Raw genomic sequence first — 217,241 nt, 5'->3', positions numbered from 1 at the left:
ACATACATACAGACAAACAGATAGTTAAAATACAGACAGACAAATGTTTACTTCTGTAAAGCTTATTGCCTTCCTAGTTTGGTTCATGTAACAAAATGGAGGAGAAAAATATATGCATTAAATCAAGGAGATAAACATAGTGAGCAAGAAGCAAAAGAAGATGGAAAAACAAGGTTGGGAAATTTTCATTTTACTCAGCACTGGTTTCAAATTTTACCTTGCTTTTAAAACAGAAATTTATCTTAAAATAATATAGATACAATACATATTTTTGTTTGAAGTTTAAATCTTTCTAGCATTTGTGATAATCATTTTACTTAATTTTATTACCACAGGTCTTCTTATAAATGTCTATTGAGTGAATATTCATTTTAACAACAACAAAAGACAGAAATTATAAATAAAGTTTTGAAAAATGTATTTTATAACTAAGTTAACGATACTCGTTGCCTTGGGTTCTTTACAAAAATAACAATAAAGGTAAAAAAATATTTTTAAAAAATATTGAAAAAGATAGGACAGATATATAGTGACCTTTATATAAGCTAGTTTTAATTCTTCAGAAGTCAAACAATCACAAAACCTAGTTGAGTTTCTCTCTTACAACAACAAGATAATACTGAAGAAAATCTATTCTCCTTCCATCTGTAGCATCAAGGAAAAAGACCCAACTCAGAGAAAGCGGATCTGAAACATATTTGAAAGAATATGATACTGAAGCAAGGAGAAGAAGGAAAATTGGATTTTTCCAAGAACTGTAAATAAACCAGAATGTTATGCAAACTTTAGAACAAAACCCAACAAGTAGATACATTACGTATTAACATACAACTATTCTTGTCAAACAAGAACCATGCTTTTAGGGCCCTATAAATTCCATAATATTATAAATTCTAATATACCAGTAACTGAGACTATAAACCACCAGCAGAATTCCATCAACTATAGAACTCTATGCAAGATGCTTGAAAATACACAATCTTTATATTAGTTAGTTGACTCTACATCAAATACCCCATATTAAAGATTCTTAAAATGTTACTATCAACTCTTCATATTTTGTATTTTTTCTTGCTCAAAAGAATAATTGAAAATACGAAATTACTTTGCTCATTGTTTCACATAGTTTCACAATTTAGAAATGTTTACTATCATGATAAGTACATATTTCTCCTTAATAGTATCCAGACTCACTTAATCTTGAAGATTCTTTTTTTTCATCCAGTTAAGTCTTTTCAAATGACAAATACTCTGCTTTATCAGATAAAATAACAGTGATATTCCTCTCTTATTGTTTCCTGCTCTGGAAAGGGTTGGTTCTGTGGGCTTCTGGTAGAATGGGGATGTGAAGAGGAAAAAACGCATGTTTTAAGGCTGAAAGAAACAAATGAGATTTCAAGAGATATCCCAGGAAATAAATTAATGTGAGGAAATAAATGGAGATGGTAATTATCAACTTTTAAGTAGAAATGAGTTATTTCACTACAGTAGAAGCATTGTGAAGCTAATAACACAAAAAGGTTTTGCTCATCAAAATTGAGGGAAAAGGGCAATTAGACAATATTACTTCTTTCCAGACTCTTAAATTGAAGCACAGAGTGAGCCAGCAAGTCTATTTCATGTGCTTTATTTTCATGGTGACTCCTTTGATAGTAATTAAAGAAAGTTCTGTATGTAATTCTGCCCACTGAAATTTCCTTTCCAGTATAGACAAGCAATTGGTTTGAATGCTGTCTGTAGTACATTATGGCCAGCTTTTAAATTATTACTATTTCCTCTGATTCTAATACTGATTAGAATCTGTATAATATTGAAATAATACTGAATAATACTGATTAGGCAGTATTGAATGTAGAGAGCCGGTAGACTTATGATCACAATTGAGTCCAAAATTTCTGTTGTTAATGGACAGTTGTGACTTTTGCCCCATTTTATAACCTTTCTTTAAAGGTTGTTAAGTAAATCAATATAGTTGTTAAGTTAAGAACATGTTTGTTAAGTGAATATGGCTTCTCCATTGACTTTGCTTGTCAGTAGGTCACAAAGGGGTTAGGGTTAGGAATCATATGACCTCAGCACACTACATCCCTTATAAATATGAATCAGTTGCCAAGCATCCAAATTTTGATTACGTACAGTAACTATAGGGATGTTGCAATGGTCATAAGTGAGTCAGTTTTTTAAGTGCTGTTGTAATTTTGAACGGTCACTAAACAAAGAGTTTTGTTTTGTCTAGAATTACCTATATAAAAATATATCCAATATATCCTGTACAGCTTTTCTTATTACAGTATTGAGATGGAGCTGAATATACTTTAATACAGACTTCCACACCCTGAGAACCTCCAGATTTTTGGACTTCGATTCCCATAATTCTCTAGCTAGATAGTCCTTTGCTGAGAATTCTGATAAATGAAGTATACAGGTTTTGATGGTACATAAGACATTAACAAACATGTAGATTAGACATATTATTCTAAGTTATATGTATATATTCAATGCATAGGTATTTAATGGATATCAATTCAGGGATACCCCCCCCCCGTATTGAAAGCCTTGGGGACATAGAATAAGGGCTCAGATGTCCATTTTTATAAAGGGTACCATTGCATTCACTGCCAGGGCTGATGTAATATATAGGGTGATTTAACAAACACTAAATGTCCAGAAATCTAGCTGACAACAGATTTTCAAGCACTTTAATGTTAATTAGGTCATGCTGCAGTTTTGAATAAAACTATTCCTGTTAAAAGGTCTTGTTGCTGATTTAGAAGTATCACATATAAGTACTAGTCTTCAGGTGACATTTAAGAGGATTCTAGAATTGTTATTGTCTATAACACACAGGTAAAATATTTTCTGAGGCAAGTTTCACCCTGAGAAACTTCAGGAACACTTCCATGAGGTTTTCCTGGCAGTGGGATAAAAATAGATCTTCTACTATTTTGATAGATAGGTAGGTAGGTAGGTAGATAGGTAGGTAGATGATAGATAGACAGACAGAGAGAGAGACATAGAGACAGAACAGAGACAGACAGAATTAGGGAACTGTATTTTTTACCTCCAATTCTGGTGATTTCTCACCCAAGTACTAATAAGCCTGGTCTTGCTTATCTTCAAAGTCCAACCAAGGTTAGCCACTGACTGCCACTTGCTTACTGTCATTGACTATGGCCATCAAGTGGCTGTTGACTCTTAGTGACCACATGGACTGATCTTCTCCAGGAGCTTCTGTTCCCAACCTGGTCTTCAGATCTTCCAACAGTGGACATATCACCACTGTAATCGACTCTATTCCTCCTGTTGGTGATCACCCTCTTGCCTTTTCCTGGGCCTCTGCATTATACAGGCAGTGCTCGATTTATGGCCAGAGTTGAATCCAAAATTTATGTTGCTAAGCAAAACATTTGCTAAGTGAGTTTTGTCTCATTTTATGACTTTCCTTGCCACAGTTATTAAATGAAATCACTGCAGTTGTTAAATTAGTAATACGGTTGTAAGGTGAATCTGGCTCCCCAATTAATTTTGCTTTTCAAAAGATCGCAAAAGATAATCACATGACCCCAAGACACTGCATCATCACAAATATAAACCCATTGCAAGCATCTGAATTTTGATCATATGACCATAGGGATGCTGCAACGGCTGTAAATATGGAAAATATAAATCACTTTTTTCAGTGCTGTTGTAAATTTGAACAGTCACTAAATAAAAGGTCGTAAGTCAAGGACCCCTTGTGTGATAAATTGAGCCTAATCATTTAGACCTTCCCCCTGTTGGGAAATTTGCTCTCTCCTTTGTTGATCTCATTCCTGTTTTTATTGCTTTTCTTTCAACTCATTGCAGGTGTCCTGGCTTTCCTTCAAAGAAATTAATAAACTTTCTTTGACATAGTTTTCCCTTTGACATTCAAACTAAGATTTAGAAAAAGTACAATAAAAAGAGTGTTGACGCTTTTGAACTTGGATGCTATCAAAACCATCAATAAAACAATTAATTAATTAATTAATCAATCAATCAATCAATCAAGAAGTCTAACTTGAGATACAATGACCGGGCTGAAATAACCATACTGTGGATCCTTTATGCAAATATGCAGTTCCCTTGAGAAGTCCATAATTCTGGGAAAGATAGATGGAAAGAGAAAACAAAAACAAGCAACAAAGTGACCTACTTAATTACAGCAATATTGTTCGAAGAATTGAAAGGCAGATGAGGGGGAATCCAGGTAGTCCTCAATTTGCAATCACAATTAGTCCAAAATTTCTCTTGTTGAGCGAGACAATTTGTCCCATTTTACAACCGTTCTTGCCACAGTTGTTAATTGAATCACTTCAGTTCTTACGTTAGTCACATAGTTGTTAAGTGAATCTGGCTTCCCCCTATTGACTTTGCTTGTCTGAAGGTCACAAAAGGAGATTATATGACCTGGGACACTGCAACAGTCATAAATAGGAGTCAGTGGCCAAGCATCTGAAATTTGATCACATGGTTATGGAGATGCTGCAAAGATTTTAAGTCATAAGTCACTTACTGAACAAAAATGAACAAGATGTTGGAAGTATTTTAAAGACAGTTATAATTGCATAAGCTTTTATGGATCTTAGACAATTTAATTAGATGCTGAGAATGTGCATTCCTCCTTAGCTATCATGAAGATTGCAGCTATGAGCTCAGACTTCATCAGGAATCTTGGATTCCCCCCCCCCCTTGCAAGTTGCACCATTCATATAAACTGGAATCATGAAAACAAGCAGCAAAGATTTTTCAGACTATGCTTAATTCTGATTTATAGAACAATATATACACGGCTAGAACAATGCAGAAGCTGTACCATAAAATGCCTAACAGGATATGAACAACTATTCATTTACAGTAATTACACATGAAAGCCTTTGCTGCTCAGATAATTTCTTGGGTCTTTTATGTGGTTTAAAAAGCAGTGAATAGATGGACCTTTTTTACAATATTTATAAGTTAGAAATGCATCTACTCTAACACTATTTTATGTCCACTGAGAACAAAGCATTTGATGTTCTTCTGAATATTTAATTCAAATGTTTCCAATTAAGTTAGTGATAATATTCCAGACTAATAGAATTAGTGGGATTTTTATATTCTTTCTGTAGGATAGGCTATTACCCCTTAATACTTCCAGTCATCTTGGTAAGAGTGGGTGTGAACCAAGAGTATAACGCATGGTTATGTATAGAGGTAGTTGGCTGACTGGGACAACGGATTGCTGAACTACTCTGAAGTAATCTAGAGAATCAAATCAACCAACTGGTTAGATAGTAATGTCCTGAGTTTGACCCTCTGATATGGGAGAAATGGCAAATTGGTGGGAGCTGGTTTAGGCAGAGGGAAAAAGGAAGCAATAACTTCAGGGTAATTATGAACAGAGGTAACAGAATAAGGGAAGGGACTTTGGAGGTGTTCTAGTCTAACCCCCTGCTGAAGCAGGAGACCCTATCCCCGTGATGGTGAACCTATGGCAGGTGTGCCAGGGGTGTCACACAAAGCACTCTCTGTGGGCACGCACACTGCTGCCAGCTGCTCTTCCGGGTTCTGTCACCCGCATGCACACTGCAGATGGTATTCAGCAGGTTCTGACCAGTTCTGGAGAACCAGTAGTGGAAATTTTGAGTAGTTGAGAGAACAAGTAAATACCACTTCTGACTGGCCCCACCCCCATCTATTCTCTGCCTCCCGAGTCCCAGCTGATCGGGAAGGAATGGGGATTTTGCAGTATCCTTCCCCTGCCATGCCCACCAAGCCATGCCATGCCCACCAAGCCACACCCACAAAACCGGTAGTAAAAATGTTTTGAATACCACCACTGGCACACTAGCCAGCTGCTCTCTTCCGGGTTCCATCGCACATATGTGCGCCAGCTAGCTGGTCTTCAAGACTACTTGTATAGGTGAGTAGCAATAATCATACTACTCTGTACACCTCGTGTCATTTCTGGTTCTTTGTACCTGACATTTGTCACAATAAATCTGATCCAGATCACTGAGGGCCCAACATACAGTGAAGGTCATATATTAGATATGGGATTTGTCTGGGCCACTTTAATACGACCTGGATGTAGAGTCCCTTGTCATGGTCAGATCACGCTCTGATTGCTTTGAATTTTTCACAGCTACTCTCCATGGGAGGAAAATTGGACCTGATTGGCTGGCCAGCCCACGTGTCTGATTTCGTTGTGTTCAGAGATTCTTTGGGTGTTCCTGAGACACTGGTGCATGTTTTATTTATATCTTGTCTTATTATTTTTATTTTCTCTCTCTCTCTCCCCCCCCCCCCCCATAGAGAATGAACTCTACTGAAAATATCCAATAGATAAAGCTAATAAAATTTGAGATGCTATCTGGCTGTGCAGAGCCTGCATAGTTGACCTCTGTAATCAAGTATTTCTTCTTCTTGTGCCATATCCATCATCGGACATTAGCGATCATGTTGGCAATCCTATTTTTGTCAACAGCCGCATGAAAAAGTGCTGCTGAGTTTTGTCCAAACCAGTCCCTTAGGTTTTGAAACCATGATGTTCTTCTTCTGCCTGGACCTTCTTTGCCTTCAAGCTTTCCTTGGAGGATTAAGTGAAGTACGCTGTATTTTCCCAGGTATTGCATTGCATGCCCAAATAAATTGAAGTAATCAAGTATTACTTCATGACAAACTAAGCCAAAGCTGTACTAATCAACCTCAATTTTGAGGTATGATTTGACTTTTTGTGGAATTCTCTTCAGCTGATGAGTACCACTTATTTCCTCATTTCAGAATACATTTTTTAAAAATATTTTGACTATTAATTTTCCTGAAATTATTCTTACATAATCTGAGGGCTGGGAAGAGGACAATATTTATTGGATATTTAAAACAAAATCTCCACAGCTTCACACAACCAAAATCATAAAAAGGCTTCAAAAGGGCGGGAAATCAGGCCCGAGATGTCACCCAGCCGAGGGCCCCGGCCACAAGGCGGAGCTTATCTCAATCGCGATGACGGGGTGCTGTGGACCTGAAGCAACCGCGCCCTCTTGCTGCAGCCTCCTCCAGGTCTCGCGAGATGAAAAGCAGTCTCGAGCGCGGCTTCACAATAACCGCTGCTACAGCAACCGCGCAAAAAACACACCTCGCACGTAACGGCCGTTTTTCTACTCATACCCGCCCCAGTGCCTGAGTTAAAAAGAAGGGGAAACAGCCGTTCCCGCCTCTAGAGGCGGGACTTCCGGGCGTGTTTTTTTTTTAAATCTTCCCTCGGATATGACGACAGAGTGTCAACATGTAAGATGGCGGCTCATCACCGACAGAATACAGCGGGGCGGCGGAAAGTGCAGGTGAAGGAGGCGAAAGGGGAGCCCGGCCGGGAAGGGAGGGCGTGGGCGGCGCGGGAGGCCCGTCGTGGCCAAGCTAAGCTGCTCGAAGCCACGAATGGTCGAGCGGCGTGGTGGCTCGGCGGGCAGAGCTAGGGGCGGGGTGGGCGGGCAGCTTTCTCCCTCTCGCCTCCCTCCTGTGTGGGGATTCACCTCGTATTGCCTCTCGGCACCGCGGCCGGGGATTATGGGGCTTGCCAGCTCTAGAATCTGTCGGGTATCACGTTGGGGGAGGAGGTGAAAGGGTTGCTCGGAGGCCGCTGTGTCGTGTTGCCGGGCTGTGAGAGGAAGCGTGGGGCTTCCCCTCCCCCTCTCCGACACATCACTCACTCTCTCTCGACCTAAGCTGTAAAGAACAACCACAACAATAACTCCAAAATCCTATCTACCTCTGAATTGGCTGTCGTCCTTCGCCTGCCCAGAGTCCGTTGGAATTGGGCGGCTAAAAATTTCAGAACAGATTAACAGAGTTGGAAGGATTCTTAGAAGAGAGAAATAACAGTGTTGGAAGGGACCTTGGAGGTCTTCTAGTCCAACCCCCTGCTCAGGCAGGAATCCCTATGCCATTGCAGGACAAATGGTTGTCCAGTCTCCCTTTGGAAGCCTCCAGTGATGGAGCACCCACAGCTTCTTGTGACAAAGCTGCTCCACTGACAGTTCTGTCAGGAAGTTTCTCCTTAATTCCAGGTTGCTTCTTTCCTTGATTAAATCTCCATCTGTTGCTTCTACTCCTGCCTTCTGGTGCTTTGGAGAATGGGTGGACCCCCTCTTCTTTGGGGCAGCCCCTCAAATACTGGAACACTGCTGTTGTGTCATCTAGTCCAACCCGTCCCGGCCCAAGTAGGAGACTCTACACTATGAACCGAGGTGGCACAGTGGTTAGAGTGCAGTTCTGCAGTCTACTTCAGCTGACTGTTAGCTGCAGTTGGCAGTTCAAAAAACTCACCGGCTCATGGTTGACTCATCCTTCCATCCTTCTGAGGTGGGTAAAATGAGGACCCAGATTGTTGGGCGCAATAGGCTGACTCTATAAAACAACTTAGAGAGGGCTGTAAAAGCCCTATGAAGCGGTATATAAGTGCTATTGCTATTTCTGACAGATGGCAGTCCAGTCTCTTATTGAAAGCTTCCAGTGATGAATTTTCTACAACTCCTGAAGACAACTTCTGTTCCATGGGTTGATTGTTCTTGCTGTCAGAAAATTTCTCCTTATTTCTAGCTTGAATTTCTCCTTGATCAGTTTCCATCCATTGCTCCTTGTCTGGCCTTCAGGTGCTTTGGAAAATAAGTTGACCCCCTCCTCTTCAAATAATAATTTCACAGATCTAATATAACATGAGAATTGGGGTGGGCCAGGAAAAAAAAGTTATTTGGATAAGGACTGGGGGAGGCTCCCCATTTCACCTTGAAACTTGGTAAGGTTTGAACTGGTGTTCTGGTTTTGAATTGAACCTACCTTACAGAAGACAAAAAGTCTGGACTCTTGCAGATTCAATATATTACTTTATTTTTTATAATGAATAAACTTTCTTCCACTAAAATATATCCAAAAAATAATAATCCTATTGAAATCTGAAACTGAGTATATTTAACCTGGAATCGACTTCTCTCTATCTTTGATCTCATTTTATTACATCCATTAGTGACATTCCCTGCTGGAGCCACTATCCTAAGCCATTCCCAATGCTTTTAAATGATTATGTGCTAGAGCTTTAAAAGTACCAGTTGTCACCTTTTCCAGTTCTCCATCCTTTTCCTATTCTCTCAAAATCATTTTCTATGTGAAAATATATAGTTTTGCTTTTGCCGCATCAGTGTGCTTTTCATGTCAGTTTTGAATACAGGTAGTCCTCAACTTACGATCACAACTCCAAAATTTCTGTTTCTTAGTGAAACATTTCTTAAGTGAATTTTGACCCCATTTTATGACCTTTGTGGCCAGTTGTTAAGTGAATCATGACAGTTGTTAATAACATGGTTATAAAATGAATTTGGCTTCTCCATTGACTTTGCTTGTCAGAAGGTCTCAAAAGGGGATCATATGACCTCAGCACACTGCAACCATCATAAAGATAAGTTATTTGTCAAGCATCTGGATTTTGATCTCACATGAACATGGTGACCATGAAGACGCTGCAATGTTCATAAGTGTGAAATACAGCCCATAACTCACTTTTTTCAGTGCCTTTGAAGGTCAATGAATGAACTGTTGTAAGTTGAGGACTAATTGTATAACTGTTTCTTGAAAAGTGGAGTACATTTGGATAAGTATTGTTTATCTTGATCTTCTAACAAATGGATATTAAAAACCAGCAGATTGCAGGTATATAATAGTAGTTTGCACTGGATTAGAGTTTCCACAGGTGTGCATATAATTGTAATTCTCATATTTTTGGAGTTTAAATTTTTTGATATTTTACAATTTATGTCACTGCCTAGAAGATCAGGTGAATGAATGCAAATAGAAATATTGCCAAAAATATTTTATTAATCAGCGGAATAACTTCATTGGATAGGGCAGATTAGGCATTCAGGTTTCACTTAATGATCATTGTGGAAATTAAGGTGTTCCTGATGAAGAATCGGAGTTATCAGGAGGTATCAGCATGTTTCAGGAAACGGCTAAGTTTGCAGACATTATTTTTAAAAGATTTAGTCCTCTCCCCAAACATCCTAGTAAAGAAGTTTAGAATACAGGTAAAACTCGAAAAATTAGAATATCGTGAAAAAGTTCATTTATTTCAGTAATGCAACTTAAAAGATGAAACTAATACATGAGATAAGACTCATGGGGTTTTCATGAGTTGTATGCCAAAATCATCACAATTATGACAAATCATGGCTTGAACTATCTTGCTTTGCCTGTAATGAGTCTTACCGCATATATTAGTTTCACCTTTTAAGTTGCATTACTGAAATAAATGAACTTTTGCACGATAGTCTAATTTTTCGAGTTTCACCTGTATGTTGAGGAAAAACTTGGTCTGAGTAGAAGACAAAATGAATGCCTCTTATTTTTTGATGAAAATATATTGCAGGAATAATAACGGCCATTGTGTTATGTCCTATTTGGGAGTGCCGTCATAGTTTCTAATTTCTTTGGTTCAGCAAGATAGTTCAAGCCGTGATTTGTCATAATTGTGATGATTATGGTGTACAGCTCATGAAAACCCCAAATCCACATCTCAGAAAATTAGAATATTACGTGCAATCAATAAAACAATGATTGTACATAGAACAATATTGGACCTCTGAAAAGTATAAGCTTGCATATGTACTCAGTACTTGGTTTGGGCCCCTTTTGCAGCAATTACTGCCTCAATGCGGCATGGCATTGAAGCTATCAGCCTGTGGCACTGCTGAGGTGTTATGGAAGACCAGGATGCTTCAATAGCAGCCTTCAGCTCTTCTGCATTGTTCGGTCTCATGTCTCTCATTTTTCTCTTGGCAATGCCCCATAGATTCTCTATGAGGTTCAAGTCAGACAAGTTTGCTGGCCAATCAAGCACAGTAATCCCACAGTCATTGAACCAGGTTTTGGTGCTTTTGGCAGTGTGGGCAGCTGGAAAATGAAGTCAGCATCCCCATAAAGCTTGTCTGTGGAAGGAAGCATGAAGTGCTCAAAAATCTCCTGGTAGACGGCTGCATTGACCCTGGTCTTAATGAAGCACGGTGGTCCAAAGTCCTGTTGCTCAGTGGTCCAAAGTTCTCTTTTCTGATGAGAGCAACTTTTGCATCTCATTTGGAAACCAAGGATCCAGAGTATGGAGGAAGAATGGAGAGGCCAATCAAGCACAGTAATCCCACGGTCATTGAACCAGTTTTTGGTGCTTTTGACAAAAGTTGCACTCGTCAGAAAAGAGGACTTTGGACCACTGAGCAACAGGATTTTGGACCACTGTGCTTCATTAAGACCAGGGTCAACACAGCCGTCTACCAGGAGATTTTGGATCACTTCATGCTTCCTTCCACAGACAAGCTTTATGGGGATGCTGACTTCATTTTCCAGCTGCCCACACTGCCAAAAGCAACAAAAACTGGTTCAATGACTGTGGGATTACTGTGCTTGATTGGCCAGCAAACATGTCTGACCTGAACCCCATAGAGAATCTATGGAGCATTGCCAAGAGAAAGGTGAAAGACATGAGACCGAACAATGCAGAAGAGCTGAAGGTCGCTATTGAAGCATCTTGGTCTTCCATAACCCCTCAGCAGTGCCACAGGCTGGTAGCTTCCATGCCATGCCGCATTGAGGCAGTAATTGCTACAAAAGAGGCCCAAACCAAGTACTGAGTACATATGCATGCTTATACTTTTCAGAGGTCCAATATTGTTCTATGCACAATCCTTGTTTTATTGATTGCATGTAATATTCTACTTTTCTGCGATGGTGGATTTGGGGTTTTCATGAGTTGTATGCCAAAATCATCACAATTATGACAAATCATGGCTTGAACTATCTTGCTTTGCCTGTAATGAGTCTTACCGCATATATTAGTTTCATCTTTTAAGTTGCATTACTGAAATAAATGAACTTTTGCACGATAGTCTAATTTTTCGAGTTTCACCTGTATGTTGAGAAAAATTTGGTCTGAGTAAAAGACAAAATGAATGCGTCTTATTTTTTGATGAAAATATATTGCATGAATAATAACTGGGCCATTGTGTTATGTCCTATTTGGGAGAGCCGTCATAGTTTCTAATTTCTTTGGTTCACTACTTAAAACTAGTTCCTTGGACAAAGCGTGTTATGCCAGTTCTTTTACATATCCATTAGTTTTCTGTCATCATGAGGACTCTTTGACATACTAGTTCTTTTAAATTATTCAAAGGCCTATGTTTCTGAAGTGTGCCAAATTGTGGAGGTGGATGAGCTAAGCAGGGGATGCTCTGGTTAGTATTTGGGTAGAAATAGGCATTTGGGAGGGACTTTAGCCTAAAAAGTGAAATGGAAGAAGGTAAGAGTTCTTTGATATTGTACTAAGACATCTGCTGTAGAAGCACATCTCCATTTAAATTTAGGAATGTGACTGACAAACACTTCTTAACCTTACTTATTTTGATAGGACAATGCAAGATAAATATATAAGCGTTCACAGTCCTATTTTCTAGCATTTAAAAGGAGGATTCCCAATGCCATCAACTAGATTTTGCAGAGGGGACAGTAGGGAGGAGAAAAGGCAAGAAGAATTTCTTTTCATTTCCAAATTGTACCCCATATGAAAATAAATTTAAAGTAGAAAATGATTTTCCTATAAATTTTCCTTAAAGTTTACAGTAGAGAATAAACTTCTCTAGACTTTTGGGTGTCTTTTCTATCTTTTCTTTGAAGCTGCCTCTCAATGAGAGGAATTTTTTCTACATGTGGAGGCTGATTAAACAAAGACAACTGGACTGTTGGGGGGGGAAACTTGTTCAGTTGCCTTTAAAAAAATACTTTTGAGACAACGTTGACCCGGCTAATTGAGAATCTCCACAGACATTAAAACAAAGAGTTACAGGAATCTTTTCTTCTAGAGTTCTTTGCTACCTACTGTACTTAGTAAATAAAACTTACTTACAGTAACAATAATAAAATACTCAGATTTGTACAATACATGGCTAGTGAATTTAAAATGAAAGTAATCTAAACTAACATTCTAGTTAAGCCCAGAGTTTTCTCATGGCCATCAGAAAGGAACCATCAGAAATTTTCCAATGCATTTGGACATTTTGTCCTGTAATACTATATGCTCTTCCAAAAAAGCAACCCAGGTAATTAACAAATGCTGAGTACTGATGTATTGTATTGTAAAGTTTCCGCTACACTCATTGTACAAGAGCAGAAGGGGTAGCTGTTACTCCAGCATGGTTGATGATAGGCTTAATGAAAGTGTAATTGTCAAGCCCCAAGATACACAAAAAAACAAATGGTGTTGTGACAAGCCCCCTCCCCCTCAGAAAAATGTAATATTTTGGGAAATATTTTGAAAAGGCAGAATATTATAGAGAGAAATGCAGAAAGACAGAAAGCAGACTTTCTTAATACCCCCCAGCAGATACTTTGTGCCTATTAAGAAAGGTTGAGTCAGCCCATTCATGATTAAAAAAAAAAACTTCAGCTCCAAAGTGATGGGATGTGGAAACAATACCTATCCATTAAGAAAGGCAGGCTAGAGGCAATAGATAACAAGGTAAAATCAATTACACATGCCTGACAGGATTAGGACCAAGGAAGTGATAATTAAGACACATCATAAGCCTTTGTGAAACAAGTAAAACCAATCAAATAGTAAAAACACACAAGGCAAGCTTCCAGATTACAAAATGCTGTAAAAACTATATAAAAGCTCACATAAAACCAAACCAGCTGACCCAAAACTGCACACTGTCTTTGTGGTTCTGTTCAATAAACCTTTCCTTCCAATCACTTCCATGTTGTTTCCAGCGTCTTTCTCCCTGCTTGGAACTGAACCAGATGGATTTTTCTTCCAACAGTATATTATTCCCTTCCTATGAATAAAAAAAAATCAGGACGTGGTGGCTCAGTGGCTAAGACGCTGAGCTTGTCGATCAAAAAGGTCCCTAGCACTGCGTAACGGAGGGAGCTCCCGTTACTTGTCCCAGCTGCTGCCAACTTAGCAGTTCGAAAGCATGTAAAAAATGCAAGTAGAAAAATAGGAACCATGTTTGGTGGGAAGGTAGCAGGGTTCCGTGCCCCTTCGGCATTTAGTGATACCCTCCACATGACCACGGAGATGTCTTTGGACAGTGCTGGCTCTTCAGCTTTGAAACGGAGATGAGCACCACCCCCTAGAACAACTAGTACATATGTGCGAGGGGAAACTTTACCTTTATGAGTAAAAGTCTTCTCAAATTAAACAGTTTGCATCATTAAAGATGTTCTCTGAGAATTGCTAAGGAGGAAGCTGTTTTAATTGTTTTTCTCCCAACCAAACTTTCTAAATTTCACTATCTCTTTGCCGTGTGGAATGTAGCTGCTCCTTTTTGGAAATGCAGGCAGCATTTCATCATAGTAAACGCCCTGCAGGGAACATGAATTTATGCATGTGCCCCCTTTTTGCACCTGCTGGAGGAAAAAGAGTATTGACAATATAGCAAGACAGAATCCATTGCTCATCAAGCTGTAGATAATGCAGAATGCATTTAAAACACTCCTAATAACCCTAAAGTGGTCATGTGACTCTGAGAACTCTCTTTAGTAGCAACAATATTTCATATTGCTGATTATTTTTCTCATCAAAAATCTATTTTGTTCTCAGAATACTGGGAAGAAATAGGATTAATAGCTTCTTGCCATACAAAAGAATACAATATGTTATATTCATAATTATATTTACAAAGCAAAATAGCTGCATCTGTATCATGTCTCAGATTTAGGAAATTGGGTGAAATTGTGAAATATCTCATATTTCTTTTGATTATTACAGATATTAATGAACTCAGTGCTGTCATTCTGTAATAATAAGACCATATTGTCTTACATAAGGGGACTGTGTCTGTAAATTGGGCATGGGGAATTAGCATGAAAACTTGGATTAAAAGAGAAGAATTTGCAGAAATAAGATTGGCCCCTACTTAGACACTTCATGAGGCTTTGAAGATATGATTTAGCCAATAGGTTTGGAGAGTCCCATAATATTGAGCCCACCACGCTGTTTGTTTGATTGTTGTCGCCAGGGTGTATGGGACATTATTTGGGATTTCTTCCTTGTTAGCCGCCCAGAGTCACTGTGAATGAGTTGGACAGCTATATAAATTTTCTTAATAAATAAAATAAATATCTAGGAACAGATCCTCTATGTTGTAGGTTCTTTTTCCTTCAGAGATCATAGGACTGTAATGAAATGAGACATTAAGAGCAGAAAAATGCACCTGAGCAGGGAAAGCTCTTAAGAGGTCTTGTTAGAAACAGATGAATGTTGAATGATGAATTAAAGTATTTGCAGGTCATGTGAGTTTGATAAAACAATATGGGCCTTTTTGTTTAGAATAAATCAACATGTCCATTTATCTAAAAATGCATAACCTGGATGGTGCATCTTAATTATTGTTTCTGTTGGCTTATCTAGATTTTTTTAAAAATAAATAAACAAGCCCAAATTACAAAACTGCAGTTTCAGTGATTGGAACAATCTGGAACACTTGAAACAATGCAGCTTCAGGTGGCCAAATTTCAATTTTGTTGCTTTGTTTCCCTGCTAGATTATGCTGAAACAATTCAGCATAATCAAAAAGGAATAGTATATTCCCAAATTATCTGGAATGCTCCATTCCTGAATTTGTGAATTAAAATTTGGCCACCTCAAGCTGCATTTTTTCATCCCTGATGTGAGACATCAGTTGTTTAGGAATTCATTTTTTTAAAATGAAAATGAGATATTTTTGAGCATGCTTGAACAGAATGATGTTTCTGCTTTATTGTTTCTTAATGCTTCTGTTGGATTTATATCAAATGTTTTAGGTCTCTTATGTAATTAGAGATGAGGTGGAGAAGTATAATCGCAATGGGGTAAATGCACTACAACTGGATCCAGCGTTGAACAGACTTTTTACTGCAGGTCGAGATTCAATCATCAGGATATGGAGTGTAAACCAACACAAGGTAAACTAAGCACGGAATGTACTTTACGAAGATATGTTTCCACTTTTAGACATATGGTCAAATTATCTAGCAAAAACAGTTTATATCATTAAAGAATAGGTTTGGTTGTATTTGCTAGCATCACATTTCCATTATTTTTGCTTACTGTTTGAATATTTTTTCTTAATTTGAAAGCTACTCAGATTTTTCAGATATCTGATCTACAAAAAGTGGCAAATTTTAATCTGGGATTTGAAGTAACCATGATTTAATCATATCTTAGCCTGAACCCATTCAGTAAGGCCAACCTAATTTGCACTGAAACAAAATTATTGTCTCTATTCTTCTTTTCAGCCAGATTTGGCTCCTAACATGACTCCCAATGATTAATCTTCTTACATGGAAATACGATCTATCCCAAAAACAAGCCCTAACCTGATTTTCATGCTTGGGCCTAATATAAGCCCTACTCCAAAAATAGGCCCTAATTAAGCCCCTCCCACTATCTGGTTATACGAGGTGCATAAAAACCACATGCATAAAAAACAGCTGGGGGTGGAGGTGGCGCTAGCAATAGCAATAGCAGTTAGACTTATATACCGCTTCATAGGGCTTTCAGCCCTCTCTAAGCGGTTTACAGAGTCAGCATATCGCCCCCAACAACAATCCGGGTCCTCATTTCACCCACCTCGGAAGGATGGAAGGCTGAGTCAACCCTGAGCCGGTGAGATTTGAACAGCCGAACTGCAGAACTGCAGTCAGTTGAAGTAGCCTGCAGTGCTGCATTTAACCACTGCGCCACCTCGGCTCTACCCCATGTGCCCCACACCTACTTACTTTAGGACTGCCGTAGCCACACCCCATCACGTGTCGCACCTCTGCCTGATTGGTTCTGCGGTTGTTTGTGGCTGGACGCCATGTAGCACATCATGCCAGTGCAACAGGCCACACGGTGTCTGGCTGCAAGCGGCTGCAGAAGAAGTTGGACAATAGCGTGACAGGTGTCAGAGTGTGGGAATCCTGGCTGAGGTGACCCTAAGATAAGCGGGGAAGACATTCCCCAAAAATAAGACCCGGAGCTTACTTTGGGGCCCAAAAGAAAATAAGACCAGATCTTAGTTTCAGGGAAACAAGGTATGTGGTCATCTCTTCTGATATTTTGCACTTAGCCAGCCCATTCACTGAGGGTGGGGCTAGAAAATGTGACAGTGAATCTTAGGACTGACTTACAGTAAAGATACCACACCATGTTCTTCAAATAAATGTTCTTCAAATAATTGCAATCCTATAGCTAAACCTTGGCTTAATATATAGCTGAAATAAATAAATAGATCCTAAAATTGTTGGCAATTGATGCACTGATTGCTAACATGGTAATTCTGAAATATAGATGAAGCTGCCTCTTGTCATAATAACAGCCTCGAGAGAATTCTTATGACACAGAACTCAAAATATTGTTTTTAATTCCAGCAAGATCCCTATATAGCATCAATGGAACATCATACAGACTGGGTGAATGATATTGTACTTTGCTGCAATGGTAAAACCTGTAAGTAACTTTTTGAATATTTTATGATGAAATAGAACAATGTGTGTCGGTTATCTCTGTTATTTGCATATTTTTCCATTCTGTGTTCATAGGCTCTGCTTCAATATAGAGCTGTCATTTAAAATTCCAATTTATATAGTGATGTAGAGATAAACAGCGGAAGCCATTATCAACTAATGTGAAAAATAACTGAAAAATAAAGCTTTAAAAAAATTAAAATAATGTTGCCAAGTAGCATAAAGCATCAGAAAATAAAATACTTGTTTAATTAGGAATTTCTGAAACAATAGAAATGTTTCCCTGATATTGGCAAGATTGAGCAAAAACAAACAGCTGCTGAATTTCTCCAGAGATAAAGAGTTCCAAAGTCATCCTCCTGTTAATTAACTCCGGCATTTGCTTCTGAACAGTTATCAGTCCTAATGATTGTGTGTTTCAATTGTAAACAGATTTCTCTTGTTACTTGTCGTCAAGACAAACAGTTCATTTTATTTTTACAGTGATTTCGGCTTCATCAGATACTACTGTCAAAGTATGGAACGCACATAAAGGGTTTTGTATGTCAACCCTAAGAACCCACAAGGTAAAATACAAAAAATGCAGTTAGCAGTACTTGTGGTGCCATAACAGTATTCTGGTTATTTTGTTCTATTTGCCACATGTCTCTGTTTGTTTTAGGATTATGTGAAAGCTTTGGCTTATGCAAAAGACAAAGAATTGGTAGCATCTGCTGGGTTGGACAGACAAATATTCCTCTGGGATGTAAATACACTAACTGCACTGACTGCCTCAAATAATACTGTCACGAGTAAGTATCCAGAAATGAACCCATGCTGGTTTGTGTAAGATAGGGGATTCCAAACTTAGCAACTTTCTTATGCTGCCTGGGAATTTCTGGGAGTTGAAGTACACAAGTCTTAAAGTTGCAAGCTTGGAGACGTGCTTTGATGATCAAATAATTCAATCTAAAATGCAGGGGGCTTTAAGGATTGACCATGTGTCCTTCAGAAAATAAACATCAGGATGGCCTTTGTAGTGAATCTCTGAAAATTGATACAATCTTGAAATAACATCTTTATATGTTATATTCCCCTTGCATTTATCTTGAGTGATAGCAATGTTATCTATTGGAGTTTCTAGGAAAAAACTGCTGTTCCTTCAAAAATTTCGCCATTCTCTTTGAAGACAGTACAATATACTATTGGATAGGGATCTTAATCAGTCACTCAGAATAGAGCTGGAAAAGACCTTGGAAGTGATCCATTCCAGCTCAGGCAGGAGACTCTATACCATTTCAGACAAGTTACTGTCTAGTCTCTTCTTAAAAACCTCCAGTAATGAAGCACCCATAACTTCTGAAGGCAAGTTGTTCCACTGGTTAATTGTCCTCACTGTTAGGAGATTTCTCTTTAATCCCAGGTTGCTTTTTTACTTGATTAGTTTCCATCCATTGTTTCTTGTCCTACTGTCTGGTGATTTGGAAAATAAACTGACCCCCTCATCTTTGTGGTAGCCTCTCAAATGTCACAATACTGCTGTCTTGTGCCCCCTATTTCTTTTTTTTCTCTAGACGAACCAAACCCAAATCCTGCAGCCATTCTTCATATGTTTTAGTCTCCAGGCCTTTAATCATCTTAGTTGCTCTTCTTTGCACTTTTTCCAAAGTCTCAACATCTTTTTTGTAATGTGATGACTAAAATTGCATGTAAATATAATACCATTAAGGACTACTCATTGTGTATGGTTTGTCAGCCACTTAGAAATCCATCTGGTGATGATGCTGTCCCACACTTTTCTAGTTTACCAAGAAATAGATTGTGGTCTTTTTTGTCGAATGCCTTGTTGAAGTCTTAATATAGTCTGTCCACATAATTTTGCTGGTCTACTAATTTAGTCACTTTGTCAAAGAATGAAATAAAATTGGTTTGGCATGATTGATTTTTAACTTACTTTTGCTGGCTACTACTTACAACTTTATTTGTTTTTAGATGTTCACAGATCTGTATTTTGATTATTTTTTCCAATATCTTCCCATGTATTGATGTATTTGGTCTGTAGTTTCCTGGGTTTGTTTTTTTTCCTTTTTTTTTTGAAGATAAGATATAAGACTGGAATTTTGCAGATTCAAGTAATTATATAAATTCAACACTACCACATTGTGACATAAAATTCATTTTTTCTATCTTAAAGCATCTCTCGCAATTGAAATACAATGAACAGTTTTATTAAAGAGTTCTTTCTGTGGGTAGTTTTTAAAATCCTTAATGTTTGAACATTTGTATATAGTTGCAAACTGCTGTATTCATTTTTTTGCTATTAGAATTGTTATTTCAAGTTGCTTTTTGTTTTTGTTTTTTGTTTGCTCCCTCCAACTTCCTGGAGTGCTTTCCCTTAAATAATATTGTGTTTTCTATCCAATAGCTTCCTCCCTTAGCGGGAACAAAGACTCAATCTACAGTCTTGCTATGAATCAGATGGGAACAGTAATTGTGTCCGGGTCCACTGAAAAGGTAATCACAATTTAGGCAGCTTATCCCCACAGGATGAAATGAATTGCTGAAAGGATTACTTAAAAAGTTTGTGTACAGTTATGAAATAAATTCAGGCGCCCTATTCTGCAGTAGAAAAGGGAAAAAAAATATCCATCTGCATGTGTAGAGGTAGTATAGGATCTCCCATTCTAATTCAATAATCCTCGATTTTACAGTAGTAAACCTTGGTGGCACAGTGGTTAGAGTGCAGTACTGCAGGCTACTTCTGCTGACTGCCGGCTGACTGCAATTTGGCAGGTTGAATCTCACCAGGCTCAAGGTTGACTCATCCTCACATCCTTCTGAGGTGGGTAAATTGAGGACTCAGATTGTGTGTGTGTGGGTGGGGAGGCTCACTCTGTAAATGCTTAGAGAAGGCTGTAAAGCACTGTGAAGTGGTATATAAGTCTTAAGTGCTATTGCTCTTTACCGACTGTTTGAACTTACAAAGACACTGGAAAAAATGGTTTATGACCATTTTTGGCACTTGTGACTGTTGCAGCATCCCCATGGTCACATAACCAAATAGCAATAGCACTTAGCAGTAGCACTTAGTCATATATATCATTTCAGACTGCTTTATGGCCCTCTAAGCGGTTTACAGAGTCAGCCTATTGCCCCCAACAATCTGGGTCCTCATTTTACCCACCTTGGAAACCCGTCAGGATTGAACTTCTGGAGTGAGCAATGAGTTAGACCTGCAGTACTGCATTCTAAGCACTGTGCCGCCTTCTCCAAATTCAGATGCTTGCCAGTTGACTTGTGCTTATGACAATTACAGTGTCCTGAGGTCATGTGATCATCTTTTGTGGACTTCTGACAAGTCAGGTTCACTTAACAACCATTTTACTAACTTAACAATTGTAGTAATTCATTTAGCAACTGTGGCAAGAAAGGTTGTAAAATGGGACAAAATATCTCACTTAGCAACAGAAATTTTCGGCTCAATTGAAATAGCAAGTTGAGGACTGCCTGTAGTTTTGAGTTGCTGCTTTTCCTTTGGATTTCCTTGTATACGTTCCCTTTCCATATTGACCAGCAGCTAATGCAATGTGCTAATGAGGCAAACCATAGGGAGTTCTCTTCAGATACGTATGACTAAGTTTCTGCCTTATCAGGAAGAAAAACCATTAAAGGAGCAGATAATTTTAATACCTTGGATTCCAAGTTTACAGTTTTTGAGCAGTGGCATCTACTTTCCTTAAATAAACTTAAATGTAAGCAATTTCCTGGGCTTGCTATAACCATGCTGTGCAAGGATTGCATTTGACTCCGTCAAATAGACTATTGATCTGGTCCATCTTTGGAACAAAATACATTGTAATTGAAAGAGGATATCCTATTTCCCAGTGTTGCTGTTTTGGTCTGCATGTCTTCAGTGTAATGTGTTGTGAGGAGAGACAATTTACAGTAGAACAGTATTTTGTAAGCTGCGGACATCAGCTCAGTTTTTAGAATTTAAAGGTAGAGCAGAGAGAGAGAAAAGTTTGAGATGTTCACAGACTGCAATACATAGTTTAGCATAAGAGTCTTCCAACCTCAGCAACTTTTAAAGATGAGTGGACTTCCAGAATTCCCTGGCTGGTTAGGAAACTCCTGGTACAGTTTTATAACTCAACTAGCTGATAACCCGGCATTGCCTGGGTATTTATTTATAGGGGGAAAATGTCCGGACCAAACGTAATTTCTAATGTTGAATTTTCCTTCTTACCAGAGGGAGCCCCCTGGTGGAGTACTGTAAAGCCATTACCATCACAACTCCACCTGGCTGCACAGTAGAATCCATTTTATGGCAGTACAGTAGAAACCATTAACAGGCTGTATCTTAACAAAACACACACCACGAGGGATTTTAGGAGTGTCTTATTCCCACAATATTTGTTTCCAGAGTGTAGGCCATTTGTGAACCAAGTTTGGTTGAAATTGCTCAAAGTGTTCCAGTATTATGATGGAGAACACACACATACACGCACACAGCCCTTTATTTATATACATATAGGTTTGTGTGTGTGTGGTGTGTGTGTGTGTGTGTGTGTATATTAGGAACAAAGCTTATTCTAGAATTTTTGTTGTTCATAAGGTCTTGTTTTCTCCATCCCACCACCAAACCAAGCGGTGTTATACTGACATATACGTGGCTGATTTGGTGGGTGAGGATGATGAGTAGATAAATAAAAACTATAACAAAGAAGCATTTACTTTAAAAAAAAACAGCCTGACTGCTCTCCAGAGTAAATATTATTTTTCTAAAAGATCTAAGCCTTAAAGATTTTGAAATAAGTAACATCTTATAGTACTAATATTAATGTGAATGGTTTTTGCAAACCTAATTTCAAGCAGTGTACGGATATATAAATTTAATACCGTTACAAAAGTGGTACCAATTTTGTGTTTCTAATAGGTTTTAAGGGTATGGGACCCAAGAACCTGTGCAAAACTTATGAAACTCAAGGGACACACGGACAACGTTAAAGCTTTGCTACTGAACAGAGATGGTACACAGGTATGTTTTTAATATACTTCCATCAGTTCTTTGGCTTCCATCTTGTAATATATTTCTCCATCCAATTAGACCTACTTCAGTAACATAGTTCCAATTTCTTAAGCAAAAATTACATTTAAATCCACTACTATATCCTTATTGAGTATCCTGAACTGAATTGCATATTTAACACCTATACATTATGAGTATTTTTTTACAGAGCCAATGAACAAGACTGGCATTTTAAGTCAAGTGTCAAACATGAATGGGTCAAACTATGGATGAGTATTTCATTTTAATGACAAAAGTAGTACAGTAAATGTAGCTTTTAATCATTTAGTTTTATGTTTCACAGCCTTGGCAGTTTTAAGACTTGTGGATTTCAACTCCCAGAATTCCCCTACAAGCCATACTAGCTGAGGAATTCTGGGTGTTGAAGTTCACGCTTCTTAAACTCACCAAAGTTGAGAAACCGTTGAAATAACACCAAGCACCTCCATTGCATTCCATTGGTCAAAATATTGCTTTTGTCTGTGGCTTTGTGCTTAAAATTGGGTATTGCAGCATTTTTTTAAAACTCTCATTCTTACAGTGTCTTTCTGGAAGTTCTGATGGAACTATCCGACTCTGGTCACTTGGTCAGCAGAGATGTATAGCTACGTACAGAGTCCATGACGAAGGCGTATGGGCACTTCAAGTCAATGAAGCTTTCACTCATGTTTATTCGGGTGGAAGAGACAGAAAGATATACTGTACAGATTTACGGAACCCTGATATCCGTGTGCTTATTTGTGAAGAAAAGGCACCAGTTCTTAAGGTAATATTTTTCTAAGATTGGAGAAATGATCTTTTCATTCTTTGGCATGCTTTTGACTGTCCCGATGATTGTTGGAGAAATACATAATATAATTTACCCTTCTTACTGTTGTATCTTATATCTGTATTAACTTAATGAAATGATTGCCTTTCCCTAGAACAGTGATGGTAAACCTTTTTTGTGCCGAAAAGGGAGCACTTCGTTCATTTGGGCCATGACCAGGAATGCGCCTGCAACCATCAGCTGGCCTTTGTATATGTGGCAATGCTGGTCTTCGATTTCCCGCACACATATGCACACCAGCTAGCAAGTCTTCCGGTTACTGCCGCGCATGCGCACGCCGGAAAACAGAAGACCAGCTCTTCTAGTTTCTGGCGCTGCCGCATGTACAAAGGCCAGCTGATCGGTGCATGCATTCTCAAAACCCGGAAGAGGAACGTGCCAGGCAACATGGCACACATACCAGAGGTTCTCCATCACGGCCCTAGAGGTTCTGCAGAAGCAACTCCAGAGGCAATTTCCTGGATAACTGAATCAGGCATCCAGTTATGAGGTCACTGTGGTACCTCGATAAAAGTTTTATCTGTAATTATATACATTGAGTATATATGTTTATTTCTCTTCTGTAATGTTCTTATCATATGCTCCATAATAATATTAATGAAACGAATCACAAAACATTTAAATTGGATTACCATACAGACATGTGATCGCTTTCCCTTTCATACTTTAAATCATGTGTCGCCTGTTAACTTTCCCTATTTGCCATGAAAGCCCTGTCTTCTGTCTCACCCGAGAGAGAATAAAATATAAATCTCTTTCAGTATAGTTCAATGCTGTGAACTTTCCTAACATTCTGCTGACCCTTTTTATGCAGAATTGCTAGGGAAGGACAATAGCAGGTTTCTGTACCATGGGTTGTGTAGTTGGCTAAGTTGATGAGAACCTTCCATGATGCAGAGAGGTCACAGCTCACTTTTTGTAGCATTTGGCAGAAATTGTAAAATAACAGGACAGATTTCATAATGTAATTGGATGAAAGGAGTCCAGGGAATGCCATGGCTTTAGGCCAGAGGTAAGGAATGGCTCCTTTATGACTTGTGGATTTCAACTCCCAGAATTCCTCTGGGAGTTAAAATCCACAAGCCATAAAAGGGCCATAGTTCCCCACCCCTGCTTTAGACCAGAAGTGGTATTCAGCAGGTTCTGACCAGTTCTGGAGAACCGGTAGCGGAAATTTTGAGTAGTTCAGAGAACCAGTAAATACCACCTCTGACTGGCCCCTCCCCCATCTATTCTCTGCCTCCCGAGTCCCAGCTGATTGGGAGGGAATGGGGATTTTGCAATAACCTTCCCCTGGAGTGGCGAGGAAATTGATTTTACTGTACTCTTCCCCTGCCATGCCCACCAAGTCACACCTACCAAGCCATGCCACACCCGCCAAGCTACGTCCACAGAACTGGTAGTAAATTTTTTTTGAATCCCACCAATTCTTTGGACTAAGAAGAAAAGTTCTACAGGAAGAAAATAATATGTCCATATCCTTGCCAAGAATACTACATGGATATACTCAAGTTGGCATCATGTCAGGTTCATCTTGAATAATCTTTCCCTCTTGGTGCATTGTTTCCTTGTGGTTCCTAAAGGGGAAGAACTTCCTGTGAAAAGAACATAAAGCTAAACCACAGACCTCTCTATCTTCTGAAGGAATCTTAAATCTGCATTGGGTTTTTGGGTGCATTCTAAGAAAATGCCCTTGAGAAGCGCTCCATTCTAAGATACAGATTTTCCTTTCTCATTTAGATGGAACTTGATCGATCCGCTGATCCTCCCCCAGCACTGTGGGTTGCAACGACAAAGTCTTCTGTGAATAAATGGGTATGAAGGGTATCACAGTCATGTTTTAATCTACGCGTTTTTAAAATTTACATCTTCATTTGTCACTCACTCCTGGGGCAAAATGCTGTTTGACTATTTATTTGCTCTAAGGGAAAAAATATTAATCGGGATTGAGAATAATTGGGTTCCCTCTGATACATTATTTATTTTGAATAAATTATAGGCTTTTATAAAGTTCATTAAATGGGAAGATTGGTTTGTGAGTCTCGGGTAAATTATAGGTGGCCTCGACTTAGGACCACGTTGAGCCCAACATTTCCATTGCTAAACAAGACAGTTATTTAGTTAGTTTTGCCCCATTTTATGACCTTTCTTGCCATAGTTCAGTGAATTAGTTTAGTTAGTTTTTTTAGTTTTAGTTTTATTTTATTTATATGCCGCCCTATTCCCTAAAAGGGACTCAGGGCGGCGAACAACTTAAACAGGAAAGGGAAACATACAAGTACAAAATAGACATTTAAAATGACCAACAACCACACCTGTCAAGAGGGGAAGGGAGCTCATCAACCCCAGGCCTGCCGACACAGCCAGGTTTAACGGCTTTTCGGAAAGCAGGGAGAGAGGTGAGGGTCCGAATCTCCGCGGGGAGTTCGTTCCAAAGGGCCGGAGCTGCAACAGAGAAGGCCCTCCCCCGGGTCGTAGCCAGATGGCATTGGCTGGTGGATGGAACCCGGAGGAGGCCGACCCTGTGCGATCTAATGGGTCTTTGGGAGGTAATTGACAGCAGGCGGTCTCTCAAGTACCCAGGTCCAGTTGTAAAGTTGTAAGAAGTTAAGGGAATTTGCCTTCTCCATTGATTTTCCTTGTCTAAAAGTCACAAAAGGGGATCAGATCCTGTCATAAATATGAGTCAGTTGCTAAGCATCTGAATTTTGATCATGTGACTATGGAGACGGCTGCAATGGTTGTAATTGTGAGAAACAATCATGAAGTCCCTTTTTCAGTGCTGGTGTACTTCAGACTGTCACTAAATGAAGTGTTGTAAATTGATATCTCTGCCAATTCCTTGTAGGAATGGAAAAATATATAAATATATGCTCCTACTGGATCATTTACTTAAAGGATACTGCCTTGGCTTATCCTCTCTTTTCACTTTCTTTTTCAGAATTTGAAAGGAATTCATAACTTTAGAGCATCAGGTGATTATGACAATGACTGTTCTAACCCAATCACACCCCTATGTACACAACCGGATCAAGTTATCAAAGGTGAGGCTATATGTATGTTCCAGCATAACTCTGGAGCATCTCAAGCAATTTCAACCACACTTGGTACACAGATGACTTACCCTCTGGAAACAAATACTGGGGGGGATAAGACACTCCTGGGCAGTGGTGGGTTCTGGATCCTGTTGCAACCGATGTGCTGCGACGGGGCCGGGTGTCCACGTGCATGTGCGCTGCGCTCACATGCGCACCCATCTCATGTAATGCTCCAGCTGCTCGGCGGAGCGTTGCGCAGGCGCCGTACGCTGTGTGTGCAAATGGCCTGGGTGGGTCAAATCCAGGTAAGGAACGCAGGTGGGCCCTCTGAAGTACTGTACCGGAACGGTGCCTGCTACTCCCAGCAGACACCGGTACGCCCGTGCCGGGGCATACCGGCCAGAACCCACCACTGACCCTAGGGTGTGTGTCTGTGTGTTCCAGCAGGGAGAGGGAAGGGAGAGGGCAGGGATATGGGCACTGTTCCCTCTAAGGTGCGCGGCTGCGCGGCCGCGCACATGGCAAGAAAAAACCACGCAGCACTTTTCAACTGCCACGCAGTGATTTCTATTTCCACAGGCTCAGGAAGCTGGGGAGGAGGTCCTTTGCAGGCGGCTAGAACTGGCCAACTGGCCCTGGACTTGTTTTGATGAGCACGGGGTGACTGACGGTAGTTGTGAAGCCCCAAAGCCCCCGCCACCACTGGACTAACTGCTGCTGCCTCCTCCTCCTCTAACAGCACCGCCGGATTTGCTGCCCGGCGCTGCAGCTGAGGTGAAGCCGCCAAAGCTCCCGCCGGTGCCCCCGCGGTGCTTTTGAGGAGCCTTGAGGCCACGGGAGCCAGTAGGAAGGCGGCGGAGGGGCGGGAGCAGGGAAAAAAGGCCTGATGACTCCTCAAAAACACGGTGGAGGAGGAGGGGGCAGGGGTAACGCAGTGCCCAGCTCAGGTGCTCCAAGCAGAGGGGGAGCCGCCGCCGCTGCCACGGGCGGGGGCGCCAGCGGGAGCTTTGGCAGCTTCACCTGAGCCGCAGCGCTGGGCAGCAAATGTGATGGTGCTGTTGGAGGAGGAGGAGATGGCAGCAGTTATTCTAGTTATTGCAATGAGCAATACTCATTGCTTCCATTATTGTAATCTTCATGCCTGAAAGATGACCTTTCCATTTTAAAAGTACATTATTTATGGAAAAAAGCCCAGTATCCATTTCAGGTTATGTAAGTAAAGTTAGATAGCTATAGAAAGTACAGACTAATACCTGTTTATATTTTGGGCTGTCTAAGGTCTTATTGCAGAATATTCCTAAAAAAATGACAAGAGCTTCCCTTATGTCTCGTATCATTATTATTATAATTTCCAAAATGCCAGAAGAGTAGTTGAGTGCAAGGAATTGCAGAGAAAGTCATCCAGCCTTGATTGAAAGGAAAAACTGAACATAACTATACAATGAAATGCCAGTAGTGCTTAAGCTTGTTCATGTTCCAGCAGAGTGACTTGCTAAAGTGACTGTTTCATGTAAATTGAACTGAAGTTGTCCATTTAAAGTTGCATGTGGCAATCTAAGCATAGTGTCTTACATTCTCTTACAGCCCATACCAAATATTTATCCCCATCCAAGATGGATGATGGTCCTCTAGGAATAATGTATAAAATCTGGAGGAGTTGAGAGTATTATCTTAAGATGCCATCCTTTGTTTGATCTATATTGGGACTTTTAGGGTTGATAGGTTTCTACTTGATGATTAGACCCATCATTCCAACTTTGTAAGAGATCCTGGTGTTTATTATGAATGGCTTTAGGAGGTTGTTCTTGTTTTGTGGAATTTGTACCCTAACCTGCAGATCTTTAGCAATTCAAACTATTTTCTAAAATCATCCTTACTTAATCATATTTGTACATTTTGTTGGCTGGTTTCAAAGAAAATACAGGAAATCATCAATTAGATGTTATTTGGTTGAATACAAGGATTCCTAATTAGAGAGTTAAGATGAGGCAATATTGGGGTACTTTCTTAGTCCTTCTTTCCCTTTGGGCTAAGCTGTTTACTTAACAATTGCTGAACTCCAGGACATTACAGTATCCAAAATGATACATAAACTTTTTTTAAAAAAATTTATATACTGCTAGCTGATAACCCAGCATTGCCTGGGCATTTATAGATGTTGAAGCATTTGTCTGACAGGGAGCCATTGAAGGGCCTTTCTTCCCTCTATTCCATGCCCATATCCAATGTTCCCTCTAATTTTTTTTTCAGTGTGAGCAGAAAAGTATAGTGTTTGAGCGGCACATTTTCATGCCTGAGCACCTGAATTTTTTTCACAGATGTCACCTAAGACAACAATGAAATCAGTATTATTTGAAACTCAAATAATTTTTATTTGTCTCTTCAAAATCTTGGTGCATCTTATATGAAAAATACGGTAAATAAATATACTATTTTCCTTTTTAAATGGAAAAAGTCATGTTACGTAGAGTCAAATGTTACATAGAGTCAAAGGTCTTGACTCTGTAGCAATATCAATAGCACTTATATACCGCTTCACAGTGCTTTACGGTCCTCTCTAAGCGGTTTACAGAGTCAGCCTATTGCCCCCAACAATCTGGGTCCCCATTTTACCTATCTTGGAAGGATGGAAGGTTGAGTCAACCTTGAGCCTGATGAGACTCAAACTGCCAAATTGCAAGCAGTCGGCAGTCAGCAGAAGTTGCCTGCAGTACTGCGCTCTAACCACTGTGACACTTCAGCTCATGTAACATACCAAATGTTGAAAACCAAAACTTTTGAAGCAACCCCACTATTCCTTCTTTCTGTGGTATCAGAACATTACAGGGAGAGTAAGATGGAAAAAAATGTAATTTAGGCTCTTGAGTTTTTCTTACTGGAAAAATGCCATATTTTATGTATTTTTTCTGAATGTAAAATTGGCATGGATTACATGATTTACTTTTGCGGCCCCTTTCCTAGGGGGTGCGAGTATCATTCAGTGCCACATTCTCAACGACAAGCGACATATACTAACCAAAGACACAAACAACAATGTGGCATATTGGGATGTATTGAAGGTAAGTGGAACTAGTTGTTTAAAAGTATGTGATTTGGGCATTTAAAAACCTCCTTCTTTCCTTGTTCCTTGCCCTTTTAATCCTTTAGAACAGGGGTGGGGAACTATGGCCGCTTTATGACTTGTGGAATTCAACTCCTGAGCATGCTGACTCAAGAATTCTGGTAGTTGAAATGTACAGGTCATAAAGGGGCCCATAGTTCACCACCTCTTCTTTAAAACATAAACCAGTTGGCAGTATCTGTCTAAAGGAGGCTTGAATTCCTATAGCACTCATATATTTTAAATTACCAAACTTGCTGCTTGTCATTTCTGACTGTTTCTTAAGAGCCATTTCCAGATCTAAACATTATTCCTTTGCCTAAAAGGTATTTGTTGTTAGTTGCTAAGTCATGTCCAACCCATCGTGAACCCATGGACAGTGTTCCTCCAGGCCTTCCTGTCCTCTACCATCCTCTGGAGTCTATTTAAGCTCATGCCTACTGCTTCGGAGACTCCATCCAGCCACCTCGTTTTCTCTCATCCCCTTCTTCTTTTGCCCTCAGTCTTTCTTAGCATAAGGCTCTTCTCCAGGGATTCCTTCCTCCTTATTAGGTGGCCAAAGTATTTGAGTTTCACCTTCAGAATCTGGCCTTCTAAAGAGCAGTCAGGGTTGATTTCCTCTAGGACTGACCGGTTGGATGGCCTTGCAGTCTAAGGCAGGAGTCTTCTCCAGCACCAGAGTTCAAAGGCCTCCATTCTTTGGCGCTCAGCCTTCCTTATGCTCCAACTTCTACAGCCATCCATTGCAACTGGGAAAACCATCGCCTTGACTGTACGCACTTTGGTTGGCAGGGTGATGTCTCTGCTTTTTAGTATCCTGTCTAGATTTGCCATAGCTTTCTTCCCTAGGAGCAAGAGTCTTTTAATTTATTGGCTGCAGTCCCCATCTGCAGTGATCTTGGACCCCAGGAAAATATCTGTCACTAAAAGGTATTGTTATATGTTTATTCTAAAAAATGTAACTTTGCAGTTGCTTTTGTGGCCAATACTTATAACAACTTATCCAGCCATTGACTATAACATTTTTTTTGAGAAAGACCCCCGGTAAGGCATTTTTTTTATTTACATCATACTGGTTGGAGAATTTTGGAAGTTTACGCTTCAAGATGGATGAAGTCCACCCATCTTAAAGTTGCTAAAGTTGAACACCTCTGATTTACAGTGAGCTGTCCTAAGAGCGCCTTTCAGTTTTGTGAAACATTTTGGTGGATTAAATAGAAAATTAGCCAACCAAGTCAACTGCTCCGATGGGAGGAAATTAATTTTTATATTAGTATATAAATTACTATAGTATATATATTGTACTATATATTTATACTATGCTAGATAACATGTATATGGTAGCCTGCAAGGTTTCTTTGGCTTTCTCATATTTAGGCATGTAAAGTAGAAGATCTTGGAAAAAACGGATTTTGAAGAAGAAATTAAGAAAAGATTCAAAATGGTGTATGTACCAAACTGGTTTTCAGTGGACTTAAAAACTGGGGTAAGGCACATTTTTAACAATAGTAACCATTTCAGATGAGATGATTTATGCTGACTTGCTGTTCAATTATACTATTCAGTTTCTATAGAGCTCGGTGGGAGCTCATGGCTCCCCTTCCCCTTTTTTGTTCAGACAATGTGCCAAGAGATTGAAAATAATGTTTGGTAACCCAACAAGTGGCCTGAATAAGAATGAGTATAGGTCAGTGATGGCTAACCTTTTTGTTGCCAAGTGCCGAAAGTGTGTGCGCATGCACACACACACCCATAATGCAACGCCCTGCCCCCGCGCACCCCTACCCCCTGTGCAAGCACGCGCGACTCCCTGCATGTGCCCCCCCATGCATGTGCACATGACTGCCCCCTGTGCATGCATTTGCATCTCCTGCATGAGCCCTGCCGCCCGCACATGTGCGGCAGAGACCTGAAAACCAGCTGACCGGCAAGAGACGTGCACACATGTGTGATGGAGCTGAGCTGGTGCAACGGCTCACGTGCCCAGAGAAAGGACTCTGTGTGCCACAGGTTCCCCATCACGGGTATAGCATCATCTCTTTGTTTCAGACCCCTGATATCTGCATTGGTAATTTTTTAAACTCAAAACATACGACGGAGCATTATATGGAACATGAAGTAAAACAGATTTTTAAAAACCCTTCATTTCCTAGATCTAAAAAACCCTGTTGTTGTTTTTACAATGTCATGTGTTATCAGAACAAGAAAAGCCACTTATATATACTTCGATTTTGTAGCCAGTATAGTAATTTTAATTCAAGAAATACTTTTCCCTCTTTGGTGTATTAATTTGTGCACATTTTTTTCAACTTTAATGAAAACTAAAAAGGAAATATAGCAATGAACACAATTTTATTCTGTATCCTATTCAGGCTAAAATAGATCTATAATGTAATGAATAAATTACATTGTTTTTTGCTTATAATTGCTGTCAAATCAGATGTCTTTATCAGGGTTTTCTGTGTTGGAATGCCGATAAAACAGTCCCACTTAATGGCCTTTTCTTTCTTCCTTCCTTTCCTTCCTTCCTTCCTTCCTTCCCTCCTTCTCTTTCTTTCTTTCTTTTTTTCCCCTTCCTTCCTTCCTTCAGATGTTAACAATCACCTTAGATGAAAGTGACTGCTTTGCAGCTTGGGTCTCAGCCAAAGATGCTGGGTTTAGCAGTCCAGATGGATCTGATCCAAAACGTGAGTGCGTTGTCTTAATATCAATTTTTTGAATTTTAACTTCTTGTTTGTGTTGGCTGATTAGACTGGAATTGGTCAAGTGGTATACAACTCATTCAATTTTCAGGACTCTGTCACTGAAATGGAACAAACCTGATGGACATTTTTTTGAAATAATTGGGAAACAATATTCCAAACTTTTAAACAGTTCAGTTTTGTAGACTTAGGGTTTCAGCCATTGTTGAAAGCCTCTTCTAAACTTTTTACCTTTGTAATAAGGATAGAATTAAGGCTTAGGTGATAAAACTACTTCAGATGCCAGCGAAGGCTTGGAGATGTCAAGGAACTGAATGTTGTAGTTTTCAATTTACAATAGTTCACTTAGTGACCGTTCAAACTTACAAACGCACTGAAAAAAGTACAAGACCGTTTTTCACAATTACATCCATTACAGCATCCCCATGATCACGTGATCAGAATTCAGGCATTTGTCAACTGGTTCATATTTTTGACGGTCACAGTGCCCTGGGATCATGTGATCTCCTTTTGCGATCTTCTGACAAGCGAAATCTATGGGGAAGCTAGATTCACTTAACAACCCTGTGACTAACTGAACAACTGGAGTGATTCACTTAAGAACATTGGCAAGAAATGTCGTAAAACAGGGCAAAGCTCACTTAACCAATGCCTCGGCAAGAGAAATGTTGCACTCAGTTGTGGTCGTAAGTCAAGGACTACCCGTATTCTGTGGGACAGCAAGTCTGCTTTTGAAAAATCCCAGAAGTTGATATAACTGGGGCGGATTGCGCCCTTCAACAAACACTGCACACTGTTATTCAAGCATCTGTGACTAATAGCAGTACCACCCTGAATTGTTTATAATTAGTCATGCTTTTTTATTTCCTTTGTATTGCAATACACAGTGAACCTTGGGGGGCTTCTGCTGCAGGCTCTGTTAGAATACTGGCCTAGGACCCACATCAATCCTATGGATGAAGAAGAAAATGAGATGAATCATGGTGAGCATCCCTTTCTTTCCCTCTGAGGGACTGACACATTTCTGGTCTGTATTTCAAGTTGGTATTTGGTAACTCCCTCTTGTGTTTACAGAAAGCATTTTATAGAATAACCCATGCAGATCAGTGCCTTTACTTCCCAAAGTGATGGCAAGATGGACGGTATATAAATTTCATACATACATACCCTGTTTTCTCGAATATAAACCCTCCCCGGATAATAAACCCAATCGGGCTTTTGAGCACATGCGCTAAAATAAGCCCTCCCCTGAAAATAATCCCTCCACATAAATATTGCAACACACCAGCAGCCATGAGGTGACCATGCTCACTGCCTCCTGCACCTCAAAAATAATAAGATCTCCCTGAAAATAAGGCCAAGCACTTATTTCAGGGGTCAAAAGAAAATAAGACCCTGTCTTATTTTGGGGAAAACACGGGACATACCTAAAAACATGGATATATACATACATACATATATACATATTCCTGAGATAGGTAAAATGTTTTTTTAATTTGAACAAATATGGGACAGCGTCATCTTAAGGCAGCAATCCCCAATCTTTTGGGCACTAGGGACCAGTTTAAGCCACTCCATTGTGGGGTTCACCATCTCTACTGTTTGTGGGAGAGGCAGATATGGTGGGGGCCGAGGGCCAAATTATGTTGGGGGGATGCAGGTTCGCTGTTTAAGAGCAATCGCATGTTCCGACCATCATTGCCCTTCTCACACCCCCGGGTGCTCGGGATTACAGGACCCTGGTCTCCAACTGATGTCGCTTAACGCCAGGTCCATGGTATATAAGACGCTCCTCATTTACGATCACATACAAGAGGGTAGAGCAGACCTGGCGTGCATTACGGAGACCTGGTTGGACCATGAGAGGGGTGTTCCCCTTAGTGAATTATGCCCACCAGGCTTCCGGGCGTTTTACCTGCTGAGAGCACAGGGTGGGGGCGGAGGGGTGGCGGTGGTTATTAGGGAAAGTCTCAGACCTCAGGAGGTCACTGTGCCTCATATAGGCGAGTGTGAGTCACTTTTTGCGAAATGAGGCCTTGGAGTTCAGGTGGGCCTTTTTGTTACATACCTGTCTCCCTGCTATGTTTCATTGGCACTGCTGGATATGTTAGCCAGATTGGCGGTTGATTTCCCCAGGCTTATGATCCTGGGGGATTTTAATCTACCTTCCATCCGAGTCAGCTTGGGAGTTCATGGCTTCCATGACAGCTATGGACCTAATTCAGTTAATTCAAGACCCCACCCATAACGGGGATACACGCTCGACCCGATTTTGGTCTCTGGGCAGTGGATGAATGATCTAGATTTAGGGGATATTTCTATCCAACCCTTGTCATGGTCTGATCATTTCCTCATCAGGCTTGACTTCCATACTGCTACCCCTTGCTGCAGGGAGGCGGAACCGACTAGATGGTTCCGCCCCAAACGCCTGATGGACCCTGAAAGGTTCCTGATGAAGCTTGGGACTTTTCCTGAATCCCTTGCTCACAGCTCGACTGAAGCCCTAGTGGAAGCCTGGGATAGGCTACTGGGGCCTTGGATCACGGTGTGTTGTTGCCGCCTCTGACCCGGTGTCGATCCCGGGTAGCTCCCTGGTTTACCGAGGAGCTCTGGGAGTTGAAACACTGGAAAATACGCCTAGAGAGTAGTTGGAGGGCCAGCCGGTCCGAATCTGATCGAACACTAGCAAGAATTCATATTAAATCCTACTTAGTGGCAATAAAAGCGGCAAAACGGCAACATTTTTCCACTCTTATCGTGTCCGCAGATAATTGCCCAGCCACCCTGTTTAGGGTGATCCGCTCCTTACTTAACCAAGGAACTGGGAAAGACCCCTTGCAGGGTAGGGCTGAAGAATTTGTTCCGTATCTGCAGGATAAAATTGCTCAGATCCAGACAGGCTTGGACTCTGACTGGATAGATTCGGGCGAGTCGACGGGGATAAATCTTGTGGAGACTATCTGGGATGAGTTTGACCCTGTGACTCTCCAGGGCATGGACAGGATTATGGGAAGACTCAGTGCTGCCACTGGTGTGCTGGACCCGTGTCCCTCTTGATTAGTTACGGCTTCCCGGGCGGTGACACGAGACTGGCTCCAGGCGATTACCCACACTTCATTGAGAGAGAGAGGTTCTTTCCCACCACCTTGAAGGAGGCGGTGGTGAGGCCCCTCCTTAAGAAGCCTTCCCTGGACCCAGCTTCTTTAGCCAACTATTGTCCGGTCTCCAAACTTCGCTTTGTAGCGAAGGTTGTCGAGAGTGCGATAGCACGTCAGCTTCCCCAGTACCTGGATGAAGCTGCCTACCTGGATCCGTTTCAGTTGGGTTTCAGGCCTGGGTACAGCACAGAGACGGCATTAGTCACGTTGGTTGATGATCTCTGGCAGGCCCAGGATGGGCTGCTCCTCTGTCCTGGTCATATTAGACCTCTTGGCGGCTTTTGATACCATCAACCATGGTATCCTACTCGACGACTCGGGGGGTGGGTGGGAGTGGGGGGCACAGTTTTACGGTGGTTCTCCTCCTACCTGTCGGATCGGTCACAGTTCGTGTTGACTGGAGGACAGAGATCCCCCTGAGGTGCATCACTTGTGGGTTCCCCTGGGGTCAATTCTCTCACCCCTCCTGTTCAACATATATATGAAACTACTGGGCTAGATCATCCGTGGTTTTGGGGTACGGTATCATCAATATGCTGATAATACCCAACTTTTCATCTCTACCCCAAACCACCCAAACAATGCCCTTGATGTGATGTCCCAATGCCTGGAGGCTGTGCAGATCTGGATGGGAAGGAACAGGCTCAAACTCAATCCCTCCAAGACTGAGTGGCTGTGGTTCCCGTAATCCCGATTTGTGTATCTTGTTCCATCTTTGATGATAGAGGGAGAAATTTTAGCCCCCTCAGAGAGGGCCCGCAATCTGGGAGTCCTCCTGGATACGCGGCTTATTTTAGAAGAACACCTGATGGCCGTGACCAGGGGGGCCTTCTACCAGGTTCGCCTCATACGTCAGTTGCGCCCCTTTCTGGATCGGGATGCTCTGTACACAGTCACTCATGCCCTCGTCCTTTCTCGCCTGGACTACTGCAACGCTCTCTACATGGGGCTGCCCTTGAAGAGCACCCGGAGGCTTCAGCTGGTCCAGAATGCGGCTGCGCAGGTTATCATGGGGGTACCTAGGTGTTCCCATGTTACACCCCTTTTAGGCGGCCTGCACTGGTTGCTGGTTGTCTTCCGGGTGCGATTCAAGGTACTAATTATGACCTTTAAAGCGCTCCATGGCTTAGGCCCCAGGGTACCTGCGAGACCACCTACTGCCACCAGTAGCCTCCCACCTTCCAGTGTGATCCCACAGAGTTGGCCTCCTCAGGGTGCCGTCGGCCAGACAGTGTCGGCTAGCGACCCCCAGGGGGAGAGCCTTCCCTCAGGAATGAGCTGCCCCCGGAGCTTCGCATAATCCCCAACCTCCAGTCCTTCCAACGTGCCCTAAAAAGTTGGCTTTTCCAGCAAGCCAGCCTGGCCTTAACAGAATAAAATAAATGATTAATTTAATTGTTAATTTTAATCTAATTTTTAAATTTTTATTGTTAATATTAATTGGGGATTTTTTTGGGATACTTTATTTAATTTCCCTTTTAATTTTTGTAATATGTGTTTTTTTTATGTTGTACGCTGCCCTGAGTCCTTTGGGAGAAGGGCGGCATATAAATGCAACAAACAAACAACAAAACAAACCGGTCCCTGATTGGGGACCTGACGGACTGAGGGAGGGGCATGGTTTTGCATGCTATCTAGATCCCGTACATGTGCAGGTAAAGCTTTGCTCACTTACGTGGACAAGTTCATAATGGGATGAGGACTGGTTACAGATTCGGGGACCCCTGATCTAAAGTAGTGTTCTTCAACTTGTTGTTCTCTGGACCCGTTCCTGCTTTTATTCGTGGAGGATCCTCAAAGAGCTTTTGTTTGGGTAGGGGATGATGATGATGTTCTCCATTCGGTCATGTCCGACTCTTGGTGATTCTATGGACCAAGAGTCAGATGTGACTGAATGGAGAAGTTGGATATGGATAAGCATAGGTTATATTTATCTATAATTATCCTACTAATTTTTAGTAGGCTAGGATATCTCCTATTCTACTAAAAATCGGAATGGTGCATTCCTATAGTATTTACCAATTTAAATGAAATGGAAAGTAGTCTCAAGTCCTAGAAGGGAGGATCTCCTTCCCAGAAAGCAAAAAGACATTGGTGCTCGGAATGACGCATGCTACATTTATTTCCATAAAATAAGAAGCCTGAGACAGACCCAACACCTTAAGGCACGGGTGTCAAATGCGTGGCATCACATTGCTGTAACGTGACTTTTTCATGATGTTTTTTCCATTCATAGAGGTAGGGTGGGTGTGGCCTGTACATGACGCATCCGCCCCATAGGCTGCCAGTTTGACGCTCCTGGCTACTGAGGAATGTGAGGTAGACAGACAGTTCCCAAAACAAAGAGGGTGCAAATGATTGGTGGACGATGGACAATGGGGGTTCCAGGGGGAGAAAGGGTAAATTTTCCTATGCTGTTTTCGTGCAAAATTGTTAGAACTGGCTTTTCTACTTCTGTACCCACAGGAATCTTCAGTAAAGCTCTTGGTAAAACAAAATGTCCTAGGAGTCTGATGCAGTGGGATGGTTGACACTGCCATCATCACCACTACTTTTCATCAAAGTAGACCTGTCCAATTCCTGCATCCGTTCTTCATACATTTGAGCCTTCGATCCCCTAATCGTCTTTAGATTTAATATTTTAATTATACATATAAACTAGATTTCGTTGCTATAACCGGTCATGCTTTTGTCTTGAATTCAGTTATTGTCTTAATAACAACGTGTCTTTTTCCTTATTTACCCATCTGGTGACAGTGAATGGTGAACAGGAGAACAGGCTGCAAAAAGGAAACGGCTACTTCCAAGTGCCACCACACACGCCAGTTATTTTTGGGGAGGCTGGAGGACGCACTTTGTTTAGGTACTGAAACTCCGTCAAGAAAGCTGGAGGGGGTCGGTGGTCATGTTGGGATGAACTTTTTCATCAAACCAGTAGAGTTAAAGCTATTGAAGAGGGCCTGTCTTCAGTAGATAACATACAGGTAGTCCTTGACTTAAGCAAAATTCATTTAGTGACCATTCAAAGGTATAACCAGACTGAAAAAAGTGACTTATGACCGTTGTTCACAGCATCCCCATGGAGATGTGATCAATATTCAGATGCTCAATACCCCAATTGGTAATCGGATCATGACGGTTGCCTGACCCTGTTTTTGCAACCTTCTGACAAGCAGAGTCAATGGGGAAGCCAGATTCACTTCACCAACTGGGTTACTAATTTAACCACTGCAGAGATTCACTTAACAACTGTGGCAGGAAAGGTCACTAAATAGGGCAAAGCTCACTTAATAGATGCCTCATTCGGCAACATAAATTCTGGGCTCAATTGTGGTCGCAAATCAAGAACTACCTGTAGTCATGTGACAAAGTGAGCTTTACCAAAAAGTGTCATGTGACCCTAAGCAATCCCTAGAAATAATATTGGCATCCCTCTCTTCCTCTCTCTCCCTCTTCCTCTCTCTCCCTCTTCCCCTCTCTCCCTCTTCCCCTCCCTCTCTCTCTCTCCGTCTCTCTCCCTCTCCTCCCCCTTCTCTCCCTGTCTCCTCTGTTCACAACACACACATACACGTGTTGGACTTACATCCCACTTTTCCTCACACAGTGATTGTGTCAATGGTGGGTTTCAAAAATTGTTCGAACCTACTCTGTGGGTGTGGCCTCCTTTGTGGGAGTGGCTTTCCGCCCATGTGACCGGATATGAAGATGCCGACGACACTTGTCAGAACCTCCTTAAATTACCTCACACACAGCACTGGCATGCATAAGAATATGATGTAAACTTGTTTCTTAAAAGGCATCTTTGGTTTGCGTTAAAACAACTTCAACACACGCAATGTTCTGATTGCACCACAAACGCAGTAGTCATCCTTACCTTTCACAGAGGCACTGAGTTCTATAAATAGGAGCATTATAGTGTAGAATAATCATATCCAAGGACCAGTGGTGAGTTTCAAAAAATTTTGGAACCTCTTCGGTAGGTGTGGCCTGCTTTCCGGGTCCACTGGTGGAACCTCTTCTAACCGGTTCGGTAGATTTGACGAACCGGTTCTACCGAATAGGTGCGAACTGGTAGGAACCCACCTCTGGATTGTGTGGGTTAGCTGGGGTAAAAGGTAACAATATAGTTACCTGTTTTCTTATATATTTACATTTTTAACATTTTTCCCTTTGATCCTTCAGTGTGGCAACTCATACCGCTTTTCCAAACTCTTTCTATACAGGTTGCTATGCCGAGATTCTGGTGGTGAAACTGAATCCATGCTCCTTAATGAAACTGTACCACAATGGGTAATTGACATCACCGTGGACGTAAGTGTGCCGAGAAACCAGGAAGGTCTGGAATAACTTTATTTTCTTTCTGAAAATGTTACTTGCTGAGGACTTTAATCACCATGTGTGTCAGGAGCCACTATAATGAAGCTGGAAAAAATATTTTGATCTCTCTGCGGCTATATTTTTTTTACAAATCCTTGCTGTTAGCATAATTATTAACGTTTTTTATTGAGTTATAAAGTATTTTAGAATACAAAGTAAATAGAAAAGTAGTGGGGAGGAAAAGAGGAAAGAGAAGTGAGGAAAGATAAGGGGGAAAAAAGAAAAAAAATCATCTCAGACTGAGTCTGTTACAGTAAAATAAGGCAGTAACATAAAACCACAACTTTTTGCTTTTTCATCATAATATGAATAAGCCATTTCTATAAAGATCTATCAGTCTAATCGGTAAAACCCAAAGAGTTTCATTCTTTTCCACCTCAAGCACGAAAAGCAGTCTTTGCATGGAAACAAAAGTACTTGTGTTCTTTTCTTTAATCTAAGTGGTCAATTTTGCCATTTCAGCCAACAAATTTTTGCCATTCGCCCTGGAGTTAAAATTACTGAGGAGTATTAAAACTGCTTCACTCTGTTATAAATGGATACTGAGATAATCACATCCAAGTTAGAAGTTATAATTATTGTAAATTAATAATTATTAAGCATTATTTTAACTTTTTCTCATGCCCACTCAAGAGAAATGCTTGAAAATCCTGAGAGAATATTTTGATGTTGCTGGAATTTGAGGGAGATATTATGACCTGAAAAGAAAAAAGAGCCTAATTCTTGTGCCTAAGCTGAAATTTAGTTGCTAGCTAAACACAGATAAATCTGTATCAGATGTAGATAGTCCTTAACTTACAACTATAATGGAGCCTGCTCGTTAGTCATAAGCCGTGACAGTCATAAAACAGCTTGGTCATGTGATCAGTCTGATTTTGCAAAACTCTGGTAGAGTGAACCTAAGGTTTGCTGTGGGCCAGAAGTGCCAGGTTTCAGCAAAATCCTCATAAAATGAAGTCACGTGCCTGTGGGATGCTGCACAGGGCTATAAACTTTTTGTGGTGTAAAGCTCGATTGTGTGACCATGAGATTGGGGTCACAAGCATTGGAACTTTGAATCCAGGTTGCAAGTAGTCCAAAAGTAGGCCCATCATCACTTTGAATGGTCACTTAAGCATTCAGTCGCAAGTCAAGGATTGTATGTATCAGATTTGTTCTAAATCCCATTATACAGGTAGTGCTCGACTTACGACCACAATTGAGCCCAAATGTTTTCCATTGTTAAGTGAGACATTTGTTAAGTGCGTTTTGCCCCATTTTAAGACCTTTCTTGCCACAGTTTTGTTAAGTGAATCGCTGCAACTGATAAGTTAGTAACCTGATTGTTAAGTGAATCTGGCTTCCTTCCTGACTTCAATTGTCAGAAGGACGTAAAAGGGGATCACGTCACCTCAGGACACTGCAAATGTCATAAATATGAGCCAAGCATCTGAGTTTTGATCACATGATCATGGGGATACTGCAAAGGTCGTAACTGAAAAACAGTCATCCTATGTCACATTTTTCAGGGCCATTTAACTTTAACCAGCCACTAAATGAACTATTGTAAGTTGAGGACTACCTATATAAGAACTACACAAGTCTACTTCTTATAAGATTGAAAGAACATGGACTGATTCCTGCTTTTGTTTTTATTTTACAGAAGAACATGCCAAAATTTAATAAAATTCCTTTCTACCTCCAACCTCATTCCTCTTCCGGAGCAAAAACATTAAAGAAGTAAGTATTCAGAGGAGTATTCATAAAAATGTTTCCTAGAGTAAGAAAACCAGCTTGTCAGCTCAGCACCAATTTCCACTTTGTCCCTAGGGATCGGCTCTCAGCCAGTGACATGTTGCAAGTTAGGAAGGTGATGGAGCACGTTTACGAAAAAATAATAAACCTCGACAATGAGTCCCAAACAACAAGCTCTTCCAATAACGACAAGACTGGGGAACAAGAGAAAGAGGAAGACATCGCTGTCTTAGCAGAGGAGAAGATTGAACTCTTGTGTCAAGACCAGGTAGGCAGCTCGGAGCTCCTCATAGAAAGAGAAGGGGTAGGATCAGGGATGAGTTGATGCCAGATTTGTTGCCAGTTCGCTTGGAACATGCAATGCGCCAGTTGCGCATTGTGAACTCATGCACAGTTGACTAAATTGTTTTGCACATGCGCAGAACATGAAAAATGTCTAAAAAACAAGCTGGCAATGGCAGTAGCAACCGGGGAACCAGTTCGGGGGCGTGGCCAGCCTGCTGTCCCTATCGGTTCGGTGATCCAGTCCCAATTTCCACTACTGGTTCGCCCGAACTGGTGCGAACCGGTAGCAACCCACCTCTGAATGGGATGTGTTACAGGTGTTATGTCTGCCTTGTATGCAGCTTTATTCCTCTCCAGCATTCATCTCAATTGTTCTGTGATGCATTTCCTGCCTCTCTAGGATTTACCTCTATTTGCTCCTGTGAGGCACTTCCTGTTCCTGTTGGATGTATATTGTATATTCTCGATGGCTGGTATAGCATTTTAATTGCATTTTGATTAGGCAACATGAAACAGGATGCAAGTAGGGAAATTCTAAATCAGTGCTTCCCAGCTGTGAACAGTTGAAGATGTATGGATCTCAATTCCCAGAATCGGGAAACACTGATGTAAATGTTAAAAAATTATCCCATACATCTGGGGTTCTGTCAATTACATACATGACAAAAGTATGATTATATTCATAAGGTTTGAGTGCTGATTCAACAGCTGCCTCCAAAGGGTTCACCCCAGAGAATGAAAAAAATACTCCATTAAATCAGTTCATCTAGTTTTTAGCCATTTTAAGATGAATTGGAGCTGACATCCACACATCTTTAACTGGCCACAGTTGAGAAACTGCGTTTAATAACAAGGCTCCTCCTCAGACCTGTTGCTCAATCCTTAGTGTCTCAACCACTAAGTGGGAGAATATCAGAGGTGATATTCAGCTGGTTTTCCCCTGGTTTGGGCAAACCGGTAGCAGCGGTTGCGAGAGACTCCGCCCACCCACCCCGACGTAATGTGCAAGCACTGTGCATGCGCAGAAGATGGTGCACTGACATAGCGCACACTCACATTTGCGAACTGGTAGGATAGGTAAGTGAATCCCACTACTGGTGAAAATGACTTTGAATGTCTAGTATCTTCTGGAAAGCTTATTTTTTTATAGAATCTGTGGATAAGGAGAAAGTCCTCTCTAAAGGGCAAAATTTTCTTGGGCAATAGGCAAGCCTTGAAATGGCACTGCTTTCTTCTCAAAGGGGTTTCATTGCGAAGGGAACAAATCCAGCCATCTGATATAACTGATCTGGATAAGGTTTCAGATGTATGCTTCTAGTCCACAAGATAAACTGAGCTACCGGTAGTCCTCGACTTACAACAGTTCATTTAGTGACCATTCAAAGTTAGTGCTACTGAAAAAAGTGGCTTATGGCCAATTTTCATACTTATGACCATTGCAGCATCCACACGGTCACACGATCAAAATTCAGTCACTTGGCAACTGACTCCTGGGGTCATGTAACCTTCTGACAAGCAAAGTCAGTGGAGAAACAAAATTCACTTATCCACCGTGTCATTAACTTAACCGATGATTCACCTAGCGACTGTAGCCAAGAAAAGTTGTAAAATGGGACAAATGTTTTACTTAGCAACATAAATTTTGGGCTCAATTGTGATCATAAATCAAGGACTATCTGTACTTATTTTGAGCGTGGCTCTGGTGCTTGCAAATTAGCTCTTGGAAGAGATTTGCAAGAGTGTACTTCTTCACCTGGGATATGTTTCAATCTGAATTCTTATTTTATGTGACAGGTTTTGGATCCCAATATGGACCTTCGAACCGTCAAGCATTTCATATGGAAAAGTGGGGGTGATTTGACCCTTCACTACCGGCAGAAGTCAACGTGAGCTACCTGGTGGAATCCAACTGGTTATTAACTAATTTGAGCTTCCCGTGCTGAATCCAGCTTAGTACTCTAGAAGCCCACTTAAATGCTAAGACCTGACACTTTTAATGACTCAGCGCAGACAGAATCTACTTGAATTGAAGTGACTAATAAATCTGTAACATAGAGGAAATTGGTATAACGAAACTCAAAAGTTGTCTGTAGTAAAGTGTCAAGCAAGAGTGATAGAAGAAGCCCTTGACAGGTTCATGTTAAGGTGCCTACAGCGACCAGGTGACCCAGTACAGGTACCTGTGCCCTTTCTCCCTTTATTTCCAAGATGATCATCCTTTATTCACTCACGCTTGCTATGAAAAATTTTTCAGTCCTGCTGCTAACTCATTTTTAGATTATTATTTTTTTTAGGAAAAAAAAACCAACCCTGCATGTACTGTATTTTGCTAATACATTCCACGTAGTGAATTTTGACCACTATGCCAGATAAGTTCTACTTAACCACGCAACAGATTACTCTTCTTGAACAGTTTCTGTAGTCTAGACTGGAGAGGCTAATAATGTCCTTGCTGATTGTTATCTTTCATCTGTGATTTTTCTAGGCAAACATTTTGATAGCTGACTCAAGAATCAGTAGGCTGTGTTATTACAGGGTCAGTTCAATGTGTGAGCATTGCAATGAATTCATTCAGCACCTTTAACTTTAGAGTTCAAAATGCATATTTTCCATTGTGCTAGAAGGCAGCATCCTGGTTCAGTTCCATAGGATCACATTTGACATTTGGCAGAAAAATTGACCTGTGTGATAGCAAAAAAAAGTTTCCCTTGAATTGTTTTGTATGTATTTTTTTGATGTTGTAAGCTGTATCACAAGCTCTGCCCATCTTGGCTTTTTATTTTGCACTGTCTCTTTAAAAAAAACACCATGTGACAGTTCTTTCATATTTGATTTGTAAGAGTCTAATTTATTACAGAAAGTGGGAGGAAACATCCCAGTGGCTAAACAAGAAAAACTGAATTTTGTTTTAATTGAAACAGGAGCATTAGCATAGCAGTTCTGATTTGAAACAGAAGCACAAATGCCTTTTTAAGAAAGTCTGATGAATCTGGATCCTTTCTTTCCTTTTCCTTCTGAAATTAACATTTTTTATTTTTTGCTTCCTGATGAGTGTTGGATTTAGACTACACCCATTAGTGAAGATTTATTCCAACTGTAGGTGCATAAGGAATAAAACTTTGTTCTGGCTTTGTTTTTGCAGTCTAAGAGGTGCTTGTACACTTCCCATGTAAGTAGAGAGGAGCAAGGATTGCACATTTGACCTAAAAGTCCTGTTGGGGCTGGACATGAATTATACGAAACAGTAAAAATGATATAGGATGTTGTTTTATTGACTAATACTAGGATATCTTTTGAGCTATTCTGAGTGTTTTTCAGAAGAGAATAATTTTTCTACTGACTCTTGCAGGGGAAATCACAGCTGTTTTCAGGTATTTTTTTCCCCGTTTGTATTGTGTGGTGTAACCACATATTTATTTACAGACATTGCAAGGTTGTCAGTGTGACTGTGGCGCTGGAGTTAAGACATGTTTGGGTTGGCCACGTGTGCTCCAGCTAACTCAAGTTGTTAAATGAAGATCTGGTTCAAAAGGACGCCTGCACAGGTCTTTCATACCTTGAGCCTCTTACTTTGTGTAAATTTCATCTTTTATGTACAGAAGTGTAGTTTGCCATATCTGTGCAACATTGCAGTTGAGTGAAGTAGGTTAATTCATTGATTAAAGGTAACTGTTAACTTGTCCGGGAGTATAATCCTTAAAAATCTGTAATTCAAATTTTATACCCTCCGTATCGCCACCAAAAGTAATTTTAACTCTGTTCTGTTTTATTTTTAAAATCAGCCAAGATTTCAATTTTATTTTCTACATCCAGAAGGAACCATTTCCGAAAGATTTGCAGATGGCCTGCCAATGGCAAAAGAACAAATATGTACTTCAAAATTGTATAGAAGTAATAATAATAAAAACCTTTAGCTAAAATTTTAAGCTGTGTGGGTGTTTCCTTTTAAAAGAGTTGGTTTCACTGTTCAAAAAGCAGACTGTGTAAGACCTGCTGTATGAAAATGTTTTCAACTTTCAGCATAACTAAAAGTATTCACTGGGCATAGGACAGTGTTTCTCAACCTTGGCGACTTTTAAGTCCTGTGGACTTCAACTCCCAGAATCCTTCAGCCAGCACAGCAGGGTGCTTGTAATTGTCCAGATGGTTTGCTGGCATGGACTTCACAGCGTTCAACCTATTCACACGGAACACTGTTATGGCTGCCAGTTGGTTTCTGGCCAATAATTGCTCCTTTATTTAAAAAGCCATAAATGGTAGGAGGCCGGGAGAGTTGAAGAACCAACTCCCGTAAATCTTCACATAGATTAAGACATTTTTTTAACTCCCCCAAATCCCCAGCTAACGTGCCTATCCTAAAGCTCCTTCATCTTTTCAAGCGATCTGTGGTGTTAATCAGTTGATGGGATTTTGAAGTAGGAATTTAATGTCAAGAGTCCCTGCTGGGACACGGTGTAAGCGAATGGTACTTTATTTTGTTCAGTTGGCCTTTATATGGGCCTGCTATTGTCGAACTTCCGATTTAGGACTGATTTCACAAGATAAGACAATACACATTCCACTGTAAATCATTGCAAGACTTTAGTAGCTGACAGTGTACCAAGTTAAAAGAACAACAATAAAATGGCTTCAGGTTAGAATAAATCTCTCTTAAAGATGGGAAACTTTTGCAATCTTTAAAAATAACTAAATCAATTTCAGAACCAAAAGAAAATGATCCTTGAAAGCCCATTCCTGCGTGTAGGTCAATGATTCTCAACCTCAACCACTTTTAAGATACGAGACTTCCAACTCCCAGAATACTCCACCCGGTCTATGCTGGCTACGGAATTCTGGGAATTAGAAGTCCATGCTTCTTAAAAGTGCCTGAGGTTGAGAAACACTTGATTTAGTGTTACCAATTTGCTCCATTATTCATATTAGAAGCAATCTTGCTCACTTTCCACATTAGCAGAAAATAATGCTTCCACTTTTAAGCACCACTGATTGCAAGATGGCCTGGTATAGCATGCACCTCAAATTATGTATTATTGATTTAGTGCCATTGGACTAACACCTCTCACCAAGACATACGGTAGCTTGACAGTAATAGACCAAGCCTCTGGCACAGCGTGAAGCAACAACTCATAATTTAAAACAGAAATTAAAAACCCTACATAGTGTCCTTTGATTCTTCAGCTACCATTCCAAAAGAGTTTTCATGGGGTTGCATATAAACTTTCTGCAGCAGCAAATAATGATTATAGCTTTCTGGGGCGAAACATAAAACGGAGGCTAGGGGAAATTCCAAGTCCAATGTACCTACATAATGAGATTGCATTCTTTTACGTGCGGAAACATCTCTTCCTGAAACCCAAACCATCCCATTCGTGGAATCTGCTGGGTTCATGGAAAGATGACGACTTCTTTGGGAGTCTTGCATTGGGGTCTTCATTCTGCTCACACATTTCAGAAAGCCTTGGGTGCAAGGCAGAGGCTCAAATGGGTCAAAGAAGGTTAAGTGGGTTGATTTTTATTAAGGGTGAGGTGTGATTTTAAGAGTAAAAGATCGTATTCTTCCTATTAAAATTCTAAGTTATGACTTTTCAAATAAAATAATCTCAAGTCAATGGGATAGGACACAGGTAACAGAAACAATTAAATTTGCAAAAAAGAAAGAAAGAAAGAAAGAAAAAACCTCCCCTAAGCCTAAAAGCCTTACCTTAAGGGAGGGATGATTGACTATGGCAATCATACAGCATGTGCAACTCCCAGAATTCCTGAGCCAACTGGCTCACGGTTTCCAGGAGCTGGAAAGCCACACCTACTATAAGGAGTTTCCCTGCATTCCTTATCAGCTGCACTTGGCTAAAAGCCTTACCGTAAGGCAGGAGTGGACAACTAATGGCAACTTTACAACATGTGGACTTCAACTCCCAAAATTGCTGAGCCAGATGGCTCAGGAATTCTGGGAGCTGAAGTACAAGTTTTCTTGGGGGAGGGGGGGATTTGGGAAGCAAATATAGAGCAAAACAGGTACACTAAGCCAGAGAGGCTTAAGGCACCTCTTTTAAAAAATTCAAAAAAAAAAAAAGTCAAAAGTCCCCCACAAATTCCTACATTCCCCCTCTGGTAATGCGCAGCTGATATTGTTCACAGAGCCCTTCCTTTTTTCAAATGTATCAGCAACTAGAGAGCTCTTTAAAAAAAAAAAAAAGGATTCTGTTTCTGAACTCCGATCATTAGTGTTACCACTAAGCAGAACTAACATGGGTATACAGGCCCCAGAGTCCATAGTGTGATTGAAGGAAGCTGAATTCTACCGCGATTCAGAAACCAATCAAATGTTTCCGCAGCACATTAAAAACTAGGGCTTTCGGGTGCCAATAGCCGCTTTAAAGCCCAAAGGTGAAACATGTCCTCTGAAAAGCTAGGCCTCTTTGGTTTCATCCATCAATTCCTGGGCACTTTTGTCACTGCTGCTGTCTGTTTTGGGTGGCATGGGGGTCTCAACCCCACTTAGGGGTTGGACAGTTCCCTGAGCGTCAGCATCCAGTCCAGATGGTGCCTCCGGAGTCACGTCCATAGGGAGGGCTGGCGGAGGAGACACGGGAGGCCTTCCCTCCAGGAATTCGGGATGACGGCTCTCGTCTGCTTGAAGACATATCGATTCTTCTGAGAATGGAAGAGAGGCCTGATCTAAAAAACACACACACAAAAATGTTTGTGGCACAGGTAGTCCTCTACTTACAATGAACGACTAGTCTATTTAGTCACCATTTGAAGTTACAATGGCACTGAAAAAAGATGACATTTTTCACAGAATCGCACAAACGTTTTAGCATCCCCATGGGTGTCCCTCTAATAATCAGCAAGGGCCTTCTTCCTCTCCCACTCACCATCTTTCAACTTATAAAAACAAAAGTGTGGCAAATGGTTCTCTCTCTTCTCCCCCCCCCTCTCTTCTCAATAACGTTTATAAAGCTGTTCATACGCAGTGCTTGTTTACATAATGTCTGCTCTACGAGGTGGGGAAGGGGGAGAAACAAGCAAGCTTAGTTAAATCTATCCAATATTGCCTTTTGTTAATTATGGTGAGAAGAATTCAAGTCTTTTAAGATGCTACAAAAAAAAAACATTTTTTTAAATAAAATTATCTTGAAATACTAAAATTTGGCAGACAGCGGCGAACTTTGGCTAGTCTAAAAAAACTAGCAGTAGTATGTGTAGCTTCTATTTAGATAGGAGAGCACCAAGAAATCCTACAGCAGCAAGGTAAGGTAGACTAGGGATTTGAAAGAAAATACGAGGAAAAAGTAATGACAAACCACTTCTATATTGCTAAGAAATGCACAAAAGTCCTAGGAGTTGAGCTTGAAGGAGATGGGTTTTGTTTTTTTTAGGTAGTCAACTCTTACAACCATCTTTTTAAAGTTCCCAAGTTTGGACACCCCTGCCTTAAACAATAGAAATTCTGGTCCCAACTTTGATTGTAAGGACTAGCTGTATTTTGGACATGCCAGAAATCCTAATTTTATCTTTTCAGGCCCAACGGCTTCCAACTCTGCTTACCAAAATATGAAGGAGTTTCACTATATGTGGATAAGCTGCCAGAAGCTTCCAAAACATCTGATAAGGTGAAAGAAGGAGAGGAAGGCACTTGGGCTGTTTTTACTAAATCAATTAATTCAGGAAAAGGAGCTCCAGACATATCTATAAAATCTGCAGGGAAAAGAAAAAAATGAAAGAGGGGAAAATGCGCCTGACAAAACCCTCAGATAAGCTAAACAGAACCAAAACCATTTTAACAGCACAGACAACATTCCAGCTTCCTCTTGGATACAACTGCACTGAACATCAGGGAGATGCACTGCTAGCACCTTCATTCCTTTTGGCTTGTATAAATGAGCGTGGGCCATCCTGGTTTAATGTACTCAGTAAGTGTGTATGAGTGACTTAAGAGTCTACTGGAACAATGCTGTACCAAAATAAGAGCGAGAAGGATTGATTTCATACAGTCAGCCGTGGTTGGAAGATGCTAGAAAATTCTCAGTTGTTAAAGGGGACATGGGTGTGAAGATGTAGAGGAAAGGATTCTGCAAGGAAAAGAAATCCGAAAGCTGACCAAATGAGCCTTTGGGGTGGTAATGTTCCCGCTGCATCCTGCACACTTATTCGTTCTCTGCAGGAAAAATATCTTGCACGTTTGTCTAGTCCATAGATGTCAAAACTGGATTTCTTCGACAGCATTGTAGTTCCCCTCCGCGGGCCAGCAGGGGGTGGGGGGGGAAGAGACAGGACGAACACAATGTGCAGCTCCCTGCTGGCACAAATGACCATTGGCTTACCTGAAGGATCCTTTTCCGTGTGCTGCAGGAGAGTCCAAGCAAGGGTTAAATTCTGTCCTTCCGCCCAATGGACTGGATTGAAATTCTTGACCACGCCTCCTAGTCTCCCGGTATCTTCAGTTTTTTAATGAAGGCATGGTCCCGAAAGGTAAGTCAATGTCGAGTCAATGTCAATGTTCCATCCTTCCAAACAACGTCCAGACGAAAAGAACAACTCCGATGGAAAGAAGATAACTTCAGGACGGGATTGGACTCTCCTGCAGCCCACGGAAAAGGACACTTTAGGTAAGCCAATGGTTATTTTCCCATGCGCTGCTTGGAGAGTCCAAACAAGGGACAAACCCAAGCAAAGAAATGTCCAAGGGCGGGAACAACAGAGTAACAACCCAACCCTAATGAGTCTCAGAAACAACAGCCTGCAGCACTCTCCTGCCAAAGGCCACATCTGCGGATGCAAATTTGTCCAGTTTGTAGTGTCTGAGAAATAACGATGGGGACACCACATCGCCGCTTTGCAGATCTCCTCGACCGACGCCTGAGTGGCTGCGTTGCGTGTGGAATGTGCCGTCACTCGATAAGGAACGGGCCTGCCCTACTGTTCGTAGGTCAGGGAGATGCAAGCCTTGATCCATCTCCCAATGGTGGACAAGGTGACCTTTCGACCCAACGAGGTCGGTTTGAAAAGTGACAAACAAGGCCTCCAACCAACGAAGGGGAGCCGTGTGTCTGATGTACCTCTTGACTGCCCTTCGAACATTGAGAGTGTGCCAACGATGCTCCCTCGAGTGATTTGGGTGTGGACAAAAATCTGGAAAGACAACCTCCTGGGCATGGTGAAAATATGAATTAATTTTTGGTACAAACGATGGATCGAGACGGAGGACAACTCTGTCTGGGTGGATAGTACACAAATGGTCCCGGACCGATAGTGCTGCAATTTCCAAAATCCTGCGAGCTGAAATAATGGCAACAAGGAAGGCAGTTTTAAGAGAGAGGTGTCATAAGGACACATGACATAATGGCTCAAAGGAGAGGGGGATTGAGCGCCCTGAACACAGGGCAAGATTCCAGGAAGGATAATGATGGACAACCTGGGGACTCAGGTTGGAGGCGCCACGTAGGAAGCTGCGTACTTCCGGGTGCCTGCTGAGTAGTTGATGGTTGCCATAGGAGAGCACAATGGACAGGGCTGCTACTTGGCATCATAAGGTGTTAGCGGCTAGACCCCTATCAAGGCCCTCCTAGTAGAAAATCTAGGAGTTGAGGGGGGGAAGCGGCTGTTGGTTGAAGATGGCGTGCCGTGCACCAGCTAGCAAAGGTGGTCCAGGTGACATCATTGATCCGCGAGGTGGAGGCTCATCTGGAGGCTTGGATGGTGTTGATCGCCTTGGTAGAATAGTTGGCTCTCTTCAGGAGGTCCCTCTCAAGTTCCATATGGTTAGCTTGAGCCACTGGGGCTCCGGATGCGTAACTGCTCCCTGGCTGAGACCGACTCCTGAGGAATCCTCCAGGGATGTGTGATGGACAGGCATGTCAGATCGGCAAACCTAGTCCGTTGGGGCCAGTATGGAGTCACCACAAGAACCTCTGCCTGCTCCTCCAGAATATTACTGATCAGTCTGGGAATGAGCACCAGTGGAGGGAAGGCATAGAGCAGCCCCGGAGGCCAGGGGGATCAGAGGGCATCGACCCCTTCCACCAGGGACATTGGAGTCTGGTGAAAAATCAGGGGAGCTGAGCGTTCTCTGGAGTGGTGAACAGGTCGACCAGGGGATGACCGAACCTCTGAGATAATTGGTGAAAGAGGCGCGGATGGAGGCGCCACTCCGAGTTGTCTAGTCTGGTATAGCTCAGCCAGTCCCCCTGGACATTGTTCACTCCAGAGATGTGCTCCGCCCGAATGGATTGTAGGTGACGTTCTGCCCACCAACCAATCACTTCCGCCTCCATCATGAGAGACCGGGACCTGGCATCCCCTTGGCGATTTATGTGCACCTTTGTTGCCACATTGTCAGTGAGGACAAGGTGATGTTAGATGCAGTGTTAGAACTTACGAAGCGCTAGCCTGACCGCCCTCAGCTCCAACCAATTGATGTTGTGCAAGAGATTGTGAGTTAACCATTGTTCTTGAGCCACTAGGGTGTGCAAGTAAGCTCCCAGCCGAAGAGGCTGGCATCGGTTGTGACAGTCAGTCTGGGCAGTTCCTTGAAGTAAGTCTCTTTCAGGAGGGCTGGTGAAAGCCATCACCAGAGAGAACAAATGACTTTGGTGGGTAGACATACTTTAACCGGTGAATAGCTGGTCTTTGCTCTCTGCATTGGCAGGAGAAACCATTGCAGATCTCTCACATGGAATCTCGCCCAAGAACAATTGAGAGACACGAGATCATCTTCCCCAGCAATGGTGACAGGGTGACAATGTGAGTGCTGGGGGAGAGGCTAACCTTTTGGACCAGTTCTCTGAGGCTTTTGACGCGGTCCGGTGACAAGACTTCGCAAGATGAAGTGTCTATCACGGTCCCCAGATGCCGAATCCTGGTGACTGGAGTCAGGTGGCTGTTTGAAGGTAAAACCGTGATTCTGCAACATATGCATGGTGATGCGTAGATCTCGTGTTGCTGACGACAACTGAATCAAGATGTCGTCTAGGTAACACTGTAGGCGGATTGATCGCGATCTTAGATGGGCAGCGACCGCAGACAGGATCTTCGTAAATGTCCTTGGGGCTGATGACAGGCCAAATGGAAAAGCCCTGTACTGAAATTTGGTCCCAGCATAGAAGAATCTTAGGTAGCGCCTGTGCTTGGGCCTGATGGGGACGTGGAGGTATGCCTCCTTCAAGTCTATTGATGTTAGGAAGTCCCCTTGATGAATGCAGCCCAAGATGGATTGGAGGGACTGCAAGCTTTTGGGCACTAGAAAAAGAATGGAATAGAACCCCCTGCGTTCTTGCTCCAGGAGAACCGTTTCTGTGGCCCTGATCTTTTTGAGGTGATGGATCTTGGCCTCCATGCTCTTGATGGGGCAACGAATGAAGTGGTGCGGAGGGGGGAAGGAATTCCAGAGTGAGGCCTATTTGAATCGTTTGGAGCACCCACGCATCCGAGGTAATTTCCTCCCACTGGGTGGCAAAGAGTTGGAGCCACGCCCCTATGGGAGGATTGGGATGGTGGTCACTTGTTCCGACTGAAGGACTTGTTTCTAAACCACCACCACCCCGAAAGGGACGCCGGGAGTAGGGCTGCTGACGGGCCCTGTCCCAAAATGGTTGTCGATCCTGATTGCGATCTGTCCCTTAAGCATAGGAACGCTGAAAGGAGGAGTTGTTGTTTGGAGGATCAGCTGGCGAGAAGCCTGCCTGCAGGAGAAGGAGGCCGACCTGCGGTCCGGTTTCCTGGAAACCGTGGGCATCACCTTCTGCTTATCCTTGTTCTCAACTAAAACCGAGTCAAGGGCCTCCCCAAATAACTTGCCCCCTTTAAAGGGAGAGGAAACAATCTTCCACTTCGAATGCATATCCACATTCCAGTGGCGTAGCCATAAGAGTCTACGAGAGGTGACATTAGAGGCCATGGCGCGTAAAGCAAACTTCGCTGCATTAAGGTGGCATCTGCAGAATATTCCACCACGGCTACAATTTTGTTTACGTCATGATGCAGTCTGGCGTCCCCTGCCAGGAGCCTAGTGAATAACTGGTGAAGACAGGCAATCGTGGCCCTATTGAAGAATGAGGCGGAGGTGGCCGCTTTAATGGCCCAAGCTGCAGCTTGATGAATTTTGTGACAAGCCCATTCAGCTCTTTTGCCTTAAGTCCCTCTATAAGGTCCGGTGGGAGCACTGAAGAGGAATTGAGAGCCTGAACTGGAGGATCAACGGAAGGGAGCTTAAGAAGCTCTTCCATGGTACGATCCACTGAGTAAAGGCGTTTTCCACTACCGCCAGGGGTGGCGAGGGTCCCAGGTTGGACCCACTGGGGTTGGACTACATCTTTAAAGATTTTGGGAGAAGGGATGATTTCCTGAGCGGGGACCTTCTCATCGAACAGGAACTGTGATCCGTAGGAGCCACAGTTGCCTCATCTGGAGGCACCGCCACCTCCATATGGGCGGACACCTTGGCCTTGAACAGGATTGATTTGAACAGGGATGGTTGAAACAATCCAGCAAAGGGTGGTTTATCTGGAATAGGGTTCTCATCATACGATAAGTGATGACCCCCCACATCCTCATTGTCCCAAAACGATTCAGCACTGGCCACCGATAGGGGCAGAGATGAAGGCCTGTTGGGGCACTGTCGCTCTCCAGGGCCCTGAAGGGGCTGCAGAGCTAGAGGGGTCTGAGGTGCTGGAGCGGGTTCCACCACAAAACCGCGCTCGACTAAACCGCGTCGCTGACATCATCAACAGGGCGACAACAGCGCGGAGACAGAAGCACGCTGTAAACCCTAAACCTAAAATTAACCCCTAAACCTAAACCTAACCCCCCTAAACCTAATCCTAAACCTAACCCTAAACCTAACCCTTAACCTAACCCTAAACCTAACCCTAAACCTAATCCTAACCCTTAACCTAACCCTAAACCTAACCCTTAACCTAACCCTAACCCTTAACCTAACCCTAAAGCTAACCCTAAAGCTAACCCTTACCTTAAGTTGAATCGGCTTGCTTTCAAAGCGCTATTTAAAGTGCCCTTCTTTCTCCGCGCTGGCTATTGTCGCCCTGTTGATGATGTCAGCGACGCGGTTTAATCGGGCGCCGCTTAGCCGAGCACGGTTTTGACGGGTCACGGCTGGAGTGGCCTGAGCAATGGGAGGAGCTGGCTGTGGAACCTGTGGTTGTGCCTTGCGCCTTTGGAGGCCCTCAGCTATTCCCTGGGAGATTGCTGTAGCAATCACCTGCCTCATTTCTGCTGAGAGGCCTGGGCCCACGTCTTCTACTGGGTGGGTCCCTGCCACAGTAGGCCTGAGAGTGGGATCCTTTTCCTATCAGAAAGTAGGTCGCACTCAAATGGGTCCGCCCTCCCCCCCGAGGGAGGGAAGGGGACCTGGGCCCCCCAGAGAGAGAAACCGCTCTGAAAAAAACACCACGCTCAGAGATAGCGGGAGGAGGAGAGGGGATCCAACTGGATCCTGACCAATAGGGCTTCCTGGCTCAACTGGCTGGTGGACTTGTGCCACTATCTGCCTTTGGGCTTTTGCGGATTCTTTCTCCAGGGCTTTCTGGCTTCTGGAAGCATCCTTTTCCTGCGTTTTAGATGGCTGCCTGGAATAAGGCTTGCTGGTCCTGGTCCCCCCAATGGCTTGCCTAGCAGCCCTGCCCGCCTTCCTGAGATAGGGCCCCGTCGGATAGGGAGACTGGCCTGTTGGAAAGGAGTCAACGAAGTTCTCATCTGCCATGGTGGTAGACTGCTTCTGCGGTGGTCAGGCAGAGATCTGGCTGGCAATTCGCTGGGAAGCAGGGCAAGCGTGCGCCAACATGACACAATTTAACACTGCTGGGGGAAGAGAACTTTGAAGAAGTGCACCAGAGATCGAAAGGATAGACGTGGAGGGTGGCTTCGGCCAGAGAAACCTCCGAAATAGCCCAAAATTCCCGCCACTTCAAGAGAACGCTCCAATTACTGTCCTCTCTCCAGCCGCCACTGAGAAAACGCGGCAATTGCACAAATGGCAGGAAATTTTGCTGCTCGAAAATGGCCATCGTAAGGGGGCAGCACAAGATGGCGGTGTCCAGGGAAGCACCACGCTGCCTCCGCTGTGGAGGGAAAAGCCGGCTGTTGGTCCGCTCTGAAAGCTCACCTCTGCTGAAGACTTCAGTGGCTTGCCGCGCGGGTTGCCTGACGGACAAACCCCAGCGGTAGATAGCCAGCCGACTAGCAGCTCCCAGTGTCCAGATTACCCCGGGACGCCTGGAGAGCTGAGCCTTTCTGTCCCGATGCAGAGTGGCGAAGGAACTTAATGCTGCTAGAAGGAAAAAATGGTCTAGGCAAGGAACAAATAAGGAATAAAAGGGAACCGAATGCTGTAAAGGATACAGGTAAAAAAAAGAAGAGAGACTAAAAAGATGTCCTAATGAGCAATGGACTGAATTGAAAAACTGAAGATACCGGGAGAACAGGAGGCGTGGTCAAGAATTTCAATCCAGTCCATTGGGCAGAAGGACAGAATTTAACCCTTGCTTGAACTCTCCAAGCAGCTCATGGGAAAACACCCTGTTTTTGGCCCGTTTTCAGCCAAAAGTGCTGTAGGAGGCCATGGAGGGGAAAAACAAAGGGCGTGTGGGGCGCACATGGCTTGTTTTAGCCAGCAGAGGCACCGTGGGCTGCTCTATGGAGATTTCCAGGCCGACCCCGCCAACTGGATTTAAGCACCTCATGGGCCGTATCCGGCTCACGGGCTTTGACGTTGACACCTCTGGTCTAGTCAGAGGCCAACAAATTCAATTTGTATATCTGCAGATGTTGCCCTGATGTTACTTCTCAAGTGCTTTGCCCAACCAGATATCCCTTTGAGGTGCTGGGCTATTTACCCTCCATAAATGTTAGCACGGATAGGAATTTTTTTTTAAAACAGGAGAGATATTGAATTACCTGGATCCATGACTCTCTGGACAGGAGGAGGAGGAGGAGGAAGGTGCAGAGAATTTTCTAATGAATAGGGAGTCACACTTTGACTGGAGATGTAACCCAAGCTCTCGGTTTCTTCAGGTTTGGGGTGAGGTGCCATCAAGGAAGCCTAAAATAAACGAATCCATTTTGACCGCCTGTGACCTTACCCCACTGCCATTTGGTTGCCCTCTAGAAAGCTTCTTTCTCTGCTGAACAACACAGGAGGATGGCTGAGTTCACAGATTATTCTAAACCAGGGGTCCCCAAACCTGGCAACTTTAAGACTTGTGGACTTCAACTCCGTGAATTCTCCAGCCAGCTGGAGTTGAAGTCCACAAGTCTTAAAATTGCCAAGTTTGAAGACCTCTGTTCTAAACTATAACATGGTTTATTCGGGTTCAGTTTGGCCAATCAAATGCATTGTTGATTAGATTTTACATCCTGCCTTTCGCTCAGGAACTCCTCACCACGTTGGATGGAGCACTCCTGTTGGCTGGGCTGAGGGCAGAGAGCAACAGGCCCAGAATTCCATCATTGTCCAGAGAACTGAATTTATGTCTCCTAGTCCAACATCTTAACCTTCATACTGGACTAACCTATGTTTAAGAAATTACTGGGTTAAGATGACAGTGCAGGTGGTTCTCTATTTATGACCATAATTCAGCCCAGACTTTCTGTTACTTTGAGACATTTGTTAAATGAGCTTTGCCCCATTTTACAATCTTTCTTGCCAAGTTGTCAAGCGAATCCCTGCAGTTGTAAAGTCAGCAACACGGTTGTTAAATGAATCTGGCTTCCCCGTTGACTTTGCTCGTCAGAAGGTTGCAAAAGGGGATCACATGTCTTTGGGACACTGCAACCGTCATAAATACATAAACGAAGCAACCAAATGTTGATCATGTAACCATGGAGATGGTACAACAGTATGGAAGTATGAAAGATGGTCATAAGTAACTTTTTTTAATGCTATTGTAACCTGAAACGGTCACTATATATACTGTTGTAAGTTGAGGATTATCTGTAATTGGGACAGGGAATTCCTTAGGTCCTAAAATGCAGGGTCCTAAAATACAAATCTTCTCTACTTTACATTAAGTGAAGACTCCTCTAGTGTGGCAGGGTGAGGTATTATTTACCAGAAATAGAAAAGAGATGGGAATTACATCGACTCTCTTCTTTTTCAGAAGCTGTCAAGAAATTTCTCCTTAGTTCCAGGTTGCTCCTCTCCTTGACGAGTTTCCATCTGTTGCTTCTTGTTTTGCCTTCAGGTGCTTTACAGAATAGCTTGACTTCCTCTTCTTTGGGGCAGCCCTTCAGATATTGGAAGACTGCTATTGTGTCACCCCTAGTTTTCCTTTCGTTAAATACACCCAGTTCCTGCACTGTATGCTTTAGCTTCCGGACTCCTAATCTTTTTGCTCTTTTCTGCACCCTTCATAGTCTCAGTATCTTCTTTTGTATCACGTGATCAAAATTGGATGTAGTATTCCACGTATGGTCTTAGCAAAGCAGCATAAACGTTCACCAGAATATTTAGGCTTCCTAAAATAACTCAGGCAAAGCAGAGAAGGTGGTGAATGAAATATCAGAAATTTAACGCATCCATTTTATGCCACAGTTCTTGGGCTACCAACCTCCGCATTTCAGCAGAAAGAACCCGGAGGGGTTAAAAAACTGCTAAAAAAACTGGAGGAAGGGGCTGCGGCAGGGCTGAGATACCCACTCCAGCTATAAATTTGCACCCAAGGTACACAGGAGTTACCATATTTTTCAGAGTATAAGACGTACCTCCCCCCCCCCCCCAAAAAAAGAGTATGGAAATGTTGGCGCATCTTATACACCGACTTCAGCCATTTTTGGCCTCCCAAAGCCCTGCCCCTGCATCCCATTTTGCAAAAAATGGGTCATTTTTTGCAAAAACTGAGGGATTTTTTTTGCCTTTCCTCAGGCCCCAGCAACCCTCTGCAGGCTTCAGCAGGGCTGGTAAAAGACAAAAATTGGGGTGTTTTTGTCTTGCCCCAGCCCTGCTGAAGCCTACAGAGTGCTGCTGGGGGCTGAGGGAAGGCAAACACTTTTTTTTCTTACTTACCTCTTCGAAATTTGATGTGTCTTATACACCGGTGCGTCTTGTAGTCCTAAAAATACGGTAACTAAGCCATGTCCAGAATGAAATCTCCTTACCTCCATGTAGCCATTAGCTGGGGATTCTGGCGGTGCGTCTCTGGAGGGCGAAGACGAAGAGATCTCTGCTGCTCTCTTTGGGGTACCAGCCTGTGTGGGAATTCGGTGCAGGTAGCCGTATCCAATGCCACATCCTAAGCTGCAGAAGAAAGCAAATGTTGTAGGAAATAGGGTGCACACTTTGATTTTTAAAACCAGGAGAACTGCAAACAGAAACCCCAATATTAAGAGAAACTCTACTTTCTGCATCTTCAAATGTTTTATTAGTTTATCCGACTATAAAATACAAAGGAAAATGAAAATAATGGGAAACAAAAGGAAAAAGAGGAGAAAAGGAAAAGTGTGGGGTAGAAGGGGAAAAGGGGGAAAAAGGGCTTTTTAGCACAAGAGAAAATAATATTAAAGGCTCAACTTTTTGCTTTTACACAATAATATGTGCAGGTAGTCCTCAACTTACAACAGTTTGTTTAATGACCATTCAAAGTTACAACGGCACCGAAAAAAGTAACAAGAGTGTTTTTCGCACTTACGACCATTGCAACATTCCCAAGGTCACATGCTCAAAATCCAGATGCTTGGCAACTGATTCATATTTATGAAGGTTGCAGTGTCCTGGGGCTATGTGATCCCCTTTTGTGACTTTCTGACAAGCAAAATCACTGGGGGAAGCCAGATTCACTTAACTGTCGTGTTACTGCAGTGATTCACTTAACAACTGTGGCAAGAAAGATCATAAAATGGGGCAAACTCACTTAAAAAATGTTTCACTCAGCAACAGAAATTTGGGGCTCTGTTCTGGTCGTAAGTCAAGGACTATCTGTATTAGCCATTTCTACAACAACAACAAATCTATCTAATCCGCAAAATCAAAATTTCACTTTTTTTTTGCAATCACAAGTACAAAATCCAGAAGCAGTTTCCAAATGAAAACATAATTAGGTATGTTCTTTTCTTTGAATAAAGCAATCAATTTAACCATCTCTACTCCCCCCCCCTTGCTACGGGAAATAATGGTATAGGAAAACTCAACTTTTCAGTGATCGCAAAGCGCTACTAAGTCTTTGCCCCACAGACTCTATAGACACGTGATGGCGAACCTATGGCATGCGTGCCAGAAGTGGCATGCGGAGTCATGTTGCCTGGCACGTGCGGCGTCACCCATTCCTCTTCTGGGTTTCTGTCACATATTCGCCCGTGATGATCCGATGGCTTTCGTGCGTGTGGCAGAAACTGGAAGAGCTGGCATTCCGTTTTCTGGTGTGAGCATGCATGCCGGCCAGCTGATCATCGCACCTCCATGCCACCAGTAACTGGAAGACTAGCTGGTGCCCCAAGGGCTATATTACAGTAATCTAGTGTGGACATTATTATACCATTCCAGACAAATGATTGTCCAATCGCTTCCCAAAAGTCTCCAGCGTTGGCGCACCCACAACTTCTAGAGACAAGATGTTCCACTGATTAATTGTTCTCACTGTTAGGAAATTTCTCCTTAGTTCTAGGTTGGTTCTCTCCTTGATTAGTTTCCACCCATTGCTTCTTGTTCTACCCTCAGGTGCCTTGTAGAATAGTTGGACTCCTTCTTCTTTGTGACAGACTCCCAAATACTGGAAGTCTGCTATCATGTCACCCCTGGTCCTTCTTTTCTCTAAACTGGCCCTACTCAGTTCCTGCAACTGCTCCTTCATATGTTTTAGTCTCCAGGTCTTTAATCATCTTAGTTGCTCTTCTCTGCACTTTTTCCAAAGTCTCCACATCTTTTTTGTAATGTGGTGACCAAAACTGTATAGCAATAGCAATAGTTACTTATATACCGCTTCATAGGGCTTTCAGCCCTCTCTAAGCGGTTTACAGAGTCAGCATATTGCCCCCAACAACAATCCGGGTCCTCATTTTACCCACCTCGGAAGGATGGAAGGCTGAGTCAACCTTGAGCCTAGTGGGATTTGAACAGCCGAACTGCTGAACTGCAGTCAGCTGAAGTAGCCTGCAGTGCTGCATTTAACCACTGCGCCACCTCGGCTATAGTATGACAGGTGTGGGCCTACTAAGGCTTTATAAAGCAGGGTGGGCCTACTAAGGCTTTATAATATTTCACGTGACCAAAACTGTATAGTATGACAGGTGTGGGCCTACTAAGGCTTTATAAAGCAGTGTGGGCCTACTAAGGCTTTATAATATTTCACGTGATTTTGATTCTATGTTACCTTTCTACATGAGAGTAAAAAAAGGTGGTTTTCTAATATGCCATAATGAAACCCAGCTGCCAGCCGGAGAGAAAGATTCTGCCTATGCATGGCACACCTATTGAAACATTCTACTGATGTCAAAGAAGGAAGAATGGAACAGAAGGGAGTCATGGTGGTTTTTCTATGCACTTAATGCAGACTGTAAGGGGAAAATCCCAGCTCAACCAGCCCCCACCCCAAAGAAAACTTCACAGACTATTCCCAAAATGTATTATGCCGCCCAGCACCTCATGGTTGTGTGATCAAAATTCCGACCCTTGGCAACTGACTTACGGTTTTTATCACGGTTGCAGTGTTCCCTGGGATCACATGACCCCCTTTTGCAACCTTCTGACAAGCAAAGTCAGTGGGGAAGCCCAATTCACTTAACAGCCGTGTTACTAACTTAACAACTGCAGCAATTCCCTTAACTACTTCACTACAATTGCAGTGATTCAATGGACGAGAATTGTGGCAAGAAAGGTCGTAAAACACAACTCTCTTAACAACTTCCTGGCTTAGCAACAGAAATCTGTTACCACCAGCTATCCGGTTCCTGGAATTCTGGGAGTTGAGGTCCGCCAGGCTTAAAGTTGTCAAAGTTGGAGACTCCTGCCGCTAGGAGGCCAAGCATCTGCCTGATCTTGCCCACATCTCATAACTCACTCACATAACTCTAAAGTCCTACCTTCCTTCTCCACCCCAGGCTCCGTTGGGGGTTACAAAAACCTCTCGGCAGGAATCCGTTTCTGTGTTATAGACCACTAGCTTCAGAGGCTTCCCCTCATGGGAATCAATCAAGGAGAAGAAATCCTCAGACTGAACAAAAGAGAGATCCACCATTCAGAGTCCGCAGCAACATGCCCCCCCCCCACTTCTTCCCCTTTATACCACCACCAGCCATAAACTGTTAGGGGAGAGAATGTACAGCCTGTTCTTTGATCAGGGAGACTGCCCTCGTCAATGGGTAGATAAATGGGTTTTCCAGGACAATGAAGGAACCAGTCAAGATCTTTGGGGGCCCTTTCAATTCCATTTCTTAAAAGGTTAACTGGACCACAGTTTATTAAAACTGAGGCCTTTAGAAGTGACTTGGATGAGTAACGAAATGTCTCTGTTTTAATAAAGTTTGATCCCGTTGCCATGATTTAACCTTTTAAGATACTTTTGGCCTGGATGACTGAGTCTTCAATTGCATGTTTCAATTCTAGTTTTAGGATGCTGTGCTCTCCATGCCATCCTTAAAAAAAATGCCTCAAAATGCCATAACGCCATGTTTTTCAACCCTGCAACTTTAAGATGTCTGGACTTCAATTCCCAGAATTCCCTAGCTTAGCATGCTGGTTGGAGAATTCTGGGAGTTGAAGTCCACCCATGCTGGCTAGGAGATGCTGGGGGTTGAAGTCCACTCATCCAGGCTGAGGGATTCTGGGGGTGAAGTCCAGACATCTTAAATCAATATGTAGCTCAGGGTTGAACTTGGTAGCCTTTGGTGTTTTCTTGCAGAAATTTCATTGGCGAAGTAGGTAACTTCAGAAGTTGCTTCAGCACCAAGGACTCCACAGATGTCTTAAAGCAGCCAAGTTTGAAAAGCACTGCCATAATAGGAGAGGATTTTTTTTTTTAGGGTGAAGACTTCATGACTTGTGGACATGGAGAAAAGAGAGTGGAGATGTCCACAGGGGATGGGGAGGGAAGAACGGGGAGGGGGGGGCTATTACATCTTAAATTCTGTCCCTCCTGTACATCCATCGTGGTATCAAATGTATATATGAAGCAAGCGGAGCTTGCATCATGATGGGACAGTACTATTTTCATGTTTGACAGCCAGTTTTAAAAACTTTTAAAGAGATTCAGTTAATTAAAAAAAAATCCCTGAAATCCTGATCAAGAGGCAAAGTTCTAGCAGAAAATTAATTGCATTCAAGTCAACGTTTCCCCTCTCAACAGAACTGGAAGGGACCATGGGGGTCTTCTAGTCCAACTCACTGCTCAAGCAGGAGACCCTATACATTTTGAGAAGATGGCTGTCCAGTCTCTTTTTAAAAACCTCCAGTGAAAAACTTCTTACTCTTAAGTTCATGGGGACCCTTAAAAAGATCTGTGAACCAGTTTGACAAAACCTAGCCTAAAGTATTAGGGCCCATAAGAACGTCTGTCTGGGAAAGCAAGAAAAAGCAGGAAAAAGGGGTATCCAATCTTTAAGACTTGTGGACTTCATGCTGGCTGGGGAATTCTGGGAGTTGAAGTCTACAAGTTTTAAAATTGTCAAGTTTGGACATGGTTGGTTTAGAGCAGGGGTGTCAAACTTGATTTCATTGAGGGTCGCATAGGGGTTGTGTTTGACCTTGAAGGACAGGAATATGGGGGGGGGCATGCTCTGAGTGAGCATAACCATAGTGGGTGTTTGACACAGGTACAAGATACGTTTTTCCCTTTCTTTTCTTTCTTTTTACAGTTCTTTACTATAACCATTTTCCTATCTCTTCTACCAGGTATTACAGGCAAATTATTACTTATTCCTCATACTCCGCTAAACTTCGTATTTCTAAATTTATTCCCCATAGTTTAATAGTAAATTGCTTTTTCATTTTTTTATTAAACTAATAATAAAAGTACAATAGCATAAATAACATGATAATATAAGATCTAAAAGCAGAGGTAATTTTCCAGGATAGTCAATAGAAATGACTGCCAATTATAGATTGTTCATTGTAGATTAAATGGAACTACAGTAGGTAAAATCTGGCATTAAAGTGTAGTATTAAAATAGGATATTGCTTGTTTTCTATCCAGATCAGGCACTTACTTGAGGCCACATAATTGTAATCCAGTCCAATCCATTCCTCCTGCAGCACTCTGCTGGCCAAAAACGGGCCGCATGGAGGCCGCACACCACCTGTTTACAGCTGGCAGTGTGCTCTGGCGGCCAGGAAGGCCAAAAACAGGCCACACAGCGGCCTCGTGGGGCCTCCATGTGGCTTGTTTATCAGCTGGCAGAATGCTTCTGGAGACTCCAGAAGCACTCTGCCAGCTGATAACAAGCCACACGGAGGCCCCTGGGCCCATTTTGGCTGGCAGAGACACCGCATGTCGGTCCTTTGATATTTCCATGCCGGTCCCGCAGGCCAGATTTAAGCACCCCATGGGCCAGATCCAGCCTGTAGTCCTTGAGTTTGACACTCCTGGTTTAGAGACCCAGGAAAGGGAAGCCTGAAAATGGCAGTCCCATGTGCAATGATCTCTCTTCCCCACTACGTTGTGGTTAGTTTTGCCTTTTGCATGAAACTCTTGGCAGCCAAGAGATGGACCCTGAAACCAAAGGAGAGTTTTATGCACAAAAATGCTTCTACAATAAGAAATCAAGCACAAGAGAAGATGGAGGGAACCAAGTGCAGAGCAATGCAGAAGCCTAAGAAATATTCACAGCCATCGTCACCAAAATCCAATCTCTCCTGACTTTATAACTCTTCTGAATCTTTTACCTCATGAAGTATCTGATCCGATCCAATTATATAGTCAGAATGGGGTTTCAGGCCAGCTAAGGCTGCTGGAGAAGCTGGCTCCACATCCTAGACAAGAGAGAAAGACCATAGTTATGGCTACGGACCATGTTACTCAAGCATAAAGGTAAAGGTTCCCCTCACACATATGTGCTAGTCGTTCTGACTCTAGGGGGCAGTGCTCATCTGTTTCACAGCCAAAGAGCCAATGATGTCCGAAGACGTCTCCGTGGTCATGTGGCCGGCATGACTCAATGCCGAAGATGCATAGAACGCTCTTACCTTCCCACCAAGGGTGGTCCCTATTTTTCTACTTGCACTTTTTGTGTCTTTTCAAATTGCTAGGTTGGCAGAAGCTGGGACAAGTAAAAAATAAGCATATTCAATGCTTAATGTTATTATTACATTTTTATTAGAAAATACATTGAGGGGAAAACGAACAGGTCCACTATATTCAACTTTTTAATATACTATAATTCTAAGATTAGAGGATTAATATCGATGTGAATGATGTTGCAAATTTTGATGGTTATTGCAGAGGTATCTGTACCCAGATGACACAGTTTAATGAGAGATTAAACCTCCCATCTTTTCCCCCCAAAACCATGTAAGTCAGTTGGGCTAAGATGAGTGACTCACCCCAGCAGTGCTTCTTAGCAGCTAAAATCTGATCATCCAGCTGTGACTCCAGATAACAACCAATCAGGACCAGCAATCACAGAAAGCCCAATGCAACATGGAGATTCGCTTTCCTGCTTACCAGCACGTGCCAGACTTGTTCATTGGCGCCTTGGAAACTGCAGAATCGCACACTGGACCCTAGCAGTCCCTGCCCTCCCCACATATTGCTAGGGATGACCTCCACTTCGCGCACTTTCATCGTTTTTATGTTGTAGACTTCCAGTTTCACAGCTTTCTCGACGTTGGCTTTTAGTAGATCTTTCAGAGTATCGCCTTCTTTATTCTATATGCAGGGGAGAGGGAGGGGGGAAATTAAGGTCTTGTATCTGGACATGGCAGCAAACACAGGGAAAAAAAACCTGGCATCTGTGGCCAGTAAAGGCAGGAAACAATCTTTCTTTCTTTCTTTCTTTCTTTCTTTCATTCATTCATTCATTCATCCATCCAAGAAGAGAGCAGCCAAGGAGGTAGAGAATCATGATCCTCCTTCACTGGGGGAACATATCATTCAGACCACTTGCGTTGCGTAACCTGACAGGGGTTGTGTTCTTTGAGATGTCTAGGGATGGTTATCTTACCAAGGGACTTTAAAAGTGCACAGGTTTAACAGTACAGATTCATTAGACGTTGCATTAGGAAAATTGCTTTGGTTTTTAAAGTTGCACTTATAAAGTATCCAGGTGTTATGATGCTCTACCAACATTTCCATGGAAACACCATGGAGAGCTTGTTCGTTCTTTCTTTCTTTTCCTTCCTTCCTTTCTCTTTCTTTCTTTCATTCATCCATTCACTCACTCACTCATTCTAGAAGGCCAGCTATCCTTCCAGCTCAGTTCTTTCCAAACCTGGAAATTAAATTTAAACTTTAATTTTGCAGTTATTGATGGAAAGTCCCACTCAACCCACTTCCAGATTAAATACAGACTTATCACTCATTTGGTGACAGTTCAAAGTTACAGTGCCATTGAAAAAAGTGGCATGATTGCCTTTCGCAGTTACAACCATTGCAGCACCCCCCAAAATTCAGATGCTTAGCAATTGGCTCATGTTTATGACAGCTGCCCTAAGCTGGGGGTCGTGGGATCATCATTGGTAACCTTTCTAGCAGACTTCCAACAAGCAAAGTCAATGGGGGAAGCCAGATTCACTTAAGGAGCGCAAGACATTCACTCAACCATTGCAGTGATTTGCTTAACAACTGTGACAAAAAGGTTGTTAAAGTGGGCACAACTCACTTAACAACTATCTTCCTTAGCAACAGAAAGTCTGGGCTTCATTGTGGTCATGTTGAGGATTAGCTATACTGTAAATTGGTGTAAATTTACTGACCAATTTTATTTGGGGTTAGTTAAAGTTAGGATGAAGTGTAGCAACATTAGTATTTATTTTGGTTTGGGAGGTTGATTTTGTCAACAGATGTTTAAAAAAAAATTGGGGGGGGGGATTTGTGTTGGCAAATTCAGATGTTTATACATACAAAGTTGCTGCCTTAGAACAGGATCTGCATAAGAAAAGTCCAATATTTCTGTCCTGTCCTGGTATTTTGTTTTTTAGAATGCAGTGCTTGAACCTAAGTCATTTTGTCAACAACACTATAATCACAGGCGAAATGTGAAGAAAGCATCTTTTAGCCCAAATATAAAAACATGACTTCTAAGCAAATAGGTCTGGGATAACAAAGGTAACACAGGTCAGCAGTTCATTTGGGGACCATTCAGTTACAACGGCACTGAAAAAAAGTGACTTATGATCGTTTTTCACTTTGTGGCATCCCCATGATCATGTGATCAAAATTCAGACAGTTGGCAACTGACTCATATTTATGACAGTTGCAATGTCCTGTGTGTTTGTGCGTGTGTGTGTGTGTGTGTGCGTGTCCGTGCGCGCGTGTGATGTGATCTCCTTTTGCAACCTTCTGACAAGCAAAGTCAATGGAGAGAGCCGAGGTGGCACAGTGGTTAGGGTGCAGTACTGCAGACCACTTCAGTTGACGGTTATCTGAAGTTCAGCGGTTCTAATCTCACCGGCTCAAGGTTGACTCAGCCTTCCATCCTTCCGAAGTGGGTAAAATGAGGACCTGGATTGTTGTTGGGGGCAATATGCTGACTCTGTAAACCGCTTAGAGAGGGCTGAAAGCCCTATGAAGCGGTATATAAGTCTAACTGCTATTGCTATTGCTAATGGGGAAGCCTGATTCGCTTAATAACCGTGCTACTAATTTAACAACTGCAGAGATTCACTTAACAACTGTGGCAAAGAAAAATTGTAAAATGGGGCAAAGCTCACTTAATAAACATCTCAACTTAACAACAGAACTGTTGGGCTCAGTTGTGGTCATAAGTCAAGGACTGCCTGCACTCAAGATGACAGATTGCCACGTTGACTAAATGAAATAACAGCTGGAATCTACCAGCTAGCCTTCTTTCTCATCTCCGCACGCCTTTGTCAAGCAGCTTTTAATCTGTTAATTATTACCAATAAGGATTACAGTTGGTCAAATATTGCGAACTGATTTTGGTGATTCAGCAAAGAAGTCAATGCCCTCCCTTCTCCTCCCTCCAAAGCTTTGCCAAAAGGGGCACCTTGATTATACCAAACAGGTTTCAATACTCAAAAATTCAAAGATGCCCTTAAGCAAAGATGCCGAGAAAATGAGGAACGAGCCCTCACCCACATAATAAGGTTGTCATTTCAGTAACCGTTACAGATGATCCTCGACTTACAACTGTTCATTTATTGACCATTCAAAGTTGCAACAGTACTGGGGGAAAAATGACTTTTTCCATAACAACATGTTATGGCCATAAGTTTTTCCTACTTATGACAATTGCCGCATCAGTCATACTTTGGGTGCTTGGCCGCTGGAGTGTATTGAGGGTGGTTGAAGAGGTCCTGGGAGTATCACTTGCCACATCCCTAGGGAGCTTCTGACAAGCCAAGTCAGAAAAAGCCAGATTCACTTAATGACTAAGATTCACTTAATCACTGTTGTGGTTCACCTAACAACTGTGGTGGGAAAAAATTGTAAATGAGGCATGACTCATTTAAGAACTGTCTTACTTAGCAATGGAAATTTTGGGGTCAATTGTGGTCATAAGTTGAGGACTACCTGTATTGGAAACTGCTAAAACTATAGCTTATCCAAAGAACTCTTGAAAAGTGTTTATTACCACTGTATTAATTGTAATTATACATTTATTATTGCTTTTGATTTAAAATTGTTTTTATTGGGGGAGGGGGGGTTGCCTTGGAAGTGTTAATTTCTACATCATATTTTTTAATTCTCTAAGCCAGAGAGAGTTGGTGAGAAAGAAAACAAGTAAATAAAATTAATGAAACATATAACGAAAAGAAAGTTACGTTAATGGTGGGAGAATTTCACTTCAGCATCTGGTCCAGAGCTATTTCTCATGCCACGATTAAGTCTTCAAAGACAGGTAGCCATAAAAATTGGATTTTGCTTTCTAAGAATACATTTTAAAGAAGAAGAAGAAGTTCTCACCCAATTCAGCTGCATCTCAATTCGCATTACAAGTAGTCTTCAGCTTACAACTATAATTGAGCCCAAAATTTCTGTTGCTAAGTGAGACCTTTTGTTAAGTGAATTTTGCTCATTTTTACAAACTTTCTTACCACCGTTGTTGTTAAATGAATCACTGCAGAAGTTAAGTTAGTAACACAGTGGTTAAGTGAATCCGGCTTCCCCACTGGCTTTGCTTGTCAGAAAGTCACTAAAGTGGATCGATCATAAGACCCCTGGACACCGTAACAGTCATAAATAGGAGACGGTTGCCAAAGTCATTTGAATTCTGATCACGTGATCATGGGGATGCTGCAATAGTTGTGTGAAAAAAATGGTCTTAGGTCACTTTTTCCGTTGCAACACTGAAAAGTCACTAAACGAACTGTTGCAAATCGAGGACAACCTGTATCTGCTATGAAGACAAGCACTGCACTGCCCGCATCAAACTCTTAGCACCTGCATGGGGAAGGGACCGAAGGGCTGCAAGCCCAGCTTTTGCCTCCGCAAGCTGCACCTGATGGCACGAATGCTTTTCAGTCTCAAAGCTACCAAAAGGAAGGAAGAAAAAATGAATCCAGACCTTCCTAAAACCGGGCCACCAATGGCTGCTTATACAGCAAATTCTACAGACAATTTCCCAGCAGGTCAGTTTAGAACAACAAGAGTTCTGCCCATCATTTCCAGTTCTGGAAAGCTGATCTAAGAAGGGGACGTGTTTGGTAGATCAGATCTTCTTGTCATATCCTAAAGCAGGGGTGGAGAACTATGGCCCTTTTATGACCTGTGGCTCAGGAATTCTGGGTGCCTACCAGTCATAAAGGGGCCATACATAATTTCCCACACCTCCCTAAAGCAACTAGCTGAATTCCCGAGGTTTCTAAGATGCAATTGAGTTGGTGATAGGGAGCAAGAGGCAGGCTGCATCTACCAAGGCTGAAATTTGGTCTAAGGACTTCAAGCTGCAAACTCCTGCTTTGTATTATTTATATATCAATTCATTCCATATTTGATTTACTTTTTGTATTCATGATGTGCTTTACACAATCACGTATCAATACATCTAGAATGGAATAACAGAATAACAGAGTTGGGAGGGACCTTAGAGGTCTTCTAGTCCAATCCCCTGCTAAGGCAGGAAACCCTATACCATTTCAGAGAAATGGCTATCCAACATCTTCTTATGATGTTATGGCTATCTTAAAGACTTCAAGTGTTGGAGCATTCACAACTTCTGGAGGCAAGTTGTTCCACTGATTAATTGTTCTGTCAGGAAATTCCTGCTTAGTTCCAAATTGTTTCTCTCCTTGATTAGTTTCCATCCATTGCATCTTGTCCAGTCTTCAAGTACTTTGGAGAAGAGGATGACCCCCTCTTCTTTGTGGCAGCCCGTCAAATATTGGCATATTTCTGTCATGTCATTCTTAGTCCTTTTTTTTCATTAAACTAGACATACCCGGTTCCTACAACCATGCTCTTCATGTTTTAGTCTCCATGTTCTTCATGTTTTAGTCTCCAGCTCCCTAATCATTTTAGTTGCTCTTCTCTGTACAATTTCCAAAGTCTCAACATCTTTTTTATATCATGGCGACCAAAACTGGATGCAATATTCCAAGGATGGCCAAGACATTATAAAGTGGTATTAACACTTCATGTGATCTTGATTCTATCCCTGTTATTGTAGGATTGTGTTGGCTTTTTTGGTAGCTGCAGCCAACTGCTGGCTTATATTTAAATGACTGACAACTAGGACTCCAAGATCCCTCACAATTACTATATTAAGGCAGGCACCACCTATCCTGTGCAATTGATTCTTCTTGCCTAAATGTGGAACCTTAATTTTTTCATACTTCTTGCTTTTTTTTACAGTAATTGTATATGGTGATCCTTATTCAGTCATTTGCTTATTGGCTGAATTTTCTACTAAAATTTCCAAAAACAGCAAAGTTCTGCTTGATTGCAAATGCTATCAGAAGCCTCCCAGGTTTGATTGTTAAGCTGATTAAGGATACTGAAATGACATATCTATCATCTTTACAGGTAATCCTCAACTCATAGTTGAGCCCCAGATTTGTGTTGCTAATCAAGACAGCTTTTGAGTTTTGTTCCATGTTACAATCTTTATTGCCAAATAAATATAGTTAAGCAAATTACTGGGGTTATTAAATGAATCACATGGTCATCAGGCAAATCCAGATACACACAGACACAGACACACACAGAGAGACACACACACACAGATTTTATTTGTCAGAAGCTGCTGGGAAGTTTATAAATGGTGATCACATAACTCTGAGACACTGCAGCTGTCATAAATATGAGTCAGTTACCAACTACCCAAATTTTGATCATGTGACTATGGTCAGAAGGATGAAAAATCGTCATGTCACTTTTTTTCAGTAATCAAATGAATGGTTGTAAGTCTACCTGTATTTTTTAACCTACAGATTCACATGTCACTATTAATAATTGTTCTCTGTAATCTGCTTCTTCTTGTACCGTTTTTTGGTCTCTGACCATAACCTGTTAAAACTAAAAGAATCTCACATGTAATCCAAAGAAACAGAGAATGTTTGTTGAAGATCTCTATCTATTAAGAGATTTAAGAGGAAGAAGCCCAATAGTGGACATTATCTGGGAGTGAAAATTGACTGGAGCAATTTACAATTTCAAAAATAAAGTCAGTTGAACCACCAAGCGATATTTGCAAGAACACCAACACAGGCAAGTACACACATGCACACACACACACACGCATACTGATACAGAAAACACTGGCTTTTCTTAGCTATTTACCAGTCTGGTATGTCCTATGGTAAGTATGAAATCAAAGAATGGCTCCAATCCAGCCTGCTGAGCAGGGGAATTTTCTTGAATCTGCAAAAATGGCAAAATTGACATATTGCATAAAACTGAACATCAGCATAAGAATGCACTTCCTAAAGAAAGTTGGATGCTTAATGCAAAAAGTGCCTGAAATAAGCCTATGTACAGATTAACTATAAACATCTGTTATTAATAACTGGAGGAGTTTCTTATAATCTGGAGCCCCAAGACCAAAGCTGCCCAGCCCACAATTTGGAGAAGAGTTGTGGTGGCGCAGTGGTTAGAATGTAGTACTGCAGGTCTAACTCACTGCTCACTGCCAGGAGTTCGATTCTGACCAGTTCAAGACTGATTCAGCATTCCATCCTCCAAACCTTTTAGAGAGGGCTGTGAAGCCCTAGGAAGAGGCATATATGTCTAAGTGCTAGTTCCCTGTCCAAGAGAACAAGATCCAAGGCAATTAAAAAGGAGGCCAGGCCAGGCATTATCTCCTTTCATAGCAAGCTTCTTGGGGAGTTCACAATTTTGAGATTTTAATTCTTTTGCAAAAGGATCTCAATTTCTCAGACTTTGGGTTAAACATTCTCCACAGAACCTCACCTTAGTCTCAACATACACCCAGAGAATGCATTTCTGAATATTTCCTTTAAGTCAAGCTTGACGTCTGATGTATTTGTGTGCACACCCAGCAATACGGAAGGGCTTTGACTTTGCAGAAGCTTAACTTCTGAAAGCCACCAAGGAAAGGCAACATTACTGCCCGCACTCCCCACAAGTTAAACATCTCATACCAAGACCTCGCCTAACACCCTCCCTTTTTTAAAAAAAAAAGAACAATTAGTCATGACTCATAACTTCTGCACACAATATTAAAAAGGCACAGCACTAATCTTGCAAAGGCAAGACTTAATCATTCTGATCCACCCAAGCTACAGGATTCCAATCATCCCCAACCAATTTGACCACTGGGATAGAGATTGCAGAATGATAAATGTATTCAGAGATACATTCAGTGAGGAAGCAAGGAGACAGCACATCCATACCATATCGATGAATATTTACCCTAAATATCCATGCTTAAAGATATTTTACCCATGTAGTTGCCTCTATTGCCATTATCCACGTCATTTTCTCATCTTTCTCACCTCATAGTTTCTACTAGATTCTCCTACTGGTATATTATGATTATCAATTATTTGCATCTTATGATTTATGATTGTGTCTTACGATTCATGATCTATGACTTATCTCTATGATGTTTGTATGTACCCTAAGAGCTTATAAACCAGAGACAAATTCCTTGTGTGTCCAATCACATTTAGCCAATAAAGAATTCTATTCTACTCCATTTTATTTCATTTTTATTCCACTTTCATAAGTAACTCAAGGTGGCAAATATACATAATATGTCTTCCTCTTTTCTGCACAACAACCATCCTGAAAGAGAGGGATTGGCACAAAGTCACCCAGCTGGCTTTATGGGACTCACTTTAACCACTACACCAAACTGGATATGGTATGATGCTTGCAAGATATTAACAAATTTAGTCATTTCACCAATGCAAAATTCACCCTTGAAGCTGAGATGTACTTTTTAACAAAAAGGGCAAAATAGCCAAAAAATTAATAATTAGATTCTACACACAGAAGATAAACAGGCATATGGCAACAGCTGTTTTAGAATATAGTTAAGTTCTTTTTATACAATTTTGGTGGGTTACTTTTTAATGCTATTGCCTTTTGCAAACTGCCTGAACATTCAACAAAAATCAACTATGTTCTAGAAATAGGCAACATTCCTCTTTACAAAGAAAATAAATAGTTAATAATCGGAAGAGCAACAAATTGAGGTATCAGGTGGCAGGGCAGGTTTTCTGTAATTATGAGCAAAGCTAAATGGCCCTGATGAGGGCTTGCATAGAAAACCAGCAAGGGAATTTCAGCTAGCGGGTCAGGCTGGAGAGACAGGAAAATACCCTAGAGGGTGACAATTCTCAAACTCTTCCATAGAGCTGTCAAGGAAATTACCCAAGTGGCCTTAGGGAAAGCCATTTAGGGGGTTCTGATCTTTTTCATTTCTCCAGCTTTCTTCCTGGATGAGGACTCTACGGGACTGGAATCTCCCATTGAGGCTGTGTGATGGCTGCTCTTCTGGAACGTTTTTCAGACGCAGAACAGGATGAAAAGACTTGAAATAAGGACATCACCCAGCAGTTTGGTCTAGTGTGGGTATCAGCAACCTGTGGCTCTGGAGCCACATATGGCTCTTTCGTACCTCTGCTGCAGCTCCGTGTCGGGTTATTCTACTACGTTTCCCACAGAAAACACCGGGAGTCACAAAACCTGGGTAGGCGTGACTGGGTGGGATCATGTGACTGGGTGGAAATGAGTGGCGTTGATCTGGCCACACCCACCCATTTTGTGGCTCCCAGTGTTTTCTTTTCTGTAGGAAATAGGAGCAAATGGCTCTTTTGAGTGTTGCAGACCCCACTGGTCTAGTGGTTAAGTCACCAAGCTAGAAAGTGGCTGGAAAACAGGACCTGAGTTCAAGTCCTACCTTAGCCATGAAAGCCAGATGGGGACACCTTGGGCCAGTCGCTCACTCTCTCAGCCCAACTCACCCCTCAGGGTTGTTGTTGTTATTGTGGAGGAAATAAGAGGAGGACGCCTTGTTGGATATGTCCGCTGCCTTGAAAAACATATATATATATAATAGAGAGGGGATTATAAAATAAATAAAATTACACACAGCCTCACAGAAGGCGCTTCCCAAGATCCTTTTCCCAGCTGGTCACTTGTCACATCAAGAGGTATGAGATGAATGCCCATCATCCCCAGCCACTGGGTGAGAACAATGGGTACTGGGGTCCATCAACGTCTGGGGGGGGGAGAAAAGCTTCAGGGGGGCCAGCAGCGGCTAATCTTCTGTGGAAGCCAATGCCCTCCTCCCCAGAGGGATTGGATTCATGCCCGTCCTTTCCACCCACTGGCTGGGGATGATGGGCGCTTCGATTTCGGACCGCCTACGCCCCAGTTTGGCTCCCTCCAGGGAAACGCTGCTTACCCCGTGCACATGGTAGCCCTCGGAGCCCCCATCGGGAACCTCGGAGCTGGAGCTCAGCCCCATGGCTGCCCGGTGAGAGGCACCGACTCAAGCGCTAGGAAGAAGAGGAAGAGACCCCGCCGGCTTCAATGGCTCCATTGCCACCGGTCGCCAAAACCACACAACTCGACAGCGTCCAATGCTGCAAGCCCTGACGCGCATGCGCCGAGAGCGGAGGCCGCCGGGAAAAGGACAACCAGCGAAGCAAGCCGAGCGACGCCACGCGCGCCTCATAGGCTGCAGCGCCCGTCAGTCACTCGCCTTAACGTCCCCAACGGGGCTTAGCAACGAAGGGGAGGGGCGGGGAAAGGTAGCGTTCCGGATGCCGGAGAGGAGGAGGAGGAGGGAGAAGGCGAAATCCGCCGCTCTCCAGGAAAGAAAGGGCATGGCGGCGAGGAGGAGGAGCAACAGCAGCTCCTCCGCGATTGGTTGCTGAAGCCGTTCGTCTCGAGGCGGGAGCGGGGGCGGTTTGTTGGCGCGCGCTTTGTCGGTTAGGTCGGGCCTTGCGGTTTCGCTTCTCCTCAGAGAAGGCGCGATGGCTGTCGCGGACCCCCAGTCGATGGTAGTCTCCTCCACACGCTCCCAAAACACACGTGTTTCTGACATAAAAAAAAAACACAGCTATTGAAAAACGGCTGGGAACACTGGCCGTATTAACCGAGCGATGGCTTCATATACCTTAAGGGCAATGCTTCTCAACTTCAGCAATTTCAAGAAATGTGGAAAGAAAAGATGCTGGCAGCTGAAATCCACATTTCATAGGTTACTAATAAGCAGTCAAAACATACTAGGAAACAAAACAATATAAATTGTAATGATACAAGCAACATGGTTATAGTCGTAAATGGGAGGAGATAGGTACTAGGAAGAATGAGAAGAGTAATATAGTCTTAGTAAATAGTTTGACAGTGTTGTGGGAATTAGTTTGGCAGAGTGAGGGCAAGAACTTGTGTCTAGTTCTAGTGTGCAGTGATGTAGTAACCTAGTGAGCAGAACCAAAATAACTTTTCAACTCTTTTTTTCATCTCAAGGCTAGAATTCTATACTATGCTCAGGAAAAATACTTCAACCATGTTATTCAAGCAACAAATGTTGAACTGTCCAAACATGCCCATGATCCAGTGCTGCTATTTTTCAAGGGTCTTGGAACTTTGCTTCTGGGTAATTAGTGAAAATGATTGTTTAAAATGAATTAGTTGTACTGAGTAGATACTGTAGGATTACAATTAACGTTCCTGGAACAGAAATTGGAAATAAATGTGGAAGGAGTGTTGAAAACTTGGCGTAGGTTAGAAATATTAATTTGCATTCACAATCTGACATTCTCTATGCAAATTAGTGTAAAGAATCAAGAGATCTGTGAACTAAAACTGGAAATTGAAAAACTAAAACAAAATCTGCTTGGTTTAGAAAACAGATGGGTAGTATAATTTGATAAGAGCAACCCAGCAAGTCAAAATTAATTTGAGCAAGTAAGTAGTTTAAAAGATATTATGAAATCAAATGATACTGAAATATCCCAAAGCAATAAGAATAAACTTATACATTAAAAGTATACAATTCCAAAAAACTAAAAGCCAAATTAGCAATATGAATGTATCATCTATACATTGATAAGTCATGAGAAAAATAACAAAAACAAAATATACAATACCAAGGATTGCAAAACAATATTAGATCATTTCCACCCAAGTGTAACAATTAAACCTATTTGCAGAGCTGATGTATGAATTGTACTGAATCCAGGATTAGCTTTGCTCTCCAAAATAATTATGTTTATAGACTTTAAAGAATAATAGAGTTGGAAGGAACCTTGGAGGTCTTCTAGTCCAATTCTCTGCTCAAGACTTATACCATTTCAGACAAGTTGCTGTCCAGTCTCTTAAAAACTTCAAGTGATGGAGCACCCACTACATATGGATGCAAACTGTTTCACTGGTTAATTGTTCTCACTGTCAGAAAATTTCTGCTTGGGTTCAGGTTGCTTCTCTTCTTGATTAGTTTCCATCCATTAATTGTATTGGTTACAGGTTTAACTTTGCCCTTCAAAGTAACTATGTTTATGATAGTTTCCAAGTGAAATCTATTAAAAATTAAAGTCATTGCTTTGGACCTTTACAGGCCGAATCCAAGAAGGTATCTCACTGCTTGAAAATGCCCAGAAACGACATGCTGATGTTTCCTTATGCTGCCTTCTAGGTCTCATTTATGCTCACAAAAGATGTGAAAATATTGGTGAGTTATTATGTCATAAATTGTTTTAAATGAAAGATGTAGCATATTTTCAGGAGCTGTCTTGCAGTCAGTCAGATGAAAACCTGGTGAGGAAAACTTCTTTCTTCTTTTCTTTCTTTTCTTCCATTTTGATCCCTCTATTATAATGCTAAACTATGCAGAGGGAAAATAGGTTAGAAGACCTGAGAAAGACTGAGAAAAACCTGGCCAAATAAATATTGAGTTTCAGAGAAAAAATAAGATGGAACAAGAAGTTAGTTTTAAATAATAAGTACAACAAATTGAAAATAAAGGTAAAATCGAAGACTTATTTAAGAACATTACAAACATGGAAATGTTTTATGTCAAAAAGCTAAGGAAAACATAAAGAAGAGTTAGTGCAAGAATATTACCCAAAATATCTGCAAATCAATTAATTGTACATGGCTTGATAAATCAAAGACAAGTGAAAAGCTGGCCAAGAGAAGAAAATAACTAGATATTGTCACTAATGATATGAGAATGAATTTATAGGAAGATGTCAAAGATATTATTGAAAGACAATCCTAATGAAACAATACCCACAGTCACAAACAACTGGACAACAATAATCCAGAATGAGATGAAGGCATTCACTTCAAGAAAATCCTCTATTGAGAAACCATGTTAATACCTACAATACTATTTAATTCTAACTTACACTCTGTTGCCAGTGTCTCCAGGGTGACATCTATGGCTGTCAATATACCTGCAGATACTTATTTTGATTCCTGCCAGGCTTCCTGTCATGTCTGACCTTTCATATTTTTCCAATATTTTAAATTTTAAATGATTGAAGGAAATGAAAGCAATAATGTTCACAATGATTTTGTTTCCTGAAATAGATATGCTGCATAGTGATTTGTTTTTGAGAGAGAGAGAGATCTATGGATATGAAATGTCCAACAATGTTGGCTTCTGTTCTCAGAATATATGATATCCACAAATATTTGAGCATGTCAATTGCAATATAATAACTGTCTCAGTTTTTAACAACTTCATTAGGGTTTGGCTTATATAGCATGGAATACTGTTGATGTGGACAGTATTCATTTGGATTTACTTGACTTGAGTACATATAATATAGAAAACAAAACACATAAATTATATAGCCTTTTTCATTGTTTAAAAATAATATGATTTCCACAATAGAGTGCTACGTGAAAGAAGATATGTTGCAGTAATTCTAAGTATTCCAAGATTGTAAGATTTCTCATTCTGTTACTTGTTTGAACCAGGATTGGATACATATTTTTCTTCCTTTTGGAACTCTATGTTGGTGCTATTTCCAAATAATCTTTTGATGAATATGCAAGATTTACATAAATTAATTTTGAAATGTTTTCAAAAAAATATTGATTAGTAAATAAGTTTTCTTTACTATTTTGAGATAGTTGAATAATGTAAGGTCTTTTTTTTCATTTTTACTGGTTCCTTTACTGCCATTTTTTACTTGAAAGAAAATATCCTAGGAGCTTCCTTTTGAATTACTTATAATACATGAAAATAAAAACGTGGCTGTCTGAGGGACCATCTCTTGTCAGTCACATCTACCCCACCCACCAGCACGAAAGCAAGGAATGTTGTGGGTCCCATCCCCTAGGGAGATAAAACTGGTGGGACCCAGAACAAGGGCTTTCTCCATGGTGTTTCCCTACTCTCTGGAACATCATCCCCCCGCCCAGAGATTAGAATGGCCCCCACTCTGCCACTCTTCCTGAAGGCGCTGACGACCTGGTTCTTCGGGGGGGGGCTGGGGAACCCGGAGCGGGGTGGAGCCCATTAAGTGGCTTGTTTGATATATTGTTGCAGGGGGTATGGGAGTTATATTATATTATATGATTCTCTCTTTTATTAGTTATGTTTTTATATGATGTTTTTATATTCTTGTAAGCCGCCTTGAGTCACCATGTGCGAATAGGCAGCAATATAAATCTCCTAAATAAATAAATAAAGTGGAAAACAGATTGTCATCTGTTCTGTTTATTTTCAGATTCCTCTGCTCTTTTGGACTTAGAAACCAAGTTGAAGGAAGCACGGAAAACTGCTGGAAGCAATGCACTGTATTATGCAGGGATGTTTCTGTGGCTAATGAACAAGAATGATAAAGCAAAGGAGTATATTGACAAAATGTTGAAAGTATCTAATGGAGCGAAAGAGGTACAATGGATTAGAGTGCTCTTTTACCTTTGATCTTTGCTCCTGGCATATACTTTTTATACAGCTTTTGAATTCTTCTCCGGGATTTATTTCTGAGCTGTGAAATATTGGCAATCTCTAAGACAATCTCTTTTGGCCTTGATGAAAACCTTGAGCTAGCTAGTCCAGAAGTCTTGACTATTCACTCATTACAATCTTTGTTCCCACTGGATATTGGAAATATTGCCCAAATCCAGGAAATTTTGAAAAGTCATAAATTAGATCTTGGGAACAAAAGAAAGCACAAGTGATGGGTGGATAGAAGCTCTAGATATGGCTTAGCCATAGAAAATACCACAGAGCAATATTTCCCATTTGTTCTTGAAATAATTCTGGAATACATTTCCCCAAATTTGGGTTCTAATGGTTTCCTCAGGCTTCAGAGCTTTATGTTATTTCAATCTGAATGAAAATCATATACGTACGTACGTAAGTACATACATACATATATGCATACATATATACATACATGAATAAAATATTACCTTAACAGAAACCTGAACTTCAAAGATACAAAGTTACTAACATAAAATATTTATCTCTACTTAACTGAACTATACTGAACATACTGAACCAAAACTAATTTCAAAGGCTGGATTCACCAAACAAGCAGAGTTGTACTGTAATTGAATTGTTTGTGGCTCAGTGTACCATATGAACAGAGATACATTTACTCCCTTGTTTTAGTGTTGGGAATCATAAATAGAACACAACTCTAGGAATGTGGCAGAAGGATGCTATTTTTTCCTTGGTTAAATTCAACAGCATTTCCAGGATGGTCAAAATCTGCATGTTAGTGGGAATGGCATTATGATGCACGACTTAATATTGTCATATGTATGTTTGAGGGACATTCATACCCCCTCGTCAAACACCACCAGTCATATTGAAATAAGGGGTTGAAATAAGTAAAACATACACATATGTATAAAATAAGACATTTTCATCCTTTAGTGCTGTAGTAATATTTTTATTATTTGTATTTTTATAAGTAACACGTAAATAAGCATGTAATGTACAGAAGACACCCTCTGCTGTTCATGCTGTTCTGTTGCACATGAAATGTTAATGAAATATTTAATCTTCATTAAATTTCTTAGAAGTTCCATCACTTTTTAAAATTGCTGCAGGGGCAGGTTTTGAAAGGATGGATCTATGTTACATCCGATAAACAACATTCTGTTAAGAAATCTATTAAATATTTGGAGGAAGGAATTCAAGACAATACAGATATATTTGGGATGATGGGAAAAGTAAGTTATGGTTTTGTATCTTCAAGTTATTAGGGATGTACCAATATAATGACATTGTCAGTTGAAAAGTCTAATATAGGCTGCATGTTTTTGATTGAGTTTAAAAAACTGAACAGCTAAGTTAATATTACTGGATCCAAGCCTCTCCTGAACCTTAAAAGCTGCTAGGAAGGTGATTCATGGTTGTCCCCAGGCCATGGTGTTGGCATCTCTGAAGGGGTGGTTCATCTTGCCTCAAAGGAGCAACTGGTACTCTCTCTTCTCAAATGACCATCAAACCCAACAGTTTTCAATAATTACCAACTAATCTCCAACATTCCCTTTCTGGGGAAGGTTTTCGAGAAAATGGTCAGCCTGCAGCTGATGAAAATCCTGGACGAAAAAGATTACCTGAATCTATTGCAGTCAGGTTTTAGGCCAGGATTTGGTACTGAGAGAGCCTTGGTCATCCTTGTCAAAGACCTGTGGCAGAGCTGGGATGTGAGTGGCACATCCATTCTTGTGCTTGATTTCTCAGCAGATTTTAATATCATTGACAATTGTATCTTTCTGAACTAGTTCAGTGGGTTGGAGGTGGGGGCTCTCTTCTCAATCCTGGCTTTATATCCATCTGTTTTTAAGGCTTGTGCAACTAAAACTAGTCCCTCAGTCTCTTTCTTCAATTTTCCTGCTCTTAGCCATTGTCAGATCTTTTTAGTGTCCCTTTTAATTTTTTTTTCATGTGCTGGCTATGTAACACTTTATCTTGTCATATCTCTTTTCTATTCTTCGTTTTATTATGGTTGGTCACACAATCAAAATGTTTAGATTCATTTTTATCTATTGAGTCCTTTCCATGGACCTGGGATAGGCAGATGTTGATAACAACGCATAATGTAAGCATTTGGCAGCGGCAGCAGTAGGGTGGCATTTTTAAATTTACTACTTGTTAAAAACTGTTGGTGAGTCATACAGTGCTGCTTCACCGGTTGCATATTGTTAAGCCCCAATAAATTTTATTGCTGAGTTACAAGATCCTAAGTAGCATCTTAATGCATACAAAAATCGTAATTTGTTTGTTTTCAAGAAATAGATGTGATTGAAATAATCATACTGGAATGACACAAATTATTTCATAAATATATAAATATAAATTTATTTATTTAATTGAGTAGTTGGAATGTAGTATTGCAGTCTGACTTTGCTAAAATTGCCATGAGTTCGATTCTGACGGGTTCAAGGTTGACTCAGCCTTCATAGTCCTTTCAAGGGCAGTAAAATGAGGATCCAGATTGTTGAGGGCAGTATGCTGACTCTGTAAACCGTTTAGAGAGGGCTGTAAAAACACTGTAAAGTGGTGTGTAAATCTAAGTGCTGTTACTATTGCTGTTTATTTAAAACATTTATATTGCTGCCCGTCTTAGAACCAACTGGGCAGCTCCCAATCAAATGCCAAATCTATATTGAATTTAGACAATTTAATTATCGAATATAGATGGTTAGGACAACACAAAGTTACTTAAATGTCTTTTACAAATAATGCACTTTTCCCCTCCCCCTTATCCCACCTGATTTTTCTGTCTTTATAGGCCACATATTTCATGGTGCATCAGAATTATTCAGGGGCTCTGGAAATAATTAGCCAGTTAGTGGTCACTTTTCCTTTCTTCGTGCCAGCCCTTGTCACTAAGATGAAACTACATTTAGCAATGCAAGACTGGGAGCAAAGTGTGGAAGAAAGTAAACGGTAGGAGTTTATTGCCAAAAAAAGAGAAGATTGAGGGAAATTCCCTCAATTTTAAAATATTTGGTCTGCTTTATGAAGTCGCTTTCCTGTACCTGCTATATACTTATAAAGAATATGTTTCTCTGCTTCAGAAATGCTTTTCTGCTTTTAAATCTTCAAATTGGTTCCTACTGAAATATCTGCCTCCAAAAAGCAGATATTCTACTTTGCTTCATGTCCGTTTATCATACTGAAAAAATCCTCAGACAGAAGCTGCCTTAGTCCAATCAATAGACAGTGATAAGATTCTATTGTTTGGCTTCTATTGATGCTCCTGTCTCTGTTATGATTGTATGATATTTAATTACGTTACATGGGATAGTCTAAAGGTTCTTGCTTAGTTGCCTGTGCAATAAGAACGGAATGGAAAGACAATTTCATACATTTTTCAAGTTAGAGCACAGTTAGGTTCCCATCTAACTTTTAATTAATCCAATGGAGCTAATTTTTCTGTGCTTTAGAGCGCATAGGAGTACAAGCATAGCACTAGTTAACCATTCTATAAATAAACTGTTTTTATTTTAAAGATTGCTAGGTTTTATGTTTCATCTTCCTGATAATCTGAAGAACCATTTTGCCCAGTTATCTAAAGCTCTATCAGCTCTATTTAGCTCTGCAAAAAAATAAATCAATAAACTAATAACCCATTCCAGCATAACTTTTAACCAGATAGAATTAGAATAGATTCACATAGATACAGTAGATGAACTCATAACCACACTTATTCCCCTTCTTTGCTTGGAGGGAAATTTGTCCTCTTTAACACTGTTAACAATATTAGTTACATTGTTTATGTAACCACACAAAAAGTAGGATTTACATTTAATATAAACATTGTTACAAATCTAATACTTGAGGGGAAAGGCACAAACTACCACCCAAGAAGAAGGCATGAGGCAATGTCTCAAACATGAACTTGTTTCTAGAGCAACCAAAAAAACTCCTGGCAATGTTATGTGGATTCAGTAGATGCTTTTTCTTTGTTTTTTGAAAATGGAAATTTCTATAGTTTCCCAAAATTATTGAATTTGCCCCATTCTCTGTATATTTTAAAAATGATGCAATCCCTTTCTAATTTATTTTCTTAGTCATTCTTTACTAGAGTATGACCTTGTATCAACCTGTCACTTTTGACTAAAATTAATCTCTTAATATTAATAATTTATTTGGAATTGCTTTCTCATTCCCTGGAAACAATTCTTGTTTTAGAATCTTAAGCAAAGAGCCAAATGATATAGATGGACTCCAATACATGGTGATAAATCATCTTGCTGTCACTGGCAATAAAACCATGGTAAGTATTATGTTAGTAATGTAAGACTGGGGGCTCTGATTTCGTAGTTCCTTTAGTTCGATCAGCATCATACTCTTTACCCACAGTCAAGTTTGCTATGTTTTGCACTGTTAACAACTTGGAAATATACTTTACTACCTAGATAGAAACCTGTCATAAATAGTTTGCAATATATCTAAGAATGTAGGGAATGGGACAACTTGCCACAACAACTTGCTATGTTCAATTCACCGCAGCTAACTCAGCAGAGACAACTTGCTGGAGGACAACTTGCTGCAGGACAATTTAAAAATTCAACTTAATTATTGAAAATAAAATATGATTCTATTCCACCAATAGAATAAATATTATTTAATATTAGTGCAGCTCTTGTCCGCAGCAAGTTGTCCCATGGAGAATTGGCTGCGGCAAGTTGGCTGTGGTGAATTGTCATAGACCCTTCAGAATGTATCCTTTGGTATCTGAACTTCATTAATAAAAACAAATTTCTGATCCATAGAAAGGAACATGTGAATATCACTGTAGTATAGTATTTAGGACTTAATGTTAGGAAATTGGACTAGAAGATCTGGTGTTCAAGTCTACACGGCCTTGGAAACTCACAAAATGATTTGAAACTAATCATTGTCACTCATGATGAATATATATCTTAGATCTATGCATGTGATTAAACTGGAGGAAGGCATATTATCTTGAGATTCTAGAAGAGATATCAATACAATTAAATAAATAAAGGTTACAATCATAGATAGTGATCTTGGTCACGAGAGTTTTCCTATGTCATTCAATGTAACAAATAATCTGTGTCTGATCATAAAATAATATTGATATTTTGAATGTAGGCATTGCATCTGTTTAGAGAATATATTGTTGCTTTGGACATGAAAGAGCCTCAAAGACCAGAATTTCACTTTCAAAAAATGCTGGTGATCACTAGACTGGTAAAACTCTATTCCTCTTAATATTTAGTTTTTCATATCTTCCTAAATTTAATTTGTTCTGTTTCTCACCTTGTTTCTAATGAAAATATTAGTGATGCAAAGAAAAATCTGAGTTACAACTACTTTATGCATTAAATATGTTCTAAAAAAGATAGCTCATAATCCTTGCTTCTATTTATAAACTGTGTGTGTGTGCATGTGTGTGTTTGTGTGTGTGTGGACTAACTTTCTTGGAACTCATGTTTAGTCTGGGAAGAATCAAGATATCCTTCAGGAAGTGTATGACTTCAATAAAACCGCTTGTAGTAAGCTCATATCTACCGATGCACGTTTTGCAAATGAATTAGGATATCAGCTAATCCTTCAAGGAAAGTGGAAAGACGCTTCTATGTGGTACAGAAAAGCCATAGATTTGGATGAAAATACCGTAGATTCATTGACAGGTGGGCTACTACTATATAGCTATTTGCCCTTCACATTTGAACCATATATGTAATGCCATCCCTGGGGCATATTTTAAGAAGTAGTACTGAACATTTGGATATGACTCATATTTCTTTAGCTGTTGTTTGGAGCAGAGAAAGCTGAGACATATTAGAGAGTGTGAAACTGCTGTTCATACACAGAAATGCTGGATATTCCTGGATAGTGAAAGACAGATTCATTCAAAGAGCAAAATTAGAAGATTTCCAGAGAGAAATGAAGCTGCTTGGTATCCTTTGGTTGAAAAGGGGGGGGGGGGGAATCAGCAGATGAAAGAGTAACTGTCAAGTCTTTGTCTAAAGATAGCTGAGCCAAAAAAAAAAACTTATGGAGAAAGGGAACAAACAGCCCCAAACCTGTTTAATAAATTCACTATAAATAATAACTTGCATAATTTCATTTGTAAATATTTTGTTAATAAAAGTGGTTACTCTACCATTTTATTTGTATGGATAGTTTATTGCCATCCTGAATATAGATCCAAAGAGAGAAGAGATTGCAATTAAATTGAAATATGATGATAAGCAACTTCCACAGCTTCTCTCTTACAATGTCTTTGCATTAACAGTGTGATCAATTGCTTATCTGCTTTTTACAGTAACAAGTCCGTGACAGTTATTAAAAGTATATTTTATCACATATGTTCATTACAGGAATTATATGGTGCCAAGTTCTCGGAGGAAAGCTAGAAGAAGCTGAACAACAGTTAGAGTTCCTGAAAGAAGTTCAACAATCAATTGGAAAATCTTCAGTCAGAATACTCTTTATTTTCTTTGATTACTTATTTTACTTGTTTTCTTGGTAGGATCCCCATTAGTCACTCCTAGATTCACTTCCATTTGACACCAGACTGAAAAAATGATCCTGAGAACAATTGGATGCCAATTAGTAATGGCTGGGTGATGCTACAGGATGCTTTCATCATTACCAAGGAATCTGTTGTAGAGACTATGAAACAGCAATTAGTGCCCCTTCATGCACATAAATGATCCAAGTCCCAGGTTAGAGGATTCACACTAGGCTTAAATCGCCTAATTTGATCTTGTAAATTCTGAAGACATAGGCTGTGAGATGAGTCTTCTTTTTTAAAGCTACTGGACCCTTTATCAACTCCCTCTTAATCCAGACCATCTCTCCATGTGGAAGGTAGCAGCTCCTGCTTATGTGGTGATGTTTCAGCTTTTTCCATGTGTCTAAAATCTTACATGGAAAAGATCACATGTACAGTTACAGAATAGTTCCATGTAACTCCATGTTATTGGTAAAATATCTGCTTGCCATGGCAGTTTAGGCTGCTGAAATGGGTTATGATGAAATGGAGTACTGGAATGCCTTAAACGGCAGTGCCCAAAATGGTCTGATTACTACCAATGCCTATTCTGATTTTTTCATTGGAAATTGTGCATATTTTCTCTCTGATCATCTCTTTGCAACCTCTGGAGACACTCTTCAAAGAAACCAGGGCTACTTCAGTGTGTCTCAAGAATCAATTGGCCTTGTTGGTATTTAGTTTAAGGATTATGATTAAAATCGGCTATTTAATGTATTTATTCATTAGAGTAAATTCTACATCAAAAATACATGGAATTGCTTAGTACAGGTAGCCCTCAACTTTCAACAGTTCATTTAGTGATCATTTGAAATTACCAACAGCACTGGAAAAAGTGACATGACTGTTTTTCACAGTTACAGCCTTTGCAGCATGCCCATGATCATGTGATCAAAATTCAGATGCTTGATAAGTGATTCATATTTATGACAGTTGCAGTCTCCCAGGGGTCATATGATCCCCTTTTGTGATCTTCTGACGAGCAAAGACAATAGGGAATCCAGATTAATTTAACAACCAGGTTACTAACTTAATAACTGCCATGATTCACTTTCTTTAAAAAAAAAAAACACAAATATGTCATCATTTGTCAATCATTAAGACATTGAGGTACAATTTTTTTTTTGTTGTGTGTACCCCTCCCTCCCTCCACCCCCCCCACCCCCCCTCCTCCTTCCCCCCCCCCGACTTCCCAGAACCCGTACACGGTATGGATTTTTAACTAACACAGTCTAAAATCTATTGAGAAAAAAGAAATAAAGAAATTAATAACATTCTAGATTGACCTTAGCTTCTTCTTACTGAACTGACTTTTAACAGTTTAAATCATTTCTGATCTTAAGCATAGGCTAACTGGAATTTCTTAGTCCCGTATTTATTTTGTATATAGTCAATCCATTTTTTCCAGTCTCGTTTATATCTCTCATTTGAATGATCTTTGAGATATGCCGATATTTTAGCCATTTCAGCTAAGTTTGTTACTTTCAATGTCCATTCTTGGATTGTAGGCAAGTCTTCCTTCTTCCAATATTGCGCCACCAACAGTCTTGCTGCAGTTATCAGGTGCAGAGTCAAATTGGTCTCTACCACTGTAAAGTCAGTACATATACCTAGTAAAAATAACTGAGGACTAAACTTTATCCTTCTTTTAAAAACATTTTGCATGACCCACCATATTTTTATCCAAAATGCCTTAACCTTTTGGCAGGTCCACCATATATGATAATATGTAGCATCGAGAGAACCACACCTCCAACATTTAGGCTGTACATTCGGATACATAGAAGCCAACTTTTTAGGATCTAAATGCCATCTATAGAACATCTTGTAAAAATTTTCTCTCAGATTTTGAGCTTGTGTAAATTTCACATTTCTTACCCAGATTCTTTCCCATGTATCCAACATTATGGTTCCTCAATATTTTGAGCCCATTTTATCATACAATCTTTAACTAATTCTGTTTCCAAATCCATCTGTATTAATACATTATATATCCTCTTTATATGCATTAAGCTTTGATCTCTTATTTGTTTAAACAGATTATCCTCAACTTGAATAAAACCAATTTTTTGATCTATTTTCCACCTAGCCTGTAATTGCCCATACTGGAACCATGTTTGAACTACCTTCTCCTCTTTTAATACCTCTAAAGATTTTAATTGTAATACCCCCCTTTCCGAGGTAAGAAGCTGTCTGTAGGTAATTCTGTCCTGTTTTTGTGCTGTATTCATATTTTCAATTGCGTGTCTAGGAATTGCCCACATGGGTAACTTGTCATTTAATTTATATTGGTATTTCTTCCAGACCCGCAATAAAGCATTTCTTAAAATATGACTTTTAAAGTTCTTATCCAATTTTTGTTGAATAACAGGTAAGCATGCCACCCAAATACCAGATCGTGTCCCTCAATGTTCAATATTCTATCATTGGTTAAGTGAATCCAATCACTAATTACAGATAATGCCACTGCATCATAATATAGTTTTAAATTAGGTAGCTTCAATCCTCCTCTCTCACGTACATCTTGCATTATTTTCATCTTTACCCTCGGCTTCTTTCCTGCCCACACAAATTTATTGATACCCTTCTGCCATTCTAAAAGGTTCGCATCTTTTTTAAGTATAGGTAACATTTGGAAGAGAAATAAAAATTTTGGTAAAATGTTCATTTTCACTGCCGCTATCCTACCCAGCAAAGATAAGTGCAATTTCTCCCATTTTTTCATCTCTGTCTGTATGCTATGCCAAAGTGGTTCATAATTATGCTTATATAATTTCCCATTTGAAGTTAAAATGTTAACTCCAAGATATTTGACTTTTTTAACTACCTCACATCCTAGCATCAATCCTAATTCTTCCTTTTGTTTAATATTCATATTTATAGCTAATATTTTGGTTTTTCCTAAGTTTATTTTAAAGCCCGACACTTGACCATATTGATTAATCATATTCATTAAAACCATACTGGATTCCTGCGGTTGTTCCAATATTATGACCAAATCATCCGCAAAAGCGCGGACTCTATATTCTTGCTGCCTAATCTTGATCCCTTTTAAACCATCCAAGCCCCGTATTTTATTCAACAATACTTCCAAAGTTATAATAAACAATAATGGGGACAAAGGACAGCCCTGTCTTGTACCTTTTCCAATTTGAAAAGAGTCTGTTAAACTTCCATTGACTATGATTTGTGCTGTTTGCTGTTGGTATATTGCTTTAATTGACTGTAAAAAATTATCTCCTATCTGCATTTTTTGCAATATCTTCAACAGAAATTGCCAGTTAACTCGATCAAAGGCCTTCTCAGCATCCAAAAATATAAACGCAGCAGGGATCTGGTTGTTCTTTCCCAAATATTCTAATGCATTAATAATTAATCTAACATTACTTTTCATCTGCCTCCCTTGTATAAAACCTGTTTGGTCCGTATGTATCAATTGTTGAGTGACCAACATTAACCTATTTGCTAATATTTTAGTAAAAATTTTATAATCTACATTCAGTAATGAAATAGGTCTATAATTTTTGGGTTGAGTAGTATCTTGATCTTCTTTGGGTATCAAAGATATAAACGCTGTCTTCCAAGATGGAGGGACTTTACCTTCCGTTTGAATCATATTAAATAATTCTCTAAGAGGTTCTACCATTTCTAACTGTAAGTTTTTATAGTAAACCGCTGTCAAGCCATCTGTACCTGGTGCTTTCCCTGACTTTAATTGCTTAATTACCTGCAGGATTTCCCCCGAGGTTATTGGTTGATTCAGTTTTTGCCTGTGTTCTTCTCTAACTGAAGGTATTTTCTCTTTGTCTAAATATTTGTCTATGTCTAAACCATTAATTTTATCCCCTTTATACAGTTCTGTAAAAAATTCCCCGAAAGCCTTTTGAATCTCTTCCTGTTGAAACACCTCCTTCCCTCTGTAAATCAGTTTAGATATATTTCGAGTTTTCCTTTTTTTCCTAATCTGATAAGCTAACCATCTGCCAGGTTTGTTTGCATTACAAAAAGTATTGTGTTTTGCATATAATAGATTAGTAGCCACCTGGTCAGAGATCAACATGTCAAATTGAGATTTTAATATGTTAATAGCTTCCTTAACCTTTGTATCGTCTGGGTTCATTATTAACTCGAGCTCTTTTCTCTTAATTTCCTCTTCCAGTTCTGTTCGTTTTAACCCTTGCTTATTTCTATGTGTTTTATTTATATTCATCAAAACTCCTCTCATATACGCTTTGCTTGCGTCCCATACAAATTCCATAGATGTACCCTTATTCATATTCAAAACAAAATATTCAGATAGTAATTTTTTACAATCATTAATATACTTTTCATATCTAAATAAGTTTTCATTCAATCTCCAAGACCTTCTTGCCTGCACTACCCTTCCCAACTCCATCCAAACTGGGTTATGGTCCGAAAGGATCCTAGCTGCAATCTTTGTTTTCTTGACCCTAGAAAGCAAATCATTAGTGGTTAGAATAAAATCAATCCTTGAGAGGGATTGATGCCTGTCCGAGAAGAAAGTGAAGTCACATTCCTCTGCATTTCTTTCTCGCCAAATATCTCTCAATTCAAAATCATCCATAATGTCAAAGAAAGATTTGGGTAACTTTGCTCGCATCTTGGTATTTAGGCGGGAAATCTTCTTATCTCTCTTAGTGTCTATCACTCCATTCCAGTCACCCAATAGTATACAGGAACTATAGTCCCACTGTACTAATTTAGCATGAAGATTTCTATAGAATCTATCTTGCTGTTGATTGGGAGCATAAATTCCCAAAAGTAATGTCTTTTTCCCTTCTAAGATTAAGTTTAAAGCAATATATCTTCCGAAGGGATCTGCTTCTATTAATTCAGCTTTCATATCTTTTCTTAAGTATACAACTATACCATTCTTCTTTTCCATAGCAGAAGCTGCAAAATGTTGACCAAGTTTTGAGTTGATCAAATATTTTTGATCAGTTGACTTGATATGAGTTTCTTGCAAACAAATTACATCGTTCTTAAACTGTTTGAGATAATGAAATATTTTCTTCCTCTTCTGTGGAGAGTTCAGTCCGTTGACATTCCATGTTAAAATCTTAGTTGTCATCTTTGGTTGGTTGAAGCATTTTTAGAGCTTCCTGCATGGCCTGTTTAACCTTAGGTCTAGCTCCTCCCATTGCTTCCAGATTTGTTGTTGTAGATCCTTGATCGATGGCCGATGATTGTTGATGCTGTTGCTTTTTAGCTTGTTTCTCCATACGTCTAGTAGTCATGCGGCTTGGTCTTGGTTCCATAGCACCTTGCACTTCTAGAGAAGAGAGATGCTCCATCTTATCTGGTGGTTGTGTAGTTTGCTGTCTATCCTGTCCTTCTTGTGGTCTTTCTCTAGGTCCAGATGGTGCAGGGTGTCCGGCCTTCAATATATTATAATAAAAATCTTGGGCTTTCCATACAGAGTTGAGGCGGTACCTTTGCTTATCAAATGTAAATATGATGCCAAATGGTGCATCCCATCTATACTGTATCTGACGATTTCTGAGTTCTTCGACCAAAAAAGCGTAGTCTCTCCTGGCTCTTAACATTTGAGGTGGTATCTCTTTCAAAACAACCAGGTCTTGACCGCCAATTTGAAGCTTAGTGTTATAAGATGCTTGCAGTACCATATTTCTAAACTCTCTTGTAGTAAAGTATATAACGATGTCTCGAGGAAGCTGCTTCTGCTTTGCCAGCCAGGAGTTAACGCGGTAAGCTTTGTCAATTTGCCAGTCTTGATTGGTCCCTGGTCTTCCCATCAGGCGGTCAAAAGCTTCCGATAGGATCTGTTTCAGGTTCTCCTGTTTCTCCTCACGCAGCCCCCTTACTCTTAATGCGAACTCCATTTGTTGGTACTGTATCATAATAATTTCTTTTTCAGCATTTTCCACTTTTTGTTCCACCACCTCTGTTTTCACTGTTAAGTTAGCATTGGCATCATTAAGAACCTCTAGAGTATCTTCCACTCCAGAAATATGTTCTGTTAATACAGTTACAAGACTCAGCATGTCGTCTCTAATTTTATCAACCTTAGCATCAAATTTCTCATACAGCTCCTGTTTAAGTCCTTTTATTTCACTTTTAATTTCTTCTTTCATTTCTTTTATTTCCTCTTTTCTCTCCTGCTTTACCACCTCTTTATTATCTCTAAACTTATCTTCCATTTTAATTGTCTGTGCATTAAGAGCCTCGCTTAGATTACTCAGGAAAAATTCTTTCGTTAACACATCCCCAGCAGGGGGTGTAGGAAGCGGAGGCTGCAGCTTTGTGCCAGGCACTGAAGATGTGCCCCTGGAAGTAGAGGGTGACGACTTCAAGTTAATATTTGGTTTTGAGGCCATTTCAAAATTTATCTGCCTGCAGTTAATGAAACTCTATTGCCTGAATATGCAGCTTTAAGTAAAGAGGCTTTTATTTTGAAGTTTAAGGCTTGGCAAAACTTTCAGTGAGTAAACATTGTAACAAGACCATTCAGCAGATTCATCACCATTTAACTTCCAAATAAGCAAGGTTAATGAAGGAGTAAAATTCTTCTATTGTGAAACCAAAACAAATGATAAGCAATCTCTTTTGTTTTGAATTCTTGTGAGGATTTAGCAAAAAGTGTTCGTTATTACCGGAGAAACCAGCCTGCTCGGCGCCATTTTAGAAGCCTCTGAGTAAATAATTTTTCGGAGGGGAAAAAGAAAAGAAGCTAAAATGTTGATAAGCAATTATTGTCCACAGTAAACGGATCCAGCTCGTGATAAGAATAAATCAAACAAAACTTTGAGCAGAGTGGGAGAGACCTACTTTGTCCTGCACAAGGCAGTTTGAAGTTCCCAGCACGGACAGCCGTTCTGCCTTGGGCTAGCCCCCCTTTCCTTGCAAGCACAAAAGCTGCAAAAATCGAAGAGCATTTGCCAGCAAAACAGTTTCTTCTTTCCTTCTTGCCTGAAGGATAAGAAAACCTGATAAGACGTCAGATGGAAGATCCTCTAAACAGGTACGTAGCCAGGAATTCGGAGGCAGCTGATTTTTTGCTGCCTCCACCAGCAAGCTCCTCCCAGGAAGCCCTGCCATGATTCACTTAACAACTGTGGCAAGAAAGGTCATAAAATGAGGCAAAACTCAATTTAAAAATTATCACTTAACGTACATTTTGGGCTCAATTGTAGTCATAAGGTGAGGACTACCTGTATTCACATGCAACATTCAACGTCCAACCAGCTAGAGAAAGATAAGTAGAATTAACACATGAAAGAGAAGGAAACAAATAATCCCGCACTCCTCCCTATTTACACTCTAGTTCATGTACAATTTGCACTGAATTTCACGGATATTAAATTCATTTTAAAATATTCTCTCTCTTCCAGGTTCTAGCTTATCTGCAGGCAGTTATTGCTTCAAGGAAAAATAAGACTGAACAGATTGCTTGTGCCTTTCTCAACGAAGCTGCAGAACTTCATTTTTCTGCTTTGCATGGTCTTTCTTTGAGTATTGAATATTACGAAAAGCTCAACCCCATGTTTTTGATTGAAATTGTAAAAGAATATTTGACCTTTTGTCCCAAACAGGTAGAAAACTGCCTTTCTTACTTGTCCTTTCCTAAGCAGAACATTCTCAATTTCCTAAACAGTATATTCTCAATTACAGTAGTATTCAATTTACAACAGTTCATTTAGGACTGCTCAAAAGTTACAACATCACTGAAAAAAGTGACATGACTATTTTTTACACTTACAATCATGGTAGCATCCTCATGATCCAAATTCGGATGCTTGGCAACTGGCTCATATTTCTGATGGTTGCAGTGTCCCAGGGTAACGTGATCCCCTTTTGCGACCTTCTGACCGGCAAACTCAATGGAGAAGCCAGATTCACTTAACAACCATTTTACTAACTCAACAATTGCAATGATTCATTTAATAATTGTGGCAAGAAAAGTCGCAAAATGGGGCAAAACTCACTTAAATGTCTCAGCAACATAAATTTTGGGCTCAATTGTAATTGTAAGTCAAGGACTACCTGTACCGGCACTAAGATCTAATGAGAAAACTCTGGGTCCCATATGTCAAATAGTTTCTCAAAAATGAATGAAGGTTTAGAACATAACTGGAGACCATGCCAAAGGTAGTCCTTCTTATGACCACTTGTTTAGGAGTCAAATTCACAGTGGCACTGAATAAGCAAGGCTTAGTCTGGTCTGCAAAGTTGTGGCTATTGCATCATCCTCGCAGTCATGTGATTGTGATTTCTAATATTGCTTGCCACACAAGCAAAATCATTGAGGAAGCTGGCAAGAATTTGAAGCCATTCCCCCTGCTTTGCTGCTTGCCTACTTTGCACTGCTTTGTTAATGCCAACCTGCAGCACACCTGGGACTCCGTCCCCAACCTGCTCAACAAGTTCTCAGGTTACAATAGTAATAGGAACTACATAATTTCTTTACAACTGTATTGATTAGAGATGGAAGTTCCAGTCTTGATTGCCGTCATAACCAAAAACTAGCTCAGTGGTTTTTTTGTTGTTGTTGTTTTTGGCCTTGGCAACTGTAAGATGGTTGGCAAGCACAAACCTTGAATAAAATGCTTTTAAGTTCTTTAAAATTGTAGATCTAGTTTGTCACTCAACATAATACAATAATGTTTTTTACTCTAGAAGATATCATCTTTGTCTTAATTCCTGTAAATAGTACTGTACTCTTATCAGTTATAAAGCCTATCCACATACTTTTGGGAATAGCCAACAAATACATTATTTCCCCTTATATGTTACAGTTCTGGAAATTTGTATTTTCACTTTTTACCCTTTTAGCCTCGATTACCTGGCCAAGTTCTATCTCCCCTTCTAAAGCAAGTGACAATAATTTTGAATCCACTCGTAAAATCAGCTCCTGGGATAATAGAGCCTCTTTTCCTCATGGCTCAAGTTAAATATTTATCAGGTAAGTTTTGATCTAATGGCTTACCCAAATAAAAATAATATTCACAGATTTTACATTATAATTTTTTTATGTTGGTTATTTTGATAAATTCAATGTAGTTTAGTCACTAAAAAGTTTGAAGGAGCTTGTTTTCTTTTCCCACTTTTTATGATTAGTTGATCCTGAATTTTTTCTGTCTTCATGCTTTCAACAAATTTTAAAATAGGTTATTTCCAACATATACATCTATGGCCCCAAGACTTTCAGGTTTCCCATAATGAACTTTGCATCTGATCCTATGTGCCCTAGTGTCTCACAATTTAGCTATTTTCAGACATGTCCTTAGATTATGGGAACTGAAGTTGGAGTTATCTAAAAAATAGCACTGGAAAATATTGGTATATATATTAAATAGAAGTGAGATCAGGCATTTGTGTAGTAATGCCTGCTATTGAGATAATTCCTATAGTTCAAATATATTTTATAAACAGAGCTACATTTTCAATAAACCTTTTAAGGCCCTAGCTTAATTTTGCCTTCCAAATTAGGAATAAATCTTACAATTGTAGACAAGGTTATGCACAGGTGGCAAATATCTGTAGCCTGGGTGGAGGATGAAGTCGTTCCACAAGCTCAGAGAATGGGCGTTGGTTACTCATCTGATACGCCCCTTCTCCAAATGGTAGAGACATCATCCAGACATGGGTATTCCAGCCAGTGTCCAATAGGACTGAGTCTACCAAATTGACAAGTCCCACTCTCTGTGCTAGCCTCTCTAGCTTAGATGAAGAAAGAATAAAGTTAGACTGCTGTGTCAACTTGAGATAAAATATGTGATCTCTCCTTGTCAAGGCAAAAAACAAAGATTAGTCCGAACAAAACTCCCAGGGTGGGCCTGGATGATGTCGCCACCATTTGGAGAAAGGGCGTATCAGGTGAGTAACCAACGCCCATTCTCCCAGTAGGTAGAGATCTCATCCAGGCATGGGACATACCAAAGCCTAATCTATCCCATGGGAGGGAACAGAGTGAGGACTTAAGAATCTTGTTGGGCCACCACCCGCTGCAATACTCTCTGGCTGAAGGCTGCATCTTCCAGTGCATATCTATCTAGCCTGTAGTGGTGGATGAATGGTGATGGGATCCATGTGGCCGCTCTGCACATCTCCAAGAGAGCCTGAGATGACCAGGCAGCTGAAGTGGCAGCGCTGTGTGTGGAGTGTGCCGTGATTTGTTGTGGAACCGGAATAAATAGAGCGATGTAGGTCTCTGGAAATGGCTGCACGAACCCAATGTCCAATATCTGTAGAAGAAGTCTTGGACCTCTTCTTACCTCCAGGTTGGAAACGTACAAAGAGGGCCTCTGAATGTCGGAATTCTGCAGTGTGTTTGATGTATACACGCAAGGCCTGACGCACATCGAAGCAGTGCCATTTGCGTTCTAGACAATGTAATGGTTTGGGACAAAAGTCAGGAAGCATCAATTATTGTGCTCTATGAAATACTGTTTACCTTAGATATGAAAGTAGGATCCAGGCGGAGGACAACTCTGTCAGGATGAAATATGCATAAATCCTGTCTGGTAGACAATGCTGCTAGTTCAGAGACCTGCCTGGCTGTAGTGACTGCAACAAGAAACACAATCTTTATTGTTAGATAGTACAAAGATGCCGAATGTAGAGGTTCAAACGGAGGCCCTGTCAAGGCATCCAAGACCTTGGCAATGTCCCAAGAAGGAAACTTATGTATATAGGAGGAGGCATGAGATTGGTAGTGCCTCTAAGAAATCAATGAATAAGAGGCTGATGTGAGAGTGGCCTGGAAGCCTCAATGGACAGAACTAAGGACAATGCTGCCTCTTGACGACGTAGCGCATTTGAGTACAGTCCCTTGTCAAGTTCCAGCTGAAGGAACTGAAGAACATTAGGTATGGAGGCCTGCAAAGGTGAAATTCGTTGTAGCTGACACCAGGAAGAGAATTGAATCCAAGTGGCATCATAAATGCTATTAGTGGATGCACGTCTGGCAGCCTGGATTGTTCGTATAACCTCACGTGATAGATTAGCTGCTGTCAAGGCCTCCTGCTTAATCTCCAAGCGGTGAGACAAAGCCAGGCTAGATTGGGGTGACGGAGGGAGCCTTGTAGAGGAAGAGAGTGGAATTGAGGAAGCTGCCACTGAGGGCCCACTGACAGATTAATCAAGTCCGTGAACCAAGGCCTGTGAGGCCAGTGGGGTGCTATAAGAATCAGATCTGCTTCCTCAATCAGCATCTTTTGGATGACGTGCTGAATCAATGGAATTGGAGGGAACGCATAAAGAAAATCTTGAGGCCAGCTGCACCTGAGAGCGTCGGTTCCCTCTGCCCCTATAGTCGCATAGCGCATGAAGTACCTGGGGAGTTTATGGTTGTTCTGCATCTCAAACATCCAGAATTGGGAGACCATACCTCTCTGAGTTGTCAGAAGATCCTGTGATGCAGGCTTCACTCCGCCGGGTTGATGTTCATGCGGCTGAGACTGTCCGCTTGCCGATTGTGAATGCCCGAGATATGTTCTGAGTGAAGGGATAGTAGATGTCCCTCCATCCATGCCAGTAACTGGAATGATTAAGTCATTAGAGTCTTTGACCGCATTCCCCCTTGCCTGTTTATATGCGCCTTGGTGGTAGTATTGTCCATGAGGATAAGTACATGTGCATTGGTGACTATGTCCCTGAAATGGAGTAGCGCGAGATACATTGCCCACAGCTCTAACTAGTTTATACTATTCTTTAGATCAGATTGGGACCAGAGCCCCGGAGCTACTTGATCTTGAATGTGAGCACCCCAGCCCAAGAGACTTGTGTCGGTGGCGAGAACTACAAATTGGGGATCCCTGAACAGAATGCCCTGAGACAATGCTGGAAACAGCCACCATTGCAGAGACGTTCTTACCTCTGGAGTGAGATGTACCAGAATTGTCGAACAGCTGCTGTCGGACCGCTGATAGAGAAGCAGAAACTACTGCAGATGACGACTGTGGAAGTGAGCCCATGGCACAATGTGGAAGCTCGATACCATCTTCCTTAGTAGCTGCGATAATTGGAGTGGCAGGATCTTGTGTTGCCGCCAGGTGGCTGAGATTAATTTGCATATGTTCACTCTTCGCTCTGGAGAGAGGAAGACCCTCCCTATGCTGGTATCTATCACTGCCCCTAGATGTAGGAGGCGAGTGGCAGGGGTTAAATGACTCTTTTTGGCATTGACCAGGAACCCATGGTCCTGGAGGACTTGAGGAGTGGTCTGAATGTCGCTGTGGGCCTGGTGTGATGACCTGGACAGCAACAAGATGTTGTTCAGGTAACAGAGAATGCGAATAGGCAGAGAGTGAAGATGTGCTGCAATCACAGGTAGGACCTTTGTGAAGACCCTTGGAGCCGATGAGAGGCCGAATGGGAAAGTCCGATATTGGAAATGCAGTCCGGCATAGGAAAACTGGAGAAACTGCCTGTGGTCCTGCAAAATGAGGATGTGGAGGTATGCTTCCGTGAGATCACAGAAGAGAGGAGATCGTTTGGACGAACACTCTCCAATATGGATTGCAGGGAATTCATCTTGAACCTCTGGTAAACTACAAATTTGTTTAGAAATTTGAGGTCAAGAATTGCTCTTCATTCCCCCGAAGACTTTGGCACTATGAACAGACGGGAGTAAAACCCTTGTCCCTGTTGGTTGGGAGGCACCTCCTCTACGGCCTGAATCTGAAGGAGATGCTAGATAGCTGTTTCCACCAACCATCTTTTAATGGTGTCCCTGAAGACTAGACACATGACTAGAAGTACTGCAGGGGGTGGGGGTGAAGAGAAACTCTAGAGCCAATCCCAATCTGATTATGCATCAAATCCACACTTCGTTGGTGATGAGATCCCAACGATCGGCAAAGGCCGCCAAGCGACCTCCAATGGGAAGGAAACTCACAGAGTCACTTCTGCTTTCTGAATGGGTGGTTGGAACTTCCTTTGTAAGACTTCCTGTAGGAGAAACGTTGATTGCTCTTGCCAGATCTATCGTAAGAAGCTTATCCCTGTCTAGGGGATGCCTGACATTGCCGACGGGAGTAATTGAAACCCCTGTCCAGGTTCCGAAAGGGCTACCTGAGGAAGAAAGAAGATTTGTTATCAGTTTTTCGAATAGCAGAAGGCAGAACCTTTCTTTTATCTTTGGACTCGATAAGAGGTTCAAGTGGAGGCCCAAAAAGGCAGTCAGCAGAAAAAGGTGAAGATGCAAGCCTCCACTTTGCTCTGGCTTCCACCTGCCATTATTTGAGCCATAAGAGCCTTCGAATGGACACTGAAGAAGCTATGGCCTTGGAGGCGAAACGTGCTGCATCCAAAGAGGCATCCGCAGAATATTCCATCGCGGCCTTAAGCTTGTTTAGATCCTTGTGGGATCTTGTGTCAGCAGGAGGAAGCCTCTCTTGAAGTTGCTTCAGCCAATGCAAAGCTGCCCTGTTAAAGAAAGAAGCAGAAGAAGCAGCCAGCACCGCCCATTGAACAAGGTCTGATCAAACCTTTTGTTCTCCGGCCGGAGGGCATCTTCAGGCAGCATTGGGAGCAGACAGTGCCACTACTGGAGGGTCGATGGAAGGTACCTCCAGCAACTTAGACAACTCGGGACTCACGTTGTAAAGTTGTTTCTCCAAGGCTGAAGGAAGAGGCCCAGACCCTGGCGTAGCCCATTGATTCTGGACTATCTCCAGAAAAAGCTTAGCTGAAGGAGCCACATCCTTTTCTACCATAGGTGTAGAAAAAAGAGGATCGGCTGTGTCAGTCTTGTCCTGCTCCGTCGTGGCAGATGGCTTGGCTGCAAGAATGCCAGATACCTTCTTCGCCTTAAAAAGAAGGGAGCGAAATAACACCGGTTTAAGCAGTCCTACCAAGGAGAAAGGGGCAGGTGTAAGAGCCTCATCATCAGAGAGGTCAGAATCCCTGGAAACCGTATTCCTCAACTTCTGAAATGGAGGCCTGAGAGAGAGAATCAGTAGGTACCCCCTGTGCGCTGGAAGGTTTTGCCTTCTTGGAGGATTGAGGCACTTTGGAGGTAGAAGCCCCATCAGCATGATGCTGAAGGCCAGCAGCAATGCCTCTCTATATGGCAGCTGTTATAATATCTGCCATGTCAGGAGGATAGCAGGGAAACTTCCTTGGACTAGGTGAACCAACATCTGGGTCAGGGGTTAAACTCCTTTCCCCTTCAGAACCATCCTCCTCAGGGCCAACCCCGTCCTCAGGCTGTAAAAGAGATGCAGGAGGGGAATGTTCCCCATCTGTGCCAGTGGACAGTTCTTCAGGAGGACTCTGAGGCCTGGGTGCAGGAATCAATCTAGCCTGAACAGGCCTCTCACAATGATGTGACTTGGCCTTGGCTTTATGAGATCCTGAGGTCAGAGGATCTCCTTGCCCTTTGGAGGGAACCTTCTCCTGAGCCAGAACTTTGGTGGGCTTGGGGGTAACATCTCTTACAGAATCTGCCCTTTTCCTGGATGCTGACTCCCCAGACCCCGTAGGTGCTATAGAGGAAGGAGGGGAATCCCAAGTGGGATCAGCAAGTACAGTATTTGAGGCAAAGGAAGCCATTCTCATGACCGCGCGGTGCTGTCAAAATGGTGGATGGATCTTTTTGATGCTTCAAAATGGCCACCGGAACTTCTTCCTGCTGAAAATCTCAGAGATGGCCGCCTGGAATCTTTGAGTCCTCTGAGGGACTGGAAAGGCGAACCAGCAATGCCGGCTACTTCGCCATGGCCTCCTGGTCGTTTTGAGGCTACAAATCGCTAACGTGACAAACCAGCAGCCCTAGCCCCGAGAAGGGAAGCCGTGGCTCCAATAGCGATTCTGGCGCAACTTGGCGGCAACGAGGCAGCGGCGGCTAGTGGCTGCAGATGGAGGCTGATGATAGGCAATCTTTCCGCTAATAGTCCAGAAGCCGAAACGATCCAGGGAGGTGACGAACTGCAATGAAACGCCCGTGGAACAAAGCGAGGCACAAAAGTGGTAAGGAACTGCCGAGGGAGGAATCCGTGGGCAGAATCCTCCCAGAAAGCTGCTAGGGCCAGGAAATAAATCCCGCCCTACAAACCTCCACACCAAACAGTAAATTTAACAATTTAGAATTTAGGATAGCCAATATATTGAATTAAAATGAATTTATCAATTTAACCACTTGCAAGAAACAAAATTGTCAGAGAGATCACCAGACACAGCCAGTCCAATGGAACGGACTGAGTCTAAGCTGGAGAGGTTAGCACGGAGGGCGGGACTTGTCAATTTGATAGACCCAGTCCTATACTGGCTGGAATACCCATGTCTGGATGATGTCTCCACCTACTGGGAGAATGAACCTCCATCCTCAGACAAGGATATATTTTGAGAATACAATGCTGGTTGTAAGAAATTGATTATATTATCCGGAAACTATTGTCTCCTCTTTAGTTTAACTGTTTTATTTGGACAGGAAATAAAAAGTGAGCGAGATTTGTTGGCCTAATTGTTAACAGTAAAATGTTAACAGTAGCCACTGTTGTAGAGTATAAGTATACAGTAACCAGTACACTAATCTAAAGCTGATTTTTTTCCACTTCAAATTGGAAATTCAAAATTATCAGTTTTTAATGGTAAAAAATACAATGCATGGTTTAAATTAATACTGTTATTTATTTCAATGCTTAAAAAACCAATATTATTACTTCCTTGTAATATAACCAATAAGATGCGTAGGTTCGATTTAGCAAACCACTTTGTGAGTTCAAAACAGTCAGAACTCTAAGAATAAGAAGCAGATGATATAGAACAGCTGTTTTGCAGGAGAACTTGAAACTGCCCAGGGTACACTGCAACGTTGTCTAGAACTGGACCCAACTTTAACAGATGCCAATCTTCTCATGGCCCAGATTCACCTTTCCCAAGGAAACATCAAAGAATGTACCCATTCACTTGAAATAGGGGTTAGTTACAATTTTCAGGTGAGTCTGAAGCACAAGAAAATAATTTAAATATGTGTGAAAACTGACTCTTTTATGCTATACTGCCTATTGATCTATTTAAGAATTTTTAAAAAATTCAAAATAATTTTATTTTGAAACTTTCACACATTCAAAGAAAAGGACAGGAAATTAGTAAAAAGTTTGTTTCTCCAGTGTAAACTAATATTGCCATTTTAATCATTTCATGTTTATGGAGAACCCTGACATACGTTTGTTTGTTTGTTTGTTTGTTTGTTTATTAATTAATATAGCTGCCCAACTCACACATAGGTAAGAAATTATATAATAAAAACCCATTAGACGAAAAACAACCCATTCTCCAAAGTTGGTAGAAATAGCAGCCATGCATGGATTAACTCATCCAGTAACCAATAGGACTGAGTCTACTGATTTGATGTCATAGCCCCTGAGGAGAGTCCTCCCGCTTTTTTGAGACTCAGTTCGATTGGGACTGGCTGTGCTAATTGCTCTCTCCTCAACTTAATACTTAGAATTGCTGAATTGACTATCTAAAACAGTATTAATTGGCTCATCTAAAAATTTCAATAGGGAAAAACTCTAAATTACCTGGTAGAAGGCAGGATCGTCGAAATCAGTTCCTCCAGGAGCCAGGGCTTTCGGATAGCCGCAGCTTCCGCTGTGAAGTGCAGCCAAGAGAGTTTTTTTTCCTTTCGAGTCTTTTAGCCTCCCGACTCTCTTCTGCGGCTTGAAGAGGCTTTTTCATCTTCTGCGCTGCTCGGCATTGGCCGTTGGAGGCCATGCTTAGCCCTCGGGTTCTTGCCGGCTCTCCCTCGTTGCACGCCGACGCCACCGCCAAAGAACTGCCACCACCACAAAATGCCACCGCAGCCGCTAAACAACAACAACGACAGCCTCCATTCAGGGCCCTCATCACCCTACTTGTATCCACGGCCTATTCAGCCTCGTGGTGCCTGGCCCATAGGCTTTTTAGCCTCAGTGGCCATTTTGTTTTGGTGCAAAGATCCCCAGTGGCCATTTTGAATCTCCTCACCAGATCAGCAAGTTTGTGAGTGTTTTTAAATTGTTTGTAGTAGTTGTCTGTTGTTTTTTCCCCCTGTTTGTATTCCCCCCCCCCCGTTTTGGTTTGTGAGCCGCCCTGAGTCCCTCCGGGAATAGGGCAGCATAGAAATGCAAATAAATCAAATCAAATCAAGAGGCAGAATTGACTGCCTGGAGGATCTCCCGATCAGGGGATAAAACGTACTGAGCATCTGAGGTAAGAAGCAGACTCAGAATTAATGCAACTGATTTATTACACAACTAAGCAACAAGAACGTTTTGTGATCTGAAAGCTCTTTTATACTGCCAGCTGTCAGAGCGTTAAGGAATGACAACCCTCTAATTTCCCGCCTCAATGCTAACACGACGAGTCCAATCACATTGCAGCACGCTTGATTGACAGGCTTGACTGGGACACGCAGGGACGTAACGGGACATCTAGCAGCCTTCGTGGATCGTTGGGGACGACATCAGATTCGGCCTATTCTTGGACCTGCGCTCTAGCCCTCCGAACCACTTTGTCACGTGTCTGATCTCCAGGAATCCTCACAAGAGGCTCCTTGTGGAACAAACTATTCTTCCTCTGCTCCACATTTGGGCATTTCAACCTGTGCCTCCAGGCCAGGTGGGACTGGGTTTTTACTCTAGTCTCTTTATCGTGCCAAAGCGTTGATTCAAAAAATGCACTCTCTCCTGCCCATTCTGGAGAGTGTGCGCAAAAATGATCTCCTCACCTCAGTGGACCTCACAGAGGCCTATCTTCATGTGCCCATTCACAAACAACACATATGGTTCCTGAGGTTTGTTTATGTCCTCAGCCCGAAGGGTGTTCAACAAACTGCTTACTGTCGTAGCAGCCCACCTACGAGCCAGACCTATACGGATATTGTTCTACCTGGAAGACATCCTTTTGTTGTCCAGGTCGTACAGTCAGGCTCTCCGGGATCTCTAGGCCACTATGCGGGTGCTGCGGGAACAGGGTTTCTCCATAAACCGGGAGAAGAGCCACCTTGTTCCCATCCCCCGGCTGATCCACCTGGAAGCCCTCATAGATTCCTCTCTGGGGAAGGTCTTCCTGTCTCTGGAGCGTCAAGTCAGCCTCAGGGACTTAGCCAACGAGGTGAGCAGGAAACATCTAGTTCAACTGTCCCAACTGTTGGGGGAAATGGTCTCATGCTTCTCCAACGTCCCGTGGGCACGGCTTCACAGCCGTTGCCTCCAGTGGTTTCTATGGCGGTACCAGACCAACAGCAGCTGTTCCCTAGTGAAAGTCAGGCTGACGCCAGACGTGATCCAATCTCTGAACTGGTGGGTCTCCCCGGCCATCTTTCAGAGATCACTCTTCAAGGAACCTCCACGACTCGTAGTCACGACAGACGTGTCACGGGATGGGGTGCTTACCTGGAGGATCAGGTGGCTCAAGGACTCTGGTCGGACGTTGACCTTGTATGAATTGGCTGGAGTTGAGCGCTATTCATCTGGTCCTCCTCCACTTCCAATCATCGATTCGCAACTCCCACGTGCTGATTCGAACAGACAACATGATGGCCAAGGCGCATGTCAATCACCGGTGGGGGGGACCGTATCGTTCATGGAATCTGCCTTTCGCCTAGGGATCTGGGTGGAAGCCAATCTTCTATCTCTACACACCAAACACATGTATCGACAACGCCCGGGCAGATTGGCTGAGCCGCACAATGATCCATCCTGCAGAATGGAGCCTGAATCGACGCATCTTCAGGCAATTGTCCACGAGGTACAGGACTGCAGTGCTGGATCTATTCACAACGGCCTCCAACAAACAGCTGCCCAGGTACCTTTCCCGTTATACAACATCAGGTGCGAAAGGGACGGAAGCCTTAAGGTGCAGGTGGCCTCACGGCCTCCTGTACGCCTTCCTTCCCTTCCCCCTGCTACAGAGGGTGATTCACAAAATGCTGGAGGAGGAGGCGGAACTCATCCTAATCACTCCTCATTTGCCGTGCCAACCCTGGTGTGCGGACCTGGTCAATCTATCGGTGATCCCTCCATGGAGGCTTCCCATGATCAACTCCCTCCTTCATCAGGGGTCCATTCACCATCCCGACCTCCACTGGCTCCACCTAACTGCCTGGAGGCTGAACAGGCAACCTTGAAGGTGGCTAACCTTTCCGACAAAGTAATCCAGACTATTCAGGCGTCACACTGTCCATCCACCAATAGAATCTATGAATCAACATGGCAAAGATTCACAATGTGGTACAGTTCTCGAGATGTCGTCACTCTCCAAGCCTTGGTAGCTCAGGTTTTATAGTTCTTACAGCAGGGCCTTGACAGGGGACTTTCTCCTAATACCCTACAGTGGCAGGTGGCGGCTCTCTATTCGGTTCTTTCTCTGCATCGTGAGGAGCCTCTTTCCTTGCACCCTCATATCCGTCACTTCATCAGGGGCGCTTCTAACCTGAACCCTCCGGTCACCCATTGCTTTCCCTGGGATCTTGCCAAGGTCTTTGATTTCCTCACAGAACCGCCTTTTGAGCCTCTCAAATTGGCCTCATTACAACATCTTACGCTGAAAACAATCTTCCTGATTGCCGTCACATTGATGCGGTGGGTTTCAGAATTAGCGACCCTTTCTGTCAGATCTGATCCATGTGTGTTTCATCCAGACCGAGTGCGCCTCGATCCCACTTTTATTCCTAAGGTAAATTCAGCTTTCCATCGGTCTCAAAGCTTGACTCTTCCAAATTTCTGTCCTAACCCTACTCATAGGCTCGTACGCAAGTGGCATACGCTGGATGTCCGTCAGGCCCTCAAGATCTATATTACCAGGACGACCGACTTTAGATGCACTGAGGCTCTTTTCGTCTCTTTCCATCCCACCAATAAGGGGCTCAAAGCCTCTTCATCAATGGTTGGGCATTGGATCAGATCTGCCATCTCTAGGGCTTACCTAATTCATCACCTCACTCCGCCGACCAACATCATGGCATATTCAATGCGCAGTGTGGCTACTTCAGCGGCATGGACTACACTAGCCACGGTAGAGGAAAACTGCAGAGCGACCACTTGGACTACTCCGACTCCATTTATCCGCCACTACTGGGTGGATAGATACCCATCAGCAGATGCAGTTTTTGTAAGGCGGGTGCTTCAACAAGTTCTTACCTCCTCTGTCTCCTAGGCCAGTTACATACCAACCTGGGGACAATCTTAGCTTTGGTACGTCCCATGCATGGCTGCTGTCTCCACCAACTTTGGAGAATCGGCCGTTGGTTCTTGCCTGATACGCCCCTTCTCTGGGCAGGTGGAGACAGCAGCCATCGCCATCCCTTTTTTCTCTGTCTGGCACTAGTTCGCAGAGAGGCAGTAGCGTGGTAATCTGGGGAGGTGAATCTTGAGAGCAGTCTGTTAGAGCACAGCAGTCTACTTATCTCCTTCATCAAAGAAGCAGGAGTGCTCTCCTCAGAGGCTATGACATCAAATCAATAGACTCAGTCCTATTGGTTACTGGCTGAGTTAACCCATGCATGACTGCTGTCTCCACCTGCCCAGAGAAGGGGCATATCAGGTAAGAATCAACTCCCCATTTGCCAATGAAATTTGACATTGTCATTAAATCCCAGTTTCAGTTTCCCACCCACCCCTTTTTAAAAATGTTTGATTCATAGTCATTTAAAATGCTATTTCAGTCCTTCCCTATTCAATGTGTGCTGTTGAAACATCACTTAAGTATACAGGGCTTCCATGCTGAGAATTCTTCCTCCAGTGTTTTTATTAGAGCAGCATTCATTATAGATTGTCCTTTACCCTATGCATGATATAATTAATTAGTTTATTTTTACATATATAAAATTGCAAAATAAAACTGGATATTTTAAAGAACCTAATAAAGCTAGTGTTTATACAGCATCACCATGGGGTCCTGAGAGTTGAAATCACAAATCATAAAGGGGCCTTAGTTCTTCACCCTTATTCTAAAGCATTTTAAATTTAGTATTTTATTTGTATCAACTTTTAATATTTTTTTCTAGCTTCGTGATTCTCCACTGTACCACTTCATCAAGGCTAGAGCACTGAATAAAGCTGGGGAGTATCCTGAAGCCATTAAAGTCTTGAAAATGCTTATCAATATACCACAAATGAAAAGGGATGCTAAGAAAGGCCAGGGGCCCTTTGTCACAATGAGTGAGCAGGTCTCCATTTACCTGGAACTTGCTGAAGCTCTTCGACTCAATGGGGAGTTGGTAAGAAATCAAAATTATTTGCCAGATATTGAAGATATTTGAAAAATTGTAAAAGAGTATCACTCTTCTAATTATTATTATTTATTTGTAAAAAAAGGTTTAATTAAAAAACTGTTGATATTTAATGGCTTTATTTTATTATTTTAAGTGGTTCAATAAATAAATAATCTATGAATGCATCAATTTTAATGTTCAATGTGAGAAATATCAGTAAATATAACCCATATTTTTTTAAAGGTTTTTGGGAGGTCCTCCATAATTATTAAAAGTGGGAAGGAGTCCTGAAAGAAAAACCATTTAAGAAGCGCCAATCTAGACAACCAAAAATAATTAAACCAGGTCAAAAATTAACTGGCTAATATTGATATTAATATTCAGATGTTTTTATAATGCCTCTGGGAGGTGTTTTTTTAGTAAACCTGTTCCAAGCATTAGAGATTATAACATGTTTCTCATGTTCCTCCCAGTTAAAAACCACCACTAACTAATTTGATGTGTCATTCAAACAATAACCTTCATCTTTATGCTCTTCTATTCAGTTAGAAGTAGCTAATATTTGATGAGAACAAAGCAGGATCTTCTCAGTACTAGCTCTCAAGCTTTGCCAAGATGAGACTACTATTTACCTGAATGCATGTTATGAATGGTCCAGTGAAGTCATAATTATCAATTAATCATTTAAGACCATTTGCTGGCTTTTCCAAAGAAATCAGGAACAGTTTCAAATAGTTTATGATTCAGGCAACTGTTACAAATAGTCCTTTAAAGTGATCAAATTCTTGTGAGATTATCAAATCTTGCAAGATTTTGGTAGATTCATAATGAGATCTCCTACGCTAACTTTAGATTAATATGTTGTGCTCACTGCTTTTTGTACAATTGTTTATCGGTTGTGAGTTATTGTTCCGTACAATTATATTTTAACTGCTTTCTCGTATCACCAAGTACAATGAAATTAGAGAAATATATAACTAGTGAATTTCATGCCTTCGTGAATAATTAGTAATATCTTTTAATTTCTGTGCTGTCAAAAATGACCTTCTTGAAACCTTGAATAGTGATGCATCTGCAGCTATAAATCAAAATGTCTGTGAGTAGCTGACCCTCTGCCCAGAAATTTAGGGTAGAGAAAGACAGGTAGTCCTCAATTAACAAAAGTAACCAGAATTTCCATCACTAATACAGTCATATAGCGTTGTCATGTGACCATGCTGCTCAGTGATGGCTGCTCAACAGGCCTCAGTGTTAAGTATAGCCCGCATAGGTTATTAAACAAGGGTCTCATGTGATCATGACTTCTGATATCCTGTCAGCTTCCCCATTGACTTTGCTTATGGGAAACTGGCAGGGAAGATGACAAATTATTATCATGTGACCACAGGAACACTGCACCAGTTGGAACTTCAAAAACTGGTCGTAACTGCCACTCATTCGATGCCATTACAAGTTTGAATGGTTGCTTAGAGAGTGGTTGTTAAACAAGGATTATCTATATGCAAGAACTATTACTTAGCTTGTTGATAATTTTTTAGGTCCAAAAATTAATATTTGGGAGCAGCTCAAGCAGATGCTTCCCTGATTAACTGCATTATATGTAAGGAGTGGGAGGAGGTACAGCACAATCAGACTTTTAAGACTTTGTTATTGCAATCTCAATAGAAATAGTTATAGCCTTTCTATAAAGTTTATATCCTGATCTGGTCAGGTGAGGCTGACAATTTGTTTTCTGCTTTGTATTGTGATAAAGAAAAAGGGTAGCTGTAAAAAAAAAAAAAGGTAATAATAAAAAGGAATAAAATCTCTTCAATTCAATTCTTCAATTTGATTTTTGGTATCAACCATTTTTTAGCCTCAGCCTCTATCTGCATTATGGTTTCCCTGTCACACATATATGCTACTAATTCCCAACTCTAGGGGGCGATCATCTCATCTCAGTTTCACAGCCAAAGAGCCAGTGCTGTCCAAAAACGTCTCCGTGGTCATGTGGCCAACCTAACTAATATAGCAATAGCAATAGCAATAGCAGTAGACTTATATACCGCTTCATAGGCCTTTCAGGCCTCTCTAAGCGGTTTACAGAGAGTCAGCATATTGCCCCCAACAATCTGGGTCCTCATTTTACCCACCTCGGAAGGATGGAAGGCTGAGTCAACCCTGAGCCAGTGAGATTTGAACCGCTGACCTGCTGATCTAGCAGTAGCCTGCAGTGCTGCATTTAACCACTGCGCCACCTTGGCTCCCTGGCTTGGCTTCAGCGTTCAACTAAACGCTGAAAGCGCATGGGACACTGCTACCTTCCCACCAAAGATAGTTCCTTTTTTTCTACTTGCATTTTTACATGCTTTTGAACTGCTAGGTTGGCAGAAGCTGGGATAAGTAATGAGAGCTCACTCCGTTATGCGGTGCTAGGGATTCGAACTGCTGACCTTTCTGATCAACAAGCTCAGTGTCTTAATCACTGAGCCACTGCATCCCTTCTGTGTTATGGAAATATACTGGTATTCTTTTTAGGTGTTATATAAAATTACTGGAGTACATATACAAAATTTGTTAAACTTTCCAAAAAGGCTAAATAAATGTTAATAATTTTACCGCTAATAATTACATAATCATTAAGATTTGCAGTTTTGTTTTCACATGCATTATTACATTCCAGCATGAAGCTACCAAGATAATGCAAGATGCCATCAATGAATTTAGTGGGACCTCTGAAGAAATCCGCGTCACTGTTGCTAATGTGGATTTGGCTCTCAGTAAAGGAGAAGTTGATTTAGCTTTAACAATGCTGAGGAATATCACTCCCAACCAGCCATATTACACTGAAGTTAAGGAAAAGATGGCTCAGATATACCTTCTGATCCGAAAAGATAAGAGATTATATATTGGATGCTATTGGTAATTTTTTTTACTTCAAATTAATATTGTCTTTTATTTTCTGCAACCATTCACTTTCATATTTTGCTTTAGGGATAGAGAAGAATATGAAAAATTAGAGCAAACATGAAAATTATGACCAGTTCTGAATAATACAGTCTGAAAATATAATACTAATTTTAGCCTGAAGGCTGAGAAGTATTGTATTTCCAGATTCTTGTTATGCCCTAACTCAGATGACACCCCTTCTTTAAGAAACAGCAACATAATTACTTATGAAATTAATTGAACTTTTGGATGCAAAGGTCCTAAGTCACTATTTGAATGAAATTCTTATCAGAGAGTGGTACTTCAACTTTCCTTCTCTCAGCAAGTGAGCAAGATTTTCTGGTGTGTGCCTGTATGGATCTGAATACATATCCATGATGGTCAGATCAACTTTCCCAACCCTTAGCTCTCTAGAGATATGTTAGACAACATAGTTAATGCAACATGGACATTTTTAAGGATAGAATTATATTCTAAAAAACAAGGTTCAGTGAGAAGAACAAAGTTCGCCAGGGAAAGGTAGACTCCTTTTTAAAATGAGAAGACTTGGGCTTCACTTTCTCCCCATGTTTACAATAAAAGTGCTATCTCAGATATGACAGAATCTTCATGTCTCTCTATGAATGTCTGAGTGCATTCTCATTCCCTAATATGATTGGTTATACAAGTATTTATTGTATTTTTGCATTACAGTTATCATTTGCGGGACATTAATAATGTGCTCATATTGCAGTGCAGCTAGGCAGATGTCTATGGAGATTCTCAATCATACAGGTCAAGGGTGTCAAACTCAATTTTATTGAGGGCTGACCAGGGGAGCATGGTCAGCTTGATGCCACTCACTGGATGTGGTTGACTGGGTGGGCGTGGCCTGCTTGATGCCACTCCCCAAACTGCTGGCATGTTTCCTCTTTGAATTGGGTAGACTGGCCCGAAGCTCAGCCAAAGTGACATGGGTCAGCCCTTTACATTTTCCAGGCCAGCCTCCTGGGCAGGATCTAACCACATCATGGGCCAGATCCGGCACCTGGGCCTTGAGTTTGATATCCCTGATCCAAGTCATAGTTATCCTAAGGGTGCTTTTTCCAAAAAGCAATTGGACTGCTTATTTTTGGGGTGAGAAGTGAAACAGTTACAAAGAAAAACAAAGTTCAGTTGCCTTTTGGAAAAAGCAACTTTGGGAGATAGACAAATGAGCTGCGCCAATTTAAAAGTTATCTTTTATTTTTGGCTTGTGAAAACTTAAAATTATGCCCTATATTTTTAATTTTTTCTTGTAATTTAAATACCATCCTTTTACCTAGTGAATTGTGTGAAAATTTGCCAAGTCCTCATACTAGTCTTCTCTTGGGTGATGCCTACATGAATATTCAAGAGGTTAGTTCAAAAATATTATTTATTATTGATTCTCCCACCCCCACCCCCGCTTTCCTCCCTCCCTCCATCGATCTTGTGTATGCATAAAAATAAATATATAAATATTAATCCTTTGACTACTCCAAGCAGCTTGACAGATCAGGAGTTCGAAGGCAGATAACCCCTATAAATTGGCTGCCTAAAAATTGATGAAGCGATCTGAAAGGGTTTGCACAGGCATAATCATTTCTCCTGTCATTTAAGATATCAAAACCATATGTGAGGCATTTGAGCATTATCAAACTTCACAATGTTTTTCTTCTTAAATTTTTGTCACTTCACAATGCTTCTTCACCCCTATGGAGGCAATGCTTTTCTGGTTTTTTCTGTGGTAGGGATTCCTTCAAATCCTCCCCCCATTTCCCTTAAGGTTTCTCCACAGGTCCTCAGAATATCATTTCTGCTCTTTTTAGACTCCATCTATCTGCTCAACAGCTCCTTCAATCATCCAGCTAGCTAGCTTCCAGAGAGAACTGCTGTGATGTTTATAGTAGAAACATGGTTAATGTACATGGGGGATGGAGGCAAAATTAAGTTCCCATTCTTGTTTGTTTGTTTGTTTGTTTGGAAAGGGGAGGGAAGGGAAGCTAGTAGCAAGGGAATGTTTTGTTGGTTCTTGGATTCCTGTTCTGACTTGTGCAATGGGGTTAAGTGTGGGGACAATAATTTGACAACTAACCAGAGAATAGCACAATATTCCTTGATCATTGAAATAGTGATAGCATGGTGCTATATTAATCAAGATAGAGCTAGGTTTCCACTATCCGTATATTAATAGAAGGCATTAAACCCTGTATCAGAGTTTGGAAAACGAACAAGTGGGACAATGAAAAATTATATTTAAAATGATAGGTTTCAAAGCTATCATGATTAATGTTACATATAAAAATAACTGCAATGTTACTTTCATTGTTTTAGCCTGAAAAAGCTTTAGAAGTCTTTGAAACAGCTCAGAAGAAGAATCCCCTGGATGCAACAGTAGCACGGAAAATTGGGCAGGCTTATGTGTACACTCACCAATATAACAAGGTGCAGAAATAGATTTATTCATTTTTATTCAACATCATTCAAAACCAAGCCAAGGAAATATACAGCCTCCTATTATTCTTTAATCTGACCAATGAACTGAATTTGTACTTGCGTGCATAGTCAAAATCAGGATATGGGATTAGTCTGCTTAGTTCATAAACTACTGGGTAAAAGTGGAATTAGATACAAAAGGCTATGTAGCCCAGGACATTTTTTTAAAAAAAAAACCTTATTAGTTTTATAGGACTCACTGATGTGGCAAATTTTGAGGTGCAGGAGTTTTCATAATAGCCCTGTCTGCAAGAAAAATGTGTAGGTACATCCCCTGTTTTATTATGTTAATTGGAATGTTCACATAAACCTGTACATTCTAATTAAAAACCCCATAATAAAACTCACACAATCCCATGTGCATTTATCAGGGAAGTTCTACTACACTTAGCAGATACATAAACTCACAGTTATTTTTAATCCAAAGCCTTCACTTAGCTAAAACATAATCTTTTCACTCATTATTGGAAATGCAGACAATATTGCAAAGATGCATTGTTATTTAAAATGCTAGCACAAGGTAGACAGGGCCTTCAAAACCAAAAATAAGTATCCAGCTTTTGCTTTATAGCTTCTCTTGTATTTCCTACTATTCTTTCATAAATAAATAAAAAAGCTTTGGTTCCAAGTCAATGGCCTTTTAAGACCATTCAGTTTCCAAAGCAAATTTTGTGCTGGAAAAAAAACCAGCCTTATTGTTTGGTTTCCTTCCTTTTCTAGCTCATTAAATTGACAGATACAGCTCATTATTTGGATTGCCTTCCTAATCCAAATAAATTTGGAGACATGACTTGCTCAACATTAGTGAGATTTAGGAAGACTAGCAAAACCTGATTATTTCAGCTGATCTTAGAAGGAAATATGAATATTTTATTATCTTCGGCATAAGAATATTTGATTTTGCTATTTATTCATGGGGGTGGTGTTCTGCATTGGATTGGGGATTATTTTCCTGTTGGTTACGTTTTTAATACATTTGGTAGGATTGTAAAACAAGCAGAATCAGTTGATGATTGCAACTGTATAAGCCTGTTATAATTAATTATAATTTAATTAATTAAATGGATGGGGTAAAAACAACAAATATATGAACCAGATTTTGTTACCATTCTATATGGGATTTAATTCATCTGTGAAGTCATACAGTCTATTGAGAGCGGCAGATTTGATGATGATATGACTTGTCAGTCTCATAGAAGCATGTTTTTTATTCATAGCCAATAGCTGAGGCTCTATTATCAATATATATCAAATTGTTTCAGGCTATTAATTACTATGAAGTTGCTCTCAAGATGAGTGAACAGGACTTTTTGTGTCATGATCTTGCTGATCTCCTATTAAAACTCAAAAAATTTGGCAAAGCTGAAAAAGTTCTGAGCCAAGCACTAGATCATGATCCAGGTAACATTTTTCTTTTCTTTTCTTGGAATCTTCAGCTGCATTTTTATCTTGATATAAGGCAGAAACATGCTCTTGTCATCTACATTTGTATATAATACCTCATTTCTCCATTGAGGATTTTTTTAAATGACTAGTTATCTTATCACACCATCCCTGCCTTATCTATAGTTAAAACTTATATATAATTGAGACTAGAAACAGAGTAGAGAAGAGCAACAAAGATGATTAGGGAGCTGGAGGCTAAAACATGCTGAAATTGGGTATTTCTAGTTTAGTGAAAATAAGGACTATGACACGATAGCAGTGTTCCAATATTTGAGCGGCTGCCAAAAAAGAGGAAGGGATTAACCTATTCTCCAAAGCACCAGAAGGCAGGACAAGAAACAATGGGTGGAAAGTAATCAAGGAGAGAAGCAACCTATAAATAAGGAGAAATTTCTTGATACTGGGAACAATTACCCAGTGGAATGACTTACTTTCAGAAATTATGGGTGTTCTAACACTGGGAGGTTTTTAAAAATAAATTGGACAAGCATTTGTTTGAAGTGGTATAGGGTTTCCTGCCAGAGCAAAGGGTTGGATAAGAAGACCTCTAAGGTCCTAGCAACTCTTAATCTGAGAAAATTTCTGAGGAAAACTGCATGGCAGAATTTTATATCTAATTGTTTAAAATATATATACAAATCAACAATTATTTTTCTGTTTGACTTACAGTTGATGATGTACCTTCAATGATGAAGGATGTGAAAAATTTAATATTACTAGCAAAGATTTATGAGACGACTAAAAGAGGCGAGGTTATTCTGGAAACTCTGACAAAGGTAAAATGTCAACATTACATAAACCACAAATCAGAAGAATTATTTCAAAGGAAATTCTAGTATACAAGACAAAATACATACTTGTGTTTTTCAAATAAGCCACAGTTTGAAATCAAGTAGCAACCTAACTTTTGTATCACAATAAGCTTGTAATATTTATAACCTACTCTTTCAGACAGAGAAGATAACCAGTTGAGAGCAATGTTTTCAATATTCAACTTTCTTAATTTGTTCTCAACCATCAGAAGGGTTGACAGTTATCAAAACAGGAAACAGATGTAAACTGCCATGCCTTTACAAAATAATCCTTAACATTAAAACAGTGGAAGGAAACAATAGTTTTGCCATAATAAGCACTATATTTCATGTCTCCTTTGAAAGTAGTGGATTTATTTAAATTCTTATATTGTCACCTTAGCGTTTTTCTAAGAAATATCACTGATCAGAGCATTTAAGGTTTTTATCTTCTGTTCTAGACTTCAAAGAGAGAAGTCTGATCTCTAAAGCAAAGCCAAAATACATGCAGAATTAAGAGACATAATGAGAAATGGTTTGTTCAAAATGTATAGATAGAAAAAAAATCCCTAACATCTTGATTGGACCTTCTTCCTTCTGAGATTGGCCAGCCATTTGTTTGGAATGTTATAGGGTCTTCTGCCTGGGCAGGGGGTTAGACTAGAAGATCGCCAAGATCCCTTCCAATTCTGTTATTCTGTTATACTCATTTGACTTGTATCTTAGGAAATCAAGACTATGTACATTGTACTATCATTTGACTTGTAATTTTATCTCTCCACAATGAGCATATGTGGTGTTTATTTATTTGTTTGTTTTATTCATGTGGCCTTGTATCTCACCACAGTGACTCTAAATTGTTAACACAGTTAAAAATCAGAACCAACAATAAAAATAACATATAACCTCAGTGCCTCTCAAGAGGGCCCCCAGGGATTCAGAGCCAATCTGATATGTAAGAGAGGCTTTTAAGATAGAAAAGGTAGTTACTAACTACGGGTCTTTAATGTAACATCTTTTTCTATCACAAATAGAAACAATTGATGAGAGCTGGTGCCACAAATAATCCAGGCCTATGGCATGAAGGGACATGGTGGCTCAGTGACTAAGACGTTGAGCTTGTCAATCAGAAAGGTTGGCAGCTTGGTGGTTCAAATCCCTAGCTCCGCGTAACCGAGTGAGTTCCCACTACTTGTCCCAGCTTTTGTCTACCTAGCAGTTCAAAAGCATGTAAAAATGCAAGTAGAAAAATAGGAACCACCTTTGGTGGGAAGATAACAGTGTTCCATGCACCTTTGGTATTCATGCTGGCCACATGACCATGGAGACGTCTTCGGACAGCGCTGGTTCTTCAGCTTTGAAATGGAGCTGTGCCCCCTAGAGTCGGGGACGACTAGCACATATGTGCGAGGGGAACCTTGTCTTTGCCTTCATGGCATGAAGGGCTTTATAGATGACTGCTAGCTTCTTGAACTCCACCACAAGCATACCGGCAGTTAATGCAGCTCAGAGCAGAAATGAGTGCACATTAAGAGTCACTCATAAATGTGTATGTCATCTCATTTTTGCACCAGCTGCAACTTCTTCAAGGGCAGCCAGGCCTGAGAGCGGAGCCTTCTGGTCCAGCAAAGGGCATAACTGGCATACAATACAGAACAGGGTTAAAGCCTCCCCGGCAGGGCTGTCACCTGATCTTTGAAATAAATTCTATTAAAGTGACTGGCTCAACTTGTCCCTTGATTTCAGTCCAATAACCAAACTACAATAGCAGACTTTAAAGCAATTGCTAATTTTCAGCCTAACCTTATGATAAAACAGTACGGGGAGAAAACAATATGCTGCTTTAAGATCCTCAAAGAAAAATAGGAAGATAAATCTAAAGAACGTCACTAATTAAGTGTTCATCAGGTACTAGTTTATATGTAAGCCCAATTGCCCTAATTTTATATATTTGTCCTATTGAAGGCTTATGACACCCAACAAAGGATATTAAAGAGAGTTCGTGTGGAGCAGCCTGAGTTGATCCCTCCTCAAAAACAAATGCTACTAACAATTTGTGTGCAGTTTGCCAAGTTCCATCAATCTGAAAAGGAATATGAAAAAGCTGTGAAGTACTACTCAGAGGCCCTGGCCTCCGTGCCAACTGATAATAAGGTAACCAACTCCCCACTTCAAAGGCAAAACATCTAAACTGTCCAGTTCTGGGACTTCTTGCAAAAAATGCTGGGTCAGATTCAATAAAGCATTTTTACATTCTTAAGCAGCAATATGTATTTCAGATCATTTAATATAAATTTGTTTTGCTTTGTTGTGGGGATAAAAAATTACCCATTTGAAATAAGTAGCAAATAGCTTGACTACAGTACTATTATTAGAAAAGAGGCAAACCATGTGAGTGAATATAGTGTATTTTATATTAACGATGCCAAGACAGATTGAACTGGATGGTAACAAAACACTGTTCCAAGTATGAATTACGAGGAGCCAAAGCACCATTACAGCAATGCAGGTCAAATTGCTGGCCTACCTCAGGCAAAGCTTAGAAATGAACTTTTGCTTTTAGATTTGAATATTTCTTTTTTTTAGCACAAAATGTGGGGTCCAGGATAGAATTGAAAAGTGACTCAACCTAAAAGTATAGTTAACTATAGTCTCTTTAGTCCAACCATAGAGGGAAGGTTAGAGATATCTGATATAGAGATAGCTCTCTATATGACCACAATTGAGTCCAAAATTTCGGTTGCTAAATGAAAGATTTAGCAAAATGAGTTTTGTCTCATTTTAAGACTTTTTTTGCCACAGTTATTAAGTGAATCACTGTAGTTGTTAAGTTGGTAACACAGTTGTTAAGTGAACTGGCTTCCTCGTTGATTCTGCTTGTCAAATTCAGAAGATCACAAAATGTGTTTGCATGACCCAGAATATTGTAATCGTCATAAATATGAGTCAGTTGCCAAGCATTTGAATTTTGATCGCATGACCATGGAGATACTATGAAAAATGGCCATAAGTCACTTTTTCAGTGCAATTGTAACTGTGATTGGTCATTAAATGAACTAAATAACTCGAGAACTATCTATGATTATCATTCCCTTCTTCTGTATCAATTTATTGCTGAATAAATGTTATTTCCATTTTATTTGCAGATAATATTGGAATTAGCTGAACTATATTTGATACTAGGAGACACAGACCAGTGTGAACATTATTGTTCTCTCCTGCTTCAAGACAATGAGTGCAGTGAAACTGGAACAATGGTATGCAGTTTGGTTGCCTTCTCATATACTCAGCTGTAAAAAAAATAAAGCTTTGTTGTGGTTTTCTTTATCTCAATAGCCCACCACAGCTCTTCACTGGGTGACTCTTCTGAAAAAAGGTTTGAAAAGCTTTCAAATGAAAATTCAGTTGAATCTGAATCTTTATCAAATATTAAATGACATTACTTTAAAAAAATCAGTTGTTTGGAAGCAATTCTGTTGCTCACATGAAGAGATGTGATAAAGGGAGCCTCAAAGATCCTTTTTTTTCTTCAAAAGGCAATTAGACTTTTTCTTTGAGGAAGAAGAAGAAAACATTTCGCTTCTCATCCAAGAAGCTTCACATCAGTTCTGATGTTGGGAGAAGACAACTTCCATCCCCCTGCCGTCACAACTGATGAAGCTTTTTGGATGAGAAGTGAAATGTTTTCTTCTTCCTCCTCAAAGGGAAAAAAAACAGTCCAGTTGCCCTTTGAAGGGGAAAAAAGCACTTTTGAGACAACTATGACCTGAATGACTGAGAATCTTCACAGATATGATAAAGGGAGCATTTGCTTCAGCTCAGAACAACATTGTCTTAATGATGTATGACACCGAATAAAGTTCACACAAATTTAATATTTACTATCTCAGACTAGAAGAATCTCATTCATTTTGCTCATTTTTGCTTATAAATCTATAAGAGTCTCAAAGATACTTGATTTTGTGTTGACATTTGCTACTTAATATAAACATTCCCCGGAGAGTCAGAAGAGGCTTACGAATGGGTTGCCAAGCTGCCAGAAACTGAAGCAGTAGACCAGTGGTTGGCCATGCCCCACCTAAGCATCTTTAAAATCCTGATGCTCCACTTGTGACATATAGTTCTTACTTTACTCAAAAAGTGAACTCTACTCACACGGAAGAAGCCTAAAAGGCCATTAACTGGGTTTAAACAAGGTTCAAATTGCTCCCATTAAAAATCAAATTGGCCCACTATGGGACATGTTGGGAGCCACTGCAGTATACAGAGTTCCCAGAATCTGCTTGCAGATCAGAAACTGGCTTAGGATAGAAACAGGAGTCTATAATTACTTCAAACAAACAAACAAAAAGAAAAATATTCATAGTGGAACAGTCTGCAAACTTTCCCATATGGAAGTTTATTTATTTTATTTATTTATTTGGTTTGTCCAACATGAACAAGATAACAGGTATGTATAATCATGGACATGAACAACGGGAATGAATACAAATAAATGGGGACAGTAGGATAGGGACAGAAGGCATACTGGTGCGCTTATGCACGCTCCCTTACGGACCTCTTAGGAATGAGGTTTGGTCCACGGACAGTTTAAGTTGAAGCTGTGGGGGTTTGAGGATGTAACAACTGAGTCAGGTAGTAGTTCTTCGCATGTTCTAGCTATCTAGCTATCTATCTGAAGTTCAATTTATGCAAAAAATATCTACTTGAAATTTATTTTTATGGTTTCACTGTTCTACAATCAAAACCTCATTTGTATTTGTTCAGTCTGTCTGGAAAACAGTATAACTTGCTTGCAGACCTCCAAAGTCCCTTCCAAGTCTGTTATTTTGTTATTTAAATGAACTGTTGTAAGTCGAGAACTATCTGTACATGTGTGTATGAAGGCACATCTAACTATCCACAGACACACAATCACAAAAGGAAATGAGGTACCCACAACTTAGTACATCTCTAGAAATCATCTTTTCAAATTGCTAAGGTTCTATGAATCTATTTGAGTTGAACAAGAGTTTAAGATAAAAAGTCCTTAACCTTCAGCTCTTCACTGGTAGATTTAATTTCATTTATTTTGATCTTTATGAGCTTTTATAAAAGAATGAATTTTAAAAATGCTGTGGTCTTGCTTTCTGTTGAAATATTTAAATATTTTTTTCTTTTGTTAGATGTTGGCAAGCCTTATGTTTAGAAAAGAAAAATATGAGCAAGCCATAAGTCTTTACCGGAATGTTTTGGAGAAAAATGCTGGTATGTATTTATAATTTAGTCAAAGCACTTATATGTTTCTTTTAGACCTTAAATGGGATTACTGAAGTAGGTTACAAAACAAATTAAAAAATTATCAAACTAAATAATTCCTTTGCAGTGTATCTATGTTACCAAGAATTTAACTGTGAAAAGTATTGAAAAAAAATATTTTTGCTAAAAGTATAAACTTGTGATTTAGATAACTTTCCAGTTATGGAGAACTTGATTGATTTGCTGAGAAGAAGCGGTAAACTTGATGAAGCAACACCCTTTTTCGAACTAGCCAAAACAAAATCAATTCGAACACCTTTGGAACCTGGCTATAATTATTGCATGGGGCTCTATTATTGGTAAGTCATACAGAATGATATTTATGAAAATCAAAGATTTGGTACACCTAAATATGATGTTCATTACTCAAAATGATAAAATCCCTTGTGTATAAGAAAGAAATAATTGAAGATGGAGTTGTAATTCATTCTAATGCTACAGAAGAAAAGGAATTGGTGTTCCTCCAACTTTTGCAAAGATCCTGTTTGTATAAAAATACAACAACATACACATGTCATAGGTAAAGGTAAAGGTTCCCCTTGCACGTATATGCCAGTTGTTCCCAACTCTAGGGGGGGTAGTACTCATCTCCGTTTCAAAGCTGAAGAGCCAGCACTGTCCAAAGACATCTCTGTGGTCATGTGGCTGGCATGACTAAACTCCGAAGGCGCATGGAACGCTGTTACCTTTCCACCAAAGGTGGTGCCTATTTTTCTACTTGCATTTTTACATGCTTTCGAACTGCTAGGTTGGCAGAAGCTGAGATAAGTAACAGGAGCTCACTCCGTTACACAGTGCTAGGGATTCGAACTGCCGACCTTTCTGGTTGACAAGCTCAGCATCTTAGCCACTAAGATAATGCAATGGAGATAATGCAAGGTGGTGTGTGTGTGTGTGTCCGTCCGTCACCGTTAGAGGGCAACTCTCATCATGTATCCCATTTATAGCAGTAGCAATAGCAGTAGACTTATATACCGCTTCATAGGGCTTTCAGCCCTCTCTAAGCGGTTTACAGAGAGTCAGCATATTGCCCCCAACAATCCGGGTCCTCATTTTACCCACCTCGGAAGGATGAAAGGCTGAGTCAACCCTGAGCCGGTGAGATTTGAACCGCTGAACTGCTGATCTAGCAGTAGCCTGCAGTGCTGCATTTAACCACTGCGCCACCTCGGCTCTTAGTATTATAGTATTATAATGCCTTATTTCTCTCCTTATGTCCGTAGCTGAGTGGCAAGGGATTTTATCTACCATGTGTATGTCTGTATATATAAACCACTATTAATTGTCTAAAGACTCTGTGTCCTATGTGCTCTGTTTTGCTCCTGGGTTTATTTCATAATAATAATCACGCTGCCAAAATTGACAATATTGATACCTATAAATAGCAGTAGAGCCAAGGTGGCGCAGTGGTTAAATGCAGCACTGCAGGCTACTGCTAGATCAGCAGGTCAGCGGTTCAAATCTCACCGGCTCAGGGTTGACTCAGCCTTCCATCCTTCCGAGGTGGGTAAAATGAGGACCCAGATTGTTGGGGGCAATATGCTGACTCTCTGTAAACCGCTTAGAGAGGCCTGAAAGGCCTATGAAGCGGTATATAAGTCTACTGCTATTGCTATTGCTATAAACCCTCCCGCTTCCATCTAGTTTCATAATGAAAATAACATAGACTATGATCCTAGTTTGATATGTTCCTCAAGCCATTTCTTTAAAATATTAAAAATCTTAAAATGAATTCTTGTTCCTTATCAAGTGTGACTGTTAGACCTGCTCTATAACTATGGGTCAAACAGTGAAGGAAGCTGTCAGGGGATGGCGCAGAAGGTTTCCAAATGGAATCAGAGACACTGACGCAAACTTGTAGTTTTATATACATACATACATATGTATATCTATATTTACAGCAAACTAAACAGTGGGGCAAATAGGAGGATTATCTAGTAAATCATTTCACGGCAGGAACATCATGAGATAAATCACAAGGCACATATAGAAGAAAAAAGGCGGGACAAAAGGGAAACTCCCCCTCCACATCCATAGCAACCAATCACAGCGCAGTTTGCCTCGTGCAGGAGCCAGCTCTCTCCCATCAGTCAACCACAAGCATGTGTTCTGGCTCACAACCCCACTGCTCCAGCTGTTAAATTTAAATCTCTTAACAGAAGCACATCTGAGTATCTTTAATAACATTTGGACTCATCTAGGTAGCTGAGTTAAAATGCTTCCCAGCAGTCCGTGAATCACTAGAAAACTGCTGGCATAAAATGTGCAGTTAGGATTGCCATTACCAGGCACCAAAGGGGAGGAGGGGGATTCCTGATGCTCTTGCTCACAAGGCATTCTTCATGCCTGTGACATGGCAGCAAAGCTAGTCTTGAATGCAAGTTTAGCATTCTTTCCAAAGAGCATTCTACCCAGGTTAAAAAAATCAGTTTAACTGATAGGTCACAGATGCAGAGGAAAATATGAGGGAACAATTAATAATGAACAAATTGAAACAATTGGCTGAGTGACTGAGGAGTTCAGTGCAATCCAATTACTATGTGGCTGGCAGCACCTGGGAATAGCCAATGGAAGACCATGGAAAAATAAATTATACATGATTGCCCCCATGTATAATAAGAGTCGCCACAATGGTAGTTAGTACAGAATGTCCTGGGTTTATGACCACAATTGAGCTCCAAATTTATATTGCTAAGTGAGACAATAAATTGAATTTAACCCACTTTTTGCCACAGTTGTTATATGAATCACTCCAGTTAGTAGCACAGTTGTTAAGTGAATCTGTCTTCCACATCGACTTTGCTTATCAGAAAGTCATAAAAGGGAATTACATGACTCCGGGACAAAGCAACTGTCATAAATACACACTTAATGCCTGAATTTTGATCATGAGACCATGAGGATGTTTTTCAATGGTGAAAAACAGTCATCGGTCCCTTTTTTCAGTGCCATTCTAACTTCGAACAGTCACTAAACAAACTGGCAAGTCAAGGATTTCCTTTAGTAACAAAATTGGAACAGAGTGGAAAAAACTAATATACTAATTAAAGAATTGGGCCAGTCACTCACAGCTCAGTCTAATTCTGAGGGCTACTTTTGAAGGGGGCGGGAATAATACAATATATTACTTGAACTCATCAATGAAAGGCAGAATGTAAATCTCATTAATCAATAATAAAACTATGGCACCCAACTCTCAAAGGCAGACATAGACAACTGCTGTCTGTAAAACAACTATAGAAACTGCAGCTGCATTAGATTGGTCGGGGCTGTGGTAATAGTTATAAATGCCTTTTCAGACAGAATAAAAATAAAAACAGTAAAACTAATGGCCAGACAAAGCCACCTATTGCAACAACAACAAAAAAAAGCAACAGAAAACCTGCACTCAGTGATGCAGAACTAGCCCCATATAACTGGCAAAATCCTAGTCTCTTTCTGGTTTAAATCAACCTCCTATATCTTCAAAGGAAAAAAAAATACTAAATCTAATTTAAGAAGAAGTTTAATAAGAACAGACAAGTGCCATGAAAAGCTTCAAGTTATAATGTGGACAGATGTCTCTCTTGATCTCTTGGTAACTTTAGAGGAAGAAACATCGCCACAGCAGCTTAAAGGGCTGATACCTGCGAACAACACCCCCCCCCCCCCCCAATTCCTGACCATGTTAGCAACTATACCAGGCAGTAATAATGAACAACATGGTTTGGGGAGAAGGAAGAAAACACGAAAGTTTTTAAAACTGGAGCAACTAGCAATGACTTCAGACTGCCTCTACTGTGGGCTGGGCTGGTATAAGGGAAACATCATAAGAACATGGCAGAAAAAAATGTGCTTACTGGGGCATATTTACTTCAGATTAGGGGGAAGTGAGGAAGAACTGTATTGTCTCCTCAGTTTTAAAGTGAATGAGGTTCTTTGCTGTCTTATGTGTTGTAGTAAGAATATTTTCAGAATTTGATCTTTTCAATTTTTAAATAGATTTTAGATGTATAATTTCTTTTTGTCTAGATAACATTATCTTTATTTCTCTTCCACATCCGTAGAAATCTCAGACTCTTTTAGACTCATCAATCCAACAGATTAAAGTTAATCTAAGACTAATTAGTCTCTGGACTTCAATTCACTGGACTCTGTTTTGAATTAAGTCTATGATAGTATGAAACCAAATGTTTGAATATATTATTATTTTTATTAGCAAGATTGATCATTTTAAAGTTGCTGTACTCAGGGGTGGATTGCTGCTGGCGTTACTGCTGGTTCAGTTCATGCACACTGTGCATACGCAGAACATTAAAAAAAGGACAAAAAACATGCCGGCAGCAGTAAACAGGCAACCGGTTCGGAAGTGTGGCCAGCCTGGGTTGCTGTTGGTTCTATGACCAGGCCAGTTTACTTGCACCAGTGCGAACTGGTAGCAACCCACCTCTGGTTTTACTGCCTGTACTTTTTAAAAACTTTATTTCCCTAAACAGGCATATGTGGCAACCTAATCAGGCTTTGAAGTACTTCAACAAGGCTCGTAAAGATAGTGATTGGGGCCAGAAAGCCCTTAGCTATATGATCCTGATATGTCTCAACCCTGACAATGAGATAGTAGGCGGAGAGACTTTTGAGAATCAAAACACTACAGATGCCAGGTAAAGGAAAAGCTCCTTAATAAAATATGAAGCTCATAATTTTTTTAAATTGATCTTTTTGTAATTTTTTTTCCCACTTATCCTCTAAATGGGCCTGAAAAACAGGATTATGCCATTCGTAGACAAAGAAAAAATATTTTTGTTCATATTGCAGTGTTTTATTATCCCATAATTGCCTTTGATCCTCAGGTGCTATTTATTCCATGAAATTGACAGGGTGACATAATTACTTTATCCTATCCAGTTGTAGTTTTTCCAGTATTTTAATAATAAAATAATTGTTGTACTATTGTGTGTAATTTGATTACAGTGGGTGCAAACTTAATTAACAACAAGCAAATAAATCAGTAAGTAAGCAAGCAAGCAGAACCTGTCTTATAGCAAATATAATTAGTGTAGTATAGAATTCGATAGCAAGCCAAATTGCTTCAGATCTGACAGTCTTGCTGTATCCATCAGCAACTCGTTGAATGAACCGTGCTTACACCTGCACAAATCACCACACAGGCTTAGGAAGATACACATTTACATTCAGGAGGCATTATGGAGGCAAAAATAGGCACATTGATGCTGGATCATTGCTTTGATCAGATCTGATTACTGTATGCTGCTCTTCTCTACAGTTATGTCTACAGATTTTTCAAACCTCTGCTGAAGTGGACAAAATCTATTTGAGATTTTATGCACGCATAACCTTCTATGTGTAAAATCTCATTTATTTTATCTATGGGCAAAATTCTGTTCACCTTTTAACAGACATTCCAATGTAATAGACACCACAGTCAATTAAATCCAAGCTTTGCGGTTATATTACTGAGTTTAAAAGGCAATAAATCAGTAATCTTTTCTTTAATGTTGTCCAGTACTTGAGTAATTTAGGAAACATAAATACTTTCTTTTTGACAGTAACGTTAAGGAGAAAAAAGAATCTGAACAGCATGGGATACGCACAGCTGAGAAGCTACTTAAGGAGTTTTATCCTCACTCGCAGGAAGGCCAGAATCAAGTGGAAATGTTGCAGAGCTACTGTTTAATGGCCACAAAAGAAAAACACAATGTGGAGAAGGCTCTGAAAGTATTTATAGAAATGGCACAAAATGAGGTAGATAATAAAAAGTATTTGAAATTCAAAATGATACCTATCAGCAGAAACTTTGTAAAGGCATTGGAAAGCCCCTAAAAGCTAACTCTCCTTAAAATGTTTAGATTTTTTTTCAGAGTAATATCAACAGAAGTAGAAATACAGATCAATTTGTCAAATGCTGTCTACTATCTCACTCTATATTGAAATATACTTTTAATCTAGAAAAAAGCTATTCCTTAAGAGGCATTCAATGACGGGAAATGCTCTTTGCACATGCCCAGTTTAGTTTTCCTTGTTTCTTTTCATAATAGGCTTTTTTAAAAATTGGCATAGCCAGAGATGGAAAGAAGATAATGAAAAATGACTGGTGTAAGTTGGAGGGGAGTCTACAGTATCTACAAAATACCTCTCCTACCTAGGATGAAGTGTAGATTATATGACCTTATATATTAATGTGGGCTTTTCAGTAGAGCCTGTCGTAAATAACAGTGAATAGCTTGAGAAAAAGCTTATCCCATTTGGCTTTATCTTTCTCTGATCTGATCTTATCCCATTTGTCCTCCCCCCCTTGTCCCCCCCTCCCGGCCTTTGATGGCAGGATGCCAGTGAGGCACCAAGGCAAAGATGGCAGACTTGACATTTGTATGTGTGCTTGTTTATTATCTTAAAGCTAAGATATAAATACATATGTAGATACATAAATATATATGTCAGGTCTGCCATCTTCAGCTTGGTCCCTGGCTGGCATTCTGCCATCAAAGGCCAGGAGGGAGGGGGCATTATTTTTTACAAATAACTCAAGATGAGAGACATACAAAAAAACTTAGCCCTGCTGCTCTCTATTATCATCTCAATAAAGGTAAAGAAACCAACCTTTTAAGAATATGAAGTAACTCTTAAAATCTAAATTTCTCCACAATTTTTAAAACCAGAGAGACAATGTCCCTGCCATTCTGGCAATGGCTCAAGCCTACATGCTGCTTAAACATACAGCTAAAGCCCGGACCCAGCTAAAGCGCCTGATCAAAGTGAATTGGTCTCTGCCAGATGCTGATGTGTTAGAAAAAGCTTGGCTGCTGTTGTCTGATATTTACTGCACCTCTGGGAAGTATGATCTTGCCACTGAACAAGTGAAGCGCTGCTTACGATACAATAAGGTAAGAAGATGTAAACCCATTGCAGTGGAAGAATAAATTTTCACAGGGCTGGGTTTTGAATAGGAAGCCTCCTAGACCTAACTTTATTATCAAACCTTGTGGATTCCTGACTCTGAAAGCTTTCTTTTCTTGACTAAACGACTCTTCTTCCCTGAGATTTCCCAAATAATTAAGAATGTAGTATTTTGTTGCTATATGGTCCATTTCTAAAAAATAGGAAGTTTCAAAAATATTTATTGTAATTAATGCTATGCTATGCCACTCAAGGTGGTTGACAAAATTAAGTACTGTATCAACATTTTGGTATAGTCCTATACCAACACTATCTGATGAACTGTCTCTTGCCAGCCACATCTACCTATCAGAGCGGGGAGGCAGGGAATGTTGCTGGTCCCATCCCTGAGAGAGATACACCTGGTGAGACCCAGAAGAAGGGCCTTCTCCATGGTGATTCCCTCTTTCTAGAACATCATCCCTCCCAGAGATTAGAACGGCTCCCACTCTAATTCTCTTCTGGAAGGCACTGAAGACCTGGCTCTGCCAGGGGGCCTGGGGAATGCAGAGCAAGATGGAACCCATTAAATGGCTCGTGTGATCTGTTATCGGCGGGGTGGGTGGGAGTTGGAGGGTGATTTTGTTATATTGTATTATATTAATTTATTTGATTCTTTTGTTTTAAATATGGTTTGATATTATGTAAGCCGCCTTAAATTGCCATGGGCAAACAGGTGGCAATATTAAATAAATAAATAAATAAATAAATAAATAAATAAATAAATAAATAAATAAATAAATAAATAGTTGCCTATGAATTTACTTTTTGAAAGGAGATACAAGAAGTAAATCAAGTATTTAATCACATGAAACATCATTAACACGTCATATCAGAGTGCCAATCAGATTTATAATAATATCATTAATATTATAGAATTCCCCTATACTTAACTTCTTTGTTTCTTTTTCCAATTCTGTCAGAATTTTAACTGTTACGTAATACTCACCTGTGATATCCAATCCTTCCAGCATCATTTGCAAATTAGAGCATTACTGCCCCCGAGGTAAACTGTAAATATGAGGGGGTGGAAGGCATGATAAGTTATCTCTCCAGGGAGAAAATAATGCCTTAAATATAGGGCAAATTCATGTAAATGTGAATTGCACAAATCCTTGTTAAACAGAATTTGTGGATTTGTATCATAAAATCATAGGGCTGGAAGGGATTTGGAGGTCTTTTAGTCCAGCCTCTGGCACAGTCCTTATATCATTGTGGATAAATGGCTATCCAATCTTTTCTAGAAAACATCTAGTAATGGAGCACCCACAGCTACAGGAGGCAAGTTGTTTTCTAATTGTTCCTATTGTCAATCTTTAGCAACTTGTAGGGAGTTACATAGATTTGCAGTTAGAATAATGTAATATGCATGGCTTTACAGCAATAAAAAATATTGTGTTTCATGCCTCTAATTTTCCAATAGAAATCTTAAAACTCAAGAATTAGCTGAATGAAATCTTTGGGGTGCGTGGAACAACTTGACCCTCCCTCAAATTCATAACAACCCAAATTCAGTTTGAAGAAACATCAATAGATTTACAGGCTGTTTGTTAAAATATTCATTAGGCCCAAAAGGTGGTTGCTGTTTAATAAAAAATGCATGTAAAAAATAGTCCATTGCTGTTCTTTAATAGTGGGTAGTTTATTGTAATTATTAGATCTCTGTGGAAATCCTGGAAGCGGTATTATTTACAAATCAGAATTTTCAAAAGCATCTATTTTACACATTCAATTTTATTCTTTAGTCATGTGCAAAAGCTTATGAATGCTTGGGATTTATTGCTGAAAAGGAAAATGCATATAAAGATGCTGCAATGAACTATGAATTAGCTTGGCAGTATAGTAACCAAGCAAATCCTGCAGTTGGTGAGTGTTAACTTTTCAATTCAATGTGCTTAAATTCAATGGTGTAACATTTAGGACTTCTGCAATATTTTCTCTGGCATAGAATCTAGTTTTGCTATATGGTGGTAGTCCATAAGTGTCAGTCCTATCAAAAAGGACTTACTATCAGAAAACAGATAGCATCACAAGAATAAAAATTGTTAGGTAAATATTAAAAGTGTTTAATTAAACAGTAAATTTTGTTGAATAAATGGGTTTAAATGTTAGCAACCATTAAAAAGCTAATATCAAATTCTATAACTGTATAAATGTAATGTATCATAAATAAATATGTGCTACGTATCAGTTTATGTATATTCAATTTAAAGTAGTAATAACATTCAAAGATGCAAAAAAAGTACAATAGTATGCATTATTGTGCTCATTACACTCATTGTAAGAGATAATATTTTTGCAGTGTGTCATCCTATCACTTTTCTCTTTCTATAGGATTTAAACTGGCATTCAACTACCTAAAAGATAAGAAATATGTAGAAACCATAGATGTATGCCATGATGTAAGTCTCCCCAAAGCATAATTTAGTTACTAAGGGTATCTCTTGTGACCTTGTCACATCTGCATCGTTCCACTTAAAAGTGGTTACTTCCAAACTTATGCAATTCATGGAACTGTAAATGTGATCCAGAAAGTAAAACTTCTAATTTTAATGATATAGTCATTTCTGCACTTCTTCTTATCTTGTTTTTAACCAAAAATATATGGAGAAAAAAACTAAATATTTGAATTTAGATGCATTCTGACAGCGGCCATAATCCAGGGATTCAAACTTTTTAGCCTACCTGAATGAGTGTCCCTTTCAGAATAGGTTTTTTTTTTTGGGGGGGGGTACTTTTGCTATTTTTTTTAAAGACATTTTTGAGATTCTAACCAGATGATGTAGCACTCAACACACAAGGAGCAGCTGTATCCACTGAATCATAGTGGACATTGCAGAGCTTTTCTCCATGACTCAGATAAAGTGCCCTCTACTTGCCTCTGAGTCAGCCAAAACTGACGGGTATAAAACATGCTGTTCCCACTGTCTATCTCTGTCTTGTCTCTGCAGCCTCTGAATGGCCCTTCTTCTGGGTTACATTAATGTGTACAGGCCCTGTCAAGCAATAACAATGGATAGGCCCTCTGGCTTTGCTGCCCTCCCTCTTGGGGGTATCACCAACTGGCAGGAAACCGATTGTCAGTAACAGGACTGCTGTTTTTGTGAATGGCTTCAACAGATTGCAAGTTAGGCGATTAGTCATTTGATCTGCCAAAACCTGGTGTCCCCAAACCCACTGAATAGCTACTCTGCAGAGTGAGTGGAAAGGCTCACTACCTATCGCCCAGCCCCAATGATCAGCAGTCCTTCAAGCTAACCTTGGAAGAGGTTTACTACTGTTTTTGAAATAATATGAAACATAGACTCAAAAGAGCCCCCGACAATTCTTCTGTAGCCTGTTCTGCTTTCATAGACAGTTCCCCCCCCCCCCTTGCCATCTTCCGGAAGTACCCCACTTTTGTGTGCACCCTGATCAGCAGGGGAGAACCATATTCCCCATAGTGAGGGAAGTAGCATCCAGACTGGATTGACTTCATCTGCTCTTTGATTGGCCTGAGCCCAACAAGACCTTTAAGCCACACCCCTGTTGCCAGGCAATCCCAGTTTCGACTCAGTCCCTCAATTTGGACGGCTGTGTCATCCTAGTGTTCCAGTGGAATTCATGAAATACTGGATTTAGTTGTCAAATTTCAGATTTAATTCAGGCTGAGTGAGTAGCTACATTATCACCAGATATCCCAGGCTGGGGTGGTGTTAATTCGCCATTAGCCCTTAGGGGTGGTGTGCAGAATAGGTCATAACTGACAGACCAACTATGACTATTCAGTCTGGCAGCATTGAAGTTCGGCACCTCTACTTTATTTCAAAATTGGTCAGCAAGGCTATTGAGAGGAAGCTTTAAATCAGTGCAGGAGCGCTCCGTCCTTCCCTTTAAAGGAACGCACACAGCAGCTCTGAGCAGCACAAGCCGCTTTTAACCATTTAACTGCCACAGCTGTCAGTTGCTTTTGGCGCGAACTGCCATTTGAAGCCAGCCCGAGCCGTGATCCAAAATGGCGGCCACAAGCACCGCAGAGGACGCTGACAGGAGTCAAGCCCTCACACTTTCGGCCAATAGCCTGATGGGAAGCGCAGAGGTTTCCCCACCTGCATCTGTCACCCCAGTTGCTGCCCCCTCCAGGGGTGGGGGTTGCAAGACAAAATCCAAAACAAAGCATGTCTCCTCTCAAGCATCCAAAGTGACCAGACCTGGATCCAAATCTAAGCCCATTTCAAAGTACGAAGGACAGAGACACAAGGCACTGGAGCGCATATATAAAAAGGCCAGTAGCAAGATTGCTTCTCCTGTCTTGGGCACTGATAAGAGGCCTTCACTGGGTAATTTCCCAGGGCTCTTTTGCCTGGAGGGGCAGCAGAGGAGGACCTCTCCCTGAATGTGAGGATTCCTATTGACACCTCAGGCCTCTGGGGTTCTAACCAGGGATGGCAATCACCCACACACACTACATCTGTGCCTCCCCCGACCTGGTGGACTTTGCCGCAGACTATTCCCTCTACTTGTGCAGGAGTTATTACCAGTCAATTGCCTACCAGTCAAATTTGCGTACCAAATTTCCAGCATATGATGTTCAGGGCCTTCCAGCAATGCATGGCTGCGGCTTTCCAACAGCCTCAAAATCAGCCAATAGGGGTACCTCAAACTACAGCTCCTTGGGGGCAGAGCGGTCAGGAGGAAGTTCTTCCAACCTCTCCTGCCTCATCACAGGAAGATAATGATTCTGACTAAGAGGAGGGTGAGATCAGAGAACAGAACCTTTCTGAGGACGAAGGTTTACCTCCTTCTAAGCCCTCTTTCTCTGTTTTGTTTGAGCCATCATTGTTTAAGTTCTTGCTTTTCAAAAGGCCTCAGCAAAGTTCGGGGACAAGCCATCGGGGCCATTGGTGCAACCTCAGGGCATCTCGGCTGAGATTATCTTTGAGGAACAGGCTTTTGAGGCTGACATGGTGGCCACTCCAAAGTCTATGGAGGAGGCCATTCAACACCTATTGGATATTAGGGCCATCCAACTGGTGCCTCCTGAACAACAGGGTCAGGGTTATTATTCCATTCCTTTTGTAATCCCAAAAGCCTTGGGAGGCTGGAGAGCCATTCTTGACCTGAAGCGATTAAATCGATTTGTACGTTATCAGAGGTTCAAGATGCATTCACTGCATTCTATCCTAGAGGGTTTAAGACAAGGGAGATTTCCTCACCTCCATAGACCTTACGGAGGCCTATCTGCATGTACCCATAGCTCCTGAACACCAGCAGTATCTCAGGTTTTGCTACTTAGGGCACTATTGCCAGTGTCGAGCTTTACCCTTTGAGTTGTCATCTGTGCCCCGAGTCTTCACAAAGGTGATGGCGGCATTGGCAGCGTACCTAAAACCGGTGCCTATATGACTCCAATGCTATTTAGATGACCTTTTATTGCAATCGTCTTCTGTGGATGGTGCCCTAAGAGACATTACCATGTTGACCTTGAGAACATGGGTTCTCTGTCAATCTGGCTAAAAGCCATCTGCAAACAACCACACGGTTGATTCACCTAGGGGCCTTGATAGATGCAGTGTCCGGCACAGTCTTTCTGTCCCCTGAGAGGCAACAAATCTTAAGGAGCTAGCTTCCCAGGTGAGCAGGGAGCGAAGGGTGCCCCTAGCTACATTGTCCAAGCTATTAAGGTACCATGGTGTCTGCCATTGGCATTGTCCCTTGGGTGCGCCTGCATACCAGAGACCTTCAGTGGTTTCTTTTACCATTTCAGCGAAGGCTCATGAGCTGCTCCCAGATCAAAGTCATTCTACCAGCAAAGGTATCCCAATCCTTAATATGGTCACCAAGGGGGAATTCTTCAGGACTCCGGACTGTGTAACGGTCATTATGGATGCCAGTCTCTTTGGCTGGGGAGCACATCTACACATGCAGATGGACAATGGAGCCAGGTGGAACTAGCTCATAACATAAATTGGTTGGAACTCAGGGCGGTCCGCCTGGCTCTCAAACAATTTCACCATTCTGTCACTGGCAGGCATATTCTGGTCCTAATGAACAACGTAACCACCAAGGCTCATATAAACAGACAGGGAGGGACCAGATCGAAGTCCCTCATGCTAGAGGCCAAAAGACTGAGCCTTTGGGCTGAAAGGAACCTACTATCTATAATGGTGGAGCACATAGCAGGGGTAGACAATGTCAGGGCCAACTGGCTCAGCCGGACTGAGGTGGACAATTCGGAGTGGCAACCACAGCCAGCAATCTTTCGGGCCATTGTGGACCTTTCTGGCCACCCGGAAGTTGACCTGTTTGCCACCCCTCTCAACACTCAGCTCCTGAGGTTCTATTCCAGTTCCCATCGTAGTACGCGGAGGGGGTGGATGCTCTCCGCTGCCAATGGCCTCAGGGTCTTCTTCATGCCTTCCCGCCTTTGCCTTTGATTCCCAGGGTAATACAGAAGATATTGCAGGAGGGGGCGGAGGTAATAATGGTTGCCCCACATTGGCCCCAGTGGCCTTGGTTTGGCGACCTCCGGTCTCTCGGTAGCCAGGCCTGGAGGATCCCTCAGGAGATGGTGTCCCTCAGCCAGGGGTCGCTGGAGCATCCGGACCCTCAGTGGCTCCAGTTGACCGCCTGGCACTTGAGCGGAGTGTCCTGAGGGCGGACAAATATTCCTCCAGGGTCTCTTCAAAATCATGGTGCATCTTATACTCCAGTGCGTCTTATAGTTTGAAAAATACGGTAATTTGGTACATTAATTGTAAATGCTTATTATTGTTTTTTACTATTAAAAATTAATTATTATTTTTCCTTCTTAAAGGTTTTGAAGGGATACCCAGATTATCCAAAAATTAAAGAGGAAATTTTGGAAAAAGCTCAAATGGCATTTAAACCTTAAAATGTGCAGGTTTACATACTTCAACATCAACATGGACACTCAACAATAAAGACGTATTATTTGCATTATTTAAATTACCTTAATTGTCAAAGTGGCTTCTTGATAAGCAATTCAGCAAAATAACACATATGTTCCAGTTCAGTTTCAGATTTTTTGGTTGTGTGTGTTTCTCTCATTTCACATAGACCTCACTACAGATTCTGAATAAAGATTTAACATCTATGAGACTAGGCTGCAATTTCTTTTTGTGTCCACAAGGTGGTGGTGTCACTTCACTGCACAAAAAATGTGGTCTGCTAAAATTAGATCAAAACAAATATTAATATAGCTCTTCATTTGAAACAGTGCTTCACATGATTACATGCTACAGCAGTGCATTTTCTTCATTTGTGATGTACTGGAGAAATCTTAGAACTGGGTTACTAATGATTCATCACAGCATTGCTTCCAAATTTCATTCCAGATCCCATGCTTGAAATGATGTGACAACTCTTCATAGTCAAACATGTTGTTGCTATTCAAAATATTTACTTCCAAAGGATATCTTCGGGACATTTCAGACTGGATCTTTTTTTTAAAATAGAAGCAGTGCAGATTGATGAGGCTCAATGAAATGTTCCTGCTGAATTTTCTCCAGACTGAGATTCTTCGCCATCAGTTACCGTATTTATTAGAGACAGGAGTAATGGGAGAGAGAATCCATTCACCCACCGAAAGGCTAAGGATGGGTTGAACCCCTGCAGCTTTCGTCCAATGAAGGAATAGTCCTCAACATACAACAACAGTTCATTTAGTGACCATTCAAAGTTACAACAGTACTGAAAAAAATTACGGTTGGTTTTCACACTTGTGGTGGTTGCTGCAGACCCATGGTCACGTGATCAAGATTCAGATGCTTGACAACTGACACGTATTTATGACGGTTGCATTGTCTCAGGGTCAAGGGATCACCTTTTGTGACTTGCTGACAAGTAAAGTCAATGGAGAAGCCAGATTCACTTAACGTCTGTGTTACTAACTTAACAACAGCAGTGATTCACTTCAAAACTATGGCAAGAAAAGTTGCAAAATGGGGCAAAAATGTCTCACATAGCAACGTAAATGTTGGGCTTAGTTGTGGTTGTAAGTCAAGGACTACTAGTAATTTATGGAAGAGATCTGTGTGCTTGTTGTACAAATGAATTATACATTGGCTGGGTCCAGATGATTTCTAACTTGTTTTAAATAGTTCTCTGTGCCACCATCATGGCTTAACGGTTTAGTTCACGTATAACATTAAACTGATATTGTTCTGAATTGATGGTTTAGCATCCTGCTTGAACAGTTTGAGGTGATGCCTTCTGAAGATCAGGTCTCTTAGCACCCACAGAAACCAGTGAGAACACCTTGGTCCAGTTGACTCCCCATCTCTATCATCATCTGAAGGCAACCTTAGGCCACACCTGAGCCATCCAAGGAACCCACTAACATGAGTATATAAAAATTCCTACCATTCCCTGAATGTAGGAAAGGAGGTTTACATCCATCAAAATCTTCACAACAGAGCCCTTCTGGGACAATTATTTTGTACCCATGGCACTTGTATTCCCCAAGGAACCATAGCTTTCAATCTATTCAGGTGGTTCTGTTTCATTGTCTTACTCCAGCACATTCAACCTACCAGTGGACAAGGCCGGCTCTTCCTTTATCTGGTGCAGAGCAGGACATCACCTTGAAGGTCTTCTGGTCCAACCCCCTGCTCAACTGGAAACCACCATTTCAGACAGATGGCTGTCCAGTCTCTTTAAAAACCGCCAGTTGATGGAGCACCCACAACTTATATAGGGAAACTTCTGTTCCACTGTTTAATTCTTCTCACTTTCAGGAAACTTCTCACTTGTAAGTTGCTTGCCTTCTTGGTTAGTTTCCATCCATTGCTTCCTGTGGTGCTTTGGAGAATAGATTGACACACACACACACACACACACACATACACACAGACTTTTCCCTTGCGACAGACCCTCAAAGAAGAAGGGATTTCTTTGGACAGGGTTTTCCAACAAACTCTGCTGCAGAAGGTTGGGCGTGGCTACAGTTCAGCTGGGAGTTGGCCAGCACATTACCAGGGCAACGCTCAAGCAAATAGGACCTGTTCCTATGGAAACTTAAAGCAAAGAAAGACATATTGGAGGCAAGAACGAGTTAAGGCTCTGAGGTGTGCCTAATACGGCTCCTGTATTACTTTACTACCTGCTTGACACAGAAGTTCTAAAGTTATCTCCAGGCCAGCCAGACAAAGTTGCCTTATTTTGCAACACAGTTCATTAATTATTTTATAATTGAATATAGGTAGAGTACAGGGTAGTAGACTTTGTTTTGCAACCGTTCATTTAGCGAACATTCAGTTACATAAAAGTGATACTGAGCAGTCCTCACACAACTGTTGCAGCATCCACACAATCATTTGATCAAAATTTGGATGCTTGGCAGCAGGCGTGTTTATGACAACTGCAACATTCTGGGGTCATGCGATTCCCCCATTTGCAACCTTCTCAGCCAGCTTCCAACAAGCAAAGTGAGCAGGGGAAGTCAGATTTGCTTAATGACCACATGTTTCACTTAGCCACAGTGATTCATTTAACAACCATGTCAAAAAAAAAGTCATAGAATCGAGCATAACTCAACATCCGCCTTTTTTAGTATTGTAAAATCTATTCCCAATTATGGTCATAAGTTCAGGACTATCTAGTAGTATCCTATTTACTACACATTTAAATGTTATTTGCACAGATGCTGTTCTATTCTAGTTTTGAACCTTTCCTTTAAAACCACGTGACCAGACTCAATTTTACAAGGTTTTTCTGTGGCAGTCATTAAGCAAATGAAGTAGTCATTAAGTGAGTCCTGTGGTCATTAAGTAAAGGCATTATTTGCTATGGACCCGTGTTTCCAAGAAACTGGAAGTAAATGTCAGTTTCCAGCAAAAGCATCATGAATCACAGTCATGTGACTGCAGGGTGCCGAAATGGCATAAATGCTGACTAGTTGCCAAATGCCCAAAGTCAAGTCATGTGACCACAGGGGAGCAGACATCAGCTTTTTTTTTAAGTCCAGGTCATAAGTTCTACTTCTGGGCTCATAAACTGAGCACTACCTGTACACGAATGAAGGCGAATATACATGCCCCATATAATGTTGCACGATCCAATCTGGGTCAATCGCTGGGACCAGAGGTTTACTCTTCCAAGCTTTTGAACTCGTGTTGGTGCCCATCCTCTGAGGACTTCTCTCTTGCAGAAGGTGGACTTTGAGCTATTGCATATGTGTTATTTATTTTGCATCAATTGTGCAGCTACTTAGATTGTTGGACAGGCAGATATAAAAACAGTTTGAGGGAGGGGTCAAATGCATCATCAGTCTCGAATCCCTTTGCCCCCACAAGAAAACTTCAGTCCATAAGAAACCTTGAATTCCGTTGATTCTTATCTACTGTCGATTTGCCTTGACCGCTAGCAGTTCAGATTCTTGCGGAGAGCTTGCAATAAACCTTTATATTCATTTGAACTGCTTTCCTGATTCCTTGTGCCTGGCACTTGGGCTTAATTTAAACAAAGAAAGCTGAGGAAGCATCACTAGGGCCTTTTTATTGCCTTCTAAGATGCAGTGAGCAATCTTGAGGAGATGCAGACAATCCAACCGATTCCCCAGAAGACAAGATTCAAAAAGATCTTGATAGATTTGAACAATGGGCCCTATACAACAAAATGAATTTTAATGTGGAGAAAAGCAAAGTTTTACATTAGGCAGGACAAATCAAAGGTGTAAGTACAGATTAGGTGAGACCTGACTCAAAAACTAACTGTGAGAGAGACCTTGGAATCCTAGTGGATGATAGCCTGAATATGAGCCAGCAGTGTGCAGCAGAAGCCAAAAAAGCTAATACAATTAGTTAGGGTTGTATAAACAGAGACACAGAACCAAAATCACCTGAAGTATTAATACCATTTTATAAAGCCTTGGTAAGACTACCCCTAGAATACTACATACAGTTTTGGTCACCATACTACAAAAAAGATGTTGAGACCTTGGAAAAAGTGTAAAGAAAAACAACTAAGATAATCAAAGGCCTGGAGACTAAAACATGAAGAATGCCTGCAGGATTTAAGTTTGGCTAGTCTAGAGAAAAGAAGAAACATGATAGCAGTATTCCAGTATTTGAGAGGTTGCCACAAAGAAGAAGGTGTCAAATTGTTTTCCAAAGCATCAGAAGACAAGGCAAGAAACAATGGATGGAAACTATTGAAGGGGGAAAAGCAACATGGAATTAAGGAGCAACGTCCTGACAGCGACAACCAGTGGAACAACTTGCTTCTAGAAACTATTCACTCCATCACTGGAGGTTTTTAAGAAAAGAGACTGGGCAGTCACTTGTCTGAAGTGATACAGATTCTCCTGCTTGAGCAGGGGGCTGGACTAGATCACCTCCAAGGTCCCTTCCAACACTATTCTATTATATTCTACAACCCTGAAAACTCAAGATTTAGTTTCTTGGAAAGCAAAACAAAGAGAGGGCAGATTGATGTAATGTAAAAAAATAATAAAAGTAAAGTAAAGCTAAATAAAATATAAACTAAAGAGTATAATAAATAAAATATCAAAATAACTCAGCACCTTAGCAAGAGTAGCCCTCAAAAAAACCCTACCCCTAATTGCTTTGGATAGTGAGATGGGCAGCATATAAATGTAATAAATAAAAGCGGAAAATGGTTCATTTCAGATCCAATCGTGCAGAGCCACAGGCAAACGTGCCTGTTTCGCTTCCTGGAATAACTTTGGACACAGTGACCAACTGACCACCACTCTTCCAGGGTGTGAAATCAGGTGGCAACCTCCGCTCCTTCTTGTCCTTTTGCAGGCTGCCAAATCTGGTTCTGCTTGGCATTTAAAATGAGATGTGGGCCATTGCCTCCCTACAACAAATGTGTTCAGTTTGCCTTTAGGAAAAAGCAGGCTGGAATTTAATCTCAGGAGAAGTGGGGAGGGGTGTCTTCTCCCCCTCCCTCCTTCAGGCTGGGAATAAACTTGAGGAGCTGTGTATTTGGCGGGCCACCTACGAGTTTCTATGTGCCATCAATCTCACAAGACCTGAATGCTGCCGTTCTGTGAATTGTCTGAAGGCACCAGGAAGTTTTAGACTCTTAAAAAAAAAAAGATGATGAAGAAAAAGAAAGCTTTGTTGACAAGGGTGCAGGCAGGTTGTTCCCAGGCTGGGCCACCCAGAATATTTTCAGCCGCTGGGTTGCTTTCAAGAAGCATCATCCTTCTTGTCAGAACACCGAGGAAGCAGGAATTGTGTGCGACTCTGAACACTTCCCTCTTTGCCCAAAGCGAATCCATAATAAAAACCATCAAATAACACAGCTGGGCCCTTTGAGAGCTGAAAAATGATCTTCCAGGCTGAGACGACTACGTTGCCCAAGGTGATTGTTCTTTTCCCAGATAATTTTAGCATCTACTATTATGCCCAATTCTTCTCCTAAGGCTTGCATTTATTTAGAGGTGATGGCTAGTAATTGTAAGTGGGGGTCTAAAGGGGTGGCCTTGTACCTCATTAGCCTCCAAACAGATACACCTTTGGGCACAAATGTGTCCAGACCACATCTGCACTGCAAAAAAAAAACCTCAATTTTTTCCTCTATCTTTTTGCTGCTGTCTAACAATGTTCTGGAATTGTATAACACAGATATAAGAGCCCAAACCACAGCAAGAGAAAATCTGAAAACTTGCTAGGCCTGCATCCTCACCATGCCACTTCTGCCTGCTTTCTCCTTTTGCAAATGGGATCTTTATCTTTTCTTCAGGCTACACGGAAATCTAAGCATTATATCAGTGTTTTTTGGCAAAAAAGATAGTTGGGTTTCCCAGAATTCCCCAGCCAGCCACATATTTTTAAATCCACATATCTTATAGCTGACAAGGCTGAGAAACACTGCATTATACAGTTCCTGAGTGCCTAACTAATTGAACAGAGTGCGGGATTATTTGCTAAACATAATATCATCCTTTTTATTGCTGATCTTCTCTTCTCTAAGCACTCGATGTCTTCGCTTGTGGCTTTTTGACAACATCCCTTCTGCAGCGAATAGAGGTAGTCCTCCACTTACGACCAGAATTGAGCCCAACATTTTATGTTGCTAAGTGAGAAATTTGTGAAGTGAGTTTTGCCCCATTGTACAACTTTTCTTGCCACATTTGTTAAGTGAATCACTGCAGTTGTTAAGTTAGCCACAGCGTTGTTAGGTTAACCTTAATGTTAGGTCACAAAAAGGGATCACATGACCCCGGGACACTGCAATTGTCATAAATGTGAATCAGCTCCCACATGTCTAAGTTTTGATCATGTCACCATGGGGATGCTACATGGCCGTAAGTGTGAAAAACAGTCATAAGTCACTTTTTTCAATTCCGTCGAAACTTTGAACGGCGACTAAGTTAACTGTTGTAAGTCAAGAATTACCTGTAGCCAAGTTTGGCTCTTTTTGAAGTTTTAAGGTGAAGTTTTAAGCTAAAACTTCAAAAAGAGCCAGACTTTATTAGCTGCAGATGGGTGCTGCAAAATTCACACTTGGAGAATGTTGGGCAATATTGCAAACGACATCCCAGAAGGGATGTTATCAAAAAGCCACAAATGGAGACACCAATTGCTTAGAGCAGACAAGATCAGCAATTAAAAGGGTAATGTTGTGTTCAGCAAATAATCCTGCACTCTCACAGTTCAATTAGCTAGGCACTTAGGCATTGTGTAATATAGTGTTGGCGAACCTTTTCAGCACTGAGTGCCGAAATGGGAGCGCGCTGGGGAGTGAATGCCAGAAACTGGAAGAGCAGCTCCCCAGCATGCATGTATGCACCGGGAAGCTGTGCTTCCAGTTTCCAGTGCACATATGCCAGCTGATCTTCCAGTTTCTGGCATGCATGTGCATGTGAATACCAGCTGGCCAGCACGCATGCATGCACTGGAACCCAAAAGAACAACAGGAGACGCTGGCTCTACATGCCACTTCTGGCCCACATGTCATAGGTTCACCATCATTGGTATCACTACTAGGTTTGGGTTGCATTGGGTCTGTAGTCACCAGCTCATCTTGGATAATTGTTCTTAAGGGAATTTTGCTAGTCCTGGTTTACTTTTCTTTAGGGATTGTGAGATGCTTTGGCCAAACTAAAGTCCCACTTACGGAATGGGTTAGGAAAATTTAGCCAAGTGTTTTCTAAACACATATATTTGTTTAAATATTTTATTTAGCAGCCAAGGAATGCTTGAAAGAGAGCTGTGAAATAATTAACTTCTTTAGATAGAGGCTTGAAGTTTTGCTCTGCTTTGCCTTGTTTTGGATAAAATTATTTTTACCGATTAAATAGACCTATCAGTTTAACTCACTGGTTGCTCTTTAAACCCTTCGTCCGCTCAGTTAAAAAGCAGGAAACCAGGCCGCCAAAAGTTTACCATTTTACAAAGAGTTTTTTGGCAACATGTTCTGGAGGGTTCCGAGCCCCATGAAATTTCAGACTCACACTGAACACTGCTGAGCTAGATGAAACTTACAGGTAGTTCTCGACATAAAACAGTTCATTCAGAAAACAGTTGATTTATGACTGTTTTTTCACATTTACAACTATTGCCGCCTCCCCACGGTCATGTGATCAAAGTTCACATACTTGGCAACTGGCAGGTATTTATGACAGTTCATGTGATCCCATTTTGTGACCTTCTGATAAGCAAAGGCAATGGGGAAGCTCAACCCCTATACCATTCCCAACAAATGGCTGTCCAGACTTTTCTTTAAAATCCTCCAGTACTGGAGCACCCACAACTTCTGGAGGGAAGAAGTTACATTGGTTAATTGTCCTCACTGTCAGAAAGTTTCTCCTTAGTTCTAGGTTGCTTCTCTCCTTGATTAGTTTCCACCCATTGCTTCTTGTCCTGCATTTAGATGCTTTGGAGAATAGTTTGACTCCCTCTTCTTTGTGGCAACTCCTGAGATATTGGAAGACTGCTATCATGTCTCCCCTAGTCCTTCTTTCTATTAAATTAGACCTACCCAGTTCCTGCAACCGTTCTTCATATGCTTTAGCCTCCAGTCCCCTAATCATCTTTGTTGCTCTTCTCTGCACTTTCATCAAGGCATTTGACAAAGTAGACTGCAACCTCCTCTTTGGTAAACTAGAAACATGTGGGAGAGACAGCATCACCACCAGAAGGATTTGTAACAGGCTGACAAACTATACTCAACAAATAGTCCTTAATGGTGCTAAGCTACATGCAGGGAAGTAAGCAGTGGAGGGGGGGGGGCACAAGGTTCTGTCTTAGGCCCCGTCCTCTTCAATATCTTCGTAAATGATTCAGATGAGGGGATAAAATGGGAACTCGACGATTTTTCAGATGACATTAAGCTAGCAGGAATAGCTAACACCAAAGAAGGCAAGTTCAGGATCAAAAAAGATCTTGACAGTCATGAACAATGGGTCCTATCCAGTGGTGGGATTCAAAACTTTTTACTACCGGTTCTGTGGGCATGGTGTGGCTTTGTGTGCGTGGCTTTGTGGGAATGGCAGGGGAAGAGAAGGTGCTCTTCTCTGCCCTCTTTCTAGAGTCCCAACATTTTTTTTTATGTCATGGTGAGCAAAACTGGATGAAGTTAATCTGTCGTTAGTCCATAGCTGAACTGCTGGCAAGGAAGCTGTCACCAAAAATGGGATTTAATGAACAAGTGCAGTTTTTTTGGCAGCAAAACAGACGTGGTTGGCCTCTGCCTCCTCCTGGAATTTATTTATTTACTTTCTAGCCCAGCTTCCTGCAAGGTCAGATCCTGCTTAGTTTCAGAGCCAGGCAAAGTCCAGTCTCCCTCCCTCCCTCCCTCTCTCTGATGCCACAGGAGCAGTAACAGTTTCATATTAACAAAACAGAGGCACTGCTAAAAGTGGAGGCAAAATTTAATAATCAGAACTGAAAATGCCATGTTTCCCACCCAAGGGGATTTTCCAGGAAATGGCAAATATAAGATTTAGTGACTTGCCCCTCAAACCATCACAAAACAATTTAGTGGCTGAGTTCATAGCACACTGAATCACCAGCTCACCTGGTGTACAAACCTAATTTGACAAGCGCTTTCAAAGAGAGACTGGACGACAAGGGGTGGGACTAGAAGACCTCCAAGGCCCCTTCCAATTCTGTTATTCTGCTCATAGTGCAGTCTATGATGTGAATTTGCCCACTAAAACAGTTTGCTTCATGTCATAGCATTTTAAATTTCCCCTATTCGTTTTTCTTATTTTTCTTTTTCTTTCTTTCTCTCTCTCTTTCTGTGTTAGAGAGGGGAACCCCTCCCCCATGGCAAATTAGAAAAGAAAGAAATAGCAACCACTACATTCAAAGTTGAGAGGGACCGAGAGGCATGATTACTGGTCAGCATACATTTGATATTCCCCAGCCCAGACACCCCTGTTCAATAGACGATTGAGAAGAATTACAACACAAAAAAAGTATATTTTCATTATTTTTTTTAATTGAAAGGATAATAAAAAAAATTCTTCATATTGCTTCAACAAAATGAGAGACAGCAACCTGCTGGGATAATGCTTTTTTTTTTTTGGTTTTGTTTTTATACAGCAAATGAAAAGGAAAAATAAAATCTGTACCTTTAAGCAACATGAACTTAATATATACACAGAAAAAAAAAATCCCAAAAAACAAAGGCAGAGCAGTTTAAACCAAATAACTTCCATCAATTTATTGGGTAATTAAATATTATGTCAATAAAGACCCAGATTTAGCTTAGGGTTGTTTTTTTTAAAGAACAATGGGTCTGAACCAAAAACCTTTTACATAATTTGCAGAAAGAGGAAATATGCATTTATTTACAAATCAGTGCATACAGAGGTGAGGATTGGTGCCAAAACAAATTGAATAAATTAAAGCAAGTGAGAAACATGAGGGCAGGACAAGACTTCTTCCATTACCCAATCAACATTCATTGGAAAACGAAGCTGTTTTCTAGAAAAATATGCCAAGAAAATAGGAATGTTCTAAAAGTGATTGCATTAGTGCCAAAATAGTACATATAAACAGTACCCAGAAAGGGGGGGGACTTATAAAGTAATAATTAATCAATATAAATTGGTATTTTTTTTTTAAAAAATCCCATCAATTAAATAAAAAATAGAGGAAACTATAATATCCACAAAATACTTTTAAAAAGAAAAAAGCTGCCCACAGCAGGATTATGCCACATTATTTCTGTAGACATTTTATTCTGCCACCATTTGTTAATTGTTTCTTTGCATAGACCAGATGGGGGCCAGCTGTCTTCACAAAAGCTTCCAACTCAGGAAGAAATTGGGGCCCTTTGTAAATTATTGAAGGTCAAAGGGCAAGGTCGAACAGCTCAGACAATGAAAAGACCAAAATGTGTTTTTTTCCCCCTCCTGCACACCACCAATTTCCCAGACCATAAATGCACCCTCCTGGGCAACCCCTAACCCATAAAGCCAACTATCCTAAATCATATCTCCCCTAAGACTCCAGTAACCAGAAGCTGCGAAGTCATATCAAATTATTTCCCATTCTCTTTTCTTGAATAGCAACCTTCTCATTTTACAGTATAGTAGGCTAGGGAAGATAACAATGCACAAACGTGCAAAACTTTAGCCCCGATATGTGTCCTAACCAAACTTGGAAATAAGTTATCGTCAGAGGATATCTAGGATACAATTCCCACAAAGTCAAGATGGCAGCCATGACAGGAGATGAGAGCTTCATCTCTGATTCTTTTGTGGGTCCAAAATTTCACGATGGTACCCCAACAGTGCAATTGAAGCGCTCTCTGGATTTTATGGATGCCATTTTCAACTTCCAGGACCATATCTATGTCTCTTAAAGTTTTCAAGTTTAAGAAACGCTGATTTAGATGGTTTCCCTCATAATTTCAATAATGCAATACTTCCCTCTTATTCTAATTCATGTAAATTGGCTTATTATAAAAAGTATCTTGTTCTCCTGGCTTGGCCAATGCAAAAAAACAACAACAATCCAGTGTTTTTTCTCCACTTCCAACCAACTCTGAACATTAGAGCTACAAGTGGCCATGATTGCTGCCAAGGACTGTTTTCATGTTCTTTTAGAAGACTAAAACTATCATCCATCATCAAGTTGCAAGAGGACTCCCGAGCCCTCCAAATACTGGTCTGTGGCTATCCCAATCTGTCACCCCAATTCAAGCAACGAGAACTACAGCTTCTTGGGAATTAGATGGATCTCTGCCTTGTCCTCTCCCACAAGAGATATCCAAAATTTCTAAAAAGACGTAACACGTTTCTCTTCTTCATTCTCCTGACAAGGCTGTAAAATGTTCACACCTCTCCAAACTAGATGGGCATCCATAATGACAAATAAGGTATTTTCTATCAAGGTTCCATGGCCAAATCCTTAGATAATTAAATAAATAACAATAACAATAATTTATAACACAACGTAAACTCTCTCTCTTTTTTGTTAAATAGTTCATAGGTTTTGTTCCTCTCTCTTAATAGTTTAGAGTTTGATAAATTTGTCGTATTTAACTACCAGTCTTATCAAGTACAAAACTGTAGAAATCGGGGGGGGGGGTGTTTCCCCCTCCTTAAATAGTAGCAAGATGCTGCTCTTTCATAATACAATGCATGAACTCTGCAGTTGAAAGGCTGCTGACAGCAGTCACTTTCAGCTGTATTGCAACATTTAGAACAGTGCTTCTCAACTACTTTACACTGTGTAGTTTCAATTCCCAGAATTCTGCAGCCAGCCATGGCTGGCTGGGAAATTCTGGAACTTGAAGTGTTGAGAAACACAGATTTAGAAGGCTTCCATTCCCACCTTTCAAGGCTCAATTTCTTTGCTAAGCAATGGCTACGATTCCAAAACAATTGCACAGCAGTTATATCCATCACAAATATTTCAAAATTCTGCTGATCTCCAGCAAAAATAGCCCCCTTTACTGCATGTGCCCTACTTTGTCCAAATATTTGAAGTAGGTAGCAAATAATATATTTTTCCAAATTTAGATCCAAAACCTCTAGGCTGCATCTGCATTAACAAAGCAAAACATCTTTGGAATCAATTCCATACACTCCGGAAAACAAGGTTAGGAATCACCAGAAAAAAAGGTAGAAGGGAAAGAGACAAAAAGCATGTTTGGGGGCGACCTGTTAAACCTTCCGAGACCTTTCCCCTCACCCTCCCATGGCCAGATTCTTAAATTCTTCCTAGAGGAATCCAAGATTGTGGAATAGGATTTCAAAACCCATAGTGTAGATATGTGAGGAAGGGAAAGAGGGAGGGAGGAAGGAATTAAAGAGGGGAGGGAGAGGGGAGAGCAGGAAGGAATCCTGCCTCCCTAATTCTCTTCTTCATTGTTGCAAGGGGTTATGGAGGGAGGGAGGAGTTAGGGAGGGAAGCTTCCTTCCTTTCTGCCCTCCCTCCCTCCTTAATACTTACAAGGAGGGAGGAAGAGGGGGAAGGAGGGAGGGAGGGGTTAGGGAGAGTGGGAGGGAAGCTTCCTTCCTTTCCGCTCTCCCCCCTCCTTAATTCTTGCAAGGAGGGAGGAAGAGAGGAAAGGAGGGAGGGAGGGAGGGAGGGAGGGAGGAGTTAGGGAGGGAAGGAAGGAAGAAATTAGGGAGGGAGGGAGGGTGGAAGGAGAAGATGCAGTTTAAGATGTCTTCATCTTGGTGTTTAATCCAAAGGAGGCGAAGGGGAGACGAAGTAAGGGATACCTAATGCAAAATAAATCCTCAAGGGCTGGTCTGCCAAATATCTCTTTCCCTTTCAGCACCTTAACTGGCCACAGCCTAACTGAGAAGCCTGTGACAAATAAATAATAATATATATTATGCAAAAAGAAAATGATTGTACATAATATATATATATATAACACAATCTATAACTAATTTAAATAAAATCCCATGCTTTGTTGAAGCTTGTTTAAATTGGTGATCCTTTCCAATAAATAGGGGAGCAAAGAAATAAGGCAAACAACATAATTATTTCCCCGGTTGTAAACGTTTTCCCATTTCATCAATAGCAAAATCATTTGCACAATAAATACACTTCTGTAATTCTCATGAAGCAATTGCAGAAAAATTGTCCACAAATATTTCAGCATATTTTGTAGAAGGTGCCTGGGTCAGTAATCCACAAACTTAAAGATATACAAGTGATATTCCTTACAAAGTCTCCCCATCTCCCCCCTTCTCATACAAAATGCAAGAAAATTATGTTTGAATTTGCAAAATTCGCCTTCCACCCCCACCCCCAGAAATGCCATTAAGATCTCAAAAGGTTTTCACAAATAGTAAAAAACAAACAAAACAAAAACTTTAGCACTTTTTTTTTCTCTCCACAAAGTGTCCAAAATAAAAATAATATTGATTTATCTGCTTAGGAAGATCTTCTTCCCAGCACCTAACAGAAAAGGAATGTTTTATTCATCGTAAGAAATGTGGAACTGTCCAGCCTTTCCTTTCAGGCACACACAAACAAACAAAAAAGTACAAAATTTTTAAACCTTCATGGTCTCCACTAGAGATGATTTTATGGCATCTTCAAGAAGCTGGTTGTCTGAAAAAGGTGCAGGGATTTCTGGGATGGATTCAGACAACCCGATCAAGGACTCCAGAAAGCAATTGTTCTGATCTGCAGGCTGAATCAAGGTGGGCAGATTTGGCACCTGCAGTTGCAAAACGGTGAAGTTGTCCACATTCTCGTACTCCTTCAGGGAGTTATACAGAGGTCCCAGATTATAATCTGAAAAGGACTGGAAAACATCCAAAGAGTCGGAGGAAAAACTCAGATCCATGTAGTTCTTGGAGTCCACTTCTTCAAAGGAAGATGGGGAATAGCTGGTACCTTCTTCTTCATCCTGTCCAGCGGGGATCTCCTCAAAGACACTGCTCGGCCCCTGATTGGTGTTCTCGTCCAAGCATTCACTGACGTTTCTTAAATAACCAGAACTACTGCTGAAGCCGATCTCCTCAACAGGGTTGGTGGCACAATGGTTCTCCACATCCACACTGAAGAAATCGCAAGGGTTGAAAGAACTCAAATTATCCTGGCAGTGGCCAACACTACTGATGTCTTCTTCTTCTCCATCCGAATCATTGAAGTGGAGGATCCGAGCCAGGCCGTTGTCATCGATGTCCGACTGTGACTTGGCGTTCCTTTCAAACAACTCTTCCAAATCCTCACTCTGGTTGGATGATGCCGATGAGTCGGTCATGTTGCTGCTGCAGCTGTTCTCGCTGACGGTCTCCAAGGTGGTGGTGAAGTTGAAGGCGGGCGTCAGCGTGACGTCCCTTTCTTCATAGGAAGCCTGGTTGGCAAATGGGCGAAGATGGTCCCGGAAGGATAGCTCAGGCTCAGGATTACTGTTGCCGTTTTTTTGGTTCTCTTCCAATTCCAGTCTCATGATGGTGTGGATGAAATGCGTATGCACTCGACTTTGGTTGAACTCAACTCTCCCCTCTGTATTCCCACAGCCATCTCTGGTGCAGCCGCAAGGAAAGGAGGTGTAATCCATCTGTTGGAAGAGAGATCAAACATTTAGAAGGAACACCTGGCATCAGTCTCACAATGTTTCCATTCCATTCTCCATTGTATCTCAGGACATAAAACATCTGGATGTTATCAGCTGCATTGTTTGCTCTAAGCCTCTTGTGCCCCCCTGAGGACGGTGTCATACATTGCATGAACACCCAGTTATAGCACTCGCACTTAGACTTGTATACTGCTTTACAGCCCTCTCTAAGTGGTTTACAGAGTCAGCATATTGCCCCACAACAATCTGGGTCCTCATTTTACCCACCTCGGAAGGATGGAAGGCTGAGTCAACCCTGAGCCGGTGAGATTCGAACTGCCAAAGTGCAGTCAGCTGGCAGTCAGCCGAAGTAGCCTTCAGTACTGCACTCTAACCACTCGGCCACCACAGTTATAGCTAATTGGTTAACTGCATGAAGAAATCTGAGCTGCGATTGGTTGCTGTGAGAATAAAGGGGGAGGTTCTTTGCTTCCCGCCTTTTTCCCCATATGCTCTGTATGCTCTCTGTAATTTACCTCACAATGTTCCTGCTCTATTGACTTACCTCAAGATGCTCCTGTTTATCTCTCTTATTTACTGTAAAAATGCAAGTTCTTTGAGAGCAGGTGACATAATTTCATTTTTAAGGTGTGCCAGTGTTCTCACAGAAAAAAAAAATAAGGTTATCTTAATCTTATCAGCTTCTCTGACTCCATTTGGACACCAGTTGCATAATTTCCTGACAGAACCACATTACATTGTTTGATCTGAAGTCACACCAGTGTTGCTGAATTTTTCAAGAATCCTGGCCCAAAATACTTTTAAAGTGTGCTGAGTTCCAGGCATCCACATGAATATGTATATTGTTGGGCATTCACATGCGCAATTTAATTAAACAGCAGGTCCTCTTCAAAACAAAAGGAGTCCAACGTCAAATCAATACATTGGTTCATTATAAGGCCTTTCCTAGGAAATTTTTTTCTTATCCATTTTGAAAGAAATCTCTTAGTGAATGAGCCCCGACATTTTTTTTCCTCCAGTTCTGCCTTCTCAAATCTCACCCCCTCCCCCCAAGTTTTTATTAGTGTTTAAGTTAAGATGTAGGATCTCCTGCTTGGGCAGGGGGTTAGACTAGATGTCCCACAGGGTCCCTTCCAACTCTGTTAATCTGTTAAACTACAAATAAAAACAAAAGTCAAGAAAGAAAAAGTGCAATGATAAAATAAAATCCAATCAGATTTGCTTCTGATGGACGGAACTTCCAAAATTCAACAGATGTACCATTTAGGGTCTATCTGGCAGCAATTCTGGGAGTTTAAATGCAGCACATCTGTTGGCTTTGGGGAACTAAAGACAAATCTACTTGGAAGAAGCTAGATTGGAGCAGACTACTTTAAATAAAAGAGTCATTATCCACATCACTCTGCTTTAAATATCAGTCCTCAAGAAATTCTGTTCTATTCATTTTGTGTAGGTATATTTCTGTGTTCCATCATTTCTGCCTCACATCTTGGGATTTGGGATTATTTAAAGTCCGCAGATCTCATTTCTCATTTCTAAGATATGCCTAAATTACCAAATTGCAAATGAAGCCACAATGAAATGGTGAAACAATGTCACACAGCCAAGACATAAACATGAATTGGTTCATTTTACACATTGAAATGAACTGCCAGACTTACTATTAACTTTCGAAGGAAATCAAGTAGTGTTCCAAAACCACTTTTAGAAGTTAAAAGAATTAAAATGAAAGTGATCTTTAAATCAGTTGGAATACTAAACTTGAAATACACTATAGAAAACTAGTGGGAAGGTTGAGTACGTTTGGAGAAAAATATTTATGCTTAGTACCTCCAGTTGCAGCAGGGGAATAAAATAAAGCTGCACATTTAAACAAAGAGCAGGGGCAGAGGGGAAATGTCATTTTTCCTTGGCCCTTCTGCATAGGATAGCTAATTCTTTAGCTTCTCTTAATGTAACTAATCTGTTCCTACACAATTGGGAAAAAACTGGGGGAAAACTACCAGGAGCAAAAGAGGATATCTCTGCTGCTAACATTCCTTTTGCCATTTTGGGTTCGCTAAAAGGAAGCCACACCCACCTGGCATTTAATTCCTGCCAAGCTGCAGCTGCAGGTTTCAGCATCACAAAACCCCTGGCAGTTACAGCCACAGTTCTCCCGAGAAATGCGAATCCTTTGCAGCTGCCGCTTCTCCTCTCTGTCGATCTTCTTGACTCCCATGGACTTGAGCAAGGCGCGCCTCTTCTTGGCGGTGTACGGCTGGAGGAAGAGGCCGTTGTTCAGATCCACATGGCTCATGTCGATGTCGTCCAATGAGATGTCGTCTATGGTCAGCCGTTTGGCTTCCTCCGACTCCTTCGTACCATTCATAGTCAGCTGGATTGGGGAGAGCGAGACAAAAAAGACCCTCAGTCCCGCAAGGCTGCAAGCAAAGGCTACTTTGGGAGTTCAAGACTTTCTAGGCAGAGATCCATCCCCTTTCTCTGACACAAAATTTGAGCCTGGCTGACTTCAACTCCCAGAATTCCCCAGCCAGCTTTTCTGGAGACTTCTGCTTTAAGAAGCTTAACCAGGCTAGAACGGAAGCAGAAAAATGGAAAGGAACAGAGAACCATGCCTCTTCTGCTCATTCCAAATCTCAGCTTCAGCACAAAAAGACCCCAACAACACCCCACCACCGAAAAAAATTCCAAAAAAAACTTCTCAAACATCCCGAGAACGTTGTTCTCCTCACTGAGAAATGAAAAATTAGGTTTCAGGACCATATTAATACTACCTCAATAAAGGGGGGGGGGCGTTGGTTGTTCTGAGATTTAAGAAATAAATGAAAACTTTATAAAGAATGCAAAAATGTTTTTTTAAAGTAACTAACATGCAGCAAAAATTTTCCCCCAGGAATCCAAAACATTTTTCCAACTCTCCTCAAGTCCATCAGAACTTTCAAGGAGAGTTAGTGTCCCCACACTGCCCCTAATTGTAGAGCTAAGTGGCTTTTATCTGTCTTTTGGGGCCAAGAGAAGGGGGAGCCTCAAGCAACTTGAGTTCCCTAAAATCTTCCAACCGATGACATGAAGAACTGAATCGGAATAGAATAGAATAGCAGAATTGGAAGGGACCTTAGAGGTCTTCTAGTCCAACCCCCTGCTTCACCACTTCACCACTTCAGACAAATGGCTATCCAACATCTTCTTTAAAACTCCCAGTGTTGGGACATTCACAACTTCTGGAGGCAAGTTATTCCACTGATTAATTGTTCTCCCTGTCAGGAAATTTCTCCTCAATTCTAAGTTGCTTCTCTCCTTGATTAGTTTCAACCCATTGCTTCTTGTCCTACCCTCAGGTGCCTTGGAGAATAGCTTGACTCCCTCTTCTTTGTGGCAACCCCTGAGATATTGGAAGACTGCTATCATGTCTCCCCTAGTCCTTCTTTCTATTAAACTAGACATACCCAGTTCCTGCAACCATTTTAGCCTAATCATCTTTGTTGCTCTTCTCTGCACTCTTTCTAGAGTTCTGCATCTTTTCTACATCGTGGCGATCAAAACTGAATGCCGTATTCCAAGTGTGGCCTGACTAAGGCCTTATAAAGTGGTATTAACCCTTCACGTGATCTTGATTCTATCCCTGTTTATGCAGCCTAGAACTGTGTTGGCTTTTTTTTGGCAACTGCTACACGGGGCTGACTCATATTTAAATGGTTGTCCACTAAGACTCCAAGATCCCCCTCACAGTTACTACTACTGAGCAAGGTACCACCTATACTGTATCTGTGCATTTGGCTTTTCTTGCATAAATGAAGAACCTTACTCTTTTCACCCTTGAATTTCATTTTGTTAGATATCAAGTCATCTGGGACACTTGCCAAGAAGAAAATTCTTACTTTTGATTTAAGGGCTTGCAGCTTCTCTTCTTTCAGCCTGTCCTTCGCCTTCTCTTTCCGGACGATCTGCTGCTGTTTGCCAAACTCCGAGATGGTGAACTCCCGGGAGAATCCATGCTTCCTAGCCATCCCCAAAGTGCAGCCCCCATAGCTAGGCACGGTGGTGAATCCTTGGCGACGTGGGAAATAGAAAACTGTGACCCGGTCGAATTCGACGTTGGCCCGCTTCTGCCGCTTGCTTTTCTTCAGGATGGAGGTTGCTGCAGGAAGAATGAAGGAAAGAAATTGAGTTTTGACTGCCATCGCTCTTTTGATAAATGTCTTTTTCCCCCCTTGTGCAACTTCCCTCTAAATTAATATTTCAGCACCTTTAAGATGCGTGGACTTCAACTCCCAGAATTCCCCAGCCAGCATTCTAGCTAGGGAATTCTGCTGAGATTGAGAAATATGTGTCTAAATCAATGAGGACTAGGAGCTTGCTTTTTCATTCCTACTAAAAGACAGCCATGATAGCAATAGCACTTAGATTTATATATCGCTTCCCAGTGCTTTACAGCCCACTCTAGGCAGGGTTAGCCTATCACCCCCAAAAATCTGGGTCCTCATTTAATAGACCTCGGAAGGATAGAAGGCTGAGTCAACCTTCAGGGACTGAGGGAATCAAACTACTGGCATTCTAACCCAGTGTTTTTCAACCTTTTTTGTGCAAAGGCACACTTTTTTCATGAAAAAAATCACGAGGCACACCACCATTAGAAAATGTTAAAAAAATTTAACTCTGTGCCTATATTGACTATATATAAAGTAATTCTCCCATGGCACACCTTACACTATGTCACGGCACACTAGTGTGCCACGGCACAGTGGTTGAAAAACACTGTTCTAACCATTGCGCCACCACAACTCTTGATATATGATATTACAGGTAGTCCTTGACTAATGACCGATCACTTAGCAACTGTTTGACTTTATGACAGGAAAACCCCCCCCCAAAAAAATTTGGTCGCTTAGCAACTGCCCTGTATTTGCCACATCCACTGGTCACATGACTGCAATTTATGACATTTTTGCCAGAAATCAGCATTTATGTTTCTAGCAAAATAAACAAACAAACCCAAAAACCTGACAGAGGAAGAATGGGTTTGCTTAACAACCACAATGTTCACTTAAAGACTCCGGTGTTCCCTTTGCAACCACTGCATTTGCTTAATGACCATGAAAACAATGGTTGTAGATTGGACAAAGTAATATGGCGACCTGTTTTATGACTGTCACAACTTAGGACTGAAATTGTGGGCCTAGCTATGGTTGCAAATCGAGGACTACCTATACTAATAAAAAAAAATCAGTAATAACTATGTATCCCATTTACACAGGCAAAAAAACTGGCTAGGCACCCACCAGGCAACTCAATTGCTACAAAATATACTGCTAAAACTGTTTCCATTTACAAGATAAGTTGTATTCCTTTGAAGAATGTGAATGCGTACTTGTTGTGTATTCCACACTAAGAAAAAACAGGAATGCAACCTTTCCAACAAAAAGTAACTCAGAAAAAAAAAACCCACAAAGCACCAAGTTCTTAACCTAGTTAACTTAAAAAACTGGATCTTTTTAAAATCTTGGAAAAATTCTGGCCCAGGCAATGAAAGCAAAATACGGGGAAAGATGGTGCCTGTTTTATCAGACTAATCCTAAACAGTTTCCCCTTCAAAACAGCAAAGTCTCTTCTTGATTTATCATTTGTTTATTTAATATCCTATCCCTATTATTATTTTTATAAACAATTCAAGGTGTTCAGGTTTTATAAAATTAATTTTATAAATGCACCAGCAGCCCTCGACTTACGACCACCGAGCCCAACATTCCCGTTGCTAAGCAAGACAGTGGCTAGGTGAGTTTTGCCCCCTTTTGCAACCTTTCTTGGCACAGTTGTTAAGTGAATCACCACAATTGCTAAGTTAATAAGAGAGTTGTTAAGTGAATCTGGCTTCCCCATTGACTTTGCTGGTCAGGAGGCCCCAAAAGGTGATCAGGCGATATCAGGAAACTGCGATTGTCATAAATATGAACCCATTGCCAAATGTCAAAATTTTGATCACATGACCATTGGTCGCAGGTGTGAAAAACAGCCATAAATCACTTTATTCGATGCCATTATCACTAAACAAATGGCTGCAAGTCTAAGACACTGTATTAAAAACCATTTTTTCAAACAGCTTCCATTTATGTGTTTATTTTATAAACAGCTGTCATTTTTTTTTATAATAAGCTTATTAGTTTATAAACAGCTTCCACTTCATCTTCACAATCGCCTTGTGAAGTTGGCTACAAATTTGGGTCTGGGGCTCAAGTTGATGTCTAATTGAAAGGCACCACACTGGGTAAGAGCAGCTTAAAGCTTCCTTCCCTCTGCTAGCCTGGCTCCAACCTGGCATCACCCGTGCTCACGTTTCCAGCCACTCTCCTCCTCCACTCCACGTGCCTTCCCTGGCACGGCTATTCCTGCATGTGCCACCCGATATTCAGCTGGCTTTTATTCTGGCCGGAAGCCAGGCCTGGCCCCTCTTCCTTCCCTCTGCACGTGCACTTTCAGAACTGAGCTCAGATGCTATTTAGGTAGGGGTGAGTTTGCAAGAAAACTTCCCCACCTCACCTTCCACCCACGGCATGAGCTACTTGTGGGCCTGCAACCACGCAGTGAAATATTCGTAAGTGTTCTTCAAAGGCCCGAATTGGCTGCCTCTTTTCTGCCATCCGCAAGGAATTACGAAGGGTATCGGCAGAAGCAAAAAAAGGTCTCTGCTTTCTTCTTTTAAAAAAAGGAAAGCCCCATCCCCACCTCACTATTTCCCTGCAGACAGAGAGGAATGCAAGCCCATCTAGCAAGGCTGCTGTGAGACCTTTGACTTGTTCCCCAGCATCTGCCTTGAAAAGCAGCTGCCATACTCTTCTGCACACAGGTGATCCCTGCAAAAAAACTGGGCACTTGAGCTTTTTATCTTAAAGAGGCAACCTGTGGAACAGGTTTTTTTTTATGGGTTTTAGAAAATGTTTTAATCTCATTGCTGGGATTAGGGCTTTCCTCCCCTCCTTTTGGTTAAAGCACATTTACGTATTTTTTCTTTTTCTTTTTTTTTAAATCAAGGATCAAAGAGACGACAAGGCAAAGCAGAAAAAAATAAACGGAGAAGCCGAGCAGACTAGTAAGGAAAAGACAGAGTGAGGGTGAATGAGGGAGAGGAGGATGCAAAGATGAACTCTTGGTGGGAATATTTCTCCCCTCCTCCTTCTTCCAGCCTTGAGACCAGGGATGACCATGAGAGCAGCATTGCAATATCTATGGGGCTGCCACAAAGGAGAAGGGGTCAACCTATTCTCCGAAGCACCAGAAGCCAGGACAAGAAACAGTGGATGGAAACTCAACAAGGAGAGAACTAGAACTAAGGAGAAAGTGGGGGAAATTGACCAGTGGAATGGCCTTGCTTCCAGAACTTGTACAACCAATTTCATTGTATTTATTTTGTACAGTAAAAGGCTATACTGTACTATAAGTTGTGGGTGCTCCAGCATTGTTCAAATTTAATGTAGACGGCTTTAATGTAAATGGATGTAAATCGAACAACCAGATGTCAACAGAAGGGCAGGAGTACAACACCATCTATATCTCTTGTTTACGACGCAGTCTTTTCAGCAGTTTCAAAAAAAGTTCCACACTCATTTGCACTATTCAGACGACTCTAAGGGCATAGATAAACCTCCAAGTGGCCTGAACGACTCTCAGAAAGAGGGCCAACAACCAGTTGTCTGCAAGGAGTGTACATCCTCCCATTCCCCACCATTCAGTCAGAACTGAGGAAGCTTCTTGGATGAGAAGTGAAGTGCCTTCAAGGAAAAACAAAGGAAGCCCAGCCGCCTCTTGAAAAAAAAACCTTGGGACAACCCTGACTTGGGTGACTGAGAAGGCATTCAGATTCCTTTCTTACAGTTCCTCCTTCACGCAAAACCCACGTGTGTGCTACTTTGAGCATCAAAGTGATGGGATGAAGTACTGTCCTCTCCTTAATAATTTATTAGGGACGAAAACTTTGTGGTTTGCAACTCTGGGCTTTGCAAAACCTGGCTAGCCTTAAGCTGGCAATTTGCAGGATTGAATTAAAGAGAGATGCATTGGGGTCAAACCAATCTGGGTGCATTCATAATAGACATTGAGCTAGATCGATCTGGAATCCATTTACTTAAAATGTGCTTCCAGATATTAAATAATGAGAACTGAGCTTCTGGAGAGAAAAAGGAAGAGCTATGAGGCGAACAGCAACCAAAGAATCTGTGGTCAAGAATTAAAAATGCAGTGATATAGTGACCATTCCTTGCAATCTCTGCAAACCTCTTACAGCAAGGGATGCTCTCAAAGCCAAACTGGTCAGCTGAGATCAGAATTCCTTGACTTACAACAGTTCATTTAGTAACTGTTTGAAGTCATAGCGCCACTGAAAAAAAGTGATTTATGGCCATTTTTCACTTGTGACCATTGTGGCATCTCCATAGTAATAGGACCAAAATTCAGAAGCTTGGCAACTGGTTCACATTTACAATGCTTGCAGTCTCCCTGGGTCATGTGATCCCATTTTGTGACCTTCAGACAAGCAAAATCAAGGGGGAAGCCAGCTTCATTTAACAACCGTGTTACCAACTTGACAGCTACAGTGATTCACTTAACAATTGTGCCAAAAAAAAAAAAAAGATCATTAAATGGGGCAAAGCTCATTTTACAAATTTCTCACTTAGCAACATAATTTTGTAAAAATGCAAGTAGAAAAATAGGAACCACCTTTGGTGGGAAGGTAACAGCGTTCCATGAGTCTTTGGCATTTAGTCATGCCGGCCACATGACCACGGAGACGTCTTCAGACAGTGCTGGCTCTTCGGCTTTCAAACGGAGATGAGCACCACCCCCTAGAGTCAGGAATGACTCAAGCACGTATGTGCGAGGGGAACCTTTACTTTTACTACTTCCCCTTAGGAGCTTTTCAAAAAATTAATCAAAGGGGAGCAATCTCACCAGAATTGAAAACTTTTATTTTTGATTTTTTTAAAATTCGTCTTCTGATTCAAATCATTTGCTTGTACAAAGATATCCCAAAGTCGGCTGTGAAAGTATGTTATGTCAATCCAATCCTTGCAATGCTGCTAAACCTTCTCCATATTAATATTATTGCTCCTTTCCTGTCACTATTTCTGACAGCTGTTTACAACTCCTAAACCCAACACACACAGAGATAGTCCTCGACTCACAACCACAATTGAGTTCAAAATTTCTGTTGTTGAGTGAGACAGGTGTTAAATGAACATTGCCCCATTTTACAACCTTTTCTTGCCACAGTTATTAAGTGAATCACTGCCATCATTAAGTTAGTAACATGGTTGTTAAGTGAATCTGGCTTCCCCTTTGACTTTGCTTGTCAGAAAGCTGCAAAATGTCATCACAGGATCCCAGGACATTGCGACCGTCATAAATATGAACCAGTTGTCAAGCATCCGAATTTTGATCACATGACTATGGAGGGGTGCTGCAATGCAAGTGTGAAAATTTGTCCCATCACTTTTTTAGTGTTATCTCACCAGAATTGAACAGTAAGTAAATGAAGTGTTCATTTTACCTGTCTTGCACAATGCGTGACAATTAACCTGTATTGCACAATGCGTGACAATTAACCTGTATTGCACACAATGTGTGACAGATGTCAAAAGGCCACCTAGCCCATAGCTATTTGAATGTTTTGCAAAATTAGGCATTCAAAAGCTACTGAAGGAAGATTGTCTGGCTTCAAAATTGAAGACTTGTGGTTGTGAATACAGTTGCAGAGCCTCAACAGTGGGTTGAGCCTGGTTCATTCTCACAAAAATAAAAAATAAAAATAAAGAAACATGATACTTACGGGTGAAATCCATGTTTAAGGCCACAGTGGGCTTGATGCCTCCTTGAGAGATTTCTTCGTCAGATTCCCAACCTGACAAAGCTGAGGAAGATGAGAAAGGAGATGATGATGATGAAGAAGAGATGTATGAAACATCATCTTCCAATTCATCATGTTTCCGTTTTAGCATTCCTGCCATGATTAGGATGAGATTTTTCTTCTATCTGGGTGAAAACAACAAAAAGAAGAGAGAGAACTGTGAGTAACAAGTCCAAATCTTTTTCAAAGGTATGTTCCAATGAAACGTCGCCAGGCAGAAAGTTTTCAAGAGGTTCTCACCAACAAGCTGAACCTGGAAGACAAGGTTCCCTCAACTCAGCCAGCCCTCAACTCTTCAGATGAGCTTGGACTACATCTCCCATCTTCCCTGTCTACCAGAAACCCCCATTGTTCTCCTTCAAGGCATCCATAATTCCTTCACAAACAACCTGATGCCCAAACTCAACCCATCTCCTTAGGACAATTTTCAGGGTCAAGATCAGCCAGGAAACCTAGATGATGCCCTTTGGTTCTTCTGCAGTGATTTCTTGGTATCCAGGCTGGCCTGAGAAGGGGCTGCTGATAGAAAGGAGTGCTTGAAAGCCCTCTGGTTAGAGAAGTCAAATTGTACTGAAGGTCGCTCTCGAAGAAAGGTTCTACATGCCCCAATCCAAGATGTTGATAGCTCCAAGCATAGACAACCCCCACACATGAGACTTCACTTTCTCTAGCTTCTTCTAGGACAGAGGTCCCCAAACATGGCAACTTTAACTTTATCTCCATCCTTTCAAGTATGAGAAGGAAATAATCACAAACCTCCAGATCGAGGGAGGGAGGGAGGGAGGGAAGGAAGGAAAGAAGGAGGGAGGGAGGGAAGGAAGGAAGGAAGGCAGGAAGGAAGGAAGGGACTTAAGAATAATTTCCAATACAGTACTATATTTCAACCCCAATACAATGCACGTAAGTGAAGTAACCTTATTTCTTAATTAACCTTATTTATTAATTAATTAATGGTGGGGAAGAGCTTTTAGTAATTTATCTCTCTTTGTGCACCTTTAAATACATCAATCCTACTGACAATTTTCATGCTCAGTTTTATTAAGTTAAACTGCAAAGTGCTGCGGTTGTTTTAATCATGACTTGAGCACATTGCTCTTCATGATATAATTATTCAATTGGTTGGCCCTCACTGCTTCAGCCATCATTGCTGAAATGGGGGTGGAAATAGCTAGGTAAATATCCTCTTCCTTCCTTCCTTCCTTCCTTCCTTCCTTCCTTCCTTCCTTCCTTCCTTCCTTCCACCTTCCTTCCTACCTACCTACCTGTGCAATGCCAGTTTATCAGCTAGTCTCTTATAAAGGATTCCTCCATAGAGGAGGCTGCTCACTGGGTCTCTGCATGCTCCCCTGTTCTGCTCTCATCTCCAGGTTCTGCTAAGGGGTAGTAAACTCTGACCTGATATGTCTAAATCAGTCTTTCTCAAATTTGGCAACCTGAAGTATGCCAGCTGTGGAATTCTGGGAGTTGAAGTCTACACATCTTCAAGTTGCCAAGTTAAAAAAACAAAAACCCACAGGTCTAAATTAAAAACAAACAAACAAATAACAGCAACAACCTGAAACAGACTGACCGACAAGTACGACTAAGGGCAAGTGTGCGAGTGGCTGGTTTCTAGGAACAGGTAGGCGTCACATGTATTTCAGAAGTGAAACAGCCAGAATATCAACCTGCTTTGTGTTTTAAATCCAGACTTGTGCAAAAATCTAGTTTCTGCAACTCTGGCCCCAAACCAAGGGGGTGTCAGCGTGGAGTCCACCACCCTGACATAAACACACAGAAATCTCATCTCATCTTGATGGGTTTGCCAACAAAGACATTTTGTTCTGATCTTCCAGTTCTTACTCATCTCGTTTGACCGAGAACAGCCTTTATAAAACAAAGCAAAAAAAAAACTTTTTTTTTTTTTTAAAAAAAACCCACCCCTAACCAGAAACACGATGAAGCAGATCAAACCCGCAGGAATTCCTTTCTGGCATAGCGAGGCTCTTCCTATGCTGGGAACACTTTCCCGAGAAAGTATTCAGGCCAGATGTACATTCTTCTCCGATTCCAACATATCTTTTTATTCAAAAGGAAGAAGGTGCAGGTCAGAAATGGAAAGGAGGAGAAAGAAGGTGGGATGGATGAAGGGTGTGTGGAAGGACAATGCAATCAGCTCGGAAGTTTGCAGAGGTACCAGGGCTTAAAGACCCAAATTCTCCTCCCAATCTGCTACAAAGGCAAGATCTTTCAGCGGGGGGGGGGGGAAGCTTTCAGGGCCCCTTTAAAGTGGTTTGAGGTTGCCCCAAAGGACGGACAGAGTTCCCCCTCCTCCACACATACACTCAGCAAAAATAAACTGGCAAGGAATTAACATTTGAAACCTGCATTTGTGTAAATGCACAATGCCAATGAGTGGTTTTTTTAAAAAAAGAGCATGTTAGCATGACTGCATAAGGGTGCAAGAGAGCTAGTGAAAAAAATTGGAAAAGGATCCTTCCTTTTGGAGGTGATTCTGCAGAGCGAAACTGGATGGCTCTTGATTGGCTCCTCCTTTTGTAATCCCCAAAAAATGCAAACGTTCCTTTGGAACCAAGGAATTCAGGCCGTCTCTCAGTCAGCCAAAATCTGTATTGCACAACTAATATTTCTTGATTGGCCTGTCAGAGCTGGAACCTGCCAGATGCCCAAGATTTCAATATGGTGCTCTTAGCACTTCCTCATCCAGTTTTTTCTTACAATATCCCCTGCAAGATTGGCTGGGCAGAGGAACAGGGTCAGGGCCAAAAGCATCCAAACCTCCTTAATTTAAGACTTATCTTTTTTGCACTGTTAGAAAGCAGAAGATGGTATGTTCTAATCCAGGAGTCTCCAACCTTGGCAACTTTATGACTTGTGGACTTCAATTCCCAAAATTCCTCAGCCAATGCGCTTCTTGGAATTGAATTCCACAAGTCATAAAGTTGCCAGGGCTTTAGAAACCTCTAGTCACTCCTTAGGCATAAAAGCCATCTGATTTCAGCCAATCACCAGGAGACAGTGAGTTCTAGTCCTGACTTGGACACCAAAATCATCTGGGTAATTTGGGGCCAATTCCCCTCCCCTCTCAGCCCAACTAACCTCATGGGATTATTGTTGTTGTGGGAAAAATAGGAGGAAGAAGGGGCATTGGACATCTTTGCCACCTTGAGTTAGTTATAAAAATAAAAAAGTCAGAATATAAATAAATAAACTTGGTGCTCCTTCAAATAACAGATGAACCCCCCCCCTTGCAGTCTTGGGAATAGAGAGGGGGTTGGACTAGATAACCTCCAAGATCCCTTCCAACTCTGTTACTGTTACTATCCTATCCCCTATACTATGTTGGAATCACATAAAACACATGTACTTCTAAAATTAAAAGTTCTTCGTAGATGATCAGAGTCAAGCCACTTTCCCACTAAAAAAAAAAAAGCACTTCAAAATTCCAAATTTGCTACACAACTCATTTCAATCCCAATAGAGGAACACACAAACACAGTGCCCCCTGGGCATGTGCGAAGTGCTTTCCCTTCCACAACATTAAGCGCTTGCTTTCAGAGTTCAGGGGCACCTCTTAAAGATTGTGATCCTTCTTCCTTTCTCCCCAAAAGCAAGCCAGCGCCCAGCTTCCCTGAATGTACGAAAGCACACTGTGTATATAAGGGAAGCTAAGGACATTTGGCTTTAAGAGTTTCTTTGGCCTCCTGGTGCCAGCTTGGGTGCAGCCTCCGGAAGCCCAGCCAGCCTCTTTGGCGCTGCCACACATGCCACGGTGCTTTCCAAAGCTGGTTTCAGCTACAGAAGCCATGCCAGCTGTGTGGGTGCTCATGATTTACTACCGAGACTGATTTACAACCAAGCCACTACTTTGAGAAAGAAACCAACAGGCTTATGGCACCAAACACCGCCACCCACATCTCTCCAGTCCTTGGGCTCTTAACAGCCATCTAGTGGGAATCTATTTCCAGACCTCTATGCCATAAATAACAGCACTCGGTTTCCTGAAGAAACATCCTCAAAAAAAAAAAAAAAAAAAAAGCCCAATGATCAAGATACTTCATTGCAGTTGAGGAAATCTGAATCTTCAGACAGAAAAGTGAACAGCTACGATTCTGGGTGTAGATTGGAACTCAAGGGCTGAGCATCAGCCGAATGTGCCTACAGATCCAATCAATCAGAACAGAGCTGAAAGGGACCTTGGAGGTCTTCTAATTCACCCCCTACTCAAACAGGTGACCCTACACCAGGGATGGCAAAAGAGAGCACTTTGTGCATGCTTGTCTGGGCCGTGACCAGGAAGAGGAGCTGCCCAAGGGACATGCGTGAACTGGAAAATGAACTTTCGGTTTCCAGCGCATGCATGCGCACTGCATAGCAAGTGTTCCAGCTGTGTGTGTGCCAATCAGCTGGCTGGCACACATGCTCACCCCGGAAAATCAGCTCTTCTGGCTTCCGGCACTGGCGCATGCACAAAGGCCAGCTGATCGTCTGGGGTGCATGCATGCCAAAAATGCGGAAGAAGAATGGTGGACGCCACGCATGCCAGGTGACACTGCTCCATGTGCAACTTTGGGCATGCATGCCATGGGTTCCCCATCACAGTCCTACACAATGAGACAAGTGACTTTCCAGTCTCTTCTTAAAAACTTCCAGCACCCAGAATTTCTTGGTGGCAGGTTGTTCCACTGATTAATTGTTCTCACTGTCAGGAAATTTCTCCTCAGTTCTAAGTTGCTTCTCTCCTTGATTAATTTCCACCCACTGCTTCTTGTCCTGCCCTCAGGTGCCTTGGAGAATAGTTTGACTCCCTCTTCTTTGTGGCAGCCCCTGAGATATTGGGACACTGCTATCATGTCTCCCCTAATCCTTCTTTTCTGCAGACTAGCCATACCCAAATCCTCCTCCATAACTGTTCTTCATATGTTTTAATCTCCAGGCTTTTAATCATCCTAGTTGCTCTTCTCTGCACTTTTCCCCAAGGTTAACTTTGGAGAAGTTGGACGAAGGAAGATAGAAGACAAGACCAGCTTTGCAGGGAAAAAGAAACCACTCAACCAGCAAGGACCATTTTCTAGACATTCACTCAAATACACCCTGAAAATGCAGAGGATTGCAAGCTACAGGGAGTCCTCAACTTACAAAAGTTTGTTTAGGGACCGTTCAAAGTTACAACAACAATGAAAAATGTGAGCGATGACCATTTTTCACACTTATGACATGATAAAAAATTCAAATGCTTGACAACTGGTTCATGTTTATGACAACTGTAGTGTCCTGGGATCGCGTGATAATTTTTTTGCCACCTTCCGACAATCAAAGACAATGGGGAAGCCAAATTAATTTAACAACCATGATACTGACTTAACAAATGCAGTGATTCATTTAATAACTGTGGCAAGAAAGGTCATAAAATGGGGCAAAACCCACATATTAACTCTCTCCCTTAGCAACAGAGGTTTTGGGCTCAATTGTGATCATGAATCGAGGATTACTTGTATCGGTTCCCAAGCTAAATTGTGCCAATCAAATCCTTATTCAGCAGCCATGCTAAGAAGATACCCCTTTTGAGGGGTTGAAGAAGGAGGATTTAATTTTGTTTCGCAAAGCACCCAAAACTAGCTACACCCCAAGACAATCTTTGCCAACAGAGCAAAGAAGCCCACAACATGTTACTATTCCAATCTCTTTAGGGGAGGGGAAAACATTTTGGTTGCTTGGAGGCTCTGTTGATTCACCTTGATGAGCAGGGAAAAGCTATTTATAAGCCTCTCTCTAGGGAATCTCACATTTATAGACCAATGGTGTATAGTCACATCAAAAAAATTTTTAAAAAAAGAGGCTGGCTGTGAGAATAACTTAGGAATGGGAGGGTGTTGCCCCAAAATTTGAACATCTTTCGATATGCTCTAGGACAGTGTTTCTCAACCTTGGCGACTTTAAGTCCTGTGGACTTCAACTCCCAGAATTCCCTAGCTAGCTGTGCTCTAGGGCAACCTAATTTTTCCCTGCATAGTCATACAGACTATAATTTTGAAGTGTGCCTTGAAAATATTTTAAGCTAATTTAGCTAATTTCAAGTATTTGGACAGGGAAGAAACATACAATTATTGAATAACTTTTTCCTGTTCTGTACCACTAGCACCATTCATGAAGGGATGGGTATAATCTTTCCTTCCTTCCTTCCTTCCTTTCTTCCTTCCTTCCTTTCCAATTTGGGTTTGCCATGATAAATTCAGTAGCCTTCCTGGCCCTAGGTCAGGTTTCTCAACCTCTGATATGTGGATTTCAACTCCTGAATTCCCAAATCAGTTGGAAATTCCGGGAGTTGAAGTCCAGGCATGCTTGCTGGGGAATTCTGGGAGTTGAAAGTTTGTCTGTCTTAAAAGTTGCCAAGGTTGAAAAAAAAAAGTGATCTAGAGTTTCATTAACTCACTACTGCTAAAAATAGATGAAGAGGTTTGCCGTGGGACAAAGATGGAAAAGAACACATATTCTATCCCCCCTCCCTCACACACATAAATTCCTGTCTCAAAATGAAAGCAAGGAGCAATTTAAAGTGTAGAAAAGCCCTTTCTCCGGCAAGCGAGTTCAGATAAGGTCACCTCTAGATCCCAGAGCAAAAAGCAAATTATTTACTGCAACTTTGCCCCAGCATGTGTTTCTCTGGAAGAGCTCAATTCAGTGATGGGAAAAGAATAGATGAATTGTGTCAGGGTGCAAGTTTGATAAATAAATCCATAAAGCATTAGATATAGGTAGTCCTCAACTTATGATCACAAATGAGCCCAACAAGATAGCAAGATAGTTGCTAAGTGAATTTTGCCCCATTTTATGCCTTTCTTGCTACAGTTGAGTAAATCACTGGAGTTGTTAAGCTAGGAACACAGTTAAGTGAATCTGGCTTCCCCATTTACTTTGCTTGTCAGAAGGTTGCAGAAAGGGGGTCACATGCCCCCGAGACCATCATAAATATGAGCCATTTACCAAGTATTCAAATTTTGATTGTGACCATGAGAATGCTGCAACGGTAAAAAATGTGCCACTGAAACTTTCAACCGCCACTAAATGAATGGTTGTTAGCCTGAAGACTACTTATAAATAGTTATAAGTTGAGGCCCAACAGTATCACCAATTTGAGGCTTCTGTACCCATGAAACGGTGTTGGTTAGCTTGTGAACCAAAATGCAAGTTTACTGCAAAAGATGACAAATCCATCCTCAGTACAAGCCATGGATCAGAAGTTTTGTCTCTGCACCCCTTTTACATCTATAAATATTCCACCTGCTTTTAAAATCAGGATGGGAACGTGGTGGCAAAAATATGAACACCGTTCAGTGCTTAGTCAAATGCTCAGTTTGATTGCTGATGAATAATTCAGAACACTTCCCATGTTTGTCTCCCAGTGAATAAGCTTTGTATATTGTACCTTTTAACTTTGCATGTAGCTGCACACAACTCTCTTTCTTAATAACTAACACCCAACCAGTTGACGAACCCTCACAGCAAAACACTGATGGTGCACTAGAATGAAGCTCTTTTTTTAAAATGTACAATGACTTCGCTTCGCTATTGCTATTGCTTCCAAAAACAGTGGAGAGGTGGGAAGAAAGCACCTGCCCCCTAAAATGCTTAAAGCCAGTCACAACCTCCAGCTAAATTCATTTCAGCATTTCACAAGAACAGAAGACCAACAGTGGGATTCTTAATAATGCACAGAATGTCCTACAAACAGACTGAAAATAAGTGGGAAGGGTTAATGTTACTTTATAAGGCCTTGGTAAGGCCACACTTGGAATACACCATCCAGTTGTGGTCGCCACGATGTAGAAAAGATGTTGAAACTCCAGAAATAGTTCAGAGAAGAACAACAAAGACAATTAGGGGACTGGAGGCTAAAACATATGAAGAATTGTTGCGGGAATTGGGTCTCATTTAATGAAAAGAAGGACTAGAGGTAACATGATAGCAATCTTCTGATATTTGAGGGGTTGCCATTAAGAAGAGAGGGTCAAGCTATTCTCCAAAACACATGAGGATACAACAAGAAGCAACAGATGGAAACTAATCAAGAAGATAAGCAACCTGGAAATTAAGGAGAAACTTCCTAACAATTAATCAGTGGAACAACTTGCCTCCAGAAGTTGTGAATGCTCCAACCCTGGAAGTTTTTAAGATTTTGGATAACCATTTGCCTGAAGTGGTGTAGGGTTTCCTGGCTGAGCAGAGGGATGGACTAGAAGATCTCTAAGGTCTCTTCCAACTAAGTTGTTCTATTAGTCTGTTACTGTACAGGGCTGTTTTGACATCAAATAGACACACCTGTTAGGACTGTGCAAAGTTTCAGATTAGGAGGCCAAGTGATACTTTAGGGCACGGACAGATACTCACACACCTATCTGCAGAGTCCCTGGTGCTCTCTGAACATGACTGTTTGCTTGCAGAACGTTTAGTTACCCAACTACAGGTAGCTCTCAATTTACAACCATGATGGTTGTAAATCAGGTTATCCAACCCGATTTTGAGGCCATTTTTGTGGTGGTCATTAAGACAAACAAAATCAATGGGAGGGGGGGGGTCAGATTTGCTTAACAACCATGTGATTCTCTTAACTGCAATGATTTCACTTAACAACCATGGCAAAAGGCAAATCAATTTTAAAAAGCCTCTAAATCAGTTGTAAAAAATGCAAGGTCTAATCTAGGCAGTTGTTAGGAGTCAAAAGGCATTTTAAAAAAAGAGGAAAAAGACTCCAACAGCTGAGCTGCAGAAGTGCAAATAGCCAATAGATGGCAGCAAAGAGAGGGTTTTTTTTTTAAAAAAAAAGACCTTTGGTGACATCTACTGGTCATTACAAGGTCACCATATTTGAGGCCTAATGATGCTTTCAGCCTATAGGTGCCCAAGGAATGTATATGTAAGTCACACAAAAACACCCCATTTTTAAAAATGCAAGTTGATAGGCCTTCAACATGGTTTACTGCATGGTCAAAAAACTCTTTGGAAGTTGACATCTGCTTTATCCCAACTGGCAAACCTCTGTTTCCCAAATGAAATTTTTTTTAAAAAGTAAATAAAAACTAAAACTAAAATGGCTATTATGGAAGATTTCATGTGCTGAATTTTAATTCCACTCAGTTTTGATTTCAAAAGAATGACTTCAGCAGCAGCACAAAGAAATTTATTTTAGGTAAAAGTATATGTATTTTCAAATCTTTTGTGTGGTTAATAATCAGTCCTTGTGCAATGCAGCTATATGCTAATTACTGAATGTTTAAGCAATCTCTGATTCAACTTCATTATGCTGTGCCCTTAAATGGGTAACCAAAGTTTTAAAGGATGAAATCAGAAGCATATACTATATACATAATCTTAATGGAGACAACGTGTTATTTTGTAAGTTCCTACACAGCATCAAAAGTATTTTCACCCTGATGAACAGAGGGAGAGGCAGAACCTTATTATGAATGCTTTAAGTGTTAAAACTTTATAACCCTTCAGCTCAGAAAATCAAACTTACAGGACAGTTTAGCAAACAATGGTATTACGGCTACTCTTCCTTAGTACCAGTAGGTGTTGCTGTAGTTACAAAGGAGAGTCTTATAAAAGAGCAACTGGAACAGAAACTGTTATTGGAGTTTTAAAAAAATCAGAAAAGAGGGAAGAAGAGGAGAGAAGAAGAGGAAGGAAGGAGGGAAGGAGGGAAGGAGGGAGGGAGGGACTTTCCCATAGTTAATTCCATTTGTATCCAAGTATACAGGTCTACAGATCTCACAGAGTTCTTACTATCAAGGAAAGCAAGGTACACAGAGTTCATAGGCTGAAACATTTCCCATCTCATGTCAGTCAGTGTTCTCACAACTAAACCACAACGAAACTCCACGGAACTCAGAGAATTAGCCGTTTACTGTGAGACCCACTCCTGCAGGTTTATTCTGGGTAAGTTAAAACTCCCAGCCCTCCTTCATGGAGCTCATGCTTAGTGAATAACTAACACCACCAACAAATTGTGTCCCAAACGAAAATCTCTCTTCAAAGTTATGCCAACCTAAGCACAAAAGGCAAGCAGTACTTTCGACCAGGACTTAGTATAAGAACTAACCCAACAAATTGGCAGAGACAATGGCAGATTCTGATCCCCTTCTTGGACTTCAAAGAAAAAAAGCTAGCAACCCCCTTAACTAAGTTTTAACCGGACATGTGGCTGGGTTCCTGTCAGTTTGTGACATCACCGAATTCCAGCAGCCTCGCCATTCCGTCACTGCTGAATGATGCAAGTGTCACTAACTGGCAAAACCCCCGTGTTTAGAAGAAGAGCTGCTGACTTCTACCGCTGCTGCTCGGCTGCGGTGAGTCACTTCCCAGGAATCGAATACACAGTATTTCCCCGGAGTAGCTATGACAAACAGGAGAGGAGACCAACAGGAAGAGAGCGTTTAGAAGATGAAAAACGCCCCACCTTCATTCATTCTTAGCCGAACTCTCGGCGAAGGGCATCAGCCCCTTCTGTGGGTCCAGAAAATTCACACTAGTCTATCAACATTGGGGGGGGGGGGAGGAGGTTCATTATTCGTCCCATCAGAAACAGGCCCGGTATTAAAGATCTCTCGAGGTGGGTCAGAGCTGAAAGTGGGACGAACTGAGCAAGAGATCTCAAACGCCCAAGTTCCAAGGAATTGGGACGCATCCTACTCCACCCCTCCCCCCCCAAAGACCATCCTCCGGGCTGTGCACGTCCCCTCCAGCTACCCTCCCCCCCCCTATACAATGCCCCGCAGGTCAAAGTGAGTTGGGGATCAGATAAGCAGGCAGGCAGTTTCCCCGGCCCGTGAGCGCTTTGCCTTGCCTGGGCAATTGGGACGCGCGCCTGGTGTCGATGCGAGAGCAAACGCAAAAAGCGAAGCCGCTTCGGATCGGCGCCCGCAGGGCCAGGGATCGCGATCCGACCTCAGGAAACCACTTCCCGGCCCGCCAGCCTTGTCTGGCTCAAACCAACACTCTTTCGCTGCGCTTGAGTCAAGATCAGCCCGCTGGTCGGGGGCCCCACCGCTTGGGTCCCCCCACTTCACACCCTTTCTCCAACAAGCGTCTGCCGCTCGCGGAAGATCCCTCTCGACTTCAACGCTCCGGCTAGATTGGGATTCCCTTTCGACGGTGGGAACTCTCGATCGCCCGGCCTCCGCAGCGCCCCCTTCTGGCCGGGCATCCTCCGCCACCTCCAGAGTAGCTAGTAGCCCTCGGCCCTGCCTAATCCCGACGTGCCTTTTCCCTCGGATCCCGGGCGAGACGTGAGTTCCCTCCGGCCAGCCTCGAACCAGGGCTCCCGTTTTCCCCCTTCTCCTGTCCCGCATTGCCCGCCAGGACCCTTCCCCGGTGGCCCCGGGGCGCCCACTCCTTCGGGGGAGGATAAAGTCACAGCGGTGGCGGCGTCGCTACGCCTCCGGCTCCAGCGGCCAGGCGCCCCGACGGAGACACTTACCGGCGCCGCTCGAGGCTCCAGGGACATCCGCCGTTGGAGTGGAGAGAGTGCAGAAACGGCTTCAGGGAAATCCGGCTGGCGGAGCGGCAGCTCAGGCGCGCATCGCCGCGGAGGCACCACCAGCAGCAGCAGAAGCGCTGAGCTGCCTGTCCGTGCTTGGCGCGGCTGTGATCTGCAGGGCGCCGCCGCCGCCGCCGCTGCTGCTGCTGCCGCCGCCGCTCCTCCTCCAGCTGCTTGCGCTGCCCTTTTTCGTCAGTGGAAAACTCCTGTGCACTGACGCAGGAGGTGACCAGGAAACCCGGCCCGCTTCCTGCCCGGCCTCCCTCTCTCCTCCTCCTCCCTGGTGGAGCCACGCTCGGCGGCAGGAGCAGCCGGGGGGGGGGAGGAGGAGGAAGAGGGGACGGGCAGAAGCCTAGTAGCCTCCCTTCCCTTCCCGGAGAGAGAGAGAGAGAGGAAAAGGAGAGCGCAGGCATTGGCTGGATCCGTGGTGGCAAGGGATTCACACACGCCGGTGTGTGCGCGCGTGGGCCCCGCCCGCAGGGACTTCTCGTGGGTTGCCGGCGTCTGGCCGGCGTCCATGGATCGGGCGCCCGGGGCGCCGCTCGACACGTCCCGCCAGTCCCGTCACTTTCTCTCCTTTGGAATTTACGAGCCTTCCGATTGCAGCCAGAGGGGGCTGCCTGGGGGCAATCCCTGCCGCGGGGGGAGGGGGCTATTGGCAAACGACCCCCGCGGGCTTTGCCAGCCTGGGATTTGAGAATGGCCGACATGGAAGTCGCGCCTCAAAGGAAGGCGGCTGATTGTAGGTAGCTGGCTGAGTTATGCTTAGTGGAATTAATCCCCCCCCCCCAATCACACAAACACACACTGCCCGTGTTTGATTCAGACAACCATAAGGGAGCCCGACTCCATTCTCACACCTCAGGAGAGAGAAAGGTGCTTGTTTAATTGCCAACGAAGATCTATCCAAAGTGGTGAAGAAACCTTTGGAGTCTTGTGGTCTTTGTAATTAATAATTTTAAAAGGATTTTTAAATACATCTTTTTCTTTTAAGAATGGTGGTGAACCAAGGCTCTGTTTCCACACCTCAAGTTACAACCACAATTGTAACCATGGCTAAGCTGGACAATTGCAACCCATAACCCATTTTATGACCTTTCTTGCCACATTTGCTAAGTGAATCACTGTAGTTATTCAGTTGGCAACATGGTTGTTAAGTGGATCAGGCTTCCTCGTTGACTCTGCTTGTCAGGTGGTCAAGAAAGGGGATCACGTGACCCTGGGACACTGCAATCGTCATAAGTACATGTCTGTTGCCAAGTCTCCAAATTTTGACCACGTGAATCATGGGGATGTTGCAATGGTCATGTGTCTGAAAACAGAACTGTTCAAACTCAATGACCACTAAGATAATGGTTGCAAGTTGAGGACTATCTATATTAAAGATCCCTTTCCTATCATCAGGCCATAAATCCAGGGTATTCCAGAAGCACAAATACCCCACTAACCTGAAGTTATTTTATAAAGTTTTATAAACACCTTCATAAAGGCCTGTGAGGGGTACTCAACTCCTAACTGGAAACCAGTTCACAAGTTCAATTTCCCTTAGCCAGTTTTTGCCTGCCAGTGGGCCTTGAAATGGCCTGGATATATTTAAAGCAAGGGCTGCAATTTGCACATTTAATCTCGGCTTGTTTGTTCCCTGTGACAAATTTCAAAGTTTGGTTGGCTGGGGGATTCTGGGAATTGAAGTGTAGTCAAAGTTCACACCAAATTGTCAGCCTGAACAACAACAATGTAATCTGTATAGCTCAATATCAAGCTACAGCATGAAGGAGGCGAAGATTTGGATGGATCTGAAAATATAGGATGGATGGATTTAGGGCAGTGGTGGGTTGCAGGCGGTACGCCCCAGTACAGGCGTACCAGAGCCTGGCCAGAGCACTGGGTACCATTACGGTACTCCAGAGGGCCCACCCGTCCTCCCTCCCTCTTTACCGGTCTTTAAAGTCTTTGGTGCTTCCGCACACAGCGCATACAGCACCTGTGCAATGCTCCGCTGAGCAGCTGAAGCATTGCAGAGGCTTGCGGAGGCATTGCTGGACAGTAAGGTGCATGTGTGCGCTGCGCGTGTCCATGTGGACAACGCCAGGCCCATTCCAACCATACCGGTTGGAATGGGATCTGGAACCCACCACTTAGATTTAGAGCATTTAGACAGAAGCGCAACTAAAACGATGTGATGCTGGATACTGGAGCCTAGTTGTAAGAGAAATCAACTACATGTTCCTTTAAAAAGTCTTTGATATGCAAAATGTGAATTTTCCACCTCCTTCACTACCTCTTTTGCTCAAGTAGGGGAAATGACATCATAAATGCTTATAACACAAGATCTGAAAACTTTGCTAGTAAACAAAAAAGAAGAAGGTATACCAGAAATGGAGAAAAGCAATTTCAAAAGGCACCTGGAAACCTTAAAGAATTACGTCTACGAGAAGATGGAAAAAAACTCTAATCTCAAAAACACATGTATTTGTGTATGTTTTAAGAATATATGGTTAATTTTTATTACCATTGGAATATAGTGCCCACAGTATATTGCCTACAGTGGCTAAGATGGGCATCTGTATAAATGCTATAAATTCACCCATCCATCCATACTTTCTCACTTCCTTTTTTTACAGACTCTTCTCCAAACCCCCAAATCTTTGCCTTCTTCAAGGAGCTTCCAACTGAGCAACTTATTAGTGGAGTTGCTCAAACTGGCAACTTTGTGTGAATTTCAACTGGCAGGAGAATTTTGGGGAGAAAATTGAAGTCACACATCTTAAAATGGCCAATTTCGAAAACTATTACACAAACTCGTTAAATCTATGGGAATCCTGCCCAGGTTTAGTTTATGATTCAGTGCAAAGGTAAAAAAATTGAGTAATGTGTCTCTTCCTCACCCTTTGATTAAATTATTCATGAAATGTAAGCATCCTCTATTCTTAAGCCTGCATTTAGGGTTTAATGTATATAATCAGTCAATCATGGCTTATGAAACAAATTAGGGTTTAGCTCCGCACATCTGCCCCCTCTCTTTTAGCTGCAGTATTTTTAGCACATATGGAAGGTTTCAAAGATCAACGGTAAGCTGGTTTTACACATAGTTAAGCTATCATTTGTGGCAAGGAGAAGGCTGAATCTGGTTAAAAGGAACACTGCAATTCTGGTCTTAGATTCTCCATGCAAAACTCCCTATTTACAGAGATTTATTCTGTTAAACATGGACAGGACATCCCTTTAAATAAACACACAAGGACAGATTGATCAGTGGCCACTAGCCAACATATGAAAGCCATTTCTATTTTCTCAAAAGCAGGATGGAATTTGGATGGGTAGCTGCAAAATTGGAATTAGCTGCCTTTAATTGTTAGATAAAAATGGTTAAGGCACCATGCTAGAAACCAGGATATGGTGAGTTCTAGTCCCACCTTAAGCATGAAAGCCATCTGGGTGACTTTAAGCCAGTTACGAGATGATGAGTTCTGTTCCCACCTTATCCATGAAAGCCTGTTTGGGCCAGGCACTAAAAAACAACTAATCCAATCCCGCCTTAGGCGTGAAAACCAGTTGGGTGATTTTGTGCCAAGCACCAGGAGACTGTGAGTTCTAGCCTGCTTTAACCAGGAAAACCAGCTGGGTGACTTTGGACCAGAGGTCTTCAAACTTGGCAACTTTAAGACTTGTGGACTTTAATTCCCAGAATTCTTCAGCTAGATGGCTGGAAAATTCTAGGAGTTGAAGACCACAAGTCTTAAAGTTGCCAAGTTTGGGGACTCCTGCTTTGGACCAATCTCTTAGCCCAACCCACCTCACAGGGTTGTTGTTGTTGTTGTGGAGAAGTTAGGAGCAGGAAAGAATATTAGGTAGGTCCACCAGTTTGAGTTATTTGTAACCATGAAGGTTTGATACAAAGCAATAAAGTAAGTAAATTTTAACTGTACCTTTCTGAATTTCTCTTCAAGAGACGACGCAGAGGAGTAAGACTGGTCTGATCCCTAAAAAATACGGAGAGAGGTGTTTAGTATACATTGTTAATCATCATGGTTTCTAGGGACAAAGAAAAAAAAATCTATGCTTTCCTAGGACTGGGGTTTTCAAACTTTTTCAGCCTGCAGAACCTGCTGGTTAAGGCAATTTCCCAGAAGGTCTGCTCAGGAGACCAAGTTCTAATCACAGGAAACTGGCTGTATTTGAGAATCCCCCCTCCCTCAACATTAGGCTTTCAGCTCCACTCCCCCACATTAGGAAACCCATCAAGTTCTTGCAGACCTCTAGGCTTAATGGTTTTTTAAAAAAAAACATTTAGGAGGTGACAGAATGACATTTTCCAGGTTCCCCCCCCTGTAAAACATCAGCTGAGTTCATGCAAACCCCTTCAGCTTAAATGCGTTAATTCTGCAAAGCTTGCTTGATTATTCATATTACAGGTACTGTAGTCCTCAACCTATGGCTGCAATTGAGTAAATTGTGATGGTCATAAACCAGGGCATCATGTGAGTGACCCAATTTCACAACTTTTTTTTTGCAGAGGTCATTAAGCAAACTGAAGCAACCACCATGGTCATTAAACAAACCCAATATTCACTGGGGACATATTTTGCTGGAAACAGGAAGTAAATGTGTTTCCTCCTTTCCACAAAAAAGGCATAAATTGCTGCAGGATACGGCAAATGGTCATAAATGCAGGGCAGTTGTCCAGCTGCCAAAATGCAGTTACATGAATTGGGGGGGGGGGAGAATTTTGGAAATGGGTCTTAAGTGAGGGAGGGCTCCATTGGAATTCTGAATGCTTGTTGACCAATTGTAAGTTGAGTATTACCTGTGCTAAAAATCAGGAGTCTGATAAATGCATTTTATTAAAAAGCATTTCAATGCTACTATTAAGGCAGACAGGCAGAAAATAACCAGCATGCTTAGCTTACCTGCTAGCAACCTGTTGTGTGAATGCAGGCAGCTGGGTTCCTTAATGAAGCATAGCTCAATCAATTAAGAGTGAATTTGTGTAATTAGCATACAGGCAGCAATTAAATCACCCTGTTCCCATGCAAGGGGGGACTACCATCAAGAGCGTATGGTTCAAGATACAATATTGTTTCCAATGGCTGCCATATTGTCTGCAAGGAGATTTTCTGGCAAGGTTTCTGGGTGGCAGGCAGGATTTCAACAGATGTAGAAGTCGACAGAGCAAAGACTCAACAGCAGTAAAAATCAGCTTTTTGCATCATCTCTAGTGGTCAAGGAGCCCAACACAGGGACTCTCTCTTTTAAAGGAATAACCAAGATAATCCATCTTTCATTTTACTTCTCAAATTTTTAGAATAAATCCCAAATTGGTTACAGCAATAGCTCTGAGGCTTATATATTACTTCATCACACTTTAAGCTGTTTAGAGTCAGCATACTGCGCTAAAACAATTTGGTTAGTTCTCCAGTGGCCCACATTGGCTGGGTTTGCAAAACCCAAGAGTCGGTCATGCACTCACTCCTACAGGCCAAATCTGATCCTATCAAAGGTGACTTTCTGGACCTGCAGAAATGGCAACACACTCAACCCCCAGGTTTTGTATGCAAAAAGCTACTCTACCCTCCAGCGGGGTTAAACTATTATCCTCAATACAAATCTTTAACCTTCAATAGAAGATGGATGCCTGGAATTTAATGGAATTTAAGCCTTCCTGGAACCGCCGCTCTTCAAATATCCATTTTCCCTTCCTTACACGTCTCTGCTTTTTTTTCTTTTAATCCCCTTCCCCTCCCTTTGAAAATGCCCTCCCCATTTTTCCTTTGGGTTTTTTAAAAAAAAAATTAACTCAACAAACAGAAAATGGTCTCTCCCCTCCCTTTGCTTCCAGACGGCTGACCAGGTTAAATACTGTGGCTAGTTTGTGCCTCAAAGTCCGGCGGAGCCTGAAAAAAACGCCGCTAAAAGTGTGTTCCACTTAGCGCTCCATCTCTCTGGCTTTCGGACTAATTGAAGCCCAGAATTAATCCACTTGTGTGGGATTTGCAGAGTGCAGCGCAAAACGCAACCTTCGCCTTGGCTGGGTTTTCAAACACGCCAAATCCTTTTAAAAAAAGCCGGGTTAACATCGCCCCACTTGCTAATCCAAACCACCCGTCGTTTTACGGCTTCTCTGGATATCCAGACTGACCCAACCCCCAAAGGTTCACCAAACCAAAGCAAGCAAATCCCAGTTCGAGTGCACGTACCGTATGAACCCGGAGTCAGACTGCTTCTCTCCCCCAGCGCATCAGGTTAACACAAACCCAAACATCCGAGGGCTATCCAGGGTTTTAAACCCAGCGAGCGGGGCGGGGCGAGGAGGGGCGAGCAGCTCCCAGACCTGTTAGCTGCTTTCCTCCGCCCATGCGCTCTTTCCGCGCGGGCTTTGACCGAGCGCGGCTGCTTCCCGAGACGCAGGAACTGGGGCGCCGGCTGAGCGGATCGGGAGACGGTCGGCTGGCCAACATAATGCGTGCAGGATTCCTTCCCCTTCACACCCTCCCCCCGCCCCCGCCAAGAAACCTTGGGATTCTCTCGGGGGTCGCTTCTCGGGGGAGCGTAGCAAACCCGCGCGAGTCGCGTATCCGACCATTCATTTGCGCGGTAGATTTCAAGGATAGATTGGCCCGAACGCAGTTTAGCCGGGATTGGGGCTGGCACCGTGGCTCCCCGCGGCAGAGGCTGCTGGCAATTGAAGTCCAAGGCGGCGTGAGGAGAAGAAACTGGTGGTTTAGTTAGTAACCACCTTAGTGATGCGCTTATCGCTGCGGGGCCAAACGCGCGTGGGAGCGCATCCCGGTTCACACAACCGGGGAAAGGGGAGGACCCCGGGGATCCCCACTGGATCTCCCTCCTCCACCCATTCCTGCAAAAGAGGGATGTAAGGAAAAACGGCGCGCTTGCCCAAGGCGTTGAACCACAACCTGGGCGAGCTAGTTTTAATTGATCACGTTGGGGAAAATCTTTGCCATCTTGCTGGCAACGGAGCCGACTGGATACTGGATTCGCGCAGCTCAGCTCGGGCGGCTAAACCAAAAATGCAAGACAAATCTCGTTTCTCAGGGTCCTCCCCCTCCCCCCCACATTTAAACAGCCTCTTCTTGGGTGGGGGAAGGGTCTCATTACAGCCACTGCTTTTTAAGACCCTCTTTGCATTTCTTTGGGCTCTGGGATTAAACATTCAGAACCAATTACAGGTAGATTAATTTTTTCAAAAGCTCTTAAGTGGAAGCATTAAAGGTAAAGCTAAAGGTTCCCCTCACACATATGTTGGGGGGCTCTGGGGGGCAGTGTTCATCTCCATTTCAAAGCCGAAGACCCAGCGCTGTCTGAAGACATCTCCGTGGTCATGTGGCCGGCAAAGGTGCATGGAACGCCGTGACCTTCCCACCAAAGGTGATTCCTATTTTTCTACTTGCATTTTTTTACATGCTTTCGAACTGCTAGGTTGGCAGAAGCTGGGACAAGTATGGGGAGCTCCCTCCATCACACAGCGCTAGGGATTCGAACCGCCAAACTACCGATCTTTCTGATCGATAAGGTCAGCGTGTTAGCCACTAAGCCACCACACCCTTTTTTTACAAGCATAGTTGAGTTCACATTTTCTTATGCTAAGCAAGACAGTTGTTAAGAGAGTTTTGCCCCATTTTACGACCTTTTTTGCCACAGTTGTTAGGTGAATCACTGCAATTGCTCTGATTGCTAACAAGGCTGTTAAGTGAGCCTGTCTTCCCCATTGACTTTGTTTGTCAGAGGGTCACAAAAGGGGAATCATGGGACCCTGGGATCCTGCCACCTTCACAAATACGCGCCATTGCCAAGGTCTGAATTTGGATCACTTGACCACGTGGATGGTGCAATGGGGTTCTACCACAAAACCGCGGACGACAAAATCGCGGTCGACGAAAGCGCGTATGTGACGTCATCACAGCGCGACGAAAAAGATCGAAAAATGTAAAAATAAAGCTAAAACCTTCCCCTAACCCCCCCAAACCTAACCCTAACCCTAAACCTAACCCTTAACCTAACCCTAAACCTAACCCTTAACGTAATGAAAAACCTAACGCTAACCCTTAACCTAACGCTAAACGTAACGCTAACGCTCTAACCCTAACCCTTAACCTAACCCTAACCCTAACCCTTAACCTAACCCTTACCTTTATGTGAATCGGCTTGCTGTAATTTAATTTTTATTTCAATTTTTCGATCTTTTTCGACGCGTTGTGATGACGTCACATACGTGATTTCGTCGACTACGCTTTTGTGGAACGTGCTTTTGACGGGTCACGGTGCAATGGTAGTAACAGTGGAAAACGTCATTTCCCCCCCCAGCACTGTTATAACTTCAAATGGCCACTAAGTGAACTGTTGTAAGTCAAGGACTGTGTGTTTTAGAACAGAGTGACTCTTGACATTTTAAAATCCCAGGTTTATGTATCTCTTCTTATATTCTTTTATTCTCCTACTTTGTGCCTCTGTTGTACAGGCAGTCCTCGACTTATAACAGTTCGTTTAGGGACCGAAGTTAAATGGCACTGAAAAAATTGACTTATGACTCCTTTTTCATACTTATGACCATTGCAGCATCCCCCTAGCCACCTGATTTACATTCAGACGCTTGGCAACTGACTCATATTTATGACGATTGCAGGAAGCGTCCTGGGATCATTTTTTTGTGACAAGCAAAATTAATGTGGAAGCCAGATTCGCTTAACAACCATGTTAGTGGCTTAACAACTGTGGTGATTCACTTAACAACTATGGCACGAAAAGTCATCAAAGAGGCAAAGCTCAATAAATGTCAATGAGGAAACTCACTTAACATCCATGCTATTAATTTAACTACAGCGATTCGCTTAACTGTGGCAAGAAAATGGGGCAAAACTCATTTAAATTTCTCACTCAACTTTGGGCTCAATTGTGGACATAAGTGGAGGACTACCTATACTTGTTTACACGTTTTTGTTCAAGGATTCAATAAAAAAAAAAGCTGCACTTTTAGGAGGTTAAGATGTTATTCCAGAATCCCCTGTGGCTTCTCTTGGGAATACTGTATTATTTTGCTCTTAGATAACTTGAAACTTTCCACCTAAGGCTGTGGGCTGTAAATAATCAATAAATACACGTACATTGAAAAGTTTGCATTTAAGGAATTGCTATCTCTGTATTGCTTCACTGCTGCAATGCTTAGATATTTTTTTTAGCAAAAACGCAGGAGTCTAAAGTTCAAATTCTATGCAGCCTGTGTAGCTTTTAAAGCTGGGATTAGAAGTATGTAAGTAATCCTTGATTTACGACCACAATTGAGCCCAGAATTTCTGTGGCTAATGGAGACATTTGTTAAGTTAACTCCCCCCCCCCCCAATTTTATGACCCTTTTTTGCCACAGTGAATTGCTGCAGTTAATAAGTTAGCAACTCAGTTGTTAAGTGAATCTGGATTCCTCATTGACTTTGCTTGCCAAGAGGTCATAAAAAGGGATCACATGCCCCCCCTCCCCCAGGGACATTGCAAACATCGTAAGTTTGAACCAAGTTACCAAGCACCTGAATTTTGATCACATGACCTTGGAGATGCTACAAAGGTAAGTTGTGAAAAATGGCCATGTCACTTTTTTTCCAGTGCCGTTGTAACTTTGAGCAGTTACTCAATGAAGTAAGTCGAGGGCTGCCTGTACAAATCACAAGGAGGCCATGGCTACTTCACACAGTGCACAATTGTACAAATAGCCCATCATCTACAACCACAATCGGGGCCAGAATTTCTATTGCTAATCAAAGTACCATATTTTTCAGAGTATAAGATGCACCTTTCCCCACCAAAAAGGATGAAAATCTGGGTGCGTCTTATACACTGAATTCAGCAATTCAGTCTCTTGAAACTCCGCTCCTTTCACAAAAATGGTCATGCAGAGAGTTTGGGAGGCTTGCAAAGGGCTCTTGGGGGCTGGGGAGGGCAAAAATGCATTTTAACCGACAGCGGCATCCCAGGCAATCTTCTGATATTTCCAGGCTGGCCCCATTGGCCAGATCTAAGCACCCTGCAGGCTGCATCCAGCCCACGGATGTTGAGTTTGACACCCCTGCCTTAGCCCTATTTGACAGGTGCAAAACTACAGAGAGAGGTTTACCAATAATCCTCGATTTAAGACCATGCTTTCCATTGCTAAGTGTGCCAGTTGTTAAATGAATTTTTGCCCCGATCTTTCCCACCACAGTTGTGAATCATTGCCGTTCTTAGGTTAATGGTGCGGTTGTTAAGTGAATCTGGCTTCCCCAGCGACCTTGCTTGTCAGAAGGGGACCACATGACCCTGGCACACTGCAACCATCATAAATGTGAGTCAGCTACCAAGCATCTGGATTTGGATCACGTGACCATGGAGATTGTGGGTGCTGCAACAGTCATAAGCATGAAAAATGGTCATAACTCCCTTTTTTTCAGTGTCGTTATAACTTTGAATGGCCACTAAATAAACTGTTATAAGAATACCGATACAATGAGGTAGATAGATAAGTTGATGGAGAAGCAAGGCAGAACAACTGTATTTTTTGGAGTATAAGACGAATCTTCCCCCCCCAAAAAAGAGAGTGAAAATCTGGGTGCATCTTATACACTGAATACAGCATTTTTGGCCTCCCGAAACCCCACCCCCACCAAAATGGCCATGCATAGCCTTTAGGAGGCGTCCAGCGTGCTCCTGGGGGCTGAGGAGGGCAAAAACGAGCATAGGAGGACTCCACAAGCCTCCTAAAGGCTATGCATGCCCTTTTTTTGGGGGTGAAAAATGGGCCATTTTTTGCTTGTTTTTGCCCCCCCCCCCCGCCCCAACCCTCAAGATGGCACTTTGCAGCCTCTCAAACTCTCTGCATGCCCTGTTTTTCACAAAAAATGAAGCGTGCAGAGGGTTTGGGAAGTCTGCAGAGTGCAAAACCTTTTTAAAAAAAATTATCTTCATGCGTCTTATACTCTGAAAAATACGATACTTTCAGACAATGCAACCATCCCTAATACGTCCCAGTTGCCAAAGGTCTGGCAATGGTACGTAGGAGAGACTCACTTTTTTTCAATGCCGCTGTAACTTTGAATGATCGCTCGATGAAATGTTGCAAGTCGAGGACTGTCAGTACTTCCTGAGAAGACATATGCCATGTTCTTCACTGAAAAGCTTTGGCCCAACACAGCGTGACTCACTTCATGCAGTTGTCATGATGCACCATGGATTTTTTTGGAAGGTAGAACTTTGGATAGGATCAAAATTAGATGTCTTTTAGAATCTGCATTTAATTTGTAATAGTTAAAGCAGTAAAAATGCAACAGCAACGCCTGCAAGTTTTCACTTTTTTTTTTACAAATTCTGGCAGATCCAGCATCACATCATGAGACTTAAATTATTGGTTCATTTATTTTATTCTGTCTCGCTATTTTGTTCATTTTATTATATTGGGGAGACCGTTGTTAACAGCTGTATAAAATAGAGGCCATCTAAATCTCCTGCATTGATGAAGAAATATCTAAATATGGGACCTACTCAGTTAAAGGATATAATTGCTGCCTCTGAAGCTTTTGATCGTAAGCAATGCAATATCAGGTTTGTTTTTTGCCATGTATGTAGTCTTTTAGCCATTCTGTTAGGACATGTATGTATGTGTGTGGGGCATAGCATCCTCCCCTCAGTGTGACTGTGGAATCCCACATCATACCGGTTTAGTAGTTGATATTTATAATATAAGTGATGCTGCACTTCAATGGTTAGATGGCCTAGACTTAATGATGGCAAATCTATAGCATGTGAGGTCTTCAACCCCCTGCTTGGGCAGAAAACCCTACACCACTTCAGACAAATTATGCAACATCTTCTTAAAGACTTCCAGTGTTGGGGCATCCACAACTTCTGGAGGCAATTTCTATTCCACTGATTAATTGTTCTCACTATCAGGAAATTTCTCCTCTGTTCCATGTTGCTTTTCTCAGTGATTAGTTTCCACCCATTGCTTCTTGTCCTGCCTTCAGGTGCTTTGTAGAATAGCTTGACTCCCCCTCCCTTCTTTGGGGCAGGCATATTTATGTTTGTATGTGTGTGCTTCATTAGTCTCGTATATCAATGATTGTATGACCCCCTGTAGATGCCATATGCTAAATAAACAAAATAAAAGTTAAAGAAGTCGCCCCTCCCCCTGCCAATTTCAATGGAAAAATATCCCTGGCTGGTTGATTTGGGCTTCAGCTGAGTGCATTATGAATCTCTGTCTCTTTTAACCCCAGGCAGAAAGTGTGGTGCAAGACCTGTGCATTTACAAAGCTAACTAACGTGTCCAACGTGTTTTCAGGGTATTTACTTAGATAAGAGACAGCAAAAAGATGGGCCTCCATCCTGATCAGATGAGCGTCCACACTGATTTTGGAGAGGCTGCTGGGTAGATGTATAAATAGCCCTCCATTTACAACCTTTAAAATTAGAAATTTGGGGTGGGGAGGGGAAGACGTACAACTGGTCCTTGTGCTTACAGCCAGTGCATTATCCCCATGGTCACATGATCAAAATTTGGGCATCCTGGACGCATGGCATTACCATGGGCTACCTTCCCAGTCAGTTTCCAGCAAGCAAAGTCAGTGGGGAAAGCTGGACTCAATTAACAATCATGTATTCATAAACTAGGGACGGCCTATTTAACTTCCATCCGTCCTTCAATAAATTCAGCCTGTAGTTAACCTTGAGCTCAAGCCTCTGTATATGGTCAGGAGTAAATTCTGAGCAACTAAGCACAGGTCCGCAGCTGCAGTACTTCATGATAGCAGTCTTCCAATATATGAGGGGCTGCCGCAAAGAAGATGAGTCACATTATTCTCCAAAGCATCTAAAGCAGGGTAAGAAGCAATGGATGGAAACTAACCAAGGAGATAAGCAACCTAGAACTAAGGAGGAATTTCCTAACAGTGAGAACAATTAACCAGTGGAACTATTTGCCTCCAGAAGTTGTGTGTGCTCCAACACTGGAAGTTTTTAAGAAGGGGTTGGATAACCATTTGTCTGAAGTGGTGTAGGGTTTCCTGCCTAAGCAGGGGGTTGGACTAGAAGACTTCCAAGGTCCCTTACAATTCTGTTATTCTGTTAAATGCAATTTAATCTTTAGCTCAAGTAAGTCAGGGCCTCACTGCTGCAGACTATTAGCTTTGGAAATGAAAAGATCGGCCTTCTTTACAAGATGGGTGTAAATAAAAGCCAGTTTAGTGTAAACTTTGCATTGGAAAGGTTATCTGCATAGATAACAAGATGCTTCCATTCTTAAATTTGCAGTGACTCACCATTGCCTTTAATTAAATGTACAATACTTTAATTAAACCAACAGGTAATCTTTTGCTACTTTAAAGCAGAAGTCTTCAAACTTGACAACTTTAAGACTTGTGGACTTCAACTCCCAGAATTTTCCAGCCAGCACAACACAAACTTTTAAAGGTTTGAAGGCATTATTTCATAAACTGAACTTCCAAAGTTTCTGAATGAAGAATGTGAATAGTTTGAAGGGGGGGAGGGGAGCAGAATTCCTTGTTCCATTTAGATGAATTAATAGAAATTCATTTCCTTCCTTCCTTCCTTCCTTCCTTCCTTCCTTCCTTCCTTCCTTCCTTCCTTCCTTCCTTCCTTCCTTCCTTGTTCATTATTGAAATATGAATGATTGCAGCAACTGAACAACACAATGCTGGGGTTTCATCACCTGGCATGAGGACAATAATCACACTTGGATTATGCGCTCTACATGGGGACAATGCGCTCTACATGGGGCAGCCCTCGAAGAGCATTCGGAGACTTCAACTCGTCCAGAATGCAGCTGCGCGAGCGATTGTGGGTGCACCTCGGTACACCCACGTTACACCTATCCTCCGCGAGCTGCACTGGCTACCGATTAGTCTCCGGATACGCTTCAAAGTGCTAGTCGTAACTTATAAAGCCCTTCATGGTATTGGATCTGGGTACTTGAGAGACAGCTTGCTGCCAATTACATTCCAAAGACCCATTAGATCACACAGGGTTGGCCTCCTCCGGGTTCCGTCTACCAGCCAATGCCACCTGGCTATTACCCAGGGGAGGGCCTTCTCTGTGGCAGCTCCGGCCCTCTGGAACGAACTCCCCGCAGGGATTCGGACCCTCACCTCTCTCCAGGCCTTCCGAAAAGCCGTCAAAACCTGGCTTTGCCAGCAGGCCTGGGGTTGATGAGTTCCCCTCCCCTCTCGACTTGTGTGGTTGCGTGATTCTTGCTTATTTTAATTATCTGTATTTTGTTCTGTGTTCCCCTTTTCCCCTTTTTGAATTGTTTGCCGCCCTGAGTCCTTCCCGGAGAAGGGCGGCATACAAATAATAAAATTCAATTCAATTCAACTTACCAATAGGTTTTCAAAGTCATGGGAGAGACGACAAATTAACCACCAGTTTAGTTTGATTACTGCAACATGTTGTGCAGGGGGCTGCCTTGAAAACAGAAAGTCTTCAGAAATTGATGCAAATCCTGTTGCCTGGCTGAGAACTGACAAAAGGCACTACAATGGTATTTCTCAACCTTAGCACACCTTTAAGACAGATCGACTTCAACTCCCAGAGTTGTCCACCTGTCTTAAAGGTGCTAAAGTTGAGAAAGGCTGAACTAAGATCCTGGAAGGCCCGCAAATGGACAATTTGTACTGATGTTCTGAACAAAACTTAAAAGTGTTAGCATTCACCTTTAGAGTCCTCAGTGGCTTAGTAGCTGATTCTGTAAAAGATCGCTCGGCTTGTTATAAATCTTTTGCACACACTGTGGGAAATAGAGGCCTCAATTTTGCTTTCAGCTGTCATTTCTCAAGGATGTTGGATGACAAATAAGGGGGCCCTTTTCCTGCATTGCATGCAACCCAGAATATGGATTTCTCCTGGGGGTGGAGAGGTAAAGTTGCCTGCAGAGTACATTCAAAAAAGTCAAGCTGGTGACTCTGCCTATAATGCACAAGACCATGCACAAGGAGGAGGGCCTTCTCAGTAGTCGCCCCGACCCTTTGGAACGAACTCCCCGTGGAGATTTGTACCCTCACCACCGTCCAGGCCTTCCGCACAGCCTTGAAGAACTGGCTAGCCCGTCAGGCCTGGGGATGAAGATAGTTGCCCCTCCCGAATGATGAATGCATGTTGGTTACTGTTTTTATTATATGTGTCTTTGTTATTGTCTGCATTTCCCCTTCCCTGATTTTATGTGAGCCGCCCTGAGTCCCCTCAGGGAAAAGGGCGGCCTACAAATGTCAATAAAATCAAAAATCAAAATCAAATCACCTGTTTTTATTTGCAATAGACATTAAAAACAAGTGGAACTCCAATTACAGATAGTCCTCAACTTACAACAGTTCCTTTAGTGACTGTTCAAAGTTACAAAAGCAATTTTTTAAAAAAAACACGACATGACCATTTTTCACAGTTAACAACTTCTGCAGCATCAAAATTGTGATCAAAATTCAGATGCTTTGCAACTGTCTCGTATTTATGACGGTTGCAGTGTTCTAGAGTTATATGACCACCTTTTTCAACCTTCTGATAAGCAAAGTCGATGGGCGAGCCAGATTCATTTAACAACCATGTCACTAACTTAATAACTGCAGTGATTCACTTAACAACGGTGACAAGAAAGGTCATAAATTGGGACAAAAAAACTCCTAACAAAATGTCTTACTTCACAACAGAAATTTTGGACTCAGTTGTGGTCATAATTCAAGGACTTCTTGTATAGGCAAAGCCAACATCCTGTCTGTTTTCAAATTTGCAACCAAAATGAATGTTCGTTTGCTAAATTCTTTTCCTAAGAAGCTGAGCTGCTAATTAGCTTCACTTTTCATAGAGTTGATTCTTGGCTTTTGGAAAAAAAATAACCTATGTAGCAGTGATGGGATTCAAGGTTTTTTTTCTTTTTTACTAATGGTTCTGTGGGTGTGGCTTGGTGGGTATGGTGGGGTTTGGCCGTGGCTTGGTGGGCGTGGCAGGGGAAAGTTACTGCAAAATCCTCATTCCCTCCAGATCAGCTGGGACTTGGGAGGCAGAGAATAGATGAAAGGTGGTATTTACCGGTTCTCCGAACTACTCAAAATTTCCACTACCAGTTTCTCTAGAACTGGTCAGAACCTGCTGAATACCACCTCTGGTATATACAGTAGGCAGTTCTTGCCTTGGAATCATTTTTTTTTAGTTAGTGAAATTGCAACAGCGTTGAAAAAAGTGGCTTGCAGTGAACCTTTGCACTTACAACTATCCGTATTGCAGCATTCTGACAGTCACGTGATCAAACTTTGGGAAGTCAGCAAGCAGCATGTATTTACAATGGTTGCAAAGTCCTAGGATCAAGAGATTGCCATTTTTAGCTTTCCTATCTGGCTTCTGACAAGCAACGTCAATGGGAACCCAGATTTGATTAGCAACCACATGACTCACTTAACCACTGTAGTATTTCACTTAACAACCGTGGCAAAAATGGTTGTGAAATAGCGTGCAACTCGCTTAACAATCCCCTTGCTTAGCAACAGAAATCCTGGTTCCATATGCCATAAGGTGAGGACTTCCTATATTTGACTTACAGGGGATCTTTGACTTTTAGGGTGCAACTGGGCCCAGGATTTATGTTGCTAAGTGAGAAATTTGTTAAGTGAGTTTTGCCCTATTTTATGACTTTCCTAGTCACATTTGTGAAATGGATCACTGCTTTTGTTAAATTAATAACATGGTCGTTAAGTGGATCTGCCTTCCCCGTGGACTTTGCTTGTCAGAAGGTCGCAAAAGGGGGTCACGTGACCCCAGCGACACCGCAACCGTCATAAATGCGAGTCCGTTGTCGAACATCTGGATTTTGATCACCTGACTAGGGGGATGTTGCAACAGTCAAGTGTGAAAAATGGTCATAAGTCATTTTTTTCCAGTGCCATTATAGTAGAATAGCCTTTATTGTCATTGTACAAAATAAATACCACAAAATGGGCTATAACTTTGAACGGTCACTAAATGAACTGTTGTAAGTTGAGGACTACCTGTATAACGAGGTAGCTGGAGAAGTCGATGGAGAAGGAAGACAGGATTACTGAGATCTTATTGGTCCTCAACCCAGATTCTTTTGGATCTTTTTTTAACAATTTTCTTCACCATCTAGATCAGGGGTGTCCAAACTTGGGAACTTTAAGACTTGTGGACTTCAACTCCCAGAATTTCCCAGCCAGCTGAATTCTGGGAATTGAAGTCCACAAGTCTTAAAGTTCCCAAGTTTGGACACCCCTGATCTAGAGGTTTTTTTTTTTTTTTTTTAACGAGTAAGCAGCCAATTCGGATGGATGGATAGGTGAATCAATGGACGAGTATAAAAATAAACACAGATTTTTGGAGATTCCTGAAATGCTGGCATTGGATATATTTTCAGGAATCTCTTGAGAAGATAGATCCCTGGAGCTTCCAAGAAACAGGTCAGGGGGTGTTGGGGGAGCCGCCTTTCCCATAAAAAAAATCTTAGTGTAAGGCAGAAGCTTTCACGAGTTTTCTTTTATCAGGTACAAAGTGGCTAGCTATAATTTTTTCATACTTTTCCTGTGGTGGGAGAAGATGCAGCTCCTGATTTCTTTGCCATTGGAGAAACTTAACAGGAGGCACAACCTACAGTGTCGGTTTCATGAACAGGAAAATCCCTCTTCTCCTTTCTCTCAGATCAGCCACGAGAAAATGCAAATTTTGGGCCCTGATTTCTTCTTTGCAAAAACAGTCCCGGTGTTGGCAATTAAGTTGCTGGTAAAAACCCAACATGGAAGCGCTGTTCCTTATTTTGCACTTCTGAAGTTTCTCCTATAATATGCCAAAAGTTGTAGGAATTGCCAGACCTATTTGTCAGAAACATATTTTACAAATATTTTACCGTAAAACATTTCTTGTAAAAAAAAAAAAAGAAAGAAACCACCATAACATTACAGGCCTTCAGTGTCCATTACAAGAGAATCTCACCAGGAAGGAATTGGCAGGTGCCTGTTTGAATTAAAACTAACATTAAAAAAAAAAAAGTGATGACACAGATTTTTTTTAAACTCGGGAAGGTGTAACTGGAATTTGCTCCTCCTCTGCTTTGTTAAATATCCCTTCCATAAAAAAAGAAATGCAACCCAGGATGTGGGGGAGGGGGAGTTCAGCACAGCCAATGTAGCATTTCCTCACTCTTTGGATCCAGTTACTAGAAAAGTAGACCGCATGGTAATCACCAGATATTTTGCATTTCAGTTCTCATTGGCCTCAAGCAGTTTTACCAGGCAGGTTTATAGGAGTTATAAGAGTCACCCCGTGGCAAGCTGAATGACAAACAAATCTTAGAATAGATAGATAGATAGATAGATAGATAGATAGATAGATAGATAGATAGATAGATAGATAGACAGACAGACAGACAGACAGACAGACAGTAGATAGATAGACAGACAGACAGTAGATAGATGATAGATAGACAGACAGACAGACAGTAGATAGATGATAGATAGATAGATAGATAGATAGATAGATAGATAGATAGATAGATAGACAGACAGACAGACAGACAGACAGACAGACAGACAGAGATACAGTAGGTGGATAGATACAGACAGACAGGTAGAGATACAGTAGATAGATAGATGGATAGATAAGACAGACAGTAGACAGACACAAAAATACAACTTTCTTTTCTTTTTTCTTTATTTTGTCAAACATGTACGAGATAACAGGTATAAATATAAACATGGACATGAACTCAGGAAATGGGTACAAATAAATGGGGACAGTAGGACAGGGATGGTAGGCACGATGGTGCGCTTATGCACGCCCCCTTTACGGATCTCTTAGGAATCGGGTGAGGTCAACAGTAGACAGTTTAAGGTTAAAGTTTTGGGGATTTGAAGATGTAATAATAGAGTCAGGTAGCGCATTCCAGGCATTGACCACTCTGTTGCTGAAGTTGTATTTTCTGCCATCTAGTTTGGTTTACATTGAGTTTGTATCTGTTATGTGCTCTTAAGATAGATAAAGATACGATAGATAGATAGATAGATAGATAGATAGATAGATAGACAGAGAGACAGAGAGAGAGATACAGAGAGAGAGAGATACAGAGAGAGATACAGAGAGAGATACAGAGAGAGAGAGATACATAGATACATAGATAGATACATAGATACATAGAGAGATACATAGATAGATACATAGATACATAGATAAAGATACAGTAGATACATTAAGAAAGAGATACAGTAGATAGACATATAGAAATATGATACATAGAGATACAATAGACAGATAGAGATAGATAATAGATTGTATATGTGTGTACGTGTGTCCCTCTCCCTCCCTCTCTCTAAAAATTACATCATTCTTTTTGCAATTTAGGAGTGCACAGCCAAAGATAGCACAGGGCCTTAAGAGATGGAAGGGGACCCCAGAGGTCATCTAGCCTAGCCCACTGCCCTATGCAGGAATCCAAATTGAAGCATCTCTCAGAACGGCTGCCTAGCCTGTGCTGGCTGCACATTCTCCAAGGCCATCAGCTCTCTTGATTCACCGGTTGCCAGGTCCAAAGGGTACATGATATCTTTGTTTCTCTTTCAGCAAATCCGGCACTCAAGAAAACGAAGTAAAACAAAAGTGCCTTTGTGTGTGTGTGTGTGTGTGTGTGTGTGTGTGTGTGTGTGTGTGTGTATGTAGGTTTTTGTTTTTGGGGAGGGATGTTGATGGTAGTTGTCCCTGGAGACACATCTGGCAAAGGAAGCACCTGAGGGGCCCTTGTGGTCTCTGAGATTGCTTGTTTTCTTGCAGATGTTTCATTACCCTAACTAGGTAACATCATCAGTGCTAGAGGAAGCATCTAAAACATGTAGCTGCATGGAATTATTAATTTGCATGCAAGACAGCTTGGATAAATTGGAGTTAAAACCCCTAAATTTCTCTGTGTTATCTCTCTTTCTTCAGCTGCTGGTTTCCAAGATAGGAAACTTAGGTTGATATTGGAGGAGCAAGGAGAAAGGGGGGGGGGGGCTGGCAGGAAAATATGAATATTTGCTCCCTCCCATAGTTTGCGGGGGGTGGGGGTTCCAGTCTGGGTGAAGAATTTACATGCAGGGAGCATAACCACTTCTTGTAATGGTCAAAAACCAAGTTCTTCAGCAACAGAAATAAAAATTCAAAGCCCCATGTTCTGATTGGCTTGGTTTTATTCCCTTAAGCTAATGACCCTTGTGTATCTTTTATTTCCTCCCATCTGCCCCCATATTTATTCCTTGGCTTGCAACCTCTTTAGGACAAAACTTCAGGAAAAAAGGAGGAATGAGAAGAAACAGTGGAAGCAAAGAAGGAGAGGAAGAGAGATGAAGGGAAGGGTAAGAGGGAGGGGGGAAGGAGGAGAGGAAAGGAAGAAGGAATATAAAGAGGAAAGGGAGTGATGAAAGAAATGTCCTTCTGGGTTCGGCTCCAAGTGGGGAAAAAGACACTGGAGACATGGAGGCTGTTTGGAAAGATGGTTTTAATGGTGGAGAAGACCACATGGCTTGTGCCCTGAACAGAAAAGGTGATCACATGCTTCAATGTTGGTGGAGAAAAGAGAAGGAAGGACTGAGATGCTGAGTCCCTGGTTTTAACCCCCTCTCGCCTTTGATCTTGAGCTTGTATTATGATTGGTTGTCAGACTCCCATGGGGCTATGCAGGGGCAACTCTCTAGGCTGCCTTTTGAATCCAGGTTTGATGCCATGTGGTGAGTTGGATAAAATGCCAATATTAATATGCTTTAATCCCATCCCCCTGGAGCTGAAGGGGAGAACGCTTTATTATGTAAAGTGGTCTAGCTTGGCCGCCTTAATGGCCCATAGACAAAGTGGGTGGGGACAGGAAGCTACAGGGAGCTATTCTGTCTTTTAAAACATGTTTCTTTCTTTTCACATCCTGAGAAATATTCTGCCTTTTCAATATTTCCTAGGATATTTCATTTTTCTGGCTGGGTGATAACTTCCTACAGGAGGAAGGAAGGCAAAGAGGAAGGAAGGAAAGAAAAGTAGAAAAGGGGAAGGAAGAAATGTAAAGAGGAGATGAAGAAAGGAAGTCAAAAAAGAAATGGAAGGAAGGAAAATGAGAAGAAGGAAGGGTAGAAGGGAGGAAGCAAAAAAGAAAGAAAGTAGGGAAAGAAGAAGGGAGGGAGGGAGAAAAAAAGGAACAAGTGCTTCAGGAAAAAAGGAGGAATGAGAAGAAGCAGTGAAAGCAAAGAAAGAGAGGAAGAGAGATGAAGGGAAGGGTAAGAGGGAGGGGGAAGGAGGAGAGGAAAGGAGGAAGGAAGACAAAAAAGAGAAAGGAAGGAAAAGGAGAAAAAAGGAAGGAAGAAACGTAAAGAGGAGATGAAGAAAGGAAGTCAAAAAAGAAATGGAAGGAAGGAAAATGAGAAGAAGGAAGGGTAGAAGGAAGGAAGCAAAAAAGAAAGAAAGTAGGGAAGAAGAAGGGAGGGAGAAAAAAAGGAACAAGTGCTCTGGGCTTGACAGATACCAAGTAGCACAACCGCATTTACACAATAGCTGATCACAAGATAAAAGCTTTGCTATCTCAGCCTTGGGAATTGCCTTGGGGGAGGGGATAGAAACCTGCAGTTGTGGATACAGATGCAAAGTAATTTGGGGAAATTATTGGCAGGAACACAAAAGGAGCGTGATTTCCAATCTGCAAGTAACAATCGTGGTTGTGGGGTATTAGTTGTTGGTTTAGAAAGAAACAACTTCCTAAAATAACAGCTAATATGGAAGAAATGTCCTTCTGGGTTCAGTTCCAAGTGGGGGGAAAGACCCTGGAAGCATGGAGGCTGCTTGGAAAGATTATTTTAATGGTGGACAGGGCCACCTGGCTTGAGCTCCTGAACAGAAAAGGGGGATCAGATGCTTCCAGATGTTGGGTGAAGAAGAAAAGAGGGCAGAGATGCTGAAAGTCCCTGGTTTTATGCCCTCTCTGGCCTTTGATCTTGATCTTGTATTCTGATTGGTTGTTAGACTCCCAGGGGGTCCTGCAGGGGCAACTCTCTAGGCTGTGCTTTGAGTCCAAGTTTGGTTGAGCATCGCTTCTTCCCAGGTCCCCTGTGGTGAGATGGGCAAAGGGCTAATACTATCATGCCTTAATCCCATCACCCTGGATCTGAAGGGGGGGATCTTTGTTATGTAGAATAGACTGGCCCAGGCTTTTTAAATGGGCCATTGACAAAGGTGGGGGGCTATTAAGAGTGAGTCTGCTTCCTGCCTAAAGACAAGGTTCTCCATTTCTAATCCAGGGAAATATAATATTCTTCCTTTTCAATATTTCCCAGGATATTTCATTTTTCTAGGAGGGGGGAGAGTTAGCGTCCTACAAAGCCAAATTCTGCTGTTACCAATAGCTAGGATCTCCTCTCACAGGTGGGAAATTCAATCAGAATAGAGCTGGAAGTGACCCTTAAGTTCTTCTAGTCCAACCCCTTGCTCAAGCAGGAGGCCCTATGCCATTTCAGGCAAATAGCTGTCGAATCTCTTCTTAAAAACCTCCAGTGATGAAGCACCCACAACCTCTGGAGGCAGCTTCTGTCCCACTGGTTAATTGCCCTCCCTGTTAGGAAGTTTCTCCTTAATTCCACGTTCTCGCCTTGACTTAATTTCCATCTGTTGCTTCTTGTCCTGCCTTCTGGTGCTTTAGTAAATAAGTTGCCCCCTTCACTTTGCCTTCTTTACTTTTGCAGGGAAAATAACTGGTAAGAAAACTGCTAAACGTTGGTGGCAAAGATGATTGATATTTTGAGGTTGGAAATTCTCAAAAAACAAATGGTAGAATTTAATTATTTAAAAGATGGGGGGGGAAGGAAGGAAAGGATGTAACGTAGACCTGAGCATTTTAGGGTGCCTGAGTGATGCCTGTCCCCTTTAACTGGGTGAGATCAAGTGGAAATTAGAAATCAGTTGTAAGCAAGTGTGTGTGATGCACGCGATACAACTGTTATTGCTTTTATTTTGAGGCAACTGGGTTTTTTTTCCTTTTCAATTTACATATGCACGCGTGTGTGTGTGATTGATATTTGATTCAGCCCTCCATAGTTTCTCACATGGCCCCTTGGGAAAATTAATTGCCCGCCCCTGATCTTACAATATCTGCAGTTGTTTGTTTCTTAAAATAATTCTCTGCAGATGCCACTTAACAAGTCTTAACTTTCTTCCCATCACCTTCCCCCCAACTCAGGCGTGCGGCACTAAGCTCCTGACAACTTCTACTTTTGAGCTGCAATACTCAGGATGACCCCTAGAGGCCAGCCCAAAGCTGCAAGCAGCGTTGTGTCCTCCTGCCCCCTAGTGATTATCCAGAGTGCTGCAAAAAAAGGGACACAGATTGAAAACTCCAACTCTTGTGGTCACCCAAGTGGCTATAACTCCCGTGCCCTATAGCCCCCCTTGTGGAGGGCACGGGAAATCGCTCCCTACACCACAGTATGAGGGCAACGGGTTGCAGGAGGAGGCTGGTAGCATGACAGCACTGCAGGTTGATGACAGCATGACTCGGAAATGACTCAGAAGCCAGCTGTGGATGCCTCAGTCCACATGACGGAAAACAACGTGTGTTTAGAGCCCATATATAGGCAAAGGTTTCCAAAACAAAGAATGCAAAACATAAACAGTTTCTTTTTCGGCTAAACGGTCTACCTAACATGCAAAGCAGTCGAAAAGACAGTCTTTGGCTAACAACAGTTCAGCTGGTGACTGTTCAAAGTTACAGCAGCATTGCAAAAAGCGATTTGTGACAATTTTTCACGCTTATGACCGTTGCAGCATCCCTGATTTCACGCGATTACGATCCAGACACTTAGCAACTGGTTCCTATTAATGATGGTCGCATGTCCCAAGGTCACGGGATGCCCTTTTGCTGACAAGCAAAGAGCCACGGTGGCACAGTGGTTAGGGTGTGGTACTGCAGGATACTTCGGCTGACTGCCGGCTGCCAGCAGTTTGGCAGATCAAATCTCAACAGGCTCAAGGTTGACTCAGCCTCCCATCCTTCCGAGGTGCGTAAAATGAGGACCTAGATTGTTGGGGGCAATAGGCTGACTCTGTAAACCACTCAGAGAGGACTGTAAAGCCATATATAACTCTTAAGTGCTATTGCTAAAGTTAATGGGGAAGCAAGATTCACTTAACAACTGAGCCACTAATCTAACAACTGCAGTGATCCACTTAACAACTGGAGCAAGAAAGGCTGTAAAATGAGGCAAAACTCACTTAAAACATGTCTTTAAACAGTAGAGGTTTTGGGTTTAGTAAGTCGAGGGCTACTTGTGAGATACCTCCACGCGTGGTGGATTGGTGGCCTTTGGAATGGGAGGAAGCAGAGGGAAGTTGAAACGGGATTGGATAGGCAGCCACTGGATCTCAGCTCAGAGAGGTACGTGATGGGCCAGTTTTCCTTCAAACTAGCCAGGTTTAGCCCAGCATGCCAGCATGGCTGGTCAAGGAAATAGCCAGCTGGAAAAAAAAATCAGCATTTCCTCCTTGGCCAAAGAACGGGAGGCTGATAAGAAGTCACCGGTCTTTGGAAGAAAACGGTGGACTGGTTGAACTGGGCAGGGGCTTGGAAATGCTGACTCAGAGGGCAGAGGTCTCTGGCATGACTCAGCGAGAGATAAAGGCCAGGCAGGGAGCAAGTCAGCTGGGCTGGAACGGAGAGGCCTCCAGCGCGAGCCTCTTTCTGCCAATTTTGCAACCCGTTGCACAGAACAAAAGCCCTGCCTGTCATCCAAGGGAACGTAGAAAGAGGAGGGAGCAACTTTTTATGACTCAGAAGTTCTCTTCCAGTGCACCAGCTGAACGGCACACAGCACAGCCCCTAATGGTAGATTTAACTGGCAATCAAACTGCAGCCTTTTGATCACCGCGGAATACAACGTCGTGTCACAAACGACAAAGTGCGAGAAATATTAGGCGTGAGAAAAAGGGGAAAGAGATCTCGTAAGAAGAATACAAAATTTAGATGCAAGCTTTTTAAACAAAAGTTCCTGAGCCTTGGCAACTTTTAAGATGGGGGGGGGACTTCAACTCCCAGAATCCCCCAGCCAGACATGCAGGGGTATTGCCTGCCTGCAGGGTTGATTTTTTTTTTAACATAGCAAAAGCCTAGAGCAGTGATTTCTATAACTTGGCAACTTTAGGATGTATGGACTTCCACGCCCAGAATTTCCTAACTCCATGATGATGAACCTATGGCACAGGTGGCAGAGTCCTCTCTGTGGGCGCTTAAGCCATCACCCCCAGCTCAATTCCATCGCGCATGTGCGCGCATCTACATCTTCTGCCGGCCAGCTGGTTTGGGGGTCCCTGCCGCACATGCATGGGGGCAGGGTGTATGCGGGAGATGTGCCCACATGCATGGGGGAAGGACATATGTGTGGGGGTGCACACATATGCAGGGGGGCAGGTGCACGGAGGAGTTGCATGTGTATTTGTGGGGGGTTGCATGTGACTGTGCGGTGGAGCATATGCAGGAGGGGGCCCTGTATGCATGCATGGGGGTTGGGGGGCACATGGGGGATCATGTGTGCATGCTCAGGTGGGGCACACATGGGGGAGTCACATGCATGTGCAGAGGGCACACATGGAGGAGTTGCACACACATTGCATTACGGGTGCATGGGTGTGCACTTTTGGCGCATAATGATGAAAAGATTAGCCATTACTGCCCTAACCAAATGCTGTTTGGGGTGTTCCGGAAGTTGAAGTCCATGCATGCTGAGCTGACTAAGGAATTCTGGGAATTGAAGTCTACAGTTGTTATGTTGCTGAGGTTGAGAAATACTAACAAAAAAATATTGCATTTTCAGAAAGCTATTTTTCAGGGGGAAACATTAAGTCCTTTTAAAATTAGAGGCCTGTCTTATTACACAAAATCTAAGTCCTGTAGTAACTGCCATGGAAACAAAGCAGCTTTGCGTTTGAGGGATCCTCAACTTACGACCACAATACAATACTAAATTTCCATTGCTAAGCAAGACAGTTGTTAAGTGAGATTCACTCAGAGTGGTATTCAGCCAGTTCTGACCAGTTCTGGAAAACAGGTAGCAGAAATTTTTAGTAGTTTGGAGAACCGGTAAATACCACCTCTGGCTGGCCACGCCCCCATCTATTCTCTGCCCCCTGAGTCCCAGATGATTGGGAGGAAATGGGGATTTTGCAGTATCCTTTCATTGCCACACCCACCAAGCCACGCCCAAAGAACCGATGGTAAAAATTTTTGAATCCCACCACTGGATTTGCCCAATTTTACGACCTTTCTTGCCACACTTGTTAAGTGAATCACGGCAGTTGTTAACTTAACAACATGGTTGTTAAGTGAATCTGGCTTTCCCCTATTGACTTTGCATGTCAAAAGGTCGCCAGAGTGGTTCACGTGGCCCCGGGGACATTCCCACCACCAGAACTTTTGAGTCAGTTGCCAAGTGCCTGATATTTTGATCAGGTGGCCCTGGAGATGCTGCAACGATTGTAAGAGTGAAAAACGATCATAAATCCACTTGTTTTTCAGTGCCATTGTAACTGGTCACTAAACGAATCATTATAAGTCAAGCACTACCTATATTTTATAAGCAGCTTTCTGGAAAAAAAAATTAAAAGTAAGAGAAGTACGTTTTGAAAAAAAAAATACTGTCAACTGTGCAGGGATTTTATTTTTTTTCCTGGGACTGGAAAAGTCTTGGCTGGGCTCAACAGGTGTGACTTATCGGCACCTCTTGTACCTGAACTTCTTCACCTCTCAGTCCAAACAGCCTTTGGGCCCCGTTACACAAAACGGCAACCTTTTCCAAACTCCTTTCCCTTCCCCCTTTTGACTCCCCAGGCAAATTAAGCAGGGAGCCTAAGGGGTTCTGGGATGAGGGTCCCAGATGCTGGCCTGCTGGGCGAGGCAGATTGCTGCTGTATTTGCTCCAAGAAACCGGTTCTCTTGCCTCGGGCAGCTTTGACAGCTGGCACGCAACCTGTGAAGGAAAACCTTTCCAAGGAATGGATGCAGGCACACACACACACACACACACACACACACACACACACACACACACACACATATACACAGACACATGGCTCTTACCGCTCCAAGCCTCCCACTCATCAGACTGGTTTTGCAGGAGAAGCGTCGGCCGGAGATAGGATGGAAAAAGCCACTTCCATGCCTCTGCTTGCAAGTAAATTTCCCTGGTCAGAAGCAGTGTACCTCCTCCTCCTCCTCCCAATAAGTCAGGAGGAACAAGAATTTCTGCTTTCGGGAAATGAATTGGCCTTTAATACAGGTAGCCCTCGGTTTTACAACCACAACTAACCTAAAGTTTCTGCTGTTAAGCACAACCGTTGTTAAGTTAATTTTGCTCCATTTTATGCGCTTTCTTGACAAATTGGTTTTTTATTTTTTATCCTCTTACATACCATTGTGAGTATACGTTCACATAATTGTTATTCTTCTTTTACATTTGTCAATCTTATACATTTATTATTCCACTTAATAGGTTATAATATGCAATTTAGATTGCTTTATTTACCATCCCTTCCGCCTGTTATAATACCACCTTGTTTTCCCTTTCTCTGCTCCCTCCCTCCTCTCCTTCCTTCCTTCCTCCTCTCCTTCCCCTTCCTTCTTCCCTTATCTCTCCCCTACTCCTACTCTTCCTCTTCCCCTTCCTACCCTCTCTCCTCCTCTTTCCCTCCCTTCCACCCTCCTCTCCTTACCTCTTTCTTCGTTGCCAAGTTGTTAGGTGAATTGCTACAGTTGTTAAGTTAGTAATAAGGGACTTATGACCATTTTTCATACTTACGACCACTGCATTCCCATGGTCTTGTGATTAAAAGTTGGATGCTTGGCAATTGACTCATGTTTATGGTAGCGGTGGTGATTCACTTTTGTGACTTGACAAGCAAGGTCAACGGGGAAGTCAGATTCACTTAACAACCATGTGGCTAACAACTGCAGTGGTTCACTTAACAAGTGTGGCAAGAAAGCTCATAAAATGGGGCGAAACTCACTTAACAACCGTCTCACTTAGAAACAGATATTCCACTGTGGTTATAAGTCGAGGACTATTGTTAGTTGTCTGCTAGATTTATAACCTCCATGAGCTCAAAATGGATTAACCTGAGAGTGTTGCTTTGCGTTTTCTGTGTTTTCTCTGCTTTCATCAATTTTCTGGGTTTCTATGTGTTGTCCTCATAACAACCCTGTGAGGTGGGCTGGGTTGGGAAAGAGCTTTTGGAAAAATCTTGAATAGAGACATTTCCATAGGGTGATACTTGCACCATTTTTGTTACACCTTGTTGTACATGACTGCAATTGTTCCCCGTGCATAATTCTGCTGGAACCAGAATTATGACAAAGCTTAGAGAAATACCATTTTCCCAACAAAGGTGCGAATGCACAGACACAACCAAATAAAAGGATAAAAGCAATGTTGCAATCTGTCATTTCTGCTTTTTTAAAAAAAATTGAAAGTGCTAATGGTAATTGTGCATTCCTTGCACAAGTATGTGCAATTGGAATTTGGGGGAAGAAGAGGTTTTAACTCCACCACAAGTCTCTGTTTTGAAAAAATTATTGCATATAATTTCTTCTCCTTTCATGTAAGATGCTCATAAAATGAATACATAAACATTTTCTGAATAGAATGTTTGTTTTGGGGCTCAGAAGTGGCTCAAAGATTACCTGCATTAAAATATTGTATTTTTTGGAGTATAAGACGCACCGGAGTGTAAGAGGCGCCAAGTTTTTGAAGAGGTAAATTTGGAAAAAAAAAGTTTTTGCACTTTGCAGACCTCCCAAACCCTCTGCCGACCTCATTCTTTTGTGAAAAATGGGACATGCAAAGTGCTCCGGGCGGGGGGAGTAGGAGTAGGGGGGAGGGTAAAAATGAGCAAAAAAATGTCCTGTTTTTCGCTCTTTTCTGCCCTCCCTAGCCCCCAGGGGCGCTTTGCAGGCCTCCCAAACCTGCTGCATGTCCATTTTTGCAAAGGGGGCAGAGTTTCGGTAGACCAAAAATGCTTATTCAGTGTATGATGCACCAAGATTTTTACCCTCTTTTTTGGGAGAAAAGGTGTATCTTATACTCTGAAAAAATACTGTATCTGTGCAACAGATGAGCATAACAGCTCTTCCATTTCACTTCTTGGTGGTTGCTAATGCACAACGCATAGACATAGCCGGAAAGGGGAGCTTCAGCTCTGTTGGATAGTGCTAACCCATGGCTCCATTCAGCAGGATGGGAATTGTAGTCCCATCATGGCTGGTGTAGAGCAAGAGATGAGATCAGGAAAGTTAGCCAGCCAAATTGGTTTGGTCTCCATGTCGCAAGATGAGTGAACGAGCCAAAAACCACTTCCCTAATTTTTCTCCTCAAAAGTCTTTTGCACTCCCACCAGAAATAAACAGAGGAAAATAGCTTTCCTTTGTCATCTAGCCCATTAAAAAAAAGGGTGCCCTGACCTGTACCCTTCACCACAACTTATTATGGGAATCAGACCCACAAGAAGAGGTTGTGCAACCCAGATGTTCGAACAGGAACATTCGGCCTGCAGTGCAACCATAAAAGCTTACTATGTGGCTCTTTCAGTGGTTTTAAAATACAGCTTTTCTTGCTCCGACGCTCTGCAAAACCGCCGTAGCCCACTTTGTCTTGCAAACGCGCTCTGCAGAACAGGATCAGTCCAGACTACCAGGGAAAGATTTGCATTTTTTAGAATGAAGGAATGCAACTCCTCTGTTAATGCCTGGGGTAGGGTGCAGAGGCTGGGCCTTAAAAGGGAGGGTTTAAAAAAAAATTAGCCAGGCCAATGGGTCAGCATTACACAATTCAGTTATTCATTCCCTTAGAACTGAGCAGAGGGGAAGACGCCACCGACCTCTGGCATAATAGCTTAGCCTCCAGAAATGGCAGCTAATTCACAGGCTATCAAGGTCATCTTGAAGGGAAAAAAGAGTTTAAAACTCTGGAAAGTGTCAGATTATTACAGCCTCCCTGCCTTCTTCAACCTGCTTCTCTTCAGTCGGTTTAGGTTTCCAGCTCCAGATGTGCAGGCAAAAGATTCTGGGAGTCTTAAGGGGGAGTAGGTAACCGGAGCAGTACTGTGCTCCCCCCCTTTTTTTGGGGGGGAGAAATCTGATTCCATCCTTTGGGGTCTCAATAGAGACACGGGTATCTTAGCCAAAAGGTGAATTCCCTTTGATATTTTTCTCCCCTCACCTTTAACCTTCATGTTCCTTCCATTTGCTACTTTTAAAAAGTGCAATTTTGTGAATTACGTTTCCCACTGGGAAAAAGCATTTTTTACAGTTCTGTGTGCTCTTGATCACATGCCCTGTGGTCCACTAGGGTGCAATAAAACTCACCCATTGGTTAACATGTTAAAATGAAAGAGAGATTAAAAAAACAAACAAGTACCAGGGGTACCAGAAATCCTGCAGGTTCTGACAGGTTCTGGAGAACCTATAGTGGAAATTTTGAATAGTTCAGAGACCCGGTAGCGGAAATTTTGAGTAGTTCGGAGAACCGGTAGCAGAAATTTTGAGTACTTTGGAGAACCGGTAGCAGAAATTTCGAGTACTTTGGAGAACCGGTAGCAGAAAATTTGAGTACATTGGAGAACCGGTAGCAGAAATTTTGAGTACTTTGGAGAACCAGTAGCGGAAATTTTGAGTACTTTGGAGAACCAGTAGCAGAAATTTTGAATAGTTCAGAGAACCGGTAGCAGAAATTTTGAATAGTTCAGAGAACCGGTAGAAGAAATTTTGAATAGTTCAGAGAACCGGTAGCAGAAATTTTTGAATAGTTCAGAGAACCAGTAGCAGAACTTTTGGGTAGTTCGGAGAACCGGTAGCAGAAATTTTGAATAGTTCAGAGAACCGGTAGCAGAAATTTTGAGTACTTTGGAGAACCAGTAGCGGAAATTTTGAGTACTTTGGAGAACCAGTAGCAGAAATTTTGAATAGTTCAGAGAACCGGTAGCAGAAATTTTGAATAGTTCAGAGAACCGGTAGAAGAAATTTTGAATAGTTCAGAGAACCGGTAGCAGAAATTTTTGAATAGTTCAGAGAACCAGTAGCAGAACTTTTGGGTAGTTCGGAGAACCGGTAGCAGAAATTTTGAATAGTTCAGAGAACCGGTAGCAGAAATTTTGAGTACTTTGGAGAACCAGTAGCAGAAATTTTGAATAGTTCAGAGAACGGGTAGCAGAAATTTCGAGTACTTTGGAGAACCGGTAGCAGAAATTTTGAGTACTTTGGAGAACCGGTAGCAGAAATTTTGAGTACTTTGGAGAACCGGCAGCAGAAATTTTGAGTACTTTGGAGAACCGGTAGCAGAAATTTTGAGTACTTTGGAGAACCGGTAGCAGAAATTTTGAGTACTTTGGAGAACCGGTAGCAGAAATTTTGAGTACTTTGGAGAACCGGTAGCAGAAATTTTGAGTACTTTGGAGAACCGGTAGCAGAAATTTTGAGTACTTTGGAGAACCGGTAGCAGAAATTTTGAGTACTTTGGAGAACCGGTAGCGGAAATTTTGGGAAGTTTGGAGAACCAGTAGTGGAAATGTTGAGTAGTTCAGATGCCACCTCTGGCTGGCCCCAGAGTGGGGTGGGAATGGAGGTTTTGCAGAATCCTTCCCCTGCCACGCCCACCAAGCCACACCCACAGAACCAGTAGTAAAAAAATTGAATTTTACGACTGCCCAGTACTGATGGGTTTCCCTTTACTAGATGTGTTTAGATCAGCATGACTCAATATTTGGTTGTAAAAAAAACAAGGACCTGAAGATCGGCCCATGACTAGGGCAGGGGGCGAAGGGAACCCCCACAAATATCAAAACTTCAAATGCGGATCATAAGTACAACTAGTAGGTCCTTCAGAAGTTCAAACATTCCCTAAGAAGAGAACATGATAGTGGAGTGATGGTTGAGTGTTTTTGACTGGTTTCCTTCTGGACATACAGGTACTCCTCAACATATAATCAAAATTGAGCCCCAAATTTATGTTGCTAAGTGAGACAGTTGTCAAGTGAACTTTGCCCCACTTTACCACCTTTCTAGCCACAGTTGTTAAGTGGATCACTGAAGTTGAAAAGTTGCTAGTTGCTGAGTGAATCTGGCTTCCTCATGGACTTTGCTTGTCAGTGGGTCGCAAAGGGAATCACATGATTCTCCAGGACACCGCAACCGTCGTGAATATGAATCTTTTGCCAAATGTCTAAATTTTGATCGCAAAAATGCTGCAACAGTCGTTAAGTGTGAAAAATGGTGATAAGTCACTTTTAAACTGCTGTTGCAACTTTCAATAGCCACTAAATGAAAGGTTATAAGTCGAGGATTATCTACATGACCTATTTTCTTGTTCCTCGTTTTTAAATCAGGTGGCAAAAGGCAGCCTCTAAATCGGTGTTTGTTTTTTTGTTTGTTTTAAAATTGGCTACTTAATCACTTAAGATTTTTTCTTTATCTTTTTTCCCCCCCTCTGTAAATATGTTTTATTTTCATTTTCATTTTCATTTCATACAGTCACATATATACTGTGCATAACCGGGGCCATATAACATTGAGCAATAAACACAGCCATCCTTGTCAACAATACTCCCCAAAATACAAACCCAATATACCACTTCAACCCTCCATACACCCTTTCTTTCACCCCCCTCCAACTTTCCTTTCTCCCCTCCATCATTCCCCTCTACCCTACTTCCCCTCCCCCTCTATCACTCCTCTCTCCCGATACACTCCCTCCCTTCCATCTCACCCTCCCTCTGATCCTCTCTCCCACCCTCTCTACTCCTCTTTCTTCTTTCCCTCTGCTCCTCCCTTCGGTGTATTTCTGCTATCTATCAATATATTCAGCTTCCTATTTTTACACTAGAATAAAAAAAGCAACAGTATACAAGTGCAATCATGTTACTTTAAAATCTAGCACATACTATATTTCCCCCCTCCCCCCTAGGGCCCCACCTCCCTTCCCCCCCCAACTTCCCAGAGCCCATACACGGTATAGCTTTTTATCAAACACAGTCTAAAATATATTAACACCAAAGAAATTAAAAAAAAAGAAAAAAAGAAAAAAAAGTCAGTAAAGTCTCTACGTTCACTTAAGATTAAGGACATGCTGGCTGGGGAATTCGGGGAGTATAGAAGTCCAGAGGTCTTAAAATGGTTGAGAAACACTGTTGTAAATGACAACTCTTGATCAAAGTTAAATGTGAGGCAAGGATAAACAAGGAACAAATCCATTGTAGCTTTATGCATGGATTAACTTATCTCCCAGCTTCCCTTGCTCTTGATTAGGATAATCGGAACTGCTGGGAGTTGTAGTCTGAGAACACCCTAGAGAAGTGATGGCAAACGTCGCACATGTGTGAGCTTGTTATGGCCACCCTCCGGAAAAGCCAAACTTCTGGGTTCTAGTGTGCATGCGTGCCCAACAGTTACTGGCCGACATGCATGCACAGGCCGGTTTTGGGCACTGGTGCACGCACAAAGGGATCACACTTCAGAAAGGCCAAACTTCTGGATTCCGACGCACATGTGCACCTGATAATTAGCATGGACCCACTGGTTTTTGGAACTGCCACGCGTGCGAAGGACAGCTGATCGTGTGCCATTTTGGGCACGCATACCATGGATTCACCATCACGGCCCTCAAGGGCCACAAATTCCCCATCCTGGACCAGAATTACAAATATAACCGAGATACAGTTGGTCCTTGACTTACAACCATTCGTTTAGTGATGGTTCAAAGTTACAACGGAATTGGGGGAAAAAAGCAACTGGGGAATTCTGGGAGTTGAAGTCTGCCAGGCTTAAAGTTGCCAAGGTTGGAGACTTCTGATTTACTGAACTATATAACTGCTGTTCTACCCATAATACAGGTAAAGGTAAAGGTTCCCCTCGCACATATGTGCTAGTCGTTCCCACCTCTAGGGGGCGGTACTCACCTCCGTTTCGAAGCCAAAGAGCCAGCGCTGTCCAAAGACGTTTCCATGGTCATGTGGCCGGCATGATTAAACGCCAAAGGCGCACGGAGCACTGTTCCCTTCCCACCAAAGGTGGTCCCTATTTTTCTACTTGCATTTTTAATGTGCTTTCGAACTGCTAGGTTGGCAGAAGCTGGGAGAAGTAACAGGAGATCACTTCATTACACAGCGCTGGGGATTTGAATCGCTGAACTGCCGATCTTTCTGATCGGCAAGCTCAGCATCTTAGCCCCTGAGCCACCGTGTCCCTTTTTATATTTATAATACAGGAAGCTTTGGGTTTTTACCTGGATTAAACGACTGTTCTTCCAAAGTGCAAGTCGTTTTCCATTTACAACCATTCATTCTATAACTATTAGAAATTATAACAGCACTGAAAAAAAGTTATTTACAACCGTTTCTCCACACTTATGACCATCACGGCATCCCGAGAGTCTGTGATCAGATTTCAGGTCTTTGGCAAACCCACTTATATTTATAATAGCTGCAGCGTTTCAAAGCTACGGGATCAAGAGTTTGTGACCTTCCCATCTGGCTTCCGACAAGCAGTCGGATTCGGGGAGCTGGATTCGCTTAATGATTATGTGATTCATTTAACAACTGTGGCAAAAAAAAGTCTGAAAAATTGGGCGTGACTCACTTAACATCTGCCTTGCTTAGCAATGGAAATTCTGGTCGTAAGTCAAGGACTACCTGTAGGTGATATAGTTGCTGTTTTTGGCTTGGGTAGATTTGGAGATTTAGAGGAGAGAGCCAGAGATAGCCAAAAGTATTCCTTAATTTTTTCAGTAGCAACAAAACCATGGCAAACACCAAACTTTTTGCTAAAAACATCAGAGCGATTCCATTTCCAAAGAGTAATAAATAAACTTCAGCATGCAGGGGAAAAGATGGAACATTAAGGCGATCTTCTCCAACGTGAATGTCCTCCAGATGTGCTGGAAAAGTTGTGGTTGCTTGCAGCTGGAGGCCCAAAGTTGGAACAGGCTGCGTTGAAGCCAGCTTTTTATTTCCTTATAGGAAAGATCACAGTTTCTGGACACAAATCTTGTGGCAAGGAGTGTCTGTTTCACTGTGTACGTGTTTAAAAAAAAACAACTATTTCCTCCATACAGATAGTGCCCAGGTGCTTGTACTGATAAGATGAACTTGGATATTCATGAAGAAGGGAAGCTTCTCCATCCCCTTCCTCTTTGGAGGAAAAAGAGAATAACAGAAGGGACCTTGAAGGTCTTCTAGTCCAACCCCCCCACCCCAAACCCCTGCTCAAGGCAGGAGATCTTACACCACCCCAGTATAAAATCCTTGAGATCAAATGGATGTCTCATCTCTTCTTAAGAACTTCCAGTGATGGAAGTTCTCACAACTTCTGGAGGCAAGTCATTCCTCTGATTATGGTATTTCAGACTATAAGATGCACCTGAGTATAAGGCACGCCAAGATTTTGCAGAGGTAATTTTTTAAAAAAAGTTTTTGCATTCTGCCCCGCAAACCCTCTGCATGCCTCATTTCTTTGTGAAAAACTGTGATGAGTGGGGGTTTGGGAGGCAAATAACGGGCCCGTTTTTCACAAAAAACAGGACATGCAGAGGGTTTGGGAGGTCTGTAGTGTGCTCCTGTGCCCTGGGGAGGGCAAAACACATGTTTTTGTGAAAAATGAGCCCATTTTCACTTGTTTTTGCCATCCTCAGCCCCCAGGAGCACTTTGCAGGCCTCCCAAACCCTCTGCGTGTCCATTTTTGCGAAAAACGGGATGTGCGGGGCGGGCTTTCGTGAGGCCAAAAATGCTGTATTCAGTGAATAAGATGCACCAACATTTCCACCTGCTTTTACGGGGGGGAAAGTGTATCTTATACTCTGAAAAATATAGCAATTGTTTTATCAGGAAATTTCTCCTCAGTTCTAGGTTGCTTCTCTCCTTGATTTGTTTCCACCCGTTGCTTCTTGTCCTGCCCTCAGGCGCTTTGGAGAATAGTTTGACTCCCTCTTCTTTGTGGCAGCTCCTCAAATATTGGAAGACTGCTGTCATGTCACCCCTAGTCAGGGGTGAAATCTACTTATCTTTGCTACCAACTCGCAAATGTGAGCTCACGGGCCACCTCCATGCATGCGCAGGACTTTCGCACATACGCAGAGCGTCAAAAACAGACGTGATGATGTTCGGGCGGTGGGCGGAGCCTGCTAACGAGGGCACCTGCAAAGATAAGTAGAACAGCAGGGGGGGGGGGAGAAATCCACATTAGCTAGAAAGCAGGAAATGCTGCTTTCTAGCTAATATAAATCGCGTGTCACAGTTGATTGTCGGAAATACCGGTTCACCCGGCATTTTTGAAGTATTTTTAGTGCTAGCATTTTTTTTACTACTGGTTCTGGTGAATTGGTCCGAACTGGTAGCATTTCACCCCTGCCCCTAGACATACCCAATTCCAGCAACCATTCTTTAGCCTCTAGTTTCCCTAATCATCCTTATTGCTCTTCTCTGCACTCTTTCTAAAACAGTGACGTCCAAACATGGGAACTTTAAGACTTGTGGACTTCAACTCCCAGAATGCCCCAACCATGCTGGCTGGGGAATTCTGGGAGTTGAAGTCCACAAGTCTTAAAGTTCCCAAGTTTGGACACCACTGTTCTAGAGTCCCAATATGTTTTTTATATCATGGCAAGCAAAACTAGATGCAGTATTCCAAGTATGGCCTTTACAAAGATTTGTTGGCTAAATTTTGCATTCTTCCTCGGACACCAATAGATCCCTTTGTGGTCCCACATTTTCCTGGATGTTCCTCTGCTAATTGAAGACAAGAGAAAACACAGGCCGCTTAAGGCTTCAGTCTTGAGTGGGGGCTTGTTCCACCTACTTATAGGTAGTCCTTGTTCAGAGACTGCCTCATTTAGCGTCCCTTTGCTGTTACGAGTGATGAAAAAATAGCTTTATGGCCGACCCTTCGCACTTACGACCTTCACAGGTCTGCAAAACAAATGAAAGGTGAAGTAAGATTGTAAGCACCATGGTGCTTTCACTTAGTGACCGTTTTGCTTAATGGTGGAGCTGCTGTCCCAGTTGCGGTTGCTAAGCGGGGACGATCTGTACAATGATGGAAAGATAATGCAGTTGTTCTACCTTGCAGGAAATTCTGCAATTGATAAATACTTTTATGGAAATTCCAGAGGAAGAGACAGCACTGTAGGAATGGCCAAAAGATGGTGACCCCAACAGTTCAGGGTTTTCTCCGTTTTGTATGTGTTACAAACACTGGATAAAGTGATCTTGGATGCAGAGAAAAAGGAAGCAATTGTGGTTTGGGCTATCCGGGGTTTTCTGTTTCTTCCCCTTTTCTGTTTCTACAACAAAGGCCTCAACAAGCAGCTATTTTTTTTTTCACTTTCGTCTTCCCAGTCTGGAAACCTTCTGCCCTGTTATAACATTTCCGTGAAGGGTAATAATGGACTTTTGTTTTATTTCTTTTTATTTGAATCACTCCTAACAGCATGCTTGCAATGTTTATCGGTAGTTTGACCAGATTCTGGTGATTAGTAGCAACCTAGCTGGAGACAGATTGGGGGGGGGGGGGGGGAAACCCTTGCTTTTCCATGGACATGCAATAACATTAATATTCCAAAGTAAGGTACTTATTTTATTTTATTTATTAAATTCCCTAGAACGTTTCATTAGAAGTCTAGGGAATGAGCAAAGGAAGAAAATGAAAAATCGGGTTGCCCCAGTTGCTAAATTTACAACACCAGCTTACATTTTAGGGGAGAAATGTAATCAATACAGCTAGTCCTCGACTTACAACAATTCATTTATTGACTGTTCAAAGTTACAACGGCATTGGAAAAAGTGACTTGCTTCTCTCCTTGGTTAGTTTCCATCCATTGCTTCTTGTCCTGCCTCCAGGTGCTTTGGAGAATAGCTTGACCCCCTCTTTTTGGGGCAGCCCCTCAAATACTGGAGCACTATCTCCCCTAGTCCTTTTCATTAAACCAGACACACTCAGTTCCTGCAGCGGTTCTTCATATATTTTAGTCTCCAAGTCTTTAATCATCCTTGCTGGTCTTCTCTGCACTCTTTCTAGAGTCTCAACATCTTTTTTTTACATTTTGGTCACCAAAACTGGATGCAGTAGTCCAAGTGTGGCCTTACCAAGGCATCATAAAGCGGTACTACCACTTCACATGATCTTATTTATCTTATATTGGAGGCGCCATTCCTTATTTAGAATGAGGTGTCAAACTGCTTGGTTTTCAATTTTCAATCTCATTGAGAGCTAGGAGCTGGTTCCTTTTTTGGGGGGGAGGAGGTGTAGCGCGAGCAACAGGTCGTAAATGAAGTTTTATTCTCTTTAAAGGATTTGAGAAACCATTGCACCACCGACGTTTCCTTTCGGTGCAGTTTCAAACTCATGACAATTGTTGTTTTGAAAGGGGTTTCAGCCTTAGTTACTCCTGAGAAGCACTGCTGGCATCAGTGAGACAATTAGTCATTGTGACTAATTGAAATCCCATTAAAATTGCAAGAGGCCTGAGCTCTGAGAAAGCTATCCAGGAGTTCGAGAAACAAATTTCAAAAGGCAGCCGATAAACAAAACATACCATACCATACATATTATGGTAGATTCCACATCTCACCTAGAGGAAAATTGCTTTCTTAACTATCTAGAACTCTGATGGTGAACCTATGGCATGTGGGGCCACTTTTGAGGGCACCCAAGGCATTGCCCTACGCTCCGCACATCCATGTGCTGGCCATCTGATTTTTAGCCATTTTGTGCCCCCCCAGAGTCTTCCCTGAAGCCTCCAGAGGGCGAAAAACAGCCCAACGTGCAAACCGGAAGTTGGGGAACTGACTTACAGGTTGCGCATTGGACTGTTTTTCGCCCTCTGGAGGCTTTGGAAGAAGCCTCCTAAAGCCTCTTGATGTCGAAAAACAGATCTAGTGGGCCCACTGGAAGTCGGAAAATGAGCCGTTTTCAGCCTCCGAAGGGCCTTTGGGGGGGTGGGGAGGGGGGCATATAAAGGGTCTAGGGAGTATGAAAAACAGATCCACCATGCCATTGCATGCCAAAAGCAGGGGGAGTACCAGAGGGTCCTGCAAATGCGCGGGGGAAGAATATATAGAGTTATGGGTGTGGGCACATGCACGACCCCCCCCCCCCCACACATACACTTCCCACACTTTTGGCACGTGATGGCAAAAAGGTTACGTATTACTGATCTAGAATGAGTTCCTTTTTCTGACAAGATTCTATGGTTGACGGATCACCTCCTCTTTGGTATCATCAGCTCCCCCCAAATACTACTGACCTTCTCTCAGATGTGTCCCTACAAGTAGTCCAAAAATCAAGATGGCAACTCCAGTGCAGATTAAAAAATAAACAAGGCTTTGGTTGCATTGAGTCATGACGGCCATTTTGACTTTGCTGACCTCCTCTGCAGGTACCTCTGGTCTATCTTCCCCAAAGGGGCCCCACTCACGCTATGGCAAAGTTGGTGAACCAGAATTCTGAGATTTCAAGACTGGTTTTGTCCCTCTAAGGCAGAGTGTGTGTGTGACAACTTTAGCAACCTCAAGGTAGGTAAACTTCAATTCCCAGAATTCCCTGTGTTGGCTGTGGAATTCTGGGAGTTGAAGTCCACACACAAGTCAATCATCGACAGTTGAAGTTGTTGACAAACACAGCTGTGAGGGTTGGCTTCACATAGGATACCTGACTTGTCTAAAATGGAATGGAGTTGTGGTCTGTGTCGTCTGAGAACACAACTGCTGTCTTCCTGTGTTGTGCAACCCCAGCTGTCATGTTAAACCACAAGTATATGTATCTGGGCGTAGCACGTGATTCACACAGGCCACACTAGTTGTTACGACTTAGGAATGGATGCTGACCAGAAACTCTCCAATCTTTTTCAAGTTAGGAAATTGATTTTTTTTTAAACTTTCCAGGACCCTGATTGAGAATTGAGGTTCTAGTGACAGAAAATTGGCCAAATTTCAGTTAATTCTTATTTCCCCCTTAGTCTGTCAGGACTACACAATTTGAAAAATTCAGTACTGGAATTGCAGTACTTGCAGTTGCAAAACCAGTACTTAACTTCCAGTTTTTGACCAAACCATAACCCACTGGTTCACTTAACAATGGTGACATTCGTTTAATGACCATGGCACTCGCTTTATGACCACATTCACTTAAGGACCACCACAAAAAAAAACCCACAAAATCAAATGAGCAACCTGTTTTTGCATCTGACACAAAATATGACTGTAAAGGACTGGCTCCATTAACAGTTGAAGGTTGAGAACCCGCTGTACTATAAATAGAAGGGGCCACCACTAAAGTGACCCGGTTTCAGCAGCTCCAGGTAGCCCTCAACGTACAACCAACAATTCAACCCAAAATTTCCATTGCTAAACAAGACAGTTTTTAAGTGAAGTTTGCTCCCTTTATGACTTGTCACAATTCCCATGGGAATCGTTAATGACACAATTATTAAGTGAATCCGGCTTCCCAGATTGACTTTACTTGTCCGAAGGCCACAAGAGGGGATCACATGACCTTGGGACATTGCAACGGTCTTATATATGAATCAGTTGCCAAGCAACCTGATCATGTGACCACAGGGATACTGCAGTGCAACTGATTCATATTTATGCCAACTCGCTTGGCCATTCTGCAGCGATTTGCTTAGGAACGGTGGCACGAGGGGTCATAAAGTGGGTGGAAGTCATGTAACAACTGTCTTGCTTAGCAACAGAAAGTTTGGGCCCAATTGTGGTCGTAAGTCTAGGACTATACATATTTTTTAAAAACTCCCTTCCAAGGGTGGAATTCGACCAATTCAGGCAAACCGCTAAGGGCGATTTGAATTGGTTCGCCGAACCAGTAAAAACCATTCCTGGTTGGCCCCGCCCACACCCGCCAAGTCACCTGGTCGCCACTCACATTCAACATGGCTGCTTCTCTCCTTAGGCTCATAGACACAGAACAAACATGAGAAGGATGTGAGTGTCAGGTCTGCAGTGAGAAGCAGGTTGAAGGCTAGAAGACTTGGCCAGCCGAACTTTCCTGGTGGTTCTATGGGCGTGGCTTGGTGGGTTGCCATGAGTGATGTAAAGTTTACCACTCCCACTTAGTCACATGACTCACCTACCCTACCCAGCCACGCCCACAGAACCGGTAGGGGAAAAAATTTGAATTTCACCACTGCTTGCTCCCCTTGTATCAAAAACCTGAGTCAATGAGAATGCTGGAATGAAGTGCAGAACCCGGAAGAATGTGGGACTTTGTGGGTGGAGCTAAAGCGGAACTAGAAGCCTCATGGGGCGGGGCTTGGCAGGTCACAGCCAATCCAAGACCTGCACAAATGTTTTGCTTCCGCCCACCCCAATACAATTTCAAGGAAGCAAACAAAAATCACAGCACAAAAAATATTTGTAAGTTGAACTCCAGTTGGGTTCCACCACAAATCCGCGAAGCCCTTATCCGCGGAGACATAAGCGCGAAGACTAATTCGTGCCGTTCTAAGCGCTAAGGAAAAACGCGACCCTACCGCGATGACATAATCGCGGAGGGCAAAATCGCGCATTCCCAAGCACTCAGTACCCTAAACCTAACCCTAAACCTAAACCTAAACCTAACCCTAAACTTAACGCTAAACCTAACCCTAAACCTAACCCTAAACCTAACCCTAAAACAAACCCCTAAACCTAATCCTAACCTTTACCTTAATTGAAGTCGGCTTTCTGCCGCGGCGCCATTTTAAAGCGCCCTTCTGTTGCCGCGCTGTTGTCGCGGCGGTGATGATGTGCGGTGATGACGTCGCAGCTTTAGCGCCACGATTTTATCACCGCGATTTGGACTAGCGCGGTTTTGTCGTGCCAGTTGAGCAAAGCATATATTGTGTGAATGCTCATATCCAGATCTCCTGACACATACCAACACAATAAGGCCAACATCATGGCAGCTTCCTCCAGGGCTTTAGAAAATGGAAAATCACATTCCAGTGCCCCTGAGGCATGATTTGCTAGCAGTTATGGTTGGGAGAGCAGATGGTCACAGATAAATTTGCTATACAATCTGCCGATCAATCCTGAGCCGAGGTTACTTCCTGCAGGGCACCTGGCTTGTATTTGTATTTTACCAGTCATGAGGGCTAGAAACTTGGGGAATGTGAACCATGGAAGCTGAAATCAATAGACAATTCCTTGCTTTTTTCACCTCTACTCCCTTCCAATCAAACATTTAGCCCCACTTTTTTTTTTTTTAACAGACTAAAAGGAGTGGAGGGATGGGCAAGAATAAGTACAAACTGAGGAAGCAGCAGGGTGAATGGCTTTTCATGCAAATGATCTCAACTAATCAAAACTTAATTACTAATCAGCCAAACTTGTTATTTGAATTGGAATTGGAAAAAGTGCAAAAAAAAAGAGCAACTAAGACGATTAAAGGCCTGGAGACAAAAACATATGAAGGAACGGCCGCAGGAACTGTCCAAAGTGAAGGACTAGCAGTGACATGATAGCAGCCTTCCAATATCTCAAAGAAGAGGGAGTCAGGCTATTCTTCAAAGCACCTGAAGACAAGACAAAAAAAAAAACATTGGATGGAAACTAATCAAGGAGGGAAGCAACCTGGAATTAAGGAGAAACTTCCTAACAGTGAGAACAATTAACAAGTGGAAAAGCTCCCCTCCAGAAATTATGGATGCTCCATCACTGGGGGCTTTTAAGAAGATAATGGAGAACCATTTGTTTTAAACGATACAAGGTCTCCTGCTTTGAGTAGGGACATTGGACTAGAAGACTTTCAAGTTTCCTTCTAGCTGAATTCCGATTGATTGATTGATTGAAAGATAATTCCAGTCTTGTTCCTGAGAGGGGGAAACTAATTTCCAACAACATTTCTACCCTGTCTTCCCCTCTACCTATTTTGCTGTTTTGACGGTTATTGTGTAGGAATTTAGCACCCACCCCTGTCCTAGAAAAATGAATTATTTTAGGAAATATTAAAAGGGCAGAATATTTCCCCTGAAAGGGAGGCAGAAACTCCCTCCGCCACGTTTGTCAATGGGCCATTAAGGCTTGAGCCAGTCTATTCTACATAACAAAGATCTACCTCCTTCAGACAGAGCCATACTGTATTAGGAATCCCAAAGCCCTTTCGTTACATCATCACCCAGCAAGAATCAACCAAGCTTGGGACTCAGGACAGCCTACAGAGTTGCCCCAACATGGCCCCACATGATCCTGTTCATGAATAAACCATCTTTCCAAACAGCTTCCATGTTTCCAGTGTTTCTTCCCCCACCCCCCCACTTGGAAATGAACCCAGAAGGACACTTCTTCCAACAATTGCTTGAACAAGGTTGAGCTTAAATTCTTGGGGATGAGAGTATAAACACTTTCCTCTGGGCACATTAAAGATTTAGAGAGTCTCTACCCCGAGAATCAACTAATTTTGTAGACCAAAGTAAACCTTCCATTGTTTTCAATGGAAATTTTGTAAAAATAAGTTTATGAAATTTGTAAGTTGTTTATAAAAATTGAGATAGGATTGAAAGCAAGCCAAAATTGGAATGAATGACGTTAGCCCCCTCCCACCTGGGCTTTGGCTCCTCCCACCTACAATTCCAACATTGTCCACCTCTAGCACGTAAATCAGTGTTTCTCAACCTTGGCAACTTGAGGATGTCTGGACTTCAACTCCCAGAATTCCCCAGCCAGCGAATGCTGGCTGGGGAATTCTGGGAGTTGAAGTCCGGACATCTTTAAGTTGCCAAGGTTGAGAAACACTGATGTAAATCCAAAGGTCTCCTTAGTGGGGGTGTGGCCAGTTATGGTTCCCCAGTTAGCTTTGCAAAGCTTCTACTTTTTAATAAAATTTGTGAGTCAGACAAACTGGATTCTTGATTTTCGGCTGCCATAGACTAGCTCTCTTCCACTGTGGGCTTAATCTAGCACTTAAACCAGAGGTGGTATTCAGATGGTTTGGGACAGTTCCCCTGAACCAGTAATGGATATTGTGGGTGGGCCCATCCCATCCCGGCATAGCTCTATGCTGTCCCATTTAGCCACATTTTCAAGCTGTGCGCATGCGTGCAAGCCATGCATGCGATCGAAGCACATGCGGCTCACATTCGCGAACTGGTAATCACTCACTTAACAACTATGTGACTAAGTTAACCACTGGAGTGATTCACTCAACAATTGTGACCAAAAAAGTCATAAAATGGGACTAAACTCACTTAACAAATGTTTCACTTAGCAACATACATTTTGAACTTGATTGTGAGCTGTGTCAGGAGAACGGCTGGGAGATGTTTTCCCAAGCCATCAACTATGGAGCTCACATAGGGCTGAGCAGGTAGCCAATGGGAATTATTTAGAGGTGCTATGATTATGGTTGAATAGTGGCTATGGTAGATAAGACTTGAGAAATCTCTCCCTTCCTTCCTTCCTTCCTTCCTTCCTTCCCTGCATTCCTCATGCTCTTGTTTTTTCTTCTTCCCTTCCCACCATTAATCCTTCCCTCTTCATCCCACTTCCTTTTCTCTCCCTTTTTTCTTCGTTCCCCACTTCCTCTCCATCGTCCCTGTTTATTTTCTTCCTCTTCTTCCTTTCTCCCTCCTTCCCCCTTTACTTATTCTTTCCTTTTTTTACTTCTCTTTCTTTCATTCTTCTCTCTTTCTTTCTCTTTTTCTCCTTTCTTCCTTGCTTCCTCCCTCCCTCTCTTTCTCCTCCCTCCCTCTCATTCTCTCTCATTTTCTCCTTCCTTCTTTCTTCCCTCCCTCTCTCCCTCCGTCAAACAAGGGCACCTCTCTGGAACTGCAGCCCCTTCTCCCTCCCTCCCTCCCTCCCTCCCTCCCTCCCAGTCCAGGAAACACAAGGCTGGGCCTGGGGGAATGCAAACGTCACTGCAAACATCTCCTCTAGGCTATTTCCCAGCAAGGGCCGGGGAAGTTTGCCTTCGGTGTGGCCCGGCTGCTCTTCAGCAGGCAGGCGCATTCCCTGCCAACATCCGCTGTGGAGGGTGTAATTTCTCTTGGCTCCTGAGCAGATGGAAGAGCATCAGCTTCTTTGGAAACCCTTCTGAGAGAAAGCGGAGATCGCCTTAGGAAGAAGCAGAGGCAGAATCTTGCCAAAAGGGAGAGAAAACACTCAAAATACAAGCACCGGGTTGGTAGAACAAAAATGGAATTTGTCGGGGTTTGCTAGAATTGAAAAAAAAAAAAAAACAATAACAACAATCCAGCTCTTTCTGAAAAAGGAAACAGAAAGCAGATGGTATTTTGTCTTGTCAGCCCATCTATCAAGATACTTTGCAGGATCTATTAGTGATCCTGCATCCAAGAGGGATGAGCCAATGGCAAAAATGGCAAGAAATGATTCCCACCCACTCCGCTTCCGTTCTGCAACCCCATTGCATCTGTATCCATATCAGATTCTTAACCGTGATTAAGCAAACCCCAGCTTGTTCATTTAAACAACCATTGTGGATCTCACACAAAGTGTAGTTCCATGCAAGCTAGTTGCAAATATTTTGCTGGACTAAAAATGCATCACCCAGTTAATATGTTTCAATTGCACATTTGAACCAGAAAATATAGGTAGTTTTCAGCTTACAAAAGTTTCTTTACCGAGTATTTGAAGTTATAACATCACTGAGAAAATTGATTTATGACCGATTTTCACACTTACGACCATTGCCGCATCCCCAAGGTCACATGATCAAAATTCAGGTGCCTGGCAACTGACTCATACTTATGACGGTCACAGTGCCCCAGGGTCATGTGATCCCCTTTTGCGACCTTATAAGAAAAGTCAATGGGAATACCAGATTCACTTAACAACCACGTCACTAATCTACAAAACTACAATGATTCACTTAACTGTGGCAGGAAAGGTTATAAAATGAAGCAAATTCACTTAGCAAATGTTTCTCTTAGAAACAGAAATTTCAGGCTCAATTATGGTTGTAAGCCGAGGATTTCCTGCATCAATAGCCAGATTTAACTACTCTGTTATAGAAAAGACAGACCATTCAGGCATGTTTAGAAATATAGATTAATTGATTGACCATGGTTTACTTGATTTGGGGGGGGGGTCAGCACTTGGAGAGTAGATAACAAATACAACCGAGACTGCTTCCAATGTAGTGCTGGATGACTATTAAGGTAGTCCTCAACTTATGACCACAACTGGAATCAGATTTTCCATTACTAAGAAAGGCAGTTCTTTAGTTAAAGGTAAGGGTTCCCCTCACACATTTGTGCTAGTCGTTCCTGACTCTAGGGGGTGGTGCTTATCTCTGTTTCAAAGCCAAAGAGCCAGCGCTGTCCGAAGACGTCTCTGTGGTCATGTGGCTGGCATGATTAAACACTGAAGGCGCACGGAACGCTGTTACCTTCCCACCAAAAATGGTTCCTATTTTTCTACTTGCATTTTTTACATGCTTTCGAACTGCTAGGTTGGTAGAAGCTGGGAAAAGCAAGGGGAGCTCACCCCATTACATGGCGCTAGGGATTCGAATTGCCGACCTTTCAGATCGACAAGCTCAGCGTCTTAGCCACTGAGCCACCACGTCCCTCATTCTTTAGTTAGCCATACCACATTTTATGCCCCTTTTGCCACATTTGTCAAGCAAATCACTGCAGTTACTTAGTGAATCATATAGCCATTAAAGGAATCCAACTTCTTTCATTGATTTTGTCGTGAACTGGCTAAGAAGATTACAAAATATACTTCAACCATTGTAAATATAATGCTGGTTGCCAAACAGCTGAATTTTGATTGCACGACCATGGGATACAATTATAAAGGAATGATTGCAAGTCACTTTTTTCAGCATCATCCAAACAATTGTTAAATGAATGGTAGTAAGACAAGCATTTACCTCTACACCTGCAGATAAATTGCAATGCTTGTCTTTTTACTTTTCCTCTACCCTTTCTGACTCAATCTCTCCAACAATCATATTTTTGAGGAGACATGGTTCACACAAAAAAAAATAAATCCATGGAAGAACAACAAAGATGATTAGCTAGCTGGAAGCTACAATCACATGGAGAACATTTGCAGGAATTGAGTAAGGAAGAATTAAGAGTGAGGTGATAGCACTATTACAATATCTCAGGGGCTGACCATAAAGAAGAGGGGATCAAACTGTTCTCCAAAGCATCATAAGGCAGGACAAGAAGGTGGAAACTAATCAAGGAAGGCAGCAACCTGGAAACTAAGGAGAAACTTCCTAACAGTGAGAACGATTAATCAGTGGAACAACTTGCCTCCAGAAGTTGTAGGTGCTTCATCGCCGGAGTTTTTAAAGAAGAGATTGGAGAACTATTTGGAATCCTATAGGTCAGGGTCTCCTGTTTGAGCAGGCGGTTGAACAAGAAGACCTCCAAGATCCTTCAGCTCTGTTACTAAACAATAGTCCTTGACTTATGACCACAGAGGA

General features: G+C 41.8%; 4 protein-coding genes across 8 annotated transcripts; 2 read left to right on the top strand and 2 right to left on the bottom strand.

Moving 5' to 3' along the window:
* The first annotated feature begins 7,098 nt into the window (after positions 1–7,098).
* On the top strand, positions 7,099–45,725 carry WDR48 (WD repeat domain 48). Its single transcript, XM_032237613.1, is given in 20 exon segments — positions 7,099–7,343; positions 15,844–15,984; positions 17,434–17,512; positions 18,013–18,095; positions 18,191–18,320; positions 19,934–20,022; positions 22,445–22,546; positions 23,118–23,342; positions 25,146–25,220; positions 26,347–26,449; positions 29,405–29,502; positions 30,921–30,944; positions 30,946–31,029; positions 32,134–32,230; positions 33,133–33,228; positions 38,161–38,266; positions 39,627–39,714; positions 41,423–41,499; positions 41,590–41,782; positions 43,594–45,725. Coding segments are annotated over 20 exon segments (2,034 nt in total). The 5' UTR covers positions 7,099–7,295; the 3' UTR covers positions 43,690–45,725.
* GORASP1 (golgi reassembly stacking protein 1) lies at positions 44,825–74,956 on the bottom strand. Of its 2 annotated transcripts, XM_032237615.1 has the most exons (9): positions 74,734–74,956; positions 71,640–71,720; positions 65,403–65,606; positions 64,625–64,711; positions 61,828–61,958; positions 58,912–59,050; positions 56,713–56,857; positions 49,351–49,500; positions 44,825–48,477 (listed from the first exon to the last, which is right to left on the bottom strand). In XM_032237615.1, the coding sequence occupies exons 1-9, from the start codon at positions 74,794–74,796 to the stop codon at positions 48,209–48,211; spliced, it is 1,269 nt and encodes a 422-aa protein (XP_032093506.1). In that variant the 5' UTR covers positions 74,797–74,956; the 3' UTR covers positions 44,825–48,208. The 2 variants fall into 2 exon arrangements, with proteins under 2 accessions (XP_032093506.1, XP_032093507.1); XM_032237616.1 differs by lacking the exon at positions 49,351–49,500.
* A 351-nt stretch (positions 74,957–75,307) lies between these two features.
* Positions 75,308–133,739, top strand: TTC21A (tetratricopeptide repeat domain 21A). The gene is made up of 29 exons (XM_032237513.1): positions 75,308–75,334; positions 75,804–75,933; positions 76,894–77,007; positions 79,019–79,185; positions 80,355–80,477; positions 82,046–82,203; positions 83,452–83,536; positions 84,379–84,477; positions 84,725–84,920; positions 85,614–85,711; positions 93,163–93,363; positions 94,604–94,733; positions 101,555–101,712; positions 106,767–106,979; positions 109,636–109,874; positions 111,206–111,278; positions 112,236–112,346; positions 113,660–113,798; positions 114,513–114,619; positions 116,600–116,788; positions 117,781–117,891; positions 119,800–119,881; positions 120,081–120,231; positions 124,408–124,572; positions 125,479–125,674; positions 126,589–126,813; positions 128,611–128,731; positions 129,200–129,267; positions 133,662–133,739. The coding sequence occupies exons 1-29, from the start codon at positions 75,308–75,310 to the stop codon at positions 133,737–133,739; spliced, it is 3,954 nt and encodes a 1,317-aa protein (XP_032093404.1).
* An 11,545-nt stretch (positions 133,740–145,284) lies between these two features.
* On the bottom strand, positions 145,285–176,035 carry CSRNP1 (cysteine and serine rich nuclear protein 1). Of its 4 annotated transcripts, none has more exons than XM_032236693.1 (6): positions 175,977–176,035; positions 173,709–173,762; positions 158,166–158,368; positions 152,227–152,486; positions 150,426–150,722; positions 145,285–148,327 (listed from the first exon to the last, which is right to left on the bottom strand). In XM_032236693.1, the coding sequence occupies exons 3-6, from the start codon at positions 158,341–158,343 to the stop codon at positions 147,311–147,313; spliced, it is 1,752 nt and encodes a 583-aa protein (XP_032092584.1). In that variant the 5' UTR covers positions 158,344–158,368; positions 173,709–173,762; positions 175,977–176,035; the 3' UTR covers positions 145,285–147,310. The 4 variants fall into 4 exon arrangements, with proteins under 4 accessions (XP_032092584.1, XP_032092586.1, XP_032092585.1 ...); XM_032236695.1 differs by having other exon boundaries at positions 158,166–158,246; XM_032236694.1 differs by lacking the exons at positions 173,709–173,762; positions 175,977–176,035 and adding an exon at positions 169,720–169,985.
* Between the last annotated feature and the right edge of the window lie 41,206 nt (positions 176,036–217,241).

The sequence above is a fragment of the Thamnophis elegans genome, chromosome Z, assembly GCF_009769535.1.
Source record: "Thamnophis elegans isolate rThaEle1 chromosome Z, rThaEle1.pri, whole genome shotgun sequence".
NCBI classification, from domain to species: domain Eukaryota; kingdom Metazoa; phylum Chordata; class Lepidosauria; order Squamata; family Colubridae; genus Thamnophis; species Thamnophis elegans.
The sequence above is the reverse complement of the archived record's forward strand: the minus strand, read 5'-3'. Positions and strand labels throughout refer to the sequence as shown.

Excerpts from the sequence above, each read along its gene's own strand:
- GORASP1 (XM_032237615.1), bottom strand. The coding sequence starts at position 74,796 with ATGGGGCTGAGCTCCAGCTCCGAGGTTCCCGATGGGGGCTCCGAGGGC. Across the intron at positions 71,721-74,733 it reads AGGGCTACCATGTGCACGGG|ATTCAAGAAAATTCCCCTGC; the intron begins GTAAGCAGCGTT and ends CCATTTTTGCAG. Across the intron at positions 56,858-58,911 it reads CAGCTAATGGCTACATGGAG|GCTTCCTTGATGGCACCTCA; the intron begins GTAAGGAGATTT and ends CGTTTATTTTAG.
- CSRNP1 (XM_032236693.1), bottom strand. The coding sequence starts at position 158,343 with ATGGCAGGAATGCTAAAACGGAAACATGATGAATTGGAAGATGATGTT. Across the intron at positions 150,723-152,226 it reads TGCAAGCCCTTAAATCAAAA|CTGACTATGAATGGTACGAA; the intron begins GTAAGAATTTTC and ends TCCCCAATCCAG. Across the intron at positions 148,328-150,425 it reads TGGCAGGAATTAAATGCCAG|ATGGATTACACCTCCTTTCC; the intron begins GTGGGTGTGGCT and ends CTCTTCCAACAG.
- TTC21A (XM_032237513.1), top strand. The coding sequence starts at position 75,308 with ATGGCTGTCGCGGACCCCCAGTCGATG. Across the intron at positions 93,364-94,603 it reads TGACCTTTTGTCCCAAACAG|CCTCGATTACCTGGCCAAGT; the intron begins GTAGAAAACTGC and ends TTACCCTTTTAG. Across the intron at positions 126,814-128,610 it reads GCTGCTTACGATACAATAAG|TCATGTGCAAAAGCTTATGA; the intron begins GTAAGAAGATGT and ends TTTATTCTTTAG.